This window comes from Alexandromys fortis, unplaced genomic scaffold (genome assembly GCF_014885135.2).
Source record: "Alexandromys fortis isolate MF-2015 unplaced genomic scaffold, M_Fortis_MF-2015_v1.1 scaffold_8_9099976_23576923, whole genome shotgun sequence".
In the NCBI taxonomy this organism is placed as follows: Eukaryota; Metazoa; Chordata; class Mammalia; order Rodentia; family Cricetidae; genus Alexandromys; species Alexandromys fortis.
In genome coordinates this window covers 1588464-1820172 of record NW_026067899.1, presented here as the reverse complement: position 1 = coordinate 1820172, position 231709 = coordinate 1588464, and the positions used below count along the sequence as shown (strand labels likewise).

Sequence of the window (231709 nt, the reverse complement as noted above, 5' to 3'; positions counted from 1 at the left end):
GAGGCCCCCAGTGGACAGAATTTTCCTAAGTGATTTCGCAGGTTCTTGATGGCCCCTGTCCCCACAGAGAGCTGTGACAATAGAATCCAAGCGACTTCTACTAGGGGCTGGGGATGCTGCTCAGTGGTAAAGGGCTTGCCTAGACTGTGGGAGGCCCTGGGTTGGATTGTCATTGTTCTTGGCTGGGAGGAGTGACCTTACAGGTTGTGCCCAGGGCTTCCCCTCCCCCACACGCTCAACTGAACATTCCCTTGGGAACAGACCATCTCCAGAAAGGATGAGAAGATCTTGTCTCAGATTTTACAATTTGAGGGGCAACAAAGAAGACGGTTCCCGAGCTTACTTCAGATACCTGAACCTACTTTTTCTCAGAGCTGGTTGTGTTGCCGTGGGGAGGACATTTCAGTCAAACACATACTTCTTGGGTATCTGCTGGGGGTGCCAGAATCCTGCTTTTACAGAGATGTCACCGAGAGCCCTTGTCTTCAAACTTCAGCCACCGTACATTCCTACAGGAGCAAAATTGAGCCGCCCCTACCCATTTTTATGTATGTATAGATTATATGATGTATTGCTATATTATATATGCCTAGAAATGAAATTATGTATATGGATTATCACACGAGATTAATCCAGGTAAGTTTTTTTCAAAATTGTGAATTGTGCAAATGTCCTGTCACTGCCTCCAGATCCAGACCTCAGGGATCAGTCCACGGGTGCTTGCTCCTGAGAGCCGCCAAGACCATCTTTTCTAGGAATCCGGTCTCTCTGCCTAATGAAGCCATGTGTCGGAGCACCGACCAGCAGACTGGGCCCTAGCCGTGAGATCTGGCTGCCAGAGGAGCAGGAAAAGCCTGGTTTTCAGTTTGCTCAGTTCCCACCACGAGGAAGAAAGGTGTGCCAAGGTGTGCAGCTCCCCAAGCATAGGAACCACGTCAGGGGTCTGGGGTGCCAGCCACTTTCACATCAGCTCTCCTGTGGCCAGCAGTGTTAGAGAGAAGGGAGGTTTAACCATTATCTTGGCAAAAATGAAAGAAAACAACAACAAGAAAACAGAACAAAAGCAAAAAACAACTGTGGAGGCCCAAAAATGTGAGCCTAGTTCCACCTCGACCAAAGGTCAGAGAGCTGGAACTTAACCTCTAGGTTATCGTGTTTCTACCTTAAACAAGGGTCCCACCTAGATTCTCAGACCAGAGTTCTACTCTCTCTCAAGGTTATTGGCAACAGGTGTGGTGATGGGTCAAGGCCTGGGAGGACTTACAGGGACCGAAACCAGAGAGGCAAGTATTGTGGTGTGTCAGAAATGAATCAAGATGAAGGCTAGAGAAGCTGGGCTGAGGGGGGCAGCTCTGCTTCCAGTCCCGGCTCTGCGTTTTATTACCAGCAAGGTCAGAAGAACCCAGGGCTTCTCAAAGAGCAAGTCCTCCGTTCAAGCGCCCTCTGAGGCATCAACATCCTCACACTGTCAATGAAACCACGATAGTATTAATCCTGGAAGCTTGATTCTGGGGAAACGTCTCAACTTCTTGAGCCCAGTTTTCCTCATCTGTAAAATGATCATTCTGACTTCACAGAGCTGTGCTGTGTTGTGGAATTAAATGAAATAATATGTACTATATATTTTATCAATCCAACACATACACTGCCTTGCTATATGCTAAAATGTTCTCTGAAATTTGGGGTTGCATCCCAGGCTGCATCTAGGTTATGGGACCTAAAGTTATTGGTTTTTAAAAAAAAAGTAGAAATAATATAAATACAGTACTCATGTATGAAATTCTTTCCCCCAAAATTTAAACGAGAGTATAAGTTATGTATTAAAAATTAGGCAACAGACTGGGTGGTGGTGGCTTACGTCTTTAATCTCAGCACTGGGGAGGCAGAAACAGGCAGATCTCTGTGAGTTTGAGGCCAGCCTGGTCTACAGAGCGAGTTCCAGGACAGGCTCCAAAGCTACAGAGAAGCCTTGTCTCAAACCCTCACCTTCAAAGATTAAAAACAACAACAACAACAATAAAAAAAACACTAGGCAACAATGTATTTATTTAGATGAAGAATCAACTAAATTGCCGCTTTTTAAAGGGATACAGAAATCACAACATAAATACTCCCCCTCTCAAATACCTCACGATATTTTAAAAATTAACCACGTGACCCACTGCTGTAATGTTCTGTACTGATTTGCTTTGGTCAAAGCCGTCTCAACAACAATGACTTTATTACGTCATTTTTCTATCAAGAGAATAGTTAGACCACCCAGCTATCTCTGCGGTTGATGGAAAGTTGTATTTCCCTATTGATAATTCACAAAAGTGTTTTCCAACTTCATCACTTGTTTTTGGCAGAGTCATAGAAATCGCTGGGATGGTTGCTAAGTTTGGAGAGATCTTTATGAAGTTTCTTTTGTCTGTGAGCTGTGAGGTCTGGAGGATTTTCCCACAGACTTTCTGACTCAAACCTTGTTCTTTTTCTCTTATCCCTGTCCTATTCTTCCCATGAGCTCAATGGGACACGTTTCTATTCTCAGACACCACCTCCAGCCCCACACTTGAGGGTCTGGCTGCAGGGGAGTTAGTGTGATGGAGGGGGTAGAAAAACAAGAAGCTGTTTTTAGACCAGAATGACAAGAAGCGGTTTCAATGCAGACATGACCGTGATCACATGAACGTATCCCCAAGATAGGCTAAATGTGTTCCCCAGTCAACTTCCCCTTTATAGGATCCCCAGTTTTGCCCATGGTCTGTCCAGTGCCATCGAACACAAGCAGAAGTCCACCAGAGGGGAAGTCAGAGTGGAAATAGACAGCGATCCAGTAGAGAGAGCTAAAATATTTTCTGCAAGTTTTGCAAACAGATAGTCATGTGACTTCACTGGAGGGGCCCCTCCTGGAACCCCGGAATGGCCCATGCAACCAATACGCCTTAAGAAAGCCTTATCTCTCAGCAATGCGTTGAGGTGGGCACTTTTAATTGGCTAGTAATATGCTTGTTTTTATGACAAATAAAATAATGAACGGGTTACAGCTGACAGCAACTTAGAGTTGACAGAAGTCATGGCAAGCGCCACACATAATACCAGGGGCTCGGTAATTGTAGGTAAAAGCCTACAATCTGGAGCCCCTTCAGTGGCAGGGACAGTGCCCTTCAGGCTTGCTATTGAAAACTCAGCTCCTATAAACTGCTACGCCATTAGCTGGCCTATACAATTCTTACATTGCTGTTTTTGAATTCACAGATCTTAGTTCAAGGTCAATAGAAAGTGATTGATGGGTGAGCAGTGAATGCCCAGGGACAGAAGATGGGCTGTTGCCTGGCCCGTGGTCGATGATAATGTACTCGCTTCCTAATCACAAACAAGGCGAGCCAGGAGGCAGGAAAGAAAGAAAGCAAAACGCAACACCACCAAGAAGAGTGCGACACTGTGTTGGGGATGCTGAGATCTGAGGAGCAACGGAGAAATTTCCATAATAAGCCCCCTGCTCCCCATCATCTCCCTGAAGAGACTGTGCAATCTGGGCTCCTGACCAGTGGCGGAGCCCAGGGAAGATCATCCTATTCCATCCTATTCCTGCCCTGTTTTCTTCCTTTCCCTGTCTCGCCTGCATTTTCTAGATAGCTGACAAGTCACTTTTTGCAAAAGCAGAAAGATTCCATATCTTGTTGCTTGTTAATGGCATAGGACCGCCCACTTTCAAGGCTATTCCTGTATACAAACATCGGGCCCCTGGGTGCTTGAAACCTGCCAAGCTGGTTTCTCATTAACCTCAGAGGCCTAGGCATTTCCTTCCTCTGGCCCCAATTTAGATTTGTTGTGATCTTGGAAGCCCTTCCATGTTTCACTTGGGGCTGTGTGGATCCTGCTAGCAAAATGTATCGCTCCCTTTGCCCCGCACCGTGGGTCAGGCTGTATTTCAGAGGAGGCTTAAGTATGGCGGGGCTGTTTACGAACAGATTATAGAGATTGTGAATAGTGGAGATGCATCCTAGAATAAGCAGGGAACTGACCGAAATGATGTGTAATGAAAAAGGAAGCCTGTTTCAGTAACTGACAGGGGACTTGGTGTGTCTGTAATCTGATTTGGTAACTATCATTTCCCCTAAAGTAATTTGGGTGCTGCATTGGTTTGAGTATTATGATTTCCTGTTTAGAAGGCTGATACCTTCGGATGTGTCCCCAACAGTGTGTCTCTGGAAATGACTTCCACCCATTGCATTAGCCTGTTATTCCTTTGGTCTCTCTGTGGTTCACCAGACAGGAATCGGGATGCTCGGGTGTGCACCCCAGATAGCACGGACACGAGAAAGTATTTAAAAGGCCCTTGTGGTGTTGTGCATTGGGGAGGTGAGTTCAGTAAAGGCACAGGATGCTGGTGACGATTTGATGTGGGTGGATTTTCAATATCACACATATCTTGGGGTGACAGGGTTGTCAGTCTCCTCTTGGTACCCCTTGCTCTGCGTGAATCTGCCAGGAGAGTTCCACAAGCCCAGACTGCATTTAAAGGATGTATGTCATTGGCCTAGGGAAATCCCAGGAGAGATGAGTTTTCTCAGTACCCATCCAGGGTATGTACTGATGTTTGACTACATAAGCCACACAGGGATTTAAGTAGCGCCTGCTTCTCTGGAGTCAGGTGCAGCCTTTCTACTTAAATTGGACTTTTAGGGGTGCAGGAGAGGGGGCATGGTGGTACATGCCTGTAACCCTAGCACTCAAAGGGCTGAGGCAGGAGAATTGTCATGGGTTCATAACCATCCTGGGTTATACAGCAAGTCCCTGTCATGAACAATCAAATTCTCCAAATAAAATACTAAGAAAAAAAGCATGAGGGAGGGGACAGGGCTTAGCATGGGCCTTGCTGTGTAGCCCAGACCGACTCAGAATTTCTGATGATTCTTCTGCCTCGGCCTCCTAAATGCTGGATCCTCTTCCCTTTTCTTAAATAGAATGTAGTGGCCTTTCAGCTGAGCATTGAAAACCAAATGGTAAAAGGCAGAACTGAGAATCCAAGCCAGCCTCTTCCAACGTCTTTCCCTTCCAGACACACTGAAGAAATGGAAGAGCAAATCCCTGAAGAGTTGACATAAGGGAAGGAGGGGACTAGGTCCCCAGGGAGTAGACAGGCAGAGTTCACTTGACAAACCCGGCAGTTGCTCAGATATCACTGTCCCCTCCCATCTGAAAAAGAGGGTGTAATTTGTAGCAGGATAACAGACTCAGAGTTCAATTTCTCTTCTCTCCTGTAAGAGCATGTGATGAGAAACCAGTCTAGTGGAATAATTGCTGCATCACAGGAGCTCACTACTGTGGACCAGAAGGCTGGGGCTTCTCTGGGCTCCTAAGGATGTGGTGGACAGGGGCCTGGCAACTCGTGAGGTTTCGGTGACTACCAACTGAAGCCAAGTTCTTACCCCTCAGGTCATGCTTGTGAAGCCTAAAGCAGAGAAGCCAGTGAGGTTGTTGGAAGTCAGCCTTGAGTGACTATGCCTGTGTCCCCCTGAAGGAGACCCTAGGCTGCAGGGTGCTCTGTGTGAGCCCAAAGAGCAGAGTCTCCTGTCTGGGGGCCACCAGAGCTGCAGACTGGATCTGCTGGGATTGGAAGGTGAGACACCATATCTCTGGATCTGGTAGAGGCCAGGGTGTCCATATGCAGGCAATGGCTGTGCGCACCTCCATTTGTTATATATCTCAGGAGAACCGGAAACACCCGAAGCTTCCCAGCACACAGGAGTGATTGATTTGTGTTGAGGTGGAGATGCCAATTACCTTGATTTGATCAGATGCAAGGCATACATGTATCACATTAGCATAATATGCCCCATACATGTGTACAAATATTTGTATTAATTAAAAGTAAAGAGTTCTCACCCGTAAGTGAGTGGACCCCTTACTGTGCCTTCATCTTCCTCTCCAGAGGGCTGTGATGGCAAATCACCTAGAGCCAAATTTCTTTCTTGAATACTCAGCCTCCCGTGCAAAGTGCTCTGCCACTTCCTGTTCAACGTCATTAGAAAGCCCGAAAGGCGATGGCGACTTTGAAAGTTTATCAGCTGTTAGATGCAACCGTCAACTTGTTTGGGTTGAGAAATGCCTAAGACATTGGCAAAATGCAGCTGTGGGTGTGTCTATCAGGGTGCTCCAGAGATGATTGGCATGGAAGCTAGCAAATGAGGGAAGGCCTGTTGTGACTATGGATGCACTAGTCTATTGCAGGGCCTCAGTAGAACAAGAGGGTGGAGGGAATTAGCCCACCGGAGCCGCTCACTCTGCCCTCCCTGTTTTCTGGTTGCGGAGCTCCAGTTGACACCGAGGACTCCTGAACTCTCTAATGTGGAGCTATGTTGTTTTAACTTCGGCACAGAGGCTTGCACCTTAATCTACTGCTCTTCCAGGCAGCAGTTGCGACTCCGCAGTAACCAGCTTCTCTGGCAGTGGCCTAACTGCTCAGGCCACAGTCTGGCAGGGATTCTGTTCCCACAGGCGCCACCTCTGTCACTGCCGCTAAGGGCAGCATTAACTAAATCTTTATCATTCTATTTATAAATAAAGCTCAAGACTCAAAGGCTGGGGTGAAAACCTGCTAGCTCGGAGAGGTTGAGTAGCAACTAGCTCACCCGTCCTTGCTGGCGTCGGCTCCAAAATCTCGTCCTTCTGCTCTGCCAAAACAAAAAACTGTGCCACTCAAAATCCCTCCCTACTACTTCCGGTACATCTCTATCTCTTCTGGTTGCCTACTGATGCTCTTTGATAACTTTCTATCAACTAGTGACTAACTCAGTCTCCTGACCCAAGGTCAATTTTATTTAATGAATGCAAATGCCAACTCTGGGTTTACAGTGTGATTGAATGTCCCCCAACAGAGCTGCCCTGCTTATGGGCTTCTCAGAGAAGACAAGACACCTTGGTCATCCTTGATGCTTCATTTAGTGCCTTTAGGGACAGCTCAGGTGTCAGGCTGCTTTCACCATCCCTTGCATCTTGGAATATATGCTATGAGTTTTTAAACTTTGAGTAAACTAGGAACCTGGAGAATCAATTTAAAGTCAATTAATTGCCTCCTTGAAGATTAGATTTGCTTAGAGTCACATACTATAAATAGGTTGTTTTCACATTGTGTTTTGTAAACTGTGGGATGACTGAACTGTCCCCCTTTTCCTCCCAGGCCTGGGATTGAACCTAGGATGTTACACATGCTAGACATGTGCTCTCCCCTTCAGGTGGGTCTCCAGCCCTCTTTTTACTTTTTACTTTGATATGAGATCTCACTAAGTCTTCAGGCTGGACCTGAACTCATTTTGGTAGCTCAGAAGAAGGGTCTTGTGATCCTCCTGCCTCAACCCCACAAATACCTGGGATTGTTGGCCTGTACCACCAGGTTTAGCTGACTGAACTGATGTTAATTAATGCAACAAGCAGTTTAAGCTGTGTGACCCCAGGCAAGTTACCTTACCTCTCTGTATTTCAGTTTCCTATTTTTATAAACCAAGAACTGTATATTCAGAATATTTTCATGTCAAAATTTTATAATGCTATTGGGTAACTAAAGCCTGAGTAAAATTTCAGAGGAAAAGGTTTCTTTATAATTGTGCTTTTAATTTTGAATAGAAGGTTTTAGTTGGAAGGCAGTGGTGGAATGGTCATGTGCCGAGGTTTGATGGAACGGGGTTACCAAGTGGTTGACCTAGGCTTGGGCTTTACTGCTTGGTGACCACAAAACCTCACAGGCTGTATTCTCTCCTCGGTCAAGCTGCCTTGGCTACAGTTTGTTCTCTATGGTCATGTTTCTGCTTCTCTATGATGGAGATACTATCAGCTTCTCAAACTGGTGTGAGCAGCAAACTCAATAGGCAGTCTAGACAGGAGCTGTGCACAGACTGCCCTGCTTGCTGATCAGGGTTAGTTGCTTTCCACATGGCTTAGCATAATACCTGACTAAAACAACTGAAGGGAGGAAGGATTTACTTGGCTCACAGTTCGGAGGAACTGCCTGAACAGGGGAGGCATGGCAATAGGAGCATGGGGCAGCCGGTCACATCGCTTCTTGCAGTTGGGAAGCAGTGGTGGGTGCTGGTGTTCATCTCCCCTTTCTCCTTTTGATGCAGTCCAGGACCCTCACTCAGCCCAGGGAATGGGTGCCACCCACATTTAGGGTAGGTCTTCCCACTTAGCCTACTCCAGAAACCTCACAGACACAGCCAGAAGTGTGTCTCCTAGGTGACTCCAGAGCCTATCAAGTCGACACTGGATGGTAACCATCATAGGGCACAAACCTGTGTCCTTTAACTCCTGAAATGGTATGCTGTGGTTCTACAAACCCAGAAACCCTTCGAGGGGAGTGACTGTGCTCCCTGATGGAGCTCTCTGACCCTCCCTCTCTCCACAGCCTTTGGTATCTAAGGGACTGTTTGGGGCTGGCTTGCAGGCCCCGCCCACTGATGTTATGCCAGGCCTTTCCCACTCTGCTAATTAAGGTCTTCTGTTGCTTCTGTGGGGAGAGGGAAGCACATGGCTCGCAGGGCACAGAGAGGAGTTTGGGCTTAAGGACAGAGAGCTCCGATATGAGCTTTCTTTTGGCAAAACCTGTGTTTCCATTCTAGCACAGTGTTGGTTCAGAAATAAGAAATTCTAGTGAATTAAATATAAGTAAGCACATTGCTCCATTGTCCCTGAATGTGGTCTGCTTTTAAAATAAGATTTGATGCCCACTGTGTTGGCACACACTTTTATTTAATCCTGGCACTTGGGAGGCAGAGGCAGGTGGATCTCTGTGGATTCCAGTCCAGCCTGGTCTACAGAGTGAGTTTTAGGACAGCCAGGGTTCTCTGTAGAGAGACTCTGTCTCAGAAGCCAAATTAAAAAAAAAAAATGAGATTTAAATATTCAGTATTGCAAATGAATGTATGAACGAACTCGCCTTTCCTGCTTTTCTCCCCGGCCTAAAATTCCACGGTTCTTACTCACGTTAATTGGAGATTTAATCTGAAACACCAAGAGATCAAATGATTTCTCTGCACTGGTGAGTGTCTTCTACAAAGCCTGTCGCAGAGCCGGGGCTGATCCCTGGCCTCTTCTCCTAATGGGCATCCCGTATGTCTCTAAAAATAGACCATTATCGAATGCTTTCTCTCTGACTCCGGTTGGACCACAGCGCGTGTCTCGGCTCCTCTTCCTTCCCTCTCGTCTGGTTTTAAATGCTCTCTGACATCCAGGATGTGGTAGAAACCTACTGTGCTCAGAGTTCAGAGCCCTGAACACAATTTTCCAACATACGATGAGCTAGAAATACCTCCTTCAGACAAAACATGGATATCCTACGAACCGGCGTGAATTCCCTCTGAGTTTCCCACTTTCCACTCAGGAAGCGCACCTTGCACCTGGGGTCTCTCCTGCACCAGCTTCTGGGACTGGTGCTGAGCCATCACCATGGCAACGTACTCCCTCCCCCCCCCCTCCCGCCAGGTCCACAGATCTGTGGTCAGCCAGCCCCTGGTTTGCCTTTGTTGCACTGTAAGTGACCAGAGAGGGCCCAGAGGCCCGTGACCCTGCTCATCCCGGCTTTGTTTTGCCCGGAGTCTTTTGTGGAAAGAGGAAACCCAGCTTTTGAATGCTTGCTCCATGCTGTGCTGGCAGGGCAGGCTGCAAAATAAACCACCACTCCTTTCTCTTGAAGCAGCTGGAATGGAGCACTTTTAATGGCAGGGGAGTCTAGCCAACACAGGCCTGGGATGAGACAGGATCTTCATTTTTGAATCCTGGTTCTGGGAGACAGAGCTTCTTGTCCGCTTTCATATGTGTTGAGTTGCCGTTCCTGGCAGCCGGCTGCTGGGTTGGAAGCGTGCCCTCGGCACACATCCTGCGCTCAGGGCATGCTGCCTGCATGGCCTGGCAAAGCCAGCATCTTTCCAAACCTCATGCACACAAGGCTGATCTGTCATCCAGTCTGCAAAAGTCACGAGAGGAGGTTTCATTTAATAACGTGAATTAAAATAGATCCCCGGCGCGAGTGTATTCATCAGCCCTTGGCTGCTAATGGCATGGTACCACAGACAGAGTAAGTTCTAACAATAAGAGGTTTGTTTGGGCTCCTGTTGTGGAAGGGCAAGGCGGACAGCATCCATGTGGTGAAGACCTGCTTGTTGAAGGATACTGATGGTGGAATAGGGCATTATGTCTGAAGAGATGGAGAGGGAGAGAGAGAAAGGGAGAGAGAGAAAGGGAGAGAGGGGGGGAGAGAGAATAAAACTAACTATCTTCTCGCCCTTTTCACTCTTCTCTTTGGTTTGGATTGGTATTTTGAGACAGGGTTTCTCTGTGTAGCCTTGGCTGTCCTAGAACTCACTCTGTAGACCAGGCTGGCCTCGAACTCCCAGAGATCCACCTGCCTCTGCCTCTGGGAATAAAGGTGAAGGCGTGCACCACCACCTTTCTCTCTCCTTATAAAGCTGCCAGGATTCAGTCGTGGAGGCATCTCCTCTACTCCCTTTACTCCTAACTGTGTACCAGAGGCCCTCATCTCTAAATACTGCAGACTGTTACCATCCTCTCCTGGGGCTCAAACCCAGGGCCTCACCCACGCTAGGCAAGTGCTCCACGGCTGAGATGCTCCGCAGCCCCCTTCCTCTTCATTCCTCACCTTAGGGACAGAAGTATAACACATGGATTCCTGGAGGACACGCACAGACTTTGCCTCAATCACAGACACAAGTACCAAGTTTGTCTTCATTGAGGAAGACTTACCACGGGCTCCATTGAGGAAGATTTACCACAGGCTCCATTGAGGAAGACTTACCACGGGCTCCAAAGAGAGCATGTGGTAGCTCATTAAATTCTCACAGCAAACCTATGAGGTAACCACTGATTTTGGGGAGTCGAGCCAGGCAGTGATGGTGGTGGTGATTGTTGACACCGACAGTAGCAAGAGTCTTCGGAGAAGTTACTAGATCTTCACGCCTCCCTCTGGGTTTAATAACATCTATGGGGCATGACAAGAACGTTTATAACCTCCGTGTGATGGGTGAGCATTCTAAGGTGCTAAAAATAGCTTGCCTAATGTCACAAAAGAACTCTTAGAAGGGGCTTGAGAGATAGCTCATTGATTAGGCATATGCATTGCTCGGTCAGAGGATCCAAGTTCAATTCCAAGCACCTGTAACAGGCGGAACACAACCCCCTGTAATTGTAGTTGTAAGAGATCTGTGGCCTCCTGCTCCCATTGGCTCCTGCACTCACATCCAGATACCAATACACTGACACAGACACACAGACACAGACACTTCTGTGAATTGGGGTCTACCCGTAGCCAGGCCCTCTCAGTGACATTACAAAGACACCACTGTTTTGCATCCTGGACAGGTTGGTTTGTGCATCACCTGGCAACTAGTCACCTCTTCCTGATTTTTTTTTTTTAAGTGAGGTGTAAAAGCAGAACATGTCAATAGACCTTGGCAGTCACCAGAAGTTACTGGAAGTTTCTAGAAGGGTCTTGAGAATCAGAATCTGCAGCATTAACAAGGCACATCACGGGCTTGCAAAGCTCTGATGCTGGCCTCCGGAGCTGTAGGCTTTCCCATGGGCAGTTGTGAATCCAAGCAAGTAGCTCCTGTGTCTACTTAAGACTTACACGGCTTGCTTTAGAAGAACGAAATCCCAGCACGTAGGAGATGGAGGCAGGCAGATGTCTTTGAGTTTGAGGCCAGCATGGTCTAGAAAGTGAGTTCTAGGACAGCCAGGGCTGCATAGTGAGACTCTGTCTCAAAGAGGAGGAGAGACAGAAGGAGGGGGAAGAGGAAGAAAACAGGGAGAAGAAGAAGAAACTGAATCTGGGGAAAGAACGCAAATGACAACCAGATATGGAAATGAATAATTTTAGTTTGTGGCAGTCTTGGTGTCCTCATTCCTCTGGTGCCTCACGCAGATGTCAGCTGCCTGTCAATCAGTTCACTGACAGATTAGCAGAGGGAGCCAGGCAAGAACAGATAAGAATCCTCACGCCTAGCTTCCCTTTTAAGGATTCCCTAGAAAAATGACCCAACTCGGTGCACTTAAGTCTCCAAGTGGCCTTTGCAAGCCAGATAGGCTTGGCATTTCGGGTTCGTGTAATTGGCTAGTTTTGCTAAGAGGCTGCCAAAAGCACCATTGTCTAAACAATGATTTCAGCTTGAGGATGCAGCCCAGGTTTAAAAGCCACTTTAGATAGTTAAAAGCTCAGAAACAGAGAGGTTGTGCTTACAATCTCTTTATTGCCGGATTCTCTAGGAGTTCCGACACCTGGAAGGACAGCAGAGCTATTGATTTCTATGATGCCAGTCTTACACTGTGGAACAGAACAAAGGATTTCATTTGGCGTTTAAAAGATACCACATGTCACCACACAGCCCAGGCCTACAATTCACCATCCATCCATGTCCGTCCCCTCCCACTCTCTGGACCAGACAGGTGGCTGGGAGTCACCGGGCTCAGCAAAAATGACATTTCTGAAATCCACTTAAAAGGATAAAAGCCTTATTTGGAGATTTGGAGTCACAGCCTTTCACCTCGTGGGTCTGTTGGCGTTGCCTTTTGGCCGATGGTAGAGGCAGCACACCACACGGTCATCCTTGTGACAGCCGGGAGGGAAAGTGAGAGACAGAAACGGGCTGAAGCCTCATTCTGATCCCTAAAGACACACCCTGATGGCCTGACTTCTCTCCCGGGCATCACTTCTTAAAGGTTCCATGGCCCCTTAACAGCCCACAGGCGACGGACCAATCTTTCACTCATAGGGACACATTGCACATTCGAACTTTGGCATGAGGAAAATGCCCATGGCAGTAAGGGAAAGAAGTCAGGCTATAGTGTGGCCCACAGCCCCTCCGTCTCAGCTCTGACCCCACACCCTGCCACTTCACCTCTCCCTCCCTAGCCACTGTAGACTCCCAAATGTTCTTCCACCTGTCCCACGTTCTTGCCCTTCGTGCTGTGTATTTGTCCCTTTGGCTGCGGTAGCTGTTCCTGGACACTGTGGACACGCCTCCCCTTCCTTCAGAGTCTACTCTCCCCAAATCACCCAAACCATCTCCGGCTGTGCCACATCCAAGGAATGGGCCCTGTGCCCCACCCACAGCCCAGCCACGCTTCCGCTCCCCATATAAGGCCTCTTTTCATCTGGAGAAGTCACTGCGGGTTCTCACGTAACCTTGCCACCTATCTCCCCTTGAGGAGCGCGGCCCTGTGAGGAGGACAGAGAATGTGTATGATTTGTTCCTTGTTATAGACTCGACACACAGTAGGCCACCAGTGAATATTTGCGAGATGAATGAGTCACGTGAGTGATTACAGTCAACAGTATCATGCAAGGTCGGTTTTAAACAGTCTTAGGTAAAGTCGGATGTGTTGATGCGGTGAGCACTTATCAACTTGGAAAGTCGAAGAAGAAAGACTTCCAGTTCAGGGCTAGCCTAGGCTACATAATGAGACTATCGATTGGCCTTAGGTGCTAGGCAGAGAGAAAGTCGGAGGGATCATGACGAGGTGGTGACCAAAATGTCAAGTGTGTCTATTCTTTTTTTTTTTTTTTTTTTTGGTTTTTCGAGACAGGGTTTCTCTGTGGCTTTGGAGCCTGTCCTGGAACTAGCTCTGTAGACCAGGCTGGTCTCGACCTCACAGAGATCTGCCTGCCTCTGCCTCCCAAGTGCTGGGATTAAAGGCGTGCGCCACCACCGCCCGGCAAGTGTGTTTATTCTTGCATGGACCAGATGATCGGCAACTTTGATTTTTTTTTCACTGTACTTTCCACAGTTTTGAAATGTTATAATGTTATAAAATGTTATAATGAGAAGGACACTGACACCTCTCTATCATTTACAAAAATTCACTTCCTGCTTTTGCTGGCTAAGTGTCCCGAGCTGTAGACCACATCTATTACTCTAATTATTCTAAAAGTGTTCACTGCTTTTATTGTACACACGGGGGACTCTTCCACAAGGCAAACTTTTATCATCTATGGCCTCCTGGTATTTCCTTCCTCTGCCTCGCTGGCTTCAGAGGCCTGAGTGCCTCAAGGTCGTGGAGTTTCCTTTGGATGTTGTTCGGTTTCCAAAAGCAGCCTTTGCTCTGTATTTAGCTTTCTAAGCCTCGGTGCCAGCCTGGGTTTGCCAAGGCTTGCTCTTCTCTCAAACCCAGCCCCTTCCTGTAGTTCCTTCCTAGGACCCACAGTACTGGGGACCTGGGGGTGGGGACAACGGATCGCTCTGCACAGTCCCTCAGACCTCCAAAGCAGAAGGAAAGAGCTGCCCAGTAAAGAGAACACAGGAGCCTGATGCAAAACAGCCAGACTTAGCCCCCTCCAGGGGGTTCATGGCAGAGGCTGCATGGCTTACCCTGGGCAGGAGGCACACGTCACAGCGGCCACGTACACCCGCAGGTGCCAGAGCTGGAGAATCTTATCCTTAGAGACGAGAGCGAGGCCTCGGTCTAACACCCAGGTTCCCTTATTCATCTCCATCAGACAAATTATTACCCACAGTTCCACTTGCCACCATCCCTACCCCCCTCCCTTTATGTTTCAGCAATGACCTAAGCACAGAGTGGTTTGCCTGTCACAGCCAGAAGCAGATCTATGCTGAGCAGAGGGCGTCCAGGCCCGGGTGGGAGGAAGGAAATCATCAAACACACCAGAATAACGCTCATCCCCCGGGGCGCCGAGCACGTTCAAGGTGAACTAAAGAGGTTCAGTTATTTATAGAGCCAGTGGGGAGGGCTTGTGGGCTGCTGGGGAGCCTGTGGCGCTCGGGAATAGTACTGGCTTTGTCTGAGCAGAAGACTACTGACTGATACCGGAGGGTGTGCCCCGCCCATCATCCCCCAGAAGAGGCAGTGCCCACCCAATAGGGCTTCTTGGACTGTTCAGCCAAGTGTGTGGTCATCGCTGGCACCTATAAACACGGCTGCCTGAGAAAGAACTTAAAAATGCATCCAGGCCAGTCTCCTTGACCATCTTCAAACTTTTGTACGAGCAAATGGGGTTCCTCTTCTGCAGCGTGAATAGTCTAGGCTTGACCTCTGAGGACCTCTCTATATATTGTATATGTATTAGCCATCTTTGCCATTCTGAGAGAACAGTGTTCTCCGAGATAGGCAGTGTGTCTAGATTCCTACTTGCAGGCCCAGTACCTGGCATGCCGTATGTGCTCTGCTAGTACGCATGTGCTGATTTTTAAGGTGTGTCTTCAAGATGTCTATTTTCAGCATTCCTTGATACGGTTTCCTTTCGGGCAGCGGTTCTCAACCTGTGGGTCGCGACCCCTGGAAAACACATATTTCTGGTGGTCTCAGGAGCCCCCGACCATACTTTTGTTTCTGTTGCTTCTTCATAACTGTAATTTTGCTGTTGAGCAGTGTTCCTAAGACCGTTGGAAATACATGTTTTCAGAGCATCATGACCTGCAGGTTGAGAACCATCGGTTTGGGGTCACGTTCATGAGTTTACCTCTTGGCAATTGCCATGTGTCTAACATTCACAGCCCTTTTAGCTTTATTGTCATGCATCATTATGTTCATTGATCACGACCAAGAGTGCACAAGCAGGAGGCGATACCTATTCTTAAATCTTATAAAAACCAGAAAACCTTTGTGATTGACACGAAAGCCTTATTCTCACAATTAAGCATCATTTTATACGTATTTATCATGTGTTGATTGTTTATCCACGGTGCTTCTGAACAAGAGCCCTGGAGACTCAGCAGTGAAGGGTTGGAGCGATGATTCAGTAGTAAAAAGTGCTTGCTGCTCTTGCAGAGGGCCTGGGTTCGGTTCCCAGTACCCACGCGATGGCTCACAACTGTCTATAACCCCAGTTCCAAGGGGTCTGGCACCACGTTTGGCCTCTGTGGTCACTGCATGCCTGTGGTGAACTTACATGCGCGCAAGCAAGCAAACACTTGTACACATGAAATAATTTTGAAAAACAAGTCATTTTAAAAGAGACAGCCATAAGGAGCCACAGTTCCTACCCATCTCAGTGGCAAAGCCAAAAGCATTGTAATAAAGATGCCCCTAAAGTTTATAAAGCCATGAGTAAGAGCGGGGAGGCTAAGGACGCGGATAGTGATTCCATCAATAATCAGTAATAATAATATACAGTGTTCACCACTATTTAGGAGTTCGCATGTTTTAACTCAGTTAATCCTGACTGCCCTGAGATGGAAGGGCTCAAATCTTTCCATTTCACAGATGAGAAGATTGAGGCATGTGAGCGATGGAATAAATTACCTAAAACTGAACTTGTAAGTGGGAGAAACCACCTACTAAGTCTTAGGTATGTGGGCTAAAAAACGGCAGTGACTGCAGTGTCAAAGGATGTGGCATTTTGCTATTGCCAAAACCTACTTTCTTTGATCCCCTCCTAAAGAGAAGCCAGGTAATTCTTAAACAAGTCCTTGAACTTGGCAACAGATGGAGACTTTCCAGCTGGGAGACCCATTTCGTGGCCCAGCCCCCACGTACCCGAAACAGAGAGTAATGGCTAAACACCAGTTCTTAGCTATGTGACCTCCAAACCTCTGCTTCCCCATCTATAAAAAGAGTAATAGCATTTCTGTCCCGGGGGCCTCTCCTGCCAGCTACTTCTGGCTTCCTCCACACCCATCACACAAGATGGAGCTTCTGAATAGCACAGATGCTGAAAGGGGGCCAACCTGGAAGTCTGTGGCGTGCTCCGAGTGACTTGCGGCCATTGTTCTGGGCTGGGGAGGGCCTCTGGAAGGGAGGGCAGGGTGCTCCGGCCTTTAGCAGACATCTGCCTCAGAGAGTTCCTCTGCTCTGCCGTTTGGGGACAGGCTTTTCCTTCAAAGGCTGAGTAAATGCAGTCAGAAGAAATACTTCGGGGAGACAACATGGTTGACTGGAGGCTGAAATAGGTAGGACCGGAAGTAGGCCTGACCCGGGAGCGCGTCCCTGGGGTGCAGCTCAGAGAGACTTCGGGGCCAACATTACGCTCTCTGTTTACTCAGGGGTTTCCTCCCTGGAGCTGCCAAGGAAGCAGCTTTGTGAGTGGAGGGAAAACATGTGGGGTAGGCCGCTGTATACCATGCAGCTACCGACACACTAGCTCCTGCCTCCAGCCAAGGAGGAGAGGAATGCGGTCCAGCCCCTGCCCTGCCTGGCTCAGCAGCGTAAAATGGGCCCTTTGATGGGACTGGCCTCATGACCGCTACTTCCTAGGTGACCTGGTACCCCTGTGACGGGGGCCGTTCATTTGTGTAGGCCCTGTGTTGTCTTTGACCACAGTGACATCATGGCTGGCTGGCACCGTTGCTCTCAGGTCTACAGCAAGGTGCAAACATCAGAGCACAAGGCTGTGGCAGAGCGAAGCTGCTCATCTCAGAGAAGACAGGAAGTGGGGGATGGAAGGAAGGAAGGAGGAAAGGAGGCAGGGAAGGAAGGAGAGACACTGACACAGAGATACAGAGAAAGAGAGAGAGAGAGAGAGAGAGAGAGAGAGAGAGAGAGAGAGAGAGAGAGAGAGAGAGAGAGAGAGAGAGAGAGAGAGAGATTGTGAGATTGAATGAATGAGTACATAAGGCCTGTCGGGGGCACTATACCCAACCAGGTAAAGGTGGCACACAACTACTACAGAATACATAAATGGAAATAAAAGCATGTGAGGATGGGCACATGTGCCTATGTGAGCATGACGCATATAAGTGTTCTTGGCTAGCACCATCGTGCCCTTGAAAGCATTAGGAAAAGATGGCCTTCTTTGAAAAACACACCCCTCCGAAGAGCAATTGAGCAAGCAATTAATTATGCAATGAATTAAACCCCTAAGTCTCTGCGATTGAGTGGTGGTATGTAGTGTGTACATGCACAGTAGTATGTAGCTGTTCCGTGTATATACATAGTATTGTCTGTGATAGTCCTGGTAGGTGGTATGTAAAACTAGAAAGACTTGTTTCTGGGAAGAAAACCATCACTCTGGACTGTATTTGACGTTTGACCTTCGTTATCATGTTCTTAAGATGCAGTTTTTTCTTTAAATAAAAAATTTGTTATGTTTGTGTATGTATGTACGTATGTATGTTGTATGTGGGTATGGCATATGTATGTGTTGTGTGTGTCTGTATGGCAACTTGGGTAAATCAGTTTCCTCTTTCCACCGTGTGGGTTCTGGGGTCAAACTCAAGTCTTTAGGCTTGAGGACAAGCGCTTCTACTGCCTGAACCTCCTCTCCAGCTCCTGTTTGAATTCAGTTTTGTTTTGTGTTTCTGAGACAGGGCTTCTCTGTGTAGCCCTGGCTGCCCTGGAACTCACTCTGTAGACAAGGCTGGCCTTGAACTCACAGAGATCCGCCTGCCTCTGCCTCCTGAGTGTGTGAGCCACCAACACCTGGCTTAATTCAGTTTTTTTTTTTAAAAAAGATTTATTTGTTTATTATGTATACAACATTCTCCCTCCATGTATGCCCACACGCCAGAAGAGGGCGCCAATTCTCATTACAGATGGTTGTGAGCCACCATGTGGGTGCTGGGAATTGAAACTCAGGACCTCTGGAAGAGCAGCCAGTGCTCTTAACCACTGAGCCATCTCTCTAGCCTCTTAATTCAGTTTTAAATAAATAAATAAACAAACAAACAAATAAATAAATAAATAAAAAACATAGCCTTGAGATTTGATCTCAGCCCATCCTTAAGAAACTGCGTCACCTCGGAGAAACTTCATTGCATCATTGTGTGTGTCAAAGGTCCCTTTGCGGCCTTAGGCCACGTTCCCTGTCTGTCTCTGGCCACTCTGTTCTCATACACAGTGCCTTCAAGCAGTGTTGCTGTGTCCCCTCCGCCTTCTGTACACGTTCTCCATTCTGTGCCAAACCTTCACTCTGGGAACTTCCCATCATCTTCCGGGGTCTTCCTTTCTTGGTGCACGCATGGTTCTTTGCTTCTGTCTCTTTCTTGCTACTTACCGCATCTGACAGTCTTTTTTTTTTTTTTTCCTATGGTCCATAATTACAACTCTAAACAAATCCTGTGAGTCACACTTTGAGGGGCCAGCCTCTACGGTCACTGCTTGTTGCTCGATGGGAACAGAAGCCTCCTTGCGGTCCCATGTGTGAATGGAGGCAGGCTCAGATTCCATCTTTTCACTGGCTCTCTTTTTCCTTACAGCGGCAAATCCCTGTCTATTCTTTGCCTCTCTGCCCAGGAACAATTAGCCAGGTTACAGCCCATCTCCCATTTCCAGCCCAGCCCAGATCCCGTTTCCTCGCTGCCCACAGCCCAGAGGGGCTGTCTTTCATTCCCCCTAAGATGCGTCTGAGATTAGCAGTGGGTCTAAAGACCCTTTCCTTAGCTCTTTGTCTCCCCTGTCACACACAGCTGGTCGGAAGAGTCCGTCCAGCTCAACACTGAGAAGTCAGAGGCAGCAGGAAGCAAGCCCATGCAAGAACATCGTCACCTGGGCATCTATCTGCGCCACCTGGTGCCACCTGCCCCTTGTGTGGGTAAGCCTTTCAGCCTGGAGAGCTGGGCACGAGTGGGTTCTCAGAGAAGTTAGTCGAGCTCTCCCAGGAAATCTCCGACTTTAGCTGGGCCAGCCTCTGCTGAGAACTAGAGCAGCCCACAAGGCTGCTAACTGGCTAATGAAAGATAATCAAATGTTGAACCATCAGACAAAGCCACTGCTGGTTTTCACCTTCAAGACCAATGACAGGTTGTGGCTGTAATCACGGCTGGGCTCTGTAAAGATACAATGTCCCTGGTATTAGACAACAGACCTCCTGCTGGCTCAAAGGGTGTCTATTGGACTCAGAAAGAAAGAACCCCCACCAGGGGCTACTCTAGGGCGTAGACTTGTGAAATAGAGGCACCTCTGAATAAAGACTACACCTTGCCCTGGATGAACCCAGCCCCACTTGGCACATCTGTATTTCAGTTCACTGAGAACCATTATGCAGTTCTCAGGGGTCCTTTGACTTTTCCCGAAGGCACTTTGCTGGGCTTGAGGGATTCAGGGATGCTGTCATTGCTTTTCCTGACACCGCTGTTTGGTTGTCTCTTCAAACAAAGAGCTTCTAATGTTAAACACTCTGGGAATTTGGAAACAGAGTGGTGTGGCCGGTGTGGGTCCCAGTCCCTTCCCTAAGTACGTGATTGGCTTCGGGCTAAGGTGAGGAGAATGTGGGCCCCCAGCAATTTCAAAGGCTGAGTCAGCCTTGTAGAAGGGAAAGGCTCTGGGAAGGAGGTGCTATCTGAGAGATGAGTAGATGCTGGAGCTACAGGGGATGTCACAGTGCTACGCATTTGGGAGAGCTGTAAGTAGTTTGGTACATGGGGAAGGTGGTGCGATATAGGGCATCCAGAAGTTAAAGACCAAAGACTTGTCATAAGAGAGCCACTAAAATCTCTCCTCTCCTGTAGAGCTCCTTCCATTCAGAAGCTTCCTGAACAGTAAAAGCCATGTGGAGCGTGGGCTGTTTAGGAAGTTTCTCTTCTGTGTGTGGCTTGGCATTTGGGGGTCTGTTTGTCTGGAAGCAGTTAATTTGTGCATTGCTCTTGTTACAGTCTTGGCACTACTCTAGGGATACGTGAACGATGGGATTTGCCCGAGCTGTGAGTTTCCTGCTGATAAATGTCCCATTGCTTCCAGAAGGCTTAAGAATTGCATTACTTGACAGGAGGAATGGGAAGGATTTCCTAGTCATTGAGCACCTTGAATGCACCAATGACTGAACTGAGAATAGACAGACAAACAAAAAGGAGACACTGGGGTTGTGGAGATGGCCCAATCAGGAAAATGCTTGCCACAAGCATGGAGACCTGTGTTTGGATCAATAGAACCAACATAAAAACCAGGTTACAGCATGTGCCCTGTAATCCCAGCAATGGGGAGAAGATCGAGGGTCCCTCATTGGCTAGCTAGTCTAGTTCATTTATGAGCACCAGGTGAAAAACAATTGAAAAAGACACCCAGTGTCAATCTGTGGCTTCCACAACCACGTGCACATGTATGAACAAGCACTATTCAATACATACACATGCACACAAACACATGAATGCATATACATACAACAGAGAGTTTTTATTTACACACACAGAGCTTTACTTTATTTTAACTGTATTATGAACATTTCTTATAACAGTCATAATCAGGTCTCAACTGGTGTGGTTATATATTGTTACACACTGGTAAGTCAGCTGCAATTTGGTTTATTGTGCCTAACAGTGTGTACACAACTACAAAAGCCAGGCAGGAAGACATTCAGGTTTTATCTGAATAATAGTAAAAAAGATCAGGAGCATTTCACCCAAGAGGCGCCTTTAAACCATGCAGCAGAAGCAGAATAAGGTGGAGGAGTTAAGGATGGCAGTTGGGAGATTGGTGCACGCCTTTAATCCCAGCACTCAAGAGGCAAAGGCAGGCAGATCTCTGTGAGTTCGAGGCCTGCCTGGTCTACAAGAGCTAGTTCCAGGACAGACTTCAAAGCTACAGAGAAAACCTGTCTGGGGGGGGGAAAAGAAAAGAAAAAAGAATGGCAGTTGGAGCATGAAAGTAGGTGGCTTGCCTGGGGAAATGTGGGCCAGCGGAGGTTGAAGCAGGGACGGGGGAGGAGGCTGAGAGATCCCTTTGGCAGAAATCGGGAAGAGCCTGGAAAGGCAGCCATGGGGGTGTGGTCTTCCCAGGAAGGTTCAGCTGGAGGGTGTCATGCTCCAGTCTAAAAGAATTCCAGTAACTGTGAAACCTGCCTTGGATGGTTGCCTTGGACTGTGCTTGCGTGTGCGCCTGTGTGTTCGTGCATGCATGTGTGTGTGTGTGTGCGCGCATGCGTGCGTGTCTGAGTGTGCGTGCGTGTGCACATGCGTGTGTGCATGTGTGTGTTTGTGTGTGTCTGGGCTTCTGAATGACTCAAAGCCTGTGAGCTGCAAACTTGCATGGTCTGCATGAACTTCCTTCAATTCTAGACGTGGCCAGTCAGTCCCTTGGCCACTGGGCAGAGAATCCTTGTGTTGCTTAATCAGGGAGCCCAAGGGTGTGGGTACATCGAGTATTCAAAGACAAATCCTCACTTGCCTGCTCCTGTTCCAGTCCTCCGCTGGCCCACACCTCGGGGCTAGGAGCAGTCTTAGTGACTAAGTTGGGACGGCTCATCTGGTCTCAACGCTCGGCTCCCTAAGGCAATAGTTGGTTGGCCGGTGGTTTCAGAGCTCAGAGCTCAGCCCTTGTCTGGCGCCTGTATCTTCAGGGCTGGCCGGGAGGCGGGATTCTGACCCTGCTGCAATGCTGGCCCTCAGCACGGCTGCGGAGCGGTGGGAACTGCGGCGGCTTCAAGCGAAGTTTCCACTGGCTGCCTGCCACTGTTCCGAGCGCACACCGACACCCACCCTCCAGCAGGATGCCCTGCCCTGCGGAGCGGTTGGAAGTGATAAATACGTTTGTTTTTGCATTCGAACCTTTCCTGGCATAGGAGGAAAAGCATCTGCAGCCGCCTGGCCTTGCCATGAGGCCAGAGCCAGCTTTCACCCAGTCTGGGGCCCCGGGTAATGATTACACACTGGTTTGTTCGCTGGATCCCAGGCCTCCAAGGGCAGGAGGGTGCGGAGATGAAGGGCTCCCCAGCTGCTTATCAACATCAAAGGCTCCGTAATCACACCACCCCAGGTAATCAAAGCTCAGTTTCACCCTCAGGCCTCATTTTGGCACTGTGCCCTGTGTATGCCATCCTGGAGTGGGAGGAGGTCAGGTACTCTAAGGCCCTTAGGAAGCTGAACACCTACCGGGTGGGAGGCGCTTGCTTTCCTCTCCTCTGCTTAGCAAAGAGGGGAAGATAGAGGCGTTGGACGCCACAAAGGTTTCTGTGAACTCCAGCCCCCTAGGTGCAGCCCCATTAGGGCAGCCTTTGGCACGAGCAGGTGGTACCACAAAGCAACCAGGGAACCACAGGCTGCTTTGTAGGGCAGTTGGCTCCAAAGCTGCCAATGTCATTGTGTAACCTAACTGTGGGCGAACACTTGCCAGCCACCTCTGTGTGTCCAGCGTGGAGCCTGCCGTGTGAGCAGGAGACTTGCTTCAAATCAGGCTGCGCTATGTGATAATAACCAAGGAGTTTGTCTGGTTGCGACATGCAAATTTCTGAGGGTCAAAAACCTAAGGATGAAAAGTCACCTCACTCTTCATCTTCATCGGGGAAAATACATCATCCTCTGATGAACACGGGAGAAAAAGCCCCACCTTCTCTGCTCTGTTCAAGCGGAAGTTAAAGAGAGTCGAGGGGCTGCGGTTTTGCTGAGCCAAACAGCACAATGCCATAGTTCAGTGTCCAGTTTGCAGGACTGGGAAGACGGCTCAGCGAGTAAAAGCCCTCGCCCAGCTAACCTAGACTCGAGACAATTGCACAGCCCCCAGAGCCTGTGTGTGATAGTCTGAATATAACTGGCCTCCCTAATCTCATAGGGAGTGGCACTATTAGGAGGTGTGGCCTAGTTGAAGTGGGTGTGGCCTTGATGGACAAAGTGTGTCGCTGTGGGGTTGGGCTTTGAGGTCTCTTTTGCTCAAGGTTCGCTCAGTGTGACAAACCAGTTCCTGTTTGTTGCAAGATGTAGAACTCTTAGCTTCTTCACCAGCCCCATGTCTGCCTGCACGCTGCCACGTCCCACCATGATGATAATGGACTGGACCTCTGAACTGTGAGGGAGCCACTCCAATGAAATGTTTTTCTTTTTAAGAGATGCTGTGGCCATGGTATCTCTTCACAGCAGTAGAAACCTTAACTATGACATGGTACAAGGATGGAAGAGAAAAACTCAACTCACAGACTCATTCCCTGAGCTCCACCTGTGTGCCGTGGTACATATTCCCACACTTAACTCACATATACACACTCACACTCACACAAATAATAAGAAAGTTTAAAATGTTGTATTTTCTGGGGGAAGGGAAAGCTCTGCCTGCTCTAAGCTTAGTTTTCTTTATTTGTAAGAAAGAAAACCCAAATATAACTGAGTTCATAAGGCAAATGGGAGAACTGAGGCCTGATATTGTCAATTCAGCTGGACTGTGAAGCACCCGGGAGGTTTGTAAAGCACACTTCCGGGAGTTTTGATGACAGTGTTTCCGGGGGAGATTAACAGAGCAAGACCTGTTCTGACTCTGGATGGAACCATCCAGTAGTCTAGGGGCCCCAGTAAATGAAGAGAAGCCAGTTTGTGGAGGCATTCTCTCTCTCTTTCTCCTGACCATTCCAAGAGAGCTGGTACACTCACTCTGTCACACCCTCTTCATTGTAATGCATTGAAACCTCCATGTTGACTGAGGTTTCTGTCCCACCAGGTCCCGCAGCCATTTAGGCCATTTAGTCCCAAATTCCCGCGCACCACACCCCCCTGTCTACACTCGGTCCGCTGTAACCCAGTTCACGAGCTTCGGGCAAGGGGCAGGAGGTTAAAATACACAAACACACACAGACAGAGAGACAGCGACACTGGTCATCCTTGAATTCCCCAAGAATGTCCCCTTTATTGTGTTCAGGGGCAGATTATATAGAGATAGCCTTGCCCCAGCCAAACCCACCAGAAACCACTCTCCTGCCATCAGGAACTCCTGAAGGTCTTGTGCTCAGAGCAGCTGTAGGCACTCAGATCAGGGGATTACAAGAAATTCAGGATCTGGGGTCTCACTGCTCCCAACACCAAATAAATCACACAGAGGTCTAAATTAATTATAAATTGATTGGCCTATTATCTCAGGCTTTTTATTAACTCCTATAACTTATATTAGCCCATAATTATTGTCTGTGTTAGCCACATGGCTTGGTATCTTTTTCGGTGAGGCAGTCACATCTTGCTATCTTGTTTCCTCTACCGCTGGGTCACGACTGCAGACTAAAACTTCTCTCTTCCCAGAATTTTTGTTGACCCACCTCTACTTCCTACCTGGTCGCCCCGCCTATACTTCCTGCCTAGCTACTGGCCAATCAGCACTTTATTTAAAATAATACAAGTGACAGGATAAAGACCATTGTCACACAGCACCTCCAATGTTATGGATCCCACATAAAAATGTCCCCCCTTAAGCTGGTTTTTTTTGTTTGTTTGTTTGTTGGTTGGTTGTTTTTTTTTTGGTTTTTTTTTTTTTTTTTGGTTTTTTGAGACAGGGTTTCTCTGTGGCTTTGGAGCCTGTCCTGGAACTAGCTCTGTAGACCAGGCTGGTCTTGAACTCACAGAGATCCACCTGCCTCTGCCTCCCAAGTGCTGGGATTAAAGGCGTGCGCCACCATCGCCCGGCCCCTTAAGCTGTTTTTCACAGGATTTTGTCCCCAAAGCCTCACACATTCAGGTGAATATGTTGAACAAATAGTGTCCTGTTCACTCATCTGTTTGTCCCTAATCCTTTCAAACCCTGGCTGTCCTTCAGCTGCACACACACATCCATCCTACCTGTCTTAGTTTTTGGGTTTTCATTGCTGTGAAGAGACACCATGACCATGGCAACCCTCATAAAGAAAACATTTCATTGGGGTGGCTCGTTTAAAGTTTCAGAGGTTCAGTTCATTATCATCACTGTGGGGAGCTTGGCAGCATGCAGGCAGACGTGGTCCTGGTAGTTGAGAATCCCACGTCTTTCAGGCAATAGGAAGTTGACAGACAGTCACACTGAGGGAAGCTTGAGCAAAAGAGACCTCAAAGCCCGCCCCCACAGTGACACACTTCCTCCAACAAAGCCACACCTTCTAATAATGCCACTCCCTTCGGGGGCCATTTTCTCTCAAACCATTACGGTCCGCTCAGTCTTCTCCCTTCTCTGCCTGGTGTTGGCGTAGGGTTAACGTCTCCAGAATCTGCTTGCCCGCTTGTCCTATCTTACTGCTGGGTTTGACACCTGGAGATTGGCATGATAAAGAGACGGGGGGAGGGGGGGCAACTGTTTTCCAGCCACACCCTGCTGGGTACCACTGCCAACTGCCACTCCGCAGCAAGCCCTCTGCTGCCTGCCTCATCAGAGGGAGATGTATGCCAGGGATCCAGCCATGCCCCACCAAAACCCCTATGCCGAATTTCTAACTGAAGGTGCCTTTGTGTGGCAAGGGGGTCTTTGCAGATGTAATTTGTGGAGATAAGACTATATTCCAAGCTGACCGACAGGCATCATAAAGGGAAAACAAGGGCACAGGTGGGCATGCAGAGAGAATGCTAGGAGCATCCTATCACAAACCCAGAGAGGAGTGTGTCTCCGCCAGCATCTTCAGCATAGCTTGGCCCTGACAATGCCTTGACTTCACACTGACCTCCAGAACTATGTGCAAGTATTTGTGTGTGCCTGTGAGGCCTGCATGGGTGCATGTGTACATGCGGTAGCATGTGTAGGGAGGTCAGAACACAGCTTTAGGTGTCAACCCTTTGACCTTGGGTGAGAGGGTCTCTGATGTTTGCTGCTGCATATGCCAAGCTATCTGACCCTTGAACTTTTGGACGTTCTCTGTCTCTGCCTCCCCTCTCAATGCAGGACTGTTGGCATCACAAGCACGCTACCATGCTTCGCTTTGTATGAGTTCTTGGGATTTGAACCCAGATCCTCACTCTCGCTCAGCCATAGCATGTAAGGGACATGCTTACGGATGGCGTTGTGCCAGAGAAAAAGCTAGTAGCAGGAAACATGTACAACTTAATTGGTGTTTTACATGATGGCCAAACTCTTAAATGTCAACAACTGAGACACCCAGTGGTCTGAGTGACTTCCTGGGCACTCCAGGCCCTCAGGCTTCTGTCTGTAAACTTGACTTTCATCCCTGTGGGGTTTTTACAGCTTACCAGGGGAGCAGAACTAGACCTCACTAAGACACTCTTGCCTGTGTTGAGTCTTATCAGAAGGGCCTGTGTACTGAGGAGTGTCACATCCCAACAGCCCCTGCAAGTTGGAAACACAAATATCTCTTTATCCCAACAGTCCTTTCCACTCTCCCTCATGCCTGTGTCTAACAAAGGTCAGCCTGTGTTCTTTGGCTGACTTTCCAGATCTCTCCCCGGAATGGCACAATGAAAAGACCTCTTCTTAGCCTGAAAGTCTTATTTATTTTCTCCACTCAAGACAAGACACACCAGTGGCTATGATCTGGGGTAATATAGTGACACTTGACCGAGGCTTGAGCTAATGGTAGAGGTCCATTCTGCTAATTTGTGGGGCTGACAAGCCAGCAGCTGTTCTTGTAAATGCGAAGAGCGCTTACATATGTAAAAGCTGGTTCATGGCAGGCGTACGGATGAGGGTGCATGCTTGTAATTCCACGCCTTCAGCGGCTGAGGCAGGTGGATTATGAGCTCAAGACCAGCCTGGGAGGTGCAGTGAAGTCTGTAATATATCAGATCTTGTATTAATAAAAATAAGGGCTGGAGAGATGGTCCAGGGGTTAAAAGCGCTTGTTGCTCTGCCAAAGGATCCGGGTGTAGTTCCTAGCACACACGTGGTGGTTCATAATCACCTGTAACACTCTCGACACCCGGCATGCACATGGTGTAAGACACACGTGCAGGCAAAACAGCCGAACACAGAAAATAAAAATAATTACATACAACAAGACACAAAGGTTGTCATGGTGGCTGAGTGGGAAGAGACACTTGCCACCAAGCCTGATGACCTGAGTTCAATCCCTGGAACCTGGATGATGACATGATGGAAGACGAGAACTGACTTCTACAAGATGTCCTCTGACCTCCATATCATGGCACAAGTACACACACACACACACACACACACACACTAAATAAATAAATAAATAAAATATAAAAATAAAGTCTTCAATGTTTTCCATTCCAGCATTTTCTCCCCGCAGAATATTGTGTATTCTGTAAAACAGCTGTATCTGTGGTGACTTGAGAATCCTCCTGGCAGCTGAGTAAGGCCGGTATTAGCACACTTCTCCCACACTATGGTTTGTGGCTGCTAGAAAAGCAGATAGATACTTTTTATCTTCCTATTTTTAATTTTTACTTACAGCAGGCGATTTTGGCTTTCCATCTGGGGACAGTTCTACAGTTGTTTTTGAAAAGTCAGAGGTCACAATTAAGTTGACACTCTTTGAAGGTGGAGAGTCACTGAGATGTAGAGAAGGCAAAAGGGTCCAGTCTTCCCCTACACAAACCCTTCTGCCTTCCGGAGGCCCCTGTAGTTCTTGGAGCAAGTGTCCTGTGCACTTGTTGTGGGGAGCAGAGACCACACCAGGCTCTTCTCATGTTTGTCTGTGCTTGGTTTTCTGTGGCGGTTGTAGCAATGAGTGAGTGACCAGAATCTGCAGCCGAGATCCTGCAGCACTGGCCCTTCTGGAGGCTGGTAGGGAAACCACCGCAGGCCATCTCTGAGTTTGGTGGGTGCCAGCAATTTTTCGTGCACTTGCTTGCAGCCCAAGCGCTTTGGTCAGTGTGTCTGCCCACACAAAACCCCATCCTCTGTGCTTCTGTCTGAATTTACCTCCTTCATCTGAGACAAGGTCTCCTGTATCTCAGGCTAGCCTTGAGCTGTGGTTATGTTATATATAGCTATTGTCCCACCTCCATTTCCTGAGGGCTAGCAGTCCAGGTGTGGCCCACCATGCATCCAGGGCTTTGTGCAAGTTAAGTAAGCACTCTATCGCAGTCCCCAAAGTTCCCTCTACTCATAGGGACACCAGTCATAAGGTTGGGAGTGACCCTAACCTAGGATGACCTCGTCTTAACTTCAATCCAGTGTGTGTGTGTGTGTATATGTATATATGTTGGATCAAGCCCAGTACTTTGTGCAGATAAAATACATGCTCTACCACTGAGCTACACCTTAGCGTCTTATCTGAATGTAAAGACTCTTTCTTTCCAGATAAGGTTACTGTTGCAGCATCCGCAGCTAGGACTCCAACATACCTTTCTCAGGGGGGATGGAGGAGGGTCGCAGTTCAATCCAGCAACATGGTGTCTACAATCTACAGTATTTTGAAATTAAAGAGGAGTTCAGACACGTGGAACAGCCAAATTCCATCCCTTCTCCTTCTTTGCCTGTGCTATCTGCTTTCAGCATCTGCTTCCTTTATTAATTAGTGGCACAATGGGATGCCCACCAGTAACTCTGGGTGAGGATCAAGCAAGTCCAACCATGGAAGAAGATACAGTGCCTAACGCAGAACCAGCTGCAGTAATGCCACAGAATCCCTTATGGTCTCTATGTGTCCAGTTACCTTCACAGGTGAGAGGAAGGGCCATATGAATGTTTGATGAGGAAAAAAAAGAGACACGCTCATCCGGTGTAGATGAAGAATGAACGCCTATGTTCGGTTGTGTTTGCACTGTTATACAGCCCCAAGGTTTCTTACATAAACACTCAGAATGGCACCTTCTGTTTGCACAAGGCTTCTCGTTTTCAAAGCGTTTCCACTGGGTACTCATAAAATCCCGGAGAAACTGGAAGGCTGGGTACTGATGACCCTGTTTTGTAGATAAGGAAACCAGGGCAAATGTTAAGAGAGTGGAAGAATATTCCAGATTCCTTTGCTGACAGGGCCGGCTGGTTAGTGACACGTCAGCTGCCGTGCGGGTAGGGAGGGGGGCTCCCAAGACAGCCCTCTAAAGAGATCCTAGTTTCATTTGGTAGAGCCGTTTACTGCTAAGCCACCACTGCACCTAGGGTGAATGAGCGTGTGTGTGTGTGTGTGTGTGTGTGTGTGTGTGTGTGTGCCTGCCTGTGTATCTGTGTGTATGCATATGTGCATGTATACCTGTTTTCATCTGACGCCTAGGGCCTGGTGACTGCATTTGAAGGTCGCCAAAAAAAAAAAAAAAGAGAGAGACCCACACTCTAAAGTGACTGGAGAGAGTTACTCAAGTCGCCATAGGAGTCATGAGTTAGCATAAGGGGTACCAGAAAGAACTGACCTGGACAAAAGTGTAGGCTGGCCACAGATACTGTGGCAGTGCCTCTGCTCTTGACCCGATGCTGTGTTAGAGCAGGTCTGCTGGGTTAACCCCTTCCACGCCCCGACAGGCGCCAGCCATGCTTGCTGAGCATGCCGTATGCTGCTGGCTGCTGTGGTTTTGCAGTAAACTCTGCATGTCATGCCAGGTGTGTGAGCTGTGAGCTCTGTGAGCGCACATGATCAGGCAGCACGGTGTGTTTTCCGTGCCTGCTTATTTACGGGTTGTATATGTGACAGACTTTTGAAAGAGGCCTGTCTTTGTGTTCACATTGTCAGTGAGACTGTGGGGGAAGTGACGGCTCCCATGTCAGTTGTTGGAAATCGCCATTATCTATCAAAAAAAAAAAAAAATCACTGGACAGATGTGAAAGGCCACGGAGGGAGTTTCTGGGGAGCAGCTTAAATAGACTGGGGGAGTGGTCAAGGTTTTGGCAGGTTACCTTGCCCCTCTTCAGGACGGAGCCTCCAAAGATGGAGGCCAGAGTCGAGACTTACAGTTTCTGCTACTTTAACCAAAGGACTTAATGCAGTCCGACATCCTGCTGGAATGTGTATTGATCCTCGTGAGACAGTTTGTGTGTCTGTAGCTCCGTTGCTATCCATTCCTCTCAACCTCCTTACCATACATCACAGTCACAAACAGACATGTGTGTCACACAGTGTGGCTCTCGTTCTCAGCTCCCCCATCCCTCCTGCATCTCTTTAGCACTCTTCTCTCTCAGACGCCATAGTACATCTGAGGAAGCTTTTTCTCACACTAAGCAAACCAATGATAGAAAGAACAGCACACAACTGTTTTCTTTAGCCTAACGGCTTCACCAGAACCCGGGGAAGTACCAACACCATGCCTTTGAACTTCCAGAACTGTAACAAAGAAATAAAAACACCTCTTTCCCTGTAGAATGCCGGCCTTGGTTCTTTCCCTATAACTACAGAAAGCAGACTAGTGCAGATAGGGAGAATATGGGTGGTTAGTGCATGATGAGGACACCAGATACTAACTCGGCATCTGTCCTGGGTAAGCCAGCTGGTTGAGTACAGGACACTTGCTACACTTGCTGTGGGATAATGTTTTTGTACACTATAAAGATTCGTCGCTCATACAGGTTTAATAACATGCTGGTTGGCCGTTATCCAGGCAGGAAGTATTGGTGGGGTGATCAGATTAGGAGAATCCTTGGAAGAGGAAAGGCAGAGACACAGCCACAAGCCAGATGCAGAGAAAGCAAGATGAGAATGCCTTACTGAGAAAAGGTACCAAGCCACGTGGTTAAGCATAGATAAGAACTGTGGATTTATCTAGGTTGTAAGAGCTAGTTAATAATAAGCCTGAGCTAATAGGCCAGACAGTTTATAATTAATACCAGCCTCTGTGTGATTACTTGGGACTGAATGGCTGTGGGACCAGGCAGGACAGAAACTTCCATCTATAGGCACTTATTCTGAGGTCAAAATTTCATTCTGCTTCTTCTCTGAAGCCCTTGGGTATTAACTTTTCCTAGAAGACATGAACAAACATTGCTTATTCACTCCAGATAGGGCACCAACAGTGGACCAAGGAACTGGTTCTACCCAAGTCTAACTGGTTGAACCAGTGAGTTTAATTGGAGTACATGTGAGGGTTGCTTACAGATATATGGACAATGTCTGAGTAACTACACCTCTGAAGAAAGGTTATTGACTCCAGCAATTGTTATTCTTGCTAAGAGGTCTTTTGAGCATCATGAGCCCCATTCCCATGAAGGAATAATGTTTACGAGCCCACTCTTAGGAGGGTCTGATGTAGGTATCTCAGGTGCTTGGATTTTAAGCCATCATTAGCTGTGCAATGCCATAATATCAGTAAGTAATTTAACCTGTTTGATCCTATCTAAATCATCATCAAAATGGGCACTCCAGATCTCTTGGACCTCTCATGGTCCAGATTCTGTAACTGATAGAACAATGGAAAGAATTTAAAAACCTTATAGGAGTCAACATATAGCTGGTGAAAAACACAGGCAATTATATCTCATTCACACAGATGAAAAAGTACTTCAGGAAAAAAAATGGTTTCCTTTCCTGAATGAAAAGTCTATTGACTTAAAAATGTGAGCAGGGCTTGCTGGCATAGAGACACTAAGACAGGAGAATCATGAGTTTGAGGCCAGCCTGAGCTATAAGGGAGGTTCTAAGCCAGCCTGGGATACATAGAGAAAGATCCCACCTCAAAACACAAAAAGACAGATCAGGAAATATATCTTCTTAAACTGTGAATTGATTATGACGATTAACTTTAGCTGCCAAGCTGATTGGGCTGAACGTTTCCTGGAAGCTCAGTAAATCACACCTCTGTGTGATACTGTTGGGGTATTTCTGGTGTGGATTAGCCTAGGAAGACAGACTTGCCCTGCATATGGGGAGCACCATCCTCTCGGCTCCCAATGCCGATGGAATAAATGAGGGAGAAGAAGGAAGCCACCAGGGCAGGCATTTTCTCTTTGCTTCCTGGCCACCATGCTGTCAGTGCTCGGCCCCACTACCCCGTCCCCACCACCATCAGCTGAAACAGCTGAAGCTTTGAGGGCCCAAACAGATCTGCCCTCCTGTAAGTTGCTTGCAGCTGGTATTTTGTTACTTGAATGAAAAGTTTCATAGTCTGATCATCTACGTAGACCATCTAAGAGAAGAAAGGGCACCCACTGTGAAGGGAAGGAGGCACTAGGGAGCAACAGTTTCCTCCTTCATGTCAGGACTCTTAATTTTTCCCTACTTTCTCTCTCTCTCTGGAAGCAACCAAGCAGGACTCTTGCTCCTCACTCCCAACACCATGTCTCAGTCATTTTCCCTCTGTGGAACTCATCTCGAAATCAGAGCTGTTATGTGCCTACCCCACTTATTACTATTATAAACCTTGTCGCGTCTTGAACACCAGAGGCAATTTAATTCTGGGTTAAAGGTGATTGACTTTTCTCATTGCTGTGACCAAATATCTGACAAGAAACAACTTGGGAGAGGAGGGACTCCTTTTGATCCTTGCTTGCAGGGAACAGTCCATCATGGTGGGGAAGGCGTGGCAACAAGGGTGTGAATGCTGGCCGCACTGTGTCTGCAGTTAGAAAACAGGGCAACGAGGGTGTGAGCACTGGTCACGCTGTGTCTGCAGTTAGGAAATGAAGCGTGATGAATGCTGATCCTCAGCTGGCTTTCTCTGCTTCTTTCTTTCTTTCTTTCTTTCTTTCTTTCTTTCTCTCTTTCTTTCTTTTTTCTTTTGTCCTTCTTTCCTTCCTTCCTTTCATTTATTTTTACTCAGTTTGGGATTTCAAGGCAATGAGATCGGGCTGCCTACATTCAGGGTGACTCCTTCCTCCCTAGTTGACTCTCCCAGGAAATGGACTCTCTCCGACTTGTCCAGAGATGACTTTCCTCGGTGATTGATTCCAAGTACCAACAACAAAGATTAACCACTACAAGTTTACCAAAACCAATTTAATGCTCAAGAAATGGAGGCCCAGGGTGAACTAGCTATCCCAAGGTCACATCACATACCCAGTACCTGGCAGATCTCAGGGCAGACCGTCTACCTGTGTGAGCCCAGAGAAGGTCATGAATTCCAGACGTGGAGACTTCTGCGAAGCAAATGTGAAACCTGCATAGTGAAAAGGGGACTCGGGCTAAACATGGAAGACTTAAGCCTGCCTGTTTCAAACTGTGATTAAAGATTCAGAGCAGCAATGAGCAGATATAAATACATGAATCAGACATGCGGGCAGGGGCTGTGCGGAGTTTGAATTGTCTGTTCTGTTTAGGCGAACGCAGAGCAGATGGAAGCCTGTGGAGCATTCCACGCCAAACGAACCACCAGCAGCTGACACCCAGAAAGCCTGGGGTTCCTTGATACCTTGTGCTACAGCATTCAGACAGGGGCTGAGGAACTAAAGGCAACCAGTTGCTTAAGGTATCTGGATTCTTCACCCTCCTCTGCCACCTGCTTGAATAAAATCGAAAGTGTTTTCTCAGAGATACTGAACCTCACAATACACAGAGAACAGGAATTGGATCCAGCCAGGGCTCTCGCCGCTATTGATGGCTAGAAGGTCACTACACCCAAGTGTATATCCTACAGGCAGGAAGACAAGGATCTCCCTGGGAGAACAGAGATCTAAAGAAAAGACAACGTCAGGATTTTGTCATGAAAAACCCACTTCACCATTAGGTTGCAGTCAATTTTCTTCTCCGGCTGACAAGTCTGCTCGCAACGCCTGAAAGCAATCCACAGTTAGGTTTGGGATCTTAGGAGTCAATATGAACAGGCTGTTTTCCGGCGCCAGCGCCTGAATCTGGAGGAAATCTTCCAATGTGAAGGAGATTTGGGTCATTCAAGTGGGGAAAAGAGATTTAGTAGAAATGGAAATGATGCAGGCAACAGAATAAAGTTCTGCAAACACACACACACACACACACACACACACAGAGAGAGAGAGAGAGAGAGAGAGAGAGAGAGAGAGAGAGAGAGAACATATTTAATATTCTTAGAGAGACAAGAGAGGTCCATGAATCACAAGCAGGATGCTTCCATTCAAGGATCATCAAAGAAGAAGGAAAAGGAGACCAGAGAAGTTAAAAATAGAAGATCTTTTAAATGAACAAAGTAGGGCTACTTTCCAGGAAAATCAACAACAACAGAAAAAGAGGAATAGCCAATAGCGAAGAAGTCAAACAAAAATGACAGAATTGATCCAAAACATTCACTGCCAGGAATTCCAGAGAGAGACCAGAGAAGGAGAGTGTGAAGAAATGATCCCAGGAAACTCCCTGTGGGTTTCAAAAGATCCACCCCAGTTTCCACCCCTTGACATTTCAAAACAGTGGGTGCAAAGAGGGCCCAAAGGTCTCCCTAGGGAGACAAAAGATTCCATTCACATAGGAATGCGGATGGCACAGGACTTCAAAGTGTAACTTTGGGTACCAGAAGACACAGGGAAGGAAATGATGGTGTGCTTCTGTCTTCAGAGCCAGCGGATGTCACCAAAATGATTACTGTATCTTTATTGAGAGACCAGAGGAAACTGAATAGGAAGAAGAGCCATAGTCTTCTGTGATGTCAGTAATTGATATCTAAAGACTAGCTCATGAGCCATACAGGCGTGCTATCATTCACCTTAAGGAAGCTACAGAAAACAACCAAAAGGAACAGGTCAGGGGGGCGGGGTGGAGACAGATCTCTGGGCAGAAAGCTAGGACTGCTGAACTTTCCAAATGAGCTATGTGGTATAAGCTCTAGAAAATGCCCTGCTCCCATTTCTGTACCCCGTGTGGTGGTGTTGCTTTCTTGGAGGAGGCAGGCTCACCCCGGCTCTCTCATTACCTCATCGTTAGTAGGCGATCTGAGTTTCCTCTTGCTTGGGATGCAGAACCTTGTGGAACAAAGCACTTACATAATTGGAGGACAGAAGGAGTCTCCAATGCAAAGCTGGGCCCGAAGTCCAGACAGGCACGTAAAATAAGGAGCATTTTTGTTCCGTGGCAACACTTATGCAGAACTCTTTGCCCCTGTGTTGTATTGCTTGGCAGCATTTGTAGGTTGGAAAAACTCAAGTGGTGAGCAATGGTTGAATTCCGTTGTTCCTCCTCCCTTGTGGCCACACCCAAGCCCTATAACCTAGAAGTGACTCTACTGGCAGATCTACTGGGCAATGGGTAAAGCCAAGCGTACCTCAGATGTCCTACTGATTGAATGCCGTTTCCTTGATATTAATATTAATTTGGCCTTTTAAAAGTCCATGGAGACTTTTCTCTGGAGTATTCAGAGAAAATCATAAGAATACAAGATAATTCTTATAAAGACACCTTTGCATCCGTCAAAGTCTGGGGAGAACTAAGTGACCAGTTTAAGACAATCAAGGAGTGTTGCAGGGATGCATCCTCACCACTGTTCTTTAATACAGTCCTGGAATTAATAATAGCAGCAGCCCTGGGGGATGAGGAGGTAGGTGTGCAGATAGGTGGTGTGCGAATCAATAGCTTGTGTTTCGCCAACGACACAGCACTACTTGCCGAAAGTCCAAACGAGCTGCAGGCCATGGTAAACAGAGTGGTGGAAGTCAGTGAGAACCGTGGTGTGAAAGCAAACATCGAGAAGACTGAGATAAAACACATGGGGAGGGCACACAAGGTTTTTAACATTGTAGTAAAGAATCAGAACCTCGAGCAAACAGTCAACTTTGTCTCTCTGGGAGGAAACCTCAGTTCAAAGGATGGAACTATTTCAGATGTCAAGAGGTGGATAGGGATAGCGAGGGCTGCATTCCAGGCACTGGGAAAGGTTTGGTCAGCAAGAGACATAACAACAACAACACAATTACATGTGTATGAGACACTCGTCCTGAGCTGCCTTCTTTACAACTCCAAAACCTGGACAATGAAATGTTCCTCAGAACGGCGGCTGAATGTGTTTGAGATGGCATGTCTCGGGAGGATTCTAGGTGTCACTCGAAGAGATAGGCTGCCCAACGATGACCTTTAGAAACAGCTCCATCTACAGAAGGAAGTAAACTACAGGATACAACAACGGCGCTTGAGATACTTCAGCCATGTTATGAGAATGAATGACAGCAGACACCCGAAAGATAGCACTGCTTGGAGGAGTGCATGGGGTAAGGTGAAGAGGAAGCCCCCCAAAACGCTGGACAGACAGCATAAAGGAAGACTGTGGAGCCTTGGGTATCACAAACACACAAGCATCTAGGACTGCCCAGGATAAGAGCAACTGCAGAACCGCCATAAACGGGCTGCCCACGCGTGCTTAAGCATTGCCGGGGCGTAAATGAATGATGAATGAACCTCAGTTACGACAATGAGAGTTTAAGAAGTTAGATGCAATGGCAATAAATGCTTGCAGAAGTGTGCATGGCAAAGCAGGTATGGTGGCAAACGCCTGTAATCCTCACATTGGGAGGTGGAGGCAGGAGGTTCTGAAGTTTAACTTTATCCTTGGCAATATGATGTAACCTGGGCTACATGAGACCCTGTCTCTGAAGTGTTTGAAGCTGCAGTGAGTCAGGGAAGCTAGAGCAGGCGATGGCTGTTCTTCCTGCTCTATAGCCATTGTTTTCTTTGTTTGTGGGGTTGGTTTTTGTTGGGGTTATTTCATTGTAAGTTCTAAGAGCCCCTGGTTTAGATTTTAAGAGGCATATCTCTTGCAAATGCTCACAGAAAATAAAGAATTTAAATACATGCTGTGGATTCTCTGTTTCGAATTTGTGTTTTCATAGACTCCCATTTCCCTGGACTTTGTCAGGTAGGGAAGTTGCACACAACTACAGCCATGTGGTCACTTGGGGAGGAGTGGAGAAGCCTGTCAAAGATCCCAGACACTAGAGTAGGGGTGAGGGCCCTCTGCTGCATACTGAGCCTTGACTTTTCTCTCTTAATGACTTGAAATCCAGCATCTCAGGGCCTAGGGGCAGAGCTCCTAAACCAGATGCCCTAGGTTGTATTGTCCAAAAATGGCCTGGATTTTCCTTACTTTCTCTCTCTCTCTCTCTCTCTCTCTCTCTCTCTCTCTCTCTCTCTCTCTCTCTTTCTCTCTCTCTCTCTGTCTTTCTGTCTCTCTCTGTCTCTGTCTCTTCTTTCTCTCTCTGTCTCTGTCTCTTCTTTCTCCCCCGCCTTTTCTGTGATCTGATAAACACAGGTTTTTATTTTTTTCAGCTAAGCACTGGATCCTTTGGGCCAATTAGTGTATGATTTGGTTGGAACTGGAGAAGATGGCAGATTTATATTTCCTAAATCTGTTTTATTTACAATACCCCTAATGATATAAAAGGGAAAATGCCAGGAGTGACTTGGATGAGATCCTGGTTCTGTTTAATCAAGTGCATACCAGCCTAGTCCAGTCTCAAACCGGAGTGTGAGTGGGTGTAGAAGTTGATGAAGGCCACATTTATCTAATTAGAAACACTCATTAACATTTGGAAAGCAAACCGTGCCTCCGTTCAGCATCTCCTTGTCTGACTGCAGGAAGCTTGTCCAGGCCCTGTTTTTTCTCTTCAGAAGATTCCTCTCCTGTCTGTGTTTTTTGCACTGGCCAATGAAATCAATCACTCCCATCTCTTGCCTAATAGACTATGGGAGTGCCCAGCCAATGACTGTCGGGCTTGAGTCTCATAACATGGTCATACTGCCCGAAACAACAACAACAACAACAACAACAACAACAAGTCAATGAAATGATTCCTAATGATATTCTGCTATGCTCATATATTGGTGCCTAGCCCCGTTGTTAGCAGAGAGGCTTCACTCAGAAGCGGATGGAAATAGATGCAGAGACCCCAGGCAAACATTAGGCAGAGCTTGGGGAATCCTGTGAAAGAGGGGGAGGAAAGATTGTAGGAGCCAGAGGGGTCAAGGACACCACAAGAAAACTCACAGAATCAACTAACCTGGACTCATAGGGGTTCATAGAAACTGAACCACCAAAAATGGAGGCCAGAAGCTAGGATGAGGCCCCCAACTTAATATTACACAAACAAGAGTCAGCAACAACCAAGCTGAACTCTGAATGCTGCCCTGTGTGGAAATCTCCAGCAAGCAAGTTAGTCCATTGTTTTTAAAGCCCACTTCTCTCAGATTTCCAAGACATGAGCAGACGGTAGACAGTTTTTTTCCTCGGGCAGCAACACTGATATCTGCTGCTCGTTGCCAGCAGAATCCTTGCTTCTGACTGAAGCTCATGGGCACGATCTTTACTCCCTCGATCCTGGTCTCCTAAACTCCCATCCCCTGCTCACCCAGTAAGCTCTGATCCCAGGGTTCTGGGGCTTTTGTAGCCCATAGATCTTCAAAGTCCTGGGAATTGTTTGTGCAAACCATTCCCAAAGGCCCAAGAACCACACTGTCAGGTTTATAACAGGAATGACCCTACGTCTCTTGTATCAGCTCTCCATAGTAGTTAGGTTGATATTTGTTGTTGTTGTTTGTTTGGCTGTGACAAATGACCAGTTAAACACAGTTCTAAAAGCGAAGACCTACTTTGGCTTCTGACTGCAGACAGTTACAGTCCGTCATAATGTGGAAGACGTGGCAGATGCGTGGTGACAAATGGTAGGGACAGGGAAGCAGACAGCAGCACCAGAACCAGGCTTCAGGTAAAGGCCTGAGCCTATGACCTACTTTCTCCAACCTGGTGCCATCTCTTGAAGGCTCTGCAGCCTCCTACTTAGATAGGGAGTGAGCCTGTGGAGACATTCCAGATTCAAACATAACCTATCCCTTCATAAACTGTAAATGGATTATAAATTCTCAAGCTGAGTTCCTAAGTGTCTAACATATAGGGAAAGAAGGAAGGCTTATTTTTAACTCCACAACCTTTATAAAAACATGAATTTTGTACATAAACAGCTCTTATACAGACAAGTGTCTGCATGTTCAAGAGTTTAAATCCTAAAATGAAATCTAACAGGAAAATTAGTATGTATGGAAATTTTCATATGTATTGTCTGTCTAGAGACAGAAAGGACAAAGCAGACAGGAGACAGGCTGGCGATTGTTGAATCTGGGTAACAGATGAACAGGTGTTCTTAGTCTCCTTGGTTTTTGCCATTGCAACTTTCTGTAAGTTTGACATTTTCCAAATGAAAAGTTCTTTCTTACAAATCACCAGGGAAGGAAAATGGGCCGCAGCTGCGGGGCTCTCGGCATCCAGGCTTGTTTACTGGAGGGAGGCGGTTTCTCAGCCGTTGGCTTTGCTGCGTTCGCAGTGCAAATTTAGGCCTCCAGTCACAGAGCCGTGGAAAATCATCTCCTGGAATAAATCCTTCTGAGGAGCTTAACAATAACAAAAATTAGAGGAAGAATCATGGTTAATGCAATAATTCTCTCCAAATTGATAGCATCGGGCTTAGCAGATGATGTAACGAACACCTTCGTAATTATGGAATCTCTCCCTAATGTTTACATTGAAATTTCCCCAAGAGAGAAAAAAAAAGGAGAGGAAGGGGCTTGCATTCCCTTAGTTCTTCCAGGCGGGCACAGTGAAGGGCCTTCTGAGGGGATTACTTCATTGACTGCCACAATGAGGCCAATTTTACTATCCTTGTTCCACTACTGAGAAAAACGCTCAAGCCGGGTTTGTATCAGACCTAACCTCTGTGGCTACAGGTAAAAAACTTCATCTCAGGGCTGGGAGATGGCGTGGTGGTTAAAGGCACTTGCTGTTCTTGGGGAGAGCCTACTTTAGTACTAGCACCCACAATGGCAGCTCATAATCAATAATCAACTTTAGTTCCAGGGGATCCAACACCCTCTTCTGGTCTCTGGGGTCACCTGCACACGTCTCTCACACACACACACACACACACACACACACACACACACACACACACACAATCAAATAAAACATTTTTTTAAGTAAATAAAACGTCAGCCGGGCGGTGGTGGTGCACGCCTTTAATCCCAGCACTCGGGAGGCAGAGGCAGGTGGATCTCTGTGAGTTCGAAGCCAGCCTGGTCTACAAAGGGAGTTCCAGGACAGGCTCCAAAGCTACAGAGAAACCCTGTCTCGAAAAACCAAAAAAAAAAAAAAAAACATGTATAAAACGTCATCTTGACGGGTTCAAGCATCCGGGATGTTTGTTATCTCACACAAGAGTCTGGAAACAAAAGGAAAGGGTCGTAAGTCAGTACAGGGGACTCAGCCTTCTGTAGCAAAGGGCTCTGGCTCGTAGCGAGGTGTCCATTGCTTACCATCAGCAGGCACTCAGCCTAGGCTTTGTTTTGTTTTGTTCTGGTCCTCAAGGCTCTCTGCATGCTAAGCACATACTCTATTCTGAGCTACAGCTCTTCCCTCTGCGTTTAACCTAACAGGCACGTGTGATTACTGTTCAAGAACGCAGGGCTTCCCAACGACTTTGAAAGAAGTCATCGCTTTCCCGAGGAGAAACATTTACTCATACTGTAACCTCAGGGTTATTTTCTCACCAAGATTAATATTATTTCAGTGTTTTTACATTTGACTTCACCCGTTTGGTTTGTATCATTACACACTCTTACATCATTGTGCTTCTTGGCTTTATTTAGAAAATAAAGCAATTTTCTGGTCATAAAAAAAACTATTAATTTTAGGTCAAAAACAGTTTGAGTCATTTTGACATCTTTCATCATTAAAATTATATTAAAAATAAGGATAGGACTAGAGAGATGACCCAGCGGTTAAGAGCACTGACGGCTCTTCCAGAGAACCCGAGTTTAGTTCCCAGCACCCAGGTCGGGTGGCTGACAACTGCGTGTAAGTGCAACACCAGGCAATCTGATGCCCTCTTCTGACCTCTGCTGGCACCCACGTGTACGAGGCACTTACACACACGCACAAGCAAAATATATTTGCAATAAGCTAAAAATAAAGAAGAATGACACCAGTTTTCTTTTAGATAATTCTTTCCTTTGTGAAACCATTCATCTTGTGAAAAAAAAAAACCCAACTGATGTAATTTTAAACGAGCACCACAAGCATATCACTGACATTCTTCAGAAGCTCACATCTGATAGCCTAATCAAATTCCTAACGTTTCGTTGGCAGCCTGTCTTTATTAGGCTGGCTTCAGTCTGCCGTTTTCCTGAACTTCTGCCCAGCGCAGTAGCAATCAGGAAACCTCAACAACGTTGTTAGATTAGCTGATACTTTGCTCTGCACTTGTGCCTCGTTTTGTAAAACCAAATGGTTGACCTTAATTAGAGATGAAAAACAGGTTTTATCTCAAGATCTAACTATGATTAGTGATGTCTGCCTGGATCACTGTGTGACTGATTAGTAATGTCTGCCCTGGGCAGAGAGCAGTGGTAGTAGTCATACCGGGCTTCTTTTCCCAGAACAGATAGTATTTATGCTTTCTTTGTTCATTAAAAGGTAGTCTTATTGAAGTATATGATAAATGATAGCTGCATATATAATTGAACTTGTCTGTCATACCTCTCCTTAAAGTCATCACGATGTTGAAACAATGTGCTTGTCCATCTTCTTCTCAGGTTTTGTCATGAGCCTTGGTAATCTCTTTTCCTCCGCCCCCAGGTTTTCCAAAGCTGCTTTTCACCACTTTTTTTTTCACTAGATTTTTTTTTTCTTTTTATGGAAATGGACTCGGGCATTTAAACCTTTTTGTCTCTTGCCTTTCATTGTGCATAACCGGAATTCATACAAGTGGTTACATGTATCAAGTTCCTTCCTTTTTATTGCTAAATAGTTTTCTGTTACGTAGATACATTACTAGTGAACAGTGTGCCACAATTTGTTTACTCCTTCATATGTTGCTGGAGATTTGAGTTGTTTCTAGATTTAGGTTGTTAAAATAAATTTCTTATGGACGCTGAAGTACATGCCTTATTTGTAGACAAGTTCTCATTTTTCTTTTGTAAATATACAATTCACATTTTAAGAAGCTGCCAAACTATTTCCCAAAAGGATTATGCCATTTGGCATTCCCACCAGCAGAGTATAAGACATCCAGTGTCTCTGTTGTTACCCCATCAGCAGTTGGCCAACCAGTGGTATGTTCGGTATTTTTAATTTTAGATGTTTAAGGTATGTAGTGGTATTCTGTTGTGATTTTAATTTTGTTAATTCTAATACCAATCATATTGGTCATCTTTTCATGTGCTTTTATATTTTGTTATTACAATTAAAAACATATAGTGTGCAAATCTACCCTATCATTAAAATGTATAATTTAGTATTGTTGGTTATGTGCACATGGGCATGCAGGGCTCACGTTGCTTTTTCGCTAGGTCCTATAATGAGGTGTTGGTTCAAATCTTCTGACCATTTTTACATGCAGCCTCCTGGTAAGACAATTTTTATATATATTCCAAACATAGGTCCTCCATCAGGCCGGTCATTTACAGATATTTCCCACAGTCTTTGGTTTGTTTTCACATTTTTTTGACTGTCATCGTTTGAAAAGATGTTCTCAATCTTGGTGACATTGTTTTTCTTGTGCGGATTGTACTTTTCATACTATACCTTAAACACCTTTTTTGCCAAACATAAAAGCACAAAGATTTTTCTCCCATGCCTTCTTTTGGCAGTTTTGTAATTTTGCTTTTCTGTATAAGTTTTTGTCCTTTGTTTTTTTTTTTTTAAATTAATTTGTTACACAGTGAAAGATGTTGATTGATGCTCATTTTCCCCCATGGATAAAGAATTGCTCAAGTAACATTTGTTGGAATTACTATCCTTTCTCCAGAACTGGCTCCTATCTTAAAGAAGCATGTCTTTGGGTCTACTTGGAGTCTCTATTTTGTTATACCAGTCTGTTTGTATATCTTGACACCCAAATCACACTTGATTAGCTTTGATTGGTATAAACTTATCTTAAGGCACCCTACCCAGGACCTCTCTCATGCCAGGTGTGACTCTCAGCTCCAGTACCACATCTGCCTGCATGCTGCCATGTCCCCCACCAATTATGAAAATGGACCGAACCCCTCAATTAAATGTTTTCTTTATAAGAGTTGCCATGGTCGGGCTGGAGAGATGGCTCAGTGGTTAAGAGCACTGGCTGCTCTTCCAAAGGTCCTGAGTTCAATTCCCAGCAGCCACATGGTGGCTCACAACCATCTGTAATGAGGTCTGGTGCCCTCTTCTGACCTGCAGACATACAGACAGAATATTGTATACATAATAAATAAATATTTAAAAAAAAAGAGTTGCCATGGTCATGATGTCTTTTCACAGCAACAGAAAATCCTAACTAATACAGAAGCTGGTACCAGGGGACAGGGTAAATCTGTGATAGGCCTGACCATGTGTTTGTTTGAGTAATCTGTTCTTTGTTACTTTGGGTTAGGAAAGCAGTGAAATGCTTTAAGCACTGCTTAGTGGGCCACACTAGTAGGAGCATAGAAAACAGAGATGCTAAGAGTTATTTGAACTATGGGGGGCTCACTCAAGAGATTTTAGAGGAGAATTGTTTTAGTATGTTGCCCAGAGATTATTCTTGTGGTATTTTGGTGAAGAAAGTGGCTGCCCTTTGCCCTTGTCTGAAGAGCCTGTCTGAGGCTAAAGTGAAGAGTTTTGGATTAATTCCATTGGCAGAAGAAATCTCAAAACAACCTAGGATAAACTCTATTTTGTGAGTATTAGTGTTAACTCTAATGAAGATTTATAATGAAAATGAGCAAGCTGAACAGGGTAAATTGTAAAAAGTAAATTTTAAGGGGTGGGGAATAAAGAATTTCAAGGAATGGAATGGAGCTAAATCCTATATTCAAAGAGATAAACAGATTAAGAAATGGAATAAAGGGTGTGATGACCTCAGGGCAAAATCCCAATTAAGTTTCCAACTTGTGGAAAGAAACTAATGAGAAGCTTAGAGCCGGGTGTGCTGGGGCATGCCTCCAGTCCCAGCACTGGGAAGACAGAGGCTGGCAGATCTCTAAGTATGAGGCCAGCCTGGTCTACAGAGCAAGTTTCAGGACTTAGGCCGTAAAAGACAGAAAGCTGGTGAAGATGTAACTGAATGAGGGGGCCATGTTCCAGCCCCAGTAAGCAGCAGAATTTGGCAGCTTCAGCCAAGTAGCTCTGGGTTTAGAGTTAAGGAAAGTAGAAATGGGTTATGGAATTTGCCTCCATGCCTAAAGAAAGGTACGGAGGGCAGGGATGTGTCTAGGCCTGAATGGAGGCTAGAGAGGCCATTGCGTGAAGCTGTATAGTGGAACCCTGGATTGCCTTGGAGACCCCAAGACCAGAGTCGTGAGATACCTGCTGAGGAGAGCTGCTGACAGGGAAAGGAACCAACATGAGAGAAAGAAACGTGCTCCAACCAACAAGCTGAACAGAACTGGAGAGCTGAAGAGCGTTTTGACATCAGACATGGGATGCAGAGTTTGGAATGGGCTAGCTGGTTTTCAGTCTTGCTTTGGTCCTGTATTTCCTCACTATGCTCCCTTCCCTGTGTTTTGGAATGATAATGTATGTCCTGTGCCATGATATCTTGGAAATATGGGATCTGCTTTTTTATTTTTACAGGGCAATTACACTTAAGAGATTGCCATGCGTCTCAGAGGAGACTTTGTACTTTGAAACAAGTTGAGATTGTTATAAACTATGGGGCCTTTGAAGTTGGACTAAACACATTTTTTACATTATGATATGGCTCTAAGCCCTTGACAGTCAGGGAGTGGAATGTGGTGGTTTGGGGAAAAATGGTCCCTAAAGGGAGTGGCACTGTGAGGAGGTATAGCTTTGTTGAAGGAAGTGTGTCTCTATGGAGGTGGGTTTTGAGGTCTCTTTTGCTCAAGCTTCCCTCAGATGTTGACTTCCTATTGCCTACAAGATGTAGGGCTCTCAGTTCCAGCACCACATCTGCCTGCATGCTGCCATGCTCCCTGCCATGATAATGGACTGAACCTCTGAAACTGTAAGTGAGCCACCCTAATTAAATGCTTTCCTTATAAGAGTTGTTATGGTCATGGTGTCTCTTCACAGCAAGAAAAACCTAAGACACCAGGCAAGCAGGCCACTAAGAGTGACATCCCACCCTGGCTCTTATAAGTTCTGAAGTCAGATGGTGTAGATCTTTTAATGTTCTTTTGGAAGTTGTTTTTGACTTTTTGATGGCCTTTGTGTTTCCACCTTAGTTTTAAAATCAGAGTGTCATTTTCTTTCCCAGGAATAATAAAGGGGAGGAAGGGAAGAAAAAGAACGCTTTTTTTTTTTTTACACAGATGCTAAATGCCTGAACTCAGGTCTTCAGGCTTGTATAGTGAGTGCTCTTACCCATTGAACCATCTCTCCAGTCCCTCAGCATAACTTTTAAAAGGGGTTTATTTGTTTAGTTTTATTTGTGTGTATGTATTGCTTCCATGAGTTTATGTCCACCAGAGGTCTGCAGAGACCTATGGAAGTCAGAGGGTGTCAGAGCCTTTGGAACTGGAGTTACAGACAGCTGCTTGACATGGGTTCTGGGAACTGAACCCAGGTCTCTGGAAGAGAGGTGAGGACTTTTAACCAATGAGTGACCTCTCCAGCCCTTATCAGTTGATTTTTAATGTGCAGATATTACATTTTTGTTAGTTTTAGCCCTAAGTATTACATATTTTTGATGCCATCATAAATGGTTCTACTTTTGCTGCATGGTGGCGGTGCAAGCCTTTAATCCCAGCACTCAAGACACAGGGGCTAGGCAGATCTCTATGAGTTTGAGCCTGTGAGTTCCAGGACAACTGAGGCTACACAGAGAAACCCTGTCTTGGAAAAAAAAAAAAGGTTTTCCTTTTTATTTTTTTTTATTTTTTTGTATATTGGATTGATTTTTATATATCGATCCTGTGTCTTTGTCTTGTTAAACTCACTTTTTAGTTTTATCAAAGTTTTTCTAGATTCCAAAGATTTTTTTAACAGATGGTCATGAAATAAGCTATTATGTCTTTATTTAAAATATGAATGAGCTGGGCAGTCATGGTGCACGCCTTTAATCCTAGCACTCAGTAGACAGAGGCAGGAGGATCTCTGTGAATTTGAGGTCAGCCTGGTCCACACAAGGAGTTCCAGGACAGTCAGGGATACCCCTACCAACCTGCTTTCTTCAACAAGACTCATAACCAAAAGTTTCCACTTCTTCCCAACAATGTCATCAGGTTATTAATCTATCTATGAATTAGTCCACTGTTAAGTCAGAAGCCCCAGCCCAGGACCTACTGACCCCTCGCTGACGGAATGAATGCACCAGGTGGGGAGGAAGCCTTCAACAAACACATAAGTCTTTGGGGAGGACATTTCATATCCAAACACTAATATCTGCTCGGTTTTACTGTCAGGGTTCTAAATAATGAACAGGTCAGGTTTGCATTCCTGGGCTATCCTCCTAGTCATAATATCCTCTTCTTCATAGGAGTGCATTCAGTTTGTTAAAAGTTTGGTGTGGGTTCTTACATCTTGTTTATGAGGAACGTAGGTCCACTGTTTTCTTTTCTTGTAATGTTTTGTCTGGCTGTCCACACTCCCTTTCCGGTGCTGGGATTGGAAACTGTCTCAGTGTGGCTGGGGCGAGGGGGAGCTAATCTTAGGGCTCATCTCACCTATCCCATTCCTCCAGGAATCAGTAACCATCACTGCCTGATGTACAATGTCTTGAAAGCTATTAGCTCAGATATTTTTTTTTCTGAGTTTTCAGTTACTTTGAGTGGAAGAATAAATCTAGTTTCTGTTCTTTAATCTTGGTTTGTGTTGGAAGTCTCCAAGGATAGATAATTTTTACAAGTTGATTTAACGTTGTAATTCTAGATCTCTGAAAGCCTTCTTCGGGTTTATTTAAGACAGAGTTTAACTAATTAAATTAAGCTTTTAAGCTTTTGTTTCACAGCGTCTTCATTCTTTGATTTTTTTAAAGGGAGGTCTTTTAAAAGAAAAACATTATTGTGTGTGTGTGTGTGTGTGTGTGTGTGTGTGTGTGTGTGTGCCTGGTGCCCACAGAGAGGGTATTGGATTCTCTAGAACTAGGGTTACAGGCAGTTGTGAACTGCCGGACATAGGACTTGAACCAGTGTCCTCTGGAAGAACATCAGGCTCTTACTCACTAAGTCATCTCTGTAGCCACCATAGACTCTTTATTCTAACATAGCTGTTGGTGCAGGCAGGCTTTGGCAGAATGGACACAAATTTAAAGGAATGCTAAGAAGCTCCCTCTCCAGCTAATGCCTAAAATTTCAGTATTAGACCACCCCTTTCTGGGAGAGCAATCCTTTATCAAGCTTCTCTTCTGGATACCTCACAGGGAAACTGTGTTGAGTCCTTACTCTCCTAATGTTAACACAGAAAAAGCTACGTTTTATATATAAGTAAATTATGCATAAGTAAATAATCTAATGCTAACAAGTCTTTAGCTGTTCGGCCTTACAAATCAGTGGTCAGAGAGGGATGACCACCTGTGTGTCTGAATGCCAATAATATTAAAAGGTCCCAGACAGTCTCCACAAAATGTCTTGGAGACTGTGGCTCAGTTCTTGGTCCCCAAAAGTAAGCTTTTTAAGTCAATTTTAGGATTCTGTTATTGTTAATTTTCTGAAAGGGAAAAAAAAACCCAGAAAACATGAGAAGTCACCTTCTTGTTTCTGGGTCTGTGGTTCGGCATAGCATCACAGTGGAGCGTGAGGTAAACCCAAATCTACTTATTTTACGGTAGATGAGAAGCAAAGAGAGGAGAGGCTAAGATGCCAATGTCCCTCTGAAGTGCACATCTCCAATAACCTCACCTTCTACTGCCGAGCCCCTCCTCTTAAAGGGTCCACCAGTCCCAATAGCACCATCACTGGGGACCAAGCATTTAGCACATGAATCTCTGGCAGACACTTAGGGTCCAATCCATATCACTGCTGTTACTCAAGTGTTCCCCCACCTTTGACAAATTAAATAGCCCACTGGCTTTAGAAGCGGCAGTATATAAAACCACGTGACTCTCTGCTTCCTTCAAGCCAGAGGCTACACAGAGGTGAAGTTCCAGGCACAAAATATGAGTAGGCTCCATTGGTAGGTTTTGCAGAACCAGGCTGACGATGGAAAGTCAACTCTCACCCTTCAGTCATTGGAGGAGGCCTCATCTTAGCTATCTTGGTATTCTTCGTGGCATTTGGTTTTAGTGGATGAGGTCTCTGCATTGCCAGGGGTTTCTGCCTGAGTGTCAAAATGAACCGAGTTCCCAGAAAACTTGAGGGTGTTTTATATTCTTAATAAGTAAACTGGAAATCAATGCCTGTGGGACCCCTTAGCCCCATAAACAGCAGCGTGACACGAATCGCTCCAGGTTTCTATTTTCCACTGATGATGTCCCTCATAGGGCTTGATAAGGTGGATCGAAGAATTCCTGTCTTGGTGATGACTGTTTTCTACAGGAATCTCAGAAGACTAGAACAAAGGACTCAGACCATCATGCCTTGCTGCTAGATAGGCTCAAGACAGCCTGCCTGAGGCCGATAAGATGAGTGCTGAGCACATTCACCTAGGGGCTGGAAAAGCAGAAACCGGTCCTTGCTCCAAGCCGGTTGAATTTGGAAAGGTTGAGGCAGGGCTTCAGCCTCCTCTTTTCTTTCTTAATCAGATGAAAATTTTTTTTTTTTTAAAAAAAATCTAGTATCTTTATTAATTCTTTGAAAATTCCACGCGTGGAATGTATTTAGGGTCCATTCATTCCATTCCTCTCAGATCCATCTCCACCTCTCCTCCCTACTTTATGTCTTCTCTTATTATTTTTTATAATTCAGTGTCTTACTGTTCTATTGCTGTGAAGAGACACCATGGCCACAGTAGCTCTTATAAAGGAAAATATTTATTTGGGACTAGCTTATGGTTTCAGAGGTTTAGTTCATTATCATCATGGCAGGAAGCATGGTGATATGCAGGCAGACGTGGTGCTGGACACACTTAAATCAGCAGGCAGCAGTAAGAGAGAGAGAGACACTGGGCCTGGCTTGAGCTTCTGAAACCTCAAAGCCCACCCCCAGGGGCGCACTTCCTCCAACAAGGCCACACCCACCCCAACAAAGCCACACCTCCTAATAGTGCTACACCCTATGATCCTATGGGGGCCATTTTTATTCAAACTACCACACCTACTGAGTCCAGTTTGTGCTGTCCTTATAGAGATCCATCTGGGCCACCCAGTGAGCTTGGTCAGCTTACCAGAGAGACCACACCCTTAAGAAAACTGACTATCCCCAGCAATCAACTGTCAATAGCTCCACAGCTAGGGGTCAGAGTTCATGAGCTCCTCCCACCTCCACACCCAGCCTTGTTTTTAACAAGCGGTCAGCATTTCTGCTGTGGACTCATGCTGACCTTCCAAGCGGCAGTCTTTGCCGCTTTGCCAGAAGCTTCAGTGTCCCCCAGGACTTGGAGAACTGAGATAGTTAGGCCCTAAAAGAAAACAGAGAGGAACTGACTGGGTAGGGAAAGGTGGGGCCATCATGCTGGAGACTCTGTGCATGCGTCTCAGGTGTGGACCATCCCAGGCCCAGAGTGCCAATGCTGAGGCAGCCTGTGCTCTGTGGAGAATTGGGAAGCCTTCCATCTTAGCGGTAGGGTGACACTTGACCCTCCTTATCTACCAAACAAGGTAGGACCTGTGACTGGGTGCATGATAGCCAAGATGTTACCATGCTCCCACAAAGAGAGGTGACAGCAAGGCCAGCCAGGGTGTCACGGGAGAGCCCTGCTGTGAATAACGAGCCAGGGCTGGGCCTGAGCTTGGCAGCCTCTCTGTGGGGCATTGTGAAGCAGGTTGGCAAAACCTGGCACGCTGAGCCTGAGAGCTTAGCCAGAATGGCCTGCTCCATTAGAGAGGAGACAAAGAAACCTGGCCAGGGCGAGGATCACTTGCCATTGGAGGCGGTAGCAATGCTAGAATGTGTGGTTTCAGCTGTAGTTAGGAGGGAGCTTCTCGGAGGCTTTTAAACCTTGTTGTTTGTGACTGAATGAAGTCAGGTACAGGACAAAGCTCTTGTGGAACAGAAGCCCCGCTACCCGTGCTTTAGCAGGAATCTTAGGTCACCATGGAATTTAATAGGTACACACACGTGAAGCGTGTGTGTGTGTGGAGTAGTGATGAGGGAGTCTCTCAGGACACACAGGAGAATTACCATTGTGTGTGTGTGTCTCTGTGTGTCTATGAGGGTATGAGTCTATGTGAGAGAGTATGTCTCTGCGTGTGAGTGTCTGTAAGTATGTAAGTGTGTATGTGTTTTGTGTCTGTGTGTGAGTATTTATGTTTGAGGGTGCCTGTGTGTGTCTATCTGTGAGTGTATGTGTGTTTGTGAGTGTATGTCTGTGCATGTTTCTCTGAGTGAACATGTATGTCTATGAGCATGTAAGTGTGCCTGAGAATGAGCATCTGTGTGTTGTGTGTGTTTATAAGTATGTCTCTGTGTGCATATGTGTGTCTGTGATTGTGTGTGTGTTTCTGAGCATGTGTGTGTGTCTGTGAATGTGTGTGTCTATGTGTGTGAGTGTGTATGTCTGTCACATAACTTTACCACCAAGAGGAAAGCTGGGTTGGACAAATCTCTCAGGTGAAATTGGTGGATTCTATTTCCAGGAGCCCTCCCCTGCCCTCTGACCCTTGATCCACCATCCTCTACCCACCCCATCTCGGCAGTTTCCTCACCCAGACACCCTGACAGCTCTCTCTCAAACAGTCCCTTTCTCTCTTTTTATCCGCAGGAATTTTTACTCCTCTGGCTGTTTGTTTATTTATTGTTTTTTGAGACAGAGTTTCCTCTGTGTAGCTTTGGAGCCTGTCATGGAACTCGCTCTATAGAGTTTGCTCCCCAGACTCACAGAGATCTGTCTGCTTCTGCCACCCAAATGCTGGGACTAAGGGTGTACTCCACCACCGCCTGGCTCTCTTCATGGCTCTCCCATCAGAATTTGTGAGCCACCCTTGAGCCCTCCATGGTGACGGTGACGAAGCCACTAAAGTTCTTAGTCACTGCTGAATCACTGTTGCTTGATGCAGCATCTAAGATACAAAGGCAGAGTCTGTTCTGAGAGAGCTCGGTGGTTTTCTGCTTTTACCCCCAGGCTGCTGCCTTTGACTTGTGGCTGTCAGGAAAATTCTCTTCCCGGAAAGATGTATCAGGATGAGCTTGACATCACTGGAGCATCCGAGGAAGGTGACCTAGAGCAAGGAGAAGGAGCAATGGGTTTATGCCCTGTCAGGACATGCACCCCAATCCCAGTCATCTCCCCATCCCTTAAATACCACCCTTTGCCCTTACAACCTACCCTCCAAAATAAATAAAGAAAGAAAAAAAACCATCTCACGATGGAAGCTGTAGTGTGTCATACCGTGTACCCTTTAGCCCGTATATCCCATACATCTTTGCTAGCAAACATTCATCGCAATGAGTCATTCATTGGTGTGGTTGACGCCTCTGGCTTCTGCTGCATTATCAACACTATATCCTCACGGGGACTCCTCTTGGGCATCCTGCTGTTGTCCTGTGTCATGGAGATGCTGCAGCTTTGGATCTGCAGGACCAGCCCCTCAACAAGCTCCAGCAGCTCACAGACGCACTCTGTGCTTTCAGGGAGGCTTGGTGGAGCTAGTATGCAAAGGAGGCCCTTTGCTGAGGGTCCCTGTTCTGGGCTCTGGGCTCGCCCTCTGTAGTTGTTAGTTCAGATAAGATTGTGTCGTGTGGTGTCTGAAAGCAATTCTTTGGGTCTGCTGACCCCAGCAAACTGTGTGACATCATTAACTGAACAAAACCAGGAAGTGGCCAGAGCTCCCTGTGAGAAGAGGCCAAATTATTGAAGTGTGTTACACTTGGCTGTTTTCTGTTTGATATTAGCAATATATCCCTAAAGTTTCTGGAAATGATTTGACCTTAACTATTATAACTATCTAAAGGGTGAGATTCTGAGAGGTAAGTTCCAGAATTGATGAAGGGATTAAGGGATGTGTGACTTCCTGGAGAGAGACCAACAAACTTCTATTCACCCTGATGTTGCCAGTGTCAGGCCAAAGCAACGGTTCCACCCAGGTCTAGCTTAGTGAGCCAGGAAGTTTATTGGGGTTCCTTACAAGAGTATGGGTGAAGAGTGTGGGCAACATGAAAGCAACTACTTCACCAAAGGCTCACCCCAGCATGGGGGCTGATGATTGGTTTAGGAGGTGGCCCCGAAACCAGGGCTTTATGACAACAGGGAGCTCAAGCCCCCAGGACATGGAGCAGTGGTGGCTGAGTCTGACAGCCCATTCGGTAGTCAGTTGGATGAACCTAGCTGTCGGCTTAGTGCACTGACCTTGTTCAGGAGACTGACTTCGGTTCCGCGGAAGGAAAATTTAGCGTCAAGTTTGGCATCAGTGATAGGGTTGGACTTAGGTCAGATTCATCCTTGAAACATAACTATTCATAGCGCAAGGCTGACATCACACCCTGGCAGATAAGGCAGGTGTCTGTCCTGTCCTCAATGTGACTCCTGCACCTGTGACCCACTAGCACACTGTCTTAGAAACACTGACACTTCTCACCAACCTAAATGACCTGAACCTGGAGACGACAATCAGGACAAAAATACCTGTCCTCTTAACTGTCCGGTGGTGTGTTGAAAAACCACAGAGAGGCCTCCCTGACAGTACGAGGTGGCAGAGAAGCTCTGCTGGAATGTTGTCATCAGCCACAGGTGTCTAATGCTCGCTCCATCCTCAGACAGGCTAGTCCAGGATGGAGTTCCGTGCACCGCTTCCCAGATTAGGCTCCACGGATAAAGCATGGATATCGCTGTCTTTGTGGGGGCCGTTTTCAAGCAGATCAAGACCCATCTGCACTTTGTTCTCTTGACAGGTGGCTGTGAGAGGGATGACCTTGAAGGTGCTTTGCAGAATTGCCCGGCAGTGGGGTCGGAGAAGACAGAGCAGAGGGGAGATGTGTTTGATTAGCATTCAGCGGCCTCCCTGACCACATCGTCTCTTTCATACCCTGTCGTTAGCATCTTGAGGAGCAGTGTTGGAGATGGCCCATCTGATGTCTGTCCCTCTACTCTATCCCTGTGGCAGAATAATAGTTCCAAGCCTGGACTGCTGAGTACCTCCCATGAATATGAATGACTATCCCTGGGAAGGGTGGCTAGAAGTCTCTCCTGTTAAACTGGAAGTTGCCTGAGTGTCTGAGGTTGAATGAGAGATACCATATGGGATATGGTACAGCAGCTGGAAACTCTATTTTTAAGAAATTGACAGCTGGGTGTGCTGGCACGTGCCTTTAATTCCAGTACTTGGGAAGCAGGGGCGGGCGGATCTCTGTGAGTTCAAGGCCAGCTTGGTCTACAAAGTGAGTTCCACTTTGTAGTGACACCCAAGGCTACACACAGAAAGAAAGAAAGAAAGAAAGAAAGAAAGAAAGAAAGAAAGAAAGAAAGAAAGAGAACTTGACAATGTTAAGAAAACTAAAGTCATTTACAACACATGATCTTGTATTTGTAAAACATACATGAGCGGACATATTTATATAAACATACATACAGGCATTAAAAAAGGCAAAGACAATCTAATGTGTTGGGAAGTCCTGTGACTCTGTGGGAACTCATGAGGAGCACACAGGTAAAGAAGACCATAGGCAGATTCTACTGTGGTTACTGAAGGGCTCTCAAGGACAGAGAGGGACACCTGTCCATTCTAGTGACTTAGTACTTGTTGCTTTGCCCAGCCTACCCCCGCCTGGACACGGAGAGATGGTGTGGCGGGTTTTGGGAAGGGCAGATTTCTGGGGGAGGTTATAGACTAGGACTGACATCCGATCATTGCTTGGACGGTGGGGAGAGAGAAGATGATGGAGACATGGTTGAAGATTATTGGTCATCAGCTGCATGCTTCCTGCCTGGACCCTGACGCAGTAGCTCCAGGTCAGCCACTGTCCCACCAGAAGGAAGCCAGGCAGAGCCCCCTCAGAGTAAAATCTACCACGCCAATCTCCCAAACCATTCAAACAGTCTCTTTAAGGCTAAGAATGGGGCCTGATTGGTATGACCCACAGCTGAGAAAGCAGCCGTGGAGATGGTCTATGTGTGAGTCCCTGGCCATCAGAGGAGGATTGCAGAACAAAGGGACCACAAACTCCAGGCCAGCTGACTTCCCATGGAATGCGTGCCAACAAGGCTCCAGACGATTTTATTTAAATCCCGAAGGACAGGGTGACGTCAGTTGACATCTGGGCTGCACTCGTTATCAGGGAGCTACGTGGAAGACACGGGAGGCATGCCCATCAAATCTGTGGCGCTCAAGAAGCTGAAAGGAACAGTTAGTGCGTAATTACAAACCAGAAAGTGACAACAGGCTCAAACACTGCCGTGAACGTCACAGGAAGAAATAAGGATGAAGGACAAGCTCCACGCTGGAGATAAAATAAAGAGCAGGTGGCCTGAGCCCCCCTTCAGGCTCTACCATAGCTGTGTCTTCCTGAGGATCAAGGACACTCTGCTTTGCGATGGGCCCCTTGTCCCGCCCAGAGTGTGCCTGAGTGTGCACTCAGGAAAGCACCTGGGTAGCTGTGTGATGTGGGGACTCTCATGGCTGGCTGTAGATCTGGCCAGGACTTCCTGCACAAATGAAGGCTTGTGATTTCATCTGTTCCGGCTGAGCTTGCAGAAGAGGCACTGGAACGGCGACTGAAGGACATCACTGAGATGCTCTGTAAGGTTTCAAATGGGTGCGCACTGAGGTTTTCACCTCGGTCCAGCGGCTCTTCAGCTCACACAGATAGAGATGAAAGAAGATCCCATTGGGATAGGTCCCTGACCCCTGCCTCCTGCAGCAGTCCAGAGCTGAGGTGAGCCAGGCAGGAGCAGCTCCAAACGTGATGAACAGGACAGGCTACAAAAACATTAGGCCGTGACGCAGCTAGCAAGCCTCGTGTCCCAGGCTCAAAAGTATCCTAGGCTGTGAGTTCAGGTGTGGGTGTACAGACTTCAAGGGAACAGGCGGGAGCTAAATATGAATGACCGTGACCTGGAACCACAGGTTCAGGTTATCTCAAAAGACGTATTCCACCGTAAAAGTGATTACAGACAGTTTATTAGTTACATAACAATGAAAGTCACAAATCAAAGCATTTCTCCAATATGAAATCCATTTGTGGGGACCACATGTGAGCACTGATGTAGGTTTCAGATGTTATCGGATGACAGGCTTGGCTTTTGGATTGGCAGCAGCTATTGCTCTGCTAAGAATAGGATCTTAGGTCAAACGCACAGGAGTGGGCCACGAATGTTTCAAAGGGACTAAAAATAGCTCTAGATAGTTTGGTCTGCAACATCCTAACTCTCTATAATCACAGTCAGCGTTTGACCTCGTAGAATTTTGCATACAGGTGTGGCTTTTTTTTTTTAAATCTGGGAACTTGGGTTTACCGTGGGGGAGAGGTTGACCACCCTGCCACCCAGCACAATGAATGGGTTCCTTTCTGGTGGGCCTCTGGTGGCGTATGATGGGTTTGACGGTGTTTGTGGATTAGAACGTAATAAAGATGAAAAAGTCTGCCCTCAGCGTTCTCTCTGATAGAACTGCAAGCCCTGAATGAACAGTGGACACTTAGCAGGGATAAAGAGAGGCAAAGTAGTTGGACACATGTTTGAGACACAGGACAGACAGTGTGAGCACCAGTCGTGAATGGTTTCCCATCCCTATGAGAAAAATCTCGCCCTACCCAGGTCTCTACTCCTAGATATTTACAGAGAAGATGAATTCCTGTTTGAGGCTGTTGCCTGCAATCCACCTCCAGCAGCAAGGGAACCAGGAAGAGGTGTGGACAGCCTGGCCACCAAACAACTGGAATAGGCAACCAAGATGGCTCGAAACGGACCATGAAACGGCCGTTCACCAAGCAGATGCCAAACTGCCGTCTGTTTCAGGCTCATTGGTGATTCCCATACTAATGCCTGTGATTTATGTCTAGATGTCACCGTGAACTTTACCAGATTGGCGAAACTACGACACATATGATTTGTAGACATCAAGACTGGCCGGCTTTCCGGTTTAATGATAGCTTGAAGGGCCCTGGAGCTAACTCACCTCTGCTGGCTGAAGATGGTTTGCTCTGCAGAACACAGACCCATGTGAATGCAAAGCGTTTTGTAAAATGAGTGTTCCTTCCCCTCCCAAGCAGCTGTGTGCTGGGGAGGAGTTTACAGGCAAGGCAGTAAAAGGTAAGCTAAGAGTGTGATCATTGCAATCTGGATAGGTCTTAACCATGTTTCCTTTTCAGTCTGAGACCATCTTATTCTGGACCAGGAAGTAAGCACAGTGTGTTGTTTCTGTTACTACCTTTTAAAAGAGCCATGTACAAACTGCTGTCTGTTTAGATCAGCATCCATGTGTCTCTATATATTACATATACACACAGGGCTACACACCCACCGCTGGTGGCCCTCTCCTGATGAACTGAGATGGGGGTGATAGAATGTTCTTCAACTTGACAGGTGTTCTTATGACCCACATCAGTCATATTTATGACACACCTGCTCTTTATTTAAAGTTAAATTAAGGGGCTATGGCTGTGACTCAACAGCGGAGTGCTTGCCTACCACGTGTGGGGTCCCATCCTTCCCTTCCCAGTGAAAAAGACCTGGGGTGGGGAGAATTTGGAAGGTCTCATGATGACTTGTGTCAGGAAGGGTCTCTGACCACGTGGTGTTGCTTGCTTGACCATCTCTCTGGGATGGAGCAGAGGAGAAGGCCCCAACTTTCCTATTAAGATGAGATCCTAGGAAAACTCACTGCTATATACTAGCACAAACCTTTGGCTCTTGTCACGGTTTCCTGTCATCCAATTAAGTTCCCGGCATTCAGACGCACGTAGGGTTTATTGTACAAGATGAATAAAAATTTGAACTACAGCTACTTGACAGAACAAATAAAATGATCATTTATTAGACTGATACATCACCCGCATCGAGGCAGATTTCCTCTGGGAACGGAGAGCCTGGTTCTGGGCACGCAGCCTGGAGACTCACAGGCACAGGGCTGAGGAGTCTCCCACAGCAGCTAACACACAGGTCAGGATCCAGAAAAGGAGTACACACTCTCCACATTCCTGCACTGGTCACATCTGGGACCTACCAGTCTTGATGATGGCTTTATAGGGTTAGCTTGAGAAGGACATTTGACTGTCGGAATCCAAGCGACCCCTCTAGAACCCATAAAAAAGCGGGTGGGGGGAGTGCTGCATGAACCCCACCTTCCAACCCCCATTTCCATCCTTCTAAACGGTTAATAGGTCTCCGGAGACTGTCCAAAGACAGTCTGTTCAGAAGCTCTTCATTTTTTTCACTGTTGGAGACATTTTTACTCCTGATTCCCAGTCCACTAAAGCAGCAAGAATGAAAACACAGCTATGGTCTTCCTTTGGCAAGAAAGAGGAATGGGGTGCGGATGAGGGTAGGGCAGAGAGGCGGACGAGCTTCGTCTTAAATGAAGACACGTGTGGCTGATGTGCTCGGAGGCAGGAGGAATGGTCTCAACTGCGTCCTTTTCCTCCCGCCCTGCGCCACCCTTGTCCTTGCTGCAGGAGAGAAGCACGCGTCTAAAGTTCCTAGGAACTAAGCTGGGAAAGCCATGTTGGACTGGATTTGACGGATTCTCCGTGTGGTTTTCTCGAACTGTGCAAGAGTACAGGCAGGAGGTTGTCCTTGGGCGAAAGCGCTGAGCTCCTGTTTGCTCCACCGTACCCTCGCCATTCACAGAGGCACTCAGGCAAGGATGCCAAATGTCACTTTCACAGTGAGGACTTCATAACTTTGTGGACAGTCATGGAAACCTGTTGCCTGGACATCTGTTGACTAGCTAGATCCCAGCGATCAAACTGACTTGGGCTTTAGTTGTCTTTTGGCAAACCCAGTGTCTAGGAGCCTTGCTGGTCTTTTCAGGTCTGACTACAAGGGTATCCTTGCTGTTCCTCAACCATATGAAGGAGCTTCCCACCCTGAGACTTGGGTCCGCCATTTCCTCTGTGCAGCACTGTCCTTCGAGTAGTTATAGATTGCTTCATGGCCTCTGTAAGTCTCTTTGTCAAGTGTGATTGTCACAGAGAGTTCCACAGTGGAGTCAGTCAGCTGTAGACTTAAACCATGGGCTAGAATAAGGATTTTTTTCCCTTGTATATAAGTTGAAGTTTTCAGGTATTTTGCGATGGTTCTAGAAAACTGACTAACACAGATCCTGTGTTGCCTAGTGATAGCTCACTGATGAAATACTCAAAGCTGGTTCATGGTAGTGTCACATTCATACTCCTGTTTCCTGGAAGGGGACTGAGCACAGATGGGTGGTGCGGGGACGCTCAGAAGTGGCATAAAGCATGGGAACTCATACTTTCCACGCAGGCACACATAAATGCAGGCCAGGAGTAGGGTAGGCCTCAGAAAGTTAGTGGCCGTGTTTCCAGAACCCTTTATCGTGTGAAAGCAAGGGAGGATGATCTTCAGGAATGGCTGGCTGGATCTGCCATGCAAATGACGTTTGAAAGGCCTTGAGCAGAGGGATGAAAGGACCCTCAGAAGAGGCGCCTCAGCAAAAGAAAACCCTTCACCTGAGGCTGGAGGGGACAAGGAAGCGTTGTCCAGATGGAAAAGACAAGGACACACATTCCAGGCAGAAAACAAACATAGTATATATAAAAAGGAGAGCTATATGGGACATCGCAGCTTGATCGTGCATGGGAAAAAACATCAGTGTGTCTGGAATGACCTAGATGGTGCCAGGAGAGCAGGCACAGCTCTGGGCATGACTATATATTCCGATGGCTGAAGGAGCACACAGTTTGTCTGATTGTCCTTCCTAGTCTGGTAGCTCTTTATGGCTTTTATGGTATCACACACACACACACACACACACACACACACATACACACACGGAAATCAGGCATTAGTTTAATGATCGAGTTGAGTTGATGATGGACAACTTTCTGTCTTGACATTTTTTTCCTCTTAGGGAACCATGAGGTGAGCTTGTTTTGTCACCTGAGTCCCCATCACTGTGACATGACCCTCATGCCCATGGCTTCAGGAAACCTCTAGACAATTGTTCCAAACCTCTGAACCCCCAATTCAAGCTTCCCATCTCCCTTTCTTCCAGTGACATGTGCACGCTTATTTCTCTCCCAGTGACATGTGCTCACCTTATTTCTCTCCCAATTGCATGTGCATACTAATTTCTTTCCCCACTTCCCTAGCTTGTTTCCATGCAGAAGCTAAATGAAACCCCAAGGGTATCCCTAAACCAAGAAGCAGGGCTTGCCATTTCAACAGCTTGGTTTTTGAATAGCAGAGATGTTTTAATGCGGGCTAGTGGGGGGAGGAGCTGTTGTTTGAGAATGATGTCCTCCATTGCTGGATGGACCAACCCCGGAGTTCACTATCCAGGTAGCAGCCCTGTTTCCTGGGAAGCCAATTGTGATGAGTCTTTTCTGTCTTGGACTCTTGTTTCCGCTTGCCCCTCGCCTCACTAACAGAAGCTGGAGCCCACATTTTATGCGGTTTCCTGGTCCTGATTCGCGTAACTGTTTGTTCTGCACGGGGGGGAAGCACTTTTCACAGAGATGAAATTTATGTGGTGTCAGCAAAACCCACACCCAGATGGCCCCAAGCTGAAAGAATTTGACCAGCAGGTGCTGCTACGTGCCTGCTTCAGTTCAAGGCTGACAGCTCACAGCTGTCTCTGCCTTTGCAACCATAAGCACCAAGTCCGGATGTAATCACCCAGATTTCAGCGCTCATCTTCTCTGCATTCTTATACAACTGCCCAACCTTCATTCAGGACACTCAGCCAGCCAAGTGAAGCAAATGGGGAGAGACCAAAACTCCCTCCAAACCCCCTCCACCCAAGCACATTACTTTCCATGTGAATGCTCACTCTCCACGCAATAACTCTTTGGGAAAGTTCCTGCATGACAAAATGTAGCTGTAACTATGCCAGGAAGCAAAGTGGAGAAGCAGCCTGCTCTGAGTGCCTTCTAGAAGGTTTTGCGGGGAGAAACCATGGAGTCAGGCTCTCGACTATAGGTCTGTCCTCTCAGTGACTCTGGTTAGCCACTGAGGAACCAGAAGAAAATGAGTTGGCTTCCTAGGATCTGATGGCGCCACAATGGGAACCGCAGATCTTCTCTGTCTTGGGAAATCACTGTTCCCCACGGTGAGGTGAGGCCTGAGGTTGGTTCCCTGCTTCTCACTCTGTGTTCTGGGACGTGTGAGAGCTGATGGGGCTGGGAGAGGCCCTGCCACAGTGGACAGGGCGGTCAGTTTACCAGACAAAGGGGAAGAGTACAAACTAGCTGAGCCAGTCGGAGCTGTTTTCTCTTGGGACATGAATATAAGACACAGGCAGGACGTGAGAGTGTGGAGGCACACACCTTTAATCCCAGCACTCGGGAGGCAGAGGCAGGCTGATCTCTGTGTGTTTGAAGTCAGCCTGGTCTACAATGTGAGTTCCAGGACAGCCAGGGCTACACAGAGAAACCCTATCTCACAGAAGATTAGTGAGATGGTTCAGTAAGTTACCGTACTTAGAGGGTAAGCCTGCTGACCTGAGTGTGACCCCCCAGGACCCACCGAAATGTGGATAGAGAGAGCTGATACACAAAGTTGTTTTCTGGTCTCCACATATATGCCTTAGCACATAAGCGTACCCACCCAACATGATAAATAAGTGACTTCATTAAGGAAAAATAATAAGCAGCAGAGAGGGACACCTGAGACCAGCCTCCTGCCTCCACGTGTACATGCACCCAGCTACAGATACACCCACACATCCCACACACACAGAGACATATCCAAAACAGCCAACAGTGTCCACTGCAGTGTTGGAGGGAGGCCGCTTGTTGGTTCCCGGCAGCCCTGTTAGCTAAAATCCAAAATACTCACACAGAAACTATATTAATTAAACCACTGCTTGACCCATTAGCTCTAGCTTTTATTGGCTAACTCTTACACATTAATTTAACCCATTTTTATTAATCTGTGTGTCGCCACGTGGCAGTGGCTTACTGGCAAAGTTTTGGCATGTCTGACTATGGCGGCTCCGTGGCTTCTCTCTGACTCTGCCCTTCTTTCTCCTAGCATTTAGTCCAGCTTTCCCTGCCTACCTAAAGTCTGCCTTGCTATAGGTCCAAAGCAGTTCCTTTATTCACTAATGGTAATCACAGCACACAGAGGAAACTCCCACATCACTGCAGGATCCATGGAAATGATTGGTTAGAGAGGTGAGGAGCCCTTGACCTGCAAATGAAGCAAATCCACTAGCAGCATAGTGGTGACCTGTCTTTCTCCTTCTGCCTCGGGAGGTTTTGAACCAGTCACCAGGACTGAGCTCCTCCTGTCTTCCTCCCCACTGTTCTTTCCTGCTTCCTTCTTTCCCTCATCAACCTGGGACCTGACAAACACAGCTGACCTCCTGCAAGGATTTACCCTTCCCTAACCCTAGCTCACTGTTGTCCAAGGATCTGAGGTTAGAAAACAAACTCATTTTGGCTTTTAAGTTATTTTCAATCTATTCTTGACCGTTATTTACAATAAAAGTAGTAACCAGGGATATTAACCTGTCATATGAAATATATTCCCAGATTTTTATTGTTAGACACAACAGAGACATAAGATAACATGTGCTTGATATGTTATCAATGGGCTGAACAGATGGATCAGTGAGTTAAGGTACTTGATTCCGTGGTGAAAGGAGACAGCTAACTCTTTCAAGTTGTTCTCTGACCTCTACACACACACACAATATTTAAATAAAATGTTATCAAAGTTTGGCTGCAGCATATTTGACACTCCAAGACTGTTAATAAAATTTAGCCTGAATCAGTGGACAGAGCCAGCAGTCATATGACTTTGCTTTTGCCAGAAACCTAACAAGAAGCATTATCTCTTCACTCATTGTCCCAAAACTTAAAAGAAGTGCCAAACCCATGTCCCAACTATTTCTTTCCTATGTGTCTTCTCCAGCTAACTTGCTAGCTTCTCGATGGCTAATTTTGGTCAGCTAGTTGCTGGCTCCACCCCCTGAGTCAAAGTAAACGTCATTAACAGTCTCGGACTGTCACAGTGCGATCAAATATCCCACAACAAAGCTTCACAACTGGCTCTTTGGAGGCCTCTGTGCCTACCTTAGGGCAGACATAGGGAAGACCACAGGATGGGTGTGGTGATGAAGGCTTGTAATCCCAGCGCGAGGTATGCTGAGAGATAAGAGGACTTCTGTGCATTAGAGGATAGCCTGGGCTCTGGGCCAGCTAGAGGATAGCCTGGGCTCCTGGGCTAGCTAGAGGATAGCTGATGGTATGTGACTGTTAAAAATCCTGGTGGCTTCAGTAGCATCTCCCCGGCCTCTGTAAAACGATCTTACAGAGAATACATTCGACTGAGCGTATTTACATTTCTGATTATGAATGCTCATGCCGAAAAGAAGGGTCTGTGGTTTCTTGTAATCCCGCAGATATTGCCACTAATCTCTCTGTCATTCCTCGGAATTATCTATGCCCTGGGTGTTCTGTTTCTTCATCCTCATTTTAGCCCTGGGTGGCTCAGCAAGTTACCCAAGAGATTGCAGCTAGTGACTCAGATGGGTAGGAATTTCCATTCCCCATTCCCCCAGGTAACATTGCCCTGGGCTATGCTGGGAAGATTACCCATCAGACTGTCCAGAAAACCTCCCTCCCAGGGCAGGTATGGTCTTGACGCAGTCTTCTTTATCTTCCTACGTACAACCGCTGAACAAAGACTATGACACAACCGGCTGTATTGTCTGGTCTGGACAGTGTTTCTTTGAAAAATCCACACAGTGGACTACTGAGCTTATTGTTCTCAAGTTCTAGGACCAGGCTTCAGAGGTAAATATGAGTATATGTTGAATTTACTTCTTTGATTTTTTTGTTTTGGTTTTTTGAGACAGGATTTCTCAGTAGCTATGGAGCCAGTCCTGGAACTTGCTCTGTAGAGCAACTCACAGAGATCCGCCTACCTCTGCCTCTCCGTGCTGGGATTAAAGGTGTGAGCCACCACCGCTCAGTGAGTATATGTTGAATTTAAAGAGAATGGAAGCATGCTGGTGACCACAGTTTTCTGTAGTGTTCTGCTCCTGTGGGACGTCTGGTCTTATAACGCTCTTGTCTTACTGGATATCAATGATAACGAGTGTGTCTGAACACACTGAGTATCTATCCACTAGCCGGAATAACTAGAGCTTCATCTAATCTGACCCCAAGTCCTCTACCCATGGTGGCTTGAAACCATCTGTATCTCCGGTATCCCGGAATCCTTGGCTTCAATACCCTACTGTCCACCTTGTCTTGTGCTAGAACCCACACTGTTTTTAAGGACCCAGAGCAATTCATTCAGTAGCTCCGGGAAGACTTCTGCCTAGCCCATCTTGCCTCCAGTCTTCAATCCTCTGTCAATACTAAAGTACAGAACCATATACACAACTCATAAAGAGAAGTCACGTCGCTATGGACTCCAGCAGCTTCCTGTGCCCCCAGGGAGGTAGGCTGTGTTGCTATGCAGGCTTCATTCTAGTCCTCTAGGTATGGTTCCACCCAATTCAACCTGGTGACCTTTCCCTCTTTCCATTAGTCTGTAGAGCCCTTTCACCTCTTTATTTTTTTATTTTTTTTTTTATTTTTTTTTCTATTTATTTATTCATTATGGATACAATATTCTGTCTGTGTGTATGTCTGCAGGCCAGAAGAGGGCACCAAACTCCATTACAGATGGTTGTGAGCCACCATGTGGTTGCCGGGAATTGAACTCAGGACCTTTGGAAGAGCAGGCAATGCTCTTAACCACTGAGCCATCTCTCCAGCCCCCCTTTCACCTCTTTAGACAGCCATGGACTTTGCTTCTTAGGATCTGCAGAAGGCCTTCATGTTTCAGGTAGACTTCCCGGAGGTAACTCGTAGAATTACTTATTTAAACAAGGTCTGATTAATGCCCAACAGAAGGAATAGCGCCACAGATTAATATTTAACTCCCGGAAGGGGTGGTTGTGTGTGGGTTTAATAGGTCTGCAGCAGAAGTTGGCAGCACTCGCTGGGTCACCCCGTTCCCTAGACCATGGTTTGTCCTTACCTTCGTTCCCCTCTCCCTCTTCCCCCAAAGACTCTGGAGAGAAACGTGGAAGCTATGGCTTGCTAACCAAAGGCCATGCTGAATTTAGGTTTCATATTTACCTAGGTGGGAAATGCTCTAATTAGGAGACTAGCTCTTTAAATCAAAAAAGGCCAGAAATGAATCCCCCCAAAAGGGCTTTGTTCTGGGGGATGAGGACCCCTTTCCCCTTCACTCAGAGTCTCTGAGCTGAGGTCAGACAGTTCTTCCTTCCAAACTCAGCAGAGAATGTAACTAGAATTGTGGGTTCCTGGATGCCTGGATACCTTCCAGAAAAAGAGGTAACTGTGTAGAACACCCAACCCCAGGCAGTGAACAAAGAACAAACGATCTGTGAACTAGGAGAGTCTGGGTGTGGGGAGGCAGTTTAGTATAAGAGCAAGAGAAGGAACCAAACCCTGGGTCAAGTATTGGTTATACCACTGCCTCCGGTAGGACTGTTGGGTGTGACTCAAAAAAGCTAAGTCTTCATTCCATATTTTAATGGGTGAATTACATTCATAGTATCTTTCTCATGGAGTTCTGGAGGGAATTACACAAAATAATCCATGTAAAATATGCAGAGCCTCAGAATCGCTTAAAGAATATCTGTTATGGGGGGAGGGGGAGAGGGCTGGCGATATGGCTCAGTGGTTAAGAGCACTGGCTGCTCTTCCAGAGGTCTTGAGTTCAGTTCCCAGCAACCACATGGTAGCTCACAACCATCTGTAATGAGATCTGGTGCCCTCTTCTGGCATTATGTTGTATACATAATAAATAAATACATCTTTAAAAAAAAAAAAAGAATATCTGTTATCCTCCCTTGCTCATTCATGTACTCTTCCATTTAGAAAAATGCCCTGTGCCTAAGATGCACCAAGTAACGTGTGAAATAGGAGTAATAAGTAATTGTGTTTTCCCGGAGGAGGCAGTTCAGAGGGGGAGCTAATGGATAGGTTTTCCCTGCTTATAATCATAGCAGTGGCACAAGCATGATCTAAGGGTGAAATCATGAGTTGAGGCGCCTCTTGCATGGAGAGGTGGGGGCAGACTTCCTTGGTGACACTTAAGCTGGGTCTTTACGGAAACTTTGGACTTTTCCATACAGACAATAGAAAAATAATTATTTCAGAAAGAAGGGACAGCCTCAAAGCTGGGCACACACCTTTAATCCCAGCACTCAGGAGCCAGAGGCATTTGGTTCTCTGAGTTCAAGGCCAGCCTGGTCCACATAGCTTTGTTCCAGGATTGCCAGGGCTACATAGAGAAACCCTGTCTGGAAAAACCAAAAGGAGGAGGAGCAAGAGAATGGACAGCGTCTGCAGAAGCACAACAATGAGAAAGAAAAAATCCTTGTGTCTGAAAAACAAATGAAAATTTGACTGGAGTACCAGTGTACAAGATGGATGTGGTGGCTGATGAGGCTGTGAAGTCAAGGGCAAAGAAATAAGTCATTGTAGGCAGAAGTTTCTGTCCTGCAAGCTGCTCCCAAGTAACGCAGAGGCTTAATATTAATTACAAATTAATATTAATTAATTAATGTTAATAGCTCAGGCTTGTTACTAGCTAGTTTTTACATTTAAATTAACCCTTATTCCTTATCTATGTTTTGCCATGTGGCTTGGTAACTTTTCTTAGTATGACATGTCCATCTTGCTTCTCTCTGTGTCTGCTCGCCATTCCTCTGACTCTGCCCTTCTTCCCAACATTCTCTGTTTGACTACCCTTCTAACCTTATCCTGTCCAGCTATTGGCCAGTCAGCTTCTTTATAAAACCATATATTCACATATACATATATTCACACATTGTAAATGAATATTCCTCAGGTTGTATTAAAGTATTCAAGTTATTTGTTCATGATCCAATTTCCATTATAAAAGACAACTTATACAGGGATAATTCATATACTATGAAGATGATATATAAATATAGTTTTATAATAAAAATTAGAATAATAAAAACGGTTAGAAGTAAAAAGATCAACGAGAAGATGTTGAGCAGTGTTAAGGAAGTCCTGACTCGCGCCATGCCAGGTGGGGGCAGACACCTAGATGAGACCTTGAGACATTCTTGTTCTGTCTCCTAGTGACCCCGAGCAAAGGGCTGCTCCTCCTGGGCTTTCTTTTAATTAACAACAGATATTTTTAAATGATTTGTGTGGGAAAAAGGGAAATGTAGAGTGTCTGAGGTGTATATTTCTAAAGAGTTTGGGGTTAATTGTAGAGATGTACCCTTAATTAGCAAGACTCTATTAGGCCAGTCTCCTAATACCTTCTCCACAATTTCTTTAAATTTGACCCCCTTTGTATTCCTTTCACTTCTTACCATCTTCCTAGTAATTTTGCGTGTTTGTTTGCTTATGTTCGTTAAGAAGAAAGCTTTCTATGTAGCTCAGGCTAGCCTCAAATTCATAATCTCAAATTCCTGCATCAACTTCCAAAGCTCTAGGGTTAAAGAAATTCACCTGGCTTTCTCAGTGATGTCAATATGAGATTTGCGGGGGATGGGGGTGTTCACATTTTTGGCCTTTAAAATTAACTGGAGTTCTTGGTTGCAAAGGACAGAAACTAGCCTAATGCAGAAAGCAAGAAGGGCAGAGGGAGGAATAAAGGAAGGGAGGGGAAGGCAGCAGAAGATAGAAAGAAGAAAGAGGCGGAGGGGAGAACAAAGACATTGGCAAAAGAGAGGAAGATAAAGATGAAGGAAGGTTGTTATTGTGAGCAGTTACGAGCTGAGTTCAGGGCTGGGGTGCACAGTCTGGGGGAGTCAGGTGCATCCTGGCCCAACAGATAGCGCGGGTCACCATGCTATTAATTATATCCAGTCTTAATACTCTGGGTGGAAAACAAGCTACATAGCTCTTGTGTTGAAAGGTCAACCCTGAACGTTTAGCCTTTCTGGTTTCCTGATTCCCAGAGGATACGCAACGGTCTAATTTTCCAGGCCTGGGTCCGATGTCCACTCCTCAGCAGAAGAGTTGATGAATTAGTTGACAGACGAGGAAGATACACGGCGCGCAGAGCGAGTGTGTGACCAGTACGCACTACGAAAAGGGGGCTGAGTGGGGATGAGGATTGCAGCAACCTTTTCTCTTTCGCCCTTTGGTTCACCAACGAGAAAATTTTACTAATAAGCAGTGTTTTTTTGTTTTTTTGGCTATAAACTGAAGGACTGCAAGGGCAAACAGTCTTTGAGTGATTCTCTGAAGAGATTATGCCTCCTGTCTACCCGTTATCACTGTCTGTGCTGTGGGGAAGAGGTAGCCACGATGGGAACATCACGTCAGTGGCATTAATGTGGCTTCCACCAACCCCCAGAGGAATTCAAGAATCCATAACCTAATCTATAACCTAGATTTGGGGTTTAGTCTGGATTTCATGGCAACGGTTGTTCTACCTAGTGGGCATCTGATTTGCTCTGGAATTTTCTTTTCTACTCACAGGAAAGGGCTCCAGCATTCATCCTTTACTTGACCTAGAGATATGCTTATATCAATGAATTCTTCATGCACTGGAACACACATACACACACACATACACACATGCACACACATGCATACATGCACATGAGTATGCTGGATCTGCTTCTTGGGTGCTGATATTAAGATTTGTAAGTCAGCGGTTAAACATAGTTATTGTTGCTTTAGAGATTTATTTCTTTTTATTTTATGTATACGAGTGTTTGGCCTGCACGCATGCAGGTGCAGCAAGCGCATGTGGCTTCTGTGGAGGTCAGAAGCAGGCATTAGATCCCCTGGAACTGGAGTCACAGACAGTTATGGACTGCCATAGGAATGGTAGGAGCTGAACCTGGGTCTTCTGCAAGAGCATAGAGTATCTTAACCAAAGAGCTGTGGCTCCAGACGCTGAACATGGTTATCATTAACATTTATATAAACAGCAAATAAATGATGTGAACAGCAGGTATAATAAATTACCCAAACTTTTCCCTTTGCAATAATCTGCAGCTATGAGATCTGTGTGCTGGGAATCCTGCATAATATGTTGTGCTAGGCCTGTACTTCTCTCCCAACTCTGTAGTCAGTGAATCCACATTGTAGCTTAACACTGACCTTGGTGCAAGTATTTACATCACGGAAATTGGCAACCACTACAACAAGGCCCTTTATTCCTCAGCCTTGGCTGTTAACCATTTACCAGCATACCACTGTACCCACACACATGCACACACAGGCTCCGAAGTAGACCTCCGGCATATTTTCAAACATACCTTTACTATATGTCTCAGCACAACGTGTCAAGGAAAACTTGGTCATGCATCAAAATATTGTATTATACGCATCATTCATAATTATAGCCTTTTCCCAAGATCTGTGTGCCTGCCTGCCTGCCTTGTGTGGTGAGTAAAATATCATTGCTAGACATCACGGTACTTAGGTTTCTTGCACTCTCTTTTAAGGAACTCCATATTATGAGAGGATCAGCCACGGAGGTGTGCTGTTCTCTCCTTTATTTTAGCTCTGCATTGGAGAACATTGCTGGCGCTGAAACAGAAGACTTAACAATTTCCCAAGTCCTTGAGCCAAGGATAATTTACACTGGTTGACTCTTCTGGCCTTTCTTGCTAACAGAAATGTATTTATGAATTCAGTGGCTGTCACTGTAATATAATTCCCTTGCTGAGTACAATTAAGCCAAGTATAAGCTCAGAATGGAACCAAATCCTGAATAAATACTGTTTTTAAGGCTGATGCCATTTCTCGCTTTTTGCAAACTGCAACTGAACGTGCACGTCTACGGGACCAGCTGTACAGGGGGCCAGCCAATATGTTGAGACTTTTAATCTGCTTAATGGGATCAAGGTTGGGCATAATTAAATATCTTTGAGCTTGAATCTTTTATGGCAATAAGTAAATGACTTTGAATGAAATCCATTCAGGGGCTAAAACAAAAGCGCATATTAAGGTATGAATTTGAAAAAATAAATTACCCTCTGTCTAGTTAAGGCACTTGGGACATTATCTATCAACTTCAGTATGCTCTTTAGTAGGAAGCCGGGCTCCTTCATCCCAGCTTTTCTCCAGCCCAGGCTTTTCCTTTCGTGGGCTGTTTCCACATCGTCTCGTGGACATGCTGGAAGAATGCTGGCAATCCAAAGGTGGCAGCAAATGCCAGAGATGCAAAGGTCAGTGTTGGGAGCAGTGAGATCCAGATCCTGAATTTCTTGTAAACAACTTGTTTTCCCCTGATCTGAGTGCCTACAGCTGCTCTGAGCACAAGACCTTCAGGAGTTCTGATGGCAGGAGAGTGGTTTCTGGTGGGTTTGGCTGGGGTGTGGCTATCTCTATATAATCTGCTCCTGAACACAATAAAGGGAGTATTCTTGGGGTTTTCTGAACCAGCTTTTGGAGGTCTGTGTGTCGGTCTGTCTCTGCGTGTGTCCGTCTGTCTCTGCGTCTGTATTTTCAACCTCCAGCCCCTTGCCCGAAGCTCGCGAACTGGGTTCTAGCGCACAGAGCGCAGACAAGGGGGCGCGGTGCACGGCACGTCAGTCAGCCATTCTAACTTTGACACCCTGAGGACTCTCCCCTCGCTGATCCCTCCAAGGGAGCAACTGGCAGGCAAAGCCAGCTGGAGGGAGGGTGTACTTTCCTAGAATAAAGTGCCTGTCTCTGGAAGTGAAGAAAGGATCCCTTGACTGGTGGAGCACGGTGTTCACGAAGGGCTCACAGGCACAACATCCCGCAGTCGGATGCCATCTGGGAACACTGTTCTGCCGTCTGGGTCTTCTCACCACGCTTTGCCTGCGACAGCTGTGGTCTAAACAACTGTGACCGCAAAGGCATCCTTGCATCCAGATTCCCTGCTCACCTGTCTGCCTGCTGTCCAGAAAAGAATTTGTCTTCCTGTTAAGCACTCAACAGGCTAGGTGGATGAGACTCTGCAGATGATGGGCTTGTGGCAGCCTGAGCTACCTCTATAGGCTGCAGTCAGTTAGAAATCAGAAGGTTAGTGGGAGAAGTGAGGCTGGGTCATTGGGTCCCTGCTTAAAGACAAAGCACATGTGTGGTGTGAAAATCATGGTGTTGCTGTGGTGTCCTGTCTCTCACGTCTCCAGAGATCCACTCATCCTAGAATTTTAATCTTGAGTTTTCTTTGCCTGATAGAAATAGAAAATGAGGATGGTGACGGTACACATCTTTAGTCCCTGCCCTTTGGAGGCAGAGGCAGGAGGATCTCTGTGAGTTCAAGGCCAGCCTGGTCCACAGAGTGAATGGTCCACAACAAACAAACCAAAAAATTAGATTTGGGGCTGGAGAGATGGTTCAGTGGTTAAGAGTACTGGCTGCTCTTCTAAAGGACCTAGGTTCAATTCCTAGCACCCACATGGCAGCTCACAGCTGTCTGTTTTCAGTTCTGGGGGATTCTATGCCCTCACACAGACATACATGTAAGCAAAACACCAATGCTCAGCAAATAAAAATAAATAAATCATTTAAAAAAGGAATAGGAAATGATAGCGCAAGGGACTACCATGCTATCTACCTAAGCACTCATGCATTTATACACAAATTCAGACATGCAAAACTGTATCCATATGTATTTGTGTATGTATGCATGTGTATGAGTCCCAATAGCCAACTTTGCTTCTGATTACATTTTGACATATTTTTCTGCTATAACACTATATTGTCCTTTCTAATTGTGATCTAGTTTTAGGGTCATTTACACCTATTTTGAGCTACTGGAGCTTGGCACTAAATTTCTGAAAATCTGCATTTTACATTCAGTTTGTGTTCCCTATAACAGAACTTGCTGGAGTCCAATTTCCATGACGGGTTTGCTTATCAGTAGAATAGATTTTGTCGATTCATTAAAGCCCCGATAAGCCGTGATAAGCAGTGGTGGTGTACCTTTAACCCCAGCACTTGGGAGGCAGAGGTGGGTGGATCTCTGTGAGTTCGAGGCCAGCCTGGTCTACAGGATGAGTTCCAGGACAGCCAGGACTGTTACACAGAGAAACACTGTCTCAAAAAAAAAAAAAAAAAAAAAAAAAAAAGCCAGAGCCCCGGCCTCATGATCTAACTGGAAACTACCAAAACTCAAAACTGTCTTATTTGAATGGAGAGGGGTGTAAAGACTTAAGCTGTAAGGAATCAGTCAAGCCCCTCTCTCTACTCATTCTGTATAGGAATCCATTCTCTGTGAGGAAACAATGGAATAGAGCATTTCCTAAGGTTCAGAGGAAGGGGACAAGTTCATGAATGCCAAATGCCATGGAGGCAAAAGTGATTGTTGTTCGAAAAAGCTTATGAAAGATGAGACTCCACTGTCCTATGGTGGTCATGCCCTTTAGCAGACACAGACACAAAGCTTTTGAATCCTTCATACTTACTCAGGGTAGGGCTCCCCATAGCCAGACTCCCACCATGGTTCTGCAGTTGAGTCCCCGGACAACTCACTGCTGGGGTACCAACCTTGGGCAACTCCATAGCCGCTGTGGAGAGTGGAAGGGTGCAGCCATCCTTATCAGCACTGGTTGTGGAACACTGGAGGCGAAACCAGGAAATGTGTGAAGCTATCACGGTACCAACTCATCTCCACGCCTGCGGTGCCCTTGCTGAAACTCCACGCCTGCTCATCCACTGGTATCTGGGGAGGTCCCTGTGGGCAGAACCTCCGAGAGACCATCCAAACATCGGAGCTGCTCATACAAATTCATGTTCAGGGACAGGTTAGTTAAAAATCTATGAGAGACTGCTCGAATACACCTCTAAAGCCTAAATTCTTCAGCCTTTACAAACTTAGTAGCCAGACAGCAGTGATGCACACCTTTAATCCCAGCACTTGGGAGGCAGAGGCAGGCAGAACTCTGAATTTGAGGCCACACTGGCCTATAAAGCGGGGGTTCTCTGTGGAGAAACTCTGTCTCGAAAAACAAAACAAAATAACAACAAAAAGATTAGTAGATGAAAACAGACCAAGTTCACCAAATCCCTGAGGCCCTCCCCATGGCAGAACTGTGTCCTCTGGACTCACAACGTTACTATTGAGAGGCAAACCCTAGACAAAAAGATGTTTGCCATAAAACTGTCTCAGCACTGTGACCCGACTTCTCCACCGCTGAGGTCACACTGCCATTGGCCTCTCACTTCCTCTTCAGCCCGCCTGTGTTTCAGCGATCCTTGGGATGCAGAACCGCCCACCCAGCCATTTCTCACTCAGAACGACAGGAAGGTTGTGATCCCTCGCATCTTCTCACGGTCATGATCTGGGTCTTAGAAGGTGTCCCAAGTCCTCTAATCCCCCTAGGTCTTCCCAGGTCCTTTCTCTTTTTAGCAGGACACAGTCAGGAGCTCAGCTGCAAGACTCCCCCCCCCCCCCCCCCCCCCCCCCCCCCCCCCCCCCCCCCGCCCCCCAGTGCAGGAGCTTGTAGGTCACAGTGACATCCGAAGGATTCATTAACATAGCAATTGGGAGACTAGAAGGCCAGGCTTCCGGTGAATGCCAAGCTTTGTTTTAAATCCTCATCTAGAATCCTAATAGCACTGGGAGGGAGCAGGGGATTTGAGACACTGTTTTGCAAAACTGGGAGTCCACAAGCTTTGGAATGAAGTGGCTAGGTTGGAAAGCCTTGCCTCTCAGAGCCTGTGGCTGAGGAGCTGAGCAGCGGTGGGGGTGGAGATAAGGGGGTGTTTACCTAAAATCCAGCACTAGCTTCCTAGGCTCTAGCTTCACAGCCGCTGCCCGAAGCCTCTTACTTTTCCTTGATCACTTTCTTTTTATTTTTTTGAAGGTAAGACCTCACTAAGTATCCATGGCTGGCCTGGAATTCATTATATAGACTAGACTGGCCACAAACTCGCAGAGGTTCATCTGTCTGCTAGCATCTCACTTACTATTAATTTTTTTTTTTAATGAAGTAGGAGGGAGGACCAACTATAGCCAAGAATTCCTTTGGGTTAGTTAGTGGTCCTCCTGGCTTCATTCTCTTGGAACACAGCCTTTTCTCTTTCCCCTTCTTCAGAACCTAGGGGTGTCACTGTACCTTACAGACATTCCCATGGATTTTGGCTTTGGTTTTGAGATACAGGTAAGTCGGCCACACACAAATTCTGAGAAGCAAGCCTGAGGGGGACCTCCTACCCTCACATCTGTCTTTTCTTCCTGTGTAGCTTTCTGGATGCCACCTGTAGGTTTTGACTCCAGCATCCTCAGACCATAGAAAGTCTCCACGGGTAGGGTCTGAGTGATGGGCCGTCTTGAACACATGACTAGTTTGGGAACAAAACGTGGATGCAGAGTTTAAGGAATTCTAATCTTAGCGCTAGGAGTCTTCGCTTTTTGTCTAGAAATTCCAGGAAACATGTCTAACATGCATCAACAGAAGGACAGTTCTGGAACATCTCCCCTATATTAGGCACTGGGGCCTGCCAACCTTCTATTAGAAACGGGTACCTGCTCTGAATGCAGAATTTAAAGGCTCCATAAAGGAACTTAAAGGCTCCACAAACAAATGACTTTTCCATTCTCTCTGACGACGTCTAATCAAACTGAACGGGAGGGTGCACAGTTGCTTGTGAAGAGCAGAAAGAGGAAGGGTCCCAAGATGGCGACGGGCAGGTCAGAGGTTATGGGAGTGGGCGTGGCTAGGGCAGGGACCGAAAGAATAACAGACGCACAGTTGCTAGTGAAGAGATCCTGCTCTCTTCCCTTTGCAGTTTATTTTGGTGATGGTGACTGTTACCCAGAAACGCTAAGGGTGCTTCCTCCTTGATACTCTCCCCTACTTCCTTTGATCGAAGAGAAACCCAGATCCCAGGGGAAGAGAGGAGTGGAGTCCACGGTCACTAGTGCTTCTGTAGGGGACTCTAAGATATCTGCTCCGTCATCCTGACAGGTCCCTCTTGGGCTGTTAAGGGACAAGGGGAACAAGAGTCAGGAGGGCGATTTGATGATGTTTGAGAAGGGACCAACTTAGGAGTACTTCCTGGAAGTACATCAAGGATGGCAGAACCGGCAGAGAAAGGAGCTGGTGAGGGAGAGACCGGGAATCTACAGCTGTGCGGGAAGCAGGCATTCCTGCCACGGGGCCTTCTAAGGAGCCACCGGGAAGGGCTGCCATCGTGTATGACTCCAGTCCCACTCAACCCTGGCACTTGTGTAATTCTGGCACACCAGGCCTGCAGATGCCAGCCCCAGCCCAAGGCTCATGCACTCGGCCTGTCTTCTGTCAGTCACGCAGCCAACTGGTGGCGGAGGAGCGGGTCTGTGAGGGTCAAGATGTGTCCAGGGCCAGAAATCAGACTCTTCGTGGCTTTGCCCATATGAAACCCTGGGTGGATCCGTGATGGCCCTGGTAAAGACTGATAACCGAAGAAGAAGTGTGAGGTTTGTGAAATTCGAACTTTTAAACTGTACATCTTGGCCTGGAGATTTTTCCGCTAGCCCTTCCCTGTTCGCAGTAGAGTTTCGTGAGTAAACACCTTCTGTTTACTCACGAAACTCTACAAGAGGCCCTGTTTTGACCTGGACAACCCTCCGAATGCCATGCAGAGTCTCTTTCCAACCTGAAGATCCCCTGCTTGGGAGTCCCTTAGCTAAAGGATAATCTTAGATAAACATAGGCTGACCTTGCTTGAGGATTCCCCGTAGGACACACTACGAAGCAAAAAAGAAAAAAAAAAGAAAAAAAAAAAGTAGGGTTGGGGCTGGAGTGAGAACTCAGTAAGATGTTCACCTTCTGAGCAGGAGGACCTGAGTTTGACCTCCCAGAACCCACGTGAAAAAAAAAAAAGAAATGCTATGTAGTGGTGCAAATCTGTAATCTCAATTTTGGGGAAGCAGAGCCAACCTGGCCTACTTGGAAAATTCTCTGCCAAGCAAGAGAGCCTGTCTCAAAAACCAAGGTGGGGCAGTACCAGAGGAATGACAGCTGAGGCTGTCCTCTGGCCACTAGGTGCATGCGTTTACATGTGTGCACATACATACACACACATGCGCCTGCCCAAATACACATACACCCCCTCCTCCAGACAAAGAAGTATAAAAAGAGAGAAAATAACATTTTATAGCACTCCACAGAAACCTAAAATTGCCACTGATACGTGGCACTTGGGAGCCACCTCTTAGCATGGTCCCTATCCCATGCGTGACAATGGCGGGGCCTGCAGCTTGCTGGCCTGAAAGCAAAAGCCAGCTACTTGCTATCTGCTGCCATTTTGTTATAAATAAATAAATCAAATCAAATCTTTGTTCTAGACCGTGAATACTAAACTTTGCTGAAGGAAGTGGTGGGAGCCGCTTTATTTAAGCCCTTTCACAGTTGCCTGGATGAAGCACTTCTCCCAGCCCCGCAGAGACGGGTGCTGACCCTCAGGGCACCCGTAGATGACCTCAGAGCTTTTTTCTCTGCGTCTGTTTTCTATGAAGGAGAAAGGCTGGAGCTGAACCAATGAAACAAAGAAGTAAGTTCATCCCCTCTCCCGCCCCAAGCCCTTTAATCTTCAGTGCCGCCCTGACTCCAGATCATTTCCACCAGCGAAGTTTTAAAAGCATCGGCATGTAATGTCACCGTAAACTATGATAAGATCGTCCCCCGCCTTTAAAGGCAGAATTCATTTCCTAGAGCTCTTCGAGTTTCCATTTCTTCTTCCATAATTACTACCTATGTCATCAGGAATGGACTCTAAATAATTCCCCCAGTTCCCTCCGGTGCCTCAGCATGCCCTCCACAGTCCAGCAGTCAAATGCAGCAGCGCGGTGTTTCCTTGCACAGCCCCTGTGATCAAGTGAGGGTTGTTTGCTCTTTGGGATCCAAGTAATTACCTGTCAGCCTTTCAGGCAACAGGCAGAACCCCGAAAAGTAATGGCACAAGGCAACGGGCACCTTCTGCAGGACCGGCGGCTTTGCCTTCTTTTGCCATTTGTTCTTTCTGTAGAAAGCAGATAAGGAGGTCTTATTTGTTGAGAAGGAGTGTGTGCATTAGTTACCATGGTAACTGATGTTACTATTGGCACTGTTCAGGCCAATTAAGTTCGTTTCAGATTGCCCGTGCTCTCTCTCTGGTCTGAAAAAGCCACTCAAGTCAGAGACTGATAAATATCTTGGATGTCCCTCCGGTGACTTTCCGGGGTGTGTGTGCTCTGTTCACTTTTCCCTCCCATGAGTCTCTGGGAGGACTCCAGGCTGCAAACTGTGCCCTGCTCTGGGCAGCGGTCAGCTTTACCACCGTCCGTGTCTGTACCTGCCCTGTCCACTCTGCAGTGAGATTCCAAGAGTCCCTTGTTTGGCTCTTTGAAAATCTCCTTCTCCGGGCTTTTGCCAGGTTGTGGTCCTAGGTCTCCTATCCCTTTAATGCCAAAGCTGTCTACGTGATCTCTTACCCACCGGTCCCTGTTCCATACCACATGCTGTCGTTGGTTCAGGGACACTGTCCTCAAGGAACGCATGGTTCACGTTCATTTCTTTGGAAGTGGGCAGGCCTGCTGTGTGAGAGGAGATAATTTGTGAGACTCTGCTTCCTTTTTCTACCGTATGCCACTGGGGTATCAAACTCAGATTATCAGGCTTGACAGGCAAGCACCTCTAGGTCTCGAGCCGTCTTGCCAGGCTGGGAATTGATATTTTAATGGATAAGGTAGACAAATTCTAAAACGGGCCTCCAGTTTTATAAACGGGACCCATAAAATTAAGATATGAGACTTCACATGAAACATTCCATTCCCATTCCTGGGGTGCAGATCTCAGGGCTTCCTCCCCTATGCTTCAAAAAAATAGTGAAATTTCCCCCAAGGATGTGTTGTGGGATATTTGTGCACTGTGTGAAGATGCAGTGCTGTGATTGGTGTGATAAAAACTGAAGGACCAACAGCTGGGCAGGAGGGTATAGGCGGTACTTCAGGGCGGAGGAGGAAGGCAGAGTCACCAGCCAGCCGCAGAGGAAGCAGGATGGGCTGTCCAGAGATAAGGTAACCAGCCACGTAGAAGAACATAGATGAAAAAAAATATGGGCTGATTTAAATTATTAGACTTAGCTAGGAACAAGCCCAAGCCACGGCCGAGCATTCATAATTAATAATAAGTCCCCATGACATTATTTGCGGTTACAGTCCTGACAAGAAAGCACAGCTACAAGAACATGAGTGTATTTCTACCTGTGGATCGTAGTTGGAGTGAATGTACCACAAATGGCTAATAGAATTGGGTCTCTCTCCTTCTGCCATCATTTCTGGAAGCATCTGCTCTTTAACGGTGGGCTCCTGAGTAAGATTCCTTTTGAAGTGCTCCATGAATTAGAAAGATAGTTTTCTGGGGGTACAGTAACCACTGTGGTGTCATTTCTATGGGTCTGTGGGGTGATGCTCAGGGGAAGGGCACCTCACCCAGCCTTCGGGGTGTGCGTGGCTCTGGAAAGGCTCTCCATTAAAAGTGACTTCTGAGTAAGAGTAAGGTGGCGTGTGGTGATTGTGTGTCTTCTAGGCAGAGGCCCAAATGTGTGGAAAGCCCCAGGAGAAAGCAAAGAAAATCTAGTTCCTTCAGAGAAGTGGCGAGGGCACACATGGGAACTCCCCAAGACGGTGGATGCTTGGCTCGGAGGATAGTCGCTCACCACAGCCATACCCTGTCACGTGGTTAAATCCTCTGCGGAGGGAGAGCTTTGTCCCCGGCTGCCTGTGTTCAGAGAGCTGAGCAGAAAAGCAGCCTGAGAGGGGCGCGAAGGTCATATAGGCCTCCCTGTCCCCTCCTCACAGTTTCTCATCCTTCCACCACAGCTCTGGCTCCGCGGTGGGGTGGGGATGGGGGTGCCTCCCAAACCCTTGAACTTCAAACCCAGTCCGCGTCGCACTGCTGAACTTCAACCCGCACCATTTTCTCAGAACACAGTTCCCACAAGACCCAGCCCGAGAGACTGGACGAGGAGTCAGGCTGCCGTTTGCTTCACAGCAATCTTTCTCACTAGCTTTCTCCGAAGGACTGACCCTCCACCAGCACCGTCCGTAGAGTCCTTTCAGCCCCACGACGGTCACGGCTGGTCACAGTGAGGGAAACGAGAGCCCTATCAAAACCTAGTAGCTCCGCCCAGGGTCTTTTTCCAAGGGGCAGAAGTCATCGCGTCCTATACTGCTTATTATGATCTTCAAACTGTGGATTGTGACAAAGCTAGTTTGGGCACAGGAAGCAAGCACTTCCCTTTTCCTTCAGAGGGCCTAAAATTTTTTTGATCTTAGATAAGAATCCATAAATAATTACATAAACAATTACTCAGCCTTTGCCTTTTTTTTTTCTCTTTTAATCCTATAATGATCCTTTAGCAATAACATTAACATCTCCCCTTTTCACGGTGAATAAAAATGGGACCAAAATTTAAATACTTTAAGCTCTTTGCTTTTAGAATTCCCTTCACTGTGAGAGGACACTGATACAGATTCGTGCTGGCCCCTAACCTGCTGTCTGTGCCTGAGCAGGCAGCAGGGGACAAACTGCCCTCCCCCAGCAGAGAAGAAAACCATTTGACAGCTTATGACTGTAGTGACTCTCTTCCAAGCCAAGCGACCTCCACCTTGGGGAGTACCACGGTGCCCCCTTGCTAACCACCACCTCAGCTCGGCTGGTTGGTGGTTTATACCCCAGCCTCCAGGTGCAGTGGGGAGGGCATGAGATTTTTCTCCTGGGTTTCCAGTTACTCCCTGCTGCTTGCCAAGGCTGCACTGTGGTCCCGGCAGGGGCCAGGGAAGATCCCATCTGTGTGGCTACAGAGAAGCCTTCATCTCTGTTAGATTCTGCCTCCTGGGGAGGAAGGCCCCCAATTCTGTAAGTAACCCCTCACCTAGGGTATGTAAGAAAGCCCAATAAATTCGTTGTTTCTCCAGAGCGACCTTTGGCAGAACTGTGCCTCAGTTTGTCTTTGGAACTTTGAAGGAGGGGGAGATGTTGCTCTATGTCTCCGCCAGAGAGAGAATTTTAGCAACAACGATGGAACAGAACTCTCCCAGCTATGAGAAGTCTTTGGATTAAAACACACTGTTCTATATGAGCAGTAGCTCCAATGATTCCACTTTGAATATTTAAACTTTCACATCAAACTCAGCCATGCAAACCTGCTATTGTCTTTTCTGGGTCTTTTCTTCTTTTAAACTTTTAGCCAGGCATGGTGGCCCACGCCTTTGATCAGCATTCAGGAGTCAGAGGCAGGCAGGTCTCTGTTGAGGTGAGTTCCAGGATAGTCAGTGAATATATACAGAGAGACGGACTCAAAAACTAAAAAGAAAAAAAAAATCTTATTTCCTTTTAAAATATTTTAGGTTGATTTGTTTCATTTTCTGTATATGAGCATTTTTATTTGTTTGTTCCTGCTTTTTTTTGAGACAGGGTCTCTCTGTGTAGCCCAGCCCTGCCCTGGAATTTAGTCTATAGACCAGGTTGGCCTCAAACTCAGAGATCCTTCTGCCTCTGCCTCCTGAGTACTGGGATTAAAGGTGTGCGCCACCACCACCCATCTGAGTATGAGTGTTTTACCTGAATGTTTGCACGTACCTAATATCCATGAAGGTCAGAAGAGGACACTAGGTCCTGTAATTTTTTTTTTTTTTAATCTCTGGGAATCCACCACCCAGCTCCCAAATAAATACACAGAAACTTATTCTTACCTACAAATGCCTGACCTCAGCTTGACTTATCTCTAACCAGTTTTTTTTAAATTATCAAATTATCTATCTTTTGCCTCTGGGCTTTCACCTTTCTCTATTCTTGTTTGTTTGTTTGTTTGTTTGTTTGAATGAATCAGGGTTTCTCTGTGTAGCTTTGGTTTGGAGCCTGTCCTGGCACTCACAGAGATCCGCCGCCTACCTCTACCTCCTAAATGCTGGGGAAAAAAGGTGTGCGCCACCAACATCCAAGTTACCTTTCTCTATTCTATATATTCTTTTTTCTTCTTACTCCATGGCTGGCTGTGTGGCTGTGTGACTGTGTGGTTGTTGTGTGACTGTGTAGCTGTGTGGTTGTGTAGCTGTGTGGCTGTGTGACTGTGTGGTTGTTGTGTGACTGTGTAGCTGTGTGGTTGTGTAGCTGTGTGGCTGGGTGGTTATATAGCTGGGTGGCTGGGTGACTGTGTAGTTGGGTGGCTGGGTGGCTGGGTGACTGGGTGGTTGGGTGGCTGGCCCCTGGCATCCTCCTCTCTCCTTCTCCTTTTCCCACTTCTTACTCCTCTCTCTTCTTTCCTCTCTTGAGCCTAGATTTCTCCTATTTATCAATCCCTCTCCTGCCTAGCTATTAGCTGCTCAGTTCTTTATTAGACCAATCAGGTGTTTTAGGCAGGCAAAGTAACATAGCATTACAGAGTTAAACAAACACAGCTTAAAAGAATGCAAAACATGTTTGTATCATTAAACAAATATTCCACAGCATAAACAAATGTAACACACCTTAAACTAATATTCCGTAACTGGATCCCTTGAAACTGCCATGTCATTGTTGGGAACTGAATTCAAGTCCATTGCAAGAGCAATAAATGCTCTTAACCTCTGAGCCATCTCTCTAACCCCACACTCTGTATATCTTTAGCTGGTTTACTCTGCATAGCTTTTCTATGGGAAATAAGGACCAAAAACACGACCTGTCAATGTGAGGAATAAATGTTTGCAGTGTAAGTAGTGATAGATTTAGACAGTTTTTGGGGGGAAAAAGCAAGTCATTTTATCATACAGAATAATAGAAATTAGCATTAAAAGAAGAAAAGAAGCTGGGCAGTGGATTCACACAGCTTTAATCCCAGCACTTAATGAGGCAGAGGTAGGTGGATCTCTGTGAGTTCAAGGACAGCCTGGTCTATAGACCAGAGTGAGTTCCAGAACAGCCAGGGCTACAAAAAAAAAAAAAAAAAAAAAAAAAAAAAAAAAAAAAAAAAAAAAAAAAACCCAAACCAACAACAACAACAAAAAGCAAAACAAAAGAATAGAATTTTTTTGTATTTGGATAATTAAAAGTTTTTTATACTTAGCATCATTATTATATATATTTATAACTGCAGAAATTCATATTTGTAATTTGAATGTTAGGATGCTTTAAATGTGCTATAATAGTAAAGTTTATTTTACAAATGCATCAAGGTACAAGGCTCAATTCTGGAGAACCTTTGTGAAACTACCTCTTGTTCAGTTAGGCTTAGCTGCCCCACAGTAGCAAACTTGGCAGTATGAGCCCACCTCTAGGCCTCTAAGCATCTCTGGGATGCTTCTGTAATCTTTGTATTTCCCCCCTTCATCCTGCCCAAAATTACTGAACGCATACAAAGGACTGAACCTCTGTATAAGAAACGAGGAATTCAAGATAAATGGGGCAGGTCTTCACTCTCCAGGAGGAAGAAAAGCAGTAAAATGAAATGTCTGATATGCTCTGACACAGGGTGGCCAAGATGTAGGGGAGGAACAACAGAGAGAGGAGTCCCATCTGATTGACAGGAACCAGGTCCCCTGCGTCCTTCTATCTAAGACATTAAGAAGCCGCTATCATGAAAAGAGCCATACAGTGAGTGAGAGTCACAAGATCTCCATTTGGCTGTGTCCGGCTACTTAATAGGTTTCTAATTCTGGGAATTCACTTTAACTCCCTTTCTCCTGCACAAAATAGAAATAATAATAATATCTGGTCATCCATATAATAAAATGAGCTAATGAACAGTGTAGACAGAGACTGATCGTTCGTTTCCCAGCAACCCAGACCTGAATAATCACACAGAAGCTATATTAACTACAATACTGTTTGGTGGATAGCTTAGGCATATTTCTAGTTAGCTCTTATATCTTAAATTAATCCATTTCATTTGTGTATTGCCACGAGGCTGTGGCTTACCAGGCAAGGTTCTGGTGTCTGTTTCCTTCAGCAGCTACATGGCATCACCTTGACTCTGCCTACTCTCTCTTTATATCTCTTCCAGCCTGACTATATTCTGCCCTGCCATAGACCAAAGCTGCTTTATTCATTAACCAATAAAAGCAACACATATACAGAAGGACATCCCACATCATCTCCCCCTTTCTGTCTAATTAAACAGGTAAGTTTTAACTTTAACATAGTAAAATTATATATGCAAAGCAATTATCAAGCAAGAATTATAGTTACAATATTTAGTCCATTTACATTTGGCAAATTAAGGAAAATATTATTTATCCTATCCTTGTGAGTCTAAAGTCTTATATCTAATTTATCTTTCACCATAACTAAGGAAAACTGTAACTACCCATCTTCAAATCTTCAAAGACCCCCAAAAGGATATAATATTACCAGGCTGGCCTCAAACTCACAGAGATTCACCTGCCTCTGCCTCCCGAGTGTTGGGATTAAAGGCATGCATCACCACCACCTGCAGTAAAAAGAATTTTGAATGGCTAAAATGGTCAGTAAAGAAGGCTCTGGTTCTTCCCTGTGAGTCTTCAAAACAAGAACAATGCTACTGTGTAGTGTGTCACCCTCAGTGTGGGATAAACAAAACAGCGCCAAAGCATAAGAAATACATGGACGATGCTTGGCGCAATTTGAGGTCATTTCTTCCTGGGACAACAGAACGCTGAGAATCACATTGGAGCCCCACTCACCCTCTGAATGCATTAGATGAAAAAAGACATCCTTTCTCTTCTTCATGCCTTCACTGTTTCCTGTTCCTTTTTAACTTTGGGTGTTTTGTGGCAGATCTGCATGGGCTAAGGAACATGAACGTCATTTACTCTAGGACTAACCAAACATACAACTTTGTTCTCACAAACACTTCAGGTGCTCCGTTCTTGGTGGGGCCAACAGTTCCATCCCAGTGCTATCTAGAGTGCTATATAGGCCTAATGAACAGCGGACTGACATACATCTAGAAGTTTAAGTCTTCATGTCAGTAGGGTGTGGCTCAGAGATTCCTGATACACGTTTGGCAGGAAACCCGAAACATTGAAACATAAGGATAACACTTGGTTATTTTCCAAAAGCCATAAAGTGAATACACCCTCCAAAATGGTCAAATACAGACCTTGCATAAGAAGACAAAGAATGATCTTCCCCATAGCCCTACCTACTGCAAATGTTCTAGAATGATCCTGAATAAACACAATGCATTAAACCTAGTGTCTATTCACAGCAGAGATGAGAGTCTGCAAATGAGCAAAGACCTATGACAGGCTTGTCAAGCTGGCTGTCTGTTGGTCCCACTGTTACTGCTGTGTCTGTCCTCCTTTGGCTGTGGGAAGCAGACTCCAGGCCCAGACAATGCACTGATGGACCTTGCAGTTTCCAATGGCAATACCTGAGTCAGAACCATTCCTGAAACGGCACTGCCGTTTCTAAATTTCTTAGATTTCTTTCCCATCTGGTGATACTGTAGCTTGGAGCGAATACTATTTTTCCACCCTTCTTCATTGGAGAGTCTGTCTCTGTGTGTAGCCAGCAGGGCACATGGCAGGCGTAGGAGGGAGTTTCTGTTGTAACTGCTATTTTTAGTAGCTCGTAAACTCAGTACTCCTTGGCCTAAAGCGGCACATCCTTGGTATTAGCCCAGAGGGGAAGCCACTTTGGAAAGATTGAGCAAAATCCTCTCTATGACTGCTTGGGCTGGTGAAGGGAGACAGAAATAAATGGTCTTTGGGAAAACAGCTCTGTAACTTTGGGTCAGTGTGGAACCGGCTTCTGAAACCATGGAGGATCTTCTACCAGAACCTTGTTAGAGGAGAAGTCATCGGACCAAGCATGTATGCCCTTTCATAGGCTACCTTCTAGCTGGGCATGGTGACACATGCCTTTAATCACAGCACCCGGGGAGGCAGAGGCAGGCAGACTTCTGTGAGTTCAAGACCAGCCTAGTCTACAAAGCAAGTTCCAGGACAGCCAAGGCTACACAGAGAAACCCTGTCTTGAAAAGCAAAAACAGAACAGAACAGAACAGAACAGAACAAAACAAAACTAAAAGTCTCCCTCCTGGAAAGAGGCAGCAAAGATTCCTGAGGTGAGGGTTGATAGCCAAGGTGTCAACTGGCTACCTGTGATTTAAAAGAGAGAGAGACAGAGACAGAGAGACACAGAGAGAGACAGAGAGACAGAGAACTGAATCGAAACTCAAGCAGCTTAAGGTCTTACTAATTGTGTGACCTCAGGCAGAGCCACTCCTTCCCTGAGGTTCTGTTGGCTTCTCTGTCAAATGGAACTATGATGTCAGATGTCATAGAGTGATAGAAACACATTTCTTCTTAAGACGAAAGACAAAAGTACTTGGATAATTTGGGGAAATTATATTCATGTTTTATAGACATTGCTGGCAAGACGTCATGGAGACCAAAGCACAGTCTCCTCCCGAAGTCCTTACGTGGCCGAACCAAAAAGTGGAGTTTGAGAAGACAGCTGTATGGAGGAGTTCTTGTTTCTGAAGGGTGGAGGTGCAGGAGCCGTCTAACAAAAACCATGCCTTTCAGCAGACGGTTCATGTCGTTTCCCAGAAGTGAAGCTGTGTCTACTAAAGCAAAGGAAAACCAATTCAAATCCCTTCTTCTGTAAAGGAACTAGAAGCCATTTGTTTACTTATTCGTCTATTTATTTCTTCAACTAATATTTATTGAGTACCCACAAATTGACAGGTTTCCTCCTTGGAATGAGAAAGGAAACGCCCAGGGAAAGGCAGAGGTGAAGGAAGAATGCCAATGGACCATCTTTTCACAGAAGGCCAGAGAGCGTAGAGGAGCAGAGTGACCCACTAGAATGCCAGGTCTTCACTGAGACGGCTGGCAGGGTGCCATCCCACCTACACCACTCTGTCCCCTGTTCCCATGGGAAGCTCCGAGTTCCCACACGCCTCAGCCAGGAAGGTCAGGGTGGATGCTTCTGTGTGTGGCAGGGTGTGGCTGATAAGCACCAGCTGCCGGACCCTGCTTAACCCAAAGCACAACCTCCTCCACGTCAGCTACGGCAGCAAACCGCAGACTGTCCCTGGACCTGACCGGAGCCAGCTCTTGAGAAGAAGAAAGGAGAAGAAGAAGATGGGGTTTCTTGACAACCAGGCTTCCCAGACCTGGTGTTAGTAGAAGCGTTACCAGAAGTAGTGGAGGAGAGGCTTGGCCCCAAGAGGGAGGAATATCTATAGCTTCTGCTTTTTAAAATTAAAATTATTAACATGTTAGTTCTATAAGTGAGACGGACTCACTCTGACACACATTACACTGCACATCGCTCACGATGATATTTCTTTTTATTTTTGGTTTTTTGATTTTTTTTTGTATTTTCATTTTTTTTTAAATTTATTATAGATTTCTGTCTCTTCCCCACCGCCGCCTCCCCTTTCCCTCCCCCTTCCCCAATCAAGTCCCCCTCACTTGTCAGCCCAAAGAGCAATCAGGGTTCTCTGCCCTGTGGGAAGTCCAAGGACCACCCTCCTCCATCCAGGTCTCGTAAGGTGAGCATCCAAACTGCCTAGGCTCCCACAACGATGATATTTCATACATGCACATATGTGACACATTGATCATGTCCTTCCCATCCCCTCCCTTTCCCACTGCCTGCTAATCTCTCTTCTACTCTCAGGTCATCTTTTTGAGGGGTGGAAGAAATACCCATGCTTTCACTAAACAGAGGAAACAATAACAAAACTTGTTGTGTGTGTGTGTGTGTGCGCGCACGTGCATGTGTGCATACGTGTATGTGTGTGTGTGTAATCTGTACATATTAGAATTCCCATTTAAAACTTTGTTTTTTAGTGTCTAGAATTTCTTTCCGAATCTTCTCAGGTTTTATGTGAATTTAGCTCGCACACTATGTTGGAGCGTCTATCTGTTGTAGGAGGCCACTTGTTCGTTCCTAGCTGCCCAGACCCCCAGAATAATCACTCAGAAACTATATTATTTAAATCACTGCTTAGCCAATCACTTAAGCATATTGTTAGCTAGCTCTTACTTCTAGAATCAACCCATTTCCATTATTTTATATTTTACTATGAGGCTCGTGGCCGACTGCCAAAGTTCCAGCGGCAGCTTACATCTTTCTCCTCTGGCAGCTCCATGGCTTCTCCTTGACTCTGCCTTCTTTCTCCCAGCATTCAGTTTAGTTTTCCCCACCTACCTCTCTATTCTGCCCTGCCAGGCCCAAGGTAGATTCTTTACTCATTAAGCAATAAAAGCAACACATATACAGAAGGACTTGCCACACCAGGTACCCAAGCAGCTGGTCCACGAGCAATACTTTGAATACTAGGTTCTACTCCAGTCTCTCCTGGGAATGAAAAGTCATCATGAAACAAGCTGGACCAAGGATAACACCTCCATGTAGAGCAAAAGAAGGTCATATGCCCCTAAGGAGTAGTCAGAAGGGTTTTTTGTAGTTGTTGTTGTTTGAGGTTTTGTTTTTTGTTGTTGTTGTTGTTATTGTTTTGCTCTCTGCCCCCACACTTATAGAGGGAACAGGATTGAAAGAAAGAATCAAGACTGGGCAGGTCTGTCCTCTTTATTCATTAAAGTGTAGGTCAGAGTCGCCACAATGCTTCTGCTCCTGGGGAACTGGTCTAAGATGCAACAGGTCCATGGGAGAGGTGGAACGGTGGGCATTGACTTAGGGAGCACTTGTGGTCTCTAGGGGCAGCACTATCGGGCCCTTCTAGGGCTTTATTTTCTTTTGGGAAAGCAAATGACGCTTCATCGGTTAAATCAGTGGTCCTCATCCTGCTACTGATGCCCCTCAGGTGGGGACTGCCATCCAAGGTTGGACTTAGGTCACTTTTTTTTGTTTGTTTTAAAATTTTTACTTAATCTTATTTTATGTGCATTGGTGGGTTTCTTTGTTTTTTGTTTGTTTGTTGTTGTTGTTTTGGTTTGGTTTTTTGAAAAAGGGTTCCTCTGTAGCTTTCGAGCCTGTCCTGGAACTCACGCCGCTGTAGACCAGACTAGCCTCGAACTCACAGAGATCCACCTGTCTCTGCCTCCCAGTACTGGGATTAAAGGCATGAGCCACCACTGCTTGGCGTGCTTTGGTGTTTTGCCTGGATGTATGTCTGTGTGGGAGTGGAACTGAAACTGGGGTTATAGACAGCTGTTGAACCCGAGTTCTCTGCAAGAGCAATCAGCACCCTTAACCACCGAGCCATCTCTCCAGCCCCGATGTAGGTCACTTTTAAAGGTCGGTGGGTGTTTCTAATATGCTGTTGAGATGGACACCTGCTGACTTCAGCTCATTCAAACTAGCAGTCCATTTGAGGACTACGAGGCAATGAGGAGATCTACAGTGGGTTCTCAGGAACCATTCACATGGGAGAGAGGCAACCTGAGTGGGAAGGTTTGGGTGGAGGAGAGTCGGAGGACAACGTTCCAGCTTCAGCAAATTCTGCTCCCAATACTCTGCCATTAGATGGTAGTTCTCTGTCTTGTTTCGGCTTTTAATTGTTGCAGAGGGGTTAGTTCTTATTCCAGACTCTATGTCCCTTATGGGCAGGGCTGGTTCAGGTACCGCTTTCATTTCTTTCAAAGCACCAGTCACTGTGTGTGCCTCTGTTGGCATCCCCAACCACAAGTGATTGATGGGCATCCAAGCCTTGCCACAGTGGGTTGGCTTCATCTTTCAGGTCTGAGTCTTTACTCTTCCTCCCAGCTGATAAAAGAATCTTTAAGGCAGCTCACTGGGCACTCAGCATGTGTTTGGGAGGAGGGGATCCACCAACTGCTTATTTTATAGCTCAGAGCCACTTCTTAGTCAAGGGTGGGTGGGACGTGCCAAGAGTCGGGGATCAAGGGGTTTATGAACTCTATTGCCACTTCAGAGTTCGCAGCTTGTTCTCGTGAAAGAGAAATAACTGCTAGTTATTTTTCTCTTCAAGTTCAGGCCCTTTCTCAGAAATGCAGTTGCCTGCGGAAAACTGACACTCCCTAGCAAGTCCTTAACAGCTGTCAGCCCCCAGCACAACAGTAATTACCCCCAGCCAAATTCCAGCCACGGTCCCTGCCAGGGCCAGGCAACAGATGCGCCCGGAGTTGATGGAGCCTCCCCAAGCTCTCTGGGTGGTATCCTCTCCTGTCCCTCAGGAGGACAGGCCCTGGGCCGCTTCCAGGCGTACCTTCTGCCCTGAGTATGTGTGAGGCATCCCGCAGGGCAGGTGGGTGTAGATAGATGGAGTCCGAGGCAAATCACGAGGTTGCTTTCCCAGAGTGCAGAGAGACCCAGGCACAACAAGCAGCTGGGCTGATGGTCAATAGACATTTGCTTTGTCAAGAGAAATATGTACCTGGAAGTTCATCAAGACACAGAAAATCTGCACAACTATAAACTGTTTTGATTTTATTTTTTCTGTTTGGCCGGGATAGGAGCTGTAGCATACGTAAGAGGCCATCTATGTATGACAAGTGAGAAACCCAGTTCCACTATGGTCTCCAAGATCTTGTATTGCCACTGTATGTAACCTGGGACGACTCCGTCGGCTTGTCTGGGCCTTCGGTGTCTCACGATTGGGTACCAGCCTTCCTCTAGCAATATTTTTACAGTCTGTCTGTCCGATTATTCATTAGTGAAGGTCAGTAGCCCTCAAATGACATTGTGTGGGAACTAATTACAGTGATTGGAAAGAATATCGGGGGCAGTTTCTAAGTGACTTTAGCATACACAGATGCCAGTTCTTTTATTTCATGGCGATTTGGCAGGAAGAAAAGGTTAATTGGGGAGAAACCGCTGGCCTCCTAGGTGTAAGCTTGGTGTGTGAAATGACTTTGCCCTCGGCTCAGTGAGATGAGTGAGACAGAGAATTCATTTCCTAACTCGCTGGAGGTTTTCTGTTGACCTCTGCTCCTATCCCCTCTCCCCCTGCACACCATCAATATCATATCATGAAAAACATATCATGGATCTGGAGGTCACTTCTGTCCGCACACCTGGAGAGGGCACAGGCACAGAGACAGAGATGGACCAGCCAAGCCCAGATAAGAGTGCGTACTGCCCTGGCTGAAAGGGCAGCAGGGCCATGACACGCCCCTCCCAGGCTATTCCAGAGAGGAAAGATCCAGCCCGTTCTCCCAGCTGGCTCTGAAACCTGTTGCCTCGGTGACTGATCTCGCCATCTGACTCCAGTGGACACGCATGCCAGGGGTAATAGAGACATCTTTCAAGAGTGTGATAATCCCACTTCCTGGAAGGGTTTCCAAACCCCCCTCGCCACACTTGTACGCTTGGCCATAGATCTTCGTGTTGATAGTCTGAAAGCATCCCTCAGTGTTATGATAACGTGGGCTTCTACACGCACTCTCTAGAATGCGAAGGGTCTAAGAACATGGTTTATATACATATACCTTGCTTCCTTCCACAGGATTGGCATTTGTGTATGCCTCTCTGTTGCCATGTACCATAGTATACATATATATTTATTTATTAATGATTTCTTTTAGTTTCTGAGATTACGATTTCATCATTTATCCTTCCCTTTCCTCCAAGCCCTCCCATATTCCCCTCTTGCTATTGTTCCAGTTCATGGCCTCTTTTTCATTGGTTGTCACACACACATAAACACACACACACACTTATGCATATGCGCACACACACATGCACAAGCACGCACACATACACACACACACAAATGGTCAGCCCTGAAAACATACATATAAGCAACAATATACAGACTGAACAGGTTTGACTTATGTATATAGAATGTATTTTTTAATTATTATATGTTTAATTATGTAGATGTGTGTGGGTGTGTATACACGTGAGTGCAGGTACCTGTGGATGCCAGAAGAGGCTGTCAGATTCTCTTAGTTATAGGAGTTATAAGCGGCTGTGTGCCATCTGACGTAGGTGACAGGAACCAGCGTGGGTCCTCGGAAACAGCGGTATGCTCCCTTAACTGCTGAGCCATCTGTCCAGTCCCCCACAGTATATTTTACTAGCAGGTAGTCCCTACCCTCCAATGGTTCACTTGCCAATGATTCTGATCTTCAACTCTAAGGCAGTATGGAAGCATACCTATACATACCATCTGCTTTCAGTTTAATACGATATTTAATAAATCATATTAGATATTCAAAGCCTTGCTATCAAACAGACATTGTGTGGGGTAACTTTGCTCAACTGTAGACTAAGTGTTCTATGGACATTAAGCTGGGTGAGGCAAAACTATGCTTCTAGTGGACTGAGCGTATTGGATGCGATTTTGACCTAAAGACAGCTCAATTTAATGATGGTTTTTGCTGGCACACATCTCCATCGTCAGTGGAGGAACATCTGTTTGTGTTTGTGTACTTCTCACTTAGTTACTATCAGAAGGGCCAGAGTGGTGCCTAACTTACCCTCACACACTTGGCAATTAACAGTGTGACATTCTTAGCCCGCTGCAGGTGTTGTCTGAATATTCGCTTGCATGGACAACATCGCAGACAGTCGTTTTCCAGCAAAAGTGAGACCCCTGGGAGTCAAAATGTAAAGAACTATGGGATTAAGAACTTAAGAGAGCAGTAAAAGAAAAATATTTGACTGCACCTTTAGAGCTGGAGGGAGTGCTTGCCGCTAGAAGAATAGCAATTGTGATTAGATTAGCTTTGTGTCTTACAAATAAGGTTTCAGAGCTTTCTGTGTTGAGGTAAGCTGACAATGCTTAAACCGTGTGTGCACTCTTATACATATTTAATAAAAAAGTTCCATATTAAATAAATATAAATGCCCTTTAACTTTTTGAATTTTATTATATCAAACAAAGCTGTGTCTTTTTTTTTTAAAAAGATATTTATTATGTATACAGTGTTCTGCTTGCATGACAGAAGAGGGCACCAGATCTCATTCTAGATGGTTGTGAGCCACCATGTGGTTGCTGGGAATTGAACTCAGGACCTCTGGAAGAGCAGCCGGTGCTCTTAACCGCTGAGCCATCTCTCCAGCCCCAAAGCTGTGTCTTTTAATGAGTTGACATACACGCGTGACACCATGGAGCACATGAATGCTAGCTTTTCGTTTTCCATGTAGATGACAGTGCCATTCAACATACGTGACAGAAAATGCTGAGAAACCTTCCACCTCCTAAATCAAGCGCGAATAAAAACCAGTCTGTGAAAACTTACCTAGTTAAATAAGCAGAAAACTTTCTTGTGCTTTAATGATTTTTTTTGTAGTCTTTTTTAAAAAAACCTGTGGATGATACTTGATTTGGTCGTTTTTGTTTATAATCAAAACTCTAGGAATTCAAAACTGATGTTCTTGTACGCACCAGAAACAGTTTCGACCTTGTGAGCAGCGTTGTTCCATGGTACTCTGTCTGAACCGGCCTTTCTGAGCTGGCTGACGTCCGATTTCACAGGGCTCCCCTTACCCACAGTTTCACTTGGGAAGACCAAACTCTCAAGGATGGGGTCGTGTACTGCGAGCAGGCTCCTTGGGGTGCGTTTCTGCCTAGTTTTCATATGGCTTTTCCAAGTTGGCTTAGGTAGACGTTGCCTCAGAGCAACAAAGACTCCATGCTTCCCAATGAACTTTTTCTCCAGTTCCCGCACTAGCTTTCTGGAAGGATCCCAGCTGGTACAAAAATCACGATAGCTTTCAGATCACCGCTGACTTCAGTTTGCTTGGCCGCAGTGATGCTGAGCTCCGGCCAGCTTTGTTTCATAGTCTTTAAATAATTCCTTGATATGGCAAGGTTAGAAATAAGAGATTGGCTCGGTGAATAAAGATGCTTCTCACCAACCCTGACGACCTGAGTTCCAGCCCCAGAACCCACAGAAGGGAGATGTCCTCTCTACTGTTAACAGAGCAAGTGGCAGTGCCTAGCATAAGCTCAGAACTCAGCAAGGGAGCATATAGGATTCCATCCCGCTGCCCCAGGGTGTCCATATGCTTTGGGAATCCTTCCCACCTTAATTCATATGTGTAATGGATTGTGGGCAGGACATGCCTGCATATGTATCCTCCCCTGATTTGGAAGGGCTGCTCCTTCTTCTGTTAGCCTGGGGCGGGGGGCGGGGGGCGAGGTGTGCACTGTTGGAGGGAGAGAGGACTATCTGGGCACCTCATATCTCCTGGCTCACAGTTCTTTGTGAGTGGACTGGTTCATGTCGGTCTCCCCCAGTACCGCGAGTTTCTTCATGCAGGGATGTTGCCCGCTGTTCCTCCCTAGCACCAAGCAGGTGCCTGGTCTGGACTTGCTCAATAAATGCTTCTGGAATAAAAGAAGAAGTTGGGCAATGTTTTTTGGCTCAGGTAAAATATTTCTGGAAGGCACTTATTTTTTTTTTTTTAACAGTGTTTTTGTTAGCATGAACGTTGTGCCAGAAATTCCTTACTAAGCCAAAAAAACCAAGTGCTTTCTGTGAAAGCTAACTAGCCCGGTCTTACAATATTCCTATCTGTGAGAGTCCAGCATATATAGGATCTGACCATATAAGGAAGTCTTAGTAACCGAGCAGAATGCCTGTCACTTGAGACCATTATTTTAGTGGCTGAAAGCTTTTGTTGACTTAATCGGGACCTTTGGGACAGACTTCAGCCCAAGCGACAAGGGGAATTAGCTCAAATCGCAGGGAAGTCCAGGAGCCCCTTCATTTCCCAGGGAAGGAGACGATAATTGATGGGGCACACATCCACCGCTTTGCAAGCCAGGTAAAGAAGAATGGCCCTGCGGCAGGCAGCTACACCAGGAGGTCCCGAGGACAACCGAGGACAACCGACAACAACCGACTGGTAGAATTCAAACCACAGGCTCTGCTGTGAGTGCACCACAGGGCTTAAAGGAACAGGGGATCGCCCCCAGGCCTGGGTCACCATCCTGCATTGGTGGCCCAGGAAAGGAAAGAAAGCGTTACACGTACCTGACCTGTGTATTCTGCGTTTATCCCAGGAAGGAAAAGCTCCCTCACAGAAGAACATAGCAAGCTCTTGGGGTGAAGGGGACCTTCAGTTACATTGTTCTGCATCCCGGTCAGCCTCCCTAACTCAGCTTCACGCATCACTCATGAGAACATCACGGGAGAAGATTCTGTTGTTCAGACTGTAGGGAATCTTTCTGGAAGTCATCTACTTTAGAAATTATTTCTCACCCTCCCCTTGGCTTGCTTTCTCATTCTTTTTATCCTCGGCTCCCTCGTTGGTTTTTATCACCCAGGGTGTGTCTCGGACTCCTGGTTAATAACAGCATCACTGTGTGTGTGTGAGTGTGCGTGTGTGTCATTTTGAGCTGTGGCTATCTTCCCTTGTCACTTCTGTGGGGCCTGCTTCTGATAAGCCCCCTGACGCTTATTTCCCAGGGGTGTTTGGCCAAGGAATGCCATGTCCCTAGGATGTGTCCGGGACTTTCAAATCATGAAGCATCTGCTTAAGCTGTTATCTCTGTCGGAAATGCCTTTGTCTTTCCAGGTTATACACATTCTCAAGTGTCTAGTCAGGCTTCACTTCCTCCAGGAAGCTCCCTTGTCTTCCACACTGGCCTAGAGACAGACAGGACAGACACTGAGGGGGCTGTGTGTACTGTAGGAGTCAGGACAGTGGACAGTCTTGAATGTTACCAGTGCTTTGAACCTCTGCTCTGAGCCTCATTGTCCCTATATGAATCCCTGTTGGCCATTACCAACATTAATTAATTAATCAGGAAATTGCTTGAAAACAAGGATCTTTCCAGCTCTCTCCCTGGTGTCTGGGATATAGGACGCCTCTAGGGGATGATCTATCCCTGTGCTCCGAGTCGCTGAAGCTTATCCTCGGGTCCCTGCTGTCCCCAGCACACATATCTTTTAGTGACCCATGCCATCTGTGGATGTGTCTCACTTCCTCTTTACATTGCGGAGTTCCTGTGGTGACTGACTGTGCCTTTATTGGTTTCTGTTACCAGTCACCGAATCCAATGCCTGGCATAGGCGGCTGGTGCTCACTGCATATAGCAAAAACCTGTAAGCTTACATCTCTTTAAAAAGAATTTTGAATGGAAAATTACTCCGTGCCCTATTGTCTGTATCTCCCGAAGAGCTCAACTCTTTTCATTCTAATGAAAGCCACATGACTGTTGCCAACACTTGGTTCGGACGTTCCTTAAATACCCTGAGGTTCCAGACGACTAAGTAGTACAACTGAACTTCCTGCTGTTAAGATTAGGAGAACCAACCCAGAGTCGATGAACACAGTCCGGGTGTCTCCTGTATCCCACAGTCCTGTTGTATCCTGAGTTAGGTCTTCTTAGAGACTGGAAGGAGACTTGGAGCCCAAACCTCTGGTGCCGCAAGTGAATGGGGCTGGTGTTTGATCCGGGAATTGGGGGTCAAGTGGCATCAGGTCCATGCTGGTAGGGAAGAATCAGAAAGGAGTCTAAGAGGAAGATCCAGACAAGAGAAGAAACCAGAGAGAGCCTGGAAGGGGATGCTAGAAGGGCCACTGCAGACGGAAGATGCTACCAGGGTCTCTGGCACCTGAGCTGTGGGAGTGGGGAGAGTGTCTGGGACAGAAAGTAGCTGCCCTCTTAGCTACATGCAGTGGCAGGCAAAGGACCAACCTCAGACACACTGCTGGTGTCAGAGGACTTCTGTAGATAGACACCCTTGGCTGCCCACAGGGTTGTCTTTGTAGGACAAGATGGGGACTCCTCCTCACTTGGGACGAGGCTGAATCCATTTCAAAGACTCTGGTTAAACATGTCCCTTGCCTTACGGCTAAGGAACCAAGCTGAAGCTCCAGCCATCATCACCTGGCAACCATTCCTGCCCACGGAGTGGCTAGCGCTCAAACCTGGCCCGTTACAGGAAGGACTGGGTTGAACTCAAGCAAGGAAGAAACGGGTCCAGGCCTCCACTTCTTTCTCAAGAGCAGTAGATTTAGCAGAAGTAGTAAGTATAGGGAAACCGGACTCAGGCCACCTTCCTCTCGGAAGGGGACACTTTCATTGCCAGGCAGCTGACGTCAGCGCAGAAGATGAGGCTTTGATAAAACAATGTCTTTATTTCCTATGTATATTTCTTTGTTCCAAAAAGAGCACTAATGTGTTTTCATGTTGGATTCAAAGAAGACATTGTCCTGGAAAAACCGCAGCTCCTTTGGAAGGGCAACCAGGACGTGAAACCCTGCCTCTGCCGCCTGTCTCTGCTAAGCTCAGAGCAGGGCTTCCTGAGCCAGGGCAAGCTCTCCGGCTCAGGTGCTTTTTAATTAAAGCAATTTCAATTCAAAGAATGTGCACACAAGCTCAACCAAAATCAATGACGCCAAGGGAGGAAACAGAAACGAAAATGTAACCAAGAGGCATTTACACGGAAGGGCAAAATAACTCTAAAATTTAGTTCTTGTTTACGACATTTGTGTATGCGGTGTCATTTTTAGCCAAAACGTGAAATAGGTTGTGCATTGTTTATAATGTCTGTCTCCCCAGTGCTCTTTGCCTACAAAATATTATTTTTCTTTCATTTAAATAAGTGTGCAGTCTGAGTGCCTAAGATTACACAAAGTTATCTGCAGCCCAATGGGAGCGAGCGGGTATTAATAGGATTCCCCGAGCTTCCCCCACGCCCTGAAAAAGTGCCTTCATCTGGGCATTTCCATGCAGTTTGCTGGCATATAAATATAACCCCACATTCTTTTATGAAATACATAAGTGCAATAAAATAGTTGCTTTGCTTCTTTTCTGGAGGCAGAAGGAGAAAAAAATGCCAAACTCTCATTGTTCAGTGTTTCTAACAGGCCCTCTTTGTGCGGCTGGTATGTCTTTCCCGCACAAAATTCTTAAGTGCAGATAATAGCTTAAAAGGCTATCTGAACTCACTCTGTTGTGTAGATGAAAGAAAGTCTGTAAAATTAATCTATGGCATCTCCGCAGAAAAAAGAGGGCAGGCATCCAACTCGGTTCCTTGGGCCAAAGCAGTGAGCAAGCGGAAGAGGAATGCCTGCATCCCAGGCTCCCAAAGCCAAGGGTTTGACATGGCACCAGCACAGCAGATTAGGGACCCCATTTCCCATTCTGACTTGTCGCTGTTCGGAGATAGGCACAGTTCACTGTCATCCAGCGTTATCACTGAACAAAAAGTCAGCAGTGACATTCGATGAAACCAATACAGCGTAAAGCTTGACAACCGGTCACATTCCTGCTTTGTAGCACAATGTTATTTTATGTGATACAAGCATTTAAAGAAAAGAAAATAATTCCTTCTTAAAAATCATAAAAGAAACGAAGAAGAGCGTTAGAGTGTCTACGCCAAGGGAAACAACCGAGAAACTGTGTGTGTCCAATCAGGATACGTGTTCGGGGATAGAGGCCCGCGTGACACTCCAAGGTGGCACCTGTCAGAGTGTGTGTCTCCAGATATTTATGACAAATATCACGTTTAAAATATTGAGTGCACGTATTACCAAAATAAGTGAGTTAAAAACGTTCTTAGCAAATGACGTCATTTAAAATGGCTTTGTCCATTGATGGCGTTGGAGTGAAACGGACCGTAAGTACTCAATTCCCAGAAGGAACAAGCAGCCGGAGGGATCAGTTGTGCAATGATTATGCAAATCAATATTGTTTCTATATGATGAAATAAAGTATAATAAAATACCACATCCATGGAATCTCTCTCTCTCTCTCTCTCTCTCTCTCTCTCTTTCCTCCCCCCCACACTTATTTAGTGTGATGCCCCGGTTTGATAGGGTTAGGTCTGAGAGCCGGGTCATGATGATTGCAGCCTCATGAAAGGGATTAGTGGCCTTAGCAAAGAGACCCCAGGGAACCCGTTAGTCCTTTCTTCTCTGTGAGAAGGTACTGCCTGAGAGTGACAAGTTCTCACCAGATGTTGAACCTGCTAATGCCTTGGTCTTGAATTTCTGGCTTCTAGAAAAAGAAGCTTCTGCTCTCTGTAAGCACACTCTTGTCTCAGCACTCTATACGAGACCAGGACTAACAAGTGGCTGTGCTAAGCCTACGTGCGGGCAGAAAGCAATTATTTTGTTCATTATTCTGTTAATTAGTTTTGCTTTTTTTGGCTGTAATATAAAATTTTAATACATGGGAAAACCATATACTATGGTTTTCACTTGTAAAACTGTAATACTACTAAGACAACTTCTCAAAATAAGCTTTGGTTGGTTTTTTCTTTTTGTTGTTGTTTGATCTTTTAGACAGGTTCTCACTATATAACCTTGGCTGAACTGGAACTCACAGAGATCCACATGACTCTGCCTTCTGAGTACAGGGAATGAAAATGTGTGTCACCGTGCCCAGTTAAGCTTCTATTTTTAACACCTTGCTAATAAGATTTTAGGAAGAACGCAACAAACATATTCTAGTATGCATTTGAAAAAAAAAATCCCTATCTATAAAAGTGCTGAGATTAAACTGAATACCTGGCACAGGGTGTTCCCAGATTTTACAATACACCATAACATTCCTTTGTTTTTCAACACCCTGTTGTTCTCTCTCTTTTTAAAAATATTTGTTTTCATGCATATAAGTGTTTTGCCTGCATGTATGTCTATGCACCACATGTACACCCCCGTGCTCTTAACTGCTGAGCCATCTCTCCAGCCCCTCTCAGCACGATGTTCTTGCAGAAGTGGATTAACTGGGATGCTCTCCTAACTTCTGCACTGTGCCTGGAATGTAAACAGCAGGTACTCAATATTTGATGAGTGAGTCGATGACTATATGAAATATGTGCATTTAAAAAACTGATATTAGGAAAACCTAAAAGCTTTAAATATCTGCTTGAAAGCCATCAAATGCTGCATGTTCTACCTCACATGTGGATTCCAGCTTCTAATTGCTATATATGTGTATTTATGTGGGGGTGAGTGGAGGCCAAGTAACTAGAAAGGGGCCTATGAGATGGTGGCGATCTTAAAAAGAGAGGGGTGGGGAGGATGATAGAACACATAAACACATACAAGCAGAGTAATAAAAATAAATCTTTTTTGAAATTTGCTGAGTTGTGCCTCTAGTCCAGCTACTTGGAAAGAAAGTATCTTTAAGCAGTTAACATAACATCTCTTAAATAAGATTAAATCCCATTCTATAAATCGATTCATTTCTAGAACGCTTTTAATGAAAAAAATCTAATTAATCCACCTAATAACTCAAGTTGTTTTATGGATAACATTACTTAAATATAAACATAAAACTAGTTACATACCTCTTGGTTTTTCGGCTCTTGAATATAATACCAAAATCTATCTTAAATATTCGTAATTTTAGAACCAGTGGAATTGAAATGAGCAACACATAACTGTGATCTAAGTTCTGTGAGATCTAAGTTGCTGGTGCCTGCGGGGCTGAACAATAGGAAGTCGCGCTGCTCTGTGCTTCAGCTGGTGATGCGATTCTTTTGATCTTGGGTACAGATGGGCCATTACGGCACCCTCCCTCGTTGTCCATGCTTACATTCTGGTTCTGTCCACCGATCCGCCGTGTTAGTTGTCAATTTAGCATGTCCTGTACACAGCACTGTGTACAATGTGGCATAACGGGTTCGACACAATTTCCTTTGAAACACAAACGCAGATAATGAACTCCAGGCAGCATATGGTTACAAGCTGGCCATCCCCATGGCCTAGAACGTTCTTGGATCGTTTCTCTTAGATCACAATCCAAAGGAAAGCTCCAGGTTTACATTTTTTTTTTTCATTCAGAATGTATTTATCTCAGCTTGAGAAACGCCACTCTCCCTTATTTGAAGTAGTAATTGTTTGTTGGCTTTTGTTTAAATATAGTAGCCGAAACTAGGGAACCTTTTGTAGTTGTTCCAAACAAGACTTTGAGATCTGATCTGCATTTCAGTACCAGTCCTTGGCACTGCTCCTCCTGTTGGGACAGGCGCTGCTGGCCCTGTTGTGCAGGTGCATCTATTGCGGCAGACAGCAGTACTCCGGGGCACAGTGAGAGTGGTGATGGAATCCAGGTCAGAGGTCAAAGTTGTGCCCGAGATGGCGAATTGGTACAATAACCGAAAATTGCTCAGCCTTTAACTTGCTAACCATTTTATGAACTTTGCCCCTTCCTTCCTTCCTTCCTTCCTTCCTTCCTTCCTTCCTTCCTTCCTTCCTCCCTCCCTCCCTTTTCTTCTTCTTCTTCTTCTTCTTCTTCTTCTTCTTCTTCTTCTTCTTCTTCTTCTTCTTCTTCTTCCTCCTCCTCCTCCTCCTCCTCCTCCTCCTCATCCTCCTCCTTCTTCTGGGCAGGACCAAACTCATTTGTATCTTGGGCCACAGTGAGAAGAGTGTCATCTGGGACGTGTGCTAAACACTCTCTCTGCTCCTCACCCCCTGTTCAACTACAGGGATCTGAATGAAAACTGATCGTCGGAGATGAGGAGCGCCAAGCCTCCAGCTTGCAAGATGTTACCTCTGCTAATTACAGGCCCACGAGGGGCAAATGCTTACCGTGGGAAGCTTCTGGTCTTTCCCAAGTACAGCTGTCCCTCGGCGGCCTGTGGAGCCCTGCAGATAAATAGCACCTAAGGATGCGTTGCCCCAGCTGTGGCATGTGGAGGCACAGCCCTTAGGTATCTGGGTGGGACCTTGTCTTACTCATAGGGAGACTGGAGAGATTGTTTTTCCAGATCACACCAAGTTCTAGGCACCTCCCTAAATAGCAAGAAAACATCGCCTTAGCCATAGCTACAGTTCTAATCAAAAGAAGAGAACAGGGTGCCAGAGAGGTTGTGCGCAATCAGTCTGCGAGTGTTAAATAAGATAGTAATGAGTACTAAATATATACAGCTTCCCTGGGCTTCAGCCTCTACAGCAACTCAGCAGACCGGAACTGGAAAAACATTTCCATGTTTCTTACTAGTAACATCGCCAAGAGCTAGAGGCCTGCTTTAAAAATGGTTAGATTTGCGCTGTCTGCAGGGCTGGGTTCACCTGCAGTTCCTGACCTGTACTTATTGCTTCTATTTTTCGGCTTGCCAAAGTGGGGTTTAATGCACTATCAGGAAGAAGTTTGACTTGGGGTCTCTCGTAAGGAGCCTTTGGATGCTGTATTCGTCAAAGATAGGAAGCCAAATATTTATAAATATGTCCTGACATGTACGAAAGGGAGGGTGCAAACCCAAGCTGCCAACAACGCTTATCTGAAGGAAGTCATATGGGGCACGGTAGAAAATGTCACTTTCTGTTTCATATACTTCTATTGTCCAGGTTGCCTTGTTTAAAAATGACTATGTGACTCATACCTTACAAAGCAACGTGGTTTTCCTTTAAAGTAATTTTGTTTACTTGTAAAAAATTAAACTGGTTCCACACTCATGCCATCGGCAGATAAGACCCAAGGTGCATTAGAGTAAGCTGATTTGAGTTGACAGATGAGAGCAGGGACCAGAGGAAACAGATGACATCACCCTCTGTCTACAAACAGGAAGGCTGGTTTTTCACGTTCCTTTTCATCTGAACCCATGGGTTGAGAAGTATTAGGGTACATTGCCTGACAAGGAACTCAGTCGCTGTGCCCTGGGAAAGCAGAGAATTCAGTCTTAGTGAAGAGGCCGAAATGTTGACGATGAGTTGCTGCCCCTTCACCAGGCATTGCTTGGCAGCCTTCTGGTTTCTGGGCATACATGTCCATGGTGATGGTCTACCGAGGACCCAAGGGACTCTAGGGGGTTGGGTTCCCGTTGAGAAGCAGGCATGCTACTTCCATCCTGATTGGGTTTTTTGTGGGAGGCATTTGCTGAAATGACAGAGACGAACTGTCTGGTCCTGAATCCGCTTGTCATTCTTTCTGGGACTCAGTTTGCCCTCAAGGCAATGCACACAACACTGAGCTTTGGGTTATCTCCACAGCCTCTTGTAGCAGGAAACCTCTCTGACCTCGAGAATCCCTGAGCCAAAAGTTTTAAACAGTGAGGAACATACAGTTCCTTTATCATCCTAAAACAAAACCAAAATAAACAAGCAAAAAACAACAACAAAACAACCCCCTGAAACTGATTCAATACAATAACTCAGGTAGATAGATAGTTACATGTGTCTACCCTATGTATAGTTACATGTGTCTATCCTATGCATAGTTACATGTGTCTACCCTATGTATAGTTACATGTGTCTATCCTGGACATAGTTACATGTGTCTATCCTATATATAGTTACATGTGTCTGTCCTATGTATAGTTACATGTGTCTATCCTAGGCATAGTTACATGTGTCTACCCTATGTATAGTTACATGTGTCTATCCTAGGCATAGTTACATGTGTCTATCCTATATATAGTTACATGTGTCTACCCTATGTATAGTTACATGTGTCTATCCTGGACATAGTTACATGTGTCTATCCTATATATAGTTACATGTGTCTGTCCTATGTATAGTTACATGTGTCTATCCTAGGCATAGTTACATGTGTCTACCCTATGTATAGTTACATGTGTCTATCCTAGGCATAGTTACATGTGTCTATCCTATATATAGTTACATGTGTCTACCCTATGTATAGTTACATGTGTCTATCCTGGACATAGTTACATGTGTCTATCCTATATATAGTTACATGTGTCTGTCCTATGTATAGTTACATGTGTCTATCCTAGGCATAGTTACATGTGTCTACCCTATGTATAGTTACATGTGTCTATCCTAGGCATAGTTACATGTGTCTATCCTATATATAGTTACATGTGTCTACCCTATGTATAGTTACATGTGTCTATCCTGGACATAGTTACATGTGTCTATCCTATATATAGTTACATGTGTCTGTCCTATGTATAGTTACATGTGTCTATCCTAGGCATAGTTACATGTGTCTACCCTATGTATAGTTACATGTGTCTATCCTAGGCATAGTTACATGTGTCTATCCTATATATAGTTACATGTGTCTATCCTATGTATAGTTGATGTGTCTACCCTATGTATAGATCTGCCAGAGTCTAACTTTCTTTACAGGGTGTATAAGGGAGAGCTGACAGACATGGTGTACTTTGAGTTTCTCCTGAACAAACACAGACTTTGGTATGGGTTCTGCTTCCTGCTTCATGTGGAGACAGGCTGTCAAGAAGTCTCTCTTCATCATCAGTAGTTGAGAAATAATGATCCAGTCACTCAGTTTCCTTCAAATTACACCTTAGCTGCATGTGACCTCCAGTACTTCTGAACTGTGTGAATGCCTATGGAAGTCAACAACAGGAGTCTTCCTTAATTGTTGTTCACCTTAGTGTCTGAAACACAGTCTCTCATTGCATCTGGCGCCAACCAAATTGGCAAGCACAGCTGGCCAGTAAGCTCTAGGAATCCTCCTGTCTCTGCCTCCCGAGTGCTAGGATCACAGGTGCATGGCACCATGCCAAGGTTCCTATGTGGGTTCTGAAGATCTGAAGTTAGGCAAGCGTTTTGTCAACTGAGCCATCTCCCCATCTCTTCCACATCACTTTCTACCAATCTATGTAACCTTTATCCTATTAGAAAAGAAATGAGACCAGCTATTATGCCAAGGTCTCTACATAATAACACTGATAATTTCTGTCAAATTCATATATCTATTTGTGGCTTTCCTGCTATGATTATTTTCTAATTGGGATCAAATTGGGAGCAATTGTGTGGTTTTTGTTGTCTTCCAGAGTAGTAGAGACTTAATTTAATTTATTCCAGTCAAAATGTCCTTAATTCAATATGAAATATTTTCCAAAGCAAATGTTTTGAACCTTGTAGTGATTTTATTCTTCGTACACACACGCCCTTTACTTTCAGATACAATCACTTGAAACCGTCAGTTTAGTATACTGGTGGGAAAATCTGTGCCAAAATAGATACAGCCTGAATTCTTGGAGTCAAGTTCATGAACTGTCGACAGCCTGCTCGACAATGAAATGTGGTGTGTCTGGTGGTCATCTTGGGCTTGGCTGGAAAAGTGCCGCTCCCTGGTTCTGCCACACTAAATATATTCGTCTCACAGAGGATACATAGCCGGTTCACTGTCTCTATTCAGGCAGACACTCGGAACCATTGGTAAACATTTTGATTAGTGAGAAATATTTTCACATCTGCTTATTTCGAGGACATGTGCCTTCCCCTTTCGCATGGGGGGAATAGACAAGGCAAATATTATCAGCCCCACTCACTTCCACTTGCGGCTTCAGCGAGTGTGTAAATACAAGACGCCCAGGGCCAGAAAATGCCCTACATTAACACAGCATTCTAAGTGCCTTGCCCGGTGCCAGGGAGTGATGGGAAGTTGGCATTCCTGATGGCACTGTGGTGAATATTCATTCATTTTTCCATCTGGAAGCTAAACATGTGCGATTCGAGAGACTGGAAACGAGAAGGACTCCAGCCCCATAGCCTCCTTAACTTTCCACAGTCTTGAGAGTGAAATTTATACTCTAAACTGAAAGCAAGTCCACCTGTCAGTGGTAATCAGGGTAACACATTAAAAACAAACAACTCGCCACTTCAGAGGTGCACAATCCGGCATGACACTTCCATCACTGTTTTAGGGGCTGTAGGAATTTGGGTAAGTTCTTTGTTCATTTCTCCTTAGTATTCGAATTTCAAAAATTTCAGAATCTCCTTAGAAATACAGAATATTGGGGAGATCAGAGGAACTGAGTAACCTAAAGAGGCACTTTATCAGAATAAGATGCCGAAGTTGGAGCCTGGACAGTAACACCCTCTCCCCCACCCCTTCCCCAGGGACCAGCCGCTCATTCCTCCGGTAGAGCTGCTCTCTGGAAATGAATGGGCTTGGCTTTATAGCGCCAACTGTTCCGCACAAATGAACCAAACTGGGAATCAGTTGGAGTCAGTGAAGCTGAACACAGCTCCAGCTATTGTCTCCATGGCTCCCACGAAACCCCTGTGCCAAACTGATTAGATTTACAGTTCATTCGATAAACTTGTCTGCTCATGGCACAGAAGAAGGCAAGCCCTTTCACAAAATGAAGCTAGAGCCAGAGAGGGGAAAACACACAGTTCATTCGATGAAGAGGGAGGCTTCTATGGGGATCCCTGAGGGTTTGGGATAGCTGTCCCATGCTGGGATCCTTAGTTTCAGTGCTGAAATGACATTGGAGGGTTTGCTTTCTTGTCTACTGCAATGGCAACTTAATACTTTGGAATCGTAGGTGCATGTGTGCATGTGTTCATATGAGCATGTGTGTGTGTTGCATGTATGTGTTTGTGTGGGTACAAATGTATGTGAATGCACACGGAGAACAGAGTTGGAAGTTAACTGTTTTCCTCTGGCTGCCTGGAACACATGAGGTAGATGAGGCTGGCCATAACTCACAGAGATCCACTTGCGCTTGCCTCATGAGCACTAGGATTAAACATGTGTGCTAACACGCACAGTGTGTCCATTTTACTTGCTGAGACAGGGTTTCTCCCTGGACCTTAAGTTTGGCTGCCTGGGTCCTGGACTTCAGGGATCCACCTGTCCACAGTCTGCTTTGGCGCTGGGATTACAGACACATGTCCTAATATCTGGATTTCATGTGAGCACTGGGAATTTAAAACCAGGTCTTGATGCTTGAACAGCGGGAGCTTTCCTGGCTGAGCCATCTTGCCAGCATGTGATCGTGGCTGTGTTTGACTTGGAGACAACTGAGGACAAGAAAGGATGCTTCAAAAATGAGGTGGGTTGGGGAGCCCTGTGCGGGGCTGCGGAGACCATCACCAACCACACACTGAGGCACATGGTTACCTCTGTCTCCAGCCCTCTTGCCCAACCTTAAACTAGAAACTGCGGGAAACTGAACAAAGCCTACCCCACTGGCATAGGCTCGGATCTATTAGTCATGCAGCCACGAAATCAGCCCCTCCCCCACTCTTTCTAGTCACTTTTAATAAATGATATCATTTCTCAGAGAGCATAGTGCAATAGGTCAGTCTACTGATATAGCACTATGGGCTTAATTCCTCTGTGAATATGGCAGAGGAAAGGGCCAATAGAGTAGAGGTTGATACCCTACCACAGAGAGGAGGCCCTTATGGGAACACTGCACACATCTGTTTTGAGTATCTCCACAGCTCCATCACAGACATAGGAAACAACAATTATTTTATTAATACCTATAATTCTGTCAGTCTCAGATTCAGGTAGGGCTTGGCTGGGTAATTCTGCTCCATTTAGTGTTATCCATGGTTGCGCAGTGGTAATTAGCTGGGGTGGGGTCCAAGATAGCTCCAGTTCACTGCCGGGATCCTGTAAGCTGTGCTCAGCAGGCTTCCCCCTCTCCATATGGTTCACATCTAGTCAACCATGGGAAGTGGACCTCTTAGATGGGGGTTCAGAGTATAAGAATCAGTGTTTCAGGAGTGCTGGGAGTAAGTTATAAGGCCCTTTATATATAAGTTATAAGGGATTTTACATTGTGGCTTTGAAAGTCTCTTTCATGAGCCCCATGTACTGGCACACACTTTTAATCTAGCACTCAGGAGGCTGAGGCAGGCAGATCTCTGTGAGTTTGAGGCCAGCCTGGTCTACACAGTGAGTTCCATGACAGCCAGAGCTACATAGTGAGACCCTGTCTTGAAAACAAAAACAAAAAGAAAGAAAGAAAAACAAAAATCACCTTCACGTTCACTTCTACTGGTCAAGAAAACAACCAATGCCAGTTCAGATTAAAGAAGAGAGGTAGAAACCCAAAAAAAGAATAAATAAATACTATCAATGTTTAACTTGATTGTTAACAAATCTCTTCTTGTGGCCTGAGAAAAAGAATTCTGTGCTTTTCAAATCTCTTACCCATTAATGGGAAAAAGATAGAAGGAAATTCCTAAGAATCCTTTACATAGCCCCAAGGGAAAAAGGCCTGTTTCTTTTTTCAAAAGATTCTATATTCCTTGCCAGGCTTGGTTTAAGTTTCTCTGGGAACAAAAGCTCTAAATTTGGCTCTGCTGAGGCCCCTCTCCTGACATCATGGCTTTTAATCCCGATAAACACTAACTACTTAATAATATTTAGTAACGTTTGCAAGAGCCATTAAGAATACATGACTCAGAGTAACCACACAGCTTTCTAATAGATAACATTTGCTTAGAATTGTTACTCTTGGCCTTGAGTAAATCACCAAGAAAACTGAGTCCGGATTAAACTCTGGAGCTAACACACTGCAAGCTCTTGTCACTCTTCTCCTTGTGGGGTACCATTTCATTCCCGTGACCACACTCATGGCATGGGTCCCCGGAATTCCGCGTAAACTCCAGGTGTGGCTTTGAACAATGTATCACACCGTAGGTGTGAACTGAAGGGCCTCTTCTTCTGTCTTGTCTCTTCTGTCTTGTCGCTACACTAGGAAGTCCTTCAAGTTCACAAACCTCAGCCACATTGCTCTGAGACTCAGCACATCTCTCCTGAGAGCCCTTTCCACGCTCCTTCCTTCTGCGCCTGTGCAGTGGTGATAGGGACCGGGCAGGATGCAGAGACAGGCCCGATTATTGGCTGTCTGGTAGGGTGACTATCAGGGGATGTCTAGGGAACCATTTCTTTCCTACATTGTGTCTTCTCTGCCGGTGATGAGATAGATGTACGTTGGAACTGGCAGCTTTGTGGGCACTCGGACAACAGACTCAAGATGGAAACACCGGCCCTCCCAAGAGCTTGCTGCTTGGTTCAGCGTCTGGATTTGCAGACATGGTGACCCTTTCTAAAGTATCCTCACCGTCTCCACTCTCCTTTCAAACTCCCCAAACTCTGTGCTAAGAATGTCCGCGCTCCAGACTAGAGGTCCACTTCTGCTTTTTCCTTCCATCACTGGCTGGATTATAGCTTCAGAGAATTGAGTCCCTAATGGCGCCTAGCAAGTTGGCTGACTTGATGCAGGGGCTTTCCACATCTTCGGGAACTACTGACCTGGGAGGGATGCTATGCCCTTCTGATACAGCGCACTGTTAGCTGTGTTTCATTTTCAGCAACGGTGATGCATTTCCTAAAGAAGACAACAGCCTCACCACCAACTTCAAAGAGGTTTTAGTGTAAATATGATTGGTGAAAACTCTTAAGTACCATAGTCCTCAGTTTGAAAAGGCTTGTGTGTTATGTGCACATAGTGTGTGTGGGGGGGTACATTGCTGCCACAGAGTCTGTGTGGAGCCAGAAGACAACCCGGGGGACTTTCTTCTTTCCTTCTACCTTTCCCTGGGGGACAGGGACCGAAACCCCAGGTCATCGGGTTTTTGTAGCAAGCATTTTAACCAGTGAGCCATCTTGCCTATCTCGTAGTCACTCGTTCTTAGGTGTAACTTTATGTTCTAGCCTAGAGTTTGGTACTGTGGATACAAAAATGGCTTATGTGATCCCTAGAGCCAAAAAACCTGACATTTTTATAGCATGAAGCCACATGACTAGATAAATCACACCACTCAGTAAGAGGCACCAAGCTTGTCTATGATGACCTGTCTAAGAATGAAGCGTCTGGGTAGATGACCTACATAAGGCTTTTCTCTTTGAATTTTTGTCCGAGGTGGAAAATAACTGGACCCCCCACCATATACATATGTGTACAGTATGTTGACGCTACTTGAATTTTGGAATGTATTTATAAAATAATATATAACACTATTTCCTAAATTTTTTAAAGTGATTTTTTAAATTTTTTATTTTATGTACATTGTGTTCTGTCTACATGTATGTTTGTGTGAAGGTATCAGATCCCCTGGAGCTAGAATTACAGTTGTGAGCTGCCATGTGGGTGCTGGGGATTGAACCCAGGTCCTTCAGAAGAGGAGTCAGTGCTCTTCACTGCTGAGCCACCTCTCCAGCCCCNGTCCCTTTTCCTGAATTTTAATTATTTAAAATATATGGATGGAACCTGGGCATAGTGACAACAGTCCTGTAATTGCAGCACAGGGAAGGTTCAGGAGGATCATAAACTCAGGGGTAACCTGGGCTACATGGTAAGACCCTGTCTCAAAACACTACACAAAGCAAACCCGGATAGGAATGACCACCAAAGCTAATATCCACTTCCTGTAGCCAGTGCCTTACCCAAAACTCAGAGAAATAGAAGGCATTTGGATTCCTTATAGAGTGTAAATAGGTTTTTGTTTGTTTGTTTGTTTGTTTTGGGTTTTTTGTTTGTTTGTTTGTTTGTTTTTCAAGACAGAGTTTCCCTGTAGCTTTGGAGCCAGTCCTGGAACTAGCTCTTGTAGCCCAGGCTGGCCTTGAACGCACAGAGAACACCGGCCTGCCTCTACCTCCTGAGTGCTGGGATTAAAGGTGTGAGCCACCACTGCCTAGCTAAGCCCTTCAAACTCAAAGAGGTCACTGTCTTCAGTACTTTACTCCCATTTCAACAGATGAGTTATTGATCCATTTCTGCAACTGACAGCAACCAAGGGTGTGGTGGTTACTTAAGGAGGGTAAGGTTCTAGAATGGTGGGGTGGAGACTCCCTTTCCTAAATGGCCCAAGACTGAAAAAGTTCCGGCTTCTAGGATGGTCCACATCCTGTGTGGGCTTGCTTAGTTCACATGCTCCTCTGAGCAGGGAGATGGCTGGGAGAGCTTGTGTTTCTATATAAACATTCCAATTTAACATGTTGCTGGTGGCTTTTTTTTCCCTGTCAGAAAACACACTGGATCAAGATCACACTTGGGAAGCGGGTACAATTCCATGTTTGGAAGCAGGAAATGGGGTCTCAGTGGACTCTTCGCCTGCCAAGGCTGAAAAGAGGGGCCTGAGGGAGTGGTCTGGGTTATGAAATCAGAACTCAGGAAATCCTGACTCTTGATTTGGTCAGATGTAGGCAGTGTGTCTCTCAACAAAAGTTCCAGTTTCTCCGTCTCCAGACATAAACTGAGGACAATGTCTTTTACCTTACGGAGATGTACTAACCTGGTGGCTTCTAGAGAGTATTCCTGATCCCCCTGCTTCCACTTCCTAAGAGCTAGGGTTGCAGGCATGCACCACCGCACCCTGACTTCTACAGATTTTTCTAAACTCAAATCTGATATAAACATCAGAGAGCCAAGTTCTCTCCTTCGTCTCCAGGGGATGCCCAGAAATGCATCAACCAATACAGAAACATTCGGCCCTTTGCTTCTGGTCATGTGGTCGAGGACAGCACAGCCATTGTCACTGGGACATTCTTAGCTAGTCAGTGGGTCAACTTTCTGCATTCTTCCCCCTTTCCTTTGTTATTTGTTCTATGTAGTTCACATTACGGACTCCACTGAGTTGTCTTTGAATGTTTTGTTATCGTGCCTGGAGAAGAGATCCGCTAAGTATCTACTGAGAACTCAATTGCTCTGGCAATAAGCAACTGGCTGGCTTTCCAGATTCAATTCCTTTTTTTTTTTTTTTCTTTAATTCTGGATTTGAGAAAGGGTTTCTTATGGCCCAAGTGGCCTCACGCCATGGACTTGAACCCCTGTTCCTCCTGTTTCCAGCACGCAAGCACTAGGATTTAAGGCCCTGTCTTTATGCCCAGCTTCAGATTCAAAGGTTTTGACAAAATAGATATAAGGTCTAATTCCTCTGCCCAATAGCATATCCTTTTAGTAGCATAAGCTTCTTCAACTTATTACTATTCAACGTATTACTAACATAAATCTCCAAGGACAATATAGGCGATTTTTCAGTTGGCAGCAAACGACGCATTGCGTAAACTCTCCGCCCTGAGCGACTGGACTGTGGAAAGGGGAAGGCTCAGGAGGTACTTAGGAAAGTCCTTCTGCTTTCATCTCCTTCTCCCGGCAGGCCGCCTCGCCAGCTGGTCTCCTGGACCGTTGGTCTCTTCTGCAGCTCCGGAGCCAAGTTCAGTGCGCCTTGCTGCTTCTGCAAACACTGGCAAGATGGAAGCGGTCCAGAACTCGAGAGAAACACAAGCTTGTTGCTACTCAACCTCAGGCGCTGAGAAACCATGTTCGACAGGGGCTGTTTGCGAGCTCTAACCACAACGAATGGGTTCCACTTAGAGAAAGTAAGCATGGGCCTGCGTGATCTCATTTCTGTATTCTCTCTGTTTAATGCTTTCAGCCTGAAGTATCTCGTTTTGTTTCCTAGGGTGTTTTTACACCACTGCTTTATCCCGTGAGTATTTAAGAGAAGATGCTGGGCTACATGTCTCCCATACACAATCTCACTTAGTTCTCTCACAATCTAGTAAGGTGAGCATTCCGAAGATTTTCAAAGCAGAATCCCGAGTCCTTGTGGGCTGGAGTGATGGGGTGGAGGTTAACTCTGCCTGCTCTTGGTGGCTCACAACCACCTGTCACTCCAGTTCCAGGGGATCTGACACTCTCTTCTGGACGCCACAGGCACAGGTGGTGCAATATACTTAAATGAATATAAAGAAAAATTAAACATTTCGTCAAAAAGAAAAGAGAATTGAGGCTGAGACATGGCTCGGCAGTTAAGAGCACTGGCTGCTGTTCCAGAGGTCCTGGGTTCAATTCCTAGCATCCACATGGCTGCTCACACCTGTCTGTAACTCCAGTTCCAGGGGTTCTGACACCCTCACACAGACATACCTGTCTGTGTGCATTGTGCAATCAAAATACCAATGAACATAAAACAAAAATAAATTATAGAAAGAAAGAAAGAAAGAAAGAAAGAAAGAAAGAAAGAAAGGAGGAAAGAAAACTGAAAGCTAAGCTAAAGAAGTCATTCGTTCCAGGTTCCAGGCTTTGAGGTGGGCAGTGGTGACCCTGAGCTGCCCTCCGGAACTGACATACTTTACAGTCAGGTGGGCAGTGGTGAGATTTGGCTGTCCTCCTGGAGCTAACGCCAGCCACAGAGATCGCTGCTCTCAGACTTAACTCACAACATCCTGTCTTTTACTTTTTTCACAGCACACACATTTGTAGACGGCAAGTGTTGGTTTGGCGCTGACCCCAACCCAGAGGCTCAGGTGTTCGAAGGCTTGGTCCCCAGCTCATTCAGTCATTGAGAAGGGAAAGGGACCTGAGACTCTAACTCAGTCACTGGATTAACCCACTGATGGAGTGATGGAGTTCTTTGGAGGTGACGCAATCCTGTGGGGTGGGGTCTACGCAGAAGTAGATCACTGGGGACTCGTCCTTGGCACTATTTCTTGTTCTGGACCCTTCTTTGTCCCACTTCCTGGTAGTCATGAAGTCAAAAGCGCTGCTCCCCACACCCTTCCACCATGACGCTTGGCCTCCTCAGAGCCCAGAAACAATGTTGCCAACAGACTGAGGACTGAAACCTCTAAACAGTGAACCAAGTTAAGTCCTTCCGGAGTTCCTCAAGCTATTTGCTCAAACTGTTTGTCACAGAGACGAAAGTCCGAATGACAGCAGCAAGTGATTTTTTCCCTTCAATGAATTAATTTTAATAACTCGCTCTTAGCTTTTTCAAGACTGCAATATGTATGACGTGAGATGTGTTTCTTCCTAGTAACGCCGGGGCTGGAGAACCAAGTTTGCCGCCTGAGGATCTCGTCTTAAAGTTGGGAATTCACTGTTACATTGAATATGATTTATTTAAGGCTTAAGTTTGTTCCTGGCTGGCAAAGTGTGGCTTCCTGACTTAGAAAAATTCTCTGGAAAAAAAAAAATCTCCCCCTAAAATGGCAGTCTGCAACATTTTAATGACCTCATTGTAAGTGAATTAGAAACATTCAAATGCAATTTACTTTAAAATAGATCTGGGTGTTAAAATAAGGGACAGCTGGCAGTTGGGATTCTTCTGACTTCAACCAACGAGGTATTTGCCCCAGTCATTTAGAACACATAAAACAACCTAAAAAACGAAAACAAGAATTATTACAATTGCGCATGAGGAGATAACCTCCTAGCACTTATATAAAGAGAAAAACTCGCACCATGGGAAAATTTTCTCACAAACACGTGTCACTGAGAATCGTCTCATTTGAAACCGTTTAATGTCTAGTTTTTATTTACAAAGTTATAATATGGGTCAGAATGCCTCGCTCCTGAAAACTGTCAGGTCGGGAAGTCTGAGCCGAGCGGAGGCTGGTAGTGCAATGTTATGAACACCCTGTGTCTCATCAACTGTTTATCCCCCCCCCCCCCATAGCAAAGCAACTGCGAGGCGGGCCATTCCCACCGCACGATGAAGGGCCGCGTGGTTAGTAGAAGGCAGAGGCAGGATGTGAGGCAAGAACAAGGTCCCACAGACTGTGCTGACCTCTGACACTTGACCTCTCCTTGAAGAGCCACCAGGAAGTGTAAGCCTGGGTTAAGATGTTTCACCAAAAATGCAAGGGTTTCTATATTGTCCAAAGAAGCAAACTGGATTTTGCTCTGATAGCAAAATGATTCAAGTTCCCAGGAAGTGGAAACGATATGGCACAGATTGCCCATACTTCTCTATGGGTGACCAATACTTTCAAAATATTTGAAAATTCCCTTACTGTGGTGGTTTGAAAGAAAATGCCCCCCCAATACTATTAGGAGGCGTGGCCTTGTTGGAGGAAGTGTGTCAGTGTGGGGGCGGGCCTTGAGGTCTGAGTGTGCCCGGCAGTCAACTTCCTGTGGCCTGCATGTTAAGATATAGGACTCCCTGCTCCAGCACATCTGGGTGCATGCCACCATGCTCCCCACCATGGTGACAATGGAGTGAACCTCTGAAACTGTAAGTGAGCCACCCAGCTTAAATGTTTTCTTTATAACCTAACGAAGATGCCTGCTAACTATGAGATATTAAATAAACAAAACTTTCGTTTGGTAAGCATATGAGTAAAACTAACACACTGGTAAACCTAAGAATTCCAGAACGCTTCTTTGGGTGAACATCTCTACTAATGGCGCTCCCCGCCTTTCCGTGAAGGTTTTCGATTTGTGAAACTTTCTCCTGAGATACTACAATTAGGCTCTCATACTTCTTTTTGTTTCCTAAACCTTTTTTGAGATGGGGAGGGGCTGGGACAGGCTCCTGCTATGTAGCTTAGGCTGGCCTTCAACTCATAGGAATCCTCCTGCCTCAGCCTGTGAGTGCTGAGATTACAGGTGTGTACCACTATACCCATTTTTTTTCTGAGCCTTCATTTAAACAAAGTAGTTTTTTTTTTTTTAACCAGGTAACAGGGTTTACAGAGTTCCTTCTTGCAATGTGCCCGTCTTGTTTTCTGAAGGCATGTACGTATACACACACACACACACACACTGGGTAGTTAGTAAGCCTTTATAACCAGGTTTGCATTCTTACCCCCCTGAGCCCCTATCTATCTCTTTTTGTCTCTGTCTCTCTCCCTCAGCCAGCTCTCTCATATAACTCAGGACTACCTGCCGCAGGGGGCTGGGCACTACTACATCAATTAACAGTCAATCAGTGACAGATCTTTTTGCTACTGTCTGTCCGTTTTTACCTCATAATTTTTAGTGACCTCCATTCCTTTTATCCCTTTGACCCCAGAGATTGCCATGTTCTCAGAGGGCATAGAACAATCTCTTAGCCACTTTATAATACACTTCTATAAAATACCCGACTCAGTTTTTGAATGGAAATAATAGCTGAGTCTCAAACTGACTGGAAAACTGGGGAAGAAGCCAGGCAGTGGTGGTGCACACCTTTAATCCACTTGGGAGGCAGATGCAGGCAGATCTCTGAGGCCAGCCTGGTTTACAGAGGGAGCTGCAGAACAGCCAGGGCTGCGCAGAGAAACCCTGTCTTGAAAAATAAAAACAAAACAAAACATCACACTGCTGATATTTCCCACTTTACTAGATAGTCATGTCCAATAGTTTCTCGCCCTCATCCGAATGCGTTTGCTCAAACCATGATCTTAAAGTTCATCTGCATTTGGATGCAGCCCAATGTGGGCTAGATTTGACTGGAGTTACTGACTGGTGGGGAGGTGGAATATCTCCTGAGGGACTCACTCTGGCAGCTGCTGCCACCGTGAAGACCCCTGATGTTAGCACAGCTTCCTAAGCGGCTCCCCCCTGCCCTCTGCTTCCATTGCCAATACCTGGATATTCGGCTCCAAGGAAAGGCAACTCTCCTGCTTCAGGAGAGTCAGCACACTGGGATGTTGCCCTGCCCTGCGCAGTTGGGCCTGGCTTCTAGGAGGGAGCTGGCTCTCAAGAGCCAGAGGGAATACACCGGGAAGCAGCTTTCATCCCTGGTCTCTGCTCCAGGTTCCTGTCCCCAGTGATGGACCTGGAAATATAAGATAAAATAAACCTTTTCCTCCTCATGTTGCTTTCGGTCAGAATATTTCATTACAAAAACAGGAAGCAGAGTAGACCAAAGCCCCTTCAGCAAATTTCAGAAGACGAAGACCCCATGCATAACATATATGTTTTTAATTATATATAATGTATAATTAGAAAACTAACTATATTAAAATATTAATAAAATATTAAAAGTTAACATATTTTTTGCAATAGTAATATATAACTTCTTTATTCACATACATCAGGATCTAGCAGGGGGGCTACAGGATAACAACCGTAATTTGAGATATCTGCAACAACCAAATGTCCTGGAGAAAACAATAGTTTCTATTGATGATATATACTCTCCTGCCTTTGTGGTTTTCTGCCTACATTCATAATGAAAAAAAGTGCTAAACGGCAGAGGGAAATAAAGACGGGGCACTAAAATGTACATTATTTTGTTCTCAGTCAAGTTCTGAGTGTCCCAAAACAAATTTTACTATCCTAAAATAAGGACGCCTCAAAGCCACCACCTTCCTGGAAGCCCCACCCAATGCCCGGGAGGCAGAAGCCTTCTAGCCACCCACAGGGATTTAGGAGCTGTCCCTAGGCAGTTCTTCTAAACTAAATCAGGAAATTTGGGTAAGAAAAGGGGACAATAGCTGAACTCCAGGGTCCCACATTGAAGAACTTAGAGTCAGTAGGCTGAATTTCCATCCCCCCCCCCCCTTCATCTGCAAAGAAAATCCCACTTCCTAGGATTAGACGAGATAGACAACTGTGTTTTTAAGTAGTACGGCCCTATCAAAGTACGCCAGTGTCCCGTTGTCGACGCTTGGGTCCCTGGGGAGCCAGCAAGTGAGCAGCGTCAATCCATCCCGAAGAGCTGGGCACGGTGAGGGGTGTCTTGAACCCCCGGAGAATGGATGAGCCAAGTAAGACTTCGCACATCGACCCACAGCTCCGAAAACTGCCGGCTTCAGGCGCCCGGGACCGCACTTCGGTGACAGGTAGGAAGACGCCTCGGGTAGCATTCCGGGGCTCCGGGACGCAGGGGGCGCTTCCGGGCAGGTGGCGGGACGGTGGGAGGGCGGCCGCGGGCTCGCCGCTGCGGGGCGGGGCCGGCAGGGAAGGTGCCCAAGGCGGGCCGGGCCTCGGGCGGGGCGGGGCGGGGCGGGGCCGGCGCCCTCGTCACTTGATAAAACGCTGGAGAGTCTCTAGAGAACAACGGGCTCATTGAGCTGCTGCGAGCTGCGGCCGTGGGGGAGCGGCCGGACCGAGAGCGCGAGCCGGCCGGGGGTGGGGCCGCGCGCAGGGGCCACCGAAGCTTAGTGGCCGCAGCGGCGCGCCAGGCAAGCCCGGCTCCGGCCCCGAGCCCGCGCGCACTGCGGCCGCTGCAGCTCGTCGCGTCCCTCCCGCCGCGCGCGCCCATGGCGGTCGCGGGCCAGCTATGCCTGCTCTACCTGTCCGCGGGGCTTCTGGCCCGGCTGGGCGCAGCCTTCAACCTGGACACCCGGGAGGACAACGTGATCCGGAAATCGGGGGATCCCGGGAGCCTCTTCGGCTTCTCGCTCGCCATGCACTGGCAGCTGCAGCCGGAGGACAAGCGGCTGTGAGTTTCCCGACTCTTCCCACCCCCACCGGGGCGCCGCGTTGCGCCGGGAGGAGCGAGGGCGCGCCCTGCTGCCTCCAGTCCCGCGTACCCAGAGCCCATCCGTGGGCCAGCCCTGCCCGGCCCTGCCCTGCACTGCCCTGCCCTGCCCTGCTCTGCCCTGCGCGCTTGCACTTCTCCGGTCCAAGACTTGCGGGGCCGGGCCAGCCGCGCCCTCCGCGCCCGGTGCTCTGCGTGTCCCATGAGCTAGGAGAACCGTGGGGAGACCCCAGGCCCGACCCGGGAGGACATCACCCCCCCCCTACCCCAAGCACTTTCCGCCGTTCTCCTCTCCGGGCTTATTTTGCACAGACCCCGGCAGGTGGCACGCTTTGCTGGGCCTCACGTGTGAACCAGGGACAGTGGTGGGACGTTGGGTTACAGAAAATCTTTGAGGGAGACCCAGGCCTTTCTCAGAAACTCTCCAGTCGTCCTGTCCCATGCCTGGCTCGCGCGCCCCGCGGAAGTTAGGAAGCCACTTTTTCGCTGTCCCGTGTGACTTGTCCTGCAGAGTGGACTCACCTACTTTCACAGGCTTTTTCAAAAGCACCTGTTCCGCAGGGCTAGCTCAGCTGTGAAAATAAGCATCTTCAGTGGTGTGCTAGCTCCCTCTCCCAGCTCCCTGGTCGCGCCGCAACACCCAAGAATTCTTGGGCCCCAGTGCTGGGTGGAACCCACCGAGGAATTAGACCACCGTGACCCATCTGAGCTGGGACTTAGCAAAGAAGGGTCGGAAGTGACAGTCATCCCCCGGCAAACGCTTCTTCCAGGAGAAAGCGACTGGTTCTCCCTTTTAAACAGTGTTGGCTCCCACATGACCCAGTTCTTTTGACTGGAGAGCTTAGTCGCCTCAGTCGCGGTGGGGCTGCATTCTTGATCCAGGCTCCCGAAGGTCGTTCTGACAACAAAAGGTCCTCCTCCCCTCCCGGGCCTTGAGTTGAATCCCGGTCCTTCCAGGACCAGCAGAGCGGAGAGAGCAGAGTGCAGTCAAGGGTTCGGAAGGAGAGGACGACATGATTTTAAACTGGAGAAAACCCCGCTGTCAGCTAGTTAACAACTTTGGATTTTTGTGCATATTGTGGACGTCAGAATTTTAAAGTCAGAGTTTTCTGATAACACCTGCTAGGTGAAGCAGAGAAATCTACTGGGGGGGGGGGGAGGGAGGGAGGATGGTCCCAGGCAGGGAGGGGGTCTGCGTCGGGAAACAATTGTTGGTAGACTGTAAATCTGAAGTGAAAGGGTTTTGTTTTCTTTTTCTTTTTGTCAACCCAATGGATGACATATGCGGCAGACACACATGACCTACATGGAGGATTTGAGCTTGTTAGTATAGAAGTGATCGTTGGTCCAACAGAGGCAAAGCATCCCTTCCGGTTGACATTCTCTGTATCAGAGACCCCAGAGACTGGCTTCCTAAACAGACATCCTAATGGGGAATAAGTGGAGCAAGCAATGTCCTTGGGATGAAGACAGCACACTGTGCCTGCAGCCAGGAATCTCTGTTGTCATTAAGGCGAGCAGCCTCAGGCTTGCTAAGACTTGTCACTGCCGCTGGGCTGCTCTGCTCTTGCAGCTGCTCCAGGTCCTCCTGGGACAGAGGCCTAATGCCTACTGAAAACTCCATAGAGGCTGGTAGAAGGGAGTAGCCGGCCAGACCCTCAGATGAGTAGAGACCCACTGTAAGGGATACTGTGGCATAGCCTGGAACCCGGAGGCAGAAACGGCATCTGTCCCAGGGGGCTGTGAATCGTGTCTAGGTCCTCTGACCCTGACGTAAAGTGTCCCAGGTTGAAGAGTAGCATAGACCCTCTAAGGAGAGTCAGAGGACGTAGCCCATGTCACCCCATTGCTTCCTTTCACAGAAAAGGATGTGGGTGTGAATGACAGAGCCAGTGAGGCTGATGGGACACTGGTCCCAGTTTCCAAACACTGGGAGTATCTGTGTGTGTGTGTGTGTGTGTGTGTGTGTGTGTAGAAAGCTGAATTTAGGTTTCTTCTTGACCCTTTAAGCTGCTAATCATTTGCTTTAAACTGTGGTCTCTTCATCTGTAGAGTGGAGGTGTTATTGCTTAATCGGGTTGTTCCTCAGTGTCTGTCCGTCCCATTCCATCCCTCCCCCACTCCGCTCCCCCCACTCCGCATGGACACCTGCTGGTTAAATGGGAACTATTGATGGTAATGCTATTTAAAAGTGGACACTGTGGGCCTACTACCGCAGATGTCAGGTACTCGACAGCATTTGTGATCCTACGACTGTCTCGCGTCAAAACCAAAGGCCCTTCCTCGGGTAATTAATATCCTAAACCCCGCGTCATACTTATGAACTCCAAAGCAACTTATCTTAGGCTTAGAGTCATTGCGGAAGCAAACTTACTGAACAGGCGACTTTGAGACAAGGTCTGTGGGACTACCAGATAAATGCACAGTTACGGAAAGCCCAAAACCCTTTTCTTACCCCTCTGTAATTTAAACATTTAAACTTTCTCTAGTGGGTATTGTTGAGCTTTGAATGGTCAGGTTGGTTAGGCCCTCCAGACATCATCCAGGGTTCCAGGAGATAAATTAGACTCCCAGAGGTTATTAAGCAGAGAGCTGAGTGACTGAGGTTGGGTGTGAGCACGCCACAACCTTCAGTCTGTCCTGGGGTTGAGTCACCTCTAGAGGTGGAAGGTGCATGGTGGGGACTGTGGGTAAAGCCGTCCTGTGACTCACTGGACTCTTCTGGGAAGGTGTGGGTCCGTGTCTGAGCCTGGGAGGAGGTGCGCTCCTGGAGAGATCCTCTGCCCTCCTAATCTTCTTCTTGTGGGTTGGTCTTTTGGTCAGCCACTCGCCTCACTTTCCCAGGAGATTCCCAGGCTGACTGTTACTTCCATCTTCTCGGGGTATTGTTGGTTTTACTCCATCATGTTTTCTGAGCTAGATAGAGATTGTCTAGTCCATTTGTCCCCTTTATAGATGGAGAAACGGAAGCTGAAGGCCACGAAATGTCTTACCCAGAGTCTTATGTTGATGCGCGTGTTTATCCTATCCGTAAGAGGATAAATCAGAAATGTCCTTCAGATGCAGAGAATCTGGCAAGCTGCTGAGTTCTGGAAATGTATTCTAGTGTGTTGATTCATTGAGCTGCTTCCCATATAGGTCAGGGCTATCTATTTAAGTATCAGTACATGGCCTTTCTTCCTATTTACCCTTAATTGCAACTGGCTATGGATCAAGCTCCTTCTACCAACCGAATGATGTGGCTGTCTCTACCCAGGGGTCAGAGGATGTACTCCCAAGCGCTGGCTTCCTTGCATTCAGTCCCTCCAACAGCCAGCGTGTCCTGTGGCTCAGGGCCATCTTCTAAGAACTGCTGTGTCACCTTGAGGCTGGGGAGAAGCAACCACAGTAGGCAAGGAGACTCAGAGGAACTATTAGGAACAATACATTACTGTTTAAGTTTTTTACAGTTGGGCAGTACTGGAATTCTGTGGTATGTGGATTTAAAGACCCGGAGTTAACATATTTCTGTGACCAATATGGTCAATAAATTCTGCACTTTAATTAGGGACAGTGAGGCGAAAACAGAAAATATTGTTAATTGCTTACCAGGTGTGCGCGGCACAGTAATTTGTGCTGAGTCAGCCCATCTTAAGAAAAAGTCAGATGCCAAGAAATATCCTCCCCTCAAGCAGTTCCTTCGTAGCTTGAGTGTGGGCAGCACATGTCTGGCAGCTCTGAGGTTTAAAGCTGTCTTCATCTTCAGGGGATGATGTAATCCCTAACTGGGTTATAGGTTCTGTGAGGGCAGGGACCTTAGGCTCCTCTTTGTAAGAGAGCACCTAGCTATATGCCTTCCAGATACAAAGAGGTCAAATCATGCACTCAGTTTGACTTGTGAAATCAACTCTTCCTGCTCAAGGTAGAGAGAGGGAGCAATCTACTACTTTGCTGTCCTTGCTCAGGGCTCAGGGTCTGCAGTCTCTAGGGAAAGGGAAGCTATTGGCATGATAACAAGAGACAGAAAAGTTCTTATTTTCCAGTTTAGTGACCAAGTCCCAGCTAAGGGATTTTCAAGACTGATTTTTTTTTTTTTAAATTACATTTGTCTTTTGCCCTGAAGGCAGACTTTAGAATTTAACTTCCAAAGTCAAGCTGCTCTGGGCTGCCATGGACGCTAAGTTGCCTGGTTGTTTGAGTCTAGGTGGACGTACAACTAGAATCAACCTCCTGAAAGCAGCCTGAGACCAAATGGGAATGCCCATGGGAACGCTTGGGAATTAATGGTGAGGATAATGAAGCTATCTTGGGTATGTTTTATTAATTCCTTGGGTGCACTGTTGACTACCAGCCCAGTTTTTTTATGGGGCCCAAGAGTGACAGAATGGAAGTCTTGGGGTTGGCTGACACTGCCTTCAGGCTCTGGGGAGGACGGAGGGCTGTGTGAATAGGATATGGGCCAGCCCCTGTCCCTTGGGTTTGGGTAAGCCCTAGAATCAGATAACTTTAAGTCTGGAAGGCACTCAAGGACTCTTACTCTGGTCACCAGGGTAACTCCTGGGGGCCCCTTGATACAAAGTAGTCTTCTGGGATTGTCTCTTATCAATGGCATCAATTTCTGTACTTGGGACCCTAGTTTCTGCTCCCACAGAACCCTGTGTGTGCGCTAGAGATGCATCTTTCTTTATTTGGAGATGGTTTGTGAAGAAGGGAGAAGAACAGGGCTTAGGGTTAGCTGGAATCACATCCTGTTCTGTCCTTTGCTATCCATGACTGCTCAGGATTTTTGACCTCTGTTCCTTTTCTCTCCTGTAATAGTAGAATCTTGGCCACCTGAGACCAGCGCTGGCTGGAGGAAAACACTTTGTGCTTGTTAAATCAAGAAACCCAGGTTGTGAGAGGTGAGCGTGGCAGGTCAGGTAGAGCTGGCCTTAATTCCATGTCTGGGATGAGTAGGCACCCTTTGGGCTTTGGTTTGGCTACTGTTGGTGTGTTTGTGCCCCTTTTCTTCCGCTCGGTTGCCGTTACCGTGTGCTGGACCGCTCTCTCCGGAGAGCCCTATCTTGTAGCTGTGAAGCAGTGAACAGATCCCCGTGAGCTTTCAGGATTCCCAGGAGATGAGGGAGCAGTTGTGTGGGGAAGGTACAGGGCAGCCAGGTGACTACAGAGAACACCCGTGGAGGGCGGATTGGCCAGCAGCAGGGGTGGGCTCATTAGTAAAGGATTGCCAACTGTTTGATGACCAGGACTTAACAGATCTCTGACTGTGAAAGCCCCCTCCCCTGTTTGGTGTGTGGATTCTGGGCCATTTACACACTTCCTTGCCCGGGCCGATTTATGTTTCAAAGTCCTTCATACATCATTAATGTTTCACAGGAAGGAACTTGTGCAAAAAAAAAAAAAAAATGCATCTAATTGTTGTCGTCCCAAGGTTGAAGGCTGCATGGGGAAGTGAGGAAGCAGCATTTTCTGAGATTTGTGGGCGAGCCTGGCGTTCAGCTTTCAAGCAGTGGTTGCTTAGAACTAACGGGAGAGGCTCCCCGTGAATGAATTAGGAACTGGGGCAGGTGGGTGCGCCTGGTGTCCAGCTCGGCCCCTGGCAGTCTGATTGTAGGATGGAATAACCAGCATTTCATTTGCTGCAGTCTGGCTCTTCTGTTTAGATAAATAAGGTGAGATAGACAAACCAACAGGAAGACCCTGTGCGGATGAGTCCATAGGACAGAGGCTTTCGTGGGAGCGGACCCTCCATCCTCTGTCGACTTGGCACTGTGTTCTGCTGTTTGAATCTCTGGTCGTGCCGTTAAATCCCTAATTGACAAAAGCTGTCTAAACCTTCAAATGGTTAAAAGACTGCTGAGAAACTTTCCAAACCTGTTAACTAAGAAAACAAACTGTTCTCAGTTCCGGGGGAGAAGTACCACGAAGGTCTGTGCAGAGAGCCAGAGCAGGTGATGGGGAAGCAGGAGGGCTGCTTGCTTACATGCTTGCTCACCAACCAGGTGTGTTCGTGCCCTACAATCTGAAACCTCACACACACAAACACAGATACACAGACCCCTATCAGACACAGTATAAGAAAAGCACTTTAGAGAAACAATCTTTCTAAGCCTAAGAGAGTAAAAGGGAAAATGATAACTAGAAGTAATTCGAGAAGGTAACGCAGGTTGATGACGTGGAGACCTGATACTAAAGGAAGCCCAAGGCATTGCCTATTACCGAAATCTGCCTTGCTTGCTGATATCCAGGTCACCATGGTTTCTTCTTGTTGACAAGCCTGTTCTTTGGTGCTAGGATTGATTGTCTTAACTCTTTGCGTGCTCCCGAATGTCAAGCAAATCTGATAAGCACTTCAGACCTAGAGGGTGAGGCGGCACTAACCTTGAGACTCCCTAGCCAGGTACCCACTTCACCCTTCTCTTTGGGACCTGCGCCTTTGATTAAGATCAGTCTGTGTTTTTTTTCTAAATCATCAAGCCCTCAGTCTATAGAATACAGATAGGCAGATAGGTAGAATTGGGGTGGGTCTCAGAGTGTGAGGTTCTTCTGTTTATCCTTTGTGTTGAAGCCACTCTGCTGCTAGCATATCCGTCAGATGTAGGCCTAACCTCCTGCTTATGAGGAATATGGTGCTTGTTCTGTAGAACGAAGGTGTTGAAGGAGGTTTTCAAAACTACCAAGAGACTGAGAGGCGAGAGAGATTGGGGCCTGTGGACATTTAAGATCCCGACTGTACCGGTCAGGCTGATGCTGAGGCTTTACCTGACCTTGGAAATACAGATGGTTCTGACCCTTCTGGGCCCTTCTAGAGGCTCAGGAGCAGTGAGTCCTGGGAAGAGCAGAGTTGTTTCCAGAAATAGATAGTCCAAAGGTCAGCAGAACACCTTTTGGGTATTTGAGAGGCGTCCTGATGCCAAGGACACAAGGATGTGGAAAGGCCACCTCAGATCCTGTAAGATAAGGCTGTTTAGAAAAGAAAGGCCTTTCAATTGCTTATGCTGTGTTTAGAAAGGACTAGCGCTGTTGAGAAAGGATTGAAAGGATTGAAAGGGGTTTGGAGAGGCATCCTACTGCTGGGGACGCTCCCAGGAGGGAAGCAGGGATGACATTGGTCCATCCCTCTTAACACTTGCACACACGTGCACACGGGCTCACACCTATACTCATGTTCACACATACACACACATGCACACATTCATACATATACACACTCACATTCTCTCTCTCTCTCTCACTCTCTCTCTCTCTCTCTCTCACACACACACACACACACACACTGTAACCCTAGCTTAGCAGCAACAGCTGAAGACTAACTGAGGAAAAATATTTTTCAGTGCCATAGGATAAGAAAATAAGCTCTGTAAGGTTGTGTGTGTGTCTGTCTGTCTACACGTATATTGGTCTTCTGATTCAGCCTAAAAGTCATAGGGATTTTATCCTCACTGGAACATGAGACTCGGATGTGCTCTGGACCTGTCAGGGACGCCATAGCTAGCTAACCTGTGTGGATCTTTCCCTAGCTGTGGTTCACCCAACAGATGCTGAAAACTTAGGGTGTATCGGACACTGTTTGACTGATGGAGGCTGTAGCAAATGAAACAGGCAAAGGTCCCTGTGTATCTTCTGAGGGAGAAGAGAACCGATAAACATAAGTAGGTGTTTCGTAGGTGGTGATAAATGATAGAGTGGAGGAAGGGGCTGCTGGTCTGTTTGGAAGCCTATTGTGGGGCCTTAGGGATCAGTTTCCCCTTTTGTAGGAAATCTTTTAGCGTTCTGCTATCTATCTATCTATCTATCTATCTATCTATCTATCTATGTATCTATCTCCATATACACACATACATTCATATACATATATACATTCATATACAGTATGCTACATTGAGTATGGGCTGGGTGAAAGCGAGGCTGAAGATAGTGCTGCTGCAGGGTGCTACTACATACCCCTGTAATCCCAGCTCTCAGGAGGTTAAGACAGGAACGTCTGGAGTTCAAGGGGAGCCTGGGCTACATAAAGAGACCCTGATTTAAAACAGCAAAAAAAAAAAAAAAAAAAAAAAAAATCAAAAGAAATAATACTAATTAGAAGGTGTCTGTAATAATACATAAGAGATAATAGCTTGGACCAGGGTAGGAGCAGTGAAGACAGTAAGAGACAGTTGTGCAAGGTAGGACATGCCTGTAATCCTGGGACTGAGCAGGCTGAGGCAGGAGGATTGCCAGTTTGCAGCCAGTTTGGGCTGCATAGCAAGAAGAAAACAAAACAAGCGGTTGGATTCTGACTAAGTTGAAAGTGGAGCTAGCGGGATTTTGTGTGGACGTTGAGTAAGAGACACAGAGGCTGGAAGAGAATGTGTCCCAGGTTGGTGAGCAGCTCAAGAGTGCGGCTGTAGAAGGGTGCGGGGAGGATGGTGGGAGAGGTGGAGCTGAGGGAACAGAGCAGGAGTTGGTGTTGGACGTGGTAGTTTGGGGTTTCTTGGCCCACACTTGCAGTTACTTTTAGGGAAGCAGTTGAATCTGAAGGTGGAAGGTTTAGGTGGTGCTCCCTAGAGATGAGGTACATTTGCTGTACAGGGGAGCAGAGCCCAGGAGCCTCTGGGAAATGGTGCCCCAGGGTTTGGTTTTGTGTTGTGAGAAAATTATAGTAAGCAGGGTGGTTGAGGATGATTCAAAAGAAAGGGAAAATGACTGCGGGGGGGGGGGGGCAGCTTGCAGGTGTGATGTCTGCCACTAGCAGGAGAACATTCTGGTGTGGGGGGGTTGGCCTTGCATTTGGACACCAGTGGCTCGTTGTAGTAGGAACACAGAGTAAAAGGCAGAGGGGTAGGGAGGTGGAGGGCCCGGGATTTCTCAGCAGATAATCAGTTCATGAGCCTGGCTATGCAGTGCTCGCACGGAAGTTTGCCTGGTGTGTAGGGCGTTTTTTTTTTTTGTCAACTGGACACAGACCTGGACATCCCTGGGAAGAAGAAACCTCAGCTGAGAAATTGCCTCCATCAGACTGTAGGACATCTTCTTGATTAATGATTGATGAGGGAGGGCCCAGCTCACTGTGGGCAGTGCCACCTGTGGCCAGGTGGTTCCGATTTGATTAAGAAAGCAGGCCAAGCAAGCCATGGGAAGCAAGCCGATAAGCATTGCTCTCCCTGGCTTCTGCTTCCGTTCCTGCATCCAGATCCCTGCCTTGAGTCCCTGCTCTGTATTGTGGACGGCACTGAAACAAGCCCTTTCCTCCCGTGCTTCTGGCCATGGTCTTTATCAGAGCCAGAGAGGCCAAATTCAGACACTGGTAGGAGTAAGGCCACATTGTACAGGCCGATGGACACGGACGCAGTCCTAGCTCCTTGCCCTTCTGTTGGTGTCTGTTGACGGGTCTCATCAATCAGTTGTAGTGCGAGTCACCCTGGCTCTAGGATGGTGGATACCAGAGCTCTTTATGACGTGCCTGTCCTGTCCAGTACACAACAGCCTTCATGTGCCTCCCTCAAAGTCTAGATGTAGTCCCTCTAGAGGGCGAAGTTTTGGGAATCAGGTTAAAGATCATGTTGCTCATGTAGGCCTGTAGCTAGAGGTGGGAGAAGCTCACAGGCAGGTGGGAACCCTCGCATTGTCTGCGTGAAGGTACTGTGGGACTGTGAAAGATGGAAAAAAATAGGAACATACTAAAAACATTTGCGGGTCTTCGTTTCCTTAGGCTGTATTTGAGATACAGAGAGCCCACTTTCACTGTGTTGTTCCTACAAGAATCCTTTGAGGTGTAGCAAGAACTTCCCCTGAATGGAGGCAGCTGTGGCCACAGCACCTGGCACTATTTGGCCGGTTTGGTCTGGTAGTTTCTTCAAGCCGAGGTAGTACCAGGGTGTACAATGGTGGGCACATGGCGTGCGCATTGTAGTGGGTATGGTAACTCTGTGTGGTCAGGCCCTCCAGGCCTTGCTTCCTGAGCTGCATGGCTCAGTTTGTAGTTGGCTTAGCCAATCCTCATCGCTGCCCAGCACATTGAAGGCCTCCCCGCCCCTGCATGGGGGACTGTATTCATACTGTTCTTTTAAAAAGACATGGGACCTTGCTGAGTTGTCAGAGAGATGGAAAACGAGGATAGACCAGCCCTTCATTCTGTCCTGCGCCATTTTCTTTTCTTTTCTTTTTTCAAAACAGGGTTTCTCTTGTGCAGCCCTGGCTGTCCTGGAACTCGCTCTGTAGACCAGGCTGAGCTCCAACTCAGAGATCCACCTGCCCTCACCTCCTGAATGCTGGGATTAAAGGCGTGCAGCGCCACGCCCAGCCTCCCACTGTCGTTTTCAATCTCCTCACTGAAGTAAATGGCATGGGCCTTTAGTAATTCAAAAAGAAATAATATCTTCAGATGACACGAATAGTTAGGATATTGGCATCTACCTTCCTGGGTATGACACAGGTAAAATATGGGGCATCTTCCTGAAGTGGCATGGTGCTTTGTTGGTTTTTATTTTTTGAAGCCTCTATCATAGTGCAGAACGGAATAGGTGAATTTTTAAGTGTGAAACATGAAGCTTATATATAACAACATTTCCAGCTTTTGAGAGTCCCTTTTTGCTCTCACCCATGCGTGTTCACCTGTCTTCACCATTGGGTCCTTGAGGGTTTTCCTGAATTGTGTTGAGGAGCATTGGCCCGTCTGATTTTTTTCTGAAGACAGAAGACTCAGCCCCCACCCCAAAAGCCCGTGTCAGGAGGGGATAGTAATGAGCCCCCTGACCCAGAAGGCATCTGTCCATCTTCTGATGGGAAAGCCAATCTTTAGAATTAAGCCTACCCTCTGTAATCACGCAGTTAGAATAATATCTTAATTCTTCGCGTGTCCCCACATGGAAGAGAGCGCAAATCCACAGACAGTGTCTCCCTTGCCACTGCTGATGGGCAAGGAATTCGAGTGACCGCAGCCCTTTGCTCTGCTGAGTTGCAGGGTTCCTCAGGTTCACACTGGCCAGCTCTGCTGGTGTGGAGAGTTTGCACAGAAGAGAACACTGCCCGCTTGCCCTGGCCAAAACCCTTGTGTGTGAAAAGTGCTCTGAAAATGTCTGCTGGATAGATACTGTCCCTGTTAGTTTGTGAGCCTCGACAGAGCAAGGCCTGAGGTTGATTTTTGGTTCAAATCTACCAATATATCCTCAACTAGATCGTTCTAGGGCTCCTTGAGTTGGCTTAATTCCTCTCTACATATGTCTATTACTCCTAGAAAATGGGCTGACCAGATCGTCAAACTGATCCTTTCACCCTAGTTAAAAGAAGGATAAATGGAAGCTCATGACACAAAGGTTTTTCACGTTAACTATTTCTAAGTGCACAGTTTGATAGTGTTGAGGATATTCACACTGTTGTATACTTCGGGTGTGCACACACACCGTGTATGTGCAGATATGTGAGCCTATTCATGTGTGTGTAGAGAAAAGTTGGTGTGGGTGTCTTCTGTCCCTTTGCACCTTACGTTTTGGGTCAAGGTCTTACTGAGCCTGGAGTTGGCCATTTAATCCAGACTAGCAAGCCACCAGGATCTGTATCTGCCTGTTTCCACTCCCCTGCCCTTGCTGGTATTACTGGAAAGCACAGCTCCTGGCATGTATGTGAGTGCTGGGGATAGAACTCAGGTCCTCATGGTTGGGCAGCAAGCCCTTTACCCACTGAGCCACCTCCCAGTCCTCCTCCCTGATACTCCCTGTACTGTGATACTGAGAAATGATAAATGGCCACAACATACTAGCAAGCCAACGTTAATTCAGTAGAGGGTGTCGAAATTACCTCTTATCTGCTACTGTGTCTAATGGCGTGGCAGTAAAATCAACCTTGATACGTTGATGGTAGAAGTTGAATTCAGTCTCGTCCTTTACAAGGTGTTCTGCCAAGCTGATAAAGGTACCAGTTGAAGCTGGCAGCTGGTACCTGGCCCCACCTGTGGAGGAGCCCGGCATCCTTAGAGAAATTAGAAGATTTTTGTCTTAAGTTTTTTTTTTTTTTTTTTTTTTTTTTTTTATTGTGTTAAAGAGAATATTGCACTGGTAAAAAGTCTGGCTGTCTTAGCTGGGTGCTCAGATCTTGCTGTTACACTTTCCTCGCTCACGGTGGCTTTAAAATGAAACTGAAATGTGCCTTCAGTTGCACACTGAGTGCTTGGGCTGGGTACAATGTGACAGTGACATTTAGGGGTCAAAGGTCGAGAGAGTACCTGTTTGTTCAGGGTACGGCAGTTGTGCTGGTGGCTGTCCCTCAACAAGGGACTTCTCTAGCTGACTAGAAGTACCTCTCTTATTCACCAGCCCCACCCTGCTTCCTTTAGGCTGTTAATTTATTACAGGGGAGGGGCTCTATGTTTTTTTTTTCCTCGGGTTCTCAAGGACTGATTTCTCAGAAGTTGTTTGGGATCTGTTACGAAAAGCATTGAGGCTTCCGAAACGTGAGGCCTCTGAAGACCTGCGGGGCTCGGGCTTTGTTTTTCTGTGTTTTCTTAGAACTTTAACTCGAGCTTGGCACATGTCCCTCGCTCTTCAGAAATGAGAATGTAGCTTAAGACACGTTGAAGCCCAAGGTGCAAACCTCAGGTGCCCTTGTGTGCTGAGCAGGCAAGACTCTAGCGCTGTTGCCCAGCTTCGGGGGAATTTGGTTACCTTTAGAAAGAGCCATCTCCTGCCCGGGTTGTGGGTGAAGCTGGGGTCTGCTCTAAGTAACGGCCCCAAACACCTTTGTTTTATAGATGAAGAAATGGGGGCATAGATGTCTCCAGGCCATTGGTCTAGCTCCCAGCAGACAGAACTGTCCCCACGATCCCCCTTCCCACTCAGGCCCCACCCACCTCACTCCTGAGCAGAGGTGTACCCTTTGCCTCTGTGCCCTGTCTTTATGGAATGTCACTGTCCAATCCCCAGTAAGCTTTTCCTTCTTGAGAGTCTTGGAGATGACGGGCGGCCGATTCTTACTCAGGACGAGCCAGGCTTTTTATTCGCCTTAGGTTGAGACTTGCAGACATCCTGGGTGTGGCCTGTTGGGCACACCCTCCCTGCTACCTTTCTGACCACTGAGCCCGAGCCCCCCCCCCCCACCCGCATTGCTTTAGATTAGATGGAAGGTGGGCGAGGCCTCTGACTCAGGTGGTGACTCACCCTGTGCCCAGTAAACTCCGCTCCTCCTATGGGAAGTGATGACCCTGGCAGCTTAGGCATGGTTTCCAATGGGAATACTTGCCATGTTTTAGCTCCAAACACTGGGGCTCCCTGAACTGTCTGACTGCCCTCTCGGGGAGAGGTGAGGGACGAGGAGTCTGTGTATGGGATGTTTATCCACAGTTGAGCTGCTCTCCAGAGTGGTGGGGGTGGGGCTCAGACTTTCAGAAAGCCTCTCCTCGCTGCCTGGCTGTGCTGCACCTCACTTTGCTGCGGTGTACCTTCGGGGTGCCTACTTTAAGGCAGCAGCAGCTTTTGTTTTCTCAGTCTCTTCCAAGCTGTGTTTTACCTGTGCACGTCACTGTCAGCACAGCGTTTGTGCAGAGTAGGTATATGTTTGTGTGTTCTTTGTTGGCTGTCAGGCCTCTGGACGGGCCATAAAAATTAATCTTTGACTTTTTTTTTTTTTTTTTTTTTTGCCTGTTGGTGACCCCACAGAGATATCTTGTGTAAGTCATCCTTCTGGTCCTAGAGGTAGCCACTGCTTCCTGCTAAACACGGTCTGGATGTGGTTTGCCCCCCCAAGGGTGCTAGTATTGAGAGGGTGGTGCTCTGCGGAGTGATTGGGTATTGTTTCACTTGATCCTTGATGTAGCACGGATTCTAGTAAAAAAAAAAAAAAAAACCCGGAGTCAGATATTAGGGGGTGAAAGCTGAGAGATCAGAGAAGCAAAGTGGGCAGCGACTAAAGAGGCCTTTTACCTCTACCGAATCCTCGCACCGGAAGAGCCATCCTGTCCTCAGACTGCGTCCTCTGACTGACTGCTTCAGACTGCTCCTCAGGCTGCAGGTGTCTCCACCAAACCTCAGACTGCCTCCTCAGACTGCATCTGAGCTCCTGTCTCCTCTCTGCCCAGCCACATCCCTTCCAGTCTCCTCCTCCCTAGTGCTGGGATTAAAGGCATGGGACTGACTCCCAAGTACTGGGATTAAAGGTGTGGGCCACCACCGAGTGGCCTCTAGTGGCTTAGCTCTGCGTCAGACAAGCTTCATTTGTTAAAACAGGAGCAAAACAGCGCCTACTAAAAGTGTAGACCATTTCAGATGACCGTGTTGATCCCTAGCTAGCCGTACACATGCTCCTGGAACTCCTTGGTGATTATGGTCTTGTTCTACCTGGTGCTTATGGAGCTGCTACAGTCGTGGACCGCATTATCTCAGTAATAACAGGCCCCCGGACAACGAGCTCGGGATATATGAGAGAGAGTAAGCAGAACTGGGTGTGAAAATACGGGACTGTGTCCAGCCCAGTAAATACGCCGCAGACAGCCTGAGCGTCTTTCTGCATTGCTCTCTCCACTCTCTGCATGGTAAACCCCGACCCCGTCACCTAGGTCCCCCAACAACCCAGCAGCTAGAGGGGAAATGTCTGTCTGCAGTAGGTACTTGCTGGGTTGCTTAACTCGTTCCCAAACCACTCCAGTCCCTGAACATTTTGTGACTATCCAAGCACATAGAGTAATGTAATTGTTTAGATACTATATTTGGGTTTTGTCACATTTACGCAGAGTTTAAATTTGCTCCTGTTCACAGTATTCTACTTCTAACTCTCTACGTTTAAGAGAAATGAAAAGGCCCAGCTGGGGATGTGGCAGAGAGGTAGAGCCTTTGCCTGCTGTGCGCCAGGCCTGATACCCAGCATAGCAAAAAAGAAAAATCCCGGGTCTTCAGTACTGGGACTCACTATCTAATCATCCCACCAGTGGGCCGCAGCCTTGTTATCCAAGATGTAGCCTGTGTTATCTGGCCGGGGGTTTGAAGGGACGAAGAGCAGAACTGGAACACATGCCCACTGTACTGGCTCTCTTACGGAAGGCTCTCAGAAGCGCCCATGGGCTTCCCACTCAGCAGGACCCAATGTGGCGTGTCCGGTGGAAAAGGAGGACTTGGAGAAAGTTGTCCTCTGCGCAGCTTTATGCCCAGCTAGAAAGCCTTTTACCATGGAAAAAAGAAACCTGTGCTTGGCCCAGGCCGGCGGCCTCTGGCGCAGCTGCGAGCCCTGTTGCTTCAGTTATCACAGTGAGAAAATCAGCTGTGCGATCCTATTAATTTCCTTTTGAAAACACTGAAAAATTTGGATTTCCTCAGCTTCTGGAAGGTATTAAAGTGGGCACGGCACTCAGCCGGGTGTGAGCTTGTTACATAGACTTTATCTCTTCCTGGTTTTTCTTAAAAAACATTTTACTGAAAAGTGATGGAACTTAGTTATTTCTTCCTTTGCAAAACGAACTGCGAGCCGTTTGCTAGCATCTAAGGAAGCAGGCGTGGACGATATGGCTGCGATGTGCCGGCGTATATACAGACTTCCTGGTTACTGTGTACTGAATATAAGATATTAAAATGGTGAGCAATTATAGAAAGTAAATATTCCCTTGGCAGACGATTGCTAGGCTGTATCAAGTGTGAAGGTCACAGGCCCAGTGTCTATAGCTTTCCACTCTGGCTCCTTGAAAGGAAAATTCAGAGTCTGGACCCATGTACAAAACAAATAATAGTTTATGTGCTGCAAAATCAGGCGCCCGATCTCTGGGACATGATTGAATTCCACATTTGACAAGCTCTGGCAGTCACTTTATGAATGAAATCCCAGGGTTGCTTGGAGACGGACTTACAACTGGGGACTTTCCAATTTTCCCTTTCTTGACTCCAGGAGACAGCATTTCTACTGTAGCCCTTGGGTGGCATCTTGTTGCTCTGAGTGGCTTTGTCATCTGGCCGGAGAACACTTCTCAGTGAATCAGTCAGAATACATATACTTTTAGGTCTGTGCTGAGTCAGGATGGAAATGGAATTCTCACCACTTTAAGTGTGGCCAGCGGTTATTGTGATGGCGTGTGCCTTTTCCTAGAGATGACCTCAGTCCCTGCTGTCGGGAGATAAGGGGCAGCTGTTGGTGGTCCGAGGTCAGATGCGGGGGGGGGGGGGGGGGGGGGGGGGGGGGGGGGGGGGGGGGGGGGGGGGGGGGGGGCGCAAGAGTTCTGGTTCTTTAGTTGTGAATCACAGTGGTGGTGATCTGACCTTCACTCCCACGCAGGTGTGCGGCAGGGATTTCTGAGCAGGATATTATTATAGGTAAGAGAAACACATTTGGCCTTGGGTGACCCTTTATGTGGGAGCTCAAGAGCTGTTAGCTCAGAGATAATGCCCGTAGGAAACTGCACAGGTCAGGTAGGCACCAGAACCTGCAGGCTTCGCTTACACACGTGTTCCATGGTCACTGGCCCCTGGGGGCGCGTCCCAGCATGCTCTTTCAGGGAGACAGGGAAAGGGTTCTTAAGAATTTTTGGAAAGGCCACAGCAAAATTACTGGCCTTATGACGCAGTTAAAGACAAGTAACGTCTTGGGGTTCCTGGTGTGTAGGTCATAAAGCACTTAGTAGGCCTTAATTATAATCACCTCTTGTAAATCAGTGTTCCTTTAAATGGTTAACTGAGCTTTTGAAGGATGCTATCAAACCAAGCAAAAGTAGTCTAGCGATTTAGTGGCGGAGCTCAGGCTCTGAGAGCGAGGGAGTGCTGGGCACAGCATGTGACTGGGTAGGTAGGTTCATGTCCTCTGTAAACTGGGATCCCCTTTAGTGAATCCGTCAAGGTCTAAAGCGGGAGGTGCTAAGGTCCACCGGGTTCAGAGCGGAGCACCATCTGCATTGCAAGAGCACGGACAGGATAGCTTGTGTTATTAGTGCAGGAATAGCGTCTTCGCTCTGGTTTGGAGGTGGGCTTGTGTTCTTGGTGGGACGTTCTAGTGTTTTGATATGGGGAGGCTGTGGCTTAGTTCTGTTATCAGCTTCTGTGCAAACACGAAAGCACACTAGGCACCCTAGAGTGGATAGATCTCCTCTGCCCTAAGTTTTAGCTCAGACTTGTCCAACTAGATCAACCAGTTAATGTAGTTTAAAAGGGCTTTCATTTTTTTAATTGTTGTTGTTGGCCCTAGAGGTTATTAAAAACTAAGCCCAGATTCCTGCCCTCAAGGAGGTGATCGTGAGTTAGGAGGGTGGAGTAGGAGAGAGATGAGGGTAGGGTGTGGAAGGCAGGTTTACGGGTAAGGCTAGGAGCTTGCAGCCTGGGGATTGTTGGAAGAGGCCCCCCCCCCCCCCCCCGTGGTATGTGTGTGTGTGTTTGTGTGTGTGTGTGTTAGTGGGTAGCGGACATCGGGAGCAGAGGCTCCGCTGCTAGGGTGTGTCTGGGAATTGAAGGGAGCAGGATGCCCCCGTGGATGGTGAGGTGTGGTTCGTGGAGGGACTGTCCCCAGGTGTAACTGGAAGAGTGTGGCTCAGCAGAAAGGGCCTAGGGCTTGAAGGCCTACCCACATCAGGAATGTCTGAGTCTTGGGTTCTTTATCTGTGAGACAGAGATGGTTTAGAGATAGTCAGATAAAAATGCCAGTGAAAGGGTTTGTTGGTAGAATGTTCTACAGATGTGGGTGCTTTGTACATCATTTGGGCTTTCTGCCAGCCATACCCAGGAAAGTATAGGGATGCATGAGCAACATGTACCTGCGTTCATCCCAGGTGCCAAGGAAGTGCTCAGGGCCACCCCAGGTGCTGTATCCAGGGGGCAAGAGTCCCTATGTTGTGGGACTGGTAGCATTTTAATAGAGGAAAGATGGATCATCTCGGGTATTGGTAAGGCTGGGATGATTATTCAACAGGAAGATAGACGTACCCGTATGTAGGGGTGGGGGGAGACTGTGGCCAGAGCCAAGAAGGAGGGATCCCCTCTGAGGAAGGGTTGCTTGAGTTGTCCTGAGGTATCCAAAGGGGGACAGAGGGACACAGCACAACTCTCCAATCTAAGGCAAGGATGTTCTCCGCTGGAGGAAACAGCTGCTGAGAACTCAGTGCCCGTGAGGACGGTGGACAAGTCTGCCTGGGTGGCCCGCTCACCTCTGTCCTTCGGAGCTGGAAGGGCAGATGAAGGGCTGCTTGCTCACAGCCTTCTTGAAGCCTCTGTGGAGAGCCTTTGGAGGGCTGTGGACAGAGCCCCGGTGACCAGTGACTGTAGGTGTAGGAAGAATAGGGCAGATTCTCTGTGGATAGTGAGCAAGGGCGGGGCAAAGGCGGGGCAAACTGACCAGTTCAGATCATTCTGCCTGAGTCAGGTGTGAGCCGGTGGCAGCTTGGATCCTTCTCACGGCAAAGCAACCCCTGAGAAAAGGGGAGTGAAATGCCAAACGAGGGGCAGTGAGTCAGAGCTGGCCCCTGGCTCTTGTCCTGAGGCCCGAGTGGATAGTGTGCGTTTGTCACCACAAGAAGACCTGGCTTGAGGAGAAGCCAGACTTCTGTTTTGGACAGACTGAGGGGTGCCAAATGGGGATACTACTAGGTTTCTGGGTGTCCGAGTATGGAGAGGAGAGGTTTGGGATGCAAAGAAGGATGGTGGCTGAATGGTTAGTTAGTCACAAGAAGGGCCCAAGGGAGGAGACTGTACAATGGGAGAGAGGCTGCCAGTGCCAGCCAGGGTGAGGGCCAGTCTGGCAAGTATTTAATGTGCACATCAGCCTTAATAGCCTTCCTCCATCACCCAGGCTAGTTTTCTTTTCCTTTCCTTTCTTTTCTTTTCTTCTCTTTTTTAAGATTTTCAAGTTCAACTTTTTTTTTTTTTTAAGATTTATGAGTCCTCTGCCTGCACATACACCCTTCTTCCAATAGAGGGCATCAGATCCCACTATAGATGGTTGTGAGCCGTCATGTGGGTGCTGGGAAGCAAACTCAGGACGTCTGGAAGAGCAGCCAATGGCTCTTAACCTGTCTCTCCAGCCCCTGCCCAGTCTAGTTCCTAATTGAATTGTATTGTGAGGTCCATTTGAACTCGATAGGAAACACAAGGTTAAACCTGGAGGTCCATTCCCTCTCCAGCGAGGACTAAACCTCTTCTCATGGGGTTCAGTGGGAATGATCAAAGGGGACGGGGTATTCTCATGACAGCTAGTTGGGCTTTGTATTGGAGAAGGGGACAGAGAATGGAACACCAGCAGTGAAGCCACACCCTGACGCTTGTTCCCAGTACCGTCTTCAACCCGGCTTACCTCGTTTGTTCCAGGGGGCTTGCCACTGCTCTGAGTGTCCACAAATGCACAATATGCTAACCTTTTCTTTTATTTTTTAGGGATTAATTTTTTAATTGATTTGTGCATGAACTACACAAATGCCTTTCTGTAAGTAAAAGGCAGTGTATTAGATACAGAAAATTAAATTGGCATAGTTAAAACCAAAAATAGAGAGTAGGCATTGCGTCTTCGCTGAACCACTGCCCGTAGCAGGCCGGCTTTACCCAATTCTGAGACAGTGAAGGGGACTCCCCACCCCACCCCGGCGGCCCAGTATTTGAACATATTCACATAACCAGTTATGTAGTCTAGACCTAAAGTCAGTAGGTTTTGAGGTGGGATTTCCATCCTTGTGAAAAGAGGGATATTCTTGTAAAGATCTCTCAGAATTTTAAGTCTGTGAAGAATTAAAACAACTTAAAAAAATTGTTTAACTTAATTGGTTTGCTTGCTCACTGAGTGTCCTTGGTGTACCAGACACTCAGCTGTGTGCTGGGGACCCGGGAGTGAGCAGCAGAGATGGCCTGTGGCCCGTGGACGTGGCCTTCTGGTGAGGGAGGAAGGACAGCGGGCAAGAGTTGTCCCTGGTAATTGCAGCGAAGGGAAGGGAAATGAGAAACAAGAGGCGGGGGAGGGGTCAGGAAGGTTTTATACAAAGAACTGGAGGATGCAGGAGGATCCTGGAGGAAGGGGAGCCAGTGCAGAGTCCCGGGCTAGCAGACAGCTGATGGCCACAGGAGCCCAGTGTGGTTGGAGGGTGAGGGCCAGGACCACAACCCTAGCATGCCCTTTAGAGGTACTGAACCTGAAATGTCTTCTATTAAGATCATTATCAAAATTCAAGTTCTTGGTATCAGAGTGGAAATCAGTGTGGATCTGAGAAAGGGGCCATTTCAGAAATTTAGGAAGGGTAGGCTGATTCCCACAGTGTCCGTGTCCTGACTCAGCCAAGACAGCGAATGTGCTCGGTAATGCCTTCGGATTAGCCGCCTTCAGTTAGGACAGTGACCCAGATAGACTCAGTGTTTGCAGGGAAGGACCGTCATAATGGGAAGAAGGGGTCAAAGAGATTTGAAACTGTCCTGCTGGCCCTGAAAATAGGCAAAGAGGGCGGGCGGCTTAGAAAATGGAAAGGACAAGCCAGTGTGTCCTAAGCCACGCAGCTCCACAGAAAACAAACTCAGTGTCTCCTTGAATATGCGTGGTCATCTGACTCATCCCAAGGGCGGCAAGGGGGTAGGTCCAGGTCTGCGCGCCACACTAACAGAGGTCACTGCGCCATAGCTGAGAACAGCTGTGACTTTTCCCTGGCTCGAGGTTTGCAAATGCGCGTGCGCTTAGTCCCCTTTAAACTGTTTTGAAATGATTTCTTCGGACTGATAAAATAAGGGGAGCTAAGTGAAGTAATGGAGCATAGGCACATATCTTTCTGTGAGCGCAGAGTTCTCAGGTGTACCTTCAGACCTCCAATAGACAGTCACCAGAATATCGGGATAATCGTGATTCTGTGGCCCTTTCAAAAATAAGAAATGTGGGATTTAGATGTAAAGTAAATATGTGAATATGTACATGGATGCAGATGAATGTATGTGTGTGCGTGCGCGTGTATGCACACATGCACAATTACATATAAGCAGGAGGGGGACTATTTTGGCAGTGGAAAGGGACCTAGGAATAGGGAAGTATGGGGGGGAAAATATGACAAGGTAAAATGACGTATGTGTGAAAATGTCAACATGAGACAAGTTCTTAAAGTTAAAAATAATTCAAAAGTAAAAGTTTAGTTAAAAATATGTGTGATAAGGCCGGGCGGTGGTGGCACAGGCCTTTAATCCCAGCACTCGGGAGGCAGAGGCTGGTGGATCTCTGTGAGTTCGAGGCCAGCCTGGTCTACAAGAGCTAGTTCCAGGGCTGGAGAGATGGCTCAGAGGTTAAGAGCACTGCCTGCTCTTCCAAAGGTCCTGAGTTCAATTCCCAGCAACCACATGGTGGCTCACAACCATCTGTAATGAGGTCTGGTGCCCTCTTCTGGCCTGCAGACATACACACAGACAGAATATTGTATACATAACAAATAAATAAATATTAAAAAAAAAAAAAAAGCTAGTTCCAGGACAGGAACCAAAAGCTACGGAGAAACCCTGTCTCGGGAAAAAAAAAAAAAAAAAAAAAAAAAGCGTGATAGCTGGGAAACCTACTGTGTGTGGCTTGGCCAGGGCAGGCTTTAGTGGCTCCTTTACCTCTCCCTAGGTGAGAAAGACTCTGGCGTTACGGACTAAATTAATTCTAGAGAGGGGGCAGTAACGGCAAAATTTCCCATCGCTCTGGTTAGGCTACTGTATATACAGACGGACAGTGACCATGGGTTGGTGAAGAGGCGGGGTCTTCCTTGTTAACCCTTGGTCCTTCTTTGCTGGACTCCTGAGGAGCCCCAGCTGTGGGAGGGCAGATACTTAGCAGGTTAGTGGAACTTCCAAGACTGACATCTATAGATAAACCTTGGGTCGTCTGGTCATGGGAAAGCCTGGCCATAGGACTCCTGGCAGAGCATGGCCAGTGCCTGTGAACCCACAGCCAATTGCTATCACACAGTACCTGGCCTTGGGCATGGTGCTCACTATAGAATAGATGTGGGGGAGGGGGTGGCATGTGTCACAGCCAGCTTTATGTCTGAGGCTGGGCTGATGTGACCGTAGCTAGGCTTAGACCTGGTACTTTTTGGAGTGGGGGAAAAGAAGGGGTGGTAAGTATTGAACTTTCAGGTGTGATCAAGGCCTGCCCAGGTAAGACCTGAGCATACAGCCAGTCCTGGTAAGGCCTAGGAATAGAACTATTATTCCACAGGACAGCTTGGTGACCACAAAGGAACTCAATACAATGTGGCCCCTTCCTAACATGCTTGCTCACACATGGAGAGCTTCTAGAAAGGTCTTGGAAAGTGTCTTTCTTTTGCCGTTGAATAGCACATAGAATTTATATTTTAATCCCAAATCTGCTCTAGTGCTTACAGAGTTGTTCTCTTAGGAGAATTGCCCAGGCTGACCACAAAAATCATAATTAAGGTCCTCCTGCCTCGACTTTGTAAGAGCAAGAATTACTTTTCTGTGTCATGACTGTCGTCTGGATTACTTCACTTTGAGTCATGAAGTTCTGTTTGTAATGAACGCATTAGCTCCCAAACACCTCAATCATTTTTAATTGTGTATAGTATAGAGGTTAATTTTAAATAAAAGCTAATGCCTCAGAATTGACTGGGAGGAGATTCATGTCCAGATTTGGTTTGCAATCCGTACTAGTTCCCAGGGTTTTGACACCATGATTGTGAATCTTGGCTATAAGCTGCTCTAGGAAACTGAGCTAGACAATACTCTCTGAAGTGATGTCAAAGAAACTTATGGATTCTGAATAAAATTAATTCTTAAGATACAATTCAATAAATGAATATGGTTTTAAATGTTTAAGTTGAATGATCAATCAGATGGTCTCCATTGACTATTGTATCTACATTCAGTGTTGGCCAAGATGCGATTCTTGGTATTTTTCCCATCCCTTGGCGTTCATTTAGATGTTTGATTTGCACTCACTTTGAGACGGAAACCGACCTTTAACCTTGGGGAAGGGCTGGAGGGTCAGATTCCTTACAACATGAGTGTATCATCACCTGTGTTCTGGTAGCTAACTGGTTGCCCAGATTTGTCCCAGGCTTCTCAAACCCTGCCGAGGCCTCACAAATACTAAAAAGGCAGAAACAGATGGCATCTGGTACCTTCACAGGGAAGAGCCTGGTTAAGTTTGCACCCGTCATGCAGAGCCTGGTTAGAGGATGAGAGTGGTCTGCTCTGCAATGATGCTATAGGAGAGGAGCTGGGAACAAGGAGTCAGAGTCCATGCGTGCCAGATGTCATTGTCCTTCCCACTCTGCAAAGTTTAGCTCCTCGTGGTTAGCAGCAAAGGCCCCTGTTGTTTTGCTAAGAGTGGGCGCAGCAGGAGAGTATTCATCTATGGGTTTTGCCAGGCGCCATCTCTTCATTTTCTCTATTGCTGCCGGCATTAGTGACAGATGGGCTGTTCTTTCCATACTGGCTTTGTGTGTCCTAGAGGAGGTATGAGCAGTATCAGCAAAGCTTCGCTGCAGTCAGGAGCACCTCTTGCTCCTTGACACCGTGCAGCTGGACCCTCTGGAAGCTACTGTGCATGCGGCGTGAGCTTTGATTTCTTGTTGGCCCCAGGACCAGGACTGAGCATCAGGACGGGACCCTCGAGGCTTCTTGCACCCTGTGGGCAGTACCTCTTGAGTGCTATCACACCTAGGATTTTATCAGTCTGACTGGTGCCGGATGAACTTCCTGAGAACCTGGGGGTTAGCCATGATGCAACAGGGGCCAGGTGGATCCTACATGAGTATGGGTGACCAGTGACTGATACTGGGTAGGAGGTGGCCAAAAGAAGTGTCCGTAGGTAGGAAGGGCCAGACTATATCAACAAAACCTGCATGCTCTCACGATGCACACGGTGAGAGCTAGGAGCGTGAAAAGCAGTGACTACGGGAAATCGAGGGAAAGGGTAAAGACGCTGTCTAGTAGCACAACGGCAGCTGCTTCAGGAGAACTCGCAGATGAAGCTCACAGAATTTTGAGAACATAACACATGTACAAAAAGTAGTTAAGTAAAAAGCACAGTTCAATGCTGGGATACTTCAACTGCTTCTCTGGAGATCCACCGGCCGGGAATAAAACAAACACCCTTGTCAATTACAGACCACAAGGAAGGAAGGGAGTGTGGGCAGCTAGATCACAACAACTCACCCTGTTTTCTGGTGGAAGAACTGCAACCTTAATATTGAGTTATTTATCAAGCGAGGCCAGGGCCAAATGCCATCTTGTTATGGCAGCCATTCAAATCGGCTCCCAGCACTTCAAAGAGAAGGTGCTTCCAGGGGTTCCAGGCGTGACTGCAGAAATCTTCAGGTGCCAGTAGAAACTCAGGGAGAATGGTTAGATGCTGTCTAAACACAGAGAGCAAAGGTTGATTACCCCTGATGCCTAACACCTAAGAAGCAGGGATTCCAGAAAGAGGATGGAAGAGTGGACTGCAGAGTGATTCGGGCACGATAGGGGGCGTATCCTGAGAGTGAGTATGTTGTCCACAATGTGAGTGAGGCTGTAAGAACTTAGGCATTGATAAAGGCTTTTATACAGATTACTGCATCCCGGAATGCCCAGGGTAAACTGGAGAGCTGAAAAGCCACCCTCAAAGGGGTGCAGATCTGGTTGTCAGCACTGCCATTGAGGTTTTCAAGAGCCGCGTTCTATGCCCTGACTCCATCAGAGGTGAGGGCCAATAGAGACTGTGTATCCATAGTCTTGACTTGTCCTTCACGAACTGTTAGGACAGTAAGAAAGTCCAGCCAAGAGAAAAGCATGGGCTCCCAGGTCAGAGTGCATCACGCCAGGCAACAGTGATGGGGAGTCCAGCATATCCTGTGGAGCACGTCTGGACCAGTGACGGGAAAACAGGAAGAGGGGGGTCTGAGCCAGGGCAAGGTCTTGATTTAATACAAAGCACCGTCGGGAGTTTAAGAGATCAAGACTCCAATAATGGTAAATGATGTCAGGAGAAAGAAAGGCGCCGAGAAAGTGCACCGAAAACAGAAGCCGTGGTCTAAACATGAGGCACACCGCACTGAGAAAGCAGGGGAAGAGCAAGTCTGTTTGACCCCAGTGTTAGGCACAACTTCCACTGAGGAAACTGACGTCTGATTGCGATACTGGTCCGTCTGTGTGTAGTTTGGTTCAGCACTGGATGGTACTTACCTGGCTATGTGAAAAGGAGCGCGTGAATTGGGGCTATAAGAGGTAACTCGGCTTTGCGTGGGTGTGAGAGACAGCAGATGGTGGGACTGGGGAGAGAAGAGGATATTTGGGAGGAAGGGTCAGTATGCTTGTAGCCTCATTGCACTAACTGGAGAAATTGAGAATTTAGAGGCTTATGAGATTCCCTTTCTGGCCAACATAGCCCAGAGCTGGTTGATTATTCAAGAAAGAAACATCATATTCTAAATTTAAAGAGAAGTTAAATCTAAGAAAAGTAAGAGAGTTGCCCAGTTTCGGGGGCTTGGGATGAGTTTAGAATCTGCTACGACCCGAAGTTCTTTATTTTTTTAATTTCTTACCATTGTTATTTATTACTTTGACATTGAATTTGAAGATGGGCATAAATGTTGGTGACACAGGTCCTTGGGTAATGGCCATTGCCTGACTCTTCGGGTCTTCATTGAAACGAACCGAGAAGGCTGTGTTTTCAATTAAGCAATAATAGTGCCCTTGTTCTAATGAAGCAGAAGTTCACATTTCCCAAGACAGAGCTGAGTAGCTAGAGGCGCAATCTTCAATCCTCAAGGAAATGAATTATTGCCAAAGACAATGAAGCAAAGCTCCAATTGTCTTTAAAGTTTAAAGAGAACCCCAGTGTTTAGAACACTTGATTGAAATAGCTGTACAAAAGTAGGCCAGCTGTTGTTGGGGGACTTGTGAATACGAGTGACCGTGTGGCTCACTTGGTGGGTTTTAGAATAGCTTGTTCAGACCATGGTAGTGGGTCCAGAGCCCTTTGCCTGTAACCTCTTTTGGAGACCTTGATTTATGTCGTATTCTGAGATACCGCCATCCTTTTTGGCATTACCTTTCATTATGACAAAGCTTTCTTACTGTTAAAGATGATGCTGTGGTTTTTACGTCTTATTTTAAGCTTTTTTTTTTTTTTAAAAATTAGTTAATTTTTATGTGTATGAGTATTTTGTCTTCCTCTCTAATATGTATGTGCCTGGTGTCTTTGGATGTTAGAAGAGGGCATTGGATTCCCTGGAACTGGCGTTATGGATGGTTGTGAGCCACCAATGTGGGTACTGGGAACCAAACGTGGGTCCTTTGGAAAAGCAGCCATTGTGATTAACCGCTGGGCCATCTCTCTACTTGAGTCTTGTCTTTCAAAGTTTCCCAGTATGATGAAATCTTCAGGGGTTATTTCAACACAACTTTAGAACTTTGGAGGAAGGTGACCATGGTGGCTCAAGTCTGATCCATCTCTGGGAGGCTAAGGGAAGAAGATGGTAGAGGACAATCGTGTCTCAGAAATGTTATACACCCACCTACCTCCCCTCAGAAAAGGGGGAAAATAGTAAAACCCAGTAGAATTAGCCGTCTACGGGTTTTGGGGCAAGCGGTTTGAAAAGTGACTTCCTAGTGCCAAACTAAACTCTTGCACCGTGTTTGTAGTTTTTCCTTCTTTGGACCCAATACAGGAATAGACTTCTGGATGCTGGTCTGTCAGTTTCCACCACTTCCCTCATCCCTACAAGGCTGACTCACTTCCCCACCCCCAGCTTCAGCCTGTCTGTCTGAAGGCAGAGCTGTTGACACCTGCAGCCCTGGCCCTTGGAGTTGACTTGGTCATCGTTGTGGTGCCCAAAGAGCACTTGGTTCTCTTGTTGAACCGTCAGGGCAGCTTGGTGCCCAAGCCCTTATTGGGAGGAAGCCGGGATTATTGCAAAAGCCAGATTTTTGGCACAGGTTGAAGGGTTGATTGGAACCGGCTATCCCTCTGATACCTACAGGCACCTGGCAGCTCAAGAATCAACATGTGCTTAGCATTTAACCCACACTGTGACCTAAAAATGACTTAGATTAGCAGTAGACGGTTGTCCCCTGGTGTCATTGTTTGCATACTGGTCTAGTTTTGCTCATTTATTTGTTCTTCGGGGACATAGCCTTAGCTAATGAACTATGACCTTCTACCTTTAAAGTTGATTCCAAGAGGGATTAAGATTAGCCTCTTTTGCTAATTTCTGAACCAGGCAGGCGACTGTGAAAATGAAGTCAGTTGGGGTGATTATATTCATGAATTTTTGGGAACCATTGCATTGAGATTAGCACACTGCAGCCTGGAATACAGAGCGACGCAGAGGGCGCCCTCTGCTGACGAGCGTTCCCTCCTGCAGCCTCCCATGATCATTGCAAGGTCAGCCCCTCCCTTTCCATCTCTCCCCGATGTATCTGAAATGGGGATAGAATGCTTACGGACCCATGCGGGCAGAGCTTCGTTTCAGGTGGCATTAGCCTTCATAGACACACATCTCTTATTTTGTGGTTTCTCTTCAGATTCGTCTTTAATTCTCCCCTCCCCCCCCAACAGCTCTGTTCCTTCCTTCTTCCTTCTATGCAGTCCACTTCCTCCTCTGTCCCATGCCTGTCCCCTTCCAGGGATGAAGGAGAGAAGGGCTGGAGAAAGCTGGTGGTTGAAGGCAGCCTCTGCAGTGTGTTGTTGTTTCTCTGTGTGTCATATGTGTGTAAGCCTCGTGTGTGCGGGTGCCCACGGAGGCCAGAGAAGGGCTTTGAATGCCCCAGAACTGGAATTGGAGCCGGTTGATTTGGTGCTGGACTCGGAACTCTGGCTCTTCTGGAAGGATAGACAGTGCGCTAGCCCCTGAGCCATCTCTCCAGCCTCGCTACAGCTTTTCACATTGCAGGAAACCTTGGGGTCCCTGTCCCCTGTCGGAGCCCAGAAAGGCTCAAGAGATGGCTGTCTCCTGAGGCTTTGTAGGACCTCCTGATACCTCTCCCCTGAGCCAGTCTTCCCCAGGCCCTTCATCTCCAGCTCCACTCACATCCAGACCGCACTCCCCTACAGCTTCTAGCCCAGTGGTTCTCCACCTGTGGATCGCCACCCCTTTTCCACCCCTTTTGAGGGGGGCTCCAAGGACCCTTTCACAGGGGTCGTGTATCGCAGCGTCAGGCAGGATGAGATCCCTGGAAGCAAAGCGAGCCTGCCTGTGCTGTTCTGCCTTCCCTGTCACTTCCTGGTGGCACTCCTTCCACAGAGCAATTGTCCACTTGATGCCTCTGCCTCCATGTCCTTTTATGAGCTGCTTACGTTATGGGTCAGGCGCTCCCACACCTGAGTGTGAGCGGGAGGTCATTGCGTATGTGCCCTGGATGGAGGCAGAGTTTGTTGAAGGAGTCAGCCCTGAACTGAAATGAAGGAGGAACGGGGTAAACAGGAACCAGCCTACCTGCCACACTTAGCCTCCTTGGGTGTGTGTAAGAGGAAGTGGTTAGAGAGGAGGGAAAAACAGTTCAGGTCGCAGTTCAGGTCGGCTGAGCTGCCCTTCAGATCCTCTTGGCGGTTGGTTACCTTTACCCACAAGCTGTGATTGGGCCTGGGTTCTTTCTCCCTTCTGCCTGTTGGGAAACCGTCTTGACTCTGTCAGTATACGGAGCAGGTTTTATCTCAGTGTGCCCACTTTTAAACTTTTCCGGTGTTGAACTTTGCTTCTTGGGAAGTGTTCTGAAGGATCAGTGACACGCCTGGGTGATTTTGTCCTGACTGGCACCTAGCTGCGAAACCCAAAATGTTCATAATTAACCCCTGCCAAGGCCTCTATTTTCTATCGAATCTGGGAGTGCAGGCTCCTAGCTTCATCTGTGCCTGTGGCCCAGCTCATTGCTTGCTTCTCCTGCTCCCTAGCACGGGGTCCATCCCATCTGGCAAGCACGTAAGCCTGTTCACCACAGTCTAAGCCTCTCATCTCTCGGGTCTTTGTTGGAGCTCCCAGATGGGACAAAATTACTCAGATAGATACAACACGCGGTGGGTCCTTACAGACCTCTGCAGCTTGGCCTTCCCCATACCTCCTATTGATTGAGAAATTCTAGGAACCTGGAACAGTTGCTAAGTCTCTGCTTTCAGTTCTGTGCCTTGGTGTGTGCTGTTCCGCCTTTTCAGGTCTAGGATAGACTTGCAGGTAGGAGCTGGCAGTGCCAGCTGCCTGGGGCTATGGGAGGAAGGGCAGCCCGCTGTCCCCACAGAAGCCACCATTATTCTCCTGGGCGGATGTGATTCCCTTCACTCTGATTGCACCTGCAGCAGTGTATCCGCTAGCACATTGGTTCCTTTTCTGGGATCCATCCCAGCTAGGAAGAGGTGGTGGTGGGGGTCAGAGGGTGTTTGTTCCTTCTGCACCTGGCTCTGCAGGCTTCTTGGGCCAAGTGTGACTTGCGCTCTCTTCAAGGGGGTCTGTTGTTTGTATTGGCTTCTGTTCCCAGCCACGTTTTCCACTCCCAGCCTTGTACCCCCAACTTTCAGCCTTTACTTCTCCTTGTGGTCAGGTGTGTGTTCTTTCTCTCTATCTCTCGCACTGTCCTTTGTCAAGCAGACCCCAGAGGTTGTAAACCTGATGCAGGTCCAGCCCCTCTGGGGGTGAAATAGCAGAACTGAGGATGTGAGATTAGCTTAGGAGCTGCTCCTTGGGAAATCTGGGGTGAGAAGGAAGCTGCATTTTCATCCCACATCCTAGGTGATAGGGCAGAGCTTGTATCGGGCACCAGTGAGGCGAAAGTATTGCCCTTTAAGTGACTCAGGATGTCAGTCAATAAAGCTGAGGAAGAAAAATAAGGGGAGAGACAGGTTGCAGGAGTCACTGAGTTATGCTTTTGTCAGAAGTTGGATTCGGAATCTGTAGATCAGCCGCTGCAAAGCGAGGTGTAGTCAGAGATACCTCGCGGCTCAGGTTGGAAAGCAACGCGTACTTACAGACGCAACGTGATGGCTGCTTCCCGCCCAAGTTGGGAGTGTGAATTGTTCGGCTGTGGTCCATGTTCTGTGCTTGTTCCGTGAAGAGTGTTTTGGACACTGGAACCTCACCCAGCTACTGCTGCCGATTCCGGGAGGGAGAGGTTCCCTCTCCCTTTGTGAATACGGGGTGTCACTGTGCCCCAGTTGCAAGGCCTTGCTGCCTGTGCTGCAAGAGCGTTTTTTTGTCCCCAGCTCCTCAGCTGCACGGCAGAGGATAGCGCCCGTAGCTCTGGGTTCTGGCTGAAAGTATAGTATGTGTGAGTCTCTAAATTCTTTCTGTTTTACCTCCAGGCTGCTTGTGGGGGCCCCTCGGGCGGAAGCACTTCCACTGCAGAGGGCGAACAGAACAGGGGGCCTGTACAGCTGTGACATCACCTCTCGGGGACCTTGCACGCGGATTGAGTTTGATAATGACGGTATGTTCTCTCTCCCTTGTTCATTTGGCCAGCCTATCTGTACCGTGCTGGGACAGGAGTCACAAGAATTTATTCTTACAGAAAGGACCACTTTTAATTTTGTCAGTCTTGACTGTTTTATTTGCCCTGAAAATACTTCTCTAAGCCACACTGAAGTGGGCCAGGGTTAACTAAATTGACGCGTTTATGTTGCCACCTAGTGGTAGGTTGAGATGGTTGCAAAATTCAGTTCACAGCTGTGAAGAAAATTAAACATGCCTATCATGTATTTAAGCAGTCAAAACATCACCTGCTGCTAAAATATTTAGGGGAAAGACTGTTTTGTCTATTTTTATGTATTATTAATTTGATTCATGTGTTTATTTTGTTTGTTTTTAGTGATGCTAGGGCTCTAACTCAGTGCCTGTGGGTCCTAAGTGAGCTCTCTACCCCCCAGATTGCATCTCTGGTCCTGAAAAGGATTTAAATATGAGAATACTCCAAAAATGAGAACTGACCAGCTTGAATCATATCTTCCCTAAAGACCGAGATACATTCATCGATGAGATAGGGTTCAGTCAAAATAATTTTCGAAAAACTTTAGGAGTGGCCAGAACTGGAAATGGATATACTTACTAATCCTGTAATATGACCGTTTCCTCATCACATGTTCTGCCGTTGAGTCCCATACACTGTCGCTGTTCCACGGACAGGTCTTTGAAACACCAGGCTCTTACCCAGCTAAAACCAGTGACTCCGAAAGACAGGGCTATTTCCCTCTTATTTTAATATCCCGTTTTAGAAGCCTCCGCGTAGCGAGAAGATGCCATCATGGAGTCCAGGTGCGTCACCAGCTCATTTACCTGGCTTCCCGTAGATTGAACAGAGCCATTAGTGTTCCGAGAAGCTTCTGAGAAGCCAGATTTGATTATTGGCCTAAGTAGAGATGCAGGCTCGTGCTTCCGTTCTCGTCTGTATCCTTTAGGAATAGCGTGCTGGTCTTCCGATTAGGAAATATTACGTGTTAATCACAGAAAAGTTATAAAAAAAAACTTAAAAGTAGAGATATATAAATAAAGGCAAACTGTCTCTGGGAATCTTTGTATCTGGACACCCCCCCTGGCATTTTGGTTCTTGTTTAGAAAGGCAAAAATAAGGGGTTAGCGTAGATTGCGGCTGATACTGCAGTGAGCACATGGTGGTATTTCTGTGCGTTTTCTCTCCCTCTTTCCCCGCTAAGAAGAGAACAGTTCGCACTGTCACATGATGGGAGTGAGGGGGCAGAGAGAGCCCACTCCCTGTTCGTTTAGATGCCTTGTCTCACACTGCTGCATCAAAGAGCGGGCTGTGGGGTTGGCTCCGTCTCAGTTACACAATTTTCAAATGTCTTATTACAGAATTTTTACAAAAGATTCACGCAACTGTTTCTGTTTCCTTGAGATAAGAAATTGTTCTGGAGTAACTGAATTTCCTGAGTAGCTAGGCTTGGGGTCTATGCCGTTTGAAAATGGCTTCTTACTGGGTTTGTGGTTCGGTGTTGTTACCGTGTGGGTTTGGATAGCCAGTCAGTCATTCAGGCATACTAACTGTTTGCATAACCCATGTCACATCCCGCAGCTGATCCCATGTCAGAAAGCAAGGAAGATCAGTGGATGGGGGTCACCGTCCAGAGTCAGGGTCCAGGAGGCAAAGTGGTGGTGAGTGTGGGAAAGGGCATCCTCCTCCGTGCTGGTTATGGGGCGCCCTCCTCGGTGCCGGTTACTGGGCGCCCTCCTCGGTGCCAGTTACGGGGCGCCCTCCTTGGTGCCGGTTATGGGGCTCCCTCTTTGTGCCGGTTACGGGGCACCCTCCTTGGTGCTGGTTATGGGCTTACAGCAGTGGACAAAACACAGAACCCCTGCCTCGGTTTACCTCTGAGAACAAGCCAAACCTTCACTTCTCCCGTGAGGGCTGCTGAGTTGGTCCAGCACCCCGTATGTCTTTAAAACTTCCAGAGCCAGAGAACTTAATGTTTGACGTGTTTTGAATATCCCCGAGACTAGCTGCTCCTCAGACAAAAAGAGCAAAGCCAATTGGACTGTTTTTGCTCTGGGAACCTCTTGGGTTTTATAGACAAAAGTTATTGCCAACCGTGTGAATGATCATGGACAGTAACATCTGTTTTAGTCTCATTCACCCCAACCCTCTCCAGATAGGAGGCAGCTTGTTGGGTAGACTGGCCTGGAAGCGCTTTTGGTTGGAATATGGTCATCTTTTCTTGCCTCTTTTTCCCAGACTAGTTGCTATAACAGAGTTTATACAGAAACTTAGGAAAAACGAAAATCTTGATGAACACTGATTCTTACACAGGGGCAGTAAGTGAAATGGACTTGGAGGTACTTTCTCCAGACACTCCCATTATGTGGGAGGCAGCATGAAGATCCTATAGAAAACGGAGATCATTGTCTCCGCCTTTAATCCCAGCGCTTGGGAGGCAGAGGCAGGTGGATCTCTGTGTGTTTGAGCCTGGTCTACAAGAGCTAGTTCCAGGACAGGCTCCAAAGCTACAGAGAAACCCTGTCTTGAAAAACAAACAAACAAAAACAACAACAACAACAAAAAAGAACCAACCTCTGTATTATCGCTATATTGCTAGGCGCCCCAATTTTGCGAAGGTTTAAACAGCAAGGCTTTGCCGTTTGCACCTGTTTGCAGACATGCGCACATCGCTATGAAAAGAGACAGCACGTGAACACCAAGCAGGAGTCCAGGGACATCTTCGGGAGGTGCTATGTCCTGAGTCAGAATCTCAAGATCGAGGATGACATGGATGGGGGAGACTGGAGTTTCTGTGATGGCCGACTGAGAGGCCATGAAAAATTCGGCTCTTGTCAGCAAGGGGTAGCCGCTACTTTCACTAAAGACTTCCATTACATTGTGTTTGGAGCCCCGGGTACTTACAACTGGAAAGGTATGGCATCTGATTTACAGAAACACATTAAAATGTCAATAAATTCCTATAATAAGCCCCATGATTTAGTACATTTTAAGTGGGCTATAAGGTGTTTATAGAAGTGGGTGGGATATTAAAATCTCCACTGTGAATTTTAACAGTAATGCAAATGTTTTAGGGTTGAATTTTTCTCTAAGAATATAGTAATTAATATTTTTTTTTTTTGCTGTTTTATGTTTGTTACTTGAAAAACTGTTCGTTTTAAGCCAGCGATGTGAACACTGAGTTGGCGTAAATGGTATATACAAAGAACTGTTAGCATGGACATCCCATTGTGTAGTATCTTAGAAGGCCATGTTCTGCTAATAACATAGTAAGCTCAAAGAACAAATGACTGGCAGATTGAGGGTTTTGAGACAAAAATTAGAGGCAATCTGAGGTAAGGTTGGTTGGCAGTATTATTGTGAGAAAAGGAGACAGGGAAAGAAGAGGGAAAAATGACCCACGTTTCGTGATCAGATGAGTCTGGTCAATTCCTTTAATAAACCTAAGTTTCTCTGAAAAATTAATGAGGTATATGGAAAACTGCTGTATCACAGGGTAACCTAGCTCTAATCCACAATGGAGAATCCATGACCATTTGGAAATAAAACTTTTTGAGAAATAAAAATAAATTATATTTCCATAAGTCTGGAAAAGATGACTACATGGAAGGTTGAGGCATGAAAACCAAAATTTCAAGGCTAGCCTTGATACTCGATGAAGAGCCTGTCGCAGGGGACAGTACGGAGGTGGGGGTGGGGGAGGAGCTGAGGATGGCCCGGTGCTTAGGAGCACATACAGGCCCATGTCTTGCAGAGAACTTTCCCAGCACTCCCACTGGGCAGCTTCACCTACAAGGGATCCAGTGCCCTCTTCTGGACTCTTGCTGGCACCTTCAGTTGTGTGAGCATGCATGCATGCACCATGCGCGAGAGCGTGCTTGCATGTGTGTGTGTGAAAAGAATTCTTTTAAAACAATTAATTTTGAAAAGAGCAGGGATGTATAGCATTTGCATAGTGTGTGTGAGGTGCCGGGTTCAATCCCTTTCCAGTGTCTCACACACACACAAATTCAGCTGTTATTGAAAATGGTGTGGCATTCCTTGTGACACCGGAAGCTATCTCCTTTGTCTCCACTCTGCCTCTGGCAGAGTCTTTCATGGAACCAAACACATCAGACTATTTCGACCTCACTGAAAGAACATTTTGTATTTAGAAAGAGTTTTATTCTTAGCAACACTGACTTGAAATGACATGAGTTTTGTTGTTTTGTTTTTTGTTGTTTGTTTTCTCCCCAACACAGGGAGAACAGTTACAGTCCTGGCTGTCCTGCAACTTGCTCTGTAGACCAGGCTGGCCTCATGGAGATCTGCCTGCCTCTGCCTCCTGAGTTCTGGGATTCAAGGCAAGCACCACCATCTCCCAGTGAAATGTCACTTTTCTTTTTAGTTTTTTGAGACAGGGTTTCTCTGTAGCTTTGGAGCCTGTCCTGGAACTAGCTCTTGTAGACCAGGCTGGCCTCGAACACACAGAGATCCAACTGCCTCTGCCTCCCAAGTGCTGGGACTAAAGGTGTGTGTCACCACTGCCTGGCGAAATGTCACTTTTGAAAAGTTATATTGTTATTTGGGTTTTAACAGGACTGAAATATTTTTAGGAGGTATAGAATTTTCGAAAGATGAAATTTTGGTTAAAGCAGTTTGAAGAGCAGATGGATATGTTAATTTCACTGTACATTACGGGAAAGGAAACCTGATAGGATCAAAGGAAACAAAATAATCATTTATTTCAAGTTCATGTCATTCAAATTTTTGTTGACTAAGCAAACATTCCATTTTCCATCTAGCTTCCTGGTGTTTTGAAGATAGTTCATAAAACGTGTGGGTCATTTTTAGGATTCCTAGAGCAAATCTCTTTCACATAAGAACTCGCATGCCCGTGTTGAGCAATCTCAACGTCACCGTTTTCATGTCTGTCTCCTCCAGATTTCTGTTGTCCTGGTAACACGAGGGGTGTTTATTAGGTGCCATCTATTTTATTTTGTTTCATCTTCATTTTTTGTTGTTGTTGTTGTTGTTTTCCATTTCATTCCTTTAGGGATTGTTCGTGTAGAGCAAAAGAATAACACTTTTTTTGACATGAACATCTTTGAAGATGGGCCCTATGAAGTTGGCGGAGAGACTGACCATGATGAAAGTCTCGTGCCTGTTCCTGCTAACAGTTACCTAGGTAGGAACGAGCAGAGGCCCCATACCTACCTGCCCTCTCAGACACTGCACTGCGCGACTCTTCCCTCCGAGGGCCCACAGGCTGAGAGCAGGCCAGGTGGGAGCCAGGGGCCTCGGCGCATGCTTCAGCTGGACAGTCTGGTGAAGTGACAGCAGACTGCCTGCCGTCTGGCTCCTCTGGCCTGAGCTTCCTCAAAGCCAGGGAGAACCTGCCATCACCTGGAAATTACGCCTTTTGCAAAGGCGCTGTCTGTCTCCTGAGCTGGTGGCAGCCATTGGAGCCTGCCCTTCATGAAGCCCTGAGGAAATGCCTGGGTGTTCATTGTCGGCTAAGTGGTCCTTCCTCTCCCTTCAGGGCTTCTTTTAGCTGCACACTTAAGAGTTCCACTTGCAAAGTTACTTTTAAGTGGCAGGTCAGGACTTGCAGGTCCTCCGTTGGCGACTGCCACTCTCTAAGGCCCGGCCCTGCGACTGTACGGGGGCTCCATGTCAGAGGGCCCAGTGGGTGGCACAGGGCTCCTCAGATGAGGCCAACCAGCGCTGCTAACACGCCTTGGAGGACACCCGGACTGTATCTAAGTGCCGGTTCCTTAACTCCCAAGGCTTGTTTGCATTACTAATGGTGTCCTAAATTATTCCTGCACATTATGGTAATTACACAAAGGCTTTTTAAAAGCTTTAATTCTTGGTGTGAGTTGACATAAAGAATAATTACTGTACATTTCTTGGAAAAATGTAAAAAAATCTTCTAAACCTACATAGTAACCTATTTTTAAAAACGATGTGGGGGCAAAACACGCATGGACTAGAGAGTTATTACTGGAACAATGGAAGGTTAAATAAAAAGGAAAAAAAGCAGATATGGAATAAATAAATAATTCTAAATAGTATGCTAGAGTAAACATACCTGTAAGTTAGTCTAATTGTGTAAATACTCATGAACAGTACTGTTTATTAAGAAAAAGCAACCCTTTCCGATTCATGCACCATGCCCACCCCCTGTACAAACTTGATAAGGCAGCATGGAACAGAACATTTATAGAGCAGCTGCTTATTAAACACCTGTCTTGTGTGAGTCAGGTACTGTGTTCAGTGTGCTGGTAAAGGTTGTCACTCCTCCCTGTGTTTACAGAAGGACCTTAATTTGCTAGTTCAAGGTCACACCGTTAATAATTCCCCAACCAAGAGAGAGCTACTCATGGAAGTGATAGGTCTGGATAGTGGCTGGGTGCATGCGGTTTGTTAGTGGCCTTGCAGGACAAGGAAGGATTTCCATGCAAGGAAAACAGCAACAAACCAATATTTTCCTTGGATATATATTAACCAGCAGCTTCTGTTTCTCATATGTGCTATTTGGGGATTATTTTATGATGGGATATGTTTCATTGCTCTGGCCAATACACCAATAGCTTGGCCTTTAGATGCCCTTGGAGTCTATAAACACAGCCACTGACTGGTAGAGCACAGGGAGCTAGGAAGGGTTTTGTTTGTTTCCTCAAACCCCTTTACCTCTTTCAGAATGGGTTTCCTTTAAAAGTAGTTGTCTGAGAAAGAAGTCAAATGTGTGTTGTTACGTTTTTGCTGATCGGTGCTGTGAGGGTCTCATTTGAGAAGATCAGTGGGCGTGGAGTCTAAAACGATATGCCTATGAAAGCCAGCGAGGGGCGCGGCCCTGCCTCTTACCAAGTGTAATTGTTTTTCTCCCATCTCTCCTGTCCCGCGCACGCGTACAGGCCTGCTGTTTTTGACCAGCATTTCCTATACAGATCCCGATCAGTTTGTTTATAAAACACGGCCTCCCAGGGAGCGGCCTGACACATCCCCTGATGTGAGGATGAATAGCTACCTAGGTTTGTGACCTCTGAAATGACAAATAAATTGCCTTGGTCATGGTCATTTAAAAAAAATTTTTTTTTGATTCATACAGAGCATAAATCTTCCTATTTTCTATTTCATTTCAAATGAAACACATACAAAAAGCATGCCGTGGTCGAGCTCAGCTGCCAGGTGGTTTTCAGCACTGGGCTCACTTATATTGCCTTGCTCTATACTTGGGGGCTCATCATATTTTCAATTCACCTCACGATTTGAGAACTGCAACAGTAGTGGTGACACTTTTTTTTTTTTTTTAAATAAAACCCAATAAAAGGGGTGAGCTTTATAGAGAGAGAGACCGGCTCGTTTGAGTAGTTTTGGCAATGGGTAATTCTGTTTGCTTTTCTAGCAAATCCTAGTGTTTATAACCCGAAAGGCTGCTTCATGCGTGACAATTGGACATTCCAATGTTGCCTACCCTTTGAACAGTACGTAACTGATCCAAGTGATACCTGACTCACCTCTATTGTTGAAGTGAGATTCTCAAATAACTGTGAATCACCATGCATGGATTTTTTTTTCTTTTTTCTTTTTTGCATGTTTGTGTCTGAGAACTGAGTTGATCCAAAATAATTAGATGCTCCCCAGGGTATGGTAGCAATATTAGCATTTGTTCTTACCTGATTGCCAATAGACTGGTAAGGGTAGGTGCTCTTCATGTAAACTGCAGTCAGCGCAGAGCCCTGTAACTTGCACTCAGTAACGAGTGTATTTGGCATTCCCAGGTGACTTCAGGGTCTAGCTTGCTCTCCCTTGGCCATAGTTTGAATGCTTCTCCATAGTTCAAGCTATGCAAATACTAAATAGCATAAAATTGTCCTTTACAAGTCTTGATATCCATAGAAAGTGGTAAAATAGCTGTGACTTTGTCCTTCTGTCTTTCCGCTAGCACTCTGACTCCTGTGGCAAATGTGCAAGTAGACGAGAGGGCAGGAGGAGAGGTGGGTGGGTCGTCCCCCCAGTACAGGATCGATGTGCGAGACTATGTTTTGTTTTCCTAGGCTTTTCATTGGACTCAGGGAAGGGTATTGTGTCTAAAGATGACATCACTTTTGTGTCTGGTGCTCCACGGGCCAATCACAGCGGGGCTGTAGTCTTGCTCAAAAGAGACATGAAGTCCGCACATCTTCTCCCCGAGTATATATTCGACGGAGAAGGCCTGGCTTCTTCGTTTGGCTATGACGTGGCGGTGGTGGACCTCAACGCAGATGGGTAAGCGAGTCTTTGGTTATCATAGGCGGCTAATGTTGCTGTTGACTGGCTTCTGTAGGTCTAGAGAAGCGCTAACTACAGGTTGGTTGATTCAGAAGCTTACCATCCAGTCCCGGCTTCGTCACAGCTGACATTCATTATCCTCCCAGTGACACAGGATTACCTTGTAAATGTTACGTTTTCCCCTTGTGTTTGGGGATCACTGTTTCTTGGAAATTTAAATTTGAAAAACAAAAACATTCAGAAAATGGCATTAGCTACATGACAGTTCTGTGGTGTCTTGAGGGTGGGGGCTACTGGAGCCTCCAGAATGTCTTATGAAAAGTAGGAAGCGGTGACCGCATTAGTGCATAGAGGACTCAGACCTCTTGGTGCCAGTCGGAAATAGTGCTGGAAGAGCAGACCCTTGCTGGCGGTCCTCCGGGGCTGTGGCTCTGACTTGAGAATCTGCCTTTGAATTGCTACCCTCACTATTTTCCTTGGCTTATTAGGGATCGTCTGTTAAGTATTTTAATTGACGAGATGCAAATTCTTGATTTGAGGCCCCTGTGCTTGTATTGAGCCCCGACTGGTGGTCATTTCCCTCAGCCTGCTGGCATTTTCGGCAGAGGTTCCCACCTCTTTCCTTTGTTATGTTTTTAGGTGGCAAGATATAGTTATCGGAGCCCCCCAGTATTTTGACAGGGATGGTGAAGTTGGGGGTGCAGTGTATGTCTACATTAACCAGCAAGGCAGATGGAATAACGTGAAGCCAATTCGTCTTAATGGGACCAAAGATTCTATGTTTGGAATTTCGGTAAAAAATATCGGAGACATTAATCAAGATGGCTATCCAGGTGGGTAGTAGCTTATGATTGTGACATGGTTGTTACTATCATAGATCAGTTGGTAGGGATAGACTGATGAGTGTTTGTGGCATCTTTGAGACACTGCAGTTTTTAAATGATGGTTTTGTTTTGTTTTTTAAATGTGATGTCAACAGATATTGCTGTTGGAGCTCCCTATGATGATCTGGGGAAGGTTTTTATCTATCATGGATCCCCAACTGGCATAAATACCAAGCCAACACAGGTAACCAGATCCCTTGCTTTTTGCCTAGTAGCATACTATGTAGGTTTAAGTACGTTTTCACCCGGATTTCAGTTCTAAGTATACAATAGTATGAACTTTTAATAATTTAATTATTTTTATTTTATGTGCATTTGTGTTTTGCCTGCATGTATGTCTGTGTGAGGGCATCAGATCCCCTGGAACGGAAGTTACAGACAGCTGTGAGCTGCCATGTGGGTGCTGGGAATTGAACCTGGGTCCTCTGAAAGAGCAGCCAGTGCTCTTAACCGCTGAGCCATCTCACCAGCCCTGTCCAATAGTATGAATTTTAAAACATTTACTTTTAATTATGTGTGTTTGTAAAATGTGTGTGTGTGTGTGTGTGTGTGCGTGCACGCACATGCACAGGTGACCAAGAATGCTTCAGGAAGCTAAAGGTGTCAGATCCCCTGGAACTAGAGTTACAGGAGACATTTGATGTGGGTGCTGGGAATGGTACTAGGGTCCTCTGGGAGAGCGGTCCGTGCTCTTAGCCACTGAACCATCTCTAAAGCCCAGTGAATTGCAGAGTATCACTGGAAGATGGCTTTGACGCACTCACACAGATGCAGGGGCCTGCTTGTTTCAACTGTAAAATGTCTTAGCTAAGTTGGGAAATCTGCGGTTAAGCCAGAGCGAAGTTGACTCTTCTCAGCTGGGAGCAGGAGGGGTGGCCTGTGCTCCGCCTCCCTCAGCGGCGCTTACTGGAATTAGAACTGGGCGAACAAAGTAGAAGATCATAATTACCTGGAGAATTGGGACCCCAAAAGTTCTGACTGGTTTTGAAAATAAGACTTGGGGGGGAGGGGGCAGTTAGATTGGTTTTAAACTACACCGATTAATTTAATAAACAAAATAGGCTTTTATCCTTTGGAATACTGTGTGACTCAGATGGCTTTTAAGAAGTAATAGATACTATACATTATACTATATTATAATTTTTATAAGAACTGAAATTTTGACACAGAATAAACTTTCCTTTGTTTTATTTTCTTTTCCTCTGCTTGGGCTCTCACTCACTGTTTTGTCCATGCTGGGGAGTGCTCTCCACTGAGCTTCATTCCTAACCCAAAGTGCAGATGGCCAGCTCACTTAGTGGCCCCGTGTTTACGCTAACGCCCTGTGTGTTTCAGGTTCTCGAGGGCACCACACCTTACTTTGGCTATTCGATCGCCGGAAACATGGACCTGGATAGGAATTCCTACCCTGATGTTGCTGTCGGTTCCCTCTCGGACTCAGTAATGATATTCAGGTGTGTTGCTATCTTTGACACCTGTTAAGCAAGCTCCAAAATGATCTTAACGCTAATGTTGTGACTTCTTGAGGCGAAGGATTGTATGAATTTTGAAGACTCTTCTTTTGATGGGTTATAGGATAAAAATTGTGTAATCTTGCTAATGTTGAACTAATTTGGAGTAAAAAAGGTGTTAAAATTAATGGAAGGTTTTGTCTCTTTCAAGCCTTTGTGAGAGACTTGGGGAGATGACTGAGGGCTTCATGGCACTCGCCAAGCAGAACCAGCCACGTGTGGTGATCCTCCTGGAATCCCAGCCCAGGAAGGAATCCCGGAGCCAGCTAGCTAGTGAGACTACCTGTCGGTAGCTCTGGGTTTTGTCAAAGACCCTGCCTCCGTGAATGAGGTGGACGAGAGATCAGGGACTCTCGGGAGTCACTCAGAGTCAGCCGTGGTTCTCCACATGCATGAACACCAGCACACACGCACACACGTCATCCGTGCACACACACATAAAAAGAAGCAAAATGGTATTTTTAAAAACAACCTTCAGCCGGGCGATGGTGGCGCATGCCTTTAATCCCAGCACTTGGGAGGCAGAGGCAGGCGGATCTCTGTGAGTTCGATACCAGCCTGGTCTACAGAGCTAGTTCCAGGACAGGCTCCAAAGCCACAGAGAAACCCTGTCTCGAAAAACCAAAAAAAAAAAAAAAAAAAACCCTTTATTCAGATGAAAAAGCGAAACACCTAAAGAAGAAAACCTCATGTTATTTACCATATTTTCCCCCTTTTGTTTCAGTTGGCTTTACCTTCCACTCTTTAGCTCCGAAAGAAGGATTTTTATCTCTGTCCCATGTTCATACTATAAATACTTCCTAGTGCACAGAGTGTTCGTAACCTGCTTTGGTCCGTGTGTGGTCTCAGGAGGCTTGTGCCTGCCACTCAGTACTTAGCTGCAGATAAAAGGGTTGGAGTTTTTTCTAGCAGCTACTCTATTGTCGGTAGTTTTTTAAGTGCTTTTGTTTCTCCAGCCCATGGTACAAAAAGCAGTGGTAAGCACTGCCACTCAGAAGGCCTTCTGAGACTTCGTCCGAGGTGCTTTGATTATAGGAGTATGCCACCACACCTGTTTGGGTTTTGTCTTGAGGTTTTTTTTTTTTTCTTTCTTCTGTCTTTTAAATTATTTGGCTTTAGAGTAATTTTTATTTCTTAAAATGGCCCATAAGGTGTAGTGAAACTGTATGCTTGGTCCTGCCATTGCCCTAGACCTTCAGAAGAGAGGCAGGTGCAGACGGCCTCTATATCTGACCTTCAGTTGTCCTCCCGAGCCCCTGGGAGGGAGACCCAGCTCAGGAGACTCTCCCTGTTGTGACCCTTGCTCACATGTGCTGCCCAGGCTGGTCTTGAACTCCTCCACTCAAACAGTCCTCTGCCCTGGGCCTCCCAGGCTCTTTGAGTACAGGTGCTCGCCATTTACCTGGCTCCCAGGGCACTTTTGAAGAAGATGCTTTGATACAGTGAAAGAAAAATCATTCTCTGGTACAAGGGTAGATCTCTGAAAGCCGTCTCACACAGAAGTTAGTCACAGGGAGATAGTGATAAGTGGAGAAGAATGCCTGAGATGAGCTGTTGATGCAGCCGAAGGACGAAACTTACATCAGGTTAAGTTTACCAGGTAGTTGAGCACGTGGCAGAGCTCAGGGACTGGTGTCCCGTTACTGCTGGTTCTTGCTCTTGGCTGCATGATGTCTATTGCCTTCTGAGCCACCGCAGGGGGCCGCTGTGAGGCACAGTGATCCTCCTAGGTGGCACAGTCAGAGAGGTTTCTACAAACACTGCCTTCGTATATGTTTCAACTCCTTGGTGTTGAAAGTGGTTGGCCATCTGTAAAGGCTACACACTTTCCATCAAAAGGGAATCGGGGTTCTAGTTTGAGACACAGCTCTCGAGTATCAAGACTGCCCCTACTAAAATATCCGAAATTTTGTCTTTTAAATAAGTGAGTGCTATTTTAATGCCGTGACTTTTCTGTTCTAAGTATGTCTTTGGATTTCACAATCTTGGTAACAAGAAAACCAACTCAGCATTGTTTTACAGATGAGGAAAGTGAGGCCAATTGTGCTGTTAAGGCTAGGTCCCAAGTCCTAGGTTTCCCCGAGTCATGACAGTCCTTCAGAGTAGCTAGTAAAAGACCATTTTAACCATGAGCAGATAAGCCAGTAAGTACTGCCTTGTGCGCGGAAAGACATTTTCCATCCTGCTCAATACTGTGTCCCTGTATGTGTTATCTGCGGAAAAATGGAAATTCAAGCAGACATACAGCTAAGGGTGTTCAAAGGTTTTGAAATGTATGTATTAACAGATTAATACTACAATATGTAAAGCCCCATATGGCAACTTATTTTAAAATGCATAAATAAGTGCAAAAGATACAAATTTTTAACTTTGGGGGTATGTTGTCAAAACGCAAGTTAAAAATGTGTCTACTTAGTGTCCTAGAAGTCCACAGCTGTCTAAATATACCTTAGAAACAGGATGATAAAACAGTGGGGGATGTGGGGGTATTTGCCCTGATATGGTGCCTGCCTTCCCCACGGAGGGGCTTGTATTCTCGCCAACAACTAGTCGATTGGTTCCAGAAGGCTGAGGTTTGGAAGACAGTTTCCTATTAAAAGCATGTTCATCAAGATGCCGGTGTTTACCATAAGCTCCCCAAAGTACTGGCTGGATCCTCGTGGTCGTGAAACTCTATACCCACTCTCCGTTCTGGAGGGGAGCAGTAGGGTTGAGAGGTGAGCCAGAATCGCCCCACCATGCCTCCCCGCCCCCCAGCCCCTCTCCCAGCGCATAGCCACCATATAATGGTGTTCTTATGGCTGTGACAGGCTCAGGCCAAAGGCCTCTGGTGTCTTCTTTGTCTGCCCCAGAGTCAGGGAACACATAAGGGAGGAAAAGATGTTTTCATGTAATGAGCAGAGCCAAAGGGTAGGACTTAGAATTTTTTTACTTTTTTTTTTGCTTTATTTACTATTTATTTGTTTGTTTGTTTGTTTATTTATTTTTGTGGGCTTGGAGCACAGCAGCTGGGGAATGGTTAAGGATTCAAGTTTACAGAGACACTGTAGGGGAAAAATCCTTACTTTATTAAAGACATGTATAGAGCAGACCAGACTTGAGCTTACAGCAACCTCCCTGCCTCTGCTTCCTGAAAGCAATGCTTTGAAGGCACACGTTCTTAGACGCTGAAGCTCTGCTGCTGGGGATTTATTATAAGTAAGCTCGGCTGCCAACATAGATTCCTGTACGATGTTGTCACCATGGCTGCTGGTGATGTCTGAGTGTACAGAGGCCGTAACATGGTCACAGGTCAGCAACACTACAGGTGGGGGGTAATGAATCATATTCCTGTGATAGGAGGAGGAGCCCCCCGGATGTTCAGGAATGAGACATACCTCCCCAGAGAACAGTCGACATAAAAAGCTACTGTTTAGTGGAAACTGTATTTTTATGTTTGACAGTAGATACTTGTAACAGAAACATAAAGAGATAACATATCTGAAAAGAACATACAAGATTACTTGGCTATGAGTATTTTGTAATGGAGAAAGTATTTGCTTGAAGATATTGCATGCAGGAAGTCTATTTTTTTTTTTTTTTGAGGCAGGGTTTCTCTGTGTAGCCCTGGCTGTCCTGGAGCTCTGTAGACCAGGCTATCCTTGAACTCACAGAGATCAGCCTGCCTCTGCCTTAGTACTGAGATTAAAGGTGTGTGCCATCACTGCCCGGCAAGTCTGTTGGTTTTTAATATAGTACAATTTTAAATATTGTGTTACTTAAGTGGCTTTAAGTTTCTACCCATTAGTTGTGTGCTTTGTTTGCACAGTGGAGGAAGAAGTTGTAGCTACACACATTCATTTCCCCGTGTTTAAAAAGCTGCTTTGGACTCCTGCAAATGCTGCCTACTGTGTGCATGACCTCAATGCTCAAGACAGCAAACGGCTTAGGTTCTCCATTCCTTTTGTCCTCAGATCCCGACCAGTGATTAACATTCTGAAGACCGTCACAGTAACCCCTAACAGAATTGACCTGCGCCAGAAGTCCCTGTGTGGGTCACCTAGCGGGATATGGTGAGTTGGCCTTGTGATTCTGGGGGAAGTGTCGGTTCTCAGCTTTGTGATGACCCACTTGACCTGATGGGCCACAGGGAAGGCTAAGGGCGGGCTGGACAAAGGGACCCTGTTATTTACTCATCAGCGGGCAGTGGGGACCTTAGAGGGCTGGGGGACAGGGTGGGAGTTTTCCCCCATGACAATGCATCTTTTTAAGAAATTTGTGTTTGATTTTATGCAGCCTCAAGGTTAAAGCCTGTTTCGAATATACTGCGAAACCCTCTGGTTATAATCCTTCAATATGTAAGTACCTCGTACTTTTTAAAAAAAAAAAACAAAGTTTTCTCTCTGCCAGGTTGAAAGTTTTGCATAAATAACAGGAAAACAAAACCGCAGTGTGGCCAAAGTGAGCTCGTAAATTCTTGTCTAGAGGATGAAGTTTATCCGTGTTCTCCCCTTTAATCAGGAGGGCACACTTGGCTCCACTGGTATTTTCCAGAGCAGATGGTTTGGGACAGGAAGACTTGGAAAAGCACTTATCTCCTGTCACAACGGCTTCTTCCCGTTCCGTCTTTGAAAAGCACTGTGGAAAATTGCTTGTGCAGTTCTGAGGTGGTGGGTGGCGGTTGTGGAGAGACAGCGCTGGGAGCCAGCGCACAGCTGCAGCTGGCACGCTCTCTCGCTCGCTGGCCAGGTTAACTAGCCTCACTACCCCCCACCACCACACACAGAGGCTCTGGCCCCATCCCCCAAGCCGTGCTCCCAGGTACAGGACCCTGAGCACCTGAAGGCTCACCCAGAGGACAGACACCTAGCTGCTTGCTCCTGGCTTCAGCACAGCTCTGGTTGACGTGCAGCAAAGGACAGGTCCTTGCCCTTTAAGTTTACTGTTCCTGTCTGTTCAAACAATGCCTCTTAAGTCATTGTCTAGGGTTGTGACTCTGATTGATGACAAAACCAGATGGAAGGCACTTTGCCTTTTAAATTGTTCTACTTCCTTTTTCTGGTACCCAAAGCAGGATTTCCATGTGGGGTGTGTGTGTGTGTGTCCGTCCGTGTGTGTATATGTGTGTTAACTTGTTAAAATGAGTATGTGCACATGTGTATAAGTCTCTATGTATATGTTTGTGGTGCCCAGAAGTCAGCTGCAGGCATTCTCCATGGTTGTCCACTGTCCTTGAGATAGGTCTCTTGTTGAAAATGAAGCTCATTGCTTTGGCAAAGCTGGCTGGCCGGTGAGCCCCAGGGCGAGGGTTATTAGCACAGGCTGCCTGCTTTCTTGGCTTTTCATGTGGATTCTTGGCATCCAAACTCTTGTCCTCAAGATTATACAGTTAATGCTTTATGGACCGACCTCTGGGATGGCTTGGCTTTTCAAATGGGTGTTGAACTGGTCCCCATTCTCATATGTGCACGGCACTTTACAAACTGAGCCATTTACCGAACCCCTTGTTGCATGTCTTTTATTTGTTGTTGTTTGTTTCTGTTTCTTGTTTTTTTTTTTAAATATGTTTTCTCTGCGTAACCCTGGCTAGCTGGCAACTTGGGTGGCCTCGAACTCACAGATCTCCACCTGCCTCTGCCTTCCGGAGACCTGGGATTGAAGGCGTGCGCCCCCACCATTGCACAGTTTCTAGTGAAAAGAAAGCACGCACCGTCCTCACTGGGCGCCAGGCCCTTTATCTGTATTTTTAATGACTTCAAGAAATGAAAGTAGACTGGATTCTTGAGCCTGGAGAAGAAATGCGAAGACATTTGGCTCTGTCTGAATTGTTTAAGGTAGATAGATGTCAGGTGTCATTGGTTTGCTCCTTCCACCCGCTGCCTGAGTCGAGAGAATGCACCATGTATCTCCTTTGTAGTATGTGCCTCCTCCGTTTCCCAAGTGTTTCTTGATGGCCTCTGATGGGGGGGACCTCCTCACCTGGAAGAACTCTTTCATTGTTCATTCCTCTACAGTACCCAGAACTTTAAAATGAAATAAAACGATTTCCACAAACCTGCCAAAGTTAATACATTCAGACTCATCCCCAGTATCCCGCAAGTGAGCTGGCTGTGGGGCCAGGCTATTTTAAATAACCCAGCAGTCCTCACTTGCAGTGTTAAGTACACACGGGTATTTATAATTGGGCCTTAATGAGTCTTCTTGGCTTGCCCCTCCGAAGGCCAGCAGAGGTAACCTGCGAGGATTTTAAGATGATGTGAGTTGTCTGGAGGGTTACAGGAGGTTAGCGTGGGTTTGGTAGATAAACGGTTTTAATGTACCCACACCCTCCTGTGCTTCTGCCGCGAGGGGCACTCAGCACGGCAGCCTCCCTCTGCTCCACTGTGAAGCTAGCAGGTCACTGATAAATGGAAGATGTCAAAGCTGCAGAAGGCCAGCAGTGAGCGTTCCATTTGGCAGCTATGGCATTTAAGAATATTTCAGACGGACAGAGAAATTGCTATCGAAACTGTCAGTGCTCCTAAGTTCTGGTCTCGTGTCTCTGAATAACGACCATTTCCATGTAAAAGTGACATCACACCGTGTGCATGTGCACACGCATCGCGTCGTGCATCCAGCAGCATGGAGCTGGCTACCCGTTCCATTCATCCGTCCTGCAGAATGTATGTCTTATCAAGTGTTGTGGTCGTTGCTAGGGATACAGTGGTGAAGGAGGGTGAGGCAGTCTTCGTCCTTAGTTCCTCTCTACCCTGTGGAAGACAGGCAGTGTCAGTGCGGTGGCCTCCAAGTGGCTCAGGAGGGACTAGGGCAGTCTGGATGAAGTGATGTCTGGGTCAGGCTCTGGAGAGGGAATAAGAGGGTCAGAGATGGGGAAGAGAGAGGAGAGGAAGAACGGAACCAGTGCTAAGGGTGAGGGGCAGTGAGACTTGTCTCTTAAGCCGTTGTATAAAGCAACCAGCTCTTGTGTTTTTACTTAGGTAGAGTCTTAGGGCTGTGGATACCTCTGTCCCTTGCTGTATGGTTCTGAACCTCCTTCATTTACAAAGAGAACATGGAACAAACATCCTCATGGCTAGGGGTGTAGCTAGCTGCTCAGTTACTACAGTGCTTGCCGAGTATGCATGGTGTCCTGGTCCAGTCCCAGCGCTGTGTCATCATAAAGTGCTGGTCCGATGATAGCACTGTGTAGAACCAGGTCTGGTGGTGCATACGTGTAATCTTAGCGCTCGGGGAGTGGAGGCAGACGGATCCATCCGGGTCATCTCTACTTCATAGCCAGTTCCCGTCAACCCGGGCTACATGTAATCTGTCTCAAACAAGCCACAAACTCCCTAAAAGAGTTCTTTCACCCTCGCTTGAACAGTGGAGTGTGAGGTGCTCGTTTTCTGGAGCGGGGTTATTCCCCTGTAGCTGTTTTCTGACCCTCTGTACATGCCCCTGTGTTTGCTTTCCTCTGATGATCTCAGAGCATGCTTAATGAACGTCAGTAATTTAAGAATTGGCCCATGAAAAGCATAGTTAGCAGCCTCATCCAGTGACCCAATGAGGAGTGCATTCCGGAGTCCAGAAGTGAGCTGCTGATGGTCCAGGTCCTGGCCAGCCTCCAAGCCGCATTAGCAGAGATAGTCCAGGCTGGAAACTTCCGTATAAAAGCTGTTAGTTAGGCTGGCAAACTGGCTTCCAGCTACGGAGAGGAATGTCAGTCAAAGTTATCTATCTTCTGTCTGTCTGCCCGTCCATCCTCCCGTCCATCCGTCCATTATCCATCCACCCGGTGTTTCTGACAGACTCACACCGTAGTGGAAGCTAGCCCTGAATTCATGTCAGCCCTTCTTCCCTTTGCTCCCGAATGCTAGGGTTACAAGTCTCTCTTTACTCTCCCTTTAACGTGTGTAGCCCTTGCTTATCCACACTAATCTCCAAATACTGGTTCAGCTGCTGAGACTGCTTCCCCAGACAGACACCTTTTTAGATGACAAAGACCCTAGATCACGAAGCACAGGCTGAAAGAGGCCTGAGGAGGCAAGAGCTTTGGGTATTTCCGGCTATCTTTAGTATTCTGTGAGTTCCTGAAATTCAGCCAGAAGCTGATTGATTCCCAGCTGCTGTAGAAGGTTCTAGCTTGTTCTCGAGCTCCCCCAGGTGGTCCAGTGAAAATATAACTTAAAATAGTAACAGCAGTGGGAAGAACAATTGGATTTAAAACTTCATAAGTAATAAAAAGATGCAGAGGCAAAAGGGGCCAAATGCTGTTGTGTGGACTTTAAAATACTGGAGAAGAACTCGTCCTGTTTGTAGCTCGGGGTGCTTTGATGCACTTTTTAAGTTAATCCAAGTTTGTTCATTTCAACCTAGCGATTTTGGGTATACTTGAAGCTGAAAAAGAAAGAAGAAAGTCTGGGTTGTCGTCGCGAGTTCAGTTTCGAAACCAAGGTTCTGAGCCCAAGTATACTCAGGAGCTAACCCTGAACAGGCAGAAGCAGCGGGCGTGCATGGAGGAGACCCTCTGGCTGCAGGTGAGCAAGCGTGTGGCCTCTGTCAAAGAGGACGGAACTTGGGCGTTCTTCACAACGCTTCGGTTTCTGAACTAGAGCCCGCTCATCAGAGCACTGCCGTCGTCTTGGTGGTCTGTCTGCACTTTGGTCACACTCACCTGCGTCACTTCTCGCCTTGCAGGAAAACATCAGAGACAAACTGCGCCCCATCCCCATTACAGCTTCTGTGGAGATCCAGGAGCCCAGCTCTCGCCGGCGGGTCAATTCACTTCCCGAAGTTCTTCCCATCTTGAATTCGAATGAAGCCAAGACCGTCCAGACAGATGTGAGCCTTCCTGGCTTCTGGTTTACCAGTGTTTGCCATATCTTAACGCGGAACTAAGTGTCTCTGAAGGCAATAGAAACAGGAATTTGTTTTACAGGCCACTTACTTATGGCCAGGTGTGGTGGTATCATATATGCCTTTAATCCCAGCACCCAGGAGGCAGAGGCAGGCGGATCTCTGAGATCAAGGCCAGCCTGGTCTACACAGCAAGTCCCAGGCCAACCAGCATTCATGATGAGACCCTATCTAGGAAAAAAACAAGCTAACAAACAAAAATACTACTTATTTCTGCATCCATAATTGACCTATGAGATGGAATTTGGGGGTCAAGAAGTATTTGGGTTCACTGTTTTTGTCCCCTAGACCTTACTGAGAATATAATTAGCCAAACCTTTATTCTCCTATCATTTCCTCCTATAGTTGACATACTTTATTTTACTACCGAGAACAGCACACTGTGAGAAATAGGTATTAATGAAACATTAAACTCAAGGAATAGCAATGCTCAGCAAAGCAAAAGAAGACTATTCACGATGACAAACTTTAGTGTCTAATGCAGCCCAGGTCATTGCAGAAAGAAAATGAATATTCTGTAGCCTGCTGAGCATGTCATGTAAGGTGAGATCTGTATGCTGGGACACGGTGGAGAGTCTAGATGAGCCTACAGAAGTATGACCGCTTGACCTGGAATCAGCGTCATCATTGTTTTGTTTGGTTGGTTTTTTTGAGACAGAGTTTCTCTGTAGCCCTGGCTGTCCTGGAACTCAATGTAGACCAGGCTGGCCTCGAACTCAGCAATCTGCCTGCCTCTGCCTCCCGAGGAGTGCTGGGGTGAGAAGCATGCACCACCGCCGCCCAGCTATTATTATTACCTTGATAACTGTTTTGGTGATGGGAATTCTATTCCACTGCCTTGACCTGGTCAAAGTGTCCTGACAGAGGACAGAGCAGGAACCAGGTGTGTGACGGAGGAGGGTAAAACATCACAGGGAAGCGAACTGTGAAGACCGTTAGGAACTTACCTCTCTGCCTTTGGTTCCTTACAGGTGCACTTCCTAAAGGAGGGCTGTGGAGACGACAATGTCTGTAACAGCAACCTTAAGCTGGAGTATAAATTCTGTACCCGAGAGGGCAGTCAAGACAAATTCTCTTACCTTCCAATGTAAGAATCGCGGGAAGTCGCTCTGACCTCCAAGTCGTTGGCTAGAAAGGGAATTGCGTGTGTGTTAAGATTCTCTTTTTCTTTCTTTCCTTTTTTAATAGTCAGAAAGGCATCCCGGAATTAGTTCTAAAAGATCAGAAGGATATAGCTCTGGAAATAACAGTGACCAACGGCCCTTCTGATCCACGGAATCCCAGAAAAGATGGTGACGACGCTCACGAGGCCAAACTTGTCGCGACGTTCCCTGACACGCTCACATACTCGGCGTACAGAGAACTGAGGGCTTTCCCTGTGAGTGTTTCTTGAGAACCCAGCAGAGAGGGAAAGAACAGCACCGCTCAGCACATGAACAAACCGTGATCCCCTGCCTTTTCTGCCCCCCAGGAGAAGCAGCTGAGCTGTGTCGCCAACCAGAACGGCTCCCAAGCTGACTGTGAGCTCGGGAACCCTTTCAAGAGAAATTCCAGTGTAGGTGATACCCCTGCACGCTCTGTCGTACTACGCTAAATACGGGTGCTGTGCCCAGAGGCCTGGCCCTTGGTGACGCCTGTTTATGTGTACCTTTTAGGTTACTTTTTACCTGATTTTAAGTACAACCGAGGTCACCTTTGACACCACAGATCTGGATATTAATCTGAAGTTGGAAACGTAAGAGTTACTTCAACCTTCCCATTTATACTTAATTCCGTGAGAACCCTGGAGTCACTGAATTTAGCACTGATCCAACTCATAAAAGAGATGGAATTGCAATGAGAAAACCGACTGTTTAAATAAAGCCCCATTGTTTCCCCTTTCGTTTTCAGAACAAGCAATCAAGATAATTTGGCTCCAATTATAGCGAAAGCAAAAGTGGTTATTGAACTGCTTCTGTCGGTCTCCGGGTAAGTGTTGTGTTTGCCATAACAAATCAATGTTTGAAAGAACCATTTATAATTCGCACTAAAACGGGTGTTTTTTTTTTAATTCGACAGAGTCGCTAAACCTTCGCAGGTGTATTTTGGAGGTACAGTTGTCGGTGAGCAGGCTATGAAGTCTGAAGATGAAGTGGGAAGCTTAATAGAGTATGAATTCAGGGTGAGTCGGAGCCATCGGTCCGAGATGCGGTCTTGATAATGTCGTTTTCATCGGCGGCCAGTCACAGGCATCGTAAGGAAATGCTCAGTTGCACGTGATTGCCTGTTTTTAACAGCGAAAACTGAAAACTTTATCTCCCAAGCGGAGAGCAACTGTCACTCAGCAGAGACTTGGCTCAGAATCAGTCTTTTTAGCCTTATCGTGGAACTGTAGCGTGCATGTAGTGTAGACACAAAGTAATGCTTTTTTTCCTCAGAGTCTAGAAAGCAGACTCACATAATCTGTAGTCGACCGTGTAGGGTCTGTAGTTTGTTTCCCCTCCATTAGGAAGTCATTTTCCCAGTGCCCTCGCCAGGCTGAAAGACTGTTGCCATTATTCCTTCCCTCAAGTCTAGTCTGGGGGTGGTGACAGTAGACCTGGTATATGCCCGCAAAGAGGGCCGGCAATGGGCACACTGCAGTGACTCTGGGTGCAGTTTAACAGACTTGAACACGGACTGTGACGTCTACCTATGTATTATGCATATGGATTTGGGTCTCCATGGTGCAAGCTGAAGTCCTGAAATTTTACGCATTGAGACTAAAGCCTGAAAGGGCAAGAATAGGCTTGGCCTAAATCTGGCACACTAAAGAGGCAAGTTCTCTCCAGAATTGCCGGCTGGTCTCTGAGCTCTGTGCGGCCAGTTGGATGAGGTTCTGGAGCTGTGCACTGTAAAAAACTCTGTATTGTAATACTCTCGGCCTTGTTGTACAAAGTCACTCTGCTCCCAGCGCTCACTCTGAGCTGTCGTGTGGTTCTCCGCAGTCTCCCTAAGTACAGATGGCTGAGACTGCTTCATTTTCAGAGTAGGGAGGTTTTCCAGAAGCAGGATATGGGTGCCGAAGCAGAGGCTTTGTCATCTGCCAGGCAGGACGCTCACTGAGTGGTTCATGGGTGCACCAGGGACTTCCTCAGTGCTGTTGGGAACATGTCATACCTGTGCTGTGGGTTTATTACATATGGTAGTTACTCCTGGATTGAGCTAGTGATCCTTTCTTTTTTGACCTTTACTTTTTTCTTCTATTTTTTATGACAAGAATCTTTTTAAAAAGCCCAGCTATTTTGCACACCTTATTCCTGATCCGTTTTGGAGACTTACACTGCTGTGGTAGGATTATGCTGGGTATTTAGCCTATAGGCAGTAGGAACTGCTACTAAATTTTATCTTAAAAGGATTATATTGTAGCAAAATATGCTGTTTCCTGACAGGTGATTAATTTAGGCAAACCTCTGAAAAACCTTGGCACGGCGACCCTGAATATACAGTGGCCCAAGGAAATCAACAACGGCAAATGGTTGCTTTATCTGGTGAAAGTTGAATCCAAAGGTTTGGAGCAGATCATTTGCGAGCCACACGATGAAATAAATTACCTGAAGCTCAAGGTACGTTGATGGGTTTTTTGCCGCCTCCCAGGTGTGAGCTGCTGACCTTTGAGGGGTAAACTTGACTGTGCTAGGGAAGCCGCACTGACATGTTGACTTCTCCTTTGGTTGTTATGGTTTTCTCATCCATAACTGAGTAACTCAGTCTGGCTAAGGCATTTTTGCTGATGAATGACCTTTATGTCTCCCGATTGCTGCTGTTACAGCATGCGCCACCGTGTCTGGTCTATACTCTGCAATGCCAGAGCTCACACCCGGGACTTCATGCCTGCTAGGCGAGCTCTTCTACCGATCCAGCTACATCCCCAGCCCTTTTTTATTTTCAGTTCCAAAGTACCTGGGTACCATGGTTGTTCACGTGCTCTTTGACTCATCAACATTGAAAAACATGATGACCTGTTATCCTTACTCTTAAAATAAGTCAGCCTTTCCTTTCCAACAATCCTAAATCCAAAACGCTCTAAAATCGTAAGCACATTTATAAGAAGGGATGTAGACAGTGACTGCATTTTAGTTTCCCCGGGCACCCAGACTGGAATAATCACACAGAAACTATATTAATTACAGCATTGCTTGGCCAATGACTTAGGTGTATTCTTACTTAGCGCTTATATCTTAAATTAACCTATTTCTATTAATCTATGTATCACCATAAGGCTGTGACCTACCAGTAACATTCCAGCGTCTGTCTCCTTCCTCAGCTACATATCGTCTCTTTGACTCCGCCTTCTTTCTCTCTGTTCTGATTTCCCGCCTGACTTTACTCTGCTAAGCCATTGGCCCAAACAGCTTTATTTGTCAACCAATTAAGGCAACACTTATACAGAAGTACATCCCATATCATCTCCCCTTTTCTGTCTAATTAGAAAGCACAGTCTTCGTTTACAAAGGGAGACTCAACCTGTATAAGGAAAGCCTGTGTTAAAAGTTTTTATCTGGCTTAGTCTTCCGTGCGACTCTCTGAGTTGGTAACACAAAGGGTCTTCACTTCCTTTTTGTCCTTCCTGTCCTGTCATCATTCCTGTGTACTGACCGTCCCCTGTGAGTTAGACACTGAGCTGGTGCTGGGGTCATCTCTGGTCTCAGTCGACTAACAGTTTGATGCTGTGTGTCTGTAGTTCAGCGCAACACAAGAACACAGGAGGGAGCTTTTTCTTTCCCTAAGTTTCAGCATCACACTAGAAACAAACGACTTAAATAAGCAGACTTAGGAGTCTATTGGTGAACCTAAAATGGCCAGAAGGTTGCTGTTTTGGACTTGCTCTGCTTTGCGGCTGGGAAAGAAGATGTGATGCTGATTATAGCCTTGGCAGAATTTGGGATCTCTGAGACACTATGCACACCTTGAGGGATTACTTAGCCTCTGGCCATACCTGTGAAGGATTATTTTGGAAGACCCACAGTAGAGGCAGGTGGCACCAGTCCCTGGGTTGGGGTCTATATAGGAAGGAGAAAGTGAGCTGAGCTGCGCACCAGACCCTCTTGACCGTGTGTCCCCTGTGACCAGCTGCCTTCAGCTTTTTAACTTCCTCGCCATGATGGACTATAACCTGGAACTGAGAACCAGAATAAGCCCTTTACTCCTGTTGGGCTGTGCTATCACAGGGCAAGAAGAGAAGCTAAGACAGAGGTGGATATTAATTGACGGTGTAAATTTGGCTTTGTTTGTGAGGCTTATGCAGCAAACGACGGACATTTACCTAACGCGGGTCTGTTTTGGATGTCACTTTTAGGAGTCACACAACTCAAGAAGGAAACGGGAGATTTCTGAAAAGCAGATAGACGATAGCAGGAAGTTTTCTTTGTTTTCTGAACGAAAATACCAGACCCTTGTGAGTATCTCTCTGGGCTGCGAGTGGGGTCTGTATAAACAAGAACCAGCTTCCCGGAGCTGCGGGTCCTCACCCCCCGCCTGTCTCCTCTCCAGAACTGCAGCGTCAACGTGAGGTGTGTGAACATCAAGTGTCCGCTGCGTGGGCTGGACAGCAAGGCCTCCCTCGTGCTGCGCTCCAGGCTGTGGAACAGTACATTTCTAGAGGTGTGACTCTGCCCCCCTGGAAGAATTGGCTACGCCAGGGACACCCACCACTTTCCTGACGCATCTCTCGTCTTCCACAGGAATATTCCAAACTGAACTACTTGGACATTCTCGTGCGGGCCTCCATTGACGTGACGGCTGCCGCTCAGAATATCAAGCTGCCTCATGCGGGCACACAGGTGAGATCTAGGTCCCCAGAGTCGGAGCTGGCCTCGTCCCTTACACCGCTACACCGTGCCACAACCTGAGGTCACCTTCTTCCCTGTTGTTCCTTAAAGGACAGTTTAGGTCCTGCCACACGAAGCTCTATTTTAATAGAATTTAATAGATAAAAAGTGACCCTGAGCCAGGCCTAGTAATGCAGGCTGTTGATGTGCCGACTACTCTGGAACCTGAAAGAAGGGGGTCACTGGTTTAGTCTCTCTGGATTTCAGAGTGAGTTTAAGGCCTGCCTGGGCGATCTAGTGAGGTCCTGCTCTGGAAGAAATGGTTTAAGAGGCCAACCATGTGGCTCATGCCTCCTACTGCTGCACAAGACCCTAGGTTCAATCCCAAGGTCAGCACACACACCAGGAAAAGGAAACCTAGATAGAGCCCTCCATTCGGCAGGGCAGTGGCCAGGATGAAAAGCCACACGGGGAGACTAGCGTGCAGCCTGGTAGAAAATGAAGCCGGCCCACCCCTAATGCGGTGGCCATTCTCAGGATGCCTGTGCTGTGTGTGGCCGATGGCGGTTACTAAAAGAGATATTTCTCTATAAATCTGGAATGTTGATGTGAGCCAAGCATGGTGGGAGATGCAGGAGGATTGCTGCAAGTCTGAGGCTGACTGAGCTCCATAGTAAGTCCCAGGTTAATATGAACCACAGTGAGACCCTATGTCAAAATCCCTGTGAATGAATGAATCCGTCAATCCATCTGTCTAGAATTGAATTTTTTTTTGTTTTGTTTTGTTTTTCGAGACAGGATTTCTCTGTAGCTTTGGAGCCTGTTCTGAAACTAGCTCTTGTAGACCAGGGTGGCTCGAACTCACAGAGATCCACCTGCCTCTGCCTCCCTAGTGCTGGGATTAAAGGCATGTGCTACCACCACCTGGCTTAGAGTTGAATTCTTTAAAATAAATCCCTGGAACAAGCATTGACCACGTAGCAGCCTTTCCAATGACAGAGAGGAACTGTCCTGCTCCTTGGATACCTTCAGGAGGAAGGTTGTCTCCTCTTAACTGCCATGTGACTTGCCAGTGGATCCGAGACCAGATCTCAAGTTCTCTTCTTTTTCTGGAAGGTGGTAGACCTGAGGGCCTGATAGCAAGTCTGACTGCTGGTCACAGAGGGAACATCTTGGGCGTTCTGTCTCATCCAGACTCCTAATGGAGCTGGGGTCTCCACCTGATCCTGCTTTGCTTAATCCTTCGTAGACTGGTGAATGGTTTCTAGCCTGCTCTCTGGAACCCATTTCTTTTGAAAGCGGAGGCATTTTCTTGCCGCTAGTCTTCCGCCGCCTCCTATTTTCTGTGGTTTCTCTGATAGCTCAGACCCCGTGCGCACTTTTTTCTTGGGTATCTGAAGGCGCAGGGTTTCAGTGTCAGGCTGGAGAGTCTTGATTCCCCCACTTACTGTGGGCTACATTTTCATCTTCATCTCAGCTCCCCCTTTCTAGTCTGAAGATCATTTTCTTTGGCAGTAGAAGCAAAATACATTGTGCAATTCAGTCCTTTAAAAAAAAAAAACAACTCTAACCTCACTTTTTTCTTGAAAAAAGAAAAGAGAGTACGTTAAAAACCAGGTAGTGGTGGCACATGTCCTTAATCCTAGCATTCGGGAGGCAGAGGCAGGTGGATCTCTGTGAGTTTGCGGCCAACCTGGTCTACAGAGTGAGTTCCAGGACAAGGCTCCAAAACTACACAGAGAAACCCTGACTCAAAAAAACAAAACAAAAAAAAGCTAAGAAAAATTCATCTGTTTATTTATTGCCCAATTTCAAGAGTTTAGTGTTTGGCACTCAATAAGACACTTTTAAATTTAGACTGCATTGAAACAAGTGAAAGCAGAAATCACACAATCGAAGTGATATGACTGTATTTTGACATCAGTTCATTTAAATCTATGTGGCAAACCAGCACCTGTTAAAACACATGGATTCCTCACACACACACACACACACATGCTACAGTGCTGGAAGCAAAGCTGAGTAAAGTTTAGGATCAAGAATTTCCGATTAGTCCAGGAAAGAAGGGAATGTTATGTGTGTGCACATGTCTCATTAAGCTTAGTCCTAAGAGTCAGGCAGGTAACTATCCAAGTTTCTTGCCTGCTGAAGACAAATTATAATGGGTAGAAATAAGTACCCCGTTCTTTGAGGCAGTGAGATTTTTCTTTCTGAGGACTCTTAAATGCAGAGAACTTGAGATGTGTGTGCCTTTAGAAGATGACTCTTATGTGCAGAGCGCTCACCGGGTAGGTGGTGCCTTTGATCCTGAGTTTCATAAAAGCTGACGGCCCCTTTGCTGAGCGACTTATACTGCTGTTCAGTAAGAGTGGGCTTTATACCGCAGAGTAATTTGGGGCAGATGTTTTGGCCGTTGGCAAGCTGCTGTGGTCTCTGCTGGTCACAGGTGATGCAATTGAATGTACCTGTCGAGCCGGAGCCCTTTCTGCCTTTTCCCACCTGATGAATGAGGTACCTATGGAAAGCCGCCACCTCCATGAAAATGCATGAAGTTTAATGACACTGAAAGGAAACCCATGTCTTAGGGATTGTAAAGTTTTATGGACATTCTACTGAGTTGTTAGAAGTTGCGGAGGCAACTTGTTAAGTTTTGGAGTAGGCACTTGGTGGCAGCTGTTTGCAGCGATCACGTGCTTACAGTTTAGGCTTCTCATTGCTGCAGCTTAAGCTCTGAGCTAAGCTACACTTTCTTGTAGAGTATGGCCACAAGCCATTTCAGGAAATCGTATTGTTATGAGGGTCTGATAGCCTAAGAAAAAGAATGAACGGCACCTGTCTGTGATGAAGCTCATCCCTACTTTGGACTCCGAGGCTTGGAGAATAATTGTACCTTGTGGAAATTTAACTAAAAGATAGTGTGATTGTTTTCAAAAGAACCTAGGCTGAAGGCTGGAAGTGGAATGTGGAGGTACAATGTTTACTACACGTGCACAAGGCTTGAGCCCAGCACAGCAAGGTTAAAAAAACAAACAAAACAAATCGTGTAATTGTGGTGAAACATGTTTATCTGCTGCTGCTGTTCGGATTGACAAGGGAAGGATGGATACTTGGTGATTCATTGTTTAGTTTTCTCTAATTTTCTTTAAAAGCAAAACAAAACAAAAAAAAACATAGTTTAAGAGTTCAGTTAGCAACAAAGTACAACCTAGACCAGATAAAAAATCCGTTGAGGCAGAGTTCTGTTATTGAGAAAAAGGGTCTCTCTCAGCAGAAAGTGACTTGTCCATCCATGCACTTTTTCATTCAGAATGTGTTCAGAAGCAAAACTGAGCAGAATTGAAGCCATCCATGCCGGCTGACAGCACCTGGTTTATCATGGTCTCTCTTTTGTACCCTGTAGGTTCGCGTGACAGTGTTTCCCTCCAAGACTGTAGCTCAGTATTCGGGGATAGCTTGGTGGATCATCCTCCTGGCTGTCCTTGCTGGGATTCTGATGTTGGCTCTGTTAGTGTTTTTACTATGGAAGGTAAGTCTCGTCTGTCGATTGAGTTTTCTCATATAAACTTTACTTCATGTTTTTAAAAAATTGAGGATTGACGCTGACATTTGCATTTTCCTTTTTCATTGATCCTTTTTCCCCCGATATTTTATCATGAAACTTGTCCAGTATACACCAAATCTGAGAGAATTTTACAGGGAATATCTGTTTATCGACCTAATAATTTATATTTAGAGATTCTTTGTTGATATGTATGAAGTGTCTTAAGAAGTAATTTTGAGGTCTTATACATAATTCAGCATGGTTAGTAAATAATAAATCTGAAGATGACTACCTTGCTTAGCATTTTCTGTACCTAAGATCGACCCCGAAATCTAAGCCAAATAGACAGATCGCAGTTTATTCTGAATGCAAGTTCCTACTAATTCCCCCTTCTGTACAGAAACCTTCATGACAGCCACTGGGAAGCATTGCCCTTATAGCTAGGCTGGGAGCAGAACAGGGCACAATGAATACTCAAGGGTCCTCAACCTGTAGCAAGCGTGATGAACATCCGGGTTCAGTATAATGTTCCCATTAGACTTTGGTCTTCTGACTGTGCACAGTGTGTGATACCTTGCCCTGCCTCCTCCCTGTAGAGAGGCCATGTCATCAAAAGACCAGGTGGTAGATGGTTATGAACATTAGTCAACAGATGACAACCTCCGTAGGTCCGAGGTGAGTCCCAGGGAGTAAGGGAGTCCCGCAGTCTTTTATCTGTAATTCCAGACTGCAGAAATCTCTGGGAACTGAAAAGTTTGACTGACTTGGCAGAACTGTGCCGTGGAGAGAGGATATTTAGTCTCGCTCTTTTAGTTCATGGGTTTCACTGCAGAAATACCAGCATTCCTAGCACAGTGCCAAGTATGTCATTCCAGAGGGTCTGGGGTGAAGTAAGTCCGAATGTGCTAGGCTCAAACCATCCATCCTTGCCCTCCCATCGTGTCCTGGAGTACAACAGATGAAGGGTTGTGACTTTGAGTGTGTGTGTCCCCCCCCCCATTCTTCTGAACCACTTCCTTTTGCCAGGCCGAGGACTGGGGTGGAGACGTGGTACCTGTCTCTACCAGTGTTGTTCCTGACAAGCAGATTTTAGTCAGCTTTCCTCAGGTGTATCACAAGCGGTAGGTTTATCTGGCAAACACAGCCAGTCGATATTAGAGCTCTTGCCACAGTTATCTGACAGGAAAAAAATTAATTTGCAGTTTTGAGACCTGAGGATGAGCTTGCATTCTCTGGGAGAGCTCACAAGGTTAGTCTTTTCCCAGAGCGGCTCTTATTGGCAGTCCTGAATCCTTGTGTAGTCATGGCGAGAGGCAGCATTTAGATACCTGAGCTGTATGTAACATTGGGCAAATTATTTCAGCTCCCTGGGGGCTCAGCTGCCAATAATAGGATCAGATTAAATTATTATTGGGTTCCTTGACATTCTTCATTTTCATAGTCTGAGGTGGATTCTAAACAGGCCCTCAAACTCCATGTGGAAGTCAGCTTTATTACTTCATATTCTTCTTTATAAATGAAATTATTGGTATTTAAAAATCTCGGAATGTTAGGATCAGGAAGGAGTTTAGGGTCCTCAAGCCGCTTTCTAGAATGGATGAGGCTCTGGATTCGGTCTCCAGCACCGTGGAAGGAGGGAAAGATGGAATCTACAGCCGTGTCAAAGCTGCAGCGGAGGGCTCCACTCTAACCAGAGGAACCCTGCCTTTACCTGCTTTTTAAACAGTGGCTTTTGCACAGGGGTTCTTCTGGAATCAAAGGAGAAGTCCTCAGACTCTTATTTAAGACTATCCATTTTTGGTGAACTTTTCTTCCTGCCCTGTGTACTAGTTCTCATTGACCGCTACCTGGCTGTGCGCACTCACTGCGAGTCACCCCGATAGCCACCATGTTTATGAAGTAGGCTGTTTCAGTGCAAACCTGGTAGAGGGCGCTGTAATATGGAAATATTCTGGAGTGTCACTGTCTCACGATAGCCAGGAGTCACCTGGGGCCCGTACAGCGGAAGAGTCGCGTTTTCAATTGAAATTTGTCTGAACTTGAATAACCGTGTGTAGCCGGTGGCTCCCAACCCTGTGGTGGTGGGGGGGATCTAGATCTTCTTCCTTCATGAGTTGCCAGACTCGGAGGCACAATTTTGCCAGGAGATTTATTTGATCCGATTTTATTTCAAAAGATAGTTCCCACAGCCCGTGAACTAGATGAAGGAAAATAGGGACAGTTAGCCATTGTTGAATGAAGGAAGTAAGAGCAGAGAGTGGGATTACACATTTATACTCTCTTAGAGTGGCCTGAGCTCAGGAGCACGGGTTCCTGCCATTTAGGGGTTGCATGGTGGTTCAGAATTCAGGGGAAATGACAGCAAGTACCCCTTCCTTCGAATTTATTCTGTAATTCACGTTACCAATTGGTTGGAGGCCTCCAGGAGAAAGTATTGTTCCTTACAACTTAGAGCAGCAGCAGGTAGATACACTATATCTGTGTTTTATTTTGACTCGGGCTGAATTTTGCAGGGTTTATATTTCCATCCCTTGTCTCAGTGACCTGCAGAAGTGAATGTGTAGACTTTTTCAAGTCTGTCGTGCAAAGAAAAAAATTCACCCGTGTTCCAGTCAAATGTGCATGCATTTTCCTTTTAGGATGACCTCAAGACTTCCGCTACAAATAGGAAAGTCAGTCAGCCAGTGTGTGTCATCTTTGTAGAGATGTTAAATGCTGGCTCGACGTGGCCAGCGCAGCAGCTGCTCACTTGGGTTAAAGCCTGAGGTGTTCTTTTCTTTAGCTTCCGAACAAACACAGAACTGTGCAATTGACTGAATACCTTGCTTCCTTGTAGTGTGGTTTCTTCAAGAGAAATAAGAAAGATCATTACGATGCCACCTATCACAAGGCTGAGATCCATACTCAGCCGTCTGATAAAGAGAGGCTCACTTCCGATGCATAGTATTGATCTACTTCCCGTAATTGGTAATTGATCGGTGTTTTTCCTCGCTAGCTGTGGGACCTGCTGTGGTTGTGGTAGCTAACTTAAGAGCGACAGCTTGCTGTGTGTGTCCCATTAACAGATGTTTCCAAGTGTCCACACTGGCTTGCCTTGCTTGGATTTATTTATTTATTTATTTTGTCGTTTTTTACTCGAACACTCGGTTGTCTGTTAATGCACAGAGAATCTTTTCGTGCAGGTGAGTTGTTTTGTGTTCTTGTCAAGCAACACCCACAGCAATGACAACAAGCACACTGTTTGTCTAACTAGGGGTCGTGATCTCCGTAGCAGCCCAGTCTGCCGTGTGTTGTTACATTGTATCCCACTGGGAATTTCAAAGGTGCATGAGAAATCAGTCCAGATTTCTTGTTCATTTTGGAATTTCCCCGGGGATAGACGCTTTGTGGACTGCCTGCGTAACCTGTTGCATGTGGGAGAGAGACCTCGGGTTTCTCCTGTGCAGAGGCTTCCTTCTCCCCGTCATCATTTTGTTGTCCTGGCTCTGGAGTGATGGGGCAGGCTTGGGGTTGCTTCGTACTGCCGCTTGAACGTGATTTCTGCTAGCTGAGCATGCAGCTTCCCCTTTTCCCTTGTATTTCTTCTGGGCCAAAGACCATTACAACAATACCCTCGATGTGAAAAAAAAAAAAATCTAGTCCAAAGTGCCGTGGGTAGTACAGTGTGTTGGAATGGAGTTTGCCCGTGTTTCACATCCTAGAGACTTTACTCCACCTTGGTTCTCAATTGATTTGAGTTCACGCTTTCCCCTACAATTTGTAAATCCATGGAAACAGGAATCAGGAGTTGGTGATTCCCTCTCCTTTTCTGTGGGCAAGAGGGGTGCAGTGACCGCAGCTCCTTTCCGTGGCGTTGACACAGTGATCCCAACATGGCCGGTTTTTTTTTTTTTTTTTTTTTTTTTTTTTTTTTTTTTTGGTTTTTCGAGACAGGGTTTCTCTGTGGCTTTGGAGCCTGTCCTGGAACTAGCTCTGTAGACCAGGCTGGTCTCGAACTCACAGAGATCTGCCTCTGCCTCCTGAGTGCTGGGATTAAAGGCGTGCGCCACCATCGCCCGGCCTCCAACATGGCCGTTTTGACTTGACTTCATTGCCTTCTGTTTTTAGATGGGGCAGACTGCAGTCATATTTTATAATTAGCATATTGGCCTTTCTGTGCAGCATTACAAAGGAGTCCGAATAGAAATGGCCTAAACAAAACTTCTTGGCCCATTTGGCCTATTGATTTGTGATTTTTGTAACACAACATTCTTCAGTATAAACGCTCCATTCCTGTTGCTGTCACACAGTAAGGACATTAACCAACGTTCTATGTAGCTCCTTCTCCTAAGCTGCATTTTTACATTTGAAAAGACTCCTTTTTTAAAAAATAAGAAGGAAAAATGTCTTTCTTATTTATAAATATTTTTTAATCTGGTTCAAAAATTTCTGGTATATTTTTAAAATGTACTCCAGTTCGAATTGAAATTTTTTCTCTAAGTAAATGAGCTTTGATAATTTGACTTCTCCTCTTCTCCCTCCCCCTCCCCCAGCCCCTTCCTTCTTTTTTCCCTTTTCTGTTTTCAAATGAAGAGGAGAGATTGGCAAGTGCCTCAGAATTCAGTGGGGCCCTGACCTTGAGTCCTGGAAGGTTCTTGACTCACTGACAGTATTACACAATACAATTAATTACTTTGTAACTTATTAATGAAGCAGTTACATTGGAAGCACCCCAGGGAGTCTAGCCGGTGCAGTGATGCAAAGCCCCTAGAGGAGAGAACAGTCTAAAATGGACCCATAAGAACATGGCATGCCAAATAGTATTTGTAAAATGACTTGTGATCTGATCTACAGTTTATTAATGGGAGAGGGATAGAAAGTAATTTTTTTAAGCCTTTAGAGAAATACTGTTAAGCTGAGTGTGATATACACGTGGCTGTCACCCAGAACTAGGGAGGATCAAGCAGGAGGCTGTTGAGTTCGAGGCCATCCTTGGCTATATAGCAAGTTCCTGTTCCTTACACACACATATAAGTTGTTTTTATAGTGATCTAGTAATATGAAATTATACCTTTTATTTATATAGTGATTTTTTTTTTACATAAAGGCACTGTTTTACAAAATGCTTAAATCGCTAGTCAAGACATAGCTCAAGTTGTAAAAGGTAAATAAGATGAAATGGACTTTTCTTCCAGTCCCACATCTGTTCCCCTTGTCTATCCCCACTGTTTGTTTCTTTTCAACCAGTTGTTTTCTTAAAGAAAATAGTGTTTGTTCTCGGCATTCCAGAAGTAGACCTAGCTGAACTGAACGCTTAGATGTTCTGGTTTTAGTGCACCTGGTCTTCAGATTAACTAACTTCCGCCTTGTTCTTCTGTTCCCTCTCCCCTTCTCCAGTGTGGATTCTTTAAGCGCTCTAGGTACGATGACAGCGTCCCCCGATACCACGCTGTTCGGATCCGGAAAGAAGAGCGAGAGATCAAAGACGAAAAACACAATGATAACCTCGAAAAGAAACAGTGGATCACAAAGTGGAGTGAAAATGAAAGTTACTCATAGAGACCCAGGAGAGCTTCGCGCTACCCAAAGTCCCTCTTGTTCTTCCCAACTCAGAAATTCAGGTGGGCCCGAAGGCTGCTTAGCACCTGAAGAACGATTCCAGACTGACGGCACACAGTGGGGACCCACAGTGTCCACTGTGGATATTGTTACACCCGAGGCTCCTGTTTTGCACAGCCAAATTTAAGACTTTCCGAGGGGAATTTTCTTTAACTGCCTTAATTTAACTTTCCAGATTGCCTTTGTTTTTGGTGTGACTAACACGTTACATCCATGTGCCGGGGCAGGGCCTGCCCACCCGCACTCCTGGGACATTCTCTCCTGATAGCGCAGGAAGAAGAAGACCCCCACCATCACCCATGCGGATAGAGTGGCCATCCCAGCCTGCAAGTGACTTGCCCCTTGGCTCAAGACTCTGCCGTTGGATAGCTGTGTCTCTCTTGAGAGTTCTGTCTTAAATGTGCAATAGGAGGTGCTGCTGCCATCTTGCCTTCTCTCTCCATTTCCCACAAGTGAGGGTCCTTGCTGCTGCCAACGCACGCAGGTTCCCGCCTCCCCCGTGACTAAGCACAGGCGCGGCAGACTTGAATGCTAGTTACACTTTTTTATATGTATTTATTTTTTTCCTTCAAGCCATCTTGCTATTGACTAATAGGCCAAAGATGCTTCAGGATGGTTTAAGCAATCAGAGCGAGAACCTAGGAGGTCATTTGTTCTGACCTTGAGTATTGACCGCAAAGAGAACATTCTTTATAAACATGCAAGGATTGTTTTTAATAACTTCAACTTCTTCTGTAAAATAACACCATCTCCTCACTGGCAGGCTCTCCCTCAAAACCCAGAGAGTTTAACAAAGGGTTAACTGGAAGATGTTTCCTCCTTGCCCGGCCTTGGTTGTTGCATGGTGTTGAGCCCTGTGTGGAACTTCTGAACTCCGTGTTGTAACTTTCAGAACTCTGAGAGGAAGTGAGTTTGCTCCTTGAACTCTAGGGCCTGTGTGCTCGCTCACTGCTGTCGGCACCGCGTATTCAGGACTTGACCGCGAGTGCACGTGTGGATCCAGACCGATCCAGTGTGAGACTACTGAAGAGCATCTGTCGCCAAAACAGCCGCACCAGACAGATGGAGAGCCGTGGCGCTCAACTTCTTAAATACATCGGAACCATTCAACCAGCGAGTCCATGTTAGATTTTTTTTTTTTAAATTGTTCACCCCTATCTAAATTCCTCCAGATGACTTGTGACTATTTAACAAGCCCTTTGGGTCTAGAGCAGAAGGGTTAGCTCATTGCTAAAGTACTTACTTGCCTAGCAATGCCCGGGGTTTTGTTTGTTAAAATCATAGGAGGGGGAAACCAGTTATTTTTCTATATATTCAGCAGAGATTGGATATATTATCAAAGCTGATTTTTTAATTGTACTTTAAAATAATTAAGTTATACGAAGCAGCAGCAAAGAGGTGCTAATTTGTTTGGAGATTGTAAAAAGCAGTTCTCTGTCTTTTTTTTTTAAGACTGGGTCTCAAGTAACCCAGGCTGGCCTTGAGCTCCTTAGGTAGTTAGGAATAGTCTTGAACTGCTGACCCTCCTGCCTCCCGCCCTGACCCCCCATCCCCAGGGCTGGGATTACAGGTGTTTGCCACCACACTTGGTTTTATGCAGCGCTTGGGACCGAACCTGGGGCTCTGTGCATGCTAGGCCAGCGGTCTGCCAGCTGAGCTACATCCCAGCTGTTTCTCAGTCTTTTAAAAGAACAAAACATTGCTCAATGTGCCGTTGTTGCTTTGGAGTTTTAAGCCTTTTTTTTTTTTTTTCCTTTCTTTCATAAAACATTATACCCTTAAGATATTAAAAACTCTTATTCTGGTTCTACTTTGGCATTTTCACTCATAAAATAATTTTACAAATGATACCTTGTTTACAAATGTTCTCTACCACGGGTCCTAATAGCATTTACAAGTCTCAGTTTCTTGCTTGGGTAACTTGAAGCCGAACATGCTGTCTTTGAAGGACACGACGAAGAAGCTGATATCTTGATAGTGTTTGTAGACCTCTGTTATAGAAATGAATGTCCAGAAGAGGGTGGGGAGGGAGCTTGACAACAGAGAAACAAGAATGTCATGTTGTTTAAATTTATAGTTGTTAAAAAAAATGTCATCTCAAGTCAAGTCACTGGGCTGTTAGCATTTGGTAGGTTTTTAGACTAACTAGCATTATAAGATTATTTCATAATTGGAAAATACCTGTGGATATTTGTATAAAGGTGTGAAATAAATTTTTTATGAAAGTGCTCATGCTTATTAACCCAGCATTGTGTATGCGAAGCAAACTCTGAATTATAATTGACCACCTGAGTTGCCTTTCTTTGTATTTTATCAAAGCCAAAGTAAAAGTTTGCAATATTTTTTTAGTGTCCCATATAATTTCAGAACAGCCAAAGGTACCTGAAGTGGTACAATAGAAATGAAATGGAAGGTTTTTAAATGTATTTGCTTTAATGTGTGCGCGTGCATGTGTGTGTCTGTGCGTGTGTGTGCGTGCAGGGTGTGTTCGTGTGTGAATGTGCACATGCTCACACAGGTGTCACAGAGCACGTGCTGAGGTCAGAGGGCAAATTTTGGGGGTTGTTCTCTCTCCACCATGCGCTACTCTGCTTCAGGGGAAAGTTTGCCAGGAAATTTGAAGATCTCTTATGCCTTGTACTGGCAAAGTTCATCAGTTGCTTTCTTCTGTATCCTGCAAAATGTCTGGCAGTTCTTTGATAAAACAGGAACCCTGAAGGACTTTCTGTGTACTTTCCATCTTTATGTGGTTTATTTTTATTTACTCCTTTAATCTATGACTGTCTGTACTCTTTTATAGTACTTTACTATCTCTTTAAAAACTTTACTTCTTATAACTATCTATACCCTTTTTCCTCTCTCTCCCAAGCCTACCTACATTTTTAAACACACTGTGTCTTGCTTGGAGGTCTTTCATGTCTGAATCTGTCCTATTGTGTACCTGAAATCCTTTTCTGACAAGGAGCATCTTAAAATGTTAAGCAGTGTGATTGTGGCAGCCCTGGATGCTGGCTCCACTCCTCTTGGCCTTTCAATATGGTAGAGGTACATTTTCCATGAGCTCTGGACTGCTGGATAGGAGCTGCGCTCACCACCTTAACTGTGGGAACCACCAAGCAAAGAGAAATCTGACTTATAGCACCAACACCCTCTGCAGAGTAAAATTTCACTACCTAAACACACATATTCTTCCCTACTTCTCAGTATAATTACAGTCACAACTCACTTAAAAATCAAAGCTGGAAAAAAAATCAAAGTTGGCTTTGAAGTTGGACACTGGCTATCCTCTAAATCCAAGCAAGCGGTTAAAAGAAAAAGTCAGTGTTTCTGTCTCATATCAGGAGCCACCTCTCGACTTTTTGAAGATGGTTCTGTATCGTCTGGTATAAATTCAGCTGTTTCAATATGCAAAAACAACTCTGCATATTGCAAATCAGTAACTATATTGAGAAGTTCTTTAAAATTCCTTAGTACCATGAGAATAGCATATAATTCTGACTTTTGGACAGTATCATAAGGGCCTTATTCCACCATACTTAAATATTCTGATTTGCAACCTGTCTTTCCGGATTTATTTGCATCAGTATAGAATGTAGGGGCTCCAGTTATTGGTGTGTCACGTACAATGCAGGGAAGAGTCCAATTAGTTCTCGTTATAAGGTTAATTCTATCACTTTTGGGATAATTATTATTTAACTCTCCCAAATAATTAGTACAAGTTCATTGCTAGGGTTAACTGTCTTCCCATAATTTTTTAATTTCATCATTAGTAAAAGGTACTATAATTTCTGCTGGGTCTATTCCTGCTAAATGACAAAGTCTCAATTTTCCTCTTATAATTAATTCAGAGACCTTTTCCACATAAGATTTTAATTTTTTACTCGGTTTATGTGGTAAAAGGATCCGTTCTAGGATAGGATAATATCTTTCCTCTGCATTAAAATTCCTGTAGGAGAATGTTTGGAGGGTAATATGACCAGAAGGCAGTTAAGATCGGGAGCCACATGTTTGGGCAGTCTTTTTGCTTGTATCTTACTCGTCCAGTTTGGCCATTTACTGTCCTCTTTCTCTCTCTCTCTCTCTCTCTCTCTCTCTCTCTCTCTCTCTCTCTCTCGCACCCACACGCACGCACACGGTACTTGCAATAAGCAAAACGAAAGCTGCAGCATTCTTAGGGACCTGAAACAATGCGTCATCAACAGCAGTGTCGGATGCAGGGAAAAGACTTCCAGTCTAGGGCTAGCATTATTGTGCACAGCAAATGAGTAACAGATCAAAGCCGGTTAGTAAAGTTAACACAGATTCCTCTGGTACCACCTCCACGCTGGTAAGACTGCAAAGCTATTTTTGAATTCACATCTGTTTTGAAGGCTTGGCAGGCTGGCTACGTGGCTAGAACATCCAGCCTGGGGGGAGATCGTGGGCTAGTTACCTTGGATGATAAGTCAGCCCTTTAACTTTTCACATGTGTGTGGGTGCATATGGTGGCCCAGAGTTTATATTGGTGTCTTTTTGGTCTCCCTCCACACCTGCCCAGTGTGCTTTTGGTTGCTATGATAAACACAATAATCGTCAGCTGTTTTGGAATATTATTTTAAGATATGTTACATTTGTTAATACAGTGGAACATTTATTTAATGCTGCAAAGATGTGTTGCATTCTTTTATGCTGCATTTGTTTAACTCTGAAGCTGTGCTACTGTGCCTGTCTAAAACACCTGATAGTCTAATAAAGAGCTGAATGGCCAGTAGCAGGGCAGGAGAAAGGATAGGCAGGGCTGGCAGGCAGGCAGAATAAATGGGAGGAGAAACCTGGGAAAGAAGGATCCAGGAGCAAGAAAAGGAGGCGAGCAAAAGGAGGCAGGGGCCAGCCACCCAGAAACACAGCCAAATATGGAGTAAAAAGTAAAGAAAAATGCACAGAAATAGAAAAAGGTAAAAAAAAAAAAAAGTTCAGAGGCAAATAATAGGATAATTTTAGAAAAGCTGGCTAGAAACAAGCCATGCTAAGGCCGGCATTTATAAGTAAGAATAAGGCTCTGTGTGATTTATTTGGGAATTGGGTGTCAGGCCCCCCCCAAAGAGCCAAAGAGTAAAAACAGCCAAACTACAATCAACAACTTGGGGTGGAAAGGGTTTATGTGGCTTGCATGTCCTGATCACAGTCCATCACTGAGTGAAGCTAAGACAAGAACTTAAGCAGGGCAGGAACCTGGAGATAGGAACTGAAGTAGAGACCATGAAGGAATGCTGCCTAATGTCTTGCTCCCTCTGCTTTCTTAGATACCCCAGGACCTCCTGCCCAGGATACCTCTGTATATGCCCCTACAGCCTTATAGTACTAGGCAAAACTCCAGAATGTTATTAAACAGCCCCTCTCTAGCTTCTACTACTCCAGAGCCAAGAATGCTATATATCGGGGCTAGAGAGATGGCTCAGTGGTTAAGAGTACAGTCTGATCTTCCAGAAAACCCTGGGTTCAACTCCCAGCACGTATATGGCAGCTCACAACTGTCTGTAACTCCAGTTTTAGAGGACCCAAAAGTTCCCATGGAAAAACACTAATGCACATAAAATAAGCCTGAAAATTTATTTAAAAAAAAAAAAAAAAAGCCAGGCAGTGGTTGCACACATCTTTAATCCCAGCACTCAGGGGCAGAGGTAGATGGATCTCTGTGAGTTTGAGGCCAGCCTGGTCTACAGAGCGAGTTCAAGGACAGGCTTCAAAGCTACACAGAGCAAACCCTGTCTTGAAAAGAACAAAAACAACAAAGAAAAAAAGTTGACTGACTGATTTGACTTCCGCGGTGGGGACAGGGTGGAAAGTTGTAGGTCCACAGCCAAATATCTTGGGCTATTTTTAGCACCCAAAGAGCCACTTAATTCCCACCTCCGAGCGGCATAGTCACATAATGTCCCGTGATTAATTCCAATCCTTTTGGAACCTATGAACAGACCTCCTGTCTCCCACCAACTCAAAAGCTGGAATGTCCTCACACAGCATCTGAGGGAGCCGGAAGCTCAGGTTTCCCATCTCTGCTATAACCCACCTTCCAGATGACTCCACCAATATGTTTTCTTAAATTTATTTTTATTTCATGTGCATTGGTATTTTGTCTGCATCTGTGTCCGTGGGAGGATGTCAGATCCCCTGGATATGGAGTTAGACAGTTGTGAGCTGCCATGTGGGTACTGGGAATTGAACCTGGATTCTCTGTTGTATGTTGTTGCTTTTGCTCTTTTGGCTTTTTTTTGGGGGGGGGGAGAGGGGCGCCACCCAGCTCCCAGATAAATCACACACAGAGGCTTATTCTTAGTTATAAATGCCCAGCCTTATTTTGGCTTGTTTCTAGCCAGTTTTTCCTGTCTTTTGGCTCTTATCTTTCTTACCTCTGCATGCCTATTTTCCTTCTTACTCCATGGCTGGCTGGGCGGCTGGGTGATTAGCACCTAGCTTCCTCCCCTCCTTCTTCTCTCCTTTCTTCTCCTCTTTCTGGGTTCTCCCATTTATTCTCTCTGCCTGCCAGCCCTGCCTATCCTTGCTCCTGCCTCGCTATTGGCTGTTCAGTTCTTTATTAGGCCCATTAGGTGTTTTAGACAGACACAGTAATACAGCTTCACAGAGTTGAGCAAATGCAGCTTAAACAAAAGTCACACACCTTAAAATAACATTCGCAACAGTTCTCTGGAAGAACAGTCAGTGCTTTTAACTACTGAGCCATCTCTCCAGCCCTACCAAAACATTTTTTTTTAAAGATTTATTTATTTATTATGTATACAGTGTTCTGTCTGCATGTATGCCTGCAGACCAGAAGAGGGCACCAGATCTCACTACAGATGGTTGTGAGCCAACATGCAGTTGCTGGGAATTGAACTCAGGACCTCTGGAAGAGCAGTCAGTGCTCTCAACCTCTGAGCCATCTCTCCAGCCCCCAAAATATTTTCTAAAAATATTGATTTATGGTTTTCTTTCTTTTCCTTTTTTTTATTTTTTATTTTATTTTATTTTATTTTATTTTATTTTATTTTATTTTATTTTATTTTATTTTTTTGTCAGTGGAGCTGACCAGGAACTCGCTCTGTGGGCTGGCCTCAAACTCACAGAGATCCACCTGCCTCTGCCTTGAGTGCTGGGATTAAAGGCATGCGCCCCCACCACCTGGCTTCTGGCTTTCTTTTTTGACAGTAAAAAATTTTTAGAAAACTTGTTATCATATTGGAACATGGAATTTGGGGTAACTTAAAATCTGTGTTCATAGGCCACGGTAATTCAATATTTGGCTCTTGAATAAACTCTGTTTTATTTTCTTTGAGGTAAGAATTGCATTTTTACGTTGATATTGAGCAGCGGTTGTCAACTTTCCTAATGCTGCAACCCTTTAATACAGTTCCTTAACCATAAAATTATTTTCTTGTTACTTCATAGCTGTAATTTTGCTACTGATGAATCTAATGTAAACATCTATGTTTTCCAATGGTCTTAGGTGACCCCTGTGAAAGGGTCATTCGGCCCTCTAAGGGGCAAGGCTGTGATGAATTTTCTTGATTGATGGTTGATGTTAGAGGGTCCAGCTCACGGTGGGTAGTACCCCTGTGGGCTGGTGGCCCTGGGTGCCGTAAGAAAGCAGGCTGAGCAATCCACGAGGAACAAACCAATAAGCAGCGCCCCTCCATGGCCTCTACATTAGTTCCTGCCTCTCATTTCCTGCCCTGCTTCAGCTTCTGCCCTGAGTTCCCTCACTGATAGACGGTGAGACAGACGTGTGAGATGAAATAAACCCTTCCCTCCCTAAGTTGCTCATGGTCGTGCTGATTTATCACAGCAATAGAAACCCTAACCAAGTCAACCAGCAAACCCAACCCAACCCAGGATAAACAGTAACCCAAAGCATAGGGCCTAGTCAATAAAAAACTACCGATTGACCTCTAGCTCGGGTCTTCCCACTGGAGTAAACCAAATAAGTCACCGTTCCTCTTTAGCCAATGTCTTCTCCCTTCTGTCTCTTCTGTGGAGCCTGGAGCTGCATGTAGAATGGAGCTCATGACTGTTTTATAATCAATTCATAACCGTTACCTGCTCAAGTCAAAGCTTTACATTTTTAATGTGCCCAAGCTCGTGGGTTATTCATTTTCATTTTTTAAATTGAATTGGCTTCTTTATTTACCTGTTTACGTGTGTGTGTGTGTGTGTGTGTGTGTGTGCACATGCAGGTACGCACGCAAGCACACGTGCCTCAGCATCTACGAGGAGGCCAGAGGGACAACTCTCAGGTCTCTCCTTCCTCCAAAGTTGGTCCTGGGGCTTGAACTCAGGCCAGCAAAGGTGGCAGCAGGCACCTTCATTCACTGAGTTGTCTGACTTGCCCCCCAGATTTCTCTTTTACCAGCACCTATCCCAATGTGTCTAAGTGCAGAATGCTCTGGATCTGTGGCCAGCTGTCAATTCTTTTCTTTATTATCCCCCCCTGCCACACCTTCACTTAGACGCCTGTGCAGATGTCCCTATTGGCTTCAGTTCCTAGGGGAAAATTCATTTTTTAAAAATTGTCTCAATTTTTACAAAGGCATGAACAACTGCTTTTTAAAAATTAAAAAAAAATTAACTATTGAATGTCGGCATTAAAGGATTGCTTACAACCCAGCGTGGTGGTACATGCCTTTAATCTCAGCAGAGGCAGGGGGACCTCTATGAGTTCGAGGTCATCATAGTTCACGTAGCTAGTTTCAGGTCAGCCAAGGTTACACAGAGGAAAAAAAAAAAAAAAAAAAAAAAAACAAAAGGACTTAAGCTGTGAACCAGCCTGTTGGCAGCCTTCTGCCACCTTTCTTTCCTCTTTGCTTAGCAAAGTATATTCTTCTCCTGGCTTCCTGCAGGCCTGCTGCTGGTGAACCTTACTGGGAAGAGTACAAGGGGAGGGGAGGAGTGGGAGCTAGGGGTTGTTCGTGGGGCTGAGTAAGGAATCTCCCCTCTGCATCAAAGTGCTTTCTCCAAATAAAGAACGATGTTTCCAAAACTGGTGCGGTAAGGCATGCCTTTAATCCCAGCACTCTGGAGGCAGAGGAAGGTGAGTCTCTGTGAGGCCAGCCTGGTCTACATAGTGAGTTATAGGGCAACTGAACTACATAGTGAGATTCTGTCACAAAACAAAAGCAATTCTTTTCCTGAAACAATTCCTGATAAATGGATAGCCTCCACACCACGATGCTTGCATTTCCTGTTAAGAATGCTTATGCTGGCCAGGACTTCTGCAGGTCCGGGCACAAAACTGGAACCGCTGAGAGGGTAGGCCTGAGCCAGGACCTCTGCCAGAGCAGACCCAAGGCAGCAATCTCAGCAGAAAAAGCCCTAAGCAAGCAATCTCTGTGGGTGTAGAGTAAACCCCCGGGAGCCAAGAGACCTCCAGGAACGCGTAGTGACCAACGGGGTGACTGGAAGTGTGGCAGTCATGTACCATGAGGAGCAAGCATCTGAGCCTTGGATCCACTGGCACCTGGAAGATTGAGCACCAGAGTCACAGACAGCCCCAACTACACCAACCAAAGGAAAAGACCGGTAGATTAAAACACACACCATACCACAAAGAGCAACACAACACCAGTAAAAACTAGTGACCCTATAACTGCAAGACTTGAACAACTAAATATAGATGAAGCAGAAGAAAATGACCTAAAAAATAACTTTAGGAGAATATTTGAAGCCCTTAAAGAGGAAATGAAAAATTCCTTCAAAAAAAAATGGAGGAAAAGACAAACAAAAGGTTGGAAGACATCAACAAATCCCTTAAAGAAAACCAAGAAAAAGCAGTCAAACATATGAAAAAAAACTATTCAAGACTTGAAAACTGACATAGAGACAATAGAGAAAATACAAGCCAAGGGAATTATAGAAACAGAAATTATGAGAAAATGGTCAGGAACCACAAATATAAGCATGAAACAGCAGACTACAAGAGATGAAAGAGAATCTAAAGTTCAGGCTTATTAAGTAACTCTTACATCTTAAATTAACCCATTTCTATTAATTTATATTTTACCACAATGTTTGTGGTTTTTTTACGTCTTTCTTCTTGAGCTGCTACATGGCTTCTGCCTCCTTCAGCAGCTACATGGTATCTCTTTGACTTTGCCTGCTTTCTCCTCTATCTCTGCTTGGAATTGCCTCCTTTCTCTATTCTGCCCTGCCATAGGTCAAAGTAACTTTATTCATTAACCATGGTAACAAAACACATTCACAGTGTACAGAGGGGAATCCCACATCATACATGTACTTTACATAATTGATAAACTTCATATTGAAAAGGTTTTGCAGCCCCATAAGACTCTCTGCCAGTGCAATAATCTGAATCAGACCAAATCAAACTGAATTAGAAAAAACTCAGGTTTAATGGATACCAATGCTCCCGGATGGCTTTCCACTCCCCAGAGAGGAGCCAGTGAAGGAAGACTGGAAAACCATGTGTTTGTTCTCTGGTGGGGACACATTAAATACCCTGGAGGAGTGGTCTTGAGCATCTCTAGGGAGGGGTCATCATTTGGTAAGCTTTCTCGGAGGTGGAGTCTGGATGAGGCAACTCCCAGGGGAAGGGGCTTGGGATGGAACTTCCAGAACCCAAACATTCCAGACTCTTTAGATATATGGATGCCAGTGGCTGCGGTGAAGTCTTAACTCAAACATTCCAGACTCTTCAGGTCTATGGATGCCAGGGCCTGGAGTGAGGCTTCCACTTAAACACATTCCTGTCAGGGTATTCTGTGTAGCGTGAGTTAGCTGACGAAAGAAGGCACTTCAAGATGATATTTTAAGGCTTATGGGGCAGCAGGAAGGCCCAGCCTCTCTGATGGACTGACCCCCCAACAGTCGTACAAAGGTGTATTTATTGATTGTTACACAAAGTTGTTTTGGGGTAAAGTATTTCCTCATACCAAGGTTCCTAATTTAATCTATATGTCTTTATAAAGGAGAGCACCACACGTCTTCATGACATTAGTCTTTACTGTGTATCCTTTGCAGTGTACAGTAATCCAAGGGCCTCAAGTGTGCCAGAGGGGTTTTGTCATCAAAGTCATGCAAAGGCTGCAACACCCCTTCAGAAAAATAATTCTCCAAATCGCAGAAAACGATCCCTGTTTTCCACCAAGATTCTTTACTGTTTACCACAATGATTCTTCAAGGCCAAAGTACTTTTAGACAACTAACGTCTACCCCAGATACAGCGACTCTGCTAAATTCCTACAACACACACCCATGACAGAGTAATTTTCTTGCACCTAAGACACAGAAAATGTTGGGGTATTGTATGGGGAAGTAGCCGTGGAGAAGACAGAAATGATTTTTTTTAATGAGGAACTGCAGACTATGCAGTTTTGTGGGATTAAATGTTAAATATGCTCTAAGCCCATATTCACTACTTCTAGACATTGAAAAGATGGAGCAGGCACACTGACTTTAAGACAATGAGTTAGCAGAAAGGCATAGAGTGGAGAGGTTTTAAGCACTGTACAAAATTGTTTGCAGAAAGTGAGCAAGTTGGGTTGCCAATGTGCTCTTCCGGGGACTGTAGTCGTTGTGATATTTTTTAAGAGTCATATTCCCAAGTTCAACTTTTGTTCCACTGTTTGGCAAGGGTGAGCTCTTGTAGCTCTCCGAGTCTTCACACACTAATGGTGGGACCTGCATGATGTAGGGGCGTTTCTGGAACAGGCTCACTGCCGGTGACCCCCGCAAGTCCTAGAGTCTTTCGGCTGAGACTGGGAGGGCGGAGGAGTAGGAAAGTAGGCGTGCTAAGGGATACACCATAGGCGAGCTGGACTGTAAGATCCGGTTAGCCACCCGCGGGCTTCCTGGGAATTAGCAAAATCTTCACCGAGCCTTGTCTTCTCGAGTGCCAGCCAAGACCCTGGCTGCTTGCTCCGGGTGGTTTCAGCAGCCCCATCCCTCTAGGCTGAGCTGCTTTCTTCTGTTCCCTTTTCCCCGCCTCCGTCCTCCTCCCGGGGATCCGCCCAAATGGGGTGTGGCTTCAGTGAGGGGCGATGTTTAGCCCGCCCCCTTTTTCCTCTCCCGCCTCCATCCTCTCGGAGCTCCGCCTCCGTGGGAGTGGCTACAGCGAGGGGGGCCGTGGCCGCCGTGCTGACAGCAGCTCCCCGCCCCCGCGGCCGGCCACGTCCCGCACGTAGCGACCGGGCAGGAGCTGCAGGCTGGCGCCGGGGGCTCCGGCTCCTCCGGCGGGGCTCGGGATGAGGCTGGCGAGGCTGCTCCGAGGCGGCCGGGGCGTCCGCTGCGCGGTGCCCAGTGCCAGCCGCAGTCTGGCCTCGGGCTCGGCCTCGGGCTCCGGGCCGGAGTCGGAGCGTGGCGTTCCGGGCCAGGTGGACTTCTACGCGCGCTTCTCGCCGTCGCCGCTCTCCATGAAGCAGTTCCTGGACTTCGGTGAGGGCGGCCGGGCCTTCGTGTGCCGGTCCCGTCCTCCCAGACTCCCTCCCACCTCCCCACCCCCTCTTGTCGCCTCCCCTGTTGTCTTAGGTGTTTCCTTCCTCCCCGGAGGGTGCGCGCTCTGGCAGGCCGGGCACGTAACCGGGGCTTGAAACCGGGGTGTGCGACAAAAACAAAGCAGGGGCTGCAGCCTTCCGCGCACGTGCGCAGGTGCGCGCTCGGGACCCGGTGTCTTCTGGGGAGCATTGCTCAGGTTCAAGGCCAGAGCGCACACGGCTTCGAGGGTGGCGTTCTGCCGAGGCGAGATCAGAGCCAGCACAGCGGTGATCCTCTAGAGTGGCGTGATGGCAGGAAAACAAGTTACTACTGGCCCAGTTCTTTCCTTGCTAGTGTTTCCACCGAGAGCAACTTCGTTTCACGAGCTGTCTGCCCCAAGCACGTGTAAAGTGCATGATCTTGTCAGTGTGTTACAGACTGGAGAAGGAACTGCAGAATTAGGCCTTTGACTTCTCATCAGGAGTAATGCGGGGGGGGATGCTTAATATATAATCTAACATTGAAATCCAGAAGTTCTGGAGTAGAAAAAGTTATCTCCGTGTCGTGTTGTCAGATTATAGCATAGTTAAAGGGCATAGGAGATAAGTGGCGTGGCTGGATACTTTATCTTAAAATTGTGTTTTGCAGTGTGGTTTCCTTGTATTTCTTTTTTAAGAGAGTGTGAAAGGCCCCTGTGGCTTTATTTATTTGCTTTTATTTTTAAATGCCTGTACTATAATGTACATGGATATTCTACTAAACTTTCGCAAGATGTTTTTCTTAATAATACACCTACTGTTGACAAGATAGTTTCTACTAAAGTTTCATCTGCAAATTTGAATTAGTTTCAAATGGATTGCTGAAATAAAACTTTAGTTCAGGGGAAGCTGCTTGCCAAGGGACGGATACTCATCAACAATTCTGCCAGACATCTGGATACAAGAGTGGAGAAGGGGGCAGGTGGATTTCCCGGGCATCAGACAATTGAGTAGGTTCTTCTTCATGGTTTGCTGACGCGGTTCTGGTAGTCTTTGCCTCCTGTTGCCAGAAAACCTTGTCTGTACTTACTCTATCCTGGTGATTCATATTTGTATCTAGTCAGTCTTGACATACCTGGGTCAAAATTTACCCAGAGTCAGGGATCAGAATTTCTAAAGGGTAGCAGCAGTGGGGCATATAGAATGGGCTTTTCTCACCTCTACTCATAGACCTCAAGCCTTGAAACAGACCCACTTAGTTTATCTTAATCCTAAAATAAACAGTAAATGTGAATTATAACCAAGTACCTATGTTGTTGTACTGATCCATTGGAATATCAGGAATCGGAAGGTCATTCTGGAGTTAGGGTTACTTTGTAGACCACTTAGCTCAACCTTGTCTGGATATATGCTTGCTTCCCAGTCCCTTTCTGTCTCTGTGATAATTCTACCATCATGACCTTACTGAGTGACTTTCTCCTTTCCCCTCGCTTCCTGGCTCCTGGCAGCTTCTGCCTTCTACTTACTGCCTTTCCCACTGTGCTTGGTTTCAGGATCAGTAAATGCTTGTGAAAAGACCTCCTTTATGTTTCTGCGACAAGAGTTGCCTGTTAGGTTGGCAAATATAATGAAAGAAATAAGCCTCCTTCCAGACAATCTTCTCCGGACCCCATCCGTACAGTTGGTACAAAGTTGGTAAGAGTCCCATCTTGTGTTTGCAGTTTCAGTGGACTTGTGGACTTGGTTCAAGGTTAAAGAAAATACTTCTAACTTACTATTTTATTTTTATTTTTTTGAGGCAGAATCTCATATAGCTCTGCCTGGCCTGGAACTCATTATGTAGACTAGGATGGCCTCATTCAGAGAGGCCATCTCTCTTCCAAGTGTTATAGACTAATTTATTTATTTGAGATACGGTCCTACTATGTAGTCCTTGATGGCCTGGAACTTTATGTGGGTCAGATTTGTCTCAGACTCAAAAAGATGTGCTTGATTTTTTTTCTTCCCGTGTGCTGGGAATGAAGGTTTGTGCCACTGTGCCCTGCCTGTATGTATGTATGTATGTATGTATGTATGTATGTATGTATGTGTGTGTGAGAGTATAGATGTACCACACATGTGCAGGTGCCTGTGGAGGCCAGAAGAGGGCACAAGATCCCCAGGAACTAGAGTTAAAGGCAGTTCTGAACTGCCTTTTGTGGGGGGTAGGAACCCAATCTGTGTCTCTACTAGAGCAGTAAATGCTCCTAACTATTGGCACCTCTCTTGCCCTGCACTTGCTCTTCAGTAGAATCTTAAGGCAATCGAGGCATTCTTCGTCTCCATGTGTCTTGTCTTCTCAACACTGAACTTGATTAAAATTTCTTGGCTTTGAGAAAACCAATCACGCCTGCCCAGAAATACTGATACTAAATTTAAGATTTATGTTAGGGTCTCTGCAGGAGTGTTAGGTTCTAACGAGAAAAATATCTACCATTTGCCCATGGCTGCATACTTACATACATTTCTTTTTATTCTTTTAATCGTGCCTGGTAGGTGTGATTCACTCCTTTTACTGGTGAGGAAGCTAAGATACTATACAGTCCTTTGTCCGGGTGTGAACGCAGACAGTGGAGCCCTTGGAAATGGAATTACGGGTGTTTGCTACCATGGCCAGCTAAAAGCCAATTTTTTTTTTTTTTTGAGACAGGGTCACTATTCCTAGCCATCTTCTTGCCCTTGGTCCTTGTTATTTTGGGACACTGTCCTGGGCAGCCTGGAGTTCACTGTACATACCCGACTGACGTTGAACTTTCAGAGAATCTCTTGCCTCTACCTCCTTGGAAATGGAATTACGGGTGTATGCTACCATGGCCAGCTAAAAGCCAGTTTCTTTTTTTCTTTCTTTGTTCTTTCTTTCTTTCTTTCTTTCTTTCTTTCTTTCTTTCTTTCTTTCTTTCTTTCAGACAGGGTCACTATTCCTAGCAAACAGGGAACTCACTATGCGTACCAGGCTGACCTTGAACTCTCAGAGATCCTCCTGCCTCTGCCTCTCCGGTGCTGGAATTAAAATTGTGAGCCACCATGCCAGGGTGGAAAATATTAAGCAAAAGTTCTGTTTGTATGCATGGACAGAGTCAAGTATTAAGCGGAAAAAAAAAGTAACTTCAAAACATTTGCCAAATGTGATTAATGGAGTTGCTAATTTTCTATTTGTAGGTATTGTAGTTCTGGTCCCAGTACCCACACTGGGGGTTCCCCGGATTACCTGTTACGCCAGCTGCAAGGAGTCCAACACCTTCTCTGAGGACCCCTGTACTCACATGTGCGCATACTCCCCTAACTTATGTGTACACATAATTAAAAATAAGTCATTATCAAAAGATAAGCAGGAGTATGGAAAGTTGGCTCAGTGGTTAAAAGTGTTCACAGCCCTTCCAGAGCACCAAGGTCAGGCCATTCATAACTGCCTGTAACTCCAGCTCCAGGGCATTTGTCAAGGTCGCCCTGCCTCTGAAGGGGCACGCGCGCGCGCGCGCGCGCGCGCGCACGCACGCACACACACACACACACACACACACACACACACACACTAGAAGAAAAAATAAAGAAAAGGAGAGTGACTGCTGCATGCTGGTCCCCGGAGGTCCGTTAGTTCATGTAGTTGAGTGAGAAAGTGGTTTAGAGAGAATCACGGAATACACAGGAGACAATTTAATCTTCCGAGGCAGCCTTTCCGGTTCCCTACAGCTCCTCATGAAAACCAGCTTATCCTGCTTTTTGAAACCTGGTTTTGCCTCACAAGGGGCAGAGATTTAAATATCTTCTAAAAATCATTTTTGTCTAAAAGACTTTTTCTTGCCAGTGCAGAGAAATCTGAGGCTAGAGCAGGGTGGTAGCTATGACGATCGCTGGGCTTTTGAATGCAGCAAGACCTGCCAAGCTACCACGGGGATTTCCAGATGTGGACGGTCCTTCCCTTGCCCCATTCCTGCACAGCGCTTCCAGGAATGCAGGATTTACACTGTAAGGATAACTGAATGGCTGTGGAGGTGTTTTCAGCCCTGGCCCTCTGCTGCCCTTGTGTTTAGCTGTGTGATGCTGAGAAAGTCATTTGAACTTTCTCATTGTGTCTGAAATAAGTGCTCTCCTACCTTGAATTGTTGGGTAAATTAAGAAACAGATTTTAATTGCTTTTGTGTTTTGTGTGTATGGTAGATTGTAGGCTTTCAGTAAGTGTAAGTACTTGTTGGTTTGACCCAAACATTTGCAGTTAAGGTTTTAAAAAGTACACTTACACTTAAGTTAGTTCTTAGAGCAAGGTGTACCCCTCTTTTTGCTGTGGCTAAGACAAGCATGTACCCATGATCACAAGAGTGACAGTTCAGTTCTCATGATGAAGTTTTTATAATCTAAGTGCAAAAGGATGTAAAAGATTAAAAACTTGTAGGGTCTAGAATGTAAATCTTAAGCTCTTAACTCAAATTTGGCCTACTGATCTGTGTTTGTGTGTGTGTTGAGGAGCAAATACTGGGCAAATGCTTTACCACCAAACGACACCCTCCAGTTCTTGCCAGTTTGTAGTTGGATTTTTCTTTGGGCCGCCAGGTCATAAATAACGACACGGAGACTTATTAATTATGAAAGCTCAGCCTTAGCTTAGGCTTGTTTTCAACTAGCTCTTGTAACTTAAATTAACCATTTATATTGACCCACATTCTGCCATGTGGTGCTATCTATTCTCCTTACTGTACGCCCCGTTCCCCCTGTGTCTTCTGGTGAATCCATGCACCTAGATTCTTCCAGTCTCTCTCTCTGCCTGGAAGTCCCGCCTTTTCTCTCCTGTCTAGCTATTTGGCCATTTAACTCTTTGTTAAACCAATCAGAAGGTGCCTTAGGCAGAGACACATCTTTACAGTATAAACAAATATTTCACAACATATGTTTTTTGTTTTGGGGACGGGGGTCTCATTATTTAGCCCTTGTTGTCCTGGAACTCTCGGTGTAGACCAGACTGGCTTTGAACTCGCAGAGATCTATTTGCTTTCCAAGTGCTGGGGCAAAAGCATGAGCTACCATGTCTAGCCCTTATTTGTGATTTCAGTGGTAAAGCTATGCATGTACTTTCTTTTATTTTAAAGATTTATTTGTGTGTGTGTCTGTGTATGCGTATGTCGTGTGTATGTCTACATGATTGTATGCAATGTGTGTGAATGCCTATGGAGACCAGAAGAGGGTATTGGGTCACTTGGAGCACTGATGATTATAAGCTGTCCTCTGTGGGTGCTGGGAACTGAACTTGTGTAGTCTGGAAGAGTAGGAAGTGCACTTAAACACTGAGCCACCTCAAATGCTAATGGGTGTAAAAATCCTATTCAGGACCGGCGTGTAGCTCAGCTGCTAGAGTGCTTGTTCAGCATGCACTTGACGCAGGGCTTGTGGTATGCCTGGTTTGCATTCTACTCTATCTAAAGAGAGAGAACGAAAACAATAATCCTACTTCAACCATAATTTATAGGAGTAGTCTAAATTTAAGACTATAAAATATGAAAAGACCCTTTGTGTTAATTCTACAGTATGAATAAACAGCTCTGATTTGTGTCTTAGGTATATCCAGAGTCTTCAGGAGCTGCTTGATTTTAAGGACAAAAGTGCTGAAGATGCTAAAACTATTTACGAGTAAGTATAATTGTATACTTAATCCTATTCTGAATACAGATCTTATATGTATATATATACACATACATACATATATAGATAGATATATAGATATAGATAAATTTGTTGTTTATTTTTGTTTTTGTATTTTGACGCAGGGTTTTTCTGTGTAGCCCTGGCTGTCCTGGAACTCATTTTGTAGGCCAGGCTGGTCTTAAACTCAAAAAGATCCACCTGCCTCTGCCCTGATTTTATATTCTTTAAACATCATATAAAAGTGTAAATGTGATTAGCTCAGTTTGCCGTTGGCCCACTTTAAGGAGAAGGATTAACATCTTTTACTTACAGTACAGTTACTGTATTCATTTATAGCAACCCATACAGGCACTGAAGGCAGAAAGACAGTATAAGCCGCAGAGCTGGCCCGGATGTAAAACACTCCATATCCCTCTTCACTGTAAGAAAAGGCGGTTCAAATGTGACAAGCAGTGATCATCTAGATGTGACATGCATGCCACCTGTTCTGTTATCCTGGGGAGGGCATGCCAGTTCCAAAGGGACAGTCACCCTCTGCTCCCAGTGTTCACTGATGTGTGCAGATGCCACCCAGATAATCAAAAAATTTATTTTTAAAGGAAAGCTTGCAAGTCTATTTTCCATGTAAGATCTCTGGTTTTGAAACATGGCAGCTGCTAATGCTGCTTTTGCTTTATAGAGGAGCTGTTAAAAGTAGCTCTGGATTCCTGTGGTCTGTACTTCATAAGATAGCATAAATCCTATGCTCAGTCTCATAGCCCAGACAGCAGAGTTGGTAAACCCAGCTGGTTACTTAGGCAATTATCTGTTTATAATGAATGTTACTACAATATAAAGACCATTGTCCACAGAATCTGTATGCTTTTTTTTGGATCATCTTTTAAAAGGGTGGTGTAACTGCAATTCCCAAACATGTTTTTGGTTTGAAAGTAATATTCATCAAAAGATCGCTCTCTGAATGAGTGATGTCATTTAGTGTTTGAAACAACTCTACTGAGATCGTGCGTTTATGCACAGAGAGGGTTGTGCCTTGGGGTCTTGTAGCCAGTAAATGGTGGGCTAGGAACAAGGCAAAGGTAAATGGTGGAATATATATAATATATAAATGGTGGGCTAGCAACAAGGTAAAGGGAAATGATAGAATATCCTATAAATGCTACTGTGGACACTTTTGAAGACATCCATCATCTATTTTCCCCCCTTTGGTGGAAGTTTCTCTGTGTTGCAGCTCTGGCTGTCCTGGAACTCACTTGTAGATCAGGCTGGCCTTGAACTTAGAGAGATCTGCCTGCCTCTGCCTCCCAAATGCTGGGGCTATCTGTATTCTAACAATTATGTTTGCGTGTGCATGTTCATGCATATGCAGGTTCGCGCGCGCGTGCGCGTGTGTGTGTGTGTGTGTGTGTGTGTGTATGTGTGTGTGTGAGGTCAGAGGGCAACCTCAGGTGCTAGCCTCTAGAGTGCTTGTCATCTGCCTGCTGTTAGGCTGGATTGGTTGGCCAGTGAACTCCAGGAATCCTATCTTTTTCTCCAGCACTGGGATTACAAACATGTGCCACCATGCTTGGCAGTTTTACACAACTTTGTGCGGACTGAACTTGGGTCATTATGCTTATACAACAAGCTCTTTACCATCTGAGCTGTCTCCCCAGACCAGTTTTTGTTTTCTGAGACAGGGTCTAATATGTGGCCCAGGCTTTCCTGGAAATCACTCTGTAGCACAATCCACAGTGATTTGCCTGCTTCAGCCTCTGCCTGGGACTACAGGTTACAGGTGAATTACTATACCCCGCTCAACAGTTTTTGTTTTAAAGAGAGAAACAAATAAGGAAGGGATTGTAATTTTTGTTGTTTGTTGTTTTTGAGGAATTTTCTAAAATTATAATTTGTCTTAATAGCTTGCCTTTGAAGTTTATTACTAACTAAGAATTTCAAAAGTGTTTTTAAGTGATGAAAAAAATCATTGGAGTAAGTTAAATAGTCCTTGGGAAAGCACTCCTTTGGAAGTGTGAGTCCTAATGGCTAGGTTAGGAGATTGGTTTTGTTGTATCACAATTAAGACTTCTGTCTTTTATCTTATTCCTTAAATTGACAGAAATAAGAAGATAGTATGATTTGAAAACTCTTTTAATCCAACAGTTTTTCTTTTTTCTCATCTACTTTGTAAACTCAGGGTAGGTGAAGTCAGAGTTCTTTTCTCACTTTTCTGTACCTAGTGGTTCTTCTTTCTGAACTCTGGGGAGGAGACCCACAGCCGACCTTTTTGGTTTACCCATCTTGCCTCACTGTGGAGTGTTTCTCTAGAAGCAAGGGCTCTTTCATTGGCAGCGTTGGCAGGTGTCTCTGGAATGCTGGCTTCATTAGTGAGCCTCAGATGCTTAGATAACAGTGGATAAGGGAAACCTGTTCACTGTTCATAGTTGTGTGGCTGCCCTACGGGTGTTTTACTTGGAGATCCTTGTACCTTGTAGATTCGTGTACTTTATGATCTGAAATGTATTTAACCAAGTGAGGGAAAGCCTTCACTGATGCTTCTTTCTCTGAACTAGGACTTTTTGTAGCTGCAGCCTGTATCTTAAAGTCACTTGTCAAAATACTTGGATGTTTTGACAGAGAGGTTTGTTTAGATTCACAGACACGGTGATAAGGATCAGAAACCGGCACAATGACGTCATCCCAACCATGGCCCAGGGTGTGACTGAATACAAGGAGAGCTTCGGGGTGGATCCTGTCACCAGTCAAAATGTCCAGTACTTTTTGGATCGATTCTACATGAGTCGAATTTCGATTAGAATGTTACTCAACCAGCACTGTAAGTGTCCCGCGGTTGAAAGAGGTACTTAATGTGTGCAGTCCTCTTAAATTTTCCTAGACAGTGTCCCTTTAACGCGAACATCACTGCTATACAAAGAAAGCATTTTATTGACTTTAAAATATCATCTTTACGTGTTAGAAAAATGTTCTGCTGTTTGGTACCATTTAGAGAAACATCATTTAGATCTGGAAATGTGCTCTCTTTGGCTTTTCACTTTTGATAGCTTTATTGTTTGGTGGAAAAGGAAGCCCATCTCATCGAAAACACATTGGAAGCATAAATCCAAACTGCGATGTAGTCGAAGTTATTAAAGGTAAGTGCATTTGTCTTTTCTAGAAAGATGTGAACGCCACCAAAGTATTGAGTGTCATCTCTTCCCTTATAACCACTGCATGTGTCATGAGAGAAAAATGTTAGGAGCAAACACATTTGGTTTGGAAATCACTTCATGACATGGATTATGCAGTGTGTAAGGTAGATGCCCTCCTGATAGAATCCTCTGTTAGTAAAGTTTGGTGCTGTAAGTATATTTTTCTGTTTTTGCTTCAGAAAATTCAAGTCTTTCTCCATCCACCCTTAAAAAGGACCACTGAGATGTCTCAGTGTGTAAAGACACTTGCTGCCAAGTCTTAAAGCCTGACTTTGATCCCCAGAATTCCCTAGTTGTAAGGAGAGTACTAACTCCAGGAAGTTGGCTTCCATATGTGCCCCTTGGCGTGCACATACCCACAGATGTACACACACAGTAAATCAGTATGATAAAATATTCAGGTTCTGACCCTGGCCTGTCATATTCCGGTGGTAGGAGTGAAAGTTCATAACAGTTTAATTTGCATCTTACCAAGCATTTTTATTGAAATCACATGCATATGCATATTGTATAAGTTTTTTATGGTTTTTGTTGTTTTTAAATCTTCAAAAAAAAACTTAAGTATATGGGTGATTTGCCTAGAGTTTTGTCTATACATCATGCATATGTCTGGTGCCCTTGGAGGCTGGAAGGCGGCATGTGAGCTCCTGGGACTAGAACCAATGAGCTGCCATGTGGATACGGGAACTGAACCCAGATCCTCTGCAAAATCAGCCTGTGCTCTTTTTTTCTCACTTGAGACAGGGTTTCTCTGTGTATCCCCAACTGTCCTGGAACTCACTCCGTAGACCAGGCTGACGTGGAACTCAGAGATCCAGTTGCCTCTGCCTCCTGAGTGCTGGTTTTAAAGGCGTGCGCCACCACGCCTGGCTAGCAGCCTGTGTTCTTACAGTTGAGTCATCTGAGTTATCTTTTCAGCCCCTGTGTTTGTTGCTTTGAGAAAGTGGAGTGCTTCAGACATTTTGCTACAAGCTCCCAGCCACATGGACATAGCCCGTGGCTTTGAGTGGCTCTGTAGACTATATCAGTGCTATAACCTATGCTTTTTGTGATGCACTTAGGTTGTGTGCATTTTTCTCCTGTTTCTCACAGTATCTTAGTGAACATCCTTAAATATATGGTGATTTGCTAGTATAAGGCAGGATTCTTAGAACTGCACACCCTTAATCCCAGTACTCAGGAACAGAGGCAGGTGGATCTCCTTGAGTTCAGGGCCAGTCAAGGAATTTGAGATCAGACCAGCTGGGGTTACACATTAAGGCCATTACCTCAACAACAACAATAAAAAATCCTGAATTAACAACATTTTTGTGTATTTAAATTTTTAATGGTTCCCAAAAAAGGTATCAAATAATAAAGGTGTCCACTTCCTAAACCCTTACCAACTGTTTTTGAGATGTCTCAAAAACAAACATACAATGTAAATATATATTTAATGTATAAATAATAATCTCTTTAGCCTGCTGTTTTTCTTTTGCTTTGTATATGGTATTTTTTTTTCATGCCTACGTTTTCAAGTTTTGTGGTCCTTTTTTGGTCATTATTTTTTCATGGCTCAGAGGGCTTTGTCACACAAAGAGCCTTCCCCTCACTAAGACTGTTAAAGTGTATCTTCTTCTGCAGAGAATTTTAAATTTTCGTTTGTCATTGCTGTTGGCCTCTTGTTGCGTAAGACGGAAGTAAATTTATTTAATGCTTCTTTGTTTTGTTTGATTCACACTAGATGGCTATGAAAATGCTAGGCGGCTTTGTGATTTGTATTATGTTAACTCTCCTGAACTAGAACTTGAAGAACTAAATGGTAAGCCTGCCTGGTGGTGTCTGTCCTCAGTAGTGGGTGTTCTGACGACCAAGGAGCGAGTTGAGATTGGCTCGAACAGTAACGGACTCTTCCATCAACTTCTTCACTAAGTGTGGAGGCAGAAGATACACGTGTGCAATGCACACCTACACGTACTGAATTTAGTTTGATTCTTAGGACAGATAGTTTGGTGTTTTGTTTTTGCTCTATTTTAAACTGATAATTTTGATTTGTTGCTATTTTTTTTTCAGAGATAGCGAGAAAAATAAATAATACCAAGAAAATTATATTTAATTTTTGTGTATTCCTCATAGCAAAATTTATCCTTTTTCTACTTCCTGAATTGTGAGTCCGTTTTTATTGTTGAAGTCAGAGACCTGGTCCTGTGAAAGACAACGGGAGCCGCTGCCCATCTGTGTGAGAGTCCGGTTCTCTCTGATGGGCTCTTCCTGCCTTTGGATAAAGGGTTCAGGGTTTTGGAAGGAGACTGATGATGGTAGTTTAACAAGGAAAACCTCTCCTGGGTTAAGAAAATTCAGGAAGGTGATGGGAGGAAATACATTTTAATAGGCTTTAGGCCGCATTCTGGATCTCTGAGAGGGGAGTAGTGGCGTACCTACCCAGTTGAGGGTAGAATTGCCTGTGGTTTCCTGCCACACTGATTATTCGGATGGGTGCTACCCAGTAAGAAGAATCACACTACAGACAAGAGTTTGGGAACTGAAGCTGTATGGGCAATTTCAAGCTATCCCATTCATGTTTCCAAGTGGGAGGTTTTCAGATGAGAGTTGGGCTTATTGTTTGAATCAGAGTCCAGTTACTTATTGGTCAAAGTACTCTACAAGTATGGTGCCTTACCCCTTTGTTCTCCAGAGGTCTGTGTTACCTATACCCCTTGAGAAAGTTCTAAGACAGTGTTCTACATGGGTGAAACATTTTGTTTCCTAAGGTGTCCATCTTAGGAAGTATAACCCTGACTGACATAGGAAAGCGTAGGAGGATGGGTGGCTCTTATTCCAGATTGAGGAGTAGCAGCAGGACTCTTGTCCTTGTCCTCTCTGAGTGTGTACGGGGTTCAAACTCTCAGACAGTGAAGAAGAGGTGTGAAAGCCCCACTCCCCAGTACCGTGCTCCACAGCTGATGTCTCCCCACCTCACTCCAGTCTGTTCTGAAGGATGCTGTAAGCACATCTCTCTGTACTTTCACATTTTTCTCTTCTGCTCTGTAGCGGTTTCACCAGGACAGACAATACACGTGGTTTATGTACCATCCCATCTCTATCACATGGTGTTTGAACTGTTCAAGGTTTGTAAAACAGTATCACGTAACCTTTGCCAGTCCCTTCTTATCTTAGGAATCTGTTCTAAGACCCTGTTCCTGTGGACTTCCTAGTTCACTAAGATATGCCATGTCATGTCAGTATCGTGCCGCGTGGCTGGAAGTGAGCCTGTGTCTACACACGTGGGTGCCCTCCATACATAGAGCACACAGACCCCAGAGTCAGTCCTGCGGTTGAGTTTTCATTCTTTTGCTTAACATGTGACTTTGGCCCTCTTTGAATCTAAGGTAATTTTCCCCAGGGAAACTTATGAAGATTGGGAAAAGACATACTATATATAAATGCTCATAATAGCAGAGCATGCGATTGGTGCTTAGTAAAGTTATATACATATTTGGAACAGTAATTCCCAACTTCCTACCCTTGGGCCAGCCCCACTTATGTGCCTTTGTTCTGTTTCTTTTCTTTAGAAAGTTGTTTATATTGGACTTAAAGAACTAGCTGCTGATTGTAACAGATTCAGAAAACTCAACAAAAGCATGCTGGTTATGTTGAGAATCCAGTCCCTCACCCCCGACCCCCAACTTGTTAGTGGAAAGAGAGTGGTTGGTAACTGTGTTTGGTTCCTGCAGCTGACCATGACTCTCCTAGCTCAGGCCTGTACCGCCTCCCGCTTTAGCTGCCCAGTCTCCAGCCAGTGGCAGAGAGAGGAGCAGAGAGATGGCTGGCTGTTGGATAACGCAAAATATCAGCAGGCCAGCCCGGTGTAGCGGCACACACCTGTAGCTCCAGAAGCCCAGCGCTGTTGAAGTGGAGGCAGGAAGGGTGTGAGCACTAGGCCACCCTGAGCTGCATGGCAAGACCCTGGCGGGAAATCAAAAGGAAAGAAAATAAGAAAGCACAACATACTAAAACACGGAAAGCTAAGAGAGGAAGGGTGGAAGAATGTGCTTTGTTTTGACAAATTAAGAATCCACCTAACACCTACAGAAATCCATTAGTGGCTAAAAGCAGTTGGCCTTTAATGTGTAAGAATGGTGTTTTCCCCTTGAAAATTCAGTCATGTAAAGATATATTTAACAAAGCTTTATATAAGCTGTGATGTGTTTGTATAATGCCCATGACAGTGGGCTTTTGTCTGGAAACCTGGTTTCACAGAAACACCGCAGTCTCCTCTCAGGTCTGCTCAGTCTTAGCAGCGAGGGCTCTCTTAATTCTGCGTTCAGTCGCAGCTTCCTCTGGGTGCTCTCAGATCTACTCCAGTGCCCCGTGTCCTGTTACTGTCCATGCTTAGGAGTGCCGGCCTTGTGTGCCTCACCAGCTTTTAGAAACTGCTGTAAATTCCCCTAGTGACAAACCAGTGACAAAGAAAACTTAAGATTCAAATAATGTACATATGTTTCAAAATTGTAAGTGTATTGATTTTTTATAAGCCATACTTTAATGTAATCCTAATGTATTTCAGAATGCGATGAGGGCAACCATGGAGCACCATGCCGACAAAGGTGTCTATCCCCCGATTCAAGTTCATGTCACACTGGGCGAGGAGGACTTGACCGTGAAGGTAATTTTTTTTAATGGTTGTGTAGGCATACAAAAATAATATAATAAGTCTAATTTCTATAATACTTAATTTATTCTCAAGGGAAAGAATTTCAGTCAGCTAGATAATAACCTCTTTTCTTTGTTTATCTGTCAAATTATAGAATTATCTTTTGAGTCTGTTTCTATTCTGGTCCTTAATCCAGATGATTCCGGTTGAAGGAACACCTGGAGACAGACTTTGATCAGTGCCCGTCTCAAATGCTGTGCACTTTCTGCGTGACGGAGCGTTAATCTCACTTCCGTGTCCAGCAGTGCTTTTCATCTGTTTTATTTCATTTCATCACCGCTTCCCAGGAGCACGTGCGCTTTTTACTTTATAGTTGTGGAAACTCAAGGGTCAGAGATGAGCGTAGGGTCACACAGAGTCAAAGCTACAGGCCCTGAGATCCAGCCCTCTGGTCCACTGCTCAGCCTTCCTGCCTACCTGCTCTGATAGTGCAGTTTGCTTAGATTAATTTTGCTTCATTTTATAATCAGCTGACATACAGAGTGTAACAGTCAGCTGTCTGATCTGGCCGTTTGTGCTTGCTGCTCGCCGCGTGTCTTAGCTGTTCTGGACTTACTTCTGAGGAGTGTTCAGGCATTGCCAGTTCTGAGGGTTTTACACCACGAATATCACACACTGGCTTTCTGTGCTGGCTGGTAGAGGCGTTAGCTCTTTCGGATGTAGCTGTAGAACACTTGTACCTTCTCTACTCAGCCCCAAGTGCCTGTGATAGGACCAGCAGGCACCTACAGAACTCTGAAGATAATTGTTTGCAACCTGCCATTCCATGTATGAAACCAACACTGGAAAAAAATGCAAATAATCGTTTTCATAGTTCTCATTTATATGTCACCCAGGTGCCGTTCGCTCTCCATCCTTAAAATGCAGTTTCTCAGGGCAAGGTAGTCTTAAAAAACCACTGTTTTACACAACACGAAGTAACTTAGCGCAGTGTTTGGGCTGATTTCAGTCTGGTATGGTTGATAGTTTAGGCCTTCTGAAGGCTCTCTTGGATGGCGGCTTAGCACTCAGATTATTAGTCTCTCAGGTTCCGCTGGAAACAGTTGTCAGGAACAATTAGAAGTAATACTCAGAGGGCTTTGACACGTGGGTAAGCTAGAACAAGTAACAGGCTAGCCAAAGAGTTTAGAAGACAGCGAGGGAGTAAGACAGCCATGGGGCTTTGCAAACTCCAACCCTGGGAATCTAGAAGACCATAATCTGAAAACCCCAAGTGAGTGGTACATCACAGTAGACATTCAGATACGGAAGAGGGGTGCTGCAGAGATGGCTCAGAGGCTAAGAGTACTTGTTGATCTTTTGAGAATGTTTATAGTAAATAGGCTGGGAAAATAGTCCATATTGACTATAAAAGAAACAATAAAAATAATTTGTAAGTTAATTACTAATTCAGTCTGCCAGATGGTTATTTGACTTGAAAAATGATAGACTAGTACAAAGTTCTGTATCCTTTAACTCGCTAAAATGTTGTCTGGGATTCTGTGTTACAAAGTTGCATTAATTAATTAGCTAATTAATTAATTTATGTCTGACCGTGTTGAGCACACAGGTGTGGAGGTCCAGGACAGCTTGCAGGAGGTGATTCTCATTCCACCATGTGCACCCAGGGATTGAATTCAGGCCATCGAGCTTGGTGGCAAGTGTCTTCCCTCACCGAGCCTTTTCACTGGCCCGTACTTTTGTTTTTCTTTTTTCTTTTTGATTTTTTTGGGTTTTTTTTTTTTTTTTTTTTGAGATAGGGTATTACATTATAGCACAAGCTGGTCTCTAATTGTGGCAATCCTTTTGCCTCAGCCTCCTACATGCTGAGATTGCAGGTGTGTATGCTCAACTTCTGAAAAACAAAATAATTTAGTTTTTATGTGTGTGTGTTTATAGGTTATGTGCACTAAGTGCAGTGCCTGTGGAGGCCAGGAGTAGGTGCTGGATTCCTTGGAACTGGAGTTATTGTTTAGAATTATCATGTAGGAGCTGGAAACCAACCAGGTCCTCTGGAAGAGCAGTCAGTGCCCTTAACTGTGAAGCCATCTCTCCAGCCCATTTCAAACTTCTGTTTTATAATATATTTACAAAATTAGAATTATTAACATTTCTAACTTGTTCTTTGTTGCCTGTATTTTTTTTCTTTCTTTCTTTCTTTCTTTCTTTCTTTCTTTCTTTCTTTCTTTCTTTTTGTAGAGATCTCTCTTGCAACCACATAGTTAAACCACTATGTAGTATTCTGTTTTAGAATGTACTTTACCTAATTCACTATGTGGGTACTCTCTGATTTTTCTTAAAACTGTGATGGATACTCTCATGTATAATTTTTTTAAATTGTTTTTATTGAGCTATATGCTTTTCTCTGCTCCCCATCCCTTTATCCTCTCTCATGGTCCCCATGCTCCCAATTTATTTACTCAGGAGATCTTGTCTTTTTTTACTTCCCATGTATTAGATCCATGTATGTCTCTCTTAGGGTCCTCTTTGTTGTCTAGGTTCTCTGGGATTGTGCATTGTAGTCTGGTTTTTCTTTGCTTTATTTCTAAAAGCCACTTATGAGTGAGTGCATATGATATTTGTCTTTCTGGGTCCGGGTTACCTCATTCAATATGATGTTTTCTAGATCCATCCATTTGCCCGCAAATTTCAAAATGTCAAAATGTCATTAATTTTTTCCCCTGTGTAGTACCCCATTGTATAAATATGCCTGCCACATTTTCTTTATCCATCCTTCGGCCAAGGGGCATATAGGTTGCTTCCAGGTTCTAGCTATGACAAATACTGCTGCTATGAACATAGTTTAAGCACATGTCCTTGTGGTCTCTCATGTATACTTTGCATACTTTGGTTTCTTAGGGGATAAGCTTAGGAGATGGCATTGCTGTGTAGCATGTCCTTGCCTTTTTTATTTATTTTTCTCCTGATTATCATATTGCCCACCAGGAAGGATGAACCTTGTGTAAGCCGCAGCGTTGAGGGCAGGGTTTGCGCTTGCAGCTGGACTGACTTCCGAAAGCAGCCTTCTCCCCGAAGCACTTGAGTCGTGATACTGTGATGTGTGGGACTTGCTCAGAGTGTGATCTTTCTCCTCTCAGATGAGTGACCGGGGAGGTGGTGTTCCCCTGAGGAAGATCGACAGACTCTTCAACTACATGTACTCGACTGCACCCCGGCCTCGTGTTGAGACGTCCCGTGCGGTGCCGCTGGTACGTGAGGCAGGAACGACATGAGTTGGGCAGCTGTCATCCGACTGTGGCTTTCCCAAAACCTGTCAAGCCAATTTCAGAGGAGCGCACGGGAAAGGAAAAGGCTTTGAAACTTCAGAGACAAACACTTCTGTCTAAATTTAAACAGCCCTGGGATTAGTTTTTAATTGAAATAGGCACAAGACAGATTATAGTTTAAGAATTTTTTTCCCTGCTACTCTTAGTAGTGACGTCACAGCAGTTTCTCTGTGGTAAACCATGTGATAGTCTATTTCAATATGAAAATTAAACTAGGGATTGTAGTAATAGTTGATTTTTTGATATTTTAACATCATTGACTTTTTGATATTTACCCTGAAGTATTCGTTTTTAGAAAGACCTCATTATGAGACACAGGCTGGCCTTCAGTTCGCAGGGAGCTGCCTGCCTTTGCCTCCAGTGTTCTGGGGTTAGAGTCTTAAGTCACCATGACTACCCAGTGTTTTACATTTTTTAAAAAAATTATTTTTATGATTGTATGTGTATGAATGTTTTGGTTGCATGTATGTAAGCGCACCAGTGTACAGCACCTACAGAGACCAGAAAAGGGTGTTGAATCCCCTGGAACTGGATTCACACATGGCTGTTAGTCACTCGCTGGGGACTGGGAACCAAACTTGGATCACCCTTAACTGCTGAGTCATCTCCCCAGCATTCAGGGTTTAATTTCTTAATTTCATTGGTCCGAACCTCAAGTTATTGTTGTTTAGGTGCTGTTTACTCTCAGAGGCTCCCCCTTGAACAAGCGCCCTACCAGGGAAGAAGTGGGGGTGGCTGCCTTGACTTCCCTTGCAGTCCTCTGGCTCCTCAGTGCAGGTCCCTCGATGGAACTTGGGTAGTTGACTTGGGACACACACAGAGTTAGAGTATAAAATAATTAGAACTAGTGGGATGGCTCAGGGGAAACACACTTGCCTTAGCACCCTGATGATATTGTTTGGTCCCCAGATCCCATATGGCAGGAGAGAGCCAACTCCTGGAAATTGTCCTCAGCACCACACATACAACGTTGTGCACACATGCCCGCACTCGTAGACACACAAATAACAATATAATAATCAGCGGGAGAAGAGGCCAGAGCCTCTGCATGTGAGCGCAGTCAGTGACTCTTCTGTTCACACAAACACCGAAGAGCAAGCCCACTGTGAGGAACGCCATTGAAGGCGTGATGTGGAGAGGGAAGCCATTTAACTTCGCAAGTGTTTGTGGATTTTATCCAGGTAAAGAAGGACCAGATACTGGAAACGGGTTGAACAAAGACCCAGGAGTTCTGTGTTCAAGGAACTGAGGGTGGGAGGTTGGTTCTGCTAGGCAGGAGAGCAGTGGGCAGAGACCTGCTTTTGTTTCGGAAGCTCCTGAAGCTTGGTTTTTTGTCTCTAGGGCGGGGTGGGTGGTGGAGCAGTGGCTTGCTTTGAAGACTCTGGAGCAGGGAAGTGATCTGTCGGTGAGCATTAAGAAAGTGGACTGTTGTAGATTATCTCCAGGTTCAGAACAAAGGCTGGTCATCCATGGTGTGAAGTCCTGAGCTTCCTGTCTATTGCTATTAAAGCTGCAGCAAGGCATTTTCTCGTCTGGCTCCTAAACACAGCAGTGTGCTTTATATGCAGTTGCCAAGAGCTGTATTGGGAGCCTTGGAGCATGACAGCGAAGGAAAGCAATGTGCCTTCTCCAGATACCACAGTCATTTTATACACAGAATTGATGCACTAATGGGCCCAGTCGAACTCCAGCTTAATCCTTCCTTGTGATTGAGTTTTACAAGCTCTCTTGGATGCATAGGTTGGTGGGTTTGGTGGCATTACCTTAGTCAGAAAAGTGTTGAAAGATGTGGGGCTCTGAACAGAACTTTTTTTTTCATTGAACAGGCTGGTTTTGGTTATGGATTGCCCATATCACGCCTCTATGCACAGTACTTCCAGGGAGACCTAAAGCTGTATTCCTTGGAGGGCTACGGGACTGATGCTGTTATTTATATTAAGGTAATAACTGAAGCTTCCTGGTTTAACTGTATATGTGTATATATATATATATATATATATATATATATATATATATATATGTGTGTGTGTGTGTGTGTGTGTATGTATATATATTTAATTTTTACATGTATGTCTATGCACAGTGATTGTCTAGTATCCTCAGAAGCCAGAAGAGGGCATTGGATCCCCTCGAACTTGAATGACAAGACAGTTTGTAAGCCACCATGTAGGTGCTGGGAACTTAACCTAGGTCCTCTGTAAGAGCAACCAGTGCTCTGGACAACTGAGCCATCTCCTCAGCCCCTTGCCCAGTTTGAAAAAGTATAATGGGAATTTACTAAGCCTCATACTAGTTAATAAATGTAGTGACAGTTACACGGGTATGCACCCATTTGGGTAGCTGAGGGCAGTAGGGAAAGAAATAGAAAATTAGGTTAAAGTAGAAAATCCTGAGTGTAGTAGAAAGACCCTGGGTTCACGCTACAGCACTGTAAAAAAGGAAAAAAAAAGTGAATTTAGTTTTAATGTGAAACATATGACCAGTCATTGATCTGTTTTTTTAAAAAACAAACGCCCACATTTGTTTGCCTGTCACGTGTGTTCATGGGTTTGCGCATGCATGGTGGTCAGAGGACAACCTTCCAGAACTAGTTCTTCCCTTTCACCATGTGGGTTCTGGAGATTGACCATGGTTGTCGGGCTTGGTGACAGCTGCCTTTAACTGCCAAGCCATAATAGCACCCAGCCTTCGTGTGTGTGAACCCGTGGCTTACACATGTTGGGCTAGTGCTTCCCATCTGCCAGCACATAATTATCCTGTTTCTAATAAAGACGTTTATTTTTATTTTATGTGCATGAGTGTTTTGCCTGCATGTATGTGGACCACGTATGTGCCTGGTGCTCACAGAGAAGACAGCATCAGATCCGTTGGAAGCAGAATTACAGATGATTGTGGGCCACCGTGTATGTGCTGGGAATAAGCCCAGGTCTTCTGTAAGAGCAGCAAATGCTCTTCACTGCTGGGCCGTCTCCCCAGCCACCTAAACTGTTTACAGTGTGTTGTGTGGGGGTACGCATGTGTGGGAGTCAGAGGGCAATGCTGGAGTTCCTTCCTCTGACCGTGTGGGTCTTGGAGATTAAATTCAGTTCTTTAGCTTGATGACAAGCATCTTTACCTGCTTGAATCATGCATACACCCAAATAAATAAATAGTAATACTTTAAAAGCACTGATTTTGGAGTTGGTGCGCTAGTTTCTTGATCTGGCCACTAGATGGCACCCGCTTTATAGGCTATGCTTAAGAGTGTTGTGAGTCAGCCTGAAGAGACTAAGTGCTTTATAGCCGTGTTATTCTTTAACATGTCTTGGTGAGGAACTTAGATATGACAATATTTGCGCAGTATTTTTTATTTAAATAACATTTTTTATTTATTTTACAAACCGACCACAGTTCCCTCCTTCCTCTTCTCCCAGTCCTCCCATTGCAGTCTTTTTAACACTAAATGGAGCATTCTGATAGATGTTTAGACTATTTAGAGCACAGAGATGGAAGGTTTTTCTATTTGGGAAAACCTAGAATACGAGCATTTTAATGGGGTCATCATACCTAGTCCCTTAAAGACCTTATTCAGAATCATCAGGAAATTCCTAATTCTGGATTGTCAACATCTTGGAATACCAGTGGCCTGTTGTCAAAATTCTGAAAATTCCTGCTGTGAAGACAATAATAGAAAGTGTCGTTATCACTGGTGTCCACTGTTTACAGGAAACTGTAGAACAGTGAACAAATGGTTGTGTACAGGAAGCAGAAATTCATTTCCAGCGGGAGAAGCAAACACGGTATTTGGATTGTAATGTTGCTCAGTGACAGAGTGCTTGCTTTACCTACAAATGAGGCCCTGTGTTCAGTCTCCAGCACTGGGTGCAGGGAGGGGAAGACATGAGGTCAAACAAGGGCCAAGCACTGCTTGTGTAAAAGCCAACATGTCTTAACTTCGGCTTGATATTTATTGATGATAATATTGGTATGTCCAGTTTTTAATTTTTTTAAAGATTATTTTATGTGTATGAGTGTTTGCCTGCATGTATGTCTGAGTACTACATGCCTGCTTGATATGAGTGGCGCTCAGAAGAATGCATTAGGTTCTTAGAGTCACAGGTGGTGGTGAGCCATCATGTGGGTGCTGGGCCTGAACTTGGGTCCTCTGCAAGAACAAGTGCTCTTAACTCTGAGCCATTGCTGTCCCTGTGCACTAATGTTTCCAGTAATACATTGCTATACAGTGAAGAAGACTGGGGTTCTCTCATTAAGTCTGTGTACACACATAGGGTGGATACCTGATTTTTATACTCATACACTTAGCCAGCCTTATGAGCGGCTGACTCCTGGCTAGGTGTGTACTTTGCAAGAGGTGTCTGTTCTGTCTTGGTAAGTGTTTCCGGGCTGGTTAGGGGGGTGACCGAAGCATCAAATCCAGTCACTGTGCTATTGGTGCCACACACAGATGTAGCAAATAGCACATTTCAAATATGTCCGCCCTGAAGATGATGTGTGGTTAGTAATTAGTTGATTAGACACCAGTAGAATGCTGTGGACTTGTAGTTATGGTTTGCCGCCGTATATTATCTCAGATAATGAATTCTTAAAAGTGGCCAACTTAGAGGACTTCTTTTCGACTCCAGGCCCTGTCAACAGAATCCATCGAGAGACTCCCCGTGTATAACAAAGCTGCTTGGAAGCATTACAGAGCGAACCACGAGGCCGACGACTGGTGTGTCCCCAGCAGAGAGCCGAAAGACATGACCACATTCCGAAGCTCTTAGATGCACGTGGGACGGCTGGAAAATCCAAATGTGGTTTATGCCGAGTTTGGAAGAGATGTGCTTGGAGCCACATTGTACCAAATATGTCACGTGTGATTTTCACAGTTCATGTTTGCTAAAGCTCCTGAAGGATCAGTTACACCAACTTTATTCTGATATGTTTGGTTAATTGGACATATTTTTAAACACTCATAGTTTTGGTCAACTTCCCTCTGTGCGGTAGACGTATGGAGTGTGAAGTCTCTGGGTTTCTGTAGGAAGTTGAGTATTTTTTTTTTCAAGTTTTCATTTATGTCTGCTAGAAACATCTAAAGGATGTGGAGCAGCTGGTTAGCCGCCTGGTTTGGAGTTCTGTCATCTGTTAGTGGTACACCTAATCATATGGTTTTCTCATCCCCCACGAAAGCAGAACACAGTGGTACCAGTAGGACCTTTCGGCGTTTATGCGTTTCTACTGAAATTAACTGATCATGGCATAGTTTTATTGCGGTGCATGGTAATGGCTGGTTCCTCACAGAGCTAAATCCGGATCATGGGTAGTGGGCTCAGGATCAGTGCAAGGGTTTCCTTTGAAAACAGTGTCTCGCCACTCCATGTAGCCCTAGCTGGCCTTGAACATAATGCCCTTCCCTAGCCTCCTGAGCGCAGCAACAAGAAGGGTGTGTCTGGCTTATAAGAGAAATGTTTATTTCCCAAGCAAGCAAAGTAGCAGAGAGAATAAACTAGGGCAAAGGCACCAAGTGCCCTGACTGAGCCGGCAGGTTGTTGAGATTATCTGATGGAGCTTCTGAAGAACTGGTTTCTCTGGGTCCTGCTCCAGGGCATCCAGGGGCTGAAGGCCAGAGATGAGCTTCTCCAAGTAGGTGAGGCTCACAGCAGGTCTGGCTAAAACCGTATTTCAGAGTGAATAATGATACCACTGCTGTTGCCAAAGTGACAGAATGGATTGGTATAACCTTCGGTTCCCTGTTTCTGGACTTTAGGGGACATAATCTGAACCTCAGGCCTGGTACAATTGAAAGCAGAATCATGAACAGGGAGACTAGGGTGACCTCAGTCACCTTGGTTTTAAGTGGTGACTACAGATACGTGTTGTTCAAAAAGTGCCCAGATTTGTTTTGTTTTGTTGTTTTTTTAATCAGAGAAAAGTCAACTTAGATTGGCCACAAAAATCCTTCACGTCTGTGTGGTCATTTAAAGTTTGCGAATGCTTTGAAATATTAGGATGTTATTTGTGTCACAACCCAGAGCCGAGGAGCAGGTAGTGACACCTTGGTTCACACAGGATCGGAGCCACAGCCTGAGCTATCCCTGCTCATAGCTGTCATCTGTCGGGATGACCTTACTGGATCTGAGTGATGAGAAAATACTGTGAGAATATGCTTTCCCACTTAAGCTGGAGGGATTTGGGGGTTTGGTTTGGATAATGCTGTGACAGGATTTATCAAATTTCACTGTGTCCCATAAATATATACAACTTAATACAAAAGCCAAATCATGCAACCCAGCACAAAATAGGATTTTTGTACCAAACGATAGAAACGCTGTAGATTGAGGATCTCCATGGTGGTCAGCCCAGAACCCTCATGGGAGGGGTGAGGGCCTGAACGCAGGTCCTGTGGGCCCAGGGCTTAGCTAATATGACCAAATGTTGGAGAAGACACACCTTCTAGTGTTCTAATTGAGGACTTTGTAAGAAATAGACTGTTTCTGAGTGACGTTTACTCCATGTGTTACACTTACTAGCTTTAAATTACATTTTCCTGCAACGCTGAAGTATTTTGGAATCTTTTGTACAACTGTCAATAAACATACTATTTTTACTTGTGAAATACTTTTCCCTCTCCAAGGAATTAAAAAGTTCCCCCTCTGACTTAAGAGCTAAATGTTTTCAGACAAGAAGTAGAATTATTTTACTTCAGCCCCCCTTTTAAGGCGTAGCACCTTTTTGCTTTGTTGTCATGGTGATGGATGGAAAACGGTGTGTGGAAATGTTCTGGGGAGGGGGTGCTTTCTCAGACTGGCTTTTAAAGATACCTAAAGGGCTTTTAGATTCTTAAGGTGAGCTGTTTTGTCCGCCTGCATTAATTTTATGTGGTATAGGTATAAAAATAGATTGATGGTCGGGGAGTTGATAGCAAGGGATTTTTATAACCTGGGAAGTTAATGAGTGTGCCAATGCATGGTAAGAAAGGGATTGTAAGAATATTCCACACTGAAGTTTAAAATGCTACTTGGTTTCCATGTCTTTATACTTAAAAATGGTCAGTGCCTTCCACTGTGGAGTTTCTACATGGAGATAGTGAAAGAGAATTTTACTGTATTTTAAGAGGCTTTCCCAGTGACAGTGAGCTGAAAACTTGGATCAGAACTTTTTAAATAAATTTGAGTCACTTACGGGATACACTCATGTCTTTTAAAGAGTGATCTCTCTCATCATCAAGGCTCAACATTCTATAAACATCCCAGAAATTGTAAGTAGGTGTCAGCACACCGACTCGGCAGGTAAAAGCAGTGGCCGCCAAGCCTGGCAACCTAATTCTTTTCTCAGAACACACATGGTAGAGTAGAGAACCAACTAACCCATCAGCTGTCTTCTACATGTGTGCGGCAAAGCAGGCATCCCCTATACATACCACACAAAATAAAATGAAGCCAGTTGTAGCGAGGTGTCCTATACTCTGTTACCTATCTAATAGTCAAGAGGTGTTTGAGGCAGGTTTCCACTGTGTATGGTCTAGTGGGGAAGCAGGTAGTAGAGTTTGTGTGGTTTGAGTTACTCTAGGTTCTCATTATCTGATACACTGCCAATGGCTGATGTTTACTGCATCAGTGGAGAACCGATGTAAAATTTGAAAAACTATATAAATAAATCCAAGTAACTTTCTGTAGTACAAACAGTTGTAGGAAAGGGCTTAATTTAACCAGCACCACCTTCTACCTAATACTAATGGAGTGTCTAAACGCTTATTGTCAAGACAGATCACATCCTAGTCCTCACAGATAGCACGGAAGCACCGCATCTTCCTCTCTCTGTTAAAAATCAGTAAGTTCCAGCCAGCATGATGGCACATGTGTAAGGGATCTCTTCAGTGTGAGCCAGCCTGGTCAGCAGAGGGAGTTTGGGCCAGCCAACTCTACATAGTCCCTGTGTTTTTTGTATGTTTTAAAATCAAGAAGGTCCGGAGCAATTACAGAGGGAGGGGAAAGAGTGGTTTGGCTCTGGTGTGGCTCTGTGAATGGCCAATTAGGGAGGAAGCCCAGCTGATACACTTTGAGTTTACATCATCATTTTCACAAGGAAATGTGAAGCTTCGGAGGATAGATGGCCAGGTTGAATTTGGTTGTTTTTACTGGAGGAACTTATCATTATATCTGATTAACTTTTGGTCATAATACTAATAATTTTCTCACAGTCGAATCCAAGACACTCAAAGAACAATGCTTTGTGAAGGTTTTTTTAAATGTCAGAAATGAATGCATTCCTATTTTACTTAGTCTTGGCATTTGCAAACTGCCATTTATACCATTTGTCTACTTTTGTGTTTGGAAAGAATTAAACATTTTACTGCCCACTTTTTTTTCCCTGTAGTCTTCTTATTTCTTTAGCAAATTTTAATAATAGATTTTAACAGGAAAAGACAAGGTTGTCTATTTTTGTCGGCTTCCAAAAGTTTTTACTCAGCTAGGGACATAGAGTGTTTATCTTGTATTCATGAGGCCCTTGGTTTAAGCCCTAGCACCATATAGGTGGTATACACTGCTAATCTAGGGGCACATGCCTATAGTTTCTGGGTTACAGGGGAAGTGCGTTGACAGAGGATTCTGTCCTGCTTGGTCCCGTAACTGTTCAGTTCCAAAGGAACACACAGGTCTATATTAATTATAAATGGGTTGGCCTATTAGCTCAGGCTTCTTATTAGCTAACTCTTACATCTTAAATTAACCCATAATTCTTGTCTGTGTTAGTCATGTGGCTTGGTACCTTATATCAGCGAGGCATTCTCATCTTGCTTCCTCTGTGTCTGGGTGACAACTGCAGACTGACTCCCTCTTCCCAGAATTCTCCTGTTTTGGTCACCACGCCTATACTTCCTGATTGACTACTGGACAATCAGCATTTTATTAAACCAGTACAAGTGACAAATCTTTACAGCATACAAGACCATTGTCCCATAGCACCCCCCCCCTTTTTTATCAAATCAAGAACTTTATCCAATCTCCTTTGGCTAGCTTTTTTCTTCACCATAACAACTTGTAACCAACACTTTAATCACAGATAAACATCTATAATCCATTTTTTGGGAATATGGGTAGAGTTTTCTAAGCTACTTCCTTCTGATTGGGGGAGCTGATAATCTTACAGGGACCTAAAGAAAATTTAGGATTATGGTCAAGTCCTGACTGGAATATTCTATGAGGCTTGATCATCTCAGTCAGTAGTCTTGAGGCTGTTCTGGATGTAGAACTCAGAGAAAACTCCAGCAGAGGTCCTCTGAAATGTTGGATCATCTGGGCCATCCACTCCTACCAGAGATTTCTCAGGGGGTCTAGTCAAACCTGATTTTTCTTAACCCAGAATGAATCCACAGCCTCTCATTTCCTGTGGAAACAAAAACAAAACCTCTTCTACAAAGTAACATTTTTGACTTAAATTTTGAAGTCAAGCATTTTCAAAATATGTTGGATTAATCCAGCAGCTTTTATAATCAAATGTCTTTTATCAGCTGTTGCTCCTTCCTCAGCTGTCAATTTAAAGACAACAAAATAGCATACAGTATCCAGATTCTCTGTAGTTTCCATCTTTACGTGGCTTTATTTTAAACTATTTTTTTTAATTTGTGTATGTGTGTGTTTTGTTGTTGTGTTTTGTTTTTTTTTTATAGATAGGGTTTTTCTGTGTATCTTTGACTGCCCTGGAACTCACTTTTTAGATCAGGCTATCCTTGAACTCACAGAGATCCGCCTGCCTCTGCCCCCCAAGTTCTTTGTAGCAGAGCCTCTTAAAAGGGCTACAAGATTTTTGCAGCTAAAGCTGAGTCAGGAAGCCTTTCTTAAATGAGACGTTTTTGCCTCTAGCAAAGAGAGCCCACCTGAGAAAATGCTACCAAGAAGCCGTGCTTAACTCTGTTCTTTTTGTGTCTAGAATTCATTCCCAAACTCTCTCAGGTTTTAAGTGGATTTAGTTGTCCACATTGGTGCCAAATGTTGACAAAGGTGTTGGCCCTGGCAAGATGGACTCCAGGGGTGAGCAGACAGGATTGCAGGGAGAGGCCATATTAGCTTGGCTTCTGAAGTTCTCCAACAGCTCTTCTTCCTGTACTCAGGGTTGGCACCCTTATTTTATAAACTTTCAAGTCAGAATTGCCCTCAACTGAAGCAGTGGTGGCTATGAACCCAGAGGCCGTGGAGGTGGCTGAGGAGGCAGAGGCGGCATGTGCAGAAGTGATCATGGTGGCTTCAGTAGAAGTGGAAGCTGGAAGATTAGAAATTCAAGGTGATCCTGTCTGCATAATGAATTCCAGCTCAATCTGGGATATTTTAGACCCTGTCTCAAAAGGGGGGGGGCTGTTACCTTATATTAGTGAGTAGTGACAACTGTCCTTTTATATTGTTAACTTAGGGATTCTTGAGCAAGAATTTTTTAGTTTTACCTTAGTAATAGAAGCCCAGTAATCGTTTTCTCAGATTCTGGAAGTTCCTGCAGCTGTCACAGAGTGAGAGACCCCATCTCAACAAACAGGAGGTGAGCGCAGTGGTCCTCAACCTCCCTAATGCTGCGACCCTTTAGTACAGTTCCTCGTGTTGCAGTGACCCCAATCATAAAATTTTTTCTTTGCTACTTCATAACTGTAATTTTGCTACTGTTACACATCACAAGGTAAGTAGCTGATATGTAACCCCAAATGGGTCACGACCCACAGGTTGAGAACCTCTGTGATAAAGGCACATACGTCTGGCATTTATATGTGTGTACATAGGTGAGCACACCCACGTACACACACACACACATACACACATACACACACAGTACACGTGCAATCTCATGCAGTCACATTACACTTACAGTCCTACTCTGTATCCACAGGGCCTAGAAGGAGGTACTGAACGCTTGTCTTGAGGGGGGTCACAGTATTCACAGGGCCTTTGATGCCTCAGAAAACTCTGTGACTTGCTCCCCCAGGACTGCTTGGTTGCTGGAACAGGGAGTAGAACCTTATTGTGGCCAATTAGAAACATCTGCCAGGCAACACTTTCAGAAACTCTGACTTCAGGGGCATCATAGTTGCAGGGTCAGTGAGGTTCCTGATACAGAAGGAGCACTGGTCCTGGAATTCGGGTGTTGGTGACGATGGTATAGCCTCCTCCTCTGCTCCGCTTTTTTTCTAGATGAATCTATATACTGTGAAGCAAACCACTTTACAATGTAATCCGAAACAATAAATAGTGTAATCCAAAGATTATACTTTCAAGGACCATTTCTTCTATAATTTAATTTTTATTTATTTGGGTACAGTGCGTGTATGCCATGATGTGTGTGTATGTGTGTGTGTGTGTAGGTCAGAAGACAACGTTCAGGTGTCAGTTTTCTCTCCACTGTGGGTTCCAGGGATTGAACCTGGTGGCAAGTGCCTTTACCTGTAGCCCTCTGGCTGGCCTGCAGGGATGATTTCTGCAGGGTTTGAAGTGTGATTTGGTGGCATTCGGTACATTCACAGTGGAGTACAACCATACTTCTCCTTTTTCCAGACTCCATTTTCCCACCCCCAAAGTAACCCTGAACCACTGGGCAGGGTTTTTGCTGTTGTTGTTTGCTTGTTTTCCTTTCTTTTAACCATGCCAGTTTTCTAGCATGATCTAGTCCTGAAAACAGTACTGCAGCCTCTTTCTACAGTAGCATAACATAAAGGCGAAAACACAAAAAAGGAAGCCTGTGGAACCAAGGATCCCTAAACTACCTCTAGGACATCCTTTCTTCAAAGGAGTCTTCTCAACCTGCCTGAAGTCAAAGTCAACCTGCTTATATTTTAAGCTCCTCACATTGAACATCCAAAATGGAAAATTAATTTTTTTTGAAAAATGAGACTTGGGTAAATGACATGTTTCTTTCCCAAGCCATCACTCTTCATGTATTTTGAGCCAGCTGGGCATTGTAGCTTCAGCATCACCTCCACTTGCTGGCCATCCCTAGACTCATGTCAAACTCAAATAAGACTCACCGTTACTCCAAGACACAGACTCTGTAGTGACGTGGCCACCACTACAACCCCAGCCTGTGCCCTGTGCCAAGCTCTGTTGCTAACTACTGGAATGGAGTGGGATTGAACAGTCATGTGATGGTCAATTCCAAACCAACTGTAGAGATGAGGTTGACCCAAGTCAGAGTGCACATACAGGCAGTCCTCGTGAAATAAGGAGAGGGCTCTGGAGGACCCAGCAGGCATCTGGGGAGGAGGAGCAACCAGAGAACAGAGATTGACAGCTGGCATCTGGATACTGAAACTTAACTGTTGTTCAGGATGTCCTCATAGGCAATGTGTACCCTCCAAGGTGATATTTAAGAATTTTTAATTATCCTTAATTGGCCCATAATAATTGCTCACATCTATGAGCTATGGTACTGTCTCAATACATACATACACACACACACACAGGAAAATTTTACAAAATATCAAGATCTTATCATGTGTGGTAATACAGATGGAACTGGGGACATATAAGCTGGAAACAGAAAGACAAGCGCTTCATGATCTCACTCACCTGTGGATGCTCAGTCAGTTGATCTGAGAGCATAGAACTGAGGTCACCAGAGAGGTTATCGTGTGTGTGTGTGTGTGTGTGTGTGTGTGTGTGTGTGTGTGAGTTGATCAGGTCAGAGTCATCATCATAGCCAGCGTCTATCATTTCTTTATTTTGGGAACACTCAAGATCCTATTTCGAAGTCTATAATATGTTACTACTGTCTGAAGTCACCCTGTAGCGTTGCCCACCGGTACTGTTCCCTCTGCCCACGTGTTTTACCTCATCACCAACCTTTCTCTTCCCTCTCTGGCCTCTGATAACCTCAGTGTTCTGTGTGAGTGCCAGAATGAGTATACATAGCTTCTAGAAAATTATTCTGAAAACTGGGCTCATTCAAATGAGAGACCCTCTGATTTGCCTTAGGGGACTATTGGGTGCTTTGGGCCAAGTGCTTTTAAACTAATAAGGTGAAAACTTTTATTGCTCTCTCAATGCGAACTGGCCTTTCCCCAGTACAGGCATGCATCATTAAAGAAAGTGTCAGTATGGCCCCATGAGATTGTCCCAACCTGTAAGCCTGTGATGTCATAACCACTGTAGTTTGTGCAAGTAGTTTACAATGATAAAATCATCTAACGATGCTTTTCTCTCATCTCCATTCTTGAGCCATTATATTATTGTATATGCTATAATTATATCATATTAAACACAATCCAACGGATACGTTGAAAGTCTGAAAACTGAACATACAAGTAAAAACTGTTAGGTTGGGAGAGTAGGCCCCAGTCCCTGGCATCTATCTCAGCTCCCAGGCCTGGTCTGGACTTCAAATCCCAGCAGGCCAGGTCCTGACCGCGTTCCCTGCCCCTCGGGGCCCGCCCAAGAGCGCAGATCTCCCATTAAACCTGGATATTTCTTAATTTGGCTTGTTTTGATTTGGCTTGACTGGGAATTTTTGCCTCGTCAGAGAGCTCGCTTAGGAAATATTCCTAACATTTGGAGGTTCCCGCCGAGCTAGGGAAGGCCCTTTCCACGTGGCAGGTCTCGTGTTGAAAGGCCCCTAGTCTGCAGTTCCAAGCTCTCTACGCCACGCTTAAAACCGGCTTCTGGGCTGCAGCGGCTGCGTCCTGGTGAGTCCCTTTTCTTGTCTATGCTATAGGGTTTGGGGGGACCCATTCGTACTTATTTTTGTCGTTTTTGGATTTCCATCGAAGTCGTGAGCTCACGCTGGGAATTCGAGTCAGGTTGCGGTCAATCCTGAGGCAGACATCTGTGTGTACCAGGACGCTGGGCATTCAATCTCCACGCCCCTTTGCACCTAAGAGCCATCTTGGTGGACGCACTATGGTGGACTTAGGTCATATAGGTGGGCATAGACTCTAAGTGGGCACTTACAGTTCTTGTCACACCCAATCTAAAGCAGTATCTAGGATTTATTTTTTTTAAAGTGGTGCTGGAGAGCTGGTCTGACAGTTAGGACCCCTCACCTCCTGCTCTTCCAGGGGACTTTAACACCCACATCAAGTGACTGCCTCTTAACCACCTGTCACCACAACGCCATGAGATCAGAGGTGATCAGATAAGGTTTGCTGGCCTCCTTGGGACCTGACACACATGTGGAGTGTGCATTCATACACACACTCACACGCAACGAGCTTCTTACAAACAAAAGCCTTCCAGGTGACGTTTGTTTCAGGAGCTCCGCCAGGTGCACACAGAGAAAGCACGCTTTATTCTTGAAGACCAGTTCTTCCTTCTCAGCAGAGGCCTACGGGCCTGCTGGCTTGCGACTGACTCCCCTTAGTAATTGCGGCTGCTCTCGGGTTCCTCTGCTGCCTCCCCAGCACCAAGAGTGCCAATGCGCTTTCCGTATGTGTGTGGATCTCTCTCTGCCCTGATTGGTCAGCCCTTTGTTGTTCCTCGGCTTCCCTGGGCACATGAGCTTCTTTCCAGTGGTGTGGGCCTTCCTCATTACATCCTATGCTGTGAACTTTATGGTACATTACTTCTAGTTGATGTCTGGGTCTGCAGAGACAGCTCAGCAGTTAAGAAGTCTTTCTACGCTCCCAGGAAGTCATTCTGCAGGGATGGGTGAGGATGTCTCTGATCGCTAGACGTTTTCATTCATGCGCTTCTTCTTGGGCATGGGGAAATCCTTGACTTGACCCTTTCTCAGGAGCGCTCTGGCCTGTGCTTGGATCTCCAAAAAGACTTAGAGCATCTCCCTCCTGCACGTGGTAAAATTTCACGTTCAGAGTTGAAGATGAAGGGAGGCAGGGGTGCAGCAGGATCAGAGGGAACAGGCGATGCTACCCAGAGCCATTTATCGCTCATATAATTTTTATGACCTGACTTCCCTCCAGGCCTAAGTTATATATTTTTTTAATGTCCTAAGTTTCATGCTTCAGATGTTTAAAAATCATTTTCTTTGCTTTTCTGCTGTAACATCCTTCCCCAAGGCAATGGATGCACAGATTAAATGAATTGAGGACAAAGAGTAAAAGGAAGTCAGAGAAGGAGTCTCAGATAGCATCTTAGAATATTATCCTGCCACAGTTCCATCCCAGGACACTAACAGGACCTGGGGGTGAGAGCAATGAAATCTTGTAATGGTCTTTGATGGCTCAAGGGAAATGGGAGAAGAGAAGATGATCAAAGACAGCGAAAGGGTTCAGCGTTTTTCAAGTACAAAGAAAGAGGGTGCTGCAAATTGCAGGCAGGGAGAGAGAGCTCCAAAGAAAACTTGCGTCTCTCCTTTTTTTTTTTTTTTTTCATATATAGTTTGTCTTTGGACAGAGGCTATTGAAATAAGGCCTCCGAATGTCAGCAAATAACCTGAGTAGTTCCTGAAATACAGTTACGGAAAAGACTCAAAAACTGGGGAGCAGAAATCAAAAAGGTTAGAGAAGGTGCAGTCTGGTGGATTTGGAAAGCTCCTGGAACTCTACCCCAGGGGCTCAGGGGAGTGGGACCCAACAAGGAAGCATCAGCTGCAGCTTGACTTCTTCGGCATGACTGACAACGCCGTCCTATGCATTAGTTACCTTCCCCATATCACTGACTCGTGATTGCGCTGGCTCAGCTCTTCCCCGTGTCATAGGCTCTGTCCGGCATCGGTGGCATTACTGCAATTTAAGCTGGTCCCGGCTTGCTCCTGAGTGTCTGATGTCACGACACCCTCAATACAGTGCACGATCACAAAAGTGGCAATACAGTGGGTTTCTCTCCACGTGAAGGCCGTTTGGGATTGTTCATGAGATCACATTCAGGGAAAATACTATTTATTTTGGAAACACTGAATCCTTGTCTCTTTTACCTTGTCACTATTTGCACTGTTGAAACCACATGTGGTAAGGTTCACTCTACAGGGCAGCACCTTCTTACTCCAGCCTTGCTAATCCAGTGTTGGGCTCTCTGGGCCACTTGCTTTTTTTCGTAGGCCACACAGGACTTTTGGACAAATAATATTATAAAAGGAGTGTGTATGCACACGCACGTGTGTGTGTGTGATGTGTATAGTGTATGTGCACATGTGTGCAAGTATGTGTGCCGATTCTCACAACCATAGACCTGAAGATGATGTCGGGTGCCCTGTTCTTTCCCTCTCTGCATTAGTCCCTTGAGACAGGGTCTAGCAACCCCAGAAGTCTTCTTGTCTCCATGGTTACGAGCACACGTGTGACCGTGCCTGGTTTTTATGTGGGTTCTAAGGATTCAGACTCAAGCGCTCATGATTGTGCTGAAAGCACTCAACGCCCCAAGTTCCAAAGAATTTTGTTCTTTTAATTAAAGAAAGAATTTCATAAAAGTTTTGCAGTGTGGTTCATGACTGGAAGCAGCAATGAAAACGCTAACATTTCATGAAAATGCCGCTCTCTTTTAATTCACCCGTATTTAATAATTTAATTACCCAAATATGCTTTCAAAAGGACAAGCCATGCGGGCTCCAGCAATTTTATAGATTCCTACATAACATGCCTTATTAATAAAGATGCCAAGTCCCACTGACTGACGCACCTTCGTTTTATAGCACTGGGTATGGGACGTGTCCGTCCCCCCCCCAGTCAGGCATAACGTCTATCTCGGTTTCAGGCAGATGACCCAAAACATAGTTCTCTCAGAAACTCATCCTGTTTACCTTCTTTTGGAGTTTGTCTTCGCTAGATAAAAGTGGCTGGCAACACAGTGTCTGAACTTCAGCCCCACAGCTTGCCTCTCTTCTGAGAGCATTAGAAATAAGATGTAAAAAACGGCACCCAGAAAAGAGGGTATCCATCGCAGCGGACAGTCCAAAAGGAACGGGAATTAGTTCAGAGCGGTGTTGAGAGAGGAGACTCAGGACGGACCGGGAAGGCAGACAGAACAGGGAGCATGAAGCCTGGAGCAGAAAAGCCCCAGGAATCCTATGGAAAGGAGGGAGAAGCAAGTTTAGGACTACACCTTATTTAGGCTAATTCTGTGGGGAAAATCAAAGGGGGGAAAAACAGGAATTTGTTTGAAAAGCAAACCGACACCCCCAGTCTGTTGTGAGATAATCGTTTTCCCAGGACCAGTTATTTCTTCTACTAAAATGCACAGAACGGAGTGAGACCAGGCAAGTTCTAAGAATGCCCACACTTGTGAGCAGCCACGAGTCTACTCTCAGGGAAGGTGTTTTCATAGCTTTTTCACTGCTGCGATAACACACGAGACAGATGAGGTTAGGTAAGGAAGGACTTGTCTCACTGGCGTGGCCCATCACGGTGGAAAGGCACGGGGGGGGGGGGCTGCAGCTCACACCTGCGCTCAGGAAGCAGAGACCCGCGTGCTGGTGCTCAGACCACTTTCCCCTTTCCACGTGCGGACCCCAAGCCACGGGATGATTCACGCATGCGCAGATGGATCTTCCTTCCACTATCCTACCTCTCTGCGGCCACCTTCACAGCCGCCCTCAGAGGGAAGTCTCCCAGCTGATTCTAAGTCTTGTCAAGTTGACCATAAAACTTAATCGTCAGGAAAGGGAAGCGAAGAACTGAACCCAAGTCGGTTGTCACTTCCGTCACCAAAATGTTTTACATGATTTAGAGAAAAACTAGTGTTTCAGAAAGAATTTTATAAAGGCCGGTGAATTTATTCAGAGTCAATTTTATGGCTCATGGCTGGCAATATTAATGGAAAAAACATTAATAAAAGGTATTCTTTAAAGTAATAAAAACCTGAAGCAAGCACTCATAAATCATATTCTAACAGTTACTAAGGCAGTTAACTTTTCTTTGTGTGATTTAAGGGATAGCAGACTTAAGGAAAAAAGAGAAGCCTTTAAACTAGCTGTCACCCAAGAGACTATAGATCTCAGTTTAGGATACAGACTAAGATGTAACAATACCAGCCAAGGCTAACACACTGGCATGAACAATGTGACGTCCTTGGGCAGCTGAGTTGGCTCATCAGGTAAAGGTGCCTGCTTCCATGACTGATGGTCTGAGATCCATCTGCAGAACACTCGTAGCTCCTCACACAGGCAGTCCTTTGGAACTCTACACAGGCACCATGGCACGGGCTCACACACGAGACACCTAGGAACATGTATAAATTGTTGCATAAGGATGCCCCGTGTTGCAGGGCAGTGGCGGCGCACGCCTTTAATCCCCACACTAAGGAGGCAGAGGCAGGTGGGTCTCTGTGAGTTTGAAGCCAGCCTGGTCTATGGAGCTAGTTCCAGGACAGCCAAGACTGCACAAAGAACCCTGTCTGGGGGTGGGGGCGGGGGTGGGGGAGAGAAAGAAATGGTTGTGTTGCCCTCGTTGGTGGCAGAAGAGGAACACAGAAGCTGCCCACTGGGTGCTTCTAGTCTGAGGTTCAATGGAGTCCTCTTGCTTTTCACTCTTCCAAGAAGTAGCCAAAAACTGGATGGAGTAAAGCTTATGTTAGGACTGCGTGTGACTCTGGCTTTGCAGCGCTGGCCCTGCCTTCCGTCACTGGAGCCCTCTGTGTTCACTCAGGGTTCTGGGCTCCTACGCCACACAGCAGCCTGTCATGGTCTCACCATCCTTGTCTTCGGGGCTGACAAATCACGGTTTCCCGGTGGGAAGCGACTGGCCAGGGGACTAGAAGAGGACACCTGACCCACTGAGGTCAGAATTATTTTTCAGGGATTGTTAGGGATTTGAGGAGGAAAGTTGGGGAGCACACTCCTGGGCCCACCACCGACACACACGGTGCTGATGCAGTATTACGGAGACACCTCTTGCGGGCTAAGGCACCAGGACTTTGTTGGACCTCACAGCCCAGCTAAGTGACCTCTGGAGGTCACTTAGGACCACTATCCTGCTCTGTACTCGGCCTGTTTAACCTGACTTTAAGAGAACAATATGACAGTCATTTTTTACTATGTCTTGGATTGCCCGTGTAATGAACTTTTACAACCAAAACTAATGCATAGTTTTAATCTTACATTATTCATTCTTCCATATTCCTGACCCAGAGGGAAATCCATGTATGTTTGTAAGAATCATTTGCTGGCCGGGCAGTGGTGGCGCACGCCTTTAATCCCAGCACTTGGGAGTCAAAGGCAGGCGGATCTCTGTGAGTTTGAGGCCAGCCTGGTCTATAAGAGCAAGTTCCAGGACAGGCTCCAAAGCTATAGAGAAATGCTGTCCTGAAAAACCAAAAACAACAACAACAAAAAACAAAAACAAAACAAACAAACAAATCAACCAACCAATCAAAAAAAAATTATTTGCTGATAACAGCGAATGGGCGAAAGCTACCTTATAAAGCAAATACCTGGCACAGATATTGAAAACAACACACAGATATGACTTCATAGCGTTTGCTTGTTTGTTATTTGGGTCAGAGGGGGTCAATTGGAGCCAGAGACTTAATCCCTTGTAAAACTCCTAAAGATTTCTGTAAATTATCCCTCATTCCTTCCCCACGGGATGCTTTCTGTGATGTTCAGTAAACAAAGAGTAAAAGCCCTTTGTTAGGGACAGACGGTACAGATTAAGACAAGACAGCATCCAGGCAGGCACAGATTCAGACAGAAGACAGATGGAAGACTCAGGAGAGAATTCCAACAGCTCGCTCTTGGTTAAACCACTTCAGGAGGAAGTCTCTGATTTCTTTGATGCAACACAGACACGTACGAGTGACTCTGAGTTTCTGAGTGAGACACTTAATGAGACACACCTTGTGAGTAGAAAAGCTGGGGGCCCATCCATTATGACCTCAGGGAGAGCTCCTCCTCGGGACTCCACCAGTGCAGAGGGAAACAGAACCAAGGGATGAGACAGGAGGATGACAGGGGCCTGACTACATCTTTGAATGCCCGCATCTAGCTGTCATCGGATCTCTCTGAAGCCCTGGATATTTCAGGTTCCTGAAACAACGCACTCTTGTCCATTTAACGTGAGCGTGAGCCCAGTGCTGTTTCTCATAGCCCAGAGTCCTGGTGAATTAGCCACGGCTGATGAACTCTAGCAGCAGAGACGTAGCTCATCCTTAGAACATGCTCTGATAACTACCTTCAAAGAGCAAGACCACCAGGTCAGAAGGGGCCTTTATTTCCAGCCTAGATGGCACTAAATACTTAGTCACTCATTGCGTTTGTTTACGAAGGTAACCCCAGCAGGCCCGCTACTTATGAAGGAGAGTATTGAACTCCAAAGCTGTGCTAGATTGAAACTCATTTGCTAGCCGGGCAGTGGTGGCGCACGGAAACTCATTTGCTGAGTGAAAGCTGGCTGCTAATTGACAGGCTGCGGGCTGGATTTGGTGCTCCCACGTGCTTGTTGGATGGTTCCCATTCCCCTCATCAAGAGGCATCCTGATTCACTGTCTTTAGATAAGACAAGGGGTTTTTCTTGAGTATGATGTGGGTGTCTGAAGCTGGGCTATAAAAAGGATGTCACTTCCGGGCCAACAGGATGGCTGAGAGGGTAAAGGAGCTTGCTGCCAAATCTGATATCCCGTGTTTGATCCCTGAAACCCACATTATGGGGGCGGGGGGGGGGGAACGACTCTGGCAAACTATCTTCTGTCTTCATTTGCTGTGTGTTTCCCTTGGCAAATGTAGGCTTGTATAGCTGCAATATCAAAACTATTGAAATCTTGTAATTGCTCAAGCCTGTAATATCACAACATGTTCAATATGCAGTATGTAAATCTAGTGTTTATCTGAACATTTATACTATGCCCATTTCCATAGCAACAGAGTAGAATTTACAAAACTGCATATTTTACCTATTTAATTGCACTGATTACCTTTCTGCCATCTTATTTCAGCTGTACTTTTTCAGATTCTGTATTGTCCACTTGGAATCTGTTTATCACAGAACTAATTATACTAACCTTATTTTTCCTATCTTCTGTATTTTTGGTGCCCTGACACTTAGGACCTCAGAGATCTAGGAAGAGACTGTCCATCTAGGTCTCACTAGCTCCAGTATAGTGAGCATCTTTGTATATGACCAACCATCTCCATTCATCTAAGTCTCACACATCAACCCTATATCGTCCTTGTCCTAGATCACTTCAGAACCAGGTACTGACAAGGAGAGAGCGCCAGAGACTTACAGATATGCCAGAGACTCCTAGAACCACTCAAACTATCCAGGCCATGGGGCAAGGTTTTTTTTTTCCCCCACAAATCTGGTGTTTCCCTGTTGCGTGAATTGCTTTTTCTGTTGCTGTAATAAAACACCAGGCCCAAAAGCAGCTATGGGAAAGTTGACTTTGGCTTATGTTTCCACAGGGTTGAGAGAGGCATGGGAACAGGATCAGGAAGTTTAGAGATCACATTTCCATCCACACGCAGGAAGGAGAGAGTGGACTGGGTGTAAGGTGAGGCTATGGGTCTTCAAAGCCCTCCTTCAGTGGCATGCTTCCTCCAGCAATGCCACAACTCTCAAAGGTTCCCATAATTCCCCTAAACAGTGTCCCCGCCTGGGGACCGAGTGTTCAAATCCCAAGTGTATGGGGCAGATTTCATAATCCAGCCACCACAGTTCTTGATCCTTAACAAGGTGGCTTTAGCCCTGTTGGGAAAACCGAGTGACAAGTTCTTCTTTCAGAGGCGTTGACCTCTCTGTGTCGACATTCTATCGCTTACCCAGTTTAAAATTCTGAGACTACAAAGGGGCCATGCAGAAGAAAGAATACTATAGCTCATTAAATAAAAATGACC

At 45.9% G+C, this 231709-nt stretch overlaps 2 protein-coding genes and 1 long non-coding RNA gene across 6 annotated transcripts; all 3 read left to right on the top strand.

Moving 5' to 3' along the window:
- Positions 1-110023: 110023 nt before the first annotated feature.
- Positions 110024-112007, top strand: LOC126489029 (uncharacterized). Its single transcript, XR_007588843.1, has 3 exons — positions 110024-110227; positions 110311-110337; positions 111099-112007. It is a non-coding gene; the product is annotated as an uncharacterized lncRNA (long non-coding RNA).
- Positions 112008-115647: 3640 nt separating this feature from the next.
- Itga6 (integrin subunit alpha 6) lies at positions 115648-183123 on the top strand. Of its 3 annotated transcripts, XM_050122990.1 has the most exons (26): positions 115648-116004; positions 146188-146312; positions 147909-147988; positions 148986-149241; positions 151363-151494; positions 154370-154580; positions 155223-155416; positions 155563-155651; positions 156803-156921; positions 160932-161030; positions 161254-161315; positions 165313-165473; positions 165634-165777; positions 166824-166939; positions 167041-167230; positions 167324-167407; positions 167508-167587; positions 167743-167820; positions 167911-168013; positions 169263-169436; positions 171170-171268; positions 171364-171474; positions 171555-171653; positions 175042-175167; positions 178019-178149; positions 180559-180706. In XM_050122990.1, the coding sequence occupies exons 1-25, from the start codon at positions 115823-115825 to the stop codon at positions 178124-178126; spliced, it is 3222 nt and encodes a 1073-aa protein (XP_049978947.1). In that variant the 5' UTR covers positions 115648-115822; the 3' UTR covers positions 178127-178149; positions 180559-180706. The 3 variants fall into 3 exon arrangements, with proteins under 3 accessions (XP_049978947.1, XP_049978939.1, XP_049978956.1); XM_050122982.1 differs by lacking the exon at positions 178019-178149 and having other exon boundaries at positions 115649-116004; positions 180559-183123; XM_050122999.1 differs by lacking the exons at positions 115648-116004; positions 147909-147988; positions 178019-178149 and having other exon boundaries at positions 146194-146312; positions 180559-183123.
- Positions 183124-192878: 9755 nt separating this feature from the next.
- Positions 192879-218375, top strand: Pdk1 (pyruvate dehydrogenase kinase 1). Of its 2 annotated transcripts, none has more exons than XR_007588775.1 (11): positions 192879-193203; positions 194774-194915; positions 198807-198878; positions 201521-201705; positions 201932-202021; positions 203802-203879; positions 205109-205185; positions 206625-206723; positions 209849-209959; positions 210947-211218; positions 211864-211977. XR_007588775.1 is itself a non-coding variant. In XM_050122308.1 (11 exons), exons 1-11 carry the CDS (start codon positions 193014-193016, stop codon positions 214798-214800), a joined length of 1299 nt encoding a protein of 432 aa, XP_049978265.1. In that variant the 5' UTR covers positions 192882-193013; the 3' UTR covers positions 214801-218375. The 2 variants fall into 2 exon arrangements, 1 of the variants encoding a protein (XP_049978265.1); XM_050122308.1 differs by lacking the exon at positions 210947-211218 and adding an exon at positions 214660-218375 and having other exon boundaries at positions 192882-193203.
- Positions 218376-231709: the final 13334 nt, after the last annotated feature.

What these genes read in the sequence shown, in the direction of transcription:
- Pdk1 (XM_050122308.1), top strand. Translation starts at nt 193,014, where the DNA reads ATGAGGCTGGCGAGGCTGCTCCGAGGCGGCCGGGGCGTCCGCTGCGCG. An exon ending in AGAACTTGAAGAACTAAATG is followed by an intron (nt 203,880 to 205,108) that starts GTAAGCCTGCCT and finishes TCTGCTCTGTAG; the next exon opens with CGGTTTCACCAGGACAGACA. An exon ending in CGTCCCGTGCGGTGCCGCTG is followed by an intron (nt 209,960 to 211,863) that starts GTACGTGAGGCA and finishes TTCATTGAACAG; the next exon opens with GCTGGTTTTGGTTATGGATT.
- Itga6 (XM_050122982.1), top strand. Translation starts at nt 115,823, where the DNA reads ATGGCGGTCGCGGGCCAGCTATGCCTGCTCTACCTGTCCGCGGGGCTT. An exon ending in CAGCCGGAGGACAAGCGGCT is followed by an intron (nt 116,005 to 146,187) that starts GTGAGTTTCCCG and finishes TTTTACCTCCAG; the next exon opens with GCTGCTTGTGGGGGCCCCTC. An exon ending in GACTCAGTAATGATATTCAG is followed by an intron (nt 156,922 to 160,931) that starts GTGTGTTGCTAT and finishes TTTTGTCCTCAG; the next exon opens with ATCCCGACCAGTGATTAACA.